This window comes from Oreochromis aureus, linkage group 5, assembly GCF_013358895.1.
Source record: "Oreochromis aureus strain Israel breed Guangdong linkage group 5, ZZ_aureus, whole genome shotgun sequence".
In the NCBI taxonomy this organism is placed as follows: domain Eukaryota; kingdom Metazoa; phylum Chordata; class Actinopteri; order Cichliformes; family Cichlidae; genus Oreochromis; species Oreochromis aureus.
Window position 1 is genome coordinate 41405936 of NC_052946.1, and position 282376 is coordinate 41688311.

The 282376-nt window shown below is 46.6% G+C and overlaps 4 protein-coding genes and 1 long non-coding RNA gene across 6 annotated transcripts; 2 read left to right on the plus strand and 3 right to left on the minus strand.

Moving 5' to 3' along the window:
• Positions 1-47811: 47811 nt before the first annotated feature.
• LOC116312922 (nuclear factor 7, ovary-like) lies at positions 47812-50102 on the minus strand. The gene is made up of 2 exons (XM_031730450.2): positions 49983-50102; positions 47812-49900 (listed from the first exon to the last, which is right to left on the minus strand). The coding sequence occupies exons 1-2, from the start codon at positions 50002-50004 to the stop codon at positions 48495-48497; spliced, it is 1428 nt and encodes a 475-aa protein (XP_031586310.2). The 5' UTR covers positions 50005-50102; the 3' UTR covers positions 47812-48494.
• A 25612-nt stretch (positions 50103-75714) lies between these two features.
• Positions 75715-174528, plus strand: LOC120440355 (metabotropic glutamate receptor 7-like). The gene is made up of 5 exons (XM_039612689.1): positions 75715-75846; positions 77260-78045; positions 139420-139636; positions 174141-174276; positions 174427-174528. The coding sequence occupies exons 1-5, from the start codon at positions 75715-75717 to the stop codon at positions 174491-174493; spliced, it is 1338 nt and encodes a 445-aa protein (XP_039468623.1). The 3' UTR covers positions 174494-174528.
• A 361-nt stretch (positions 174529-174889) lies between these two features.
• On the plus strand, positions 174890-242124 carry LOC116312921 (metabotropic glutamate receptor 7). The gene is made up of 8 exons (XM_039612693.1): positions 174890-174950; positions 175068-175222; positions 188005-188142; positions 201544-201744; positions 204159-204298; positions 217930-218865; positions 233313-233559; positions 239941-242124. The coding sequence occupies exons 1-8, from the start codon at positions 174910-174912 to the stop codon at positions 239988-239990; spliced, it is 1908 nt and encodes a 635-aa protein (XP_039468627.1). The 5' UTR covers positions 174890-174909; the 3' UTR covers positions 239991-242124.
• On the minus strand, positions 225335-225964 carry LOC120440357. Of its 2 annotated transcripts, none has more exons than XR_005613180.1 (3): positions 225854-225964; positions 225650-225748; positions 225335-225539 (listed from the first exon to the last, which is right to left on the minus strand). It is a non-coding gene; the product is annotated as an uncharacterized LOC120440357 (long non-coding RNA). The 2 variants fall into 2 exon arrangements; XR_005613179.1 differs by having other exon boundaries at positions 225650-225768.
• A 38180-nt stretch (positions 242125-280304) lies between the features above and the next one.
• LOC116312923 (nuclear factor 7, brain-like) lies at positions 280305-282126 on the minus strand. The gene is made up of 2 exons (XM_031730452.2): positions 282064-282126; positions 280305-281872 (listed from the first exon to the last, which is right to left on the minus strand). The coding sequence occupies exon 2, from the start codon at positions 281853-281855 to the stop codon at positions 280503-280505; it is 1353 nt and encodes a 450-aa protein (XP_031586312.2). The 5' UTR covers positions 281856-281872; positions 282064-282126; the 3' UTR covers positions 280305-280502.
• Positions 282127-282376: the final 250 nt, after the last annotated feature.

The window sequence follows — 282376 nt, forward strand, 5'->3', positions numbered from 1 at the left end:
TGGCTTCATGGACAGATAGAGCTGTGTGTCATCTGCATAGCAGTGAAAATGTATGCTATGTCTTCTAATGATGCTGCCTAAGGGAAGCATGTACAATGTAAACAGAATTGGTCCTAGCACTGAACCCTGTGGAACACCATAATTGACCTCAGTGTGTGAAGAGGACTCTCCATTTACATGTACAAATTGGAGTCTATTAGATAGATATGATACAAACCACTGCAGTGCAGTACCTGTAATACCTACAGCATGTTCTTATCGCTCTAATAGGATATTATGGTCAACAGTATCGAACGCTGCACTGAGGTCTAGCAGGACAAGCACAGAGATGAGTCCACTGTCAGAGGCCATAAGAAGATCATTTGTAACCTTCACTAAAGCTGTTTCTGTGCTGTGATGAGCTCTGAAACCTGACTGAAACTCTTCAAATAAGCCATTCCTCTGCAGATGATCTGTTAGCTGTTTGACAACTACTCTTTCAAGGATGTTTGATATGAAAGGAAGGTTGGAGATTGGCCTATAATTAGCTAAGACAGCTGGGTCTAGAGATGCTTTTTAAGTAAAGGTTTAACTACAGCCAGCTTGAAGGCCTGTGGTACGTAGCCGATTATTAGAGATAGGTTGATCATATTTAAGATTGAAGCATTAATTAATGGCAGGACTTCTTTGAACAGTTTTGTAGGAATTCAATTCAATTTTATTTATATAGCGCCAAATCACAACAAAAGCCGCCTCAAGGCGCTTTATATTGTACAGTAGATCGCACAATAATAAATACAGAGAAAAGCCCAACAATCATATCATATGACCCCCTATGAGCAAGCACTTTGGCGACAGTGGGAAGGAAAAACTCCCTTTTAACAGGAAGAAACCTCCAGCAGAACCAGGCTCAGGGAGGGGCGGGGCCATCTGCTGTGATTGGTTGGGGTGAGAGAAGGAAAATAGGATAAAGACATGCTGTGGAAGAGAGACAGAGATTAATAACAGATATGATTCGATGCAGAGAGGTCTATTAACACATAGTGAGTGAGAAAGGTGACTGGAAGGGAAAAACTCAATGCATCATGGGAATCCCCGGCAGCCTACGTCTATTGCAGCATAACTAAGGGAGGATTCAGGGTCACCTGGTCCAGCCCTAAGGGGTCTAAAAGACATGTTGATGGTTTGGAGGAAGTAATTATTGAAATTAACTCAGAAAGATCAATTGGAGAAAAAGAGTCTAACTTAACATCGATGGTACTAAAAGTAGCTGTAGATAATATTACATCTGTGGGATGATTATTGGTAATTTTTTTTCTCTAATGAGAATTTTATTTGTGAAGAAGTTCATGAAGTCATTACTAGTTAACGTTAAAGGGATGGTTGGCTCAGTAGAGCTCTGACTGTTTGTCAGCCTGGCTACAGTGCTGAAGAGAAACCTGGGGTTGTTCTTATTTTCTTCAATCAGTGACGAATAGTAAGATGTTCTGGCTTTGCGGAGGGCTTTCTTATAAAGCAACAAACTACCATCTGCTACACGGTGCATGTCTGACGGTTATAACATAAATGAGGCATTCAAAAGCAGCTACAGTATCCAGAGTCGTACACAGTGAGCAAGTAAAAATATTAACAACAGGATAGACCTCTGTGGGAGAAACATTCAGGTACCTTCTACTGGATGGTTATAGGGCTAACATAACCACCCTGTTGAAATCAGGATGATTGTAAGGCAGAGTATATCAATATATTGAGCAATTATTAATTTGTGTACTATTAATAATAATATCTTATCCTGATTAATGATTTGTCTTTTGTCTTTTTGGGAGCTGACACAGTCTCAATGGAGATGGGTTTTTGGGGGGTAGCAGGAGGAGAGAAGCTGCAGAGAGGCGTGTAAGACTGCAACTCTGCTTCCTGGTCCCAACTCTGGATAGTCATATTTTGGGGGGTTTAATAAATTTATCCATATTTCTAGAAATGAGAGCTGCTCCATCCAAAGTGGGATGGATGCCGTCTCTCCTAACAAGACCAGGTTTCCTCCAGAAGGTTTATTTTTGTATACCCTTAGCCAGCAGTGTTTTTAGTTTTTCATCTCCCTGAAAGACAGTTCACTGTGGTTGCTGGTGTCTCTAACTTCACGTCTCAAAACAGAATTGCCAGTAACCAGAGTGTTTTCCTCAGTGGGTGTGTCGCAGAGTGCGGAAAATGATAAGAGACTTGAGCGTGTTGGTGACGTACCATAGGCAGGTGCTGCTGAAGTGAAGCAGAGCAGAGTTAGAGGTTTATTAGAGACACAGCTAAGAGTTGCAGTTTAGTATCATTTTAAAAAGTTTAAATTTGTTCAGTAGTGAACAGCAGAAACGAGGTCATTCAGCAGCCGACGGCACTGAGGACAACAGCAGACTGGTGCGTAATAAGCAGAGAATAATGCAGAAAACAGAGATTTGATGGTAAACTGGGCTCTGAGTGCAGGAAGTGTGATTTTATCCTGGTGGAAACAAAACAGCCAAAGTCAGAGAAAACTCGTGACCATGTGTATCAAACGTGAAGCGTAGTTTGGATCTTCTGTTGCTGCTGGTTCAGTCAGTTTTGGTTGGAGTGACGAAGAGATGTCGGCTTTCAGCCCCGACGGCGTGTACGTGGAAAATCGACTTTTTAAACCCACCCTAGTCCAGACCTCTACAGCCGCTGAATGATGACCACCATGTAGCACGTCACGTTTCCATTTGGCCTCAATAGAAGCAAAAACGGCAGAAAGCGATGGGGTTAATGGGGATCTGTGGACACTGCAGGAGCACTGAGCTCAAACAAAAACCCTCCCAGCTCCCAGCTCTGTGTTAAAATGCAGCCAAAATATTCAGAGATGATTCAGGGAAGTGCAAAGCCAAATACAATACCGGCAGGCTCAGCCTAACAAGCAAACAGAAATCCCAGCAGTGGAAAAGAAAGGTCATGGCTGTTCCGAGAGAGGAGAGGCTGTTTGCTGACTTTACACTGACACACAAAGCTCCAAAGCTCCAGAGATCTCACATTCTCCTCTCTGAGACTCTCCCAGGGAGGGAGAAACATCCTCTGCTGTTTCCATTTCAGCTCTTTGTGGCTGCAGATGATTAATAGCTGTCTAATTACAGAGGTACAGCGATCCTGTTTATCTTTCGTGCAGCAGAGATGCAGAGAAAGCACAGAGACACATCGTGCTGTTTCATTCGTGTTTTCTCGCTCTCTGAAAATCCGTCTGAACTCACCAGGTTCACCTGGAACTTCATTAGCATCCACTCCACTAATCGTTTGTCTTCTCGTGAGCAGATGGCATTGATCAGGATCTGCACGAGTGTTGGAGAGCATCTGCAGGGTGTGTGTGCAGAGAGTGCAGCCACACAAACATGCTCGTCATTATTGCACTAAATGGTGAAACTCTGGATCCACCAAGGCGCAGGTTGGTCTAGAGTCAGCGAGGTGACCTGTGCGTTAGGCTCAGGGGGAAACGCCGTATTGAAACCATGTGTATGAGCCTATTTCACATTCACAAATGGAGACATTGATTAGTGTTCCTTCAGCGTAGGTGGCTAAAATCCACCCTAAACCTATCAAAAGTTTCTTATTTCCTATTTCTCCTGTTTCACTGCTGGGTGTTGATAAAATAATGAGCTCAGTGTATCACAGTACGTATCCTGCTCTCACAGCAGCCTGGTTCTAATGTAACACGTTTCTACTCTCTGCACTCAAAGTGCATTATGCAGCAGATGGCCCCGCCCCTCCCTGAGCCTGCTTCTGCTGGAGGTTTCTTCCTGTTAAAAGGGAGTTTTTCCTTCCCACTGTCGCCAAATGATGGCTAATAGGAGGTCATGTGATTGTTGGGTTTTTAGCACCTTGAAGTGAATGTTGTTGTGATTTGGTGCTATGTAAATAAAATTAATCGCTCTGAGCTCAAAGCTGCTCAAAACACTCAGTGTATCAGTTTTTTTTCAACACTTGGACCTGTATGATGTCTCACAGAGGAGACAGAAGCTCCACCCACCTGATGTTCAGAGCTTCTGTTCAGGAGGGAGAAGAACAATGTTGGCTTAAAGGGGGAGGAGCTACCTCTGAGTCAGGTAAAGCAGGATTATTGACTCTGCAGAGCTGCTCGTGGATTCTCATAGACGGAGCTGGAAACGAGCGGGTTTCATATCAGCACAGTTTTGTTTTAGACTCAGGAATGAATAAAAAAGTTCACGTCACATATCACAGTGAAATATGACAAGATGATTTCTATCTTATCTCAAAGTGAATTCAGAGTTTCCACATGCAGCAGTCGACCACAGCAGTTTCTATTTAAAGACAAAGATGGAACTGACTCATCTTTGTTTAATGTCACTTTACTGATGTTTAAGTTATTTCTCTATTTTCATGCACACCTCTCGCAGCATCAGGAGCAGGCTGCAAGGGTTGCAGTGCTGTAGGAGGCAAGAAAGAAAGAACTGATTCAATCGCTGTTGTTTTCTTTCACCTGACTCACATTCATCTGATTGCTGTATAAAATAACTGCTCCACACAGATTTGCACAAATTATTATTTTGCCCTGAAATTACATTCATCAATTCTGCAGCAGATCATCAGCGTGTTCAAGTGGGACGTTCTCAAACTACCCACTGATCCAAAATGGTGCAGAGACGCTGACTTCAGGCCTGCAGTCGATACACATGGAGGGCAGACACCTGTTAACACTGGAAGGTGAGGCATGGCTCTGCCTAATCTGTGATTTTAAAACAACACAAGTGTCTGAGTGAGACAGTAAATCCTCCTGAGCTGCACGTAAGTCAGCAGATAAGACCGCAACAACACCAGCGATCATCCGGCGGCGGCAGAGATCAATACTGAGACGTTGGTTTCACCCGGCTGCTCTCGCTGACTGTTACAGAAAGAATCTAAAGGAAGTTATTTTCACACCAACACACAGTGAGTCACAGTGAGGCGAGTACTGAGGTACATCACACTGCATTCATGCCAAAATTACAACATAAAAAAAAAAATCACGAATACAGCAGAAACATAAACAAGAGAAAGTGATTCAGAGTCAACATCACAGAAAATGGAAAGTCCAGTTTTGGAGACAAAAGCATCCAGAGTTTGGAGCTCTGAAGGTTTTTCCGCAACTACGGTGCAAACTAGTGCTGGGCGATGTGGAAAAAATATTTATCACGATATGAATTATTTTATATCACGATATACCACCTGACCTGTGGTCATCTGGAAAGTATGCAGTCTGTAAACAGCGAGTGGAGAGGGTGCAGTCTTTGTTTTGAGTTACCGTAAAGCAGGGGTGGGCAATTCCAGGCCTCGAGGGCCGGTGTCCTGCAGGTTTTAGAGCTCACCTTGGGTCAACACACCTGAATCACATGATTAGTTAATTACCAGGCCTCTGGAGAACTTCAGGTCATGTTGAGGAGCTAATTTAGCCATTTAAATCAGCTGTGTTGGTTCAAGGACACATCTAAAACCTGCAGGGACACCGGCCCTCGAGGCCTGGAGTTGCCCACCCCTGCCGTAAAGCATGCCACAAATCCGGGTGCACGTAAAGCAGCACCATGTCGCAAAACCACAAGACGGAGTTTCTTTGCAAAAAATATCATTTTTTTATACTTTATTTTCTCTTGCATAAAGTTAAGAGTATGTATAGTGAGAAGACAACACTAATATATTTGCCACAGGCTATTTAACCCTTTAAGACCTACCATAGAACCAAGTCCGCCAGAGCTTATCTTTACATTTTACATGCTGTGGAGCCATTTGTGGGAGCATTTCAAGTTGATATACATCAATACAACCGTTACAGCCCAAATTTTAATAATATGTATGCATTAAGTCCATAGAAACTACATAAATTGCAAAAAAGTGCAATAAACTACAAAAAAATTGAAAATCGTTTTTGTTTTTTACATATATTTCTAGTTAGAGAAATTTAAGAGGTTGATCCCTCAAAACTGTAAATACAAAAAAGTTGCACAAAATAGTTTCCAACCACGAGAAATTTATTTTGAGTGTCTTCATAGTTTTATTTTTGAGATACACAAATTTTTATATACTACAGGAAAAACGAAAATAAATAAATTCAAATTTGCAAGAACACAGCATGTGCATCAAAATAAACTATTTCCAACAGTGTAATTTGACTTCTAAGCATCCCAGAAACGATACAGAAAAGCATAAAGTCAAACATGACTTTTAAAAACACCAACATAGGCTTTGAAGCTAAAAAACTACAGTTTCTGCGAAAATGACGTCACTTCCGGTTTCGGACAGGTAATGGCGGACATGCGATAGTTCGTGCTGACTTATATTCCAACGTAGGAAGTGTTATGAACAGCTGATCGGATCGGCAAAGCTGTTTCTGGAATATTATGTTTTTGTTGCTGGAAGTGCTTTTTATGCAATTTTTGCAAAGCTATGTGGAAGGAAACCGTGACCTCGGGCAAGCTAATGGAATAAGATGTAAGTACAACTTCTACGGTTTCATATGCAAAAACAAAAATATTGTGCTACCTCACGTGGTTCCAGTTCTACAGGGATTTAAAAATAGTTAGGCAAAACGGAGCGTGCCTGCTCCGACCGGTTGTAAAGGGTTAATGATATATTTTATGTCATAATTTATAAAATTAGGGTTAGAAACGATAGAAGACAAATGGCACGATAGACACTTTTCTATCGTCCACACGATATATATCGTCATATCGCCCAGCACTAGTGCAAACGAACCCTTCGAAGGAGCCGGTTAGAGGAGCACTAATCACAGCAGCTGTTTCAAGGTGTGAGGAGGTTACCCAGCATGCCTCTGCACATAAAAACATACCAGTGTTGTCTCCTCAGGCTTAACGAAGGAAACCAGATTATACGCTGGTGTGTGCTGCACCACAGTGGTGCCGAGGAGGCAGCATGCATTTAAATAATGTCATCGCATTTAAGAACATTTAGGAGTGTAACCTGTACAAGTGTTCACTGACAAATCTAAACAGAGCCAGTAACCTTCAGCTTTTTCACTAAGTGCTCAATAAACACTAAAGGAAACTCGATCATCCACCCGGAGACCCAAGTCTCCTCCTCGGGTATGAAAACCAACATCATCTGAGATCTGGGGTGAATTTGGTTTGGTAGCACGTAAAAACCACGCAATGATGCCTGTTTCATGAGTAGAGCCAGCTGAGTGAAGTATGGTGTCATCTGCAGAAAGGTGGAAGAAATAGATTTATTCTTCTCCATGGGCCCTCACTCTCTGGGGGCCTCTGGATGTCTGGGGCCTCCTCCATGCCTGCTTCATGTTCTTGGGGGCGGGGCTATGACTCCCCACACCCACTATCTGATCGTTACATGGAGAAACCTTTTGGATACAGGTGTGCTCACACACACACAGGTGTGCACGCACACACACACACACACACAGACACACAGACACGCACACACACACACAGGTGTGCACGCACACACACACACAGGTGTGCACACACAGTATCTTCCTTGGCTGCTGCATCAAAGCATACTGTGCATGTCGGTCTTGCGTGCTGCTCAGTAACACTCAGTATTTATTATTTACTGTTACTTACACTCATCTAGGTTGTTGCTATAGTTTCCTTAATGTGTTGTTGTCTTTATGCTTGTTTTCTTTTTTTCTCCAGCAGATGATCGATTGTTGTCTTTTCTGTGTTTCTCTCTCCTTGATTAAACTTCTCGTCTATGTCTGTCGCTTTCCTGTCTCCCAGTCATGTCTGTTCCGTTTAAAATAACATCAAAGTAAAAATGAATAAATATCAAGTTGACCATTATGGCAAAGCCATAACGGAAAGATAAAGGCAAGAAACCTGAACCTTGGGGCGCTCCTTTCAAAAGGAAACTTGACCTAAATCCAACTACGTATTTGAAAAACCGTGTAACTGATTCACTCAGACCACAGTCACTGTTCTTATCAGCAGCTCATGGTCAGTGACATCAGATGTTTCACACAGATCAACAAACAGCACAAACCTGCCTCGTGTCCAAGACGACGATGACATCATTCTTTACCCACACAGCTGCTGTTTTGATGCTGTGACCTGATCCAAAGTCAGAGTTTTAATTAACAAACTTTACTCAGCAGGAACAGAACGTTTGGATGTTGGCTGATAATTGTTTAACTCTGAAGGTTTTCCACAAACTGCTGTCCAAATGTGGGGCTGATGCTCGTCTGGAGACTCAAAAATAAAGTCATCTGTGTGGCAGGACTTCAGATTGCTGTGACCTGATGACTGTTTTGGATCAGTGGATTTTAAAGCTTCACAGCTCGCTGTAGAGACGCCTCCACATTCTTTTCTCTTTCATCGTTTACTGTCGAAAAATGTAAGTTTTGTGATGTCGTTCAGACTATGCATCAGGTGACATGGTGGAGGTGGTTCTCAGACATTTACAGTTCTGGAGATGCTCGATGCTGCGGGATCGAGCGTGTAGGAAGCAGCAGACGAAGCTCACCTGCTATCAGTCAATGCACTAAAACTTCAGCCTCACCGTTTGCACACAAAGCCAATCAGGATAAGGACCTGCTCCTCACGTGCAGCTTTTCGGGTAAGGCCGATAAAAATTCAGGGCGCCGCTGACCTGTGATGAGTTTCCTTTTGCCTTTTAGACAAAGCAAATGTATTTATTTGTGCTCAGTCTGTCACTTCAGGTTAATTCAGTAAAATGTCAGTTCAGTTTCTGTAGCTCCGAATCACAACAACAGTGTGCTTTATTATGTAAGGTGCAGACTTCCAGCGGACTCTGGGGGGAGGCAGCCAGCTGCTGTGACCGGATGGGGGTGAGGGGGGTGAGACAGGCCACAGACAGACTGTTGGGTGGTGTGGGTTAGTCTGCACGTTCATGGAAACATAAAATAAAACTAACAGAGGTGGTTCAGCAGCTCACCAGGAGGCCTCTCAGACGTCACCCAGGTGAGATGTTTCATTATTTCTGCATTTTCATGTCTAGTGTTTCAGGGCGTAGCAGGAAGTGGACGATTCACATCGCTGTGATCTGAGCTAATCGGCTAGCTACTAGCTGAGTGAGCTGAACATCTTGTTGAGCTGTAGTCCCACGTTTAGACACGATACCTTTAAAAAAAACATCACCTTAATGTTGTTTCAGACCCAGCGTCAGAGCTGCAGTCGTGCTCGTGCAGATGGTTTTAATGGCGTTGCAATGATTTATGGTTGTAGCTGTCCCTCCTTCGTTTGTCTGAAGGTTGAGATTGATGTTTCTGCAAATCTTTGGCCATATTTCCCTTTATGATGGCATTATGCTAATGTGTTACAGCACACAGCATTAGCTCTGCAGTGAAAGACAGAATGGATAATTTTCACATGTGTCACTTACAATAGTCTGTAGCAATACGTCTAAAGTCCCTCTGAAGTGTTCTGGTAGTTCTGAGGTATTAATATTGATATAGTGACGTGCATTATGTGTTTGAGAGCAGGATTTGACTTGGGAACTAGTTTGGTAGCTTTTAAAGTCAACATCCAGGATGCAAGGCTGAAGAAACACATCAGATCAGTTTGGTTCTGCCAGGCGGCTCGTTTGTTCCCGTTTGGCTTGTTTTGGCTGCTGTGAACGTTGTAATTGAACCAAATGTGATTTTTTGTTTGTTTGTTTGTGGCTCACCAGCTGCTTGTGGCCTGCTCCTAAAAGAAAGTGTTTAAAAATATGTTTAAGAGCAATCGTAACAACAAATTAAAGAATTCATGAAGCTTTATACAGCTTCTAATTCATTTGCTGGATATTTGCATACAAAGGCTGCTGTTTAAATAAAGTTGTGAATCACTCAGGTTTGTTCTTTGCTTACACACCCTTTAATGTCAGAGAGGATCACCTCATGGGTCCAGGCATGAGGCACGTTGTGTAAAGCGCTCAGGTAGAGCAGAAAGCCTAACCTGAGAAGCCGTCCATGTACCGTCCTGCTCGACTTGTCACAGAGAGGCTTCGTTCTCCCCTTCAGACCCTAACATAAGTGATTTGGCTGGTTTTGTTTGAGCCGCTCAAACACAAACGGCAAAAAGCAACAAGCCTGCAGACTCATGTGCGTCTCAGCAGTTACAGGTTTACAGCTGTCAACTGCGAACTCGGCTCTGGCTGGCAGCCTCACCTGCCTCCACATCAGCTCCACGGTAATGACAAAGGGAAACGACTGCAGGCTCAGCAGCCATCTGCTTCCTGCTTCGCAGGGACCCGCTGCAACCTGACGGACCTCGGCAGAATGTTAATGAGGGAGGAAGCTAATTGTTGCCCGTGAAATGGTCACAGATGGGAGCTGCAGAATGAAGCAGAGGTCCAGCTGATATAACCGATTGGAATAATTACTGCTGCAGAATGAGCAACCGCCTCGCTGGAAATGAATTTTCTTGCATTAATTACCCACTTTGTTTCTTTTTGGTGACATCCTTTTATTCCACACTGAACCTCATAATAAAACTTCAGATTGTGTCTTCCAGGGAAATGAATCGGACTCGTTCAGCTGCTCGTACCAACACGGTTTCAGAGTCAGCTCGGTGGAACGCCGCCCGCTGCTGCTGGAAGCTGAACAGAACGACATGTTTGAATCTGAGGGTTAGTCTTCCTTTTTTCTTGCCTGTCAGAGAGTTTGAAGAGCTGCATTGAAACAAGATCCTTTGGTTGAAGGTTGTTCCCTCACCTTCCTGCTGCCCAGATGTTGAGTTTGACAGGATGAATGGTGAAAAATAAAAGCTCCAAAGCAAAGAAACAGCAGCTTTCAAAGAGTCTTTTCAATATTTCAACACTTTAGCGTAGAGCGTAAGAGAAAAATATTCCTGTGTAAAGGCTGATGTGAATGACAGAGTGGATTCACAGGAACACCTGTGGAATCGTAAACACTGATACAAAAACAACACACCTGAATAGGTGCCAGCCACTCGACTTCAAACTCAATTTCCTCCGCACTTCCTGTCATCATATAAAAAAGAAATCTGAATTGATTTTAGTGTGCTGCCTGATGGAAACTAATCAGGTTTGGTCACATAAATTCATCTGCAGGTTCAACGGGCTGAACAAGAAACTGTGTCTGTCCTCTGCTTCAACGTGGATTCTTTGTATTCTGGTGTGACAGGAAACATCTGATAATGAGCTCGGTGCACATCTGCAGTGATCAGCTCAAAGCTCAGTGTGAGCTCCCTGTCGGCTCTGTGAGGATCTTCAGGAACAGTTCTCCAGGTTCTCACAGTTCTGTCAGGATGATCCCACACTGCTTCAGTGATGCTGAGGTCCGGTTGCCCTGTGTGTTTGGATAGGATACGTGGTGGTGTCAGAGCGAGTCTGCCTCGTGCCTCGTTGGTTGTTTCATGTTTCAAAATATAAAACAATTCTTACACAAACCTCCTTCAGTTAAAAAAGCCCAAGAAGGGCAAACAGCCCGGTTAGTGGTCACTGAGGGATCTTTATTAGGAATAATATTCCATAACTCCACTCAGCTCTGCCAGTTTGGGAAGCTTTCCCAGCGACCTGATGGATTCCGAAACCTTAACTTGGCACGTACAGCTGCCGGCCTCTTTGGGAGAGCTGCTGGGCTGCGATCAGGCTGCTTCTGCAGACGATTCACATCGTCTCCACAGAGCTGCAGTGGATTTCACCGCTGTGACTCACACCGACGCCATCGGTGGTAAAATGGACTTTTCCTTCTGACACGGCCGCCGTGAGCTGCACATGTGTTAGATTCAGTTAAAAAGTATCTGCTGTGTGCATGAATATAATAAATCAAACTGTTGCTGAGCTCCACGTCAGCAAAGACGTGGCCCAGAGCCCTCGATTAACTATAATGATCTCATAATGTACTGTAAGAGCGGCCGCAGCTCAGCTCTTATTTACTCCACGCTCATTTTACTGTCATCATGTTGGAGCCACCATCATTCATCCCAGTGTACCCCCGAGGAAGAGGAAGATACTGTAAGAAGATGAAGAGCAGGGCCATCCGGATGAGTCACGGTGGTGATGACAGAGGACGTGTCGGCGATTCAAGCTGCGGTCAGCTCCAGGGTCTGAGCTGCTGTTTCATCAAAGCTCAGCTCTGTAACTCGCACCAGTGTCAGAGTTCAACAGCAACCTCATGCTCCACGTGACAACCTGACACCGTGACACTAAAACAAGTGCAGAAACCTGCAGTTCCCCTGATGTCCAGCAGGGGCTGCAGCAGTGAGTCAGCCCCCGCAGCCTCCTGTTAAAATAAACATGTTTACAGCCTGATACAAAAACTGTTTTGGTCTCTATAGATAATTTCTAATGTCTAAAATCTAACACTCCCCCTGCTGTAAGAACATGAAGAACCATCATTATAACTAATGATTCGATGTGGGCCTGTCCACAGTGACGTTTATGTGGCTGATATTTCCTGGGAATTCCCAAAGGTTGATTCTGTACATCCAGATGAACAGAATCTTGGGATTTAGTCACCTGGATGATTGAGCATGCGTCTACACACTTTCCAGGGAATTATTTGCACTTCCTGGACTGAGTTTGATGTTTTCTGTCTGATTCCAGCTCGCTGATGTTTGTGCTGCAGCAAAAGAGATACAAGTCCTTTGAGGTTTAAGTCCTTGTAATAAGCTCTTCATTTACCTCGCTCCTCTGAGAGCCTCTAAAAGGAAATTCATTATTAGAAACACATTTTTCTAATAATCACTGAGGTCCATGCTCGATTTCAAAAGCTGACTGAGGATCGAATGTGATGTTCAGGTCATGTTTCCCTGCAGTCCTCCAGCAGGATGAAGCTCTGTAACATGTAAAACGTGTTTCCTCACGCTGATGGAGAAACGTCTCTGCGGAGGAGCGCTCAGTGTGGAGCTGCAGCTTCAGTCAGTGCCAATAATAATGTGGAAATATCCAGTCATGCAGTCCCTGGTGGTTATTGATCACGTAGACTATCGATGAGCCTCAACTCTGATTTAGATCAATGCTGTCACTGAACAACGTCAGAGAACCGGGGTTACCTCGATGACCAACAGGAGCGCAGCGATGAATAGAAACAGACACGACGTCTCCAGATCCACAGCAGACGCAGTGAACATGTCTGATGGCTTTAGTTCCACTTTCTGCTCCTTCAGAGGGTAAATGTGATACTTTGATTTCACTGCATTTGATTTTTAATAGAAACATGAGTAGAACTGCCATCCATCTTTAATGAAGGCACCATTAATGCGATGCCATCCAGGCGATGCCAAACCACGTTTGGTTTCAGACCTGTGACCCTCTGAGAGTATTTGGAGCTTTAACCATCTGTGATCTCACAAAGTCAGGTCCAAAAATACGAGAAAGGAGCAGCTGACCGACGGGAATCTCTCTTTGAACATGTGCACGACGTTTCGGTCTCTTTCTCTAAGCTGTTTATGCATTTAGACTTTAAGGCCACATTATTTATCAGAGAGATCTTTGCAATGAGTCAGCAGAGGAATGACTCAGAGCTGCATGTTTCTACAAGCAAGACCGAAAAGGCAAACAAAGGCCCGATCTTAGAGAAACGTGCAGCAGGAGCTTCTCATTAGAAGAACATGGGAAGGTGAAATGTTCACTGGAGCCTGGAGACGACCTGGAGCTGTGACATGTTCCACCTTGTTGCTCAGTTCTGATGTTTCCAAAGCGGCACACAGAGACCTGCTGCAGCACCTGTTGGTGTTCACACGCTCACACATAAAACACACACGCAGTTGTGCTGTGAAGGGGGCGGGGTTATCCAGAAATGTAATCCCTCTGACTCAGAGTATCTGTGCGCAGAGGCGCTGCCCCCGACCTCGCTGCATCTGTCTGAAAACTGAACCTGCATTCTTTGTAATGTCCAGCAGGGGGCAACAGCTCTGATTGTGACGTGTTTACTAAGTGATCTCAGGACTTCCCCGATGAGTTTATGGTTTCAGGTCTTCGTGAATACAACATGGCATTCATGATGGTGGTTAGAAGCAGACAGCAGGGGAGGAGCTGACTGACAGGTGGATGCAGACACAGGCGGGTGGAGCTGCTAGCTGTTAGCTAGGCTTCACCTCCGCTGACTGGACTCCGTGAACTGGACCTCTGGACTGTGTCTGTGCTGCTGAAGTATTTTGGAGCCTCCTAGGATTTGAATTGGATGTTACTGAGCAGTGATTAGTAGGTACCTGTGTGTGTGATGACCTCATACAGTCAGCTCAGTGACCAATCAGCTGTAAGTCTGCCCACTCGTCCAAATATGGCTCCAAAAACCAAAATGTCGGCGGCCAAAATGCCAAATATGAGGATTTAAACATGATGTTCATGTCCATCTTTGCTATACGGTCTATGACACTAGCACTCACACTATTGTGAAACGGCACTGGTTACAGGAACTGAAGCTCCTGCGTTTGCTGCTGATTGAGCCGGGTCCTAATAAAGGTCATTCATAGGAGGAGAAACTTATTGTATAATAAATCCTGCGAGTGGAACCTTAACCGGGCTGCGGAGTCGTGACTTTCATCTAATCGATAATAACGTCCATTTTAACGGCTCTTATGTCTTCGCTCGGCTCTGCTGCCGGGCCGGTTCGAGCGAGGAACTGTTTTCCACAGACAGCTCTGTCCAACACTGTGCGCCTCTTTCTAAAGTCCTCCTTTTGTGTCATTGTGTGCTTGTCAGAGGACTCACAGAGAAGTCTCCCAGCGGTAATGATTTTTCTGCAACAGAGGAAGGATTTACAGGATCATCTGTCCGATGAAAACAGCCAGCAGAAAGCAGCAGGCTGATCTCTTCATGTTGTGGCATTTCACTTCAACCTGCGTGCCCTTCCTCGCTCATCCATCCTCCTCTTTTATTCCCTCCAAGTCCTCTTTTCTTCCTCAATTTTCTTCCCATTATTCTTCCTCTCCATGTATCCTCATGCCTGTTTTTTAGACTTACTCTTCCTCCTTCAGTCCGTCTCCGCCTGCTGCATTAACTTTGTGAATATCTGTGTGAAAAGCCGAGCCGCCTTTGTGCTCCTGATATTGTCACCTCCTCATTTTCTGTCACTTCATTTCGAGCTTCTTTCAGCACCTTCAGACTCAAAGAGAAGGACTTTAAATGGTGTCTGTTAGAATATGCCTCTGTGTTCTGTGAAAGAGAAAAACATAATGACTGAATTAAGGAAGTGATTTAATAATCTGCTTGTTGCTAATCACTGAACACGACGAGGGCAAATGAGATTACAGCGAGTGTAATTAGAGGAAGTCCTGCTGCAGTCTGAGATTCTCCACAAACACCTCTCTGCTTCATTAACGAAGAAAGAAACTTCCAGAAAAACCAGTTTGTGGTTGGGATTTGTGAACTGGGCCTATTCTCCCCATTCAGAGTCTGGTAAAGACACAGACTGTAAATAAAAGACGGGTGTTGGTTTTAAACAGCATGTTGGCCACAGGCATGACGGGTGATATTTGGATGAGAGGGCGGAGACCACTGGACTTCCTGTCCCACAGGGGGCGCTCTAGAGAAGCTCAGCAATGGATGAAGCTCAAGCTGCAGAACAAAAATGCCTGGAAGGTCATCACTGGCCTCCATCACCTCCACCTCTTATTTATTTTATATACGTGAATATCTGAGCTGCCGGACACAGCGGCACCTTTCACACACATCCTGTGAATGAGAACGCGCCGCCTTCTGATCCCAGCGAATGTTCAACGTAACACGAGGAATCAAGAAAAATTGCATCATTTTGACTCTGACGTTTTTACCTGTTCTACGTTAGCACCTTGTCTTTCTCAGGAACTGCACCATCGTTTTCTCACATAAAGCCAGATTCACGTTGCTTTTTAAGGCCACTGCATCGACTTTTCAACAAACATACTTCGTATGACTTTCTCACATCGTGTAAATGATTTCTTTGCTGTGATATGGACGAGTCACTGAGGGCAGGTAAAGACCCAGGTGTACACCTGAAACTGTCCCAGAAAAAACTCAAGTCAGTCAAAAAATGAAGAAACAGAAAAGAAATGAGACCAAAATAAAATCAGAAATGCTGCAATGAGAAATAAGAGCAGGTGCAAAGCGCCTGTTAAAGTCGAGCTCTCTTCAATGCTGCTTCATGTGGAACCATCAAAAGTCTCTGAGGAAAGACGCCATCACTTCTCTGCTCTCATTGCAAATTCACTTTTCACGTTAAAGCCCTGCATTCTGTTTCTGACTCCCCAAAGTCACCGAAACGAGATTAAAGAAATGCTGAAGTTTCAGAAGCGAGTGCAAAATCACCTCCACCCCAGGAAATTCAACAGCACGTACAACCCGAGAGACGGGGGGAGAAAACCCCACGGCACCAGAATAATACAGAACACAGCTCATGTGATGTTCGATCATAACACAACACAAAATCATCAAACAAACTGTAACCAGACCAAAAACAAACAGTTCAACAAAAAAATGTCAGATAATATCAGAAAACCAAAACTCCCCCAAAGAGCAAAAAATGGGACACCTGTTGCACCTGTTGCACCTGGTGAGTTCTCCCAGCACCTCATGAGTGACGCTCTCTATTCAAAGAACATAAAAATGTGTTTTAAATTGTGTTTTGATGCCTTGCCCAAAAGCACTCTGGCAGGACGGCAGTGGGCTCTGCTTCTGACTCCTCTCCCCTGACTGAAATAAAGCACCAGGATAAAAATGAAATCCTTTCCAGACATGATGAGGGTCAGCGGTCTGCAGCTTTACTCTGAGAAAAATCACCTGAGCCAGAGCTCGCCATCTCCGCTCGCCGCCTCGGCTTCCTGGGATTCCATCACTTCCCCTGCCCCCACTTTCACCCTCGCCTCTACTTTCCCTCTTTCTCGCTGAAGCGATTCCTATCGCTCCTGTTTTCTGCTGTCTCTACATCTTATTTCATGATAAGTCCTCTCCCGTTACAGTCCGCAGATCAGATGTTTTATCAGACAGGAAGCCCGTAGGTGTGCGGCTCACAGCTGTGTGAGGGGGGAAGTGATGCGACTGAACCATTGTTTTCCACATGACTCCCCTCGCTCTCCTTTCATTTCTGTCTGCCACCCACTCATCTCATTGCTCCTGACCTGTCCTGCTCGAGGTCCCTGAGTACAAAGCCGTGTAGTCTCTCCCATTACAAGTCCAGCACCTGACAGATGTCACTTTTCTGCAGCCTCAGTATTTCCCTCAGCACGCCGTGCCTCAGACTCAGCGCTGGAAAACATCTTTTCTTCCTTTTCTCTTGTGGAGCCAGATTCACTTTTTACGCTTCCAGAAAGAAGTGCTTCTAAACTGTGGCATGAGTGAATCACCAAAGGACCCACCGGGCACATACACAGGGGCCCCACGGGGTCCACCACACATCCAAAATATCCCAGGTAAAGACACCAGTTCAACAAAGAGACACACAACAGAACCCAGACTCGTCAAAGGGAGTGAAAGATCACCGTAAAGAAGGGAACGTGATAAAAATCACACAATACAGCCCCAAAAAGTCACCAAAATCACAGTTAAATTAGCAAAAAAGAACAAGATCATCAAATGAAGTGCAAAACCACTAAAAAGAGGAAAGAACGACCCACAACAAGGCTCGACAACGGGCACCAAACAACCAAGTGACATTCAAACAGGCCAAATGAGGAACAAAATGAGGCTGAGAGAGACCGACGTGTGCCAGGAAATCACCAACGACACGGGACAGTGACCAGGAGGAGGCCTCACCGCTGCCATACACAGAAACTTCAAAACCTCAAATACAGACGGAAGAAAATATCCAACATGAGACGAGAGCTCTCGAAATCAACAAGACCTGTGGATGGACCTGATGGAGATGATGGTGATGATAGTGGTGATGATGAAGGAGCTGGTGGAGATGGACTGAGAACTTTTCAGGCCGCAGACAAATAAAGGTTCAAACAAATGAAAGCTCTGTACTGTGAGTGTGGACCCATCAGACTGAACTTAGTCTGTCGTGTGTTGAAATAAAAATTCTGCCGTGGCTGAAAATAACACTGACTCTCTCTCTTTAAATTCCTCTAAAGCGAGCGGCGAGCGGCGGTCTTCCTCCATGCAGTCAACTCGCAGTGAAGCAGACACAGATGATGGTTACAGATGATGTGGAATCATTTGCATCCTCTGTTCCAGAGTCTCCTGAGCTCCTCGCGCTCATGGCCGGAGGGCTGAAGGCAGCTTGTTAGAAACATATCCCTCACCCCGCTTCCAAATCTCCAATCCGCTGACCCGGATCCCCAGCCGGAGAATTCGGTTCACTGAGGCCTGAAATTAATTGTAGATGTCTTTACAAGAGAATCCCGAAGCCGGAGGCATGCATGAAGAAGCAAACATTCCTAATCAGGACGGTGATGCAGCCGCACACTGCAGGGTTCAAACGTGATGATGTAAGAAAACAGGAACATCTGTCCACGATGCTCCAACAGCAGCGTCCTGCTTACAGCCTCAGCCCTCCACAGAAGTCAGTGACTAACCAGAAACACAGCGGCGAGCTTCAGGACACCCTCGCCGCTCTGCAGGAGCGACCTGCGGCCGTTTTTCCAGCTGTCCAATACCAAACACTCACTTCAGATTCATTCCTCTTTATTTCTCACATCTGGAACAAAATCATTAGAAAATAATAAAGAAGCACATTAAAAACATCCTCTGTAACGAACACACGGCAGACCTGTCCACACAGGTCACAGCATCGCGGTTACTGTCACACACCGGCTGCAGCTCCAACACCAACAATAACCAGGACCCAGTGCAGACTTTTTATTCCAGCGAGGCGTGATTGCAGGTGCCGTGCAGGTGTGCCCATCTCCCCTGCAGCCGCACTGCAGACCACACCCCGCCACAATCTCACATTCAGAGACATCAGCACAGTAAAATTATTATTACAGCGAACAACAGTCGGAGTGACTCACTCATCACTGTGTTACTAATGTACCTCACACAGAAATCATAGAAGTCTCCCACTGCTCAAAATATCTGCACAGATCCTGAAAACATGAAACAACACAGTCGCTGCGCTCTGCGTTCGTTCAGCAATCAGCGGCTTGGTCATGGTCAGGCTGAGCGTGTGCTCCACCTTAGCTCCACCCCTCTGTGTTTCCATGACAAGCTCGGCGTGCTGCTTTTTGCTGCATTGATTCGTGTTACGTTTGTGTCCCTTAAAGTCTTTATTCCACGTGTGTTTGCCACAAGAAAACACCTCTGGGCTTGAATCTGTTTGGGACGGATTCATCTCTAGTAAAACATCACAGCAGGTTATTAATCCAATCATTTATTGATCTATTCTAATTACACGTTCAGAACTACAGACTCTATTTGTTGTTTTCTGTCATCTTCTCATGAAAAGTGTCTCATTTGAAGGAGAGTCCTACCTGAGGTCTGTGCAGTGTGTCCGACACACCTGTGGTGATGCACCTTCCAGGATTTATAACCAGCATCGGTTCAGACTTTCAGTGCCTTTCTGACTCTCTGAGCACCAATCGATGGTGTGATCATGAAAGCAGACGCTGCTTTCTGAGGACGCTGACCTGCAGCAGCTGCTTCACCTTTTCTGTGATTTAAAGCTGAAAAACATCTGCAGTAAGTGCACTAACAGCTCAGTGAGGACACGAATGAATTATTGACACTAAAAACTTTTCCTGTTGCAGACTTGGGGAAGTTTTGAACTTTAGTTTTAATTTTCAAAGCTTTTAAATGCAAAGAAGAGAAAAATGAAGCAGCGTGCGATAAAACTCTTTGAATAAAGAGTAAAACTGGGTGATAACATGGCGGAGACTGATTGTTGATTCCAAAACCCAAACATTACATTTCTAACATGGATAAATAAGTTTACAGGGAGAATGATGTTCCCATTACAGTCTGACAGCCGGGCAGAATGGTAATGCTGGTGGGGGCTGCGGGCCATTGTAGATAAAAAAAATGAAATAAATGATTGATCACGGAGCTGCAAGAGACGGGTTACACACCGAGACAATGTTCAGAGTTCAAACTGATGAGGAAAATGGTTGCCACGGTTACACAGCTTACTCAAGATGCCGGACGCCTGGAAAGGTTCAAAGATTTCAATGAATCCAAGTCAGGCTTGGAATAGCAGAGCAACAGAAGTGAATCACACACTAAGTTCCCAGACTTGGTCTTTCCTCATCTTCCTCAGATCTCGCTGAGCTCAGACTGATGACAGATTATTATCTGCTCAGGTTCAGATAACGGGCCCCGATTGGTTCTTACAGTCTCTGGTGTGGTTCACCTGTGAGGAGGGAAGAATAATTAACACGCTCACCAAAGAGAGACAGAGAGGGTGGACCGGGACCTGAGAGAGACCCGGACAATTCGGGAATACTTCACTGAGAAGATCATAAATTTATCACAACCAACAGTTTCTGCAGAGTTTTTGGAGACGCTCGCTAAAATAAAGGAGGAAGCCTCACATGGCAGCAGAGCTCAGGTTTGCAAAGCTGCATCTGCACAAACTACCAGACTTCTGGAACCAAGTGGAGATGTTTGTCCAGGAAGCACAGCAGCAGATCTCCAACGGTCCAATCAGAGTCCAGACCTGGACCATTCAGAGAGCTGTGCATGAACGAAGCTGCTGGTGGACGTGGAGAGTCCTGTGACTGGGACGTTTCCAGCCTAAAATTCCAGAGATGTCTGCAGGTTTCTGCTTTAATTCAAGTTTGAAGAAAGGACGCCACATTCTCATACATGTAATTATTGACATCCTTTTAAGGCAAGTTTGAAGATTCCCGTTCATGTTCACCAAAGAACAGCCGCACACTCAGTGAAACATCCTGATGAAGACAAATGCATCAGATCGTGAGTTTATTTTTTTTATTTTTTTTTACTTTCTTTTTATTGTTTTTCTTTAAACACTACACAAGGGGGTAGGGGGGTAACAACAACAACAACAACAACAACAACAACAACAACAACAAACATGTTGGATCTCCTTGTTTCTACAGTTTGATCATTTCTCATTATCAATGTGTTGGTCTTTATCCTGTTAGGTTTATGTCCTCAGTCCATTTCTCCCACTTTTTATGGTATTGATCTTCCTGAGTCCTTATTCTGTAGGTCAATTGTTCCATGATTTGTATTTCATCTATAATTTTTATCCATTCGTCCTGTGATGGTGGGTCTATCTTGTTCCATTTTCTTGTAATTGCCTTTTTACAGGCAGCAAGCATAATTTCGTTTCCAAGACATAATTTCAGATCGTGACTTTAAACCGTGCTGCGATAATAAAAGCATTCAAACTGGATTCCTCAAAGTTGCTCTGTTGTGCTTCAGTAACGTCAGCGTGTAGAGTACCTGCTGTAACCTTCATGTCCTCAGTGCACCATGAGCATTTTGTTTAGGAGAAAGACCAGAGTACTTTTGTGGTCAGAGCAGAGCGTCAGGGTGGAGAAAGTCCTGACTCTGTGGCTCACCTCGACAGCATAATCCAGGTAAACTCCAACAGCCCAGTCTGCGCTGCATCCTGCAAACGTCCAGCTGTGCTTGGAAACTTCAGCAGAGTCAAACTGTCTTTTCTGATGAGTTTCATTCCCTCTCCAAAGGATTTGGTTTGTTTGTGTTCGCTCTTCCTGTCGGGGTGTTTAAATCTTCCTCTGCAGCGTCAGCGCTTGTTTTGTGTTGTGACGCACAGAAAGTCTGAAGTCTAATCCTGGATGTAGTGTTGGATCTTCAGCTGACCGGCCTCGGCGCCACATTTCCCCGAGCTGTTCTTGTTTCCTTTCAGACTTCTTCTTTGTCAAACGTTCATTCTTGGCAGTCGCTGAATCGAATCAGCCACGAGGACAGGAGCCTTCTCACAAACACGAGAGGAGATCGAACTGAGGAGCATCAGTACAAAAGCACAAAGTCAGATACAAGAATGTGAGTGAATAAGGTTTGCTTTCATACGGTGAATGAAATAAGTGAGACTTTGATACCCGTGAGTGGGAATCAGCTGCAGATGCATGTTTTAAAATTACAGTTTACCCACTGACAGCTGGTCTCACAAAATATATATAATAATGATGATGTAATAATAATAATTATAATGCAGTGTGTGCTCACGGCAAGTCTGCACGGCCTGTAGTTAAATGTGTGCTCGGGGTCACGCGAAACACGAATATTATCGTTAACCTGATGATAACATGAAAAAACATGCTGCTCTGTGTGTGTGTGTGTGTGTGTGTATACCTCTACCTTCACCTATATATTAGTGTGTTTGTCTGTCTCTTCTCTTGCTGAATGTTTGTTTTTGTTTTAGTGGCGATGTGGGGACACGTGTTCAGCCTCTCACCAATTCTGTGGGGACTTCATTGTTTTTGGGGACAATATGCGTCTATGTGAGGGAAACCACTGTAGGGACAATATATCAATATGTCCTGCAGCAACCCGTGTCTTTAAAAAACAGTCACAAGTCACATATATTATTTGAAGAATAAAATGATAAAGTATGAAAATGGCACACACAAAGACACACGAGTCAGTCACCAGCCTGTCAGCCCTCCACAGTGGGAATCAGTCCACTGTCGTTTGCAGCTCAGATCTCAGTAACCCTCAAATTCAGCCACAGACACCGAAGCGTTCGTCCACCAGCTCGTCCCTGGGAGGCATCCATCACTACAAAGATGTCTCTGAGTGCAGCCAATCAACACCAAGCAAATCTGAACGACCACATTTGGCTGAGCGCCACCCACCGGGCTCGTTGCTTTTAGGAGCGCTCTGAGGGGAGAGGGGGCGGTGTCTTTGTACGGTGGCTGCTGTAAGGTGAGGAGGCAACACAACAAGTTCATGTGATTTTTGGCCTCACCTGCAGCCGAGCCTGAATGAAATACTTCATTAGAGCAACTTAAAGTCCCATGTGAGTAAAAGTACTTGATGTAGCACTGGTACTGTGTGACTGCTCTAGTCTCCATCCGCTGCGACACCCACTGCATGATGTGATAATGAGCCGAGCATGAATGTCATGAATAAAACAATGGTTTAAATGTTGCATTAAAAGATAATCATCCAGGGGGCCGAACCATTAGGTCACGGTGAAGAGACTGCAAGAGCAGGGAATTATGGGTATAAGTGTAAAGGCACAGGTGTCGATTAAACGCGTGCGTGAGGTCGGCTTTTAAATCCTTCCTCCGCCATCAGGATAAAAGCTGGAGAGCTGTCGTCCGCTCGTCTTTGTAAAGTCGCACATACACTGCTGTGTTTTCAAGATCCTGTTGATCTTTTTGTGCTTATTTTACATTTACAGTGATTTTTGTTTTTTTACTGTAGTCCAGCACATGTATGTGTTGTGTCACCAGTGTGTGATTTAGAGACAGGAAACGTGGGACATGGGGACAGAGACTAAACACTGAGGGAGGGAGAACTAAGGTCACTGAGAACTTCAGGAAAACCAAGAATAAGAATAATGAAAGAACATGAATCAAACAGAAACCACTGAGCGGCAGAGACGGCCTGTTGTGGAGCTGAAGGTTTGTGAGTGTTGGCTTTGTGCTTCAGGTTGCTGCTTGGCTTCGCGCCCTCTCTTGGTTGCGTTGGAGGAGCTCTCTAATTAAACTGCAAACCTCTTGATGGTTCAGAGGCTTTTAACCAGCGGTCACATGATCCCTCAGCCCAGTCACTGTTAATTTACTGGCATAAAGAAGAAGTGCGGTTTGACTTCCTGCTGTATGAATCTGTTTATTCAGACAAACACTTTTTATTAGCAAACTTACACAGACTGACTGTTTTAAATGAATCCCTCTGGACTTTTCACCGAGTCGCCATTTCTCAGAGTGAATCATTTCCTGTTTCGTTGGCCATGAACTTGGACGTGAAAGTGCCACGTGCTCTGATTGGTGTATTGTGTGAAACCATTAGAGGCTTAACAATCAGAAAGGTTCATGTATGTGGCGCACTTGACCCTCCACATGGATTAAATAAAGAGGCTTCCTGGTGTTACTCTGATTACAGTGAGTGGAGCTGGACGCAGGATGGTCACTGAGGGCTGTTAGAAGCTTATTTACTCTAATTTCCAGTTTTGATTATGTGGAAGTAAAAGTGTTTCAGTGTAAGTGGATCAAAGTGTGCAAACCTGGAGTCGACCTTTAGAGGTTATCTGACAAAGTTAATTTACAGGAATCATGTATATGCCCCCTACAGGTAACAGATGGAAGACCAAATTATAAGCATTTAATAAGACTTGTCATGTGACTCGTCCTGAAGCTAAGATGTTGATTTGATGATCTCCGAGCCGCTCAGTTTTCCCTTTGGTGTCTCAGTGTTTATCCTCAGGGGAACGTGAATGTGTGAAGCAGATTTACATGATTTACAAAAATAAATCTCATGAGTTCAAATGCATGTAATGACAGTCCATCAAATATCTGTGAACATATTCCAGTAAAAGACTGTCAGTGTATCTGCTGTGACGCTGGAGGAAAAGAGACGAGCTCCTTTGATTCATCCTCTGGGGACCATGAAAGCTTGGATGGAAGGAAATTCTTACTCAGGTAAGTGGGATGCATCTTCAGGTGCTTCCCCTCCTTAGCCCCTCCCCCCTCCCCCGACACACAGTGTAAAGTCATAATTCGCTGTCTTTGTGTCAACGTCTTCAGTAAACTGCTTAGCGGTGTCTAATTACCGCTGCGTGTTTGCCAACTGTGTCAGGGATTTTACTTTTTATTTTGTCATTTAAATAAGCCTTTACAAGTGAACCGCTGAGACGAGACGTGTAGTCTGGCCCATAATCCTCAAAGAATTGTTTACCTCTGACAATAAGGGGAGCGATTGTCTCGCTAGAGCAGCAGAGCTCATTATTGGTGTGGTATTAAGGGGGAGCAGAAACCAACGTGAACGTCTGCCTGGTAATGAAAGCATCGAGCATCTACAGCCAGCGCAAGGGAAGCCAGGAAACGATGTATTTAACCAAAATCACCACCAAAGGTCCTGCAATTAGCCAGGAGAGCCAGAAACAGAGGAAAAACGAGCAGACGGCAAAGCTTACTGTCTTTAAAGTTAACCCGTCTCTGCAGCTGATTCAGAAAATTAGATTTCAGTCGTTTCCAAACAGCAACAAAGCAGCATCAGAAAATGATTTATCCACGCAGGAAGACACAACTACTCAGCAGGAAGTCTGACGGACAGTAAATAAGGAGAGCCAAAAATATGGCTGCATGTTATTAGTAACAGCACATCCCAAAAATTATCAATGGGGCTAAAGTCTGGATGTCTGTCGTGCTCCCTGAACCGCTCCTTCAGTCCTGGCTCATCTGGGGTGATGGCCATACCGTGATGGAAGAGCCAAATCTACTGATGGGAAAATGCTGAGCATCACTTCTGCAGCAACAGGGTAAAGTCTTTATGTTCTGTATGAAGCCTTGCCTTCAAACGGCGCCACCGCTCAGCTGTCAGTGCTCGTGTAGAGTTTTTTACACTTTGATTTCATGACGTTGACGTGATGTCCGATCTCGATCATTCAACGTCCTGGGGTCTTTGTTCCCACCAGATTACTTTCTCCAAGACAATATTTCACCTGTAACCTTCCAGGTTTTGCTTAAACGTTGGACAGTCCTTCACTCACCTCCTCAGCTGTTTCAGAAGAATCATTTGACCCTTTAAAAAATCTTCCGACAGGATTGTTCAGAAACTAAGAAGCTGCTCTGTTAGGGTTAAAAACCAGCTGCCAGCTGGAACGTCTTCATCACTGCAGGAGTTATCCAGTGAAGGGCTCTCAGCTATAATTGCTTAGCTAAATCCAGGTGGGTCCAGGTAAATCGTTCAGCATTGTCCTTTGTTTTAAGCTCAATAGTTTTCTTCCTGTTCTCCAAAACGAATTTTCCAACATTATTTTTGTCCATGAACATGACAATCGTTCTGCGCTCGCTGTATCGATTAAGAAGCAAGAACAGGGGAAGTAAGCTGAGTTTGAGTCGTGTACGTGGCAGTCTCCCTTCATGTGTTTTCAAAAACCTATTTTTGAATATAAGAGAAATTCAGTGAGTTCCAGTCTGTGACAACGCTCCGAGCTGCTGAAGCCACTTTTCTCTCACATGATCAAACTCGTGTTTTGCTCTTGGATGAGATTTTTACAGGGTGTAAAATAAAAGTGTCTTCTGGCCTCAGCATCGTGTGTTTCTGCCTCAGAAAGCTCAAACGTCTCATTGCTGTGCGAGGACGTGGCTGGATGTTGTGGTGGAGGCGATGTAGGTCCACTCTCTGCGAGGCTCTGCCACGCCGTCGTGCTGCAGGATGGAGGAATCCACCCTCGGTTGGTGGAAGTCTGCCTGGAGGCTCCTCAGGATTCTCTCATGCGTCATTCCCACAGAGCTGTGGCTTCCTCCTCCCCCTCCTCATCCTCCTCCTCTGACTTTTTCACACCTAGACAGCTCAGGCTTTGCTTGTTAGCACAAAATCCTCCATTCCCTCGCGGCGTTTGTACCTCCGTTGCTCTTTCTGGCACTTTCACTTGTTCTCTTCCTCTCGCTTCTCCATCCTTCCCTTTGTTTCCTTCCAACCCCCCCGCGCACTTTCCCCCCCCCCTCCTTCTCTGACCTCCTTCCTCCTCCCCTGCCTTCTTCCATGCCTCCACTCTGCATCTCGCCCTCGCTCGCTGTCTCAGCCGCCGCCTACGGCCTCATCTCATCACAGCCAACACCATGCTGAGGGGAGGAAGGGACTGTCACCCAGCCAATAGCAAAGTAACAAGCTCCACAAACAGAGAAACACCAGGGGCATCATGGGAAAAGGCATGCTGGGTGAAGCACAGTGTTCTGCATCTCTGGCCTCCTCTGTGACTCCCACTGGGCTTCTTTGTTTTGTCCTTCATCCACCCTCGGCTTCCTCTTTAATCTGGGCTCCATATTCTTTAGAAGGTGCTTCACACACACACACACACACACACGTTTTATTTTTCATCAGACACATGGGGTCTATTGGTCTTAATTGACATTATTACTCTGACTGACTGCGAGCTTCAACATCCGTATATTCACTCCCACGTACGAGAGGCAGGTGCGTCCTGGTCAGCCGTCTGTGACGGGGCAGAGGAAACTCCAAGAGCCAAAGTCACGTCTGCCGTGTTTATTCTATTTGTTTCCAGAGGAACAGAATCACAATAAACAAACATTCATGAATTTTCAGACGAGTGAAAGATAACAGCACCGATAGAGCTTTAATGAGGAAGAAACAGATCGGGCTGACGGCAGACCAACACGGGTGTTTGAAAGGCCTTTGTTTGAATATGTGTGTCTAACATGAGTCTTTCTGAACTGATGAAAAAGAGTTTGGAGTTTTTGTGCATTTGGTTTGCTGAGATGAGGACGGCCATGCGTGGAGCTGACGGTGCCTGAAGTGCAGTCATTTCATTTGCAGCTTGTTTGTTTCAGGCGGCTGCATCAGTGCATGTTTTCTCTGCATGGGTCTCAGACTGTAAATAAAAGGTGGAAGTTTTACCCGTCGGCTGGGTCAGTAAACCTCGAGTCGTTCTCACTTTGATTTTCTTTTAACACCAGACGTGACGGACGAGGGGAAATTGAGCAGATCTGCGTGCTCTTACTCAGACGCTTGTCAATCAAAAGTAGCCCCGCCCTGAATCCTCCTCTGCTTCCTGTTCCTTTCTGACTCTGACAGGAAGTGGACTTCATGTTTAATTCAGTGAGACCAGAAACCGCAAATTATAGAGCTCACTGAGCTCTGAGACCACCTGAGCTGCAGGTTCATTTCTCATAGATGTACAATCACAACCAGAGGAGTCGCCCCCTGCTGGAAATCCAAAGGACTGCAGGCTTGAAACCTGTCAACACTGGCTTCACTGGTCGACTGTTCATGGATAATGGGAACTTTCCACTCCCTTCTTTCATTGTGGCGATCCAGGAAAAACAAACTGTGCAGCTTTCCAAGAACAAAACAAGGTTTTTGGATGAGTGATTTAAGATGAGTGACAGGAAATGGAAATCAGCCACCTGGAAGGAACAATTCACCAGCTAAATGAGCAATCTGCATCTGCTGCTACCAGCTTCTAAATGTAAAGAGTTGTTTTGAAGCTTTTCTTTGAACCCCGATGCATTTTAAATATTAAATATTGTTTTTTCATTTGTCATGGCGGTCTCCTGCTGAAAGCACTCACTAACCTCTGGGATTTACAGTTTTTTTCAGTTGCTAACAAGCGTTTGTCCAAACAGTTGTCACATTTGCAAAACTCTAAACACAATTAGCACAGCATCGGTCTGTTGTGGCCATACCATTCACACATTTCATGTCGTGTTCACCCAATATGCAGTCAGTGAACACATTTCCACAATGCTTACATTTCCTTAACAGACAAGCTATACCTCCCAACAAAATTATGGACTGTTTTTGTAGTATTTACGAATGTTAACACACAACATCCCACAATAGCAAAAACAATATTCCAAACCTTAGATACAGTATAAAAACCTCTGCTTCTGCAATGATATCAGTACAAAAACAATATCAATATCAAAAATATATCTCAGCTGATAATAAACAAACAATTGAATAATTGACACACAGCTGATTTATGTTGGGTAAATTGGGCCAACCACAGCTTATTCCATTCTGGCTTAGACTCAGTGGGGTTTATAAGGCAAGACCTTGAGGAGTGATGTTTTGGAAACAAAAAAAGACAAACACTGTAATGTCTGGTCGAGGAAGAGTAAGAGCAAGGGGCCCAGGGAGAAGAGCAGGCCCAAGGAGAGGGCAAGGTAGAGGTGTAAGAATGCGTGGCGGTGGCATTCCAAGGGCTGCAAGAACAGTAGTCAGTGATGAAATTCGTGCCACTATCATTGACCATGTAATCAACCATGGTCTTTCACTAAGAGAGGCTGGTGAAAGAGTGCAGCCCAATTTGAGGCGGTCAACGGTTGCCTCCATTATACGCATCTTTCAACAAACCAACAGGTAAGTATTGCATTTTACATGGATTGTTTCTATTCTCACTTGACATGTCAATATGGTCATACAGTAATGCATATGTTGAATTTTTGTCTTTCTAAAGAATGCAACGTCTTCCACCCTCTGGGGGAAGAGGAAAGCTCCTCAGTAATGATCAAGAGCTTGCCATTGTAGAAATGGTTGCTGCAAATAATGCAATAAAACTGCGTGAAATTCAAACTAGAATTGTGGCGGACCATGAGATATTTGACAATATCGATAGAATCAGCCTCACAACCATTACGCGGACATTGTCCAAACACAGAGTGCGGATGAAGCAGCTCTGTTCCCTTTGAGAGGAACAGTGAGAGGGTCAAGGAGCTACGACGACAATATGTCCAGGTATAGTGTATATTCAATCCAATGTCCAGTTTTATAAGCTTTGCACTTTGCAAGTAGGTAAGCTACACAATACTAGGTTACAGTACAGTATGGTATACAGTAATAACATGACTTACATAAACTTTGTTTCAGAGAGTTATGGAATTGGAGGCCAACCAGGCCCCTCATGAATTCATATACATCGATGAGGCAGGATTCAATCTGGCCAAAAGGCGTCGACGTGGACGAAATGTAATTGGAAAAAGGGCCACAGTTGATGTGCCAGGACAGAGAGGGGCAAACATTACCATGTGTGCAGCAATTGCAAATGCAGGATTACTCCTTCACAGATGTCAGGTTGGACCCTATAATACAGAGCGCTTGCTTGCCTTTCTCAATGATCTCCACCAGCGCCTGGTTCCAGAGCAGGGTCAGGAGGGTGAAAACATGAGGACCTTTGTAATTACCTGGGACAATGTGGCTTTCCATCACTCGCAAGCAATAACAACATGGTTTGAAGTCCACCCAAGACTGGTAAGTCTCTTCCTTCCACCCTATTCACCTTTCCTCAACCCCATAGAGGAGTTCTTTTCTGCATGGAGGTGGAAGGTTTATGACCATCAGCCACATGACCAGATGTCCCTCCTTGAAGCCATGGATGCTGGCTCCAGGGACATCACAGTTGACGATTGCCAAGGGTGGATCCGACATACCAGGCGGTTTTATCCCAGGTGCATCGACTTGGATAACATCAGATGTGATGTTGATGAAAACATGTGGCCTAACCCTGAAGATCGCAGAGATTAGATGCAAATTTTTTGCCTTTTTTTAGCCCCCCTCCCCCTCCCCCCCTTTTTATCTTGGCTTTTTGCTGTTGTTTTTTTGTTCAGAATGCTCTTGTGTGTTTCATGGATATTTTGTTCACTGTAAGCAATACTGTAAAACTTTCTCTGTCCTATCATACCGTGTTTCTACTGTACCTCCTGTAGTAAACAGTAAAGAAACAAAAACTTGTTTGCTTTTTACTGGAATGCTTTTGAATGTGAACATTACTGTACATGTGGACATACAGTTACCAACCAAGACATTTCTGGTGTCAAAATGGTGGATTGCATGTTTCACATGCAAATACCTGTAAAACTGAAACATAAAAGTCTATGCAGTTTTTGTAATGTCAATAATAGCCAGTATTTTGAAACCTGGTGTACTTTGATTGACTGCATGTACCTTGTGAAGTGAAAACAAGTGTTATTCTTTGACAGACTAATTTCATTTTGAGTCAGATTTATAGTGTTTTTGTACAGTTAGTGTGTGCAGGGAAAGATGTGTTCTATTTTGAAATGAAGAGTTAGTATATATTTAACAAAATGTATTTTTGAGAAGAAAATTATCCATTTGGCCAATTGTGTTTTGTAGGTGTGAGTCTGTGTTAAGAGTTTAGAAAAAGTATCTGAAGTATGGGTAGGCGCTTGTTAGCGATTGGAAAAAACTGTAATAACTAAAGGTTAGATCAAATTAAAAGCTTGTGCTAAGATACGTGATTAGACTGTTTATTGTGCAGAATTTAAAAGAAATTAATGAGATTTTTTTAATTCAGGAAGCTTTAATCTGAACGTCCAAACGCTGTCCTTTCTTTGCTCTTCAGCTGCTCACGGACACGGACTGTTTCCTGCTGGTTGGACAAGATTGGACGGTTAGCTGAAAGGTTAAAGTTTCAATCCCCACCCCAGCGCTGTGATGAATTACTGTGTCCTTGACTCGGAGACTAAACCCCGACCTGCTCTCTTATTGTTCTGCCCCTCCCTCCCCGCTGAAGAATGTCGGCTAAATGTCATGAATGAAATGCTTGTGCCCAGCGCCACAAAGCCAGGAGGTGTCTGAATACCTGGCGGAGCGTCATTAGTGATGCAAAGGTCATCACAGGAAACGCTTGAGCACATTTAGGCAGTGGGGAAATATCTGCTGCAAATGTAAACCGCTGAAGCGTCCCGTGAGGCATTCCAGAGCTGTAAGGCGTGAAAATCTGAACACGACGTGAGCAAAAGCATCAGGTTCATGTCGGGTGTCGCACTCACCCACACTCTCTGTCCTGTCTGCAGTGAGTGCGACTGATGGGTCCAACAGCAACACGGTGCTTTTGTGGATTTTTGTTGTGGTTGTGAGACTGAGGAGCAGAAACTTTCCTCTGTGACGAGTTTGGATCTGTGAGCTGGGCAGAGACGCTGAGATGGGACTCTCCCAGACCGACCTAACAAAGTTGTTAGCGATGCGCAGCGATCGGGTACAGAGTTCAGTTTATCTCAACTTTGATGTGAGCGACTGAACCAACACACATTACAAAAAATACTTTGACAGACATGACGGTGTGGGAAATACACTAAAGATTACCTAGGCAACTGGATTTCCAGGAGCCACCAGCTGTGGGCAACAAAGCAATCTGAGTGACTCTCTCATGTAGAGGCGACCGGAGGCTAATTTACTGCTCTCAGAAACTGACCTACATGTAACTCTGGAGCTGAATTTAAGAAATAAGTGCTTAATATAAACATGGTTAGCGCCATCTTCTGTCAGTACTGGACGTTATGTCACAAGGTTGGAGTTACATTAGTTTATTTTGGCTAACTAGTAACAGAACAGCACAGAAAATCCACTTGTTAGCTGTCAGTGCAGCTAGCTAACATGAGAACCACTGAGTGCTAAAGGGACGGTGGTGATGTCAGCAATAGATCCTTTAAGTCCTGCAAAGTGAAGCGAGGCCTTCGTGGATCAGACTTGTTTGTCCAGCACATCCCACAGATGCTTGATTTGATTGAGATCCAGGAAATTTAGAGGCCAAGTCAAACCCTTAAGTTTGTTGTACTCCTCAAAGCTGTCCTGAAACATTGTCCCTTTGTGGCAGGGCCCATTATCCTGCTGAAAGAGGCCACAGCCATCAGGGAGCGCTGTTTGTTTGTTTTGTGTTTTTTTATCTGTATAAAAAGTGATCAAACTTCATTAAATCAGACTTATCTCATATCTGGTGTTCTCACAGTGGACTCTTCTGTGTATCTAATATTCATAAAGCTGAACTAAGTTTAATATCTAGTCATTTCCACTTTCTCTAAATGTTGAAATGTAGCAGCAGGTTGGCACCTGTTTGACTCACACTTTGTGTTATTGCATGTTACTGAACATGTCGTTTAAACAGCGTGTGTCTCGTTGTGATGGTTTCTGTCTCTTTCTGGCTGATTTATCAGGTGAAACGAGGTGGACGAAGTATCAGAATGATCTCAGCTAACAGAGATTCTTCTGAGCAGCGGTGAGTAATGGCTCTGCCCTACTTTTCCTCTAACACCAGGAAAAAGTGCAAGCTGAACAAACAGTTCATTAGGGCTGCAGACGTCGTACCTGAGGTCCTGGCTAATTACACGCCGTGCAATAAATCCTTAATCACTGGCGGTGGTTTGTGGAGTGCGATCTCCATTTAGAGGTGGTCCCAGTCTGCCTCTCCTGATGTGGCCGGTTACACAGACTAATTTACAGCCTACCTGGTCTCTGGTGCACCTCCCAGCTGGCTAACATAAGGACCGAGGATGTGATGCACTTTCCTGGCCTGGTTTTTAGGCCGCGTGTGCGTTTGTAGCTTTAAACGCTCGCATGTAAACGCTGCTGTCACAATAACTGCGTTCCCGGGTCGCCCCGGGCCGTCAGCAGAGCGTATCAGAGTGTCGAGGCTGATATCACTGTTTCACTCTCTTTGTGACATTTCCACAGAGCCATTGTGGACAGTTGTCTGTAACATTGATTTTATTACCCACACCGCGGAGCCCGGCTGCTGCACCGCAGCCTTTAAATGGGACATCAGGCTATTGTTCCTCTTCTTCTCTATTGGATTTCATGGCACTTTATTTCCACCACACTTGATGGATCCACACAGAGAAACAGAAGAAATCAATAAGAGGAAGAATCACACACAGCTGCACACACATTCTCACACATCAGAGTTTATTCTGGCAGGAAGCAGCAGCAGAGACGCCGACGCACTCAGAGGATTTCCGTTTTCACGCTGCGAGCACGCCAGCGTCCGGAGTGAGAGGATCAGCTGATCAGATCGTTAAGTTCGCAGCTCATTATTTTCATTCTTGGACTCTGTCAGAGCAGCTTTGCATGAATCACAAATCATCATTATCTTAAATCAGCTGTTTTAGCTCCTCCCCTTTATGGCTGCCCACCTGGTAAGCCAACTGTCTGGGTTAAAAGGAGATTATGAATCCTGATGATCCCGCCTCTGTTCATGGCTGCACAGCCGATGTCATAAATACCAGAAACACTAACATGGATGCTACGAAGCTGCTGGTATCACAGTGTCTGTGGAGCCTGAAAACAAACGTTGTTTCTTTGATGTGTCTTTCCGTTACTTCCTGTCAGAGTGTTTACTCTGTTAACCTTTATTCAACCACAAAGTCCTCTCAGATTAAAACCTCTGTCATGGGAGACATGAAGCTTTTATTGCTTGACCAACACATTCATCAGGGTCGTCCTGGGGTCAGCGAGAAAGTCTGGGCAGGGTGAGAGTCCAAGACTGAAGTGTCAAATCTGATCTTTCTGCTTTTGTGAGTTTTGTTGTCTCTCACGCTGGAAATCGAGCGTACGAGTGCCGTCCCTGTGCCCAATAAAATGTCGCTGATTAAAGTGTGAGAACTTGATCAGTGTGTGATGAGTTTGGAGTGATAAGGTGTTGGAACGGCCCTGCGACAGACTGGCGACCTGTCCAGGGTGTACCCCGCCTCTCGCTCTATGACAGCTGGGATAGGCTCCAGCGCCCCCCGCGACCCTGGAAAGGATAAGCGGAAGTGAATGGATGGATGGAAGGTGTTGGAACGAGCACAAACGAGCACGCTGGTGCTCTGAACATGTCGTGGACCGCTCGGCTCCTCCACAAATAACTGGCAGCAGTTCTCATAATGCATCCGTGGCTTTTTTGCTAAACACCAAAATGTTCAGCAGCTTCTCTCAGGTCAGCTGATCAGCGCTGCATGATGACTGACTGATCAAACCGAGGCCCACTTTGACAGTGGCGGGAAAATCTGTTTGTAAGAACCTGAAATCAGAAAAGAGTTCTGACGGGTTTCATTATAAAACGCCGTCATTTATTGTGCCGCTGCTTCTGCTGCTTGTCCGTAATTTGAGGTGAAACCCATTAACGTGGTTCAGTCCAGCTGATTCTAGAAATGTTGGGTTTGTCAGCTCTGCTCTTTAAAGCCACACAGCACAAGACGCCGGCACTTCACCTGCAGAGCTGCAGCTCAGATTGAACCGTCAGTCCTACGAAAGGAATCACAAATCACCGAGTTAATTACAGCATCTCCACGAGAGCTTTTCAAGTCGGCGTCGTTCAGAGCGATCATTACGAGCCTGAAAACTCATTACAAAGACTCATTTGAACAAAACAGCAAAATCTATACACAAGTTTCTGCAGGTTCTCCATTTAAACTATTCAAGCTCTGCAAGGCTTCAATTCTCAGGCTCAGCTCTGGGCCACGCTTTATTTGTTCCAGCTGATTATCACTAAGAGCATTTCATTTGTCTAAAACTAGCTGAAAAACTACAAAAGGATTTCAAAATAAAACTTTTTTCTGCTTTTATTGTAGAGGAGCAGATCATGTGACCCAGGCTGCACTTACTCACGTTCCTCCACATGGATCATTAACTGGTTTGGTTAATAACAGTAAAGCTCAACATGAACCCAGAGACATGGGCGGAGTCTGAACATTTTACTGTGACGAGTGAGGGGCGGAGTTAAGTCACAAACCAACGACAAGTAACCCCGCCCTCAATCTGCCCTGCTTCCTGCTCCTTCATGACTCTGGTGGGACCAAAATGAACTTCATGTCTAATTCAGTCAGACTGAGACGTCATTAGGCCAGAGGAGTCGCCCCCTGCTGGGCATTAGAGAGAGTGTAGGTTTAGCTTCACAGCCATGGTCAGGCAGGACGTGCTGCTCAAGCATCGTCACATTTTGTGACTCGTTACTAAATTTGTGCAGATGGAAGTGAAAATGTGAACAAAGAAACGCAAACCGGGATCAGCATCCATTCAGTCGTGTGGGCAGCAGGTCCTGTACCTGGTCGGGAACCCTTGGACCAACATGCCTGTAACCCCTAAGGAGATATCCAGGAAGTCATCACAGGAAGGACTTCCTGTCATTTTTGAGAGTCGCACTGTGATGAAGCTGATTTGAAGTTTTGGGTGAATCTGAGTAAAGACCCAAATTATCCAAACAGGACGTGAGCTGCAGTCTCCTGGCTGACAGCGTCTAGCCTCGTACGCCCAAACACAGCAGGGCTCCTTGAGGGCGCCGTCGTGTTTGAGTGACCGATGCTGCGTGCAGACCAAACATGAATCAGACTCTTTGGGACATTTCACACCTCACATATATTCACCTTAGAGATCAATCAGAGACCTTGTTTCTGATGACTGAAACGTTGCTGTCACAGGCAGCTCTGCAGTTCTGTCGACGCTCTCACCGTAACGAGCTCACAAACTGTAAACGTCCACATTTCTGTCAGTTACATCAGAAGAATCCAGCGAGTGGCTTTGCAGACTCACGAACTCTGATCTCAAAACCTTCTCTTGGCCTTTGGCCTGAACAGGAACACCTTGTGGGCATCGCCAGGATAAAACAGAACAGCAGCCCTGGGATGATGACTCAGGGAAATGACTGTAAAAAGATGTAAACCAGGATGTTTTCAGGAAAAACTACAGAAGAGAAAGTCAAAGAGCAGATTAAAGAGAATCAAACACAATTACCAAAGCAAATAATGAGACAGACGATGAACAAAGGAAAATGAGCCTCTAACTGTAAATCATTCACAGTGTGCAGAACATGGTGTGAACAAAAGAGAGCGTCAGAGTAAATACAGAGAGCTGGTGAGAGACGCCAAACAGCCCTGAACCTGCCACGCCGTGAAGCTCAGGACGGACTTCCTGCTGACGGGGCAGGTCGCCTCCACCAGGTACACCACCACACAGTGGCACTTATTAGCTTGGGCAGAAATTATCACGTGATTACATTTTTTTTTCACTTGCTGTACGTCAGATGAACAGACGAGCGCTGCGTCCGTGGTCAGATCAAATGTTAAAGAAAGTCGGTGGCGGTTCGAGCCAAACTTAGGTGATGAACTCCTTTGGGTGCAATACCAGCGAAACGATGACATCATCACAGCTTGATGAAACACCACAAGTCAGCTGACTGAATGAAGCTGTGTGACATCACCCCGTACAGGTGTTATAAAGGCAGAGACCATAACAGCTGTAAACATGATTATTTCTGCTGGAAAGTTTTAACGTGGGAGTCGATGGGGACTGGCTCAGTGCTGGCGCCTCTGCTGGACATCAGAGGAACTGCAGGATTCAGGAGGCTGAAGTTTGAGCGATGGATCCACGTACCTGAGGACACACCTGCGCCGTGAAAACTGATGGAAACACTGTTGTGCTGCACAGCTGACGTGTACAACAAGGCGAGAGCATCACTTCCTGTTTTTGTTCCTGTTACAATTTCACGTCTGATTCAGAATCTGCCCGGTAACCGAGGCTGAAACAAAAAGAATCAAACGTTTGGCGAAGGAGGAAGAGGAGGAGGAGGAGGAAGCTGCCTGACATTACAGCCGCACTGCTACAGCAGCTCCCATCGCACCTTGTGGGCTCCGACTCTGTCGTCATGGCAACCCCAGTGCTACACGCGTTGTTATTTGCAGACTTTGACTTCACAGTTCCACCACTGCCATTATGTATCAGTTCTCACCACAACAGAGGAGGAGGAGAGGAAGTGTGACACAAGGAAACGGGGGTTGTTTTTCTTCCTTTATTGATTCTCCACTGAGACGGCCCCTGAATCATGAAGAGCAGCGAGCTGTTGTACATGTCTGTAACAGCCACCATGATGATGATGATGAGCAGCAGCAGCTGGAGGACTGCTGGAGGTGCTAAAAGGGAGCGAGTTTGAAACCTGTTACAGTCACAGAGCAGGTCTGCTCCTCAGGTGCGAGACGTGGCGATACGTTTAACTCAGAGAGAGCGTTCGCTCACGCAGACGAACTCATCAAGGTCAGAAAGCGACTGAATCATCTTTGAAAAGTCCAACATTTAAAGTCAAAACTGCAGGAGGCAAAAACTTAAAGTACACATGTTTGCATGAAGTAAAATAAAATACGATAAACATTTTTGTACTTGCATCATTTCATAGCCGTACACTCTCCCGCTCTGATTTTTCATTCATGTGTCGTAACACCCGAGCCACTTCCTGTTGTAGAGAAGCTGGCTGCACCAGCTCAGACGGTCCTCGCTGAGCAGGAGTGAACAGAGCTGAGCTGTTAAAATGAGGATTTCCACCTGTTTCCACACTTAAACATTTCAGTTTCCACAAATCGAGCTGAAATAAAACCGCGCTCCGGTCCTTCAGTTTTTATCACAGTGAAGCAGATTTTGACCTTAAAAAAACATTCTGCTAATGCGTGCCGATTGGTCGGTTAACGGTTTGGACGGACTTCCTCGATGGCGCCTGTTTCCCAAACACAACACTAGATCCGTACTTAAAGCTTAGCAGGAACGTCCATGTGTGCAGAAGAAGCAGCCGGCTGTGGTGGTTGAAGCGAACTGTTGCTCGCTTCACAACCCAAATAAAAATGGAGGATGCTGGTAAGTCGCTTGTAGTGTCGTTACATACTCACAGAAACCTGGTGCCAAGAAGAAAAACTACAGATGGAAGTGTTTCGAGCCTCTCTATCGCCAACATGATGAAGATTTTGCCACATGAAATTCACCTTTCTGTCCACAGAGCCTTCACTCAGAATGAACTCAGGAGCGCCCCCTGTAGAACAGGAAGTCTAGAGTGGGTTAATGTTTCAAACGTGTTCAGTGTTTAGAAGTTTTTTGTCTTTACAGTCAAATGTCCCACTTTGTTAGAAATGTTGTCCTTAAAATTTACAATTTTTGGTTAAAAATGAAACATGTTTCAGTTTTTGTGCATCTTTTTTTCACAATCTGTTCAGGAGACACAAACGTCACCTCTGAAGGGTGTCTCAGCTCAGCCCTCCAGATAGGGTGAGGAGCTCGGTCGTTCAGGAGGAGCACAGCTGCTACTCTCCACACTGAAAGAAGTCTGCGTTGGATGCCTCCTTGGTGAGGTGAGGTATATCTTGGACCTGTCCAACCAGGACACCTCAGATAGCTCTGGACGTCCTCAATGACCCACCACTGGAGCTGGAGGGGCTGGCTTGGATGAAGGAGTTCTGAACTCCTCTGTGACCACGAGACCTGGAAACGCTGAACTGTTTCCCTGATGAGACTCTGACTGTAGACAACCAGCTCCACAAAGTCAATATTTTAACAGCAAAGCCTTCTACAACGCTGCACAGGTACATATTATGGTGAGAGCCGCACAGAAACAACAGTCCGTCAGTGTTTTAAGACCTGGAGCTCAGTGAGTCCAGACACTTCCAGAAAGTGTCCTTAAAACCATCAAATGAAAGTAAAGAAAATCCCTGCGTCCAAACTTTTGACTGATTCTCTAAAATGAAGCTAAACAGCCACGCGCTCTGTCGCAGTAATTGTCAAAAGCAGGCCTGTAATTGGTTTTCTATCCTGCTCGTGATTTTGACAAATTCCACTGGCCCATTCACGTTTCCCTCGTTCCAGCCCCAATAAATCTGATAATAGAGAAATAATGGCAGAAAACGTGCAGCGCCGTGATGGATGGCGTTAGAAATGAGTAGAAGAGTTGATGCGGTCGCGCGGAGGCTCTCCCCGCTTCACCTTTGAACGACGGCGGGTAGAGCGGAGCGCGCAGGCGTCGTTACTGAGCTGAAAATAACCGCGGTGATTTCTCAATGGCTGAGCGATGCTGGCAGGAGGACGGACACTAGTGGGTTTTTTTCCTCTCTTCTCATCACTGCGCTGAGTTATAGCTTTGTCATGAATTGATTAACGTTTCAAAACAGGCTGTTAAGGAGTGCAATTCAGCGGGGTCCGGCTGGGCTCGCTGTGTGATGTGATCATTAATTTGTATTACAGAGATTCTCAAATGCCGATAATTCCCCCGGTATTGTTTTCTGACAGTGAACTCTGAGGCAATCATAAATCATACTTTTCTTGTACGAGGCAGGACAAGATGTCTCGCCCAAGAGCAATTCATCATGTTAATAAATGTGTCACCGCTCAGCTTCTTTATGTTCTCACTTTTTCCTCCTGCTCGCTGGAAGAGTTCCTGTCCAGAAGTGCGCAGCTCCCAACACGTTCCTCTGCACCCGAGACACAAAATATCAGCAGACTGGAGGAGCTCCGGTTACCTGCAGGTCCTACAAACGGTTTCAGTTCTGGGAGGCCCATGTGGGGATTTTCCATTGAAGCTTTTAAGCTTAACATCCACCAGGTCACAGGGTCATGGGTCAGTAGTGTGACATCACACAGAGAGCAGAGAGAAAGCTGTGTGAAGCAGCATGAAATGTGTTCATGTTTGATACACAACTCAATACAAACCGATGTGGGGAAAACATGATATCTGTACAGGTGTATATACAAATGTTTTAGCACAGGATGCCTCACAGTTTGATGAAAATGATCAACATCAGCTGCAGTCAAAGATGCCCCAAAAATCCAGATGGAAAAATGATGCTGTAGGCTAGCCCATTTAGCCAAAATTAGATTGCAGAAGCTGAAAACGGTGCTGTGTTTTTTGATTAGCCCCCACATGCTTGTTTGTCTGCCTGACAACGTCAGGGGTGCAGGCATCCCGGGGCGGGGGGGGGGTCTCCTTCTAGATCTGGACCAGCTCATCACTGAGCTCCTGTCAGTCAATGGTGTCAATTCCTGCATCCTCCAGAAACTGCCTGCAGACTCTCATCACGTGAGGCCGGTTATTGTCGTGCACCAGGAGGAACCGTTTACCCTGATACCTAATTGCAGTCAGGGTGTCGTTGTCCTTGAATATGCCTCTACAGACCGTCACTGACCATACTGGTCATGCTGAACGATGTTACAGGCGTTCTCCAAATCCTTCCTCAGCTGTCACATGTGCTTAGGTTGAACCTGCTCTCATCTGTGGAAAGACAGTTGTGGTATCTGTGCCAGTCAGGCTCCACGGTGCCGGGCAGTGAGCACAGGGCCCACTACAGGACATCGGGCCCTCAGGTCACCCTTATGAAGGCTGTTTCTGATAGTTTGGTCCGACACATCCACACCAGCGGCCTGCTGGAGGTCATCTTGTAGCTCTGCAGTGCTCGTCCTCTTTGCACAAAACAGCAGATACCGGTTGATGGGTGAAGGCCTTCTACGGCCTGGTCCAGCTCTCCTACAGTAACTGCCTGTGTCCTGGAGTCTCCTCCATGCTCTTCACACTGTGCTGGGAGACACAGCAAACCTTCTGACTTGGACTACCTGTGCAGCCTCTGCAGGGTTGCACTCCAGCAGCCACATGACAGAATATAAGAAAAAGCTGCATTTAACCTTTGAAAGTTTGAAGAAATGAGCGGTGCTGCTGTAATCCCACAGCAACACGCTAAGCTGTTTATTTTATCACAGGAAAAAGCATTTTTCTCCTCTTTGTTTGCCAGAGATCAGGAGCGCCTGCAGGGGAGCGGGGGGAGCTCGGCTCCTCCTAATAACGCACCATCTCCCCTGAAAACATGATTTGTGACACGCTTGGGGGTCTCCAAATATCGACAGTACGCTGTTTGCTGCTGCGGGTTTTATTTTCCTACATCTTCATCATACTGAATCAGGCATGAAGTTAGCTGTTCTAGATGTTATTGATACATCAGAATGATTTACTTTAATAAACACAGACTTGGTTTTCTTGCTTGTAAAAAAATATTTTCCATGAACAATAAAGTGTAGTCCCGTTATGTCTCTGCACGCCTCCGTGCTGCTGAAGCGCAGCAGGCAGCGCCTTTCATCACGTCTCTTATTATTCCTTTTTTGTATTTGTAGGAATCATGACAAATAAAATTAAGTGTTTTGTAAATGTTTTACGTTATCTCTGACTCTGGTGTAGTTCACAGATGGCATCTATCCAACAACGACCGATTTAAGCTGAACATCGGCGTGTTCTTCACTCGAGGACCAGCACGGCATCTGTCTGAGATGCATCCACATCAGACTAGCTGGGCTGTACCTGTGCAGGTGAGTGCACTTCACTGAGCTCGCTCAGATTGTTGACATCTTGACAGCTGAAATCAGGTGTGAGGAAATGAAGCAGGCACGCAGTTTTGATTTCTCCATAATTATCCTGCGATAAGAGCAAAGCAAAAATGTGTTCCGAGCTCCAAAGGAAAATGGGTTCCAAGTCCTCCAGACAAACTGGAGGGATTAAGAAAACAAACGCCAAAACATGATTCCAAGACTGCAGACACAGTCCCTGTGGTGGGTTTCTGGAGTTCGCATTTTTGATGGCAATACGATGATTTCTTGGAAACCGACGAAACAAAACTTCTCCTTCAGCCAGATTTTCATGTAGAAAGTCAACAACTCGTGTACCAAAATGTCTTGCCAGTTTCCTCCTACGTGAACGGGCATTCCTCTGGATTTTATCAGTCAGAAATTCGTTTTCCCAACAACATATGAAGGCACGCCATGCCTTTCATGTCTGCAGTGAGAGCTAATGGGATATGTAGTGTTTATATGAGAAACAGCTGGCTGCAGCTCAAACCTGCAGGGATATCCGATCATCTCTGCACATCTTCACTGTTTCTCTGCTTGTTGCTGTCACCCGCTGCTAGCATTAGCATTAACTCCTTCAGCTCTGTGTCGTGTTAGGCCGTAAAGGAGTGTTTACAGAAGATGGATCTTGGCCACATCTCACCCACTGCTTCTGTATAATTTGGAGCTTCAGTGTTTCATTGTTTGAAGCCACCGTGTTGTTTTGTTTTTAGCCAGAAGTGGCCATATTTGGATAAGAGGGTAATACGAGTTATCAGCTAATGCTATCAATCTGTCTGAATCCACAGACTGTATGGGCAGACCTCGACTGCCGATTAGAGCCGACATCTGACGCTCTGTTAGCACAGTGACCTCACAGCAGCCATGTTATTGGTCACATGATGTCATTAAATCGCTCCAAAAGGCTCCGACAGCACAAACACGGTCCGGAGGTCCAGCTCAGGTGAAGCTAGCAGACAGCTAGCTGTGTCACCATCCACCTGTCAGTGAAAGAGGCCACGCCCCTAATAATCCAAACATTGAGCCTTAATATAATTTAAAGAGGTGAATGATGCTGTTATGAAGGAGGAGATTATCTGTAGCTACAGTTTGTGTATCAAGATGTAAACACGTGGGAGTCTCTGTGACTCACTGCTGAAGCCTCTGCTGGACACTAAAGGAACTGCAGCTTCTGACATGTTTCTGTTACATGAGGAGGTGATTGGTAGTCATGATTATTTCAAAATTATCTCCGTTTTATTTTTGTGGAAACTCCTTTTCTCGATTAAGCTGTTTTCGGGTTTCTTTTACTCCCCATTGGAGATATTTGCTTATAATTGTTAGAAGAGACCAAGTGTCACTAATAAAAGAAAATGAAACATTTCTCAGATAAATGAAACACTAAATTGGCTTGATAGGAAAGCTTTGAACATGAGATTAAAATTAGATTAAACCCTCCCCCCGAGCATTATGTGAGCAGCCTGTAATGTTAACCTGCGGTTCTTTAGGTCGCCTCATGTTTTAGATATCGATCTGCTGCCAAACAAATGTCAGCCATTGATTTCTTCTCAGAAATAATAATTTTACAACCATAAAAGGTCAGTTTCACAGTAACAGCTTCTGAGCATCACAGCATCCTGATGCAGAGATTCTGTGCAGGAGTGTAAGTGACCGCTTGAGACCTGTGTGAGGAGGCAATTATCAAAGCTCAGCACCACACCTGTCACTTTCTTCCACACGGGCGCTAAAGAGTCGGGTTAGAGCCAGTGCAAATGGAAACTGTCTAAATAATAATGTTTGTGAACGCCATTACAGCCGCCTCATGAGTAGGGATGGATACCGGTATCCGGTGCCATGATGGCACCGGTTCTGACATAAACGGTAGTAACCAGACCGAAAAGCAGCGCACATTTCGGTGCTTTTTTTTTCCTGAGATGTCATACACTTTGGATTCTAGCCAATCATTTTACCTTTCCAAAGATAGTAGGCGGGGCCAGGTACGTACGTTCTTTTAGAGCAGAGCTACAGATTAAAAATGCCCAAGGCGAAGCGGTCAAAAGTCTGGCTGTACTTCACAGCAAAAGATGCAAACTCAGCAGCCTGCAACAAGTGCTTTAAGCTGATACTGTGATACTGTCAAAGGAGGTAACACCTCGAATCTGATGAAACACCTGGCGACGCATAGCGTTTTTTTAAAAGCCGAGAAATGCGCCGTATTTGATAGCTTGCTGCAAGACCTCACACCGAGCACATCTACTGCGGGTGTGGTGCCTGTTATCGGACCCGGAGTTAGCAACATCCCCCAAGAACCCGAAAAGTCTGTCAGAGGTTACTTCCTGTTAAAAGGAGTTTTTCCTTCCCACTGTCACTAAGTGCTTGCTGATAAGTTGTCTTCTGATTGTTGGCATTTTCTCTTTATTATTGTCGCGTCTTTACTTTACTTGTTGTCATTTGGCGCTTTATAAATACAATTTAGTGAAGGGAACACGAAAGCCTGGTTAGCAGAGGGTTTATGTTAGCAACTCCAGCTAATGGTATCAGAGTAACTTAGCAGAGCGCTAACTGTGCTCGCAGAGAAGACAAAGGTTTGCTAGCTCAGACCCGACCAGCAGAGCACAGAGGAGCCAAACCTGTGTGTGCACGAATCTCAGTGTCACTGTGTTCATTATGATGGTTACTGGGTTTCACTCCTCTTGACTCATGTTAATTATGCTGCACACACACACTTTCTCTGTAATTGATTATTCATTGATCGATTAGTTCAGAGTTGCAGATCAGTAGCTTTGTGTGTTCTATAAAAGCTAACCTTGTTTAGATTTGTGTTGTTTGCTTCAGTTGTGGAGAAAGTTGATGTTAAATCGTTTTAGACGCTGTCCTGAATAATCACTGTTGATGTGCTGCTGATATGAGGCACAGTGTGTAACTCGCACAGTTTCTCCTCACATGCGCCTTCACCTCACTTCTTTTTTTAGACTGACAGGGATGTATGAGTGAGGAGAGGTGTGTTTTCAGGTGTGCAGCGACGTCCCATTAATCTGTGAGCAGCAGCTCAGCGCAGAGCTTCAGAGACCGCCACCATCTGCCTCTGAGTCGCTTCCTCGCTGTGGCAGACGCCATGCTGCTGCTGACATCACACAAAGACGCAAAATGAAACCGCATTTTTCCACCTTTGCGTTCACGACCACTTCCGTCCACAAACACTCGACTCCACGAACGTTGGGCCAGATGTGGCTCACAGCTGCACGCCTGATGTTTGCTCACCAGTTTGGTGTGTAATGCAGAATCAGAGGCTTCAAAGTCAAGACACACTGAAAGTGTTGATCACGTGAGCACTGACATCTTTCAGCACTTCCTTGAGCCATTCCATGAGAAACAAATTAATCATCATAATTTATTCAGTGCAGAAGAAAATGAGTCTCACACTCACATTATTATATCTGCAGGTTCCCTTCAGCAATGACAGTTCAAATGGTTTCAGTTTAACTACCAGGCTCTTTTAGCAAAACTCCTAAAAGCACAGATCAAACAACGTTTTTCTTGCCCCTGAGCAAGGCAGCATGCATGCAGAGGTGCAGCGTGTGATGCACGCTGATCGGGCTCTTGTTAAAACCTTCCCAGATGAGCGTTTAAAGCGTGAATGGAGCTCAGCAGCAGCGCTTTGCTAAGGTGTGCCGTGTCATTGTGAGGAAATGGAAGACAGCAGTGAAACCTTTCAGAGTTTTAATTATGCATTTGAAGCCTCGGTGCTCTACGCTCGTACCCACGAGGGCTCCCGCCTCCATCCTCTCAATACGCTGCAGAGCATGATGTCATGTTTTCATTCTGCTCACAGACCTGCGAACCAGAGGAATGCAGACAGGAGACCTGCTGTTTTTCTCACTCACACCTTTATTTTTCTTTATTTTATTTTATTTTATTTTACACAAGCATAAAGCTCATCGGGAACAACACACAATTTACATACAGAAAAATCAGCAACATCAAAGCAAATCATCAATAATACAGAAAAACCCGAACAATGAGGCGCAAGAAACCCCGGCTCAGGGAGGGCTGAACAAAATAAACCCCAGAATGTTTGTTTTCAGTTACCACCAATAACTCTAAACACCACCCATACAAATCTGACATTAAGTATGATTTTCACTCCCTTTTTGGCTCAAATATAGTGTTTGTAAAGAAGTTGTGTACATGTTTCCCATCATCCCCACAAAGGAACATAAACACCAAAGAACAGTAAAGAATAAAAACTGATTATTGATTCATCGCACGCTTCGCTTTGGACCAAAGCCGACGACTGATGGGTGATTTTCAATTTTGTCTAGTTAACAATAATTGAAATCAGACCATATTTTAATTTTATCCATTTCTGATGTGCTCCGGTTCAAATTCATACCAAAGCACAAATTAATTTAAGTAATAGCAAAAATGTAAACAACAACAAAAACAGCTGAAAAACAAACCAAAACCCAAATTCAACCAAATCAGACATTTTCCAAAAATCCTCGACGTACATAAAAATTCAGCCTTGACAGTGACCCTGTGGGACGCCACGCCAAACGTCCAAACATTTATACTCTCTCATCTTCACAAATTGTTGCCTGTTATTTAAATGGATTATAACCCAATTCAGTACGACCTCCTCATCCCAAATCTTTCCACTGTATTTAATTTAATTCTTACGTTGTGCACTGGCTTGGTCTCATTCCACATAGTTTATACTTGTCAATCAATGTTTTCACTCTGACAGGGAAACATTTATCTACAGACATTTTATTTGTGAACCAGTTTCATATGAGGTTTTTTTCTATTCCAGCTGGAAGCCACGGCTTTAAAATGCCACATTTACGTCTTCATAATGTTTTGCTTTCACATTTGTCTTGAGGCACGCTCAGTCATCCAGGTCTCATGCTTTTACATTTATTAAAATTATCCATCATTTCTTTTTCTTCAGTGGTTTTTTTTTTTTTTCCATTTTCTCCAGGTAAGACAGGTAAAACATTTACAAAGAATTCACTGAACTTATCAATAATATGCTTAATAATTACTGTCTGTGGCTTTTTCTACATATACAGTTGGCTATGTACCACGAATGAAGTTTGTGGTAAAAAGTCGAGTACTTCTGATTCGAGGTTCTCTGTTTCAGAGGAGCCACAGTATCCAGTCAAACGCAGTCAAGATGTAATGCTGTTAACAAGATAATGAACACCTGTGGGAGCAGTGTTCAGGTAGCTGCTCTGCACTGTGAAGATAACAGTGGGTGAATTATTGTACTTAAACCAGGTTAAAGCACTTTCAAAAAGACATCTACTGTAATGAAATGTATCCCCCACTGCTGTGTAATCCATTATTGTAAATATATTTATTAATTTATTCATGTTATTAAGAAATTATCATAAAATGAGTGCATTACTCTTTGGTGTAGCTGCAGAAGGTGAAGCCTGACCTCCAAAGCTACACACAGGCTACATTTCCAAGATAGCAAGACAACATTAAAGTAATGCTGACTTTACATCTGTATTATAATTGTGATCAAGACTGTAAAGTCTAAATAGATGTTAAATTAACAGACTGATGAAGCCTGATGGTTTAACAGTAATAACACTTTCCTCTCATAACTGATTGATCTATTTATAGTTGACCAGGTGACACCAACAAGGTTGAAAAGACACAGATTCATAGCTGAATTGTAAATTAAAGCTATTAGCACTTGGACCCCTCTCAGAGTGGTACATTTCATACTGAAAGTCATTGATCTACAGTTGACCAGCTAGTTTTGTAGCTTTGTACTACCGTATTTTTCGGACCATAAGGCGCACTGGATTATAAGGCCCATTAAGCAAAAAAAATAAAACAGTCAGATAAGTCAAACTTTACTCAACTCATTCTTCTTGCTTCCTCCACTTCAAAAAAGTTAGCGTTCATCCTCCAGCTTCACTGTGTTTGTTATGCTAACATAGCTGTGTAGCTAGCGATCACGTAGCACATCATTATATACCAGCTAGCCCAACTTCAGTAACCCTACAAACGTCACTGCTGTTTAGTTTCCTGTCTTCATTTATGTTGGAAGTGATAGCAGAGCTGTACATTTGAATGTTTCAGAAATCTCTCAGTCAGAACATGCTATATCATGTTTAGCTGGAAGCTAGCGAGCTAACTTCCTGCTAACTTCTAACGCCGTTAAATTTAATAAATCCTGTTTTCATGGATGCCTGGATGTTAAACTTAATTGTTACACCTGGTAAAGCAGCAACGCTGATCATTTTATTAAAGATGAAAGAATTTAGACAGTTTGTAACTCTCAGTGATGCCGCAGTGATCGTTTGACTTTGGGACCTGAAGCAGACTGAGTTTAGGACCCAGATGACTCCGCGAGGCTCCTGACTACAGTAGCCGTAATGCTCCAACAATCCATCAAGCGGTGCGGCTTCATAGCTTAGCAAAGTCATACTGAAACATTTTTGACAGATTTTTGAGCGCCGTGTACCACAGAAAATTGGTTCAAGGTCAGTAAGCACAACCAGAATTCATACATAAGGCGCACTGTCGATTTTTGAGAAAATTAAAGGATTTTAAGTGCACCTTATAGTGCGGAAAATACGTCAATATCATGACATCAGATAAGTAGGTGCAATATTCTGAAGTGCTTTGTTCTGTTTACCATAAAATGAAACACCGCTGATATCCTGTTGATCTTTAGTAGTGATGTCCACATTGTTTCAATGTTGATTCTATTATATTAAAGTTGCCAGAGTAAATACCATTTAATACCTGTTGATCATCAGTTTGTGATTTCAGTTTTGATTCAGTGAAATTCAGATTGACAGCACAAAGTTGATTTAACTTTGTTTCTATTACTGTTTGCTATCAAGTATAAACTTCTGACACACACGCAGAAACCATGCTGCGAGTCACTCAGCTAAGATCTGAACTCACAGCTACGCTAAGCTAGCAAATCCCTAAAGAGACAATGATTGAATACTATGGATATAATTTGCAGGTGATTCAGATAAAGCATGTGAAGATTACGCTACGAAAGAAGTTGTTCTCAAAGGTTTGCAATTAAACAAGTTTAACCTGCAGAAAAGCATCACTGTGCTTAGCATCAGGAACAGGAAGTGACACAATAATGCAGCGATCCAACATTTTAGATACGATCTTCCTGTTTGTGTTTAACTGTTCTGCTTCACTGACAGTGAGAACTTTACTGGTAACAGCTTAATGGGGTATTTAATCACAGTGGCAAAGAATGGAAACACTTTTTCACTGCAAGTGTGCGTGAAGGTGTGTATGTGTTTGCCAGTGTCAGCGTCAGAGAACGACAGCTTTCCTTTGGTCCAGTCCAGATTCAGTCTGATCCTCTTGTATTTCTTGTTCACCGAGAGAGGAGTTTCTGGATCTGCTGATGAGCCTGCATAGTACTGACCTTGACTGTATCCCAGTCCCCACAGTCCAGACCGTATGTTTCCCTTCCTCTGGTCAGACTCTGCTAACACGCCCAGTGACCACCCTCTATTATCTCCAACCTCAACATCCCAGCTGTGCTTCCCTGAATTAAAGCCCTTGGAGCTCAGGGCAAAGTAGAGATGATCAAACCTCTCTGGATTATCGGGGAGCTGCTGCCGGTCTCCTACCCTCATGGTGGTCAGACCTTCATACAGGATCAGTCCCGGATGGGCAGTGTTTGGGTCCAGAATCAGAGGAGTGTAGGAGACCATATACTTCATGTTGTTCCAGATGCTGAAGGTCAGGTTGCCCAGGTGTTTGGCCTGGTCTATCAGAGCTCCCGAGGGCAGCTGTGGATCATCCAGCAGGGGGCAGCGCTGGGCTCTTTCCACCGCAGCCTTGTAGTTGTGCAGGAATGAGACGTCTTCAGCTCTCAGCTCCTCCTCTGTGGCCCTGACTGTGTCTGAAAGAGCTGCTATCTCTCTGCTCACAGCCTCCATCTTCTCCTTCATCATCCAGCTCTTCTGCTCCTCTTCCTCCCACAGCACGGTCAGCCTGGCCTCCTCTTCCTCTGCTAGAAACTGGTGAAGCTTCTTAAACTGCTCCCTAATCTTCCTCTCTGTGCGTCGGGCCTGGGCCTTAATGTGTTCTGCTGTTTGATCAAACTTCATTTGGACTTCTTCACAGACCTTTAACTTCTGCTTTAAAGCTTCCAGAGTTTCCTGAAGGTCGTTCTTGTGTTGTTGTGCAGCTTTATCGATGGGCTTGAACGTGTGGTCGCTGTGCTTTTCCGAGGTGCCGCAGACCACACACACTAGCTCCTGATGGTCCATACAGAAGAGACTGAGTTTCTCAGAGTGCAGACTGCAGAGATCCTCTGGAGTTATCTGATTTCTCTCCTCTAAGAACGTCTCACACAGGTTCTTCAGAGCCAGGTTACACGGTGGATCGTGCATTGTAGATTGTTTCTGACAGACTGGACAGTCGTGTGCTGGGTTTTTTCTCCACCAGCTGTCCAGACAGTCCTTACAGAAGCTGTGGCTGCACGGCAGAAGAACCGGATCTTTGAAGATGTCCAGACAAACTGGACAGCAAAGATCTGATCTGGCAGCCATGGAGTCTCCGGGTGAAGCTGGAAGCAGCAGACAGGCAGTACAGTCAGTCCTGGCTCCCCTCCCTCCTCTGCTGTGAGTCGTGTTTTCAGACAAACTAACCTTCAGTGTGGACCGTCGGCATCCGGAAGCAGCAGTGTCGTTTGTGTCCTGAAGCTGGACTCGCTCAGAGGAAGCTGCTGGTCCGAAGCTCAGGCTGACCGTTTGTGTGTCTCCGCTGCGAGTGAGAGAAAACTTTGTTCCTGGTGTGTCTCAGGTGAGGGGTGGAGCTTGATTACGAATGCTGTTGCTTCAACTGTAAGTTGCAGTTGAGTCATTCCAGAGAATGAGATTTCAAAACTGCCAACAGGTCTAAAACTGCAGAGCAAGTTTCTGTTCAGGTGCAGGTCTGGACATGAAGAGATTTATGAGCCTGCAAAACAAACCACTGTTCAGCGCCGCAGTGAGAATGCGAGCGTGTGATGCAATAACAGAAGCACAGCTGATACTGATGGGTGACAACAAGCTGCCCCATGCACACCTTTATTAAGACAGGTTTTTTTTCTCATTTCCAACAACCTGGGATTACATTTTTCCACAGACATGAGAAGAGGAAGTTTAAGATCATAATATTCCACATCCCAGAATTTTACAAGTCACAACAAAGAAAAAGCTTCCAAACTCTGAAAGTAGAGAAACAAATGAAAAAGACTGGGATGTAAAAGAGTCTGAACCCAAAAGCTGAGGCAAGAAAAACAAACAAAGACACAAAAAAAGACTAAAATGCAGTCAGACAAGACGAGCACACCTGGAGGGCACAGCCAATGTCTGAGGGCCACCCTTTTCTACAGGTTTACACTGCAACATGAGGCACAGCACAAGCACACCGGCCAGGGAGCACTCACTCATGCCGCGGTGTGATGTACAGTCATGTGGCCAATAGAAATGCAGAATGACAGGGGGATGGCCCACATGATACATGGGCGACACGGGCGGCCACGGAGAAAAGATGGAGCTCAGCAGGAGATACTGGACCTTCACTCAGCCAACACAGCACAGCTGCTTTCCATGTGAACGAGCCACCGGAGGACACAGGTGGGCAGACACAGGCTGAGAGGAGCCAGACCATGAGGCCGTCAGTCGTGCCCTCCTCGGGCTCTGGGGAAACTCATGGGAGGGTGCAGAACATTCCCAGCATCCCTGCCCTGTTATTGCTGGACAGCGCTGATGATGACGAAGAGCAGGACGGCGGTGTGTCGGGCACATCTAGCGGCGTGGACGTCGGCGTGGAGAACAGAGCAGGGGCGAGAACAAAGAGCTGGACTGTGGTGACACACCACCCTGCTGAGGGAGGCGATTGAACCTGCTGACACTGTAAGTAAACAGTATCTAGACCATAAAAGTATCACCAGCTGTCGATATTAAAGGTTTGAGGTTATGGCAGAATCCTTCACAGGAAATGACATCAGAGTTTAGATGATGCACATCATGAATCTGTTCATTTATATCTGGATTTACGCCTCTCTCCTAATAATCTCCAGTTTAGGGTTGGGCTGGAGCTTATCACCCGCTGTGACCATCAGCTGCTGGTTTCGAACCCAGGACTTTGTGGTGATGGTGCTAACCACCACACCTCCACAAACTTTAGCCTTAATCTAGTTCAAACAGGTGAGTTTTAAAAGCATTCTCCGACTGTACAGTTGTTGTGAAGGAGGAACTCTGCAGAGCTTTTGTTTCCAGCTGCAAACACGTGATGTGATATAAAGTTGGACTGCTGCCTCACAGGATGTGTTTCTGCAGTGTTTGGATTTACTTTCACCTTTCGATGAACATTCGGCTCGTGTCTGCGATGTTTGCTCAGAAACATCAGGACTGTAACACTCAGTTGGTTTGATATGAGTACGTGTTGCATTGGTCGATCTTGCGATTGTCACAAGAATGTGATGGGAACGCCTCTGTGATCTTTTGACTGTAAAAATAAGTTGGTTCATTTCAACCCCAGCAGGTCATTTTGTCTTTGATGAGCTCTTCTTCTCTCCTTTTCTAAACACTTCTCGATGTTTCTCCTCCTCGCCACCATCAGGAGGTTCACGGAGTCAGATCGCAGGTTTTATTGGGCCTTTGTGAGGCTACAGAGGCTTTAATTTAGAATTCATTACACCATCAAACTGGCTGAAACGTGATGGAAAACAGCAGGGCAAAATAAGCTGTTATTATTTGACATTTCCAGCTGTTACGACTAAAATCCTGTAATTAAATGAATGTGACCCGGGTGGTTCATCTTTCATCGAACGACCTCAAATATCTGTGAATGAGTTTGATGATAGAGCAGCAGAAAGTGCAGAGCTGCTCCAAATATTTGTTTCTGTTATTGTAATGAGAGAAACTCTTGTCAGCTTTGTCCTTCTATGAAATTCGTTTTCTTTCCTGCTTTGAATCTTTGATAAATGTGCAAAAATCCACCCGTGGGAGGCGCACACGAAAGAAACCAGCCTTCAGAAAGGAGCACTCACGGTTCACTTGTTCAGAATAGCTACTTTTTAATTGCAGAGCTCTCGTTCCAACTTTTAAGTACAATATTAGAAGGATAATCATCAGGTTAGAACACCTGTGATGTGGCAGCACTCGACTGTAGTGAGGAGAAAAGCAGCAGGGAGTGTCGGGTTCGGCGTGTTAACAACGTCGGCCCATTTTGTTCTTCTACAACAGCCTGTAACATCTGCTCAGCAGGTACAGCGATCAGGCCGAGGATCACCTGGAGGGGTCTTTGCAGTTTGTAAGAACACTGGACACCATCTGTGATCCTAATCTCTGCAAATCTTCCATATCCATAATTTTTAGTTCAGTCAACATTACACCACAGATCCTCTTCAGCAGCACGTCTGCCAAACACAGACACAGCCCGGTCATGGAAAAGCAGCGTGTTTGCTCAGGTATGAGTGTGTCGTATACAACTGTACATATCTGTGTATCTTTTATTCTAAAGTAATTATCATTTAAAATCTACATACTGTTAATGGAGAGATGCCAAACTGTCTGTCATTGTTCTTGTAACAGTGGCGATAAAAATATATCTTATCTATTAGCTCCTTTTCTTCATCACAGCCAGGATCACCTCCAAACTCAGGTATCCTCCTTTGGAAGAGTGTGCAGGATGTCAGCCTGAGTCCTCACAGGCAAAAACCACAGTTTATAAAGACATTGTTTAATTTAAAACCTGACCTTGGATCCTTTTCTAATCCTAAACCGCTGCCTTTATTTTCTGAAAAGAACAGATTTTATGTTTAAAGTAGATTTAAAAAATGAAACCAGAACCTTTAAACCGCCACAGAGTGCTCGCTCTGATTGTTGTGCCCCAAGGCTCCAAGGGGTGGATAGAAGAAGAACTCAATCGTTTTTGTATCTTCCTGTTAAAAGAGTGTTCTTCTTCCCCGCTGCTGACAAGTGCTCCTAAAAGGGGGTCATCTGATTGTTGGGAATCCCGTTTTTTTAATTTCAGCAAACTCTTTCTTAACTGGTTCGAGTTTTTATTTCATCTCCATCGAGTTATTTTCTGTGGTTGCAATCGAGCTGGCAGTGCGGTCTTATTTAGACCCAAACTGAAGTGTTTTAGCCGTTAGCACTTCCTGCAGGTATCCTGTGCTGCTAAAAGCTTCCTCATCTTGTTGTGTTGAAGCGCAGCTGGTGTGTGTTCCTAGAGTTGTGTTTTTGGGTGGACAGTCTTTGACTGTGGCTGATTCTGACGCGCTCAGGCTTATTTATGTGTTGTTCATGGTTTCAAAGATCGTTAGCTAAATGTAGCATCTTCCTTGGTCGGTGGCTCCGCAGCTTCGTGCCTCTGACGATGAAAGAAATGTGCAGAAACAGGCCGATATGAACAAATGGGCGAGTGTGTGAAATCAGTCTTTCACACAGAGTGGGGCGATTGGGGGCAAAGTGTTTTTCGGGTGCTGGATCGTCTCAGCAGAGCAGGTTAAAAGGTTAAGGATTCCCTCAGGAGTAGAAACTATAAAGTCAGCCAAAGAAATGCTCGAAAAATGTAATTTTATCGAACGTGTGATTTACTTTGGGCCTGCAGGAATGTAAGCACCAGCTTAGCGAACTCCAAATGTGCAGGAGACAGTCCAAGAAAATAAACGGTGTGTGCTGCGAGCTGCTGCGTTTAAACCTCCTCACGCGAGCATGCTGGTAATTACTACAGCAGCTGGGGGATTTCACATACAACATAAACTCCTTAGTGCTGTACAAACGACTGAACATCATAAATCAGCCACTCGTCATTTAAACCTGTGGATTATGAGGGATTATATACATCCAATCTTTTCATGCACACACAGCCAAACCATCACTGATTTAACCAGAGTGGAGGCGAACGCACACACACACAGCGGATTATAAAATACAGATACATGAGACGCCCCCGAGCCTCGAACACCACCAGCTCCACACCTCCACATCCACAAACCACACGAGTCTCAGCCGAGTGTGGAGACACCCCATCGCTCCTTTTTCTCATCGTTTTGGTCTTTCTGCTTCTTTGTTGCTGTTCTGCCTTCCGGATTCCATTTTTGTAGTTTTGTTGTTTCCATCTTTGTCCACTTTTTCCTGGTCGTGCTGTGTCTCTAAATCCTTGGTTGGATTCTTGTGTCTGGTTATTTCAGTCTTGTTGCTTTTCTGCGTCTCGTTGTGTTGTTCTGCTTCATTGTTGGGATTTAGTTCAGGGTGATGTGCAGCTTCTCAGTCATCCAGGTCATGGTGGTGTTGACAGCTTGAAAAAGAAGGCAGCTGGACTTCTTCAGACCTGTAAAAACCTTTAGAGGCCCTTTTGTGTGTTTGTCATACCTTTGCTTACTAATCCAGTTGTGTTCATTATTTTCGGAGCCTTTTCTGTGTCGTGCTGGTTATTTACTTTCATCTTGACTCATTTTCTGCTCGTATTATTCATTTTTTCCTCTGGGTAAACTTCGTCCTGACCTTGGGGTCCTTGGATCTGAGCCGGGTGATCCTGTTTCGTGATGCCGCCTCGCCTGCGGGCGATGACGTCACTGAAAGTGTGGAACTGGTTTAATTCCCAGCAGACTAATGTTCTGCCAATTAGCCCATTTTAAAAGGGGGACTCTTGTTAAGAATATCATTTTCTTACTTCTAACAGGTCACTCAAAAATAGCAGAGCTTAGTTTAGCCCTGTGAGCGTCTGTCTGCCAGTCCCTCCCTCTCACTGGTTTAAATGGGTTAGCTGGAAAAGGTGATGTCAGTTTTCCGTGCTGCCAGTTCACTGTCAGTCAAACTCCCACACTGAATCTGAAGACGGTGGTAGCGAGGTGTGACATCACCCGCTGGTTTCATTAGAGCTGGTCTGAAGCAAAGGGCTGCAGCTTCTGCTTGTCTCATGTTTCCTCTTATAGTAGCTGATGCAGAGCATGTCGGCTAACCTGTCGCCTGTTTTCAACGTCACAGTTCAACTCACCGAGATGAGTCAGCTAACTCCTGTTTGCATTAATTAATTAGATCAATTCAGTTCACTTTTAGTCATCTAGCATCAAATCTCAGCAACAGCTACTTTATATTGTTAGGCACAGACACACACAGAGAAACCCCAAGAATCAGACGACCCACTAAGAGTTAGCACTGGGAAACAGTGGGAAGGAAAAACTCCCTTTTAACAGGAAGAAACCCCCGGAGAATCAGGCTCAGGTTGGGGCGGTGATCTGCCGCAGCAGGTTGGGAGTGATGGCAGGCAGGACAGAGACGCTGTGGACGAGAGCCAGAGATTAATAATAAATAATGAGTAAATACAGAGAGGTGTACAAACACATAGATCAGAAGATTTGAGAATAGATAAAGGAAGCGGTACAGGTACACAAACACACAAACAGAGGCATTAAACATGGATTCCTGTTTAAAACATGATGAAAATAATGTCACTGGGTCATTTAGTGGTTGGAACAGTGTGGTCACCTTCTGGTAATTTTAAATAATTTAATTTCTTGTTGATTATTACATATTTTCTGTTACTTCAGTAAAGTTTTAAACATGAAATTAGATTTTCCCATCTTCATGGTAAGTAGTTAAACAATTTAAACTGCTTATTTAGATCATCACCATACATCAGGTCTTTGTACGACTTCACATCTCTCTGCTTCTGCTGGATGTAAACATGAGGACACTCATCAGTGTTTCAGTAAACTCTTTGTGGTAGTTCTGTGTATTCCTTTGGTGGACCATAATATCCTATTAGAGCCATTAGAACATGCTGTAGGTATTACAGGTACTGCACTGCAGTGGTTTGTATCATATCTATCTAATAGACTCCAATTTGTACATGTAAATGGAGAGTCCTCTTCACACACTAAGGTCAATTATGGTGTTCCACAGGGTTCAGTGCTAGGACCAATTCTGTTTACATTATACATGCTTCCCTTAGGCAGCATCATTAGAAGACATAGCATAAATTTTCACTGCTATGCAGATGACACCCAGCTCTATCTATCCATGAAGCCAGGTAACACACACCAATTAGTTAAACTGCAGGAATGTCTTAAAGACATAAAGACCTGGATGGCCGCTAACTTTCTGCTTCTTAATTCAGATCAAACTGAGGTTATTGTACTCGGCCCTGAAAATCTTAGAAATATGGTATCTAAGCAGATTCTTACTCTGGATGGCATTACCTTGGCCTCCAGTACTGCTGTGAGGAACCTTGGAGTCATTTTTGACCAGGACATGTCCTTCAATGCACATATTAAACAAATATGTAAGACTGCTTTCAGTTTCCACCTTGGATTCAGGAGACTGACACTCTCTGCTTTTAAGATTAGGTTTAAAACTTTGACAAAGCATAAAGTTCGGTGACCCTGATCCTCGGCCTGGGCTGCTGATGGATTCCCTGATGCAGAGGAATTATCAGTCTGATGTTAAAGGTAAAATAGAAGCAAGACAAACTGAGAGACTTTATTGCTTGAGTGACTGTTTAGCTTTAAAAACCAGGTTTAAATGTCCTGGAAGAAGAAGACTGATTGCAGCATTATAAATGAATCATCTGTTGTCTTCCTCATTACATTTACAGCATCAGTGGTCCCAGAGGATGTAAAGACATATCTCCAGTTTGTTTCAGCAGGAGAGACGTTTTTAAATTTTAAACTTCCATCATGGACTCTGGGAGGGCATATCGATGTTTTTATGCCCTTTCCATGTAATTGATTTTCCCGCCCCGACTTTGATCTCCGTGTTTACTTATCCCTATCAATACTCCTCCTCGCTTTATCTCAGCCTTCATCAGCCCCCCTCCCTCCCTCCTTTCCTTTCTCACCTCAGTGGGTGGCAAATTAATCCCGTCTCTCTTGCTCCCTTTAATCAAAGGACGATCAGGCACACAGCGGCTCGTCATTAAAGGTCAGCGCAGTTGGCAGGTGAGGAGATGCAGAAGCAGCTGATTTACAGCTACATCATCCAGAGTGTGATTGGACTCTTCTCACTGCTACCTGCGTGACACAGACAGGAAGTAAGTGGTGACGATGAGCCCTCCTGTGTCTAAGAGCTGATCTGTTTTAGCCCCACGCTAATATGTTCATAAACTTATTAAATCGTGGATTATAACCAAACCCTGAGTGTGTCTCAGTTTGAGAGGGTTAGACTGTTGGGATATTCAACAAATGTTTGCATGTAACATAATGCAGGTTTGGGATGTGGAGAGCACTGGAGAGGTTTTCCTGGACCTTTTCAGTTTTATTCATGAAGCCATCCATGCAGCTGGAGATCAGACCTGCCGGATTTCCACTCAAACAGCCCCACAGACCCCCTTAGACCCCCACAGCTGTTCCTGCAGGTAGCGGGCACACAGGAAGGTGGACCCATGTGGCTCATTCGTGCAATGCCCCCCCCACCGGTCGATGGTGTGGGTCCCTGATCCAGGTATGTTACTGAGTCAGGTCACACGAGAACAAACAAATATTAAAAACAAGTTTGTACCGACCTCATCAGAACCTCATATTTTATGCAGTCATTTTATTTAGTGATGCCAAATTTTAATGATTTTCTTCCAGCTTTTCTGACCCCTCATAACTCATAACTAAGTACAGGAGACGAAATTTTCTGGGATAAAAAACGTGTTTGAGTTCTTTTCAAACATCCTACGGTCACAGTCTGACTCCAGGTCAGATCGTTCAGCTCGATTCCTTCTGTAACCAACTCTGAGCATCCAAATATTCAGAGTATGAAGCTCAAACCTAGCGTGACGTCACTGAAGATGTTACTGATCACACACTGAGGCGGTGCTGTGGGAGGATGTTTCACTGAAGGTTTGAAAAATGCCCACTGGTGGAGAAGTGCTGAAGTGAAGAGTTTTGTTTTCCCCTCTGCTCAGGCTGCTGCCTCCGTAACTCCGACCTGGCTGGGTGGAATTTCCATCTTGTAAGACAAAAGATCTCATAAAAACCTTCTGTAAACAGCAAGTGCAGAAAAGGGAGGAAGAGCCACGGAGACTCGACGGAGGCTCTGAGTTTTTATTCCGTCCACAGCCAGCTGAAAACTTCCTCATCTCTCTGGGAACTTCTGGCTCTTCAGACCTGCGAGCATCGATCTGGGTTTGGCCGATGTTGCTCTGTGAGAATCTGCCGATGTGTGACTTATGAACTCTATCAGACTGAACTGACCCAGCTCCATCCAGGCAGCACGGACACACAGAGAAGCCTAGCTTTGGAGGAATTCAGGTGTGTTTAACAATTCTTTCCCAAGACGCCGGCACCGTGTGCCATCCTGCACATCTCAGGACATTAATCTGGGCAACAATGAGACGGGACAAACATGCTGCAGCGGTGATAATGGAGAGCAGCAGGACAGCGAAGCTGATGGGAAATGGACAGAAAGGACCCGCGGCGAGGTCTTTTCAATCAGCACACTCGACAAAAGCTCCTCCTGCTCCTCGCGGGTTCCCTTTCTGAAGGATAATGGCGGTCCAGCTCCCGACTCGCTCTTTGTTGACTTTTTGTCAGCGGCTATAATCAACAGCGCCGCTGCCAGCCGATAAGAGCCAGGCCTCGTAATGACGCGATTATTCCTCAAATTGCATTTTAAGCTTCACGGAGCAGCCGCAGAATGGAGGTGAAGTCACACCTGATGGAAACCTGCGCGCTAACTCCAGCCCGTTCGCCCAGACCAGCGCTGCTGTCCACCCTGATGCTTCTCATACATTTCATCCTGTGCTCGTGCTTTATGTTTGTGTAGAATGGATGGTATTTAACGCCATCCTTCTCTCGGCGCTCTCTCATGAATCATATTGATTTTTCTTTCCCAGATAAAGGTGAGCCATCACATTATGATGCTAACCTTAAACACAGTTTTCTATACCAGCTCAAAAAGCAGCTTTTCTCTCTGACCCTTCACCCCGAGCCAAGAGCCACAGGGAACAACGAGCTGACGGCGTGATGCTGAGACTCTTTATAAGTCTGAACAGCGTTCACCGATGACTGTGTGACTGACAGAGCTGTGCGGGCGGCCAGCGTCGTGCATCAGTGTCCGTTCACCTCGTGTGACAAAGCTTTCCTTTATGGAACGTTTCAGTCCCAGAGCAGGAAGGTTCAACTCGGCTCCTTCAAACAAACACAACCAGAAACAGAAATCCATGCATGCAGGAGTGATGCCTGCACATGCCGACGTGCAGGGCATGCACTGTGTATATCTGCCACGACGACGCCTCTGTATCGGCTTTACATCGTGTATGAAGGTGCAACGAACACCTCCGCTTCTTTACTGAGAGTTTTCCACAAACATTTTTCTGCACATGAATCCTGTGGAGCTCTGTGCGCTAACGGGCAGTAGGTCTGTGCCTGTTAGAGACAGCCACTCACACTTTCTGGGTTTATCAACAAAACGATTTAGAAACATATGAAGAGTGAAGCAGGTCCGGCTGTAACAGTTACCCTTTTCTTTCTGCATTATTAGCAGAATCACAAACCTCTTTAGTAAAATCACAAAACGCGGTCTTTGAAGCGCAGGCGGCTGATTTCAGAGCAGTTTTATTTCCAGTCTAAATATTAATCACTGAGAACTGATTGAGACTTTGTCTTCTTCACATAAACACTTTTTGTTAATTGTTCTAACTTTTTCCCCGAGCTGTAGCGTGGCATTTACAGACTCCGCTCATCTGCACTCCTGCTGTTCACTTTTTTGGAATTACACAGCAGGAGGAGAGAAACTCAAAGAGGCAGAAAATGAGTCTGAGTGCAGCGCGCCGAGGGAAGAAAATGTTCTGATGGTTTCTACTTTTTCTACTGGATACAATAGTAACGACTCACATGACACAAACGTCCCCAAATGTTTTATTCAAAACACGAAGCACTTTGTCACTCTGTGTTTATTATGATTATTATTGGAATGAGCGGGTGACAAACCTGTTTGTAATAATCACAGATGGTCCAAATGAAGCTGGGATCTAATTGGTTTTCAGGAGTCAAAGCAGTACTCCAAAGTATGCATTCAGTACTTTTACAGCAGTAAAGGTATTTTTACATTTCTCTGCAGCTTTGTTGCTTCAGGTTTTTGCAGAAATGAAATCAGCAGATTAATCATGGAGCTGATCGAGGCTTTTATCCAGCTGTGTTTGAATCATTTTGAGCGAAAATAAGAAACACTTCGTGTTTTTGGTTTGCTTCATTGTGGAAGATTTCTGTGAACGTTTCACAAAACTGATGATTATTCAAATATCCATCTGTCGCTGGTGTTCCAGGTCCCCGTTATTCTGTTTGCACATTTTATTTTCCTGCAAACTGACAACATGAAGAAGCTCGTGTGAAACGTGCTGCAGGTCTCTGCAGCAATATTTATCGACTCATTGATTTCAGCTCATCGTGTTTGAATGGCTTTGAATCATTTGTTGTTAATGAAAATGCCAACATGCTGAAAATGTTCCCGATGGATAACGAGGACGTTTCCTCCAAAAGGTTCTCGGCCTCTAACAGCTGATGTTTCCAGCTGGTGTCATCACCTTGCAGGTGCGACGCTGTGAATCGTTACGGTCGATACCTCGGCCCCTTCATTAAAACAACACTGCATCTTCACGGTGTCCAGAAAGCTTTGGGTGACATCACAGTGGCTACGCCCACTTCTGTTCAGCTGATTGGACGTAGCACTGGCGTCGTGTCACTTTTCTTGTTTCTAGTCAGTTCCTCGACTTGAACAAACCCCTCGCCTCAGCCTGTGGAGGAGCCGCTCTCTGTTCACAAGTGCAGGCTCGTTCTGAGGTAATGAAAACATTATTCTTCTATTCAGGTGATTATGCACTAATGAAACCATAAATTTTCTTACCTATAGAAGTCCACAGTGAAGCCTTCACAGAGAAAAAACCAAATAGGTCTGCCTTCATCTCGCCGTGCTCGTCAGGACATTTGTTCTCTGATTGACTCTGATTGACTCTGATTGACTTCCTGTGCTGTAATTCAGAAAGTTCTCCAGAGACTCGGTGACAGACGGATTTTCAGAGAGACCGGCTTTGACCTTATCAGCACGGAACAAAGATATTTCACTTAGCGTCAAATGTGACGGCCACGTACAGCAAGTGGTTCAGGCGCTTTTCATCCTGACAGAAGCGCCGCAGCACACTTTAGCATTCACTGCAACGAGACGTCCACACAGGCACAAAGGAGGCCGCGAACACGTGAACGAACCTCATACAACGAACGGATGCAGCCTGTGACGGCACGCTAATCAAACCGGCAGCAGACAAAGGAAGAACATCTGTGATGAACAGAGGAACATCGTTACTCCTCACCATCAGCAGATCCTCGTGCTTCTCCTCATTGCTATTGTGGCTCAAGAGTTGGGAGTTCGCCTTGTAATCGGAAGGTTACCGGTTCGAGCCCTGGCTCTGACAGTCTCGGTCGTTGTGTCCTTGGGCAAGACACTTCACCCGTTGCCTACTGGTGGTGGTCAGAGGGCCCGGTGGCGCCAGTGTCCGGCAGCCTCGCCTCTGTCAGTGCGCCCCAGGGTGGCTGTGGCTACAATGTAGCTGCCATCACCAGTGTGTGAATGTGTGTGTGAATGGGTGGGTGACTGGTTGTGTAAAGCGCTTTGGGGTCCTTAGGGACTAGAAAAGCGCTGTATAAATACAGGCCATTTACCATTTGCCTGTAATGTATCTCCTGTTCATATTAAATATGTTTCTTGGATCTGAATGATGTCTGTCTGCTTCTGTGTGTCGGGCTGACCTGACTGAGTGAAAAGCTCCATACTGTCTCCACATGTTGATGGGCGAGTTATTCTCTGCCCGTGTTCTTTTAGCGTGGAGGATCAAAAACTATCAATATTTAGTAATAATTCCACGTCTTCTCAGGAACAGAAGCCCCGCCCACCAAATCTTCTGTTTGTTGGGGATAGCCAATCAAAGGTAAGTTGCCTTTAAGGAGGAGGAGCTAAAAAATTGGCAGATTTTTTCGCTTAATACAAAATATTTTTGCTTGAAATAAGAGGAAAAATCTGCCAATGGAACAAGTGAAAATTTTCTAGTTTCAAGATCCACAGTCTAAAAACAAGTTAATATATCTTACTGAGATGTTACTCTTTAGCTGATTTTGTCTTATTTTAAGTGTGATAAGATTATTTTGACTAGAAATAAGACAAATACACTTGCTAAGATTTTGAGTTTTTGCAGTGTGTTTTGTAGTATTAAACTAGTAAATATACAAGAAGACTTGAACACAGCAGCACACGTGCTTAAAGGGGAAAATTTAAAAATTGTTGTACAAAGTGTCCGAAGTATTTAGACTTTATAACCAAGAAAAATCACAAACTGAGGTCAAAGCTTTATTTACTCCACATAGATGGTGTATGGAGGTGTGTTTGGGGTCATTGTCCTGTTAAAAAAATAAATGATGTGATGGCATCACATCATCACACCATGCTGGTTCAGTGTGCCTTCAGTTTTGAATAAATCCCCATCAGTGTCACCACCAACCTGACTTCTGCACAACACAACCAATGATCCCAACCCCATTAAGAAGGCAAGAAACTCCACCAATGAACCCTGACAGGCACACCTGTGAGGTGAAACCATCTCAGGTGATGACATCATGAAGCTGACTGAGAGAATGCCAAAGGTCTGCAGCGCTGTCAAAGCAAATGGAGGCTACTGTCAGGAATCTAAAATATAATGAAGTACATGAACATTAAAACTGTATTTCAGCAAAGCGCCAGCATGTAGGGCACCTGAGGGGCCCCCTCTGGACACGCCCCTGCCTGTAGCAGAACACTGGTGAACCGTTGGGAGGGAAATGATGATTCAGCTCTAACATCCGACGACAGTTTCTGGACGTTTTCAGCTGAGCTGCTAACGATGACGATCCCACGCTTCACGCACTGATCACACAGTGTGCGTCTGATGTCTCTTCTTCCCCGTCTCTTCATATTTGTACGCTTCTGTATTCCCCTCTTGACTTTGATGCATTTGCACTCAGATTTCATGTCGGCTTCTTATCAGCATCCAGAGAAAATAAGATAAGGAGGGCTTTTGTTCCCGCGTTACCAACATTTGCGTAAAAACGCTCCAACCGCCATTCATACGTTAGAGCAAAGCGTCGGGAAAAGCAATAAATGTAAAGGCTGCAGAGAGCGTTTGAAAGGATTTAGTGTCCATCAGTGCCTGGATGTGTCATTTTCCATTTCTTTCTGTTTTATCTCGACACCTCCGGCTCTTTTCCTCGAGAAGCACTTATCTGTGGGTGTGTGTGCGCCCCGCTGCCGAGATTATTCAAATCCCGCTCTGTCAGAGGAGGGGAAGAGGGGATATCAGGTGCCAATTACTGCTGTTCCCTGTCTTTTGCATGCAATTATACTCTGATTATTCAACCTCCCGAGTCTGAATGAAAACCCGAATCAGTCACTAACACGTCCTCCCATGGGAGCGAAGGGAAAGGATGTTTGTGAGGTTTGCCAAGCTGTGGCGTTACTAACAGTTACAGTCACAGAAACATGATTCACATGACAGAGTGCAGTGAGTGCCCAGGCTGAGTTTGTGCTGCAGGTGGAAGGCCGCCGTGTGTTAGTGACATGAGCCAATGAGGCAACGAGCTCTAATAAGACCTGATGAATAGCTTTGTATTCAACGTATGTGAAGGACTCTTTAAGGAGCTAACAGAAGCACACTTTCAGCCACGACTGGAGCTTATGTAGCACAGACGGCTGGAGCACTGCAGTGATGGTTTAAACCGATGTCTTTTTTATCTGAAGCAAAGAAAACGAGTTCCTGCTGTCTTTTCCTTTTTGATGACAAATCATCAAAGATGAGATCAAAATGCTGATGAAAGTTATGCAGAGATAAACCTGCATTTCAAACTCAGAGTGCAGAAGCTCAAGAGCCTGTTGGTCCGTCATGTCTCCTGAACTCATATATTTCAATTCAATTCAATTCAATTCAATTTTATTTATATAGCGCCAAATCACAACAAAAGTCGCCTCAAGGCGCTTTATATTGTACAGCAGATCGCACAATAGTAAATACAGAGAAAAACCCAACAATCATATGACCCCCTATGAGCAAGCACTTTGGCGACAGTGGGAAGGAAAACTCCCTTTAACAGGAAGAAACCTCCGGCAGAACCAGGCTCAGGGAGGGGCGGGGCCATCTGCTGCGACCGGTTGGGGTGAGAGAAGGAAAACAGGATAAAGACATGCTGTGGAAGAGAGACAGAGATTAGTAACAGATATGATTCGATGCAGAGAGGTCTATTAACACATAGTGAGTGAGAAAGGTGACTGGAAAGGAAAAACTCAATGCATCATGGGAATCCCCGGCAGCCCACGTCTATTGCAGCATAACTAAGGGAGGATTCAGGGTCACCTGGTCCAGCCCTAACTATATGCTTTAGCAAAAAGGAAAGTTTGAAGCCTAATCTTGAAAGTAGAGATAGTGTCTGTCTCCTGGATCCAAACTGGAAGCTGGTTCCACAGAAGAGGGGCCAGAAAACTGAAGGCTCTGCCTCCCATTCTACTTTTAAATACTCTAGGAACAACAAGTAGGCCTGCAGTGTGAGAGCGAAGTGCTCTAATAGGGTGATATGGTACTACAAGGTCATTAAGATAAGATGGGGCCTGATTATTTAAGACCTTGTATGTGAGGAGCAGGATTTTGAATTCTGGATTTAACAGGAAGCCAATGAAGGAAGCCAAAACAGGAGAAATATGCTCTCTCTTTCTAGTCCCTGTCAGGACTCTTGCTGCAGCATTTTGGATCAGCTGAAGGCTTTTCAGGGAGTTTTTAGGACATCCTGATAATAAAGAATTACAGTAGTCCAGCCTGGAAGTAATAAATGCATGAACTAGTTTTTCAGCATCACTCTGAGACAGGATATTTCTAATTTTAGAGATGTTGCACAAATGGAAGAAAGCAGTCTTACATATTTGTTTAATATGTGCATTGAAGGACATGTCCTGGTCAAAATGACTCAAGGTTCCTCACAGTGTTACTGGAGGCCAAGGTAATGCCATCCAGAGTAAGAATCTGCTTAGATACCATATTTCTAAGATTTTCAGGGCCGAGTACAATAACCTCAGTTTGATCTGAATTAAGAAGCAGAAAGTTAGCGGCCATCCAGGTCTTTATGTCTTTAAGACATTCCTGCAGTTTAACTAATTGGTGTGTGTTACCTGGCTTCATGGACAGATAGAGCTGCGTGTCATCTGCATAGCAGTGAAAATTTATGCTATGTCTTCTAATGATGCTGCCTAAGGGAAGCATGTATAATGTAAACAGAATTGGTCCTAGCACTGAACCCTGTGGAACACCATAATTGACTTTGAATCTCTTATTCGTTTTTTTAAATGTTGTCCTCTGACTGTTCCCACATTCCAACTTTTAGACTTGCAGTTGTTCCAAATTTTTCAGCCCAATCAGCACATTTCTCAAAGCTCCCAAATGAAAATGAAAGCTCACAGTGGAGGAGTTTCAATGAGGAATGCACAGAGACAGAAATAAATATAATAAATAAAAGGAGGATGATTTTGAACAGATCCAGTAAATTCAGTTTAATTTGATTTAATTCCCAGAGCTTCATCGACACTCAACCAGACATCTTTGCAGTTTCCTCGTTTCTTCCTTACCAGTTTCCAACACTTACCATGTATTTGCATCCAGCTGTACATTTTCTGCTGTTTGTCTGAGTCTCGGGGGAAGCAGTCCAGGCAAAGATTCCCAGACCTCCTTCTCTTTGGCACCTCCTCCCGGCTGGAGCGATAACCAGGCGTTCCTTTTCCAGCCGAGAGGCTCAATCGCTTCGCAGCTTTGCTCCTGGGCTCCTCGCCCCATCGCTGAGGCTGAGACGCTCTGCAGAGGAACCTCCGTTCTGCCACTTGCACCCTCCATTTTATTCCTTTACTGTATTCACTGCCAGCAGCTCGTGCTCATAGGCGAAGGTAAACTGACAGCTTTGCTTCATGTTTTCTATTTTCTGTGGAGCTGCAAAGCTTGTAAGCATCAGTGAGTATGTGGGAGTAAGTGGGACTGAAACCACGCCCCCTTATACCTGAAACATCTGTCAGGTCTTCAAACTCAGGAGATTTGCCAAATTCAAACCAGTTCATACTTTTGGCTTCTCTGTCCCAACTTTTGGATTGCACCTTCATAGACACTGAAATAGCGACTGGAAGACTTTGGCCTGGAAAGACGATTAGCCCATTGTCAGCTTTGTGAACAACGTTTCTCCGTGTCTGGATCGGGGTCAGCTCAGCTCCCCACACCTCCCTGTGGTCATGACTCACCAGTGTTGGGCAAGTTACTTTGAAAAAGTAATCAATTATAGTTACTAGTTACTTCTTCAAAAAAGTAACTGAGTTAGAAACTGAGTTACAGGATTCTAAAAGTAATTAATTACTTGAAAAGTAACTATTCCGTTACTTAAAAAAAAAAAAAAGTTTACCACTCTGGGGTCCAGGGTATGATTGGCCATTTTTAACTACTTTTGATTTTCCGTCTACATTTTACCTTTATAAACTATTTGCTTTGCCTTGTTTGGTATCATTGCTTTCAGCACAACCTCACGTGTCTGAATTTACAGTTATGTTCTCATTTTGACAAACTGTATTAACACAATTGATCTAAAATCAGACAAAAAAACATAAAATATGAGTAGAAAAAGTTATATTTTTACTGTAACAACCACAAACATGTTTATTGAATCATATTTCATAACCACATGACCACATTGAATCATATTTAGTGATTGACTTACCACGACTGCTTTATTCTTCCTCAGTCAAACAGCAGCACTCATGCCATTGTTTTGCCCCCTGAGCTCCAGGTGTTGTGCCAAAAAGTGATCGTCGGGCAGAAAGTGATTGCCGCCCCTGGGAGCGCGCAGCTGCTTAAAGCTGTAGCGTCCAGATTACTTACAGCTACATCCGTGCAGCTGATATAAGATGCGGTAAGCTGAACAGCTTCAACCATCTGTTTGTTGAAAAATAGTAACGCGACCGCATTTTCATGTTAGTAACGGTAACAGCGTTGTAACGATGGAAATAGTAATTAGTTAGATTACTCATTACTGAAAAAAGTAACGCCGTTATTCCCATCACTGTGACTAACACAGTATAAATGTTCACTGTTAGGAGTCTGGTTTGCATGCTTACTTAAAGCCTGACACGATTTCTTGGATTGTGCATGTTTCCGTCCTCGGACTGTCTGATTGTTTCCAGGATCAGGTTTTGGATGTGGATCCTGCTGAATCTGTGCAGACCTTTTCTCTGCAGTCAGAGCTCTGTGTATCTCATCGCTATAAAATCATCCACATTTTCCAACAAGAAATCGCTCCGGTTTGAAAAGCCATTGATCGCCCACTCAGACATAATGATGTTCTCACTCTCAATTATCATGAAAGCCTTCAAAATTGGTCTCCAGTGGGAACATCAGTGCCCTTATTGTCTCATGTATAGTAGTCAGAAGAGGCTTTTTGGTGTTACAGCGGGGTCATTACTGCTCGCAGCCACGCTACAAAACTCAGTCAAAGAGGCGACTGAAGATCAGCTCCACCCTGCTCTGCAGCCATCAGTAACTAACAGAGGAGTGGAGGAAGGTTTTCCTGGTTTCTCCACCTCCTTCATCAGAACTGACAGAGCTCTGCGTCGCCTTTCACCCAACGAGGTCCATGGCTCTTCAAGCCTGCATTCTTTAGGATGTTGTTCCTTCAGGTCATCCTGCTCTGAAATATTAATCTGGGCTATAAAGTAAAAATCGATACGAGGAACAGAGAGAGTAAATAAGAGGAGAGGAGTTTCCCTGCAGACGTGGACTGCAGCTGCTGTTACTGAGGACGCATTTATGAGGGTATCTAAACTGGACTAAAGGTCAGAGGTTCAGTCCTGGCAGCCGATGGGTTGGACATCAGTTCATGTTCAGTGTGAAGCCAAAGTCAATACCTGTCTGTGTGATGAGTTTCTATGATTTTTATGTTCAGTTATTGCCAAGGTGGGAATATTACTGAGCCACGTTCCTCATTACAAAGTGATGCAGCTTTTAGCTCGTGCTGATGCTGAAAATTACATTTTTAGTTTTCGTCGTTCATCGGGGCCGGTCTTTGTCATCTCCCCCAAACACAATCAGCCTCGGAGGGCTTACGGTGCAGCCGCTCGATACCTGGTTCAAAACTTTGTGCTTCATCTGAGAAACAACCGAAGGCTTTGGCACTGCGGCTCGGTAGATGAAGAGCCTCTTTTACAACCAGCGCTTGCTCCGGCGTGATTTGTCCGTGAAATTGAAGAACAAACAGAGAACAAACAAAACGAAAAAACTTCTGAAAGAACTTCAGAAAGTCTTTAACAAGGAAGAGACGAGCTGGATGTGGTCAGCAGAAACTGTGCAGGCAATGCAGGCAACTACCAATCAGAGCGCAGGACACCGCTGACTGATGCTGGCATAAACATAAAGCAGTGACGTCAGAGTCACCATGCATTGTAGGCCACATGCAGTCGCTGCAGAGTCGCCCGATTCTGCCAGTGTAAAGAAGCTCAACTGATCCCAGAGATGTTAGCGATGGGAAAGGAAGCACAATTTAACAGCACTTCTCATAATAAAGCAAATCTTGTTCCAGTAAATGAAAGAAATCTGCCAGCACAAGTCTTCAGGTAAAGTTCTGGTAGCTCCGACTGCCCAGTAATCATAAAACAGAAAGGTTTTTTTACTTCACAGAAAGCAGACTTTCTGAAGCTGTAAAACTGTAAAACTACATTAAAACGTCCTAAATTTATGCTCGCCTTCACATTTTCCAAAGCCATGTTTCCTGTTGGCCAAATTGGAGTCTTTGCTGGGCCGATTTTGGGCCCCGGGCCTTATGCTTGAGCCCCCTCCATTAAAATATTAACAGTGCAGAGATCAGCCACGCAGTAATTCACCTGGACAGAGTCACAGTGAAAAGAGTATCATTCCTGCAGCGGTCAGTCTTTGGGTGTCTCCTGCCCACACGCTCCTCCGCTAACCTTCATGTGACAGCTCGATGCAGTCACGGTTCAGTTCAGCCCTGACAGCGCGTGTATTTCCTGCGCTTATGTAATCCCTCCTCTTAAGACGTGAAAGCGCCTCCAGTGTGGGTTTGGTGTGCATGGCTCGAGGATGCCGGTGGGTGTTTCTGCAGGAAAGGTCCTGTGCAGGGAAACCGTGAAGAAGCAAAGGTCCCGAAAACAGCGAGCAGCTGAGCTCAGAGTCTGCGGCGTTAGCCTCCGCTGACTGCTGAATCACAGGAGGAGGCGGTCTGTCTGCTCAGCCTCCAAACTTCAGTAAAAAGAAATAGATAATAACTGCGTGCATTTATTTACTGTTCCCCGGGGGGGCAGCAAGCACCTCCACTAACACTTCAGCATCACGACACTCAAATATTAAAAATACATCCAAAGAATAAAAGTCGAAAACAGGAAACTGCACTTCTGAGGTCGTTTACTGTGTTTATTCACAGATTTCTGCATCATATGTTACTGCAGCACTTCTGTCAGACTGCAGGCTTGTTAGGCTGCTGGTCACATGGTGGATGTTCATATTAAATGTTTCCAAAAATGAGATGGGTGTGTCTATAGCACTCCTGCAGGGCCCAGAGCTCAGGCTGCACACTGCTCTCAACACTCAGTTCATCCGTTTTTTCTACTCTTGGATCTGGATGATGTCACGAAGAAGAAACATCCTTATATGGTCATCTCAGACCCACTACCCATTCAAACCTTGTGATTGTGAAGGTCAACATTAGGAGTTAAAATGCTTGTTTCAGACAGAGGATGAACTGAGGAGGTGGCTTATTATGAACTGTGGATCATGCAAAGCTGCGTGAGAGTCACACCCCCCTTAAACACCCTCCAACTCCCCGAATTGTCCGACGTTTAGTTCAGTGAAGGATGTGAAGCTGTCGTCCATCACTGCAGCTCTGATGCAGCAAATTAAAACCTTCCCGTTTGAAGTCTTTCAGGCGTCTAACGGCATGAAAACGATCAGCTGCTCTGTCTTTGACCGCAGCAGAACACTGACAGCGTTCCCTCTCACTCAGAGTCACATCAGGACGTCAGATGTCTCTGTGATGTGTTCAAGTGCAACTTCTATGCACAGACACGACCGATGCGAGGTGACGCCGCGTGTTTGATCGCCCAGCGTCTGTCTGCTCGAGTCCTCTGAGGCCGACGTGGTCTGTCAGCGGCCTGACGATGTCAATTAGCAGCTGGAGGGGAGTAAATCCAACGCTGCCGCTCGCAGGGAAGAGGATTCATGCGTTCATGATGCAGCCGACGGGCAGCTGAGCAGCACCCTGTGAACTGCTTAGGATTTTATTGGACTTTAGGTGGGTTTTAGTGTCTCCGTGGCTGTTTCCTGTCCCCTGGAGGACATTTTGAGGACTTTGTAGTTGTACTGTTGCTCTTTGTGGGGTTTTTTATTAATCTTTTTCAGTCTTTGTGGTCGTTTTCATCTCCCTTGGATCATTTCAAGTCTCTTTGTTTCTTTTGCGGCCTTATGTCTTCTCGTGGTTACTACACCTCTCTTTGTGGTCATTTCACGTGTCCTTTCAGGCATCTTTAGACTCTTTGTTTAGTTTGTTTTGCTTAAAAGTTCTTTCTTAATGCAAATCTTTTTCCTCTTTGAAGTTATTTGGCGTCTCTTTGTTTCCCTCTGACTAAACTTTCAAAAGGAAATGTTAAAGAAACTTTATTATTAAAATGCATGATGCAATGCATTCATTTACACAGCAATAGGGTGGGAAGCTCGTGGAGGTGAATTAAATGTTGTGTTTTCAGCTGAAGGCTGACTGAGGCTGTGTCGTCTGCAGAAACTGGCCCTCTGAAATCCAGCAGATCACGTCAGTGTGAATAAAACCTGAACTCCACATCTGTTAGGGAAGAGTTTAGCAGATGATGCCTGTAGCAGTTGGTAGACCTCCCTGAGGTGCTGCAATGCCATCAGCTCCACCTGTAAATTTATTTAATCTGCAGAGCTAACCAACCGAGGCCGCGTTCATGATGCTGCTGTTTAATGTCAAGCTGCTGACGCTGGACGGCTGCAGGTCTCTGAAGGCTGCCAAGCCACACGCGCTCATGCCAATATACAGGACTGTGGAAAGATTAGATTTTGCTTCCAAGGAGCCAGACTTCCTCATAATTTGTTAAAGTGATCTTGAGCAACAGTTGAAGAAGAACTTTTAAAGTTGTTCTGTGGACACTGGCTGCTTTTTCACTCTGGTCACTGCACTCTTTGTACCAAACATTTCCACAGGAATGATTTTGCTTGCCTCTTTTTATCATTCAGACATAAAATGCCTCCTAACTGTAGAGATGAAGCTGCGCTGTGTCCTTCAGCTAGTGTAACTGGTGAGTTCAGGAAGCTCTTTGTGGACAAAAACACACCTTCAAGACTGCTGATCCACGTCCGGGTGTGTTTTGGTGATTAATGATGGTCTCACACAGCTGGTCCAGTCACAGCTTCCTGATGAAGGTCTGAGGGCTTCAGTCGTGACAGCCTGCGGCTCGCTCGGCTTCTTTGACCTTTCACTGATTTTAAAAAAAGGCCTGGAAGCCGAGAATGAGTCGAGAGTGAGTCGAGAATGAGTCACAGGTAATTATATTTATTGTGTGCAGGTGGTAAAATAATGAAGAACAACTTCAGAATAATCCACACAACACATAATCATTTATTATTGCTTCTACACAACCGGAGGGAAATGAATGAATAATGCTCAGCGGCAGAGGGGCCGCACGCTGAGAGCACAGCGAGCGCTCTGAGGCCATGATGTGAGCACGAACGTGGCTCCAGGACGCCGGTTAGCTGGACAGTTAAACATTCGAGTCTGACTCACTGCTGGCGCCTCTGCTGGACGTCTCAGGAACTGCAGCGCTGACACAAAAGATGCAGCTGCGATCACTGTGTGTGTTTCACCAGCTTGGAGCTGGAACGCGACCTTGGAGGAAATGAAAAATGAGCCTCCGTAACATTAGAATCACACAGCACGCCGTTCTCCCACTTGGATTTTTCAGACATTTGGCTGACGGTCTCACTCTGAGCGACTTCAGTGCTCAAGGACGCTCGCCGAGCCAAAACATCTGATAAATGACTCAAATCTGACAAAGTCAGACAGAGAGCTCTGTGTCTGGATCCAGTGGAAAATGCTTTCAGTGCAAATCTGTCCCCACATCACAGCATAATTGAATTGTGCTATTGGATTTCACTCAGTTGTGCTCGGCTATCAGAGAGAATATAATGAAGCACTCATTTGAGCAATCAGTGCTGCCAGACGCTCGGAGCTGCACACGATGACACTGAGCCGCTCGCCTCGGTGCGGGAGCCGCCAGAGGAGCGGTGGGTCATGTGACTCACACCTACGGCAGGTCATGTGGTTCACACCACGGGCCTGGAGACAGCACGGTGAGGCTAAAGCACCAGGCCGGGATTCAAGAAGACTAACTCCATATTTCTAGGCTTCAACTCTACTAGGCCAGCTTTGCATGATTGACAGTTCAAAATAATCCTTCTTTATCTGACACTGGGCCAGTGTCTTCTGATTGGCTGTCCCTCACAAACATGATTGTTTGCAAAGATGGGCATGTCTCCGGTCTGCCAATGATTAAAATACAACACCAATAATAAAGACATCAGGATGTTGTGTACAATTAAAAAAATGTAAATAAATGTGAATAAAATATGAATCTCTGAGATCACCGCTTTATGTTTTTATTCACATTTGACACAGCGTCCCGACGTTTCTGGCACCTGGTTATAGATCCTTGTCTGCTTGTTTGGGGCTGATGTCAGGTTGCTGTGGCCACATTAATAAGAAACATTTGTTGTTAGTACTAATCCTCATGTGACAGATTCACATATTCACTGATTATGAAATGGAAGCGGTTCATAATAACTGAGCAGTAAAACATTATTATAACGAGTACTTGATGTTTCCACACTCAGGAGACAGACACTATCTCTACGTTTAAGATTCAAACTTTCCTTTTTGCTAAAGCATATAGTTAGGGCTGGACCAGGTGACCCTGAATCCTCCCTTAGTTATGCTGCAATAGGTGTAGGCTGCTGGGGGATTCCCATGATGCACTGGGTGCTTCTTTTTCACTCACTATGTGTTAATAGACCTCTCTGCACTGAATCATTAGTTCTTATTGATCTCTTTAAAAATGACAAAGTCTTGATCCTTGGACATAGCTGGTTCCCTGGTGTCCTCTGCCCTCCTCAGACAGGAAGTAGTAGAAATGTTTGGGAGTGCAGGACTCTGAGGCCGCTCTGCTGAGCACACAGAAACTGGCCAATGAGCACCAGCAGAATCTGAAGCTGAGGTCTAAATTCACTAAACCTTAATCCTCCAGAGCTGCCTGCTGTGAAGTGGCAGCTCCAGCATGAACCGCAAATTTGTAACGAAACTCGTTCATTTCAAAAAGTCGACATCAAAACAAAAATAATCCTCAGACTTGCTGCATCGTGATGTTAGCACATCACAAAGCGTCTGAAGAGAGACTGAAGAGGGTTTTTTCTCCTGCAGGCAGTCCTGACACACAGATGGCAACTCTCACTCTCACAGCATCTGACTGACGAGAACGATGCTCAGCGAGCATGAAAGTGAGAATGAGAGCAGGTGCGCTCACCTGGTGTTCATACAGCAGCCCAAAATACAAACAGCGTGGTTTCTCCTGCTCTGGGGTAATCTTAAAAAACATCTAAGGCTGCTGAAGAGACTCATGGTATCAGCTGCAAAATGTTTTGGTGTGATTTTAGTAAAAGCTGTCTACAACATCCACAGGACTGCTCTGACCTGTCAATAACATTTCAATTAAACCGAGTTTCGTGTGTGGCTTTCCCCTGAACCGTTAGCGTGACCGTGATGTCATGTTACATACAGCAGCACAGTGCTAGCTGAGTGATGTCAGCAAATACAGGAAGTAACCGCCATGACCTTTACGCTCACGTCGTGTTAATGAAGTCCAAAGTTTCAACCCACAGAAACAAAACATGGATGTAAAAAGAAGGGGGCAGGCTCATCCACTGTAGAGCCCCGCCCCCGGGCTGAAATGATACAATAAATAGCTTAAAGTGTCTCTGTGGATATTTTGTTGACTCCATTTACATACAGGCTTCACCTCTTGCCCCTCCTTTTCCCCCCCATGTAAAATTTTCTAGATCCACTACTGGGCATACAGCGAAACCAGGAAACAGCATCACCAAACAAACCCTGACATGGAAACTGCAAGTGAGGAGAAAGGAGACCTTTTTGGAGACCTCCAAATGAGCCACGACGGGTGTCAGGCTTAAAACAGTAAGGACTGAGTTATTTAAGATTAGTTAGAAAGGACGTGGCACCCTGCAGTAAGCAGCTGTTCAAACACTACATTATATAAGTTAACTTTTACACTTTGTTGTGTCTGTAAAGTTATTCAGTTATTAAACCAAGTTCACATGAATCCATGCCAGGAGAATTGTGAGTATAATTATTTTAACCGTGGCCTGACAGTTAGCTTCTTTAATGAATTAACTGTCAGAAAATGTCATCATTCTTCTGTGAAACTCCAGCGAACTCACTCAGATGCATCGTTGTGTCTGGCTGTCACACTCAGACAGCCCACAGAGGTTGAGTTCACTGTCACTGAAACCCAGGACACATTCAGTTTTTGGAGTTTAAACGTGATTCTCAAGTGAGCGGGCTGGTTTCTGTGACGATGAATAGTTTCTGGATTTCTGCGTTGAATCCTCGTAAAATATCGTCTGATTGTCAACATAATTATAGACAAACACAAACAGAACAACAGTACAAATACAGTACACTCCTAACACAGAAGTGCACAGTGATGTGTTTGAGGGGAAAAAGCTCTGAACACCAGAACCTCACAGTTTCATAGCTTCAGGATCCCACCAGAGTCCGGATCAGAACCCTTTATTGTCAGTAAACATCTGTAAACATCAGCTGTGGGAGTCAGTTTGGTGGGATTAGAAGTGGCTCCCTGGTAGCAGCATTTACAATAAATAATAATGAGAACTGATCTCCAGATCAAAGCGATACTGTGAACCTCGCTGCGTTAGTTTCAGCACTTTGTTCCACAGTTTCTTCTTTTTCGACCATGCTGTTGATGACTGACGCTGATCTTTGTCCCACTTTCTTGTTCCTCCCACAGACGGAAGTTGCTGCTGTGGCCTCTTCACTGGTGTTGTGGTTTGAACTCCCAGTGTTAGTGGGGGTTTTAAACTAGGCCTGGGTTAACAGTGATTGTCTCCGGTGCTGTTTGCCTGCAGGATGCCGTAGAAACTGTGTGAATGTTGGTCGAAGACCGAGGAAGAGGAGAGGGGGATGGCATGTTAGCAGGCAGCGAGAGAGAAGGAAAGACAGGAGTGAGAGTAAGGACTCTAAATGTGGGAACTATGACCAACTGCTTGGAGCTGCTCGGCAGTCTGAGGTCTTTGGGTGTCATGAAGGATGACATGCAGAGGGTGATGGAGGCAGAAGATCTGCTGTGGCGAGCCATAATGGGATCAGCAATTTTGAATTTACAAGTCAGATATTTGATGTGAGATGTCACCTGGATGCCTCATACGTGACGCGTTTCTGACATGTGCTTCCGGGAAGGGGCCTCGGCAGATCCCGGACACACTGGAGAGATTCCGTCTCTCGGCTTTGGTGGGAACTCGTTGGTGTTACTCAGAAGAGTTGGACGAGTCCCGCCTACCTGGACTATCTCTGTTATCTGGATTTATCCTAACATTAGCGATCAGCTGGGTTATAAACTCACTAACTAACCCACGGTTTAACCTATGTGTTCAGATGAAAGAGGCGAACTGTCAGCAGAGTGTTTGACAAAAGAAGCAGAAACCATAAAATCAGAAAACTATGAAGAGATTAAAGACAGAGTACAAGTATGTGAGTGTGTGTGTCTGTGTGTGAGTGTCTGTCTGTGTGTGATTATGTGTGAGTGTGTGTGTGTGTGTGTGTGTGTGAGTGTGTGTGTGTATCTGTGAGTGTCTGTCTGTGTGTGATTATGTGTGAGTGTGTGTGTGTGTGTGAGTGTGTCTGTCTGTGTGTGATTATGTGTGTGTGTGTGTGTGTGTGTGAGTGTGTGTGCAGCAGGTGAGTATTAGACGCTCTGACTGAACGCGTCTCTGCGCGGTTGTGTGTCTGTAAAAGAGCTGCTGTGTTAATAAAGTTGCGCCTGTTTGAAGCCGTGACGTTTCTAATCAGATATTAGATGATTGGATGTTTTACACGCAGGTTTGGTTCTGTTCTCTGTTTCACACGTTACAGCTGAAACTCCTGATTTCCACCAAAAAGCGGAGAATGCGGCTCGTCAGAGAAGCGCGAGGACACCAGAGGCTGCTGCTGTCCGCGCGCACAGGTCCGAGGGATCTTCGGGAATGATGACGCCATCTACGCGGAGAACTGATTGGTCCTTAGACGGTTCTGTCACACCTGTTGATGTGAAACGAGTTACGGTGGCGGTAAGACCCGGAGTTTGGCTGAAGTAACCTGGGTGCCCGGAAGCGGGAAACGTGATTTTAACGTGAGTTTCTGAGGACACGACAGGAGGAAGAGGACACCGAGCCTCGCGCTCCCGTTCACGGTAACGGTCCGTGAGCCGGAGCACGCGCAGGCTGTTTGTTCGGCTTGTTTTGGCAGCACGAGCCCTGCGCTGATAATTATACAAACGCGCGTGGGCGGCGTGAGCGCGCGTGCGTGGATGAGAGAGAGAGAGTGAGCGAGCGAGCGAGATAGGGGGCTGGTGGACCGTGAGGACCGCGCGCGCAGAGCTCCTCTCCTCGGCTCGTGCCGACTCCTCTCGCCGCCTCTCTTTGATCTTTTTCGGCCACTTTGTGCGCAGAAGCCCGGGAGCCTGCGCGGAGTGCGCGCGCCCGCAGACAGGTGTGCACGGCGCAGTTACCGGAGCGGTCTATCGTCACGGGCTGTGACATCAGAGCCGCGCGTGGGCGGCGGGCTGCAGTTACCGGAGGAGTTACCGAGGAGTTACTGGAGTGGTGGCGCTCGCGGGGCCGGGATGGTACTCGTGCAACAAGCGGCAGGCTCGCGCGGCGCGGATGCCGTGGCTCCTCGCGCGGGATCCCAGCTGTGCCGGTGAGCGGGTGCTCTCTCTGCGGGGCGCGGGCCGGCCACGAGCCGCCGGATTTACGGACCTGTCCCGAGAACAGCCTCTTCGCGCCTCCTCGCGCTTCTGCGTTTTCCCGTCGCGTGACCACACGGACCCCGGCGCCGGCATGGGCGGGCGCTCCGGCCTGCCCGTCCGCGTGCTGTGGATGCTCCACGCGTTCCTGGACCTCGCGGGCTCCCAGGAGATTTACGCGCCGCACTCCATCCGCGTGGAGGGCGACGTGACGCTGGGGGGGCTTTTCCCGGTCCACGCCAGGGGGGTCCCGGGGACGCCGTGCGGGGACATCAAGAAGGAGAACGGCATCCACCGCCTGGAGGCCATGATGTACGCGCTGGACCAGATCAACGGCGACGACGAGCTGCTGCCCAACGTCACGCTGGGCGCGCGGATCCTGGACACCTGCTCGCGGGACACGTACGCGCTGGAGCAGTCGCTGACGTTCGTGCAGGCGCTCATCCAGAAGGACACGTCGGACGTGAGGTGCACCAACGGGGAACCTCCGGTGTTCGTGAAGCCCGAGAAGGTGGTGGGGGTCATCGGGGCCTCGGCCAGCTCCGTGTCCATCATGGTGGCCAATATCCTGCGCCTGTTCCAGGTACGAGTCAGTGTCACACCTGCCCGCCCAACGCAGAGACGCACACACACAGACACGCACACACCTCCCTCATAAACCCACAGTGTGAGTGTGTCAGAGTCTAATGACTCCTGCAGACAGAAGAACACGTTTCTGCAGGTGAGGCTGTGCGCGAGTGCGTGTGTGTGTGCTGGTTTCTGGATCCTGTTGCTGATGCAGGTTCAGATTCTGGTCGTGTTCCTCGGCCTGATGGAAATCTTTAGTGTGTTTGTGTTTCAGGTTTATCTCCTGCTGCACACTCGCTGTGTGTGTGTGCGTGTGCGTGTGTGTGTGTGTTGGGTTTTGAAACAGAGGTGATCGGATCACTGAGCTCCCTCTGGGGAGGGTTTTGATTGAATCACGTGCTAAATAAGAAAGACTTTTAAAGTTTTTGTCATGAAAGAGTTTTTGGTGTTCAAAAAGGTGAAATATGTGTAAGAAGAGCTAGAGACTGACAAATCCAGGGGACAAACCACAGAAACGTTCAGTGCATGAAAAACCACATCCTGACCTTTGTTTTCCTCCCCAGCACAGGCTGAGGGGGGCTGTGGTCATCACGGGGTTATCCTTGTTTCTCTAACCCAGATCATCTGGTTTTACTGCCACGCTAACTCTGACCCCCTGTGTTTGAATTCTCTCACTGCCCTAACCTGAGAGGGGTATCGGGGGTCTGGTGGTGCCTTCAGCTGGCTGTGATCCCCGCGTTCGGATGGCGTGGTCGGTCAGGTCGGTAGCAGAAGCCCCGCAGGTGAAAGGGAAACGGACGAGCAGCTGTTAGAAGGAAAAGGTCAACGAGGCTGTAAGAAAAACACCAGCGAAGAAGAAGTGCCTGGCGTTTGAAGCAGATGTGACAGAAGCTGACAGCTGTGCCAGGTCTGAATGTGTCGCAGTGGGTTCAGTGATTTCTGACTGGATGAGCTGAGGTGCTTTAAATGGAGGATTTTTCTGAAAACACCTGGTGTGTCCGTGTTTGCTGAAGGGATGAGAGGCGAGGGGCAGCTAGCGGACGTGCAGAGATTTAATGAGGAGGGTTTTTGGATTGTGAGGATGGAGTTGAGCTCAGATCAGTGTGAGCTGATGAGAGAGGGAGGGCTGTTGTACAAACCACCGTCTCCATCGAGCGCTGCTCAGACGCTCTGCTTGTATTTCCAGGTGTTTCACTTTAAGCCCGCCTCTCTTTTTCTGCTCGTGATGTGTTAGAGGTCCTCAGGACCATCGACGTTCCTCCTTAAAGACGATGCAAATCCACTTCACGCTGCTGTGTGTGTCACTGTGTTACTGCTGCTATAATCTGTGTGACTGTATGTGATTCAGCTCACAGCAACACCGAGCTGCATGAATTCATCCAAACTTCAGCTTGTAGTTCCATCCTGTAGTTTAAATGCTTAAAGACTTTTTTACTCCTGAAAGTCTGAGCCGAGGATTGTCCTGCTGATCCGCCTGCATCTCCCTGCCCTTCACACCGATTGGTCTGTGTATGTGTGATGTCACCATGTGACCACCTTCTATCCGTATGACTGGATGGAGAAAAAAAGACCCAAGATTTGTTTCCTTCCCATATAGAAAAGAAATAGTAAAAATGTATAAAAGACTTGCATCAGATGTGGCCTACTTCATATAGTGAGTAATATAAGGCTTATATGATTTACTCATGAAAGCGGCCACTTTCTCATTACTTTCATATATTGTTTTAGTAAGTATCCAAAACATACAAGTTTCATTTATATAATTTTTCAAGGGATCTTATATCTGTTTTCACTCTTGTATGCTTTTCATACAAGTTTCACACAAGACAGATACAAACTTTATAAGATTTATATATATATATATCTTTTCCATATGGGTTCAGCTGTTTCTTAATGTTTCTTTTCCAGCTGACATCTTTGTAACATCAGACTATGTTTTGGTCTCCTCGCTCACTTTCTCTTGCTAAACAGCCCTTTAGTTTCAGTTCAGATTCAGTTTTATTTGTCATATGCAAGTTAGCACAGGGTCAACATTGCAATGAAATGTATTTGATGAGCAGAAGACAGTCACTTAGCAGTACAGTAAAAAATATAGTAAAAGAGCAAAATATTTATAAAAAATAGTTTATAAAAAATAGTTTAAAAAGTTAACAGACTAAATATATATATAAATATATATATATATATATATATATTTATATATGTGTGTGTGTGTGTGTGTGTGTGTGCATATATATATATATATATATATATATATATATATACACACACACACATATATATATATATATATATGTGTGTGTGTGTGTGTGTGTGTACACACTTGTGAAGAGATAAGGAAATCGTTACAGTAATGTGACCGTTGACATGTATTTGGGGGGAGGCAAATGGGATATTGCACATGAGTTAGCTGATGCTAAAGCTAAAGAGTTAGCATAAATGTTAACCTGGCTGGTGCACACGATGATGTTAGCTGATAGCCACAAACCCAGCCTAGCACCAAGCTAGTGTGCTCCTAGTGCCAGATAAACCCGTATAATTGGAGGGTTGTGTCAGGAAGAGCAGCAAATGAAACGAGAGGCCATCTTTCCTCTTGAGCTGGTCTGTCCTGGAGGTCAGCTGAGTTACGAGGTGAAGCACCGTTAGTTGTGTTTGTTGTGTAGCGCTAACCTGTTTTAAGCTGTTTACTCATCAACTCTGAATCCTTTTCTGTAATCTGGCTCATTTGATCTTCTTGATTTTTCTGTTTGAGCCAAGCCAAAGTTGCAGGTTTGAAACCTGCCCCGGACTGCGGTCCAGATCAAACAGCTGATCTGATGATGTGTTTATGACATCTATTGTTTCTTTTAGTTGTTGTGAGTGTAAATTTACTGGTGAGTAGGTTGATGGTTCGGTCACGCCGAAGAGCACGACTAGGAACAATTGGCGGTCGGTCGATGGTCATTTTTTCTGCTGGCGACCGACTGCAAGTAGTTACAGCAACTAACTTCACCCAGAGGTTGTGAGAGATTCAGCCTCCGGGTGAATGCTTTCAGTCACACGGTGACTGCACAGGTCACCTGACGCGAGGCAACCTGTCTCCAAACAGTCGCGGTCTGACTCAGACTGACTGCAGCTGCTCTGACTGGTTGGAGAAGAGTTGCAAATAACCACAGTTTGATTATTGAATGCAGACACGTGTCCTCAATGACTGTGAGCGGTCACACACCTGGTCTTTGAAGCAACCATTTTAATTGTGGCTGAGCTGTGCTCTCCAGCCGTTAGCGTTAGCAAAGTTGGTGCAAGCAGGGAGAAACCTCGGCGCCATGATGGCGAACAACAAATCAGGTTCAAAGTTTTGTGCCCAGACTCAGCAGCTCGCACTCAGGTTGCACCTCGGGAACATCTGTTAGGTATCTGTCAGTCTGGATCTGGAAAGGTCATCATCAGCTCGTGGCGCTGTCTTTAAAGCATGACCTCACCTCAAGCTTTTAAAACATACGAGCGTCCTGTGGGTGTATGGTTATTGTAAACGCCAGTTGATGATGTGGTTTCAGATAGGCTGGTGATGCTTGAATGTGTGGTGCAGGCTGTAAAGGTGGCCTTGTTTGGTTTTTAGTGAAATGGCGATTGGCTGGTTGGTCACCCGTCTGCTGTTGGAGCCTGAGACCGAGCAGAGCACGCAGCAGGAGAGGAGCATGACACCGTGCTGTTTGTGATCAATAACATAAAGTATCGTGTACGTATACACCAGCAAGAGAGTGCAGAATCATATAAAACCTTATATGATGAATAGTAAGCTGTTATAATAACTGTGCTGTGTTGGTGCTGTGCAGCTCCACGAGCCGTGGACGGACGGCTTCTAACACGCTGATGTAACGCTGCTTTGTTGGGTTTGTAAAGCTTTGAGCCTTTTTCATACGTTGTTCGGTCTTTAAGGTGCTTTAAGGACGTGAACGCTGACGTGCTGTTCATGCCACACGCCGTCTCATGATCCACCAAGCTCTCACTTCTGTTGATAATATCGATCACAGAGTCTGCTATCGCAGTGAAACTGGGCCCGCTGTTATGTTTTGGCGCGCGTTGGATGTGTTAGCGTTTCTTTGTGAGGCACAGTTTCACAGCTTAGTAACTTCTGTAAGCTTTTCAGAGCTTTGGCTCTCAGGCCGGCCAAACCTCCACCAGTTGAAAACAGATTTTGAAAAGAACTTAATGGGCCCGAGCTCAGGATGTTTTTAATAACAGACGCTGAAAAGCTGATTCTCAGTGGGAGCACAAAGTGTTTCTTCTATCTCAGACATTTCACAGCACACAGCATGAAAAATGTTTTTTTGGGAGACACTAAAAAACTGGCTCGACCTCAAGTTTGGAGTCATATGAAGATACATATGAACAGAAATGCTTTTTAGTTTTTCAGTTAAATGTTGCTCAAGGAAAATATTTGAGCAGTTTAAGAGGAATCAAATGAATTTAAACCATTAACGTCTCTTTTGTCAGGGACACATTTCTGCAGCTTTAGCTGAGGGTAAATGAGTCAGACAGAGGAGGGACGGTCGGTGAGCGACCGTGACCCTCGATGCAGTCGAACGGGAGGGTAATTATTTTCCCTGTGATGGAAAAGTCATCTGTTCCACAGCTGTTTTCACTTCATTAAACCCCTGATGTTCCTAAATGGCCTAGTTGGCACCAGAGTCACATCACAAACACATTAAGGCCCCGCTCCCTGGACTGCTGCCCCCCTTTGGTGGCTCGGAGGTCACAGCAGAGCCAGAAACAGACTTTTGCAGAACATGTAGGACAGTGTGTTCTGCTTCTGCAAAGTCCTCATTAACATATTTATACAAAGACGGCAGCAGAGGGAAAACTGTCCTCGCTAAAGTTCATTTTGGGGGCTATCTGATGGGCGGAGACAAACGCCATCACGTGACAGCAACAAGACGTCAAACCAAACCTGAGCGGAGTTGATCCGCCCACAGCAGGTCAGTCGTGATCTGTTCAGAGAGACGCCTATGATTACCATTTGCACGTCCCCGTGCATTCAGCACTGGTGCCAAATGCAGTGATGTCATTGGTCAGGTCTTTGTATGTATTCACGTGTGAATAAGGCTACGTCCACACGTACATGGGTATTTTTGAAATCCCAGCTTCTTCTATGCATTTGGGTCTTTCGTCCACACGTAAACGCCGTTGTGGATCACTGAAAACGGAGATGTTTAAAAACTGGGCGGACATTTTTGAAAACTCAGTTTTTGTGTTTACGTGCAGACGAGGAAAACTGAGATTTAGTCACTCAACGTCAAAGGTGTGCACCACGTCATTGTTTACATGAGATGATTTCTACAGAGGCAGATAGACACTGTTGCTGTTAATCGTACTATCTGCAGTTTTTACACACTTACGTAGACACGCCGTTACTGTCAGACTGCTTCTATGCGCCATCTTTGTTTACTCTTTCCCTCCCTAGCTTTTAGATCTCTGATTGGCCAACATTTCTACATGTTTACGATTATATCGCCCCCCCATTGCTTCGGCATGTTCTCGGCAGCGTTTGACTTTGTTTCTTTTTAAACAAAAATGGAAAATCTCAGTTTACGTGTACATGTGGATGTAGCTTAAATCGAGCTTGATTCGCAATAAAAAAATATTTTAAGTCACAAATTATATGCGTCGGGTGTGTGTCCGGCTTCTATGCCTAGAACAAAGCACCAGCTTTGAGCGCTAGCTTTGAGCGTTAGCTTTGAGCGCTAGCTTTGAGCGCGGGAGTAGAAGAGCAGTGTGAACCAGTCCATCTACAAACTGAGACTTCTGTCAGGCAGATAACCCAAAAAGCTTTGTGATGGAGTTTACATTAGTCACAATGACGATGTTATCTGATTACTGAATTTGGTGCAGTAATATCTTTGGAGAAAAAATGTAGTGTGATTACAGGTCACACCCAGTCCTGGCAGCTAACAGCTTACACCTCCTGAAGGTGCTGTGAGGCGGGCAGCTGTGGCTCAGGGTGGGTGGTGTAATCCCGGCCACGTGTTGTTTGTTCTCAGTCTGTGATGAGAGCGCTGCACAGTATAGCGCGTCTGGTATTTGGGAGGTTTTCACTCAGATTAGCAAAGAAACGGCTAAAGTGAAGCTAATGAGGCGTTTTATCAGTGAAGCCAAGAACACAGAGGTGAGGTTAGTCCTGCTGTGTTAATGCTGTGGTTCAGCTCGTGTGTGTATAATATTCACACAGAAGGTTAAAGTCTTATTAACATTTAGTTTTTTATATTAAATCAGCAGATAAAGAGATCTCCCAGCCTCTGACATCCGTCCATGGTCCATGTGCGTGTGTGTCTCCAATCGTCGTGTACGTGAACACGTAACGCTCTTTTAACGGAGGAAGTCGTGTTCTTCTTCTCTCGATGTTTTCCTGCGATAAGCCCGTTCGCCGCATTAACTCTGACACGTGTGCTGGAGCTGGAATACAATGCATGAAGCTAATGAGCTGTAGCCTACATCCCTCCCATTAACTCCCATTATCAGCACTGCTGGGACAAACAACACATATTTATCTTTTGAAAGCATCGAAGCCACCTACCAGAACAATTATCGGACACATATGGAGGGTGAGGGATGACGCCCAATTAGACAAATTGGCTTGTTTTTATTAGCGGGTTCAGTTTCACTCAAATTTATGGCTAACGAGGGAGTAGAGTCCGTAATGTGCAGTGACAGAGGGACTTAACGAGCCCGTGCCTTCGCTGCACCTGTGCTGACTCCACCATCGTCACGGCCAGATGAAGCAGCCGAGAGGACGGCGAGGAAGAAGGAAGGAAGCCAAACACAAGGAAGGGAACCAAATGTCACAGTGAAACATGCGAGTCGGGCTTTTGTCAAGCATAACATTTAAAGACATTCCTACAAAAATCATCAGAAGTAAATATGAATAAAAGCCTGTTCACAGTTATGTGTTTAGTGCCATGAAAGCACCGGACGACAACACACGATGTTAAACCAGAGCCTCGATGCTTCATGTCACCATCACTTATTCACTGAAGACCAGACCTCCAACGATGATGTCATATTTAAAACTACGTCTTGTGTTTTTGTAACAGGAAGCTATGGGGACAGTATCGCCTCGTCTGTGCTCAATACCAACAAAGAAGAAAGTAGCGCGATTGGTGCTGTGCCAGAAACTGACTGCTCGTATTTAAACTGCTGTAAATAACTTGTTGGTCTATAGTATGTGAAATGTCAAATGTATCCCTCATGAATGATGTCGAGTCATCTTGAGCCACAAACATTCAGTTTGTGGCAGCGACTTTTATTTATCCAGTAAAATGTGTGTCAGAGTCATGTGGCCCAGAGGGCAGCAGGCAAATACAACAAATATCACAACAGTTCTGTCAAAGTATTAAAGGATGGGTTATAATGTAAGTACAATAACACAGAGTTACAAAGATACTTGAAAACAGGTCATTTTAACATGTTATATATAACCGCCTGTTCACTAAAGTCTGTTTACCAACATGAGTTCAGACGTCACACATAAAAACACACCGAGTAACAACAACAGCAAAGCGGGAGGACGGAAGAAATGAATGGAAACTGAGATTTTATAAAAATGTGAAAGAATTGCACAGAAATCAAACAAACTCTATGCAGACTCTGCAAAGTTGAGCTTTCTCTCCACGACTGCTCGACCGCAGTGCACGAGCGTTTAAACGCCGCCTCCCTGGAGCTGTGACGTCGCCTCTGATGGGTTTGTTTTACAGAGTTGCTGCGTCGCGTTGATACCATGTTTGTGTTTACAGTAAACAGGAGCAGCTCCACTGTTTCCTAAGGTGTTTTTGCTCACATTAATATGATGTCAGGTAGTTATTCTGTGGGTTGGAGCGTATCAATAACTAATTATGTATATAATCAGTTAAACAGGATAATTGGTATTGAACACCGCACCATCTGAGAAACTATGACATGTAACCACATCTGGGATTAGTAACAGTCTTTTCTGATCGTGTTCAGTTTTATTAGTATTAAAGGTGCATCGATGAGTCTGTCCTGTAAAGAGGCTCATGCTGCTCGCACATGGCTGAAGTCATGAACATCTGTATCATCAGCATCTGGGAACAACAGAGCTGAGAGCGAGCCTTCCTCCAGGCTGAATCCAGAATCATCTTAAACTTTGGGAACTCGTTGTTTTGGACTGGAAAATAAAATATTTTTGATTTGATTTGAAGCTTTATCTGAACGTCTGGCTGTGGCACACATTTAGTGTCTCTGTAATTATTATCATTGTTATTATTATTATTATTATTATAGATATTTTATTTTATGTGGCACTATCCACGTTCTGACCTCATCAGAGCTCGAAGCCGATGAGTTTGTGCGCTTTAAGAACTGCTGCTGCATCATGCTGGAAAACGCACAGACGGTTTGGTCAGTCCTTAAAACGCTGGTGAAGCAGAAGCTGTCTGCGATTGGCTCTGCTGTCCTCAGGCCCAGCCCCTGATGTCCAGTAGTTATGAAGAAGAAGATCATCGACACTTTAAATATCGACTCTTTGCAGATATTTCATTTATTTGCCAAAAAGCTCTTTGAAGCTGCTGATGGTGGTTTCACTGTATCAGAAACGAGCAAATAGCTGCCATCGTGTCACCGTTTTCATCATCACCATCTCAGTGTTTTTTAAAACTGCAAGCTGTGCTCTCACTGGCTAACGACTCGCCAGTGACATAGTCTTCTTTTCTGACGCTGAAATTTCTGCTACAATGTTTCCTTCCAGTCGGAGGTAGTTGAAGGAAAGTAAAAACTGTTGATTGGATGAGAACAAACTGGGGCCAGTGCAAGCCCTTTTAGCCACGCCCCTTTACCTACATGACAGGAAGTCAGCGATGCAGACCTTTCAGTGAGAGAAATCGGCACACACACAGGAGCGACTAAATAAATGCAGTTCTCGGAGTTTCTGATTGATGTATTCCCGCCTTTGTTTTTACATTCGGTGTTTCCCTCCTGATTCCATCAGACGTTACATTTCCTGCAGCCATAAATCAGCTTCACTCCTTTAACATGTGTGTCGACTGTATATCTAACAGCAGAGTAAACAGGCAGCCCTTTAGCTTGTACCAAAACATAATTTAACACCAGAGCGCGCTGGAAACTGTTTGTCTGCATGAATGTGGTGATATTTATCATTTTCAGAGAGGTAATCATATGTTTTTTAGCTGATGTGAGTGTCGCCGAGTATTCCTGCTGTAGAGAAAACAGTAATTGTACTGAGTGCCACTCGTCACCGGCTCTGTCAGATCTGAATGAATCACCCGGTGACTCATGTTGTATCATCACGCTGTGAGCTGCGAGTTAAGGACCTCGGCTCAGAATGAAGCCGCACAGATAGGAGAGGAGGAGGGCTTAGCGCCCAGGTTCAGGAGGAGACTTTGAACTGCTCGACATGGACGAGCGCCATTCAAAGCCAAAGAAATGCCGTCGCTCGGCCCGTTTCCTCCTGTGCTAGTATGTGACCGGGTCAGACGTGCACTCATTATGCTGTGGAGCATTAACATAACGCTGTGGCTGCCGTGTAGCGCCATCCTCACAGACAGAGAACGTCCAAGTATCTTTAAAATCCATGAAAAACATTTTACAGAGCGAACTGTAAAAGAAACTATTAACAGCATTAAATTAGAGGAAAACTGGAAGATGACACTGAAAGGACTTTTAACATGTGACCACAGTCAATGCTCTTGGCGTCAGTAGTCCGGTACCAGCTGATGGTTTTATGAGCGGTTCGGTTCACCTGTGCGTGGATCTGTGCAGACTGTACTGTGTAACTGTGTGAACGTGTGCGTCACATTGTTCTGGATGACCGACTGCAGCATCTGGACCGGATCCTGGTGACGCTCCCTCGCTGTGGGTGTTCCCGTTCTGTCTGAAGGGAAAAGGCTTTGCCACTTTCGGTGGCTGTGATTGATATTTTTAGACGCCACGCAGACTCACAACTCTTGGACACAGAAGTATTGGAAAAGCATCTCTGACCTATATTCACTGAAGTACGGCAGGCAGAGTGCCGATTCCTTAAAGTGACACTGTGTTGGCTGTAGTCCGCCACGCTGCATCCATCTTTTATTGCGTCTGTGTGCAGGGAGGACGGGAAAAGTTTCTTTCAGGTCAAAACAAATCGGGCAGGTGTAATTGGCAGGTAGCGTCCACAGCGTGGAGGCTTTCATCGCACAGGAAGCTCCAGTTTCCTGAGACTGCACGAACAGAGGTTTGATCTCGGCTCACATTGTTGCGTGTTGCTGGGAGAACTGGCCCTCTGTTGTAGTGAACGGCCACGAGTAACGAATACGAATGAGTGGCTTTGTCAGTATGAGGCAGCGCTGCAGTGAAAACACGATCCTGTGGCGTTATTACAGCTTCTGTTAATGAAGCTGCGCAGGACTCGTCCTCCATCATCACAGCGGGATGCTCCGCTTCACTAGAGCTGCTAATGTCATCACCAATAGTGAGACTAATGAGTCATTAACATGAATTTATTGTTTTTAATGAAGTGAGAGACTCTAACATACCATTAAGAATACCAACACCTGGACTCTACCTGCACTGGGCCTTAGCCCGAGTTGAGGTTCCCCAAAGGATGAGCTGCTTTCAGAAACATGACGGCGTCCTCGGCGAGGAGGATGAGGGATGGGAGTCAGTGTGTCCAAGTCTGACGCCATGGTTCCCTGAGAGATGGAGTTGGAGTATCTCACAGTCTTACTGGAAAGGTGGAGCATTGGGTGGTGTGCTGGAGTTCTAAGGTGAGCAGGTGTCCCGCCGACCTATCGCCACGAGCTGCTGGTGGTGACGCCAGCAGCAGAAAGGAACTTTGAGGCAACCCGTGTAGCCCACGAACTTAATGGAGAGAGATTATAAATCTGATCTCGGATGGGAGTGCAGTGGAAACCATCGCTGTGGGAAAAAACCACATTGCTGCCACTGCAACATGATGTCATGATGACCAACATCCACCCAAACCTGGTCAGGACTCAGACTGTTGGACTGCAAGTGAAGCAGCAACAGAAACAATAAGAAAGCTCAGTGAGCCGTCACTTTAATTGTACTTTGATGGAAATTTGCAGGAAATAAGCTGTAAGTAATAAATGATTTCAGACTGTCGGTCCGGGTCAGGGTTGGTTTGAGTCTAAATGTGGAACGATGGCACTTTTACAGCTGTTACTCTTCTGCTTCAGTGTCCTCACCTTGCAATACAAAAGACTCTCAAATGGAAATACTGTCTCAGTATTTTCCAGTTTGCTGTTCCAACCAGGTGAAACTGATGGTTGATGATGATCTGATGGATGTTATTCGGTTAAGTCCTGAATGAAGCAGCAGAGAAACAGTCAGGTTTCCCCTCCTCGTCTCTTCAGCAGCTCGTCCTAATAATCTAAGACCCCAGAGAGGGAGAGGCTTCCCTCCTCATTTCGGGGCCTTTTGCCTCCTCTCAGCCTGTCGCAGCTGCTTGCCGAGCCTCTTTCTCCTCGCCATCTTTCCTGAGCATAAAGGAATTGCCGCGGTCGACTCGGCCCTTGGAGACGCGCGCGGGCCCATTTATTACGGCCAGAACATCTCCTGTGGGCCTGGACGGCGCTCGCACTCTGCTCGCTGTGTTAGCGGCTGCAGCTGTGGATTAAACAGCTTTGTTTCAGCTTGTTGGTAGTGATGACACATCGGCGCACGTTGGGGTTCACATCTATTTAGTTCAGTGCTTCTGAGTGGTTTTTCATCCCCGGGCTTAAACTGAGAAAATTAACTGTCACCACAGGGCAGACTTCTTCAAACACAGACTTAAGCTGAACACTTGTTCCTGTGTTTTCCTTCAATATGTACACTCTGTACCTCAGTGGATCTACAGGACAGTGAAGGCCTGGTGGTTACAAGTTCCTGGCTCAGTTTTCCTTTCATCTGTCATCATAACCTCCAAACACGTCCGAGGCCGGCAAAGCAGCGACGAAAAGTCGCCATTCTGTAATCAGAAGGTGAAAAAAACCTTTAGATTCATAAACTTAAAGTCCAGAAGGCACAAAAACCATTAAAGTAATGCTACAGCGCCCCTCGTGGTCAGTGCAGGTACTGCAGGTGGGCCACAAGAACATGAATCTACAGGGTGGGCCATTTATATGGATACACCGTAATAACATGGGAATGGTTGGTGATATTAAAGTCCTGTTTGTGGCACATTAGTATATGTGAGGGGCAAACTCCTCAAGATGGTGGTGACCATGGTGGCCATTTAGAAGTCGGCCATCTTGGATACAACTTTGTTTTTCAATAGGAAGAGGGCCATGTGACACATCAAACTTATTGGTAATGTCACAAGAAAAACAATGGTGTGCTTGGTTTCAACGTAACTTTATTCTTTCATGAGTTATTTACAAGTTTCTCTTTGTTCACAGCCATTGACATGTCGAAGAGGTTAACACGTGAGGAGCGGATCGAAATTGTGTTGATATCTGGTGAACGAGTAACGGGTCATTGCAGCAGATTTCAATGCAAGACACCCTACGAGACCACCCATCTCCCATGTTACAGTTAGCAAACTGCTTGCTAAGTTTCGTGAAACTGGTTCAGTGTTGGATTTGCCAACATGTGGATGCAAGAAAACTGCCACTAATGAAGAAACATCAGTGGCTGTCCTAGCTTCATTCAGCAAGAGCCCACAGCGTAGCACTCGCCGCATGTCACTGGAGAGTGGCATTAGTCGAACATCCTTCGGGCGGATATTAGCTACTCACAAATGGCACCCTTACAAACTCCAGCTACTGCAGCATCTCAACGAGGATGACCCAGATCGGCGCACAGAATTTGCAGAATGGGCAAAACAAAAATTGGAACAGGACCCTCAGTTCACGCAGAAGATTTTGTTCAGTGATGAGGCAAACTTTTATGTGAATGGTGAAGTTAACAAACAAAACCACCGCTATTGGTCTGACACTAACCCACATTGGATGGATCCCTCCAAGACTGTTGGAACAACAAAAGTGATGGTTTGGTGTGGTATATGGGGTACAACGATAGTGGGTCCATTCTTCATCAATGGAAACCTCAAGGCCACTGGATATTTGAAGTTGCTACATGATGATGTGTTTCCCTCTTTATGCACTGAAGCTGGCACGTTCCAGTTTTTCCAGCAAGATGGTGCACCACCACATTATGGGTGCCAGGTCCGAGCATTCCTAGATGAACAGTTTCCTGGAAAGTGGATTGGTCGTCGTGAGCCAGTTGAATGGCCCCCAAGGTCTCCCGATCTGACCCCCTTAGACTTTTATCTTTGGGGTCATCTGAAGGCAATTGTCTATGGTGTGAAGATACGAGATGTGCAGCACCTGAAACTACGGATACTGGATGCCTGTGCTGGCATTTGTCCTGCGGTGTTGCTATCAGTGTGTGAAGAGTGGGAGAAGAGGGTTGCATTGACAATCCAACACAATGGGCAGCACATTGAACACATTTTATAAGTGGTCAGAAACTTGTAAATAACTCATGAAAGAATAAAGTTACGTTGAAACCAAGCACACCATTGTTTTTCTTGTGACATTACCAATAAGTTTGATGTGTCACATGGCCCTCTTCCTATTGAAAAAACAAAAGTTGTATCCAAGATGGCCGACTTCTAAATGGCCACCATGGTCACCACCCATCTTGAGGAGTTTGCCCCCTCACATATACTAATGTGCCACAAACAGGACTTTAATATCACCAACCATTCCCATGTTATTACGGTGTATCCATATAAATGGCCCACCCTGTATAATAAATGCATGAAAATTTTATAATTTTCAAACTAATAACAGAGAATGATAATTAATAGAGTTAAAATGTTGGACTGTAGTTCAAAACAGACGTACTGAGAATCACAGTGTTTGTTTTATTCTGTAATAACTTCATACATTTTCATATCGTGAATATTAAAGTACACAGAGCTGGGTGGATATTCGATGAATTTTTGCTAAATGTTGAAGGGTCTGTGCACCTTGTGGCATAAAAATATTAAAATGGAAATTACCATTAAGTTCTTATGATATTCAATATTTGAAATTGAAGTAATAAAACACAGATGTTGGATTATTCCTAATTTATCCAGAATCAAACAGAAAAAATGACTCTTTTAGTCTCAGTTAGGATTGCAGTGATGTGTACAGACAGTGTAATCCGGCTGATGTTGCAGTAAATCTAAAAACGCCGGCCCACTTGGCGTGCACCAAAGGAAGCAAGGATTTGAAATTCAGCTGCCGGAGAAGGCCAGGAATCACCTGACGCAGGGTTTTTAGAGTGCGGCTGTTTCAAAGGCAACTCTGTCTGTACCAGTTTCAAAATAAAAGCCCTGTAGCATTTCACTGCAGAGAAACCCTCATCTCAGATGTCTGCTCTTATCTTTTATCCAGTTTTCACTGAGCAGCCTTTACATGTGCTGTGAGTTCTGCTTCAGCCATTTTAACTGTGGAAAATGTGCACCGAGCTTCCTGAGAGCCCACAAGTACAAAAAAGAGAAATAAATAAATTAAAAGTAAAAGACAAAATTGGTTGGATTAATCAGTAAAATCAGTGAAATCAAGTTTAAAGCAGATTCTGCAGACAGAAAATCACATTCAGGTGTTTTTATCTGGATTCCTGCTGTGTGTTGATGCAGAGCCTGTATGTGAGGAACAGTGCAACCACAGGTAGGTCCACCTGTCAAAGAGGCCACGCCCCTAATAATGTAAACTTGAAGCCTTAACAAAGTGTAAACAGGTGAAGTATGAAGGGAGACGTGATCTCTATAAACATGTTTATTTTAACATGGGGATCTATGGGGACTGACTCACTGCTGCCTCTGCTGGATGTCAGAGGATCTGCGGCTGACGATCTCTGATTTTCACACGCACTAACTTCCTGTGAAGATTAGCGAAGAGGTTTGATGGCTCAGGGCTGTGGCCGACCAGCTGATGTGAAAAACATTAAAAGATTATTTAACGTCGCCGCCGCTGGCTCCTCCTGACAAAGCCAATCAGAGTCTCCCAGTGTCCGCAGCACTGTGAGCGGCGAGCGCCGCGGCGGGCGGCTGGAGGTGATTTGTTGCCTTTTGGCCGGCAGCGAGCCTCCTGCCAGTTTACAGCAGTAAAAAGTCACCGTGGTATTTATGGTGCATTATGTTTTCAAATTACTCTCAGTCAAAGGTATAAAAAAGCAGAGAGAGGTCACTGCTGTGTTCAGTCTTCTTCCGCACTGGAGATGCTTGTTTCCATGGATACCATTCAGCTATAACCAGCACATGTAGTGCCAGTTAATTACAGTTCAATATATTGGTTTCATAGTGGAACAATGAACAATTAATTAGTCTAATGCTGGAAGAAATATATCAGCAGTAAAAGTACACAAGTATTACCAGCTTCCTGTAGTGAGTGTCTGTCAGATCAGTGACCTGCTGTAGTGGAATTAAAGGATATTCGAGCATCGCGTACGAATGCTTGTAGTAAAAAGGCCACGTGGGTGAGGAAAGTGTGTCCTGTCACACTGCTCTGCGCTGGTGGCTGTGAGCGCTCAACAAACTGCCCGTCATCCGTCCTCCAGGAGTCAAAGATCTCCGGACACGAGGGGCGGGGCCGGCAGAGCTGCCTCTCACTTCTAGGAGACGGTGTTTTCCTGGCAGAGCGAAGGCGGAAGCAGATTAATGTGCTGCCAGCTCGATGTGGATGTTTTAACACTTTTTACCAGTTAGGAGCATTTTTTATTAATTAATGTTTATGTTTTTGGCAGACGAAAGAACAGATGGCATCACGTGTGTTAATACGAACATTATCAGCAAGAATCACAGAGACATGATGAGCACAGCTGCTCTAGAAGGAAGGCCACTGGGCACGAGTTCACGAAGGTGGTGCCCTGTACCTGCACCCTGCATGGATGCTGGTAGGTGTTCATTTAGCTGGTGGATGTTCAGAGAAAACACCAAACTGTGCTTTCCAACAAAGAACCTTTGAGGGAACTAACGGTTCCCTGTAGGGATGCTCCTGAGCGGAGCCTAATGCTGTGTGTGTATTTAAACACTGTTCTGCATGAATCAAAGTGAATGTTAAACATCGAACATCCACACCTCCTGATGTGGGTGCACGCATCTCTGACACGGCGACAGGCGAGGGTTCGTCCAGCAGAACATCAGCGCTCTGACTTTAAACTCAGCCTGTTTAGCGTTGGATCATGAGATGTTAAAGCTGTTGTAAATTAATAAAATATCAGGTCAGTGTTTCTGGCGAATACATCCGTACCCAGCAGGTGGACTGATGGTCCATCCCTCCAAGTGCACCTGGAAGTTCCTGTAATGGAAACTTTTCACTGAAAAGGTCAAAGGTGGGATAACCACGGTCTGTGTTACTCTTCTGAGGAACATTCTGTGAGGAAACAAAGTCCTCGCAGGCCCGCCGTCCTCGCAGGCCCGCCGTCCTCTCAGGCCCGCCGTCCTCGCAGGCCCGCCGTCCTCGCCGTTAGCTGAGCTGAAAAGTGTTTTGGATTCACCGTGGGAGGAATGAAAGCAGCCAGCGTTCAGCGCTCAGCTGCCAGCTCGGCTCAGCCCGCTTCACTGATTCACTGAAGCTCTTTGGCCCAGGGTACACAGCTGCTCTACTTTCCGCTTCTTTTATTGTTGTCCACTTCTTCTGTGCTGTACCACACCAACCCTTCCCTCAGCAGTGGAGAGAAGCTGTAATCTGCGGATCAATATAACGCACCGGAGACTTTAAACCCTCTCACGGCCGCCTCTGAATTTTTGCTCGTTGATCTGCACGGAAGACGCCGAACGAGGAATGAAAAGAGCACGGCAGAAGCCATTGTCTTCTTTTTTATTACTCCCAGCAGATATTCAGAACAATCGTGGAGGACTGAGCCCCGGCTACGTGCTCTAATTAATGATTTCATTATTTCTGAGAGTGGCTGCGCCTCCGTCTGAAGCTCTGGTTTCTCCTTTGTCTCGCTCGCTCATTACACTGTGATGTCATTATAATTTCACCTCTTTCTTCTTCTGCTGCTGTTTCTTTATAGCTTCTTACATAAGCGCCGCAGTTTGATGCTGCACAACAGACACTGAAAGCACCGAGGGTAAATTTAACCAACTGTGCAAACATGGATGTAGCCTTACAGGAATCCACTCATTCACTATGTGTGTGTGCATGCAAGTTTGAAAGAAGGACCAAATATTCATGAAGTATTTAGACTGAGTGAGCAACATGCAGTGCTGTGATGGAGAGCGTCGGCTGTCAGACGCTGAAGTCGTTTGTTTTCATTGATTCGTCTTGATCGCGTTACTGCGATGATGATCAAAAAGGATCAAAGATGAATAATGTTAGTGTGTCTTAAGCTCCAGGCTTTGTTTCAGGAGTTCACTGAACTTTTAAAACTTTGATGTTTCGCATCAGTTTCAGAAATCCTGCCCAGAGTTTCATTATTGTAACATTATGATGATTAAACTGAACTTATCTTGTAATTCAGGCTACAAAAAGTTTGTCCTTTAGGACATTTTATAGTTATGAAATACATACTGTAAGGTAACCATGGCAACCAGGAGAAGCCCAGGTAACACACACTGACACCTGCAGCGCAGCTGTGAGGTCACTAGGAACCCCGCCATAGATCTGCTGCAGCAGATGACTCTGCTCGTTCCACCGAGGACGTGTTGTTTTATGAGGACGGAGCTCCTTGCCGAGGAGGTGCTGGCTCTCTGCGGCCTGCTCTCGTTGGTGTGTTAATGCTTCATGTTCTCTCGTTTCCTGGCTGGACGTTTCGGACGTGCACGAGCCTTCAGACGCACGTCTCCGAGGGCTTGTGGTGAAAGGTTGCTCGGACCGATGCTCCGACGTCTACTGCGGCGCCATCTTCAGGTCTATTTTGTCCTGTGGGCTTTTTCACTGCGAGCTGGTGGATGAATCTCGCTGGCGTGATTTGGCCCTGCGGACGTGACGCCTCGCCGCTTCATCGGGCAGGATTACTCGCCAGTTAGACGAGTATCTGTTGTGACCCCTGCTCTCACTGCTGCAGCGTGCCTTTGCAGGGCACCGTGCAGCATTTTACATTTTTCTGTAATAACTGTCCTGAAAACGTTCACGGTCAGAGGGCTTCCTGATCAAGCAGCACTCATTACAAACGCACACAGCAGGAGGGGACGTGCTCCACTCTGGAGCTTTGTGTAAACACATGAAAACTGGTTTTCAGCATAATTCAGGTTTGAAATGCTGTTGGTTCATTTCAAGATTTGTATTTTTCTCCTGGACCGAACGACAGCAGCTTTGCACGAGTCACAGTTCAAAGAATAATCCTCCTTCATCTCACACTGAGCCTCGGTGCAGTCCGTCATCATCCTCATCCTGTAGTTCCTGCATATGTGTGAATGCAGCGAGGCTGTGCACTGGTCCACAGCAGTGTTTAAACACGGAGACATGTGGGAGTCATTCCTCAGACCGTGTCATCATGTGTGCACAAGCTCTTTAATCATTTTAATGCTGAAACCTAATTATTGGTGTTCTCCTTATTCAGGACTTTAAATGGTTGTTTTACAAGAAAACATGTTCTCTGACTCATGTTTAGATTTTACTATAAAAACATGAATTCAGCTTTTGACTTTGTCTTTTCTGGTCTGATAAATACCTTCAAACACTGAAGCATCGGCTGATTTTAGAACGCGCGATGCTGACCAACGTGTTTGCATGTACATGCAGAATAAACACCTCTGATTCATGGACGTGACTTCATCCTGTAAGCGAACAGGAAGACGAATATCGTGTTACAGTTGTTGTGTGTGCTGGTCCTGCTGCTGCGTGCTGTGCATGTAATCAGATTACACGTGGCGTTATCCTGCTGACGCCCAGACAGACAAACAGCTGAATGTAAAGCTCAGTCTCAGCGATGGATTTGATTGGTGGTGTTTGATTTATTGGTAAACTGTGTGTCTGAGTTACACTCACCTGTGCAGGTTCAGCCAGGTGTGTGCATCAGGAGGAGGTGTGGCTTTTATTGCCCAACTTAAATTATGGATGTTAATTATTTATGATGTTAAATTTGTGTAATGAGTAAATATTCAGTGTCTGTGAGTCTGTGATCACAGTGATCACAGAGCAAACAGCTGCACACCATAAACTCATATTTGTCTCAGTCAGAATAAGTTGTACCTGGTTAGCATCACAGGTTCACTAGCGTAATGTAGCATCTGTCAACCCAAATCTACTAGCTGGTGAAGAATCCACTGACATGTATTAATGCACTGATTAATCCGCGTGTGCTGATAACGTACAATCTTTGACTTTTAAACCTCTGTGGCGCCGCTAACGTGTCGTACTAATGTCTGTGAACCAGCACTGCTGCAACAACCTCGTCTCTGTAACGTCGTCCACGCTGCGAGGGCGGGGCAGCTTTGAACTTCTTCATTACACGTGTATGATTTTACAAAAGACTGTAATAAGACCGCGCTGTTCAAACCAGTTAATTCCACACTCGGATCTGTTTGTTGTCTCTTCAGCTGCAATCACGGCCGACGCGCAGCCGCCATAATTACATACCTGCTCTGTCTGTCATCACCTCATTATATCATCCTCGCCAGAGGCTCAGCTCCGTCACACTCCTCACTGCTGCTTCTCTACATGACTTATTCTTCATGCTGCAGAGAAACGTGAGAGGCAACAGGAAGTTAGTTAGCCTAACCACACAACATTGGTGTCACACGTTTACACCAGCTGCACACCTGAGTGTCAGCACAAAGCTCACCTGGACGCCAGATTTTCATGGATAGTTCATCACACAGGAGTCGGTCCACAGTTGGAGGCGAGAGTCGAGGAAGGCGGATTTTGGGAGAAGTGACAGAGTCCGGTCACACATCAGTCACACATCAGCACAAAGAAGAAAGTCGACATTAGGCCTGAAAACAATGACTGAAGGTTCTCGGTGTGATGCACACTGTCATCATTGCTGACGTCCATCCGTCATGTTTCTTCTGCTTATCTAGTTCAGGCTTGTGTGTGTGTGCTGGAGGCGGGGCACACCTGGACAGGTGACAGAAAACAAAAACCCATTCAAACGTAGAGTAAATGTGTCGTATTTGAGCTCTTGTGTGTTACATGTGCACAGCCTGATGCTGTTGTGTTAGTGATGATCGACGACGCCCTGACCTTTTCTCGTCGTTACGAGATCTCGTTAGTACACGACGGCTTCGTCTCCTTTGTGCCGTCAGAATTATGTAATGTGTCCTCATTTTGCGAGCGCAGTGCGGGCGCTGGAAGTGTTTGTGGGGCCGACAGGAAGTGGAGTGTAAACATGGAGCATCTGTATGCAGACTGCAGCCTGATGCAGTGTTTGGAGGAGGCAGATGGAGAGTGGGAGGACGCTGCAGGAGCAGAGCCGCCGTTTTCAGGAAGACGCCTTCGTGCTTCAGAGGAACTCGGCGTCCTCGGAGAGGAAACCTTTGTACTGCTGATCAGCGGCAGCTCGGGTGGCAGACTGGTCTCGGGCTTGCGATGGTTTATTTCACTGTAATGCAGATTAGTTATGTGTTATTGACGATGCTAATGATAAATGCTGAAGTTTCAGAGTGGCAGAAGTTCTGTCTTTCCTCGTGACGTTGGGAATCAAACTTTTCCACCTGAGCGGTCTCAGTTGTCCCGAGTTTGGACACCCGTCTTCATCGCAGCCTTCGTCTGTGACACAAACGTCGTCTCTGTTTTTCGTCTTCTGCTCGCTCGTGTCATAAACGATGGGGATGCTGGGGCCTCCCATCAGCCTGCCTTCGTCTTCCTCGTTGGTGCTGTAACAAGCTTCTCCTGCGAGGCCAAGCTGCCACAGCCTGTTAGAGCATCCTGACGGCGCTGCTCAGTCCTCCAGGTACCAGCTGCTGACGCAGAATGACGGTGAAGCTGTCGTCTCCACCAAACCTGTTTCCACCTTCAGTTTCTAATCTCAGGGAAAATTTGCGTCATATTTTAAAGTATTTAAAGCAGATTAAAGGCAGGACGTGAATGTCGCTTCATGGACTGAGCTGAATGTGCTTTGGATTCGAGCCGTCGTAATCTCCGAGGCCTCCTGCAGGGACGCCAGCCTCCTGGCATGAAAGGATGATGGTTAGCAGGTTTGTGCTCTGTTCACGAGTCGAGCCATCGTCCTCTGAGTGAGCGCTGTCAGGATTACACCTGTTTGAAACAACGTCGCCTCCAGGGTTTCTCCCTCTGTGTTTTTCAGAGAGATTCTCCTCGTCTGACCTTTGACCTTTCACTGAACAGAGTAGAAAACATGAGAGCAGCACAGCTCTGGCTTCAGGTGTGAAGCTGTTCATCTCACAGCACACAGCAGGAAGCCGTCCTCTTCAGACTCATCACAGCAAAGTCTTTGCCCACACAGAGACTTTAGTGCTTTCAGAATCGAGTCGATCAATTTATAATCATAAAAAACATAAAACTGTAAAATTATTTATTTTATTTTTTTTTGTTAACCTGTCCCGTTTGGTTCTTTTGCCATCAGAATTATTGTCTAAAGGCGAAGAAAGATGCCCAACGGATTTACTTTACCAAATGGACCATCCCAGCCTTGCCGTAATGGTCCATCTGATTCACCTTTTATTGTTTGTTTTATTTTCACTTGCTGAATACGGGACAGACTTAACTGGGGGAAGGAAAGAAAAACAGCGGGGAAGAGGGACGGGGAAAAAGGGCAAAAAAACAAAAACCAACAGAATAAGCAGACAGAATAAGACAGACAGAATAAGCAGCAACTCTGTTGCTTGTGAAGCTTGCACACAAGAATTTCACTCGCATGTACTGTACCAGTGTACCTGCACATGTGACGTGACAATAAAGGTGATTTGATTTGATTTGATTTGATTTGACAAAAAATACATATATCGATCACCTGGATCACCTGTTGAGAAAGAAAGAAGAAAGCAAGCAGAAGAAAACGAGAGTAATAAACAACATCACAATGATCTATGGGAATATGACAGTAAATACTAAATATTAAACATTATTGTGCAGCACGTAAGATCGACAGCGCACAGTGTGCTTTGAGGTAGGAGCCAAAAAGGGTGTAGTTTGTGTGTGATCACCCGTGTGTACACCTGTGAGCATGAACGCGCTTGTTTTTTTTTTTAAAAGGTTCCTTCATGTAATGATCTGCTAGAGGGTGTGGGGGGCCCACACCCTCTAAAATAATTTTTAAAAACTACTTCCTGGAGGCGTGGCATGCAGCAGGAAGCACGGCCATCAGAGCCCCGCAGATCAGATTAATATAGAAAGATTGAATTAAGCTGCAGGAAAATGCTCCTGATTATAAACTCATTAAAGCAGGATTCAGCGGCGTGATCAGTTTATTTCCATCTGGGGCAAACGGCAGGCGTGTGACTCTGATCGGCAGCTTTAAAGGAAGACGGCGGCGAGGAGTCGGACGCTGGGCTGAACTCCTCGTCCCTGTTTGGTGAGGAGGAGCGCTGAGGCACGCCGACGGACATTATCGGCTGTGTCAGGTTTTCATTTTAAAGCTCGTCGACCTTCGTGCAGCAGCTGCTCTGGTTCATCCAATCACCTGCCAAGTACTTCTACAAACTGCTGCTTTCAAATATTTTCCAAAGGTTTTGTGTCCCAGATGGTTCAACGTGTCTGAGGAGAGTCTCCGTCATCAGTCACAGAGCCAACTGACTTTAACTGGGCTAAATGTAATTCTATTCATTTGTTTATTTAATCTGTTTTTCACACCAAAAGTCAGATGGTTTAAAAACTGTCTGAATCACTGAGAGTGGAGATTAGACTGAAACTGGATCCTTTTACTGTTGAATGTCTAAAAAAATCAGATAAGAGAAAATCTAAAGAATAAAGTGATCGTGTTTCGTGAAGACATTTATAAGCAAATGCAAAACAAATGACAAATAATGAAAAATAAAATTTAATGAAAAACTAAATTTAATGTGTAAAATTGCATGAGAAGAATGACTGATGATTTTTACAATTAAGTATTAAAAAATGTTAGAATGAAAACAAAAACATGAAAATGTAAACATTTAAAAAGTCTAACAGGATGCAGTCACGCTGTAACAATCGAGGCCAAAATTAAAAGATAAAGACAGAAAACTGCAGAAAGATTTGAAAATGAAAACAAAGTAAAATAAAAGAAAGTGATTAAAAAGTCTGAGAACAACAAGTTTAATAAAAAAAAAGCTGAAAGTAAAAATGTTCTGAATGAGGAGTGAAATTAAAGAGTAAATGATAAGAAATGGAAACAGTGGTTACTGGATGAGTAAAAGGCCTCACAGCTGGTTCAGTATCTGGCCTGGGAACATGCTGGTGCAGCTGGGGCTCAAACTACCAACCTTTCAGCAGTTTTGTTGATTGCTGGAAGCTGAAGTTTGTCCAGTCGGAGTCTTGGATGCTCTGTCAGCAGCTCTTCATTAACATAAATATGTATTTTGCTCAGTTCGGTTTCAGCTGAAGACAACATGATGACAGCACTGCCATGTTTTCCTATGATGATGCTACTTGGAGGACGTCGTGTCGTCCCGGGGTTCCTGTTGATGTGAAGCTTAGCATTGAGACCAAACAGTTCAGCTTTGAATATTAAGCTTTGCTCATCCAATGAAAAACCACCGCTGCTAATGCTCGTGCTCGGCGTTTTCCCTAAAGCACGACTGTACCATGCTGCTCGGCACGAGCCAATGAAAACCTCCAACAGGGGGCGACACCTCTGAGCTCTGGGCTCAGTAAACCCTGTCCTGATGAGTTGATGGGTCACTGAATAAAACATGTTTATTTTGTGGTCTCATTGGACCAGGAAGCAGGATTTGGATCTTACACCTTACAGCACCTGTGGGTGTGCTGCGTTCGTTAGTCCACCTTGTGCTCAGATGTCAGGTTTCTGGAAGCAACGATGGATTTCGGGTTTACACTGAGGGAGTTTTTCCGTGGTTGGGCTGTCAGGCTGCACAGCTCATGCTAACATGTTAGTTTCATCTGACTCTGGCTGACGGCCTGTGGACTGAAGTGAAACCAGCGGCGTCCCAGTGATGAGCGTTTCACAGGCTGATGAAGAAATAACAGACAAACCCGAGTTCTCTGTGCAGCTGTGGAGGCGGAGGCTTCCAGTGACCGAAGAGCAGCTGTGCGAAAATCTGCGAAAGTGACGTGAACTACAGAGTGACGCAAACCCGTGACCACGGACACACAACACGGCTCTGTGGAAACAGCTGAGCTCAAAGACTCGACGTCAGCAGAGACCCTGATCGCTGCAAATATCACCCAGGGGTTTCAGGACCCAAACGCTCATCTGTCCAGATGTTGGAGAGCAGGTTTTAGTGCAGAGAACAGAAGGAGGAGGAAGGAGGAAGGCCGGGTCAACCTTTAAAGGAAACCGACTGTGTGGAGGCCCAGGAGCAGTGCCACCTGCCGCCATCGGCACGAGAACGTCGGCTTTCAGAGAGCGGACGAGTTTAAGAAGGATTTTTGATGATTAATAAAGGCAAAAAAATCTATTTGACAAAACGTAAAGTGAGAAAAATAAAATAACAAAATTAATTCACCAATGATACCAATAATTAAATAAAATAGATGAAAAAAATATTGATTTAAACTTAATAAAGTTGTTAAAACTTTTTTCATGAGGTCAATGCACATTTTAATAATGTAAATAAAATCAAAATATGTCAAGAATAAAGGAAAATAAATTATTGAAGAAGAAACAGTCAGAGCTCAAAGTCTGTGCACGCTATTATTATTATTGTTATTGTTGTTGTTTTTATTTATTTTCTATATGTTTTGTTTTCTTTAGTTCAGTAAGAACATGTGAGATGATATTTTAACTCGTCATGTGGTCGTTTCTATGTGCTGACGTCACACATGGATGTCAGTTCAGTTGTATTTCTATAAATCACACACCTGAATCACCTGCAGGCATTTATAAGGTAAAGCCCGACAATAACACAGGAAGGAGACGCGAGGAGAGGGAGGCGGGACAGAGACGGGCTGAGAGGAGTCCCAGGCACCGACCCCGGGCTCTGCCTGTGCTACAGCATCACGTGAACCAATCAGAGTTTCTACCTTATAAGACTTTCTGACCGTGACGGCCTCGCTGCATGTGAGCCCGCTCTCCACTCTGACAGACATCTGCTCCTATTATTGGATATGAAGGTTAAACAGTAAAGTTTAAAAACACTGTCATATTTAGAGATTGAAGGAAAGGACGTGAGTGAAAACTGGTGGGGGTAAAAACTGAAAATAATCTGATCAGCTGTCCATCGTGGAGGATGCTCTGAATCCTAAAACCATTTGGATGGTTTTCTGGGCGACGTCCGAGTGTGTGGAGTCGTTAGTCTGCCAAAGAAACCCTGGAGGACACAAAGAATCGACTCTATTTCCAAAGGATTTACATCCATGTGCGGCGCGCAAGTTGTTTTAAAGGTCGACGCAGAGAATCTCGGTCTGTGCTTCTCACAGCCGAGGACGTCCAATAAACGACCGCCGGCATCGATTCTCAGAGCAGATGTGACATTTTCCAGGAGCGGACGTCTCGCTCGGGAGCAGAAGGTTATTTGAGCTGAACGGTGCAGAAGTGCGAGCTCATCTTCGCTCGTCTAAGAAATGTGTGAGCGCAGTTAGTGCAGGGCCGCTGGTTTAACCCACACGTCCATCTGCAGCCACGTGGCCGTGAAGGAGTCGATGCTGACCTTTGAACCCAATTTGACTGCAATCAGTTTACCAGAAAACTGAAAACAGGCCTCATCGTGATTCCAGCTCCTCACAGAAACTCTGAAGGGGAAAACGTTCGAGCCGCCGCCGCCGCCGCGCTGCACAAACACAGACTGTTATTTGTGGATTGAACAAAGTGTCTGAAATCAGCCTTAATCACAGTTTTCAGGAGCTTTAGTGGAACAAACGGAGACACCGAGCAGCAGGCCGATGTTACACCTGTGATCCAGACGCACAAACAGCCCAATCAGAGCTTCAGACCGAGTTCGTCATGTGATCAGTCATTAACGTGTGGAGGGGGGCGGGTCTGGTTCTGGGCTGAAGGAGGCAGTCGACCATGAAACGCATCACAGAAATGAGCCGTGCTCATGCGGCGCTCGTGTGACGTTTCACACACTGCTGTTTGTGCTGCTCTGGTTACACGTGAAGTCTGTGCTGATGAAACTTTAAATCTGCTCGAATGTGCACAGTTTGTATCGTTTGGAGCAGATCAGAAACATCTTTGTTTTATTTTCTCAGGTTCCAGTTTCTCACATGTGACGGTTTGCCTTTTCTGCACAGTGCATGTTCAGGGACAAACTTAGAAGGTTTAAAAATTCCAAAACTGCTCGTTTGCATGTGCGCTCAAATAAAAACATACAACAAGCAAAGACACAAACAAATAGAAATGATGCATCGGGTCATGTTAGAATGATCACAGCCTGGTTAAAGCTTCAGAGTTATTCCATTTACTGACAGCAGTTTGTCCCTCACAGCTCTGCTACGGTGGCCCTGCAGGGCCAATCCCTCTGAGGGATGCATTCATGTACAGTAGATGGAGCACGCCCATTCAAACCTTCATAAATATATGTATGTATATATATCTTAGTGCTGTCAATAGATGTCAAAAACTAATTAATCTCACAATTTTCTGTAATTAATCGCATTACTTGATCAATGGTTGCAATTGCATTTTTTCAACTTTACATTTAAGCTATATTTATAGCTTATATTTATATAAATGTAACTGACATTTATGCAATATAATGAAGTAAATGCAGAACAAACACAAAGAATGCTAAATGCTTAAATTCAAAGAGAATTTGAATAGTTTTCTTCAACCTTTTACCGCAGCTTCTCTCCTGTGAAATACAACTTTTAAAAAAACTATATACTAATAGGTAATTATACACACACACACACACACACACACACACACACACACATATATATATATATTAGTGCTGTCAAACAATTAAAATGTTTAATCAGATTCATCACAGGGTTACTGTGGATTAATTTTGATTAATCACGATGAAATATTCATTTTTATTCTATATTAATCTCATTTCATTTTGCATGAGCAAACAGACTCGAGAAAAAAGGGAAAATATACGCACTTAACGTGTTTATTGAACATTTTGAACATTCATGTTAACAAAAAACTCTAAACATTTATACATCCACTCTAAACATCCACTCTCTCTCTGTCACGCTTGGGAAGGCTTCAAGTCCTTGAAACGAGGAACCAAAGCTGTGTAAAGCGCGTGTTCTCAACGATATTAACAGGTCTGCAGTTTGTTGCAATCCACTTGGCATTGTGTCAGTCAATATGTCCGAGGTCGACTCACTGAGTCCCAGATGCTCTGTGAGTGCTCCAAGCTGGGTGACGCGTTAGCCAAAGTGCTAGCAGCATCTCTGGCTAACGTATGCTTCGCGTCAGTGTGATATTTTAAGCTGGAAGTGCTTCGGTCAAAAGAAAACTCCTTCCTGCACAATGTGGATAATACTTTATGTCGGTCGACTGTTCCGTTTTATTTCTTTAATACTGTTTAATACTTTAATGTGCGTTTATCATCTTCCATATTGAGTTGATTGGTTCAGCTGCCCGTCACCACCAGATCTGCTGCCCATTTGCGCATATGCAAAGGTAACTCTACTTGGACAAACTGCCCGAAATGCGCTGACAGAAACATTTCAGGGATTTTAAGTCATTCTGCACCCCAGATGCATTAATTGCATTAAAAACTTTAATCGTGTTGACCGTGATGGCGGGTTAATTTGCGTTAACACGTTAATTTTGACAGCACTATATACACACACACACATATATGTATGTATATATACAGTTAAGCCCAAAATTATTCATACCCCTGGCAAATTTTGACTTAAAGTTACTTTTATTCAACTAGCAAGTTATTTTTTGACTGGAAATGACACAGGCGTCTCCCCAAAGATAATAAGACGATGTACAAGAGGCATCATTGTGGAAAAAAATATTTCCCAGGTTTTATTTATATTTTAGCAAAAAGTATCATGTCCAGAATTATTCATACCCTTCTCAATAATCAATAGAAAAAAGCCTTTATTGGCTATTACAGCAATCAAACGCTTCCTATAATTGCAGACCAGCTTTTTGCACGTCTCCACAGGCATTTTTGCCCATTCATCTTTAGCAATGAGCTCCAAATCTTTCAGGTTGGAGGGTCTTCTTGCCATCACCCTGATCTTTAGCTCCCTCCACAGATTCTCAATTGGATTCAAGTCAGGACTCTGGCTAGGCCACTGCAAAACGTTAATGTTGTTGTCTGCTAACCATTTCTTCACCACGTTTGCTGTATGTTTTGGGTCATTGTCGTGCTAAAATGTCCACTGGTTCCCAAGGCCAAGTTTTTCTGCAGACTGCCTGATGTTGTTGTTGAGAATCTTCATGTATTGCTCTTTTTTCATGGTGCTGTTTACTGTGATTAGGTTCCCTGGTCCATTGGCTAAAAAACACCCCCAAAGCATTAGGTTCCCACCACCATGTTTGACAGTGGGGATGGTGTTCTTTGGGTTGAAGGCTTCTCCATTTTATGCCAAATGATCACAATGATGCCAACATCATTGTGACCAAATAATTCAATTTTGTTTCATCTGACCATAACACTGAAGACCAGAAACCTTCTTCTTTGTCCAGATGAGCATTTGCAAAGGCCAAATGAGCTTTGGCATGCCTTAGAAGTGCCTGGAGAAGTGGCGTTTTCCTTGGTCTGCATCCGTGGAACCCAACAGTGTCCGTTGGACTGTCTGCCTTGAGACATTGCCACCAGCAGAGCCCAGATTCACCAGAATGGCCTTGGTGGTGATCCTTGGATTCTTTTTCACCTCTCTCACTATTCTCCTGGCCAGCACAGGTTTCACTTTTGGCTTCCAACAACGTCCTCTGAGATTTTACACAGTGCGGAACATCTTGTATTTTTTAATAATACTTTGCACTGTAGCCACTGGAACTTGAAAACATTTGGATATGGCCTTGTAGCCCATTCCTCACTTGTGAGCAGCCACAATGCGCAGCTGCAGGTCCTCACTGAGTTCCTTTGTCTTAGCCATGAATGTCCACAGACCACCTGCAGAGAGCTGCTGTTTTTCACCTGTTGAGTTGATTAAAACAGCTATTTCCAATTAATCAGGGTAATTAGGATGCTTTAGAACAGCTTTGACTATTTGGAATGGTATGGAACTTTGGATTTTCCCAGAGACTGTGACAGTTTGTAGAGGGTATGAATAATTCTGGACATGATACTTTTTGCTAAAATATAAATAAAACCTGAGAAATATTTTTTTCCACAATGATGCGTCTTGTACATCGTCTTATTATCTTTGGGGAGACACCTGTGTCATTTCTGCTCAAAAAAGAACTTGCTTGTTGAACAAAAGTAACTTTAAGTCAAAATTTGGCAGGGGTATGAATAATTATGGGCTTAACTGTATATATATATATATATATGAGCGTCTGGCAGCACAAATGAACCAGCTGCTAGTTAACGAGAGACACCCGGAATGGCTAACCGAAGGTCGGACGGTCCTGATCCCCAAGGACCCCAAGAAGGGACCGGTCCCATCCAACTACCGACCAATAACCTGCCTCAGTACTACATGGAAGCTCCTGTCAGGCATCATATCGGCTAAGATGATACATACATGAGCGGGGCACAGAAAGGGATTGGCAAGAATACCAGAGGCGCAAAACACCAGCTACTGGTAGACAGAACAGTCAGCCGAGACTGCAAGACCAGACTGACCAACCTGTGCACTGCCTGGATTGATTACAAGAAGGCCTATGACTCAATGCCCCACAGCTGGATACTGGAATGCCTAGAATTGTACAAGATCAACAGGACCCTAAGAGCCTTCATCAGGAACTCAATGGGGATGTGGCGTACAACACTAGAGGCCAACTCAAGCCCATAGCACAAGTCACCATCAAGTGCGGGATCTACCAAGGAGATGCTCTGTCCCCACTGCTGTTCTGCATAGGCCTGAACCCCCTCAGTGAGATCATTAACAAGACTGGCTACAGATACCGACTACGAAACGGAGCAGTTGTCAGCCACCTCCTGTACATGGATGACATCAAGCTGTATGCCAAGAGTGAACGAGACATCGACTCACTGATACACACTACCAGGCTATAGAGCAATGACATTGGAATGTCATTCGGACTGGAGAAGTGTAGTCGGATGGTAACAAAGAGAGGGAAGGTAGTCAGAACCGAGGGATATATATATATATATATATATATATATATATATATATATATATATATATATATATATATATATATATGTGTGTGTGTGTGTATATATATGTATATATATATACGTAGATATGAGAAAAACTGTCACACTTTAACTTTGTTGTTGCTGAATGCTGTTGAAAACTGATTCAGTTAAATTGCAGGAAAACCATACTGGCTACATGTTTTAGGATAACATGGTTGTTTTGCACATGTACGGATTACTTGATGCAAACATTTTAATGTTGTTATTCAAATATGGAAACTTTAGGTTAAAGTGCAAATAAAAGTGGCCCCAGTGTGGAGCCCTGCGGGACCCCTAACAATCATGTTTCTCTCTATGGCACAAATATGAATCCACTGATTAGCTCCTTTATAAATATTAAAAAGTGCACCTCAGGTTCCATAGTCTGGTCTTTAATCCTTCTTTAGTTTTAGACGGCCTTCAGGTCAAACACAAAAACCCTGTGAAAATGTCACCGTGGACTCGGGGAGGGGGGGGGGGGGTTACTGATCACTGCTTTCTGATGTTTCACTGATCGATTCATCCAAAGCAGGCAGCTGAGCTCTTCTTCTGAGGATAACTGAGATGATATTTTAAGCTTCTCATTTCACACATTTGATGCGTATTAGCTGCTAATCGAGCTGACAGACCTGACGTTTGTTTTCTGCAGCAGAAAGAAGTTCATTACTGGAGTCTTTGTGCTTTCTGTGTGCATTTAACCTGCAGACACACGTCTGAACGCACACGTGTGTGTTTGGGCCTCGCAGTGGATTAAACCCGACACGGTGTGAGGACGATTCTCTCTGTGGTGCCAGCAGGGTGCAAAGTCAGGCCGCGGGGGATTATCTGACATTTCCTTAATTTCACAGCAGAAGAAACAATGCTCCGTGTTTTCTCACGGCTCAGCTCGGGAATGGCACGCTTCCACTGTGAGAAGCTCGGGGCTCAGGTGGGCGACCACGTGACTCCTTGGAGACTAACACACATGATCATGGAGGTCTGCTGAAGGAGCTCATGTATGATGTTTTTAGGCTAAAATCAGCGTATCATAAGTGAACCTGCACTTTGAGAAGGTTACCCTCTGAATTTGTACAGTTTAAATGTGAGCTGAATTTGTTACTAGCTGCTCCGACTGCAGCGTCACAGGCGGACCAATAACAACTCTGGATTGTTGTAATGCTGAGGAAAACCTAAAGACGGCTGGTTTCTGAGGCAGGTTCTGCAGAGTCGTTTGTAAAGCAGATTTGCAGACATGTTGGACGTGAGCAGTAATAATGATGTGCGTCTCGTGTCCGTGTGCTCAGATCTCACTGAGCTGAGAAAGATGATGATGTTTGGAGCAAATTGTGGCAATCGGGGCAAAGCACCATCACTCATCGCCTCCGTGAGATGTGTGTCATTTCGGGCTTTTATCAGACGGAGCTGAATTATCTGTCAGCGGCTCCTCTCTGCAAAGCAGCCACGAATATAACGACCGACTGCATCACTGCAGGCAGAGAGGAACGTGAAGCAGCCAGATTCAGTTTCCTGTGATTTCAGAGCAGATTTTACTGATGAATAAGAGCTTCATTATTGATTTAATTGAGTGATTCTAATTAAAGTATTTCAGACAGATAATCAAATGGAGAATACGAGCGTTACAGCGTGAGCTGGAACTTGATGCCTTTGGTTCTAGTTTGTATTTGGTGACATTTGTAGAAACTGCAGCAGCAGATTTGTCAGCAAGCAGCTCCCGAGTTTAATGCACTCGTGGATGTTCAGACAAATGTCAGCGGATCAGTGTGAGACTGAAGCAAAGCTAAAATCAGACAGATTCTCAGGGAGCTTCTGCACCATCTTTTCACTCAGATTTCACAGCAGATTTCTGGGCCTCTGTGCTGATGATATTCTCAGAAAGTGTAAATCACGCTGAATCAGCTGGGTCACATTTGGCTGAGCTGTGACTCAGAGGAGGAGTGAGATTTTAGCACAGGCCGTGTGATCTGGATCTTCATCTTCCTCACCGTCTTCCATTTGAAGTGCCATTCATCAGGAATGCCTTTGGCTGTGTGGGATAATCTGATCCCGCCACAATAAGCTGACGTTTCAGAGCCTGTTTCCTCGACAATGCAGACAGGAAATATGATGACGCTCTGACCGGAGCGTGCAGTGTTTTCAGATTAAATATTAACGTCCCCTTCAGCCGGCGTTGTTGCCTTCGTGTTGCAGGATGCTGCTTGTGTGAGCTGCTGTGCTCACAGCCTCACTGCCACTCAGTCTCCCTTTAGGGACAATTACCGTTGAACTCGGTCTTATCTTGTCATCTCGTGTTTTCATTAAGCGTGCTGGCTCGGCACCAGGTGGCCTCGTTAGGGAGCGTACAGTGACGCTGACGCGAGGCTCACCAGAAGCTCGGCTCGGAGAAAAAGTGAGGGAGCTTCGCTGCGTCCCGGCTCGTACCTGTTTCACTGAGTCACCGCTTCGGGTTCGGAGGCGAGTTTTGGCCTAAAGTCCCGGCGCTTTGCTCCGGAGCGTGAATCATCCTGTCAGCTGTGGTTTCTGTAAGCACCGCTGAATCTCTCAGCCAGTTGTGCACATCTCTCCGTGAGTTCTGACCAGCTGCCCTGAGCTGCAGCAACTTCCTGTCAGCAGTGTGGAGAAAAGAATTCATGCTCTGTGCTTTTGTTCCAATGCAAACCTCTACAGCAGCTACAGAATCATCCGTGTAAAGACGGAGGTCGCTTTGGTAATATCAGTTTTAATGTTAGCTTTATGTACAGTCAGTTTTTTGCCGACTGTGGACGCAGCAACATCTGCTTTTGAAACATCTGCACTGTGCGGCGTTCATGCTGAGCCCGAGCTGAGCTGAGCCAGCTGCAGAGTCTCGGGTTTAGACGGAGACGCCAAAGACAGAAAGAGGAGGGGATCAGATCCACGACTGTAAATGATTAAATACACGGAAACAAAGACCTGCAGCTGGCGATGCATTTCTAAAGACCCTGATACACTAATCCTGCTGTTAAACACACGAAACGTGTCAATGATTCAAATGCCAGGCTGCAGGTTTCCTTCTCCTCACACACACACACACACACACACACACACACACACTGGCGTGTTGTCCCTGCATCACACAGCAGTGGTTCCTGTCTCATCATTATTGGATCATCAGCATCGAGCTGCAGCTCTTCTGCTCTTATTTGGACTTTTATTAGTTTTTATTTGTTAGCTTTACGATGTTCTGACTTTTTATTGTTTTTATGATGTTTTATTTATTTTATCATCTTTTCAGTCGTCTGTGAAATGCAGAAACATGACGGCAGACATGTCTGAGTGTGTCCTAATGCTGCACGTGCACAGCAGAGCATCTTAGTCCATCTCGATAACTCCTCCTGGCATTATTTCGGCAGTTATTTTGTAAGTGCAGCTTTAATTTCAAAGTTCAACCAAACATAAAAACATTATAAATAAAATCAGACGATTTTCTAAAAGCAAATTTGTTTCCACAGTAGAAGATTTCATCGAGCTCTGTACTGTTACTGAAGCTTCCCACAGATATCATTCAGACGTCTTTGCTCAAACCTGATTGGTCAGTGCAGCTCGTACTAAAACATAAACCATAACCCAAAAATCTGGTCCCTGCATATTCGCTTTGACAGCCCGAAGATAACTCTCAGTCCCTGAACTCTGACCCGTTCGCCCTTTGACTCTGTTTTTACCATCAGCACATTTCACCAAGCCCTCTTTAACAGACCAGAACTCTGTGAACGTTTGGCTAGAGATAAAATCCAACTGGCTTCAGAGAGAAGATGTTTTGGTTTATCACAATAGCACAAAGCATTCATAAGGCACTGAACACAGACAGGAAAACCAGGTCCTACAAAAACCAGAACTCCTCAGCCATTTGGGCCGGAGAGAAACTTGCAACGGTTCCTGAAAGAGGCGTCCTGCATGATACATGAGCTAAACCTGGATAGACGTCATACATAGATGAGATGGATTAAAAAGTCCGAGACTCTGTGAACGAGACCAAAGCCTGAGCGTTTTACTGCCAGCGTTAATCAGCGGCCCCGTCCTGCCTCTTCACGGGCCGGCTGCAGACTAAGTGATCCAAATCAAAGGTGCACTCTCTTAATTTGGATGAGGGGTTTAAATTTGTCCCCGAGGAGCAATATTAGCCAACACCCTCAACTGTACTGCGGCTGATAATGAGCGGTAAACACCAGGGAGGACTTGTTATAGCTGAGACATGCAATACAGAAGAGGCAGGAGGATCCAGAGGATTAGCAGGGAGGGTAATCGAATCACACTTTCCCCAAACTCAGCGTCCGCCATCAAAGTGCCCCCGAGCAAGGCGAGCATCCCCAGCGTTAAACAGTTGGTGACAAATGGCCTGTATTTATATAGCGCTTTTATGCTCCCTAAGGACCCCAAAGCGCTTTACATATCCAGTCATTCACCCATTCACACACACATTCACACACTGGTGATGGCAAGCTACGTTGTAGCCACAGCTGCCCTGGGGCGCACTGACAGAGGCGAGGCTGCCGGACACTGGCGCCACCGGGCCCTCTGACCACCACCAGTAGGCAACGGGTGAAGTGTCTTGCCCAAGGACACAACGACCGAGACTGTTGGAGCCAGGGCTTGAACCGGCAACCTTCCGATTACAAGCATGAGACTACGGCCTGACTGGGCACAGATTCATCCCAACAGAATTTAAAAGCTTTAATTGGGTGTTTGAGCCCAGAGTTGCTGTGTTTTTATGGATTTCACAGTCAGATTCATTTTAGCTGGTCATACGTTCAGCTTCAGGGACTCGGGGTGCGGTCCATTAGCACGCCACCACCAAGTCACCCACTGGTGGCTGCTCCTTTTGATCGCAAGCTGAGGTCTCACCTTAAACAGAGGTCTCAGGTCACAAAGGGTTTGCACAGTCCAGCCTCCAGCCTCGAATCTTTAAATGACCGGTCCGAGTCCCATCTCTGACTTTTAGAGGTCAAATAAAGTGGCGTCTCCACTCTTTTATCTTTAGGTCCAGTTTCAGTGAAGTTCACGTACCATAGTGTAGCTCAAATCCCAGCTTATGTCATCCCAGTAGTCCCTATGATGTAAAGGAGGCCGAGAACATTCAGTGTCCGAGTCGAGTCTTCAAAAGTGAATCTCAGGATTAAAGGAGTCTCTGAAGGTGAAGCCAGAAGAGGAAACATCAGTGTGTGAGGAGCTCCTGGTCCCGTTTGGCTGCAGACGGACGGTCGAAGGCTCTGTAAACCATCCTGATAATACTCAGAAGGCAGGACTCAGCTGAGGTCTCGAGTCTTGAAGCGATTGGTCCATGTCTTTTTAATTTCCCGGATCTTAATTTGAAGCCAAGAGAGAAAACTGCATTCATGGATGTGGGTCAGCAGGTGTCAGGTGCGCCAGGTTTTACTCTCTAACCTCTGGCTCCACCTCCAGTCTGATCTGAGGATGGAGATCATCTCTGCTGCAGGTTAAAAATGTCTTTAAGACGTCCACGTTTTCAGTTTTCACGCATCTGAATCTCCGTCCACGTTCCTCTCCACTTTGTTTTCAGATCAGCTTTACTGAACCAGTGTGAACACTGAGTTGGACATTAGCTCCTGTCAGTGGACTCGTCCCGCTGTCAGAATCAGATTTTGGCTGCGCTCGCCCGTCGGCACTGATTTTGGTTTCTGTTCATGAAATGCAGCTAACTGAAAACTGAGCGACCTGCCGTCTTGTTTGTGCGCGCTGTGGCTTCTGCGTGTTCTGCAGACGCTCATTAAACAGCAGGAAAAACAAGTGAGGTTCTGTTTGACGCGCTGCTCGTGGTATCGCAGCGCTGCGAGCCAATTACAGCGAGTCCTGACTCAGCCGCACCGTTAGCGCAGATGAACAATGGTCAGCTTTTTTTAAATTTAGGGCAGGGATATCTCAGTAGGGTAGAGTGATAGCCCCATGATCGGAAGGTCGGGGGTTCGATTCCACTGAACGACCAGCCTGAGGTACCCCTGAGCAAGGTACCGTCCCTAGTATACAATATTATTATTATTATGACAAGTCATCTGATTAAAAGTTGCACCGTCCTCTGCCGTGAGGACTTTAACGGAACTGGGTCGGCGAGGAGGAGACGGTGATGACGGAGGAAGGAGCATGGCGGCATGGTGTGCGCTCTGAGCGGACGCCTGCCTGGTGCGTTAATGCTGAGAATGTTTGTGAATTCAGCATCTGTTGTTTTTAGGCCGCCGGCCTCGGGGCTCCGGTCTGCATACTAACACCACCGCTGATGACGATGGTGGAGGAGAAGGGCGAGGACGGAGGGAGAGGAAGCGCTGAGTGGGGGGAGGAAGGAGGAAAGAGTTTTAATGATGATGAAAACAAAAGGAGGCACGAATGTCCGGCAGGAGTCGAGCGAGGACGGCGTCCTGAGGCCCCAAGGATGCTCCACGGTGACCTCTCGTCTCGTTAGCGAGAACAGGTCTATCCTGGAGTGTAAACCAGAGGTTAGTCTGAGCCGACCGATCGCAGCATTTAAGAGGAGGAGGAGGAGGAAGAGCAGGCAGAAGCAGGTCAGGAGCTTTGCTTAATGTTCACATCAAACGTCAGAGGAACATGTCGGAGTGTTTGTGCGGCTGCTGATCTGACGAGGTCGGTCTCTGGAGGTTCATCCCGACGCAGAGCTGCAGGAACCATCCAGCAGAGCTTGAAAGGAACTTTATTTCCTTCCAGCTGAGGCCGTGTTGATGCTCACACAAATCACAGCCTTACCCCCCGTGGTCCCGCCCCCACGCTGCACACTCAGCCTTTTCTCCGCCACATCCCCACCACAGACTCAGGTGTGCAGACGTCTCAAATCGCTCGACAAATATGAGCAAACACAAAAACTATTTTTAATGTGCAGCTCGGCGGGGGCTGACACGCATCGCTAACGTGAAGGTGTGATCGCTTCAGAGTGCTCATGACGTGCTTCACAGGGAAATACAGCACAGCAGTTCCTGAAGGAAGAGGACGGCGAGGAACGCACGGGACTTGGCACAAACAGATCAAACCCGAGAAACACCACAGTCAGGGGGACACGATTCAAAAGTTCAGGAGCTGTTTTGGTTTCTGGGAGAAGCCTGGGTGTTAAACTCCTGCTGGGTTCACATAACTCGCACGTGTCACCAGGAGTCTGTTCATCACCTGCATGGACGAAGAACGGAGGAGAACTGGAGGAGGAGCGTTCAGACCAACGTGGGGGAGTTCAGGTGTCTCAGGGTGTTATTCACCAGTAACAGCACGTTAGCACGAAGGTAAAGCTCCCAGTCTATGACCACGCCCACAGGGGGTGAACCAGATCAAAGGTCGGAGCTTCTTCTGCAGGGTGCCCTCAGGGCGTGGATGAGGAGCTCAGCACGGTGATCTGTTAAGTCAGTTAAAAGGTTTCAGAGCTTAGATTTGAACCTGTGTAACAAACTCGACTATCCCCCTCAGACTGACCCAGAGTCAAACTGTGCTCATTACCCAATCACAGACCAGTCTGAGATGAACGCAGGAACGCGTCATGAAGACGAGCTGCGCAGTAACAGTGCAAAACGCTGACGGGTCGTTTATCTTTCAGAGATGTTTAGACTGTTCGCCTGGAGAGGAAGAGGAGGGTGAGCGTGCTTCAACATGGGAACATTCACAGCGTGATCCTCCTGACCTGCAGCCCCGCCCCCGCCCGACTCTCCGTGCAATATCATCCAATTTCCTCTTTTTTTTCCTCCATATTTCTGCGATATCACAGTGATTTATCTTCTGTATTCAGAAGCTGTGAATTCATTGTAGATCCCAGCCGTGTGTGTGTGTGTGTGTGTGTGTGTGTGTGTGTGTGTGTCTGTGTGTGTGTGTGTGTCTGTCTGTGTGTGTGTCTGTGTGTGTGTGTGTCTGTGTGTGTGTGTGTGTGTGTGTGTGTGTGTGTGTGTGTGTGTGTGTGTGTGTGTGTGTGTGTGTGTGTGTGTGTGTGTGTGTGTGTGTGTCTGTGTGTGTGTGTGTGTGTCTGTGTGTGTCTGTGTGTGTCTGTGTGTGTGTCTGTGTGTGTGTGTGTGTGTGTGTGTGTGTGTGTGTGTGTGTGTGTGTGTGTGTCTGTGTGTGTGTGTGTGTGTGTGTGTGTGTGTGTGTGTGTGTGTGTGTGTGTGTGTGTGTGTGTGTGTGTGTGTGTGTGTGTGTGTGTGTGTGTGTGTGTGTGTGTCTGTCTGTGTGTGTGTCTGTGTGTGTGTGTGTGTGTGTGTGTGTGTGTGTGTGTGTGTGTGTGTGTGTCTGTCTGTGTGTGTCTGTCTGTGTGTGTCTCTGTGTGTGTGTGTGTGTGTGTGTGTGTGTGTGTGTGTGTCTGTCTGTGTGCGTGTGTGTGTGTGTGTGTGTGTGCGTGTGTGTGTGTGTGTGTGTGTGTGTGTGTGTGTGTGTGTGTGTGTGTGTGTGTGTCTGTGTGTGTGTGTGTGTGTGTGTGTGTGTCTGTGTGTGTGTGTGTGTGTGTGTGTGTGTGTGTGTGTGTGTGTGTGTGTGTGTGTGTGTGTGTGTGTGTGTGTGTGTGTGTGTGTGTGTGTGTGTGTGTGTGTGTGTGTGTGTGTGTGTGTGTGTGTGTGTGTGTGTGTGTGTGTGTGTGTGTGTGTGTGTGTGTGTGTGTGTGTGTGTGTGTGTGTGTGTGTGTGTGTGTGTGTGTGTGTGTGTGTGTGTGTGTGTGTGTGTGTGTGTGTGTGTGTGTGTGTGTGTGTGTGTGTGTGTGTGTGTGTGTGTGTGTCTGTGTGTGTGCGTGTGTGTCTGTGTGTGTGTCTGTGTGTGTGCGTGTGTGTCTGTGTGTGTGTCTGTGTGTGCTGTGAATGGTAGATCACAGCACCGTGTGAATGTGTGTGAATATCAGTCCATCACTCAGACACAGATACCTGCTAATCAGCAACATCCACACCTCGAGTAAAGCAGACAGCTGCTCAGTGTTTCCTGCATGTTCAGGTACAAACATGACGTCTGAGCAGAGGCCAGCCAGAGGCAGACGGCCCTCCGTAACATGCCGGGAAGTTTAACTAATCAATGTTCTGATGGCGTCGACCCGTGAAGCTCCAACACTCGACGCCGCTCGTATTGGCGGCTTGGTTGTTGTGCGATGAACGCGCTCTTTGTAAGTCCGTGTGAGTGTGCGCTAAACAACCGAAATGGAAATGTGATTGCGCTCACGCATGCAGAGAGAACAATCGGCCTAGTGGTTTGCATAAAGCGCCCTCATTTGTGGATGCGAGCGGCGCCCGTGCTGTTCAGACCTGCAGGGATAAACGTTCAGAGGCAATTTCACGTGTCAGTCAGTGACTGCAGGTTAGATCCACACAGGAGCTGCAGTGTGTGCATTAACAGGCAGTCAGTCAAACTGGAGCGGTGCAGGTGATGAACACACGCAGGATCACCGTGGATCAGGAGAAGAAAACAGCAAAAATAAAACAGACCATTAAAGTGCAGAAGAAGAATCCGAGCGTTGTGGAGTTGATCTCAAAGGATGATCACAGCACACATTTATTTGAGAACTTTAACAAATCCTTTTTCATTTTTGTGCCAGAATCATAAATATAAATCCTGGTGTCATCTGCATAAAGTGGACTTTATTGCAAAGCTCCACGAGATGTATGTGCACGTGTTTGACAAAATACTTTGCCTGTGTTTCCCTCCACCTGGATTAATATGCACCTGGGCTCTTTACCTCCAAAAGTTTCAGTATAAAATGACATAGAAGGCAAAAAAATCAAACTAAACAAAAAGACAGTGATGCAAAAAAGTAAGAAGCATATTTGGACACACAAACAACCACGCGGTTTCTGGTGTTTTTGTGTCCTCTGGTTCAGCTACGTCCTTTTCCACGAGTTAAAACGAGCGGTTTTATTGACAGCAGGAAGCTCCGCATGTTTTATTTGGCAGATTTTTATCCTGGATACACCTGAAACAAATCTGTCTCCTCCCAGATTAAACCGGGGATCTTACTCTCGTCATGCAAACGTGTAAATCACTTCAGAATAGAAATAGGTGAAAAACAAGAAGTCTGAACCGTAAAATCACCAACGGCTCGACAAACATCGCCCGGATCTCCTCATTAGACTTTCTAGCAACATAAAGTCGTGTTGTTCATGCTAGCATTAACAGTGCCTACATACGGCACACATGTACCACATATTCACAGCATCTAGTACAGACAGGCGTAATGATGACAGTAATGAACTAAAGCACACAATCAGAAACATCAGGGTGGATAAAGATATAATTAGGGTTAGAAATGACACCGAGCTCTCCCACAGGGGAATGGTAGCAAAGGTGAGAGGTCAAAGAGGTACCCCAGATTTAGGGCTGCACCAAAGAAGAAGGATGAGGAGGGGCTCTCACTACAGGCTTGGAGGTCCTAAAATTCAGGTACACCAGGAACAGTTTGGGGTTTGGAACACATTTTGTGTAATTATAACAATATGTAATTTATGACCCGGTAACACTACCATCAGGGGGCAGACGGTCCAGACAGAGACAGAAGTGAGACAGCTCAATGCAAACAGCCTCCAGTGATGCCAGGCTGTGTAGGAGACGCGTCTGTTCACAGTCATTAAAAAACAAAGTCATAGCCTTTAATTTGTTTATTGAACTGATCAGAGACAGACGGACTGACAGACAGAAACATCTGTCCAGCTCCGGTTTTCTCATCTTTTCCCGGGGAGTTAACGTCGATGTGATCCCGGCAGAGAGTGACACTGAGCCTGATATCGGGTGGATTAATCTCAGCGGTGATCCACGTCAGCTGTTGCTTTCCAAAGGGAAGGAGAGGAAAAACTGACAGTATGTACACAGAATATGTTTTCTGATTTCATGTCTCTGTAGATTCAAAAAATTGAATTTTTATTTGTATGACGACACAAAGCAAACCTGACAAAACAAGTTAATACTCGAGTATTTCTCACACATTTACTTTAGCTGGAACAAGCTGAACAACGACATCTAGATTTATTTTGAAATCCTCTGAAGCATCCTGCTCATTAACAGTAACAGCTTCCTGTGTGAGTTGGTGATGTCACCAGCTGCAGGCTATACCTATAAGCACCAACACAGCCGCTGTTATAGAGGAGGTGGAGAAAAGGTGAGAGGACAAAAAATGTTGCAAAAGGAAAGAAAAAAGACCAAAGTTGCAGCTGCTGCTGATTCACTGGACTCGTCTCAGTAAATCGGTGAGATGTGGGAGGTAATTTGCAGAAATTTTACTTTATAAATTACAAACACGGCAGGTTCACACAGAACAACAAACTGTGTAATTATTACAAATGACTCGAGGTCCCCACAAAACGCCGCTCCCACATCTCCGAGGGCTTCAGGCTTCAATCAGCAGAAACATAACAGAGATTATTATTGTGCTATCTACTGTACAATATAAAGCGCCTTGAGGCGACTTTTGTTGTGATTTGGCGCTATATAAATAAAATTGAATTGAATTGAATTGAATATCATTTTCTTTATCGCACAGATAATCCTGTGACGACGAACACTGCTGGGATTTTTATTCCAGAGCCTTCGCTGTGGCGTCACGTGATTCTTGAGGCTAAACGATTCAATCACGAGAGTCTGAGTCTCGCCATCTCGTTAGCGGATCCTGAGAAGAGCCCCGAGTCAGGTGAGAAGGTCTGACCTGCTTTAACAGCTGTGTGGAGGAGCTGATTAGCAGCCACAGCTGGACTAACGTCGTCCACACGTGTCGTTTCCGCCGTCTGCTGATTTCAAACTGTGATGAAACGTCCTGCGCGGCTCGCCAGAGGCCGGCTGGTCCAAGGCGTGACAGTCCAATTAATAGGTGAGGAAATCCGATGTGTCAGAGGATGTCTGATGCAGGCCCACTCTGACACGAGCCCCCACAGTGCTAATAACCAGTCAAAATGTCCGCCTCGCTGCTCTGCCTCCTCGCCCGCCGCATCGTGGCTCCTCGCCACGTTTCTTCCCGTCACTTTGCTGACACTTCTCCACCTCTGCTTCCTCTTCCCCGTCACACAAAGAAAGGCACAAAAATCATTTTACTCTTTAAAACACCTGAACATGATTCTTCCTGCATCAGTTAAAATCCTTCATCCTGACTGCAAATAAAGACTCTGACCAATAACACGGCTGCTCTGTGGTCACCTGTACTAACAGGCTGAGCTCCAGTTTACCTGAATAAAGGTCCAGGATTTTAACTGGATGTTAACCTTTTTAATTAGCAGGTATCTGTGTGTCTGTGTGCTGCTTAATAACAGAGCTAGCTAGCATTAGCTTTCCTTGGTCACTCTGGATACAAAATCACCATGGCAACGACCCAAACAGTAGCACTGAATAACCTCACATGTTTGATGCTCTGGGTTCTGTGGCTGCAAGGCCGAGTGGTCGTCTCCACCCGATGAGGTGTGGATGAAGGCGTGACGGAGGTCACTTAAAAATAAACCCGTCTGTCTGCAGACGCTGGTGTCACTTTGTTGCTGCGTTTGGGCCGAACGTTAGACAAGGTGTAATGTCACCTGATCTCCTGTGGCCCAATTAGAGCTGGGCGATATGACCCAAAATTCATATCTCGATATTTTTTAGCTGGATGGCGATATAAGATATATATCTCGATATTTTTTTAAAGCCATAAAGTAAGAACAAAAAGAGAGTTCTTAGTCAAAGCTGTGTCCCAGATGTCACACAGGCACTTTTATTAACATACAGCATAGATGTACATGAACAAAACTACTCAAAAATAAATTATGAGCATTTATTAAATAATGATGCTCTATAAATAAAAGAAAACTATGTTGTTTTGTGCATAACAAAGAGCTCACAATTGTGCAGTCAAAATGTAAACTAACAGACGCTGAGCATAATAACAAAGACAGATTTCACAGCTGCTCTGTTCCCAACTTCTACTGCGTGACTGACAGCCTGGAGTTTGAAATCCGCTTCGTAACCGTGTCTCTGAACAGGAGCCATTTATGGTCCTTATACACACACAATACGGTAATATTACGTTGAAGCACAGTACGTATCACTCCGCGAGGCTCCTCGTAGCCGTAATGCTCCGACAATCCATCAAGCGGTGCAGCTCCGTAGCTTACCAAAGTCGAACTAAAACACTTTTTGACGTATTGCTGAGCGCCGTGTATCACATAAAATCGGCTCGCGGTCATCAAGCACAACCAGAATTCATACATAAGGCGCGCAGTCAACTTTTGAGAGAATGAAAGGATTTTAGGCCGTGCATGGCGTTAGCGTGGCTAGCTCGTTAGCGTGGTTAGCTCGTTAACACGTTGACGCCGTCCAGCCCCACGCACGGGGCGATGCGCAGTAACTCATTAACGGAGATTTGCCGTGTCCATCTTGTCGCTGCCTGCAGGTGACGCGATGGGGGAGGAGGGGGAGTTGTGTTCAGTGAAGGAGAGGCGAGGTCGAGTAACGTTGCGTAAAGACAAAAGTGGACGAAAGAGAGGCAAACTTGCGGCTCCGCAACTATAATTATAACGTAACACAGACTATATCGATATAAAGGATATTGTCACATCTTATATCTCGTATAAAAATATATCGATATTTTTAAAAAACTCGATATATCGCCCAGCTCTAGGCCCAATCACCTTTAGTTTAGGCTGAGGCCTCAGCTGATTGGGGCTGATGGGAGGTCGTCTGAGCGTCTGCGAGGGATCGTTACGACTTCGGTCCTGCACCGCAGTAATCTCGTTTTTTATTGCATAGATGTGATTATACAGCAGCTGTAATGACGGCGATGTTTCTGTGGGAGATGGAAGGAAAAGCTTGTCGTCTCAGACTGTTCCGACTTTAACTCGATGTCTTTGTTGGTGTCAGAAAACACAAAAAACTGAACCCTATGTTCTCGCTGTCTCACCCTTCAGCACCTCCTCTTCCTCCTCCCAGGCCCATCATTTTCTCCTCTTCTACCTTTCTCCATGTCTCCTGCCAGACAGCTAAAAACCAGAGGGAACACTAATAGCAGCCTACGCTGTCGACATGCCATTACTTAATTGTCACGTGTCTGGAAGAACGACGGCCGCTGCTGCAGAAACAGTCGCTCAGCCTGCACGTCGTCTTGGAGCGGAGGCCCGAGGAAACGAGCAAGAAGGCGAGTTAAAACCTCGGCGCGGATTAAAAGTGTCGGGATGTGACGTTCAGTCGTCACACAGACGAGCAAAACCACCATTTGAATGAATCCTCTCAGCATGGCCGTCCTTTCACGTCTCAGAGTACTTTCTGGAGAGGTCCACGCGCTCGTAGGCGGCGATGTCAAACTCGCCTGACAGGATGACAGCATCCTTTCAGTTTCAGCCGCCGCACTGCATAATTGAGTTCCCGATACCGACTGCCAACATTCGCTGTGTGCCAAACTGGTCGGCGGCACAGCGTCACCATTTTGTGTGGTGACACGGGGAGGGGTGCAGGTGAGGTGGGCGACAAGCACAAATGTTTATTCATGCAGGTATTTCCACACGGAGCTGCGAAGGAACCGACGAACAAAGGCGAAAACCGTCGCCATTAAAAAAACAAAAACGTCCCTAAATTCACTCGCAGCGTCTCCACAGCTGTGAGGAAGTCAGCGTCATGGATCAGAGACGCGTGGGAGCAAATCCAGTAACACAGCAGAAACCAGTCCGAAAAACACCAGTCAGTCAGCGTTTTGCACTCCTGTTCTCGTTTCCAGTCACTTTCTTCAAACACAGCTCGGTGTGTGTCGGCTGTGTGACGCTCACCCACACTTTCCTACATGATTAATAATTATAGACAAACTCCAGGGCTTCGTTTTTAGCTTGTAGCCGTTAGCAGAGCACAATAACCAGGATGAAACCAATATTTCTGCAGTTTTGTTCTGCGTGAAGCTCTCATTTTTGCTCTCGTGTCACACTTTTTGAAGTCACTCGACTCGAGTTAAAGTTCGAGTAAGTTTCATCAGCGGAGCCTACAAGCCGAACACGGGACGTCCGCTCGCTGCTGTCGTAAAGATGGAGGCGGGCACACGGATCAGGATATGAAACGGGAGTTGGCCCGCATGTGTTCAGCACGCCGGTGGGAGGAGCCACAGATCGAGCCAAAGTGCAGTGTGTGACTTTGTGCAACTGCACGTGTAGTAAACCTGAAACTCACCCGACTTTTGGAGCAGTTTTTACCAGATTTCATGATTAAACATCATCACCTGTTTGTTCAGGAAGGGGCTGAAAATGAAGCTGCTGCGTGATGAGAGAGACACTCAGCACAAACCTGCAGGTCTTTAAAAGAGTCACGTGCATGTGTTAGAGGCGTAAAGCAGCCTCCTGCTGAAGGATGCTGCAGACAGTGACGGGGGGGGAACAGTCACTCTGCTCCATGTTTCTTGTTTTTTGTCACAATCGGGATGATTTTCCGATGGGTGCACGGTCACGTCAGGCTTAAGCTTGTTGAGGATGCATTGATGGCGTGGGGATAAGTGGGGAGTGTGTGATTGTGGATGAAAGCTTGAGTCTTGTGGAAACACTTTGTCTCTATTGTTCGAGCAGATGAGCAGGAAGCAGAGAACATCTTGTTTCTGTAATTCTGCGCTATTATTTTCAGCTGTCTGTCTGCTGAGCAGTGACTCACGCGAACCGCTTGCCTCTGGAGATGATGATGGACATGCACAGCAGCAAAATGTCTCGTTGACAGGTGTGAACATCGAGGTATGTGCCTGCGTCTGTGCGCAGGGCTGCGTGGGTTCATCAGAATGAGGTCAGAGCGTGAGCTCTGACTTCGCTCTGACCCACCTTCAGTGAGGAAACCGGAGCTAAGACCGGCCGTGGCCCGAAGCCAGACAGAAACCTCAGGGTTAGCGTGAGCTCACCTCTCAGCATAAACCGGGTCACAGGTTAGCCACATGCTAACCAAACGCGTCCCCTTCTTACATGTCTCCTGTTACAAGATTGGCGATGAAGATGTGAAAGCGGTGGGCGTTCAGAGGGTGACGAGTCTTTAATACGTCTACGAACAAAAAAACAAAGATTTTAAAGTCAGCTGGTGAACACGGCGTCACAGCCTGAGGGGTTTCTCGGGTCTTTTCTTTCCTTCTGTATTTATAGGAAGGATTTTACGGTTGTGCTTGTAGTTTCAGTTTTGTAAATCTTTGTAATCTGGTGTTTCTTACTGTTTGATTCTTTGTGTTTCAGCTAACACGGTGTCCCTACTTCCTTCTGTCATATCTGATCCTGTTTCGTTTAGTTGTCGTCGGTCTCTTGTCATCAGTCTTATTTCCTTTGTTATGGTCTTAATTAGTTTCAGCTGTGCCCTGGTGCTTCCACGCTGCCTGATTATCTCCTGTGTCTATTTAAAGCTGACGTTTGCACCTGTTCTCTGACTTATACTGCACTCCTGTTGCCCTCCCTTGTGTGTGGGCTCTGCTGCCTTTTGGTTACCTGCAGCACCTTAATAAAGAGCCTGGTCTCACAGGTGCACACAGGTCTGCCACCTGTGCAGCTGGTTTTATTCCAGGATGTTTAACCATTTATGGAAGCTGCCGTTTCTTTACGTCCAGGCTGGATTCAAACGTTCATCTGTTTGCTCTCGTATGCACTGACTCGTGCTCGTGCACATTAATACACGGCGGAGCTGTAGGAGTCGGTCGGGTTGGTGAATCATTTTGCTGCTCTCGCCACAGTTTGAATCAAACATGTTAAATACGGTTTCAGTTAAACACAGCAGTGCAGTGACTGTGGACTCGAGGTGCTTTTTACTATAAATAACACAATAACAGACGTCATGTCACAAAGTAAGCTGTTAATTAAACACCGCCTGGTCTGCTCTGAGTTGTTAGTCCGTCAAAGCATTTGAATAATATTTGAATAATTTGGTTTTAAGCCAAACATTTTTTAGATGTTATAGAAGGCGAGGTCTAATGGTGTATGACTGTGAATGTTTCTGAGCCTCGGTTCTCCTCTTCCTCAGCCCTTTAAGCACATTAGCAGCGAGGCGCTGAACGCTGTGACGCCGACCGATCGGGTATTTCTGGGTTTGGGAGAAGCGTGAGTCAGCCTGAGCTGGCTGAGACTGCGTTTCTTTAAAAGACTGGAACATCTCAGCGACGGCACAAACATATTTCTGTCTGAACAGGTTACAGAGCCGTAAATATGTGGACTCGTATGTTTGAGGGCCGACAATCAGCTGCAGTAAAAACGCTGGAGCTGAAACGTCTCGCGCTGCGACCGACGTGTGAAAAACATCATCTCCTGTTTCTGTGTAAAACACGCCGTGGCTCTCATTAAAAACACATTCACGCGCCGTCACGCCGTCGCCGTCGGTGTCCTGACCTCTTGTTTTACAAGCTCTCATCCGGTGAAACACGGAAACGACAAATTTAAATGAAGCATTGTCGCTGCGCAGCACCTGCTGCAGCTGCTGCGTGTAGGAGTCCTCATTAATGTATCGCTGACATTAATAGTGATGAAATATTCTGCAGCACCATCTGGCAGGCTGTAAGTCGTGCATCAGAGCGGCGGGGAGGGGACGGACGTGTTTATTAACGTGACAGCGACACGTATGTTGGAGCGGCTCTGACAGGCTGACAGGCCGACTCCAGCCGTCAACAGCGTTCTTACCTCTGCTGGGACAATCTGGCCCCCCCGTGCCCCCCGTGCCCCCCCCCCCGTGACCCTCGTGGACCTGATGGCGGTCAGAGACCAAACCCGGGCCTGAAATATGTCTGCAGTAAGCGAGACGGTGCGCTGCCATCAGAAACACATCCATTTTCTGTGAGCAGGTTCTTGAAACAGAATTCGTTGGCAGAGCGTTGGCCCGTGAGCGGGCGGGTTCACACGTCTGACCCGTGAAGAGCACTTATGTATATGTGGGGGACGCGAGCTTTGTTTCCTGGTCCATTTGATCCCTCTGGCTGCTGGCTCGGGCTGTTTGCCTCCTCTCGCACTGACCCAGCGTTTCACCACAGCAGTCAGAGGGGGAATGAATAATTTAGCTGTGGTGGGCTGCCTGGCCAGCACCGCCACCGCTAACCCACATAGCAGCGCTCTCAGTGGGCTGCCATCAGTGTGGGTTTGGCTGGAAGGGACAGACCTGCTGTGACAGCCAGTAAACAATTAATGGCTCGGTCCTCGTGTGGGAAAAGCCTCTCCTAATAAACCCGGGACTGAGCTGTGGACGCCTTTGTTGTAAAAATAACTTCATTCATAGCAGATGGTAGAAAACGTGTTAAGAAATAAAGGAGCAGATAAATGGAGTGAGTCAGACTTTAATCATAAAGCTGAAACTTGAAGAAAGGGCTTGTATCCATGGTTTCATGCTTCTGCTGTTTGAACTTTGAACTTTTGTGTTTGTAATGTGTCGTGCTTTTGTCCACCAGGGGAAAATGTGACACGATCACTTTCTGGGTGACTGAGGACACGCCCCTTTGTTCTCGTCTGTGGGGTTAGCAGGAAGTTGAATCAAGTAAGGAGGAGAGGGCGGGACTTCCTGGACCAATCAGCTCCTCACACAAAGATAAGTGATGAAGACCAGCACCCTGCCCTCCTCCTCCCCCCGAGTCGGGCTGCAGCAGCAGTCATTAGCAGTAGCTGCAGGCTCTCCTGGCAAATCCTTGCAGCTCAGGCTGAAGCAGAGAAAATGGCCAACGTGAAGCGTGTTCAGTGCTGACAGGCGAGCGTCGGGGCCGAGGCGAGCTATAAATTACCTGCGATTGTGAGAGCCTTACAGATTCAATCTGAGCAGACGGACCAGCGCCGCCTCGCCGGTTAGCTATTTATGAGCCGACATCTGCCACGCAGACCGTGAAAACACCGCCGATGCTGGATCAGCTGATCCGTCCCTGATCTCAGAGACGGGGACGATTAACCGCTGGAGCGCGCACACTTCCACCAGCATCAGGGCCTCACAGCTCAGAGCAGGAAATCAATGCTCACTTCCTGTCCCGGTTTTAAGTGGAGTGTGACTGTCTGCTCAGCCAGTCTCCTGACCTTCACATGAAGTGATGATGTCATAACATGTCATTTCATAACATGACCTGTTCAGATGTATCTGATTACTCTTAAGAAGGAATGAGGCGACGGCGTCAGTGTGCAGTTTGAGACAATAACATGAAGGTTCATTCGTGTACATATGTGGCGTGGAGGCTCGCTGGCGTCTCCTCGTGTTCCAGTCACCGTGGTTTTTGTGGGGTCGTCTTTTCCCTCCTGCTGCAGCCTGCATGCTGTCAGATTATTCACGCTGCTCCGGGCTGATCTGGACTTCTCTCAACATTAAGACTGTCTGCTTTCTCCTCGCCCACGACGCAAAGCAAAGAGTCCGCGGGTTAGAGGCTCCTGAGGATCGGCTCGAGGGGCCCGGAGGGACGGCGGCCCCGATTAGAGAGCTCCTCTGCAAACCTCCGAGCCTCACGGCCGAGTCGGAGACGAGCAGCTGCAGGGAAGTGCTCAGCTTCTCCCATCGAGCTGCAGAGAGAAGAGGAGAAATTTACTGCGTGCTTCAGTCTACTCCACCCATGGCACATTTCTACACAAGAAGTGTGGATTTGACTCTTACTGTGGGACAAATATCCCCACAGCTCGGCAGCAACCTCGAGAAACACACATACATCAGACATGAACACAGCAGCATCTACAACTCACCTGTTTCAGTTATATTAAAGCTTGCATTATTAGGGGCGTGGCCTCTCTGACTGACAGGTGGTTACTTTGCTAACAGACCGAGCGGCTGCAGGGCGGCTGAGCGGCGGCACGGCGGCTCGCTGAATGAATGCGAGGTCGTCCTAAGTGAGCATGTGCAGGCGGTGTTACGGCAGATCGTTGCTGCTCCTGTTCGACCTGCGACGTGATGATTATGTATTCGGATGCTTGGTGTTTCTGCTGTGCGTGCCCCTCCTCCTCCTCTCTTTGCATTCTGTGCAGCTGCTCTCACACTGGTTCACCAGGATTTCCATTTCCAGCCTGATATAAAATTTATTGCGCGTTGGCCGCTGAGATCAGATGCGTGCTGTTGTGGAGGCGACACAGTCGCTCTCAGTAAACACACGGTTAGAGTCTGTGCTCGCTGGACGCCGTGGTACTAGGAGAGGCGGGGTTAAAGAACGCAGGTCTGCTGGTTATCCCACATTTAAAGAAATGAGCTGAAGGCGACGACGATGATGATGATAAATTAGCTTTAAAGCATCAGACGAACTCCTGGAGCCCGACTCTGACCTGTGGAGTCAGGCTTCACCTGAGCCTCTACCTCACCTGAAGGTCCTTCCCGTGATAGCGCCCGTGTAATACGGGCGCTGTTTTTAGACGTCTGCGTGGCAATGTGTGTTTGTGAGCATTTGCTGTTCTTGAGTAAACAGGGTTCCTGGTATCCTGGTGTGTTTCTGCTGTCCCCGTGAGCAGGACTAACCCTGTGGTGGCTGAGACGCCTCCTCTTGCTGTGCATGTTGACGGCAGCATGTTTCAGACTGGAGCTTGTTCCTCCCCGGCTGTAGAGTAAACGTGGAGGAGATGGATTAATAAGCTGTCTTATGGAAATGTGTTCACCCTCGGCTCATTAAAATGTACAGGTGGCCTCATTGTGTCAGGGCCCCTCACAAACAAACCTACCTCGACCTTCGATCCGGTCTAATAAATGCAGGCGCGGGAATCACATTTAGCTGCTTGTTAATGCACCACCTCGGCGCTCCGCAGCCTGCCGAGTGATTAATGCTGAGGCGACATGTTCCTGGGAAACACCTGCTCTCTGTCCAGGTGAGCTGTCGTAGAAGCATCGTGCTATCAGAGCAAGGCTGCAGCGAGGAGGCGCATCCTCCTAATGAAACTGTCCAATTAACTCCAGCGGCAGGAAAGCGTGCTGTCGGGGAACAGTCAAACGTGGACAGCAGTGAGAGGTGTGAAAACTCACAGGTGGATTAAAGTTTCACCGACTCTGAGTAAGCGTTTGAGAGGATTTCCCACACACAGCTCAGGTGGGTTTAAATCATTAGACTCCCTCATGCAGCGCGCCTCATCTCGTTTACTGTGAGTTTTATTGGTTTACCACAAACCACACTCATGTTACCTGCAAACGTAAAGCGCCTGTGCTGTATGGACTCTTTGCTTTGATGCTGTTGGTTTGCATTTATTTTATTTATTTGCTTTTGATTTTCACCCTGAAGGTTGAGAGTTCGACTCCCGGTCCAGTAACCTCCTCTCTGTGAGCCGATCAGTTCCATAACCGAGCTCACATTCATCCACTGCTATTATTACGAGTGCATTCGGTGGATGCAGCAGTTCGTCTTCGTCTCCACCTGCTCCTCTCTGCCGGTATAAATAGATCAGTTGGAGCTCAGCATCTTTCCTGAGCTTCCACCGGGACATTCCTCATTTAACTGCAAGGAATTAGCATATTAGCGCCACTTTAGAGCCAATCCCGGGCCGCGATGCTGCCAAGCCTCGTCCTGCTTCCACAGGAGTGGAGCCAAAGCAGGCGGCCACGAGAGATGGAGGGAGCGGAGGAGATCAGAGAGCGCCACGTCTTCCATCTTCAGCCAGCTCACACATCCACCCACCGCTCTCCTCTTTTAGCATCCCTCGTCCTCCGCCTCTCCGCTCAGTGATGAGCGGGGAGAACAAAGGCCTGGAATTCCCTGGGCTGGAGGAAAGTGGCTGCGGGCGAGCCGCCAGCCTTCACTTTGAGCTGCTTCTGCCCTGCTGGGAATGGAAGCGGGTCATTCAGAGCGAGCTTGTTGGGCTCAAAGGTTTATCTGAACGGCATCTTCGTTCTCACGACACCGGGAGACTTCCTGTTAGCCGCGCACATCTCAACTGTCGCCGCCTCTGCATGACACCGCCCCCCCCGCAGCCTCTCAGCGGGCTGCTTCGTGTCTCATCTCTCCGCCCGAGAGCGTCAGAGTGGCCTTCAGCTCGGCACAAAGAGAGAGCGAGCAGCTCGAAGGGGGCTTCTGCTTTTTAAGGCCTGACCGGACAAAAAACATCCTCATGGTCAGGAGCGTCCCGGTGACTCCGCCTCCATCACTGTATGGAGCTCCATCACTACGTGTGTTTTTATTACTTTGACACTTTGCAGATTTTTAAACGTGTGCAGGATTGTGTCGTGTGTGACCGTGGGTCGCTCCACACTGATTCAGATTTAAGTAAATGATCGATGAGTCCCGCCTCCTCTGAGTACGACCCTCCTCACTGGCCTGTCGCTCGCCCTCCTCATCATCTCCGTGATAAATTAAAAGTATTAATGGGGCCGCTAATGAGGTAATTAGTTTGTTGAATTAATGGTTAGCTAATGTTTTCTTTCCTGACAGCACACCAGGTGGACCCGGTGGGTGGTATTAATATTAAATCTGTGTTTTTGAACATGAAGGAGAGGCCCAGCTGCTGCCTCGCAGACACGCTGCTTCCTGATAAACGCAAACTTCAGCTGCCAAATCTGGAAACGGTGAGAACACCGGTCGACCTCTGAAAATGAAAGCACGCAGAAGTGTCACGGTGAAGGCAGAGGCTTCATTATCTTCTGTATTTGTTTTAGTTTCCTTCAGTTCCTCTGCACTGAGGTCAATGTGAGCGCGTGCGACAGATGACCCGGGAGGGCGAGCGTGGCGAGTTCATTTCTGCAAAGATTTTGCAGGTTTGATCTGAACCACAATCAGCTTGGAGCTGCAGTTCTCACGTTGTCTCTCCAAACCTTGAGAGGCACAGCTTGTAATTACCAGAAAATGACCAGAATGACATCATAACCATCAGAAACACAAACGCAGCTGTGTGTTACCCAAGCGTGTCGACGCTCTTCCTTTAAAGGAGCGACGCAAACAGCTCGCGTCCTCCTGCTGTGCCGCTGCGTTCCCCTCCGAGTGTCTCCTGCATGGACGAGGCCCAAAACTCTTCTATGGTCGTTCTCGTCCTTCTCCAACAGGTATTATGTGCCAGCTGGCCCGGCTTCACTAACCCCGCCCCCACCTGTAGAGCAGGCAGACGGATCGTTTCACTGGAGCTGAAAGAGTTTGGACGCCTCAGGCTTTGATTGATTTTAGCACTGAGGAGGATTTGGACTCCTTTGTGCTCGACGAGGTCGGAATGAACAAGCAGACTGAAAGAAGTTTGGTCTGGGGCGTGTCCTCGGGGCGGATGGCGAGCACGGGGATTCACGCTCTGTATTAGAAACTGTGCTAAGAGAGAAACGACAGAGAACTCTGTCTGTCCGTCCTGGCCTCAGAGCCATGTTGATTCCTCTTAACCTTATTACCAGCTCAAAGGCGTCGCATCGTCTTCTTTCAGACCCACGTTTCTCAGCGCCGTGACATCACAAAGTGCCCTGTTCCATTACTCGTGAACCTGCGGCGGTCTGGGGGTGTAATAAGCGGTGGCGGGCACGGTACCAGCTTAATGTGGCCTTGGAGCTTGCCTGTCGAGCGAGGCGAGCCACCGAGGGCGGATTCATTGCTGCGTGGAGCAGCTATCTCTGTGAAACACGCCCGGCGCCGAGCCCAGCGACATTTAGGAAGGGCCACAGAGACCTGGATGCCGCGGCGAGGAGCGTTTGTGTGAGAGAGCGATATCAAGAGGCTGGAGCCCGTCCACTCACGCTCAAGTGTTTGACTGCTGCTTTTAGCACAGCGAGGCTGAGTGCAGCCGGCCCGAGCATCGAAAACAAGATGAATGAACGAGCGGCCGTTTGTCCGTGGTTGCTGAATGGGCTCTGGGCAGGCGGCGAGGAGTCGAGCACTCCGGTTTGGCAGAAAGATGTTCAGACGGGAGGAGAGGCTGAGGGGGTGGAGTAAGGCAGAGAGGAGCTGAGTGAACATTAAAGTCATCAGTGTGCTCGTGTTTGACCTAAAACACGTGCCGAGTCGTACCTGTGTCTCACCTGTTCAGCAACGCCGCCGAAACTCGAAGCAGCAGAAATAATCAGATGAAGCTCAGATTCAATGATGCTTCATATCAGCAAGAACGTCATAAATCAGAGATGCTTCAGACTTATTTATGAGTCACCTTTTATATCAGCAGAGAACGCACAAATGCAAAACCCTAAAATGCACAAATAAAAACGATTAAAATGACACTTAAAAAGGCAAAAAAATGACCAGAGAGCCGCTTTAACAGGGATGAAATCAACAACCGGATCTTCTAGAATGAAACAACAATGAAGACGCTCAAAGTTTGCTTAGACATTTTTATTGCATCTCGTCATGTTCCCGTGTTTCTCACCTCGATCTTATTTTGAAAGTTCCTGTTTACCTGTGAGCAGACTCCTGGTGTCAGACTGTCAGTGGATGATGTTCAGGCTCCGCTCCGGGCCGAGGCGTCGTGATGTGGGCCCTCTGAAGTGATGAAGCCTTCCTCTCAGCCGTCAGCTGGGCTGAGTGTACCATTCAATTAGGTGAGGTCACTGAAAATTTAATTGGCAGCGAGGTCATTATTTAAGCGGCCACGGACGGCTCGCCTCGCATTCCTCTCCTCCAGAATATTCTTCTTCTAATGACCTCCCACCTCCTCCTCCTCTTCGGTTGTAGGCGACAGCGAGGTGAGGATGGAGGGCGCAGTAGGACAAACGAATTAACAGCATGAGATTAAAGAGAGGAGCACGCCTGATGAATTATGTAAGCACGAGTCCTGACCGGACTTAATGGGGCCGCTGTGTGGAACGAGGCTTTTAATGTGAAAGCATCTGAGGAGTGTGTGTCTTTGCATGAATTAATCAGTTACATTTAAATAAGTGTCGGGTAACGTGTTTCATGAATTAAACACGTTTGGAGCCGAGACCTCGCTCACCTTTAACAGCCCGTGGGCTGATGTCGCCGCCCACCGCCTCTCTTCTGCTCCTGCCATTGAGCCACACACGCTAACGTTAGCTTAGAGTCCGGTAATCAGTAACATCACAAGATGAGACGCACGCCAACATGGATTCTTCTTGTACTTGTAGCTGTACTGTCGACCTGCTGCTGGTTGTTTTCATCTCTTGTCACTCGTGTTTTGTCTCTTTGTGGTCTTTAATGTCTCACGACCTTAGCTGTTGTCTCGTTGCAGTCCTGTTGTATGTCTTTGTGGCTCCCATGTGTCTCGTTGTGGTCTGACATTAGCTTGGATTGGTGTGATAACGGCGGCACACGGAGCGCGGTGTTAAACGGTTTCAAACACCCTCCCTGGTCTGTAGGACGAGGCTCATAAACCGTGTGGCGCAGGTTCCCTGCTTCCACCTCGCCGGCCTACTTAATCAGAGAAATGTCAGCGCTCTCACCTGCTGCTCCACTTTCATCCACGTTTTTATGGTGCCAAATCAGATCCTCGCTGATGAGGACTTCAAAAAGCCAGCAGGCGGAGAACCGGCAAGAAACAGAGATGGGCGAGGAAGGAGGGAGAGGAAGAGGAGGATGAAGGGATGGAGGCTGAGTCAGTCGGTCTGTCAGACTCCTGCTGGAGGTGAATCACAGTCAAGCTGAATGCTGATGGTTTACAAATAAAGTGATAATAACAATGCTCAGACACACACACACACACACACACACAGTGTGAGTCAGGAAGTGAAACTGTTCTGCAGCTCGTTGTTTCTGCTTCATTTAGCCGTCCGTCAGCAGGCTGGAAAATAACAGAGTGTTGATGAATGCATGCACAGTCCTCTGTGTGTGTGTGTGTGTGTGTGTGTGTGTGTGTGTGTGTGTGTGTGTGTGTGTGTGTGTTGCCTGATCGCACAAAATGAGCGGCTGTAATGAAATCTGTGATTGCTGCACCTCAGGCGAGCGGGGTCATTGTAATTAAGTGTGATTAGGAGGCAGCGTTTCTCGTTCTCCACCTCTGATTCACTCACAGAGGGGCGACTGCACCGCCTCTCCTCCCACATATGATACGTGTGCACGAACGTGTGCACTGGGCTCATACGCCTCTGGTAGAACGACGGATGAGAAGAGATGTGAAGTGACATGGAAATAACTGTCTTTGCAGCAGACGTGTAGTTAACCCAAGTTTGTGCAGAGAAAACAGAAGGAGGGACTTTTATTTTGAAAAGTCAAAGTATATAGGGTCTGATTGGCTGCAGTTCTTACAGTTAGCCTCTTGAAATCCACCTTAGCTGTTTAGGGGAGGGGCTACCTTTTGTATATACCACTATGGTGACCTTGGTCTCAGCAATTATAAACCTGGAGGTCTTTGTGTTGTCCTCCTCGCTCTCCTCTTTGTTTCTATTTGTAGTTTTTATGCATCTATTTTGAGGCGTTTTAGGTCTTGTTGTGTTGTGTTACGTGTGTTTGTCGTGTGTTTGTATCGTTGTATATCAGACTGCTATGAGCACAAACATGGACGCGTCTGCATTAAAGGTCTGAGAGTGAATAAAGAAAACAAAACCCTGGAAGTAGACTGGCTTTTTCATTTCATCGGAGGTCAAAGGTCGGTGGACTTAGCAGCTGTGTTTTAAGATTATGTTGCTTTGCTGCAGTGGGCTGTAAGCAACTGTTTATTGGGATTTAAAGGCAAACTTCCAGGGACCGCGTGACACTGACAGCTCCTCGGCCTGAGTGCAGCACAGCTCTTTGATGCTGAAATCACTGAGCTGTGACCAACATGGCTGCAGCTGTTCTTCCTCTCTGCTTTCAAGATTAGGCTTCAAACTTTCCTTTTTGCTAAAGCATATAGTTAGGGCTGGACCAGGTGACCCTGAATCCTCCCTTAGTTATGCTGCAATAGGTGTAGGCTGCCGGGGGATTCCCATGATGCACTGGGGGTTTCTTCTTCACTCACTATGTGTTAATAGACCTCTCTGCATCGAATCATATCTGTTATTAATCTCTGTCTCTCTTCCACAGCATGTCTTTATCCCGTCTTCCTTCTCTCACTCCAACCAATCACAGCAGATGGCCCCGCCCCTCCCTGAGCCTGGTTCTGCCGGAGGTTTCTTCCTGTTAAAAGGGAGTTTTTCCTTCCCGCTGTCGCCAAAGTGCTTGCTCATAGGGGGTCATATGATTGTTGGGTTTTTCTCTGTATGTGTTATTGTAGGGTCTACCTTACAATATAAAGCACCTTGAGGCGACTGCTGTTGTGATTTGGCGCTATATAAATAAAATTGAAATGAAATGTGAACAGGAAGTGGAATCGTGTAGTGGAGGAAGCAGAGGCATTTTTATCCTCAGCTGGATTTTGAGTGTATACGAGATGTTCTCAGTGATTCGTGGAAATTAGCCCTCAGATCAAATTATCTCTGAGACCCTTGGCGGGGTTCCAGCGTTGCCACTCTGGGCCTTAAGTAAAGATCATATCCTTCAGCCACAGTCTTCAAAACACAAACGGCTGGCTACAGGAGCCCGCTGGGCCCAATTCAGATGGATGGATTGTTTTATTTTCAGGGAGAATATCGTCTGTTTTACCCTCTAAATGTGCTGTTATCACAGGCACGGCACATCCTGTCGAGACCTGTGAGTGAGGACTGTGTTATCTCACTGCTGCAGCTCAGGGAAACATGAAACCCTGGTTTTAGCCTGAAATACGGCAGCTCTGTTCATTAACGCGTCGTGAGCTTTTGACTTCCTGTGTTTGTTCCGGGTCTCACAGTTTATTTGAGGTCCTTCCCTGTTTGCCGAGAGGCTGCAGAGGATTTGGAAAAATGAGCTGCTGCTGATTTTTCTGCCAGTGACAGAATGATTTGAGTGATGTGGTGTGTTTCTCATTCAGGGACTCTGCTGAGGAACTTTCCAACAATGTTTGAAGCAGATGTCACACTCGCACAATCTTTCAGTCTTTAATCATTGGCTTTTGGCCAACATGACAAAAAACTTAAAGACTGATCAGAGAAAGGGGAAACCGACCAAACTAACAAATGTTCAAAGTGTTACTGCGAGCAGAGAAAAACATGGCCGACACCAGTGCGGCAGTGACTAAAACACCATGACGGCCTTCACTGTGGTGAGCCGACGATCTCGCGAAGAACGATTGTGACCGCTGGTTACTCACAGGTGTCGCCACTGCAAGGAGATACAGCGGCTCCGCCCGGCACCATGACAGAAACCTAACGTCACGCTGCCAGAGTCGGGCTTGCTGATTGGACGAGTGCATTGGTGCCAGCTGTTGTTGTGTGTGTGGTTTTATTTTGTTAACGGAGTGATGTGCTGAGGATCAGTGCAGGGCTTCCCGGAGCATCGCACTGATCCACTGACACTCTGCACGTACACGGCGCGCCGCGAGGACAAGCTGCTCACACATGATTCGATGACTTTTACAAGCAGCAGAGATGTGGGACTCTGGAGGAGATGAAGATCCTCGGCGTGTGATTCTCAGAATAAAACGCTGAAATGGTCGGTCTGAACACGCTGACATGAAACACATCATTTTAGATTCAGTTTGATCTGCTGAGGATGAGGACGTCGCTTCTCAGAGAGAAATCCCTCTGCGTCTGTACGATGACCTGCAGATTGCTCTCCAGCACGCCTGACTGAAGTCCAACGTGCCGATTCAGTTCAGAGAGCCCGCCGCTGCAGCAGATGCGGCCCGCTGGGTAATTAATGGAGGGTGAAGGAATCTGTCAGAGACGCGAGAACAGCGAGGAGATGGTGACGTAACCTCCACAGTTGGCGCTCTCACACTCAAACAGTGTTTAATGGATCTAATTCTTGTTCAATTAGAAACTCTGGACGGCGTGCAGACGGAGCGCGCTCACAAATCTCAGATGCTCACAAATTTCTTATCTTTATATGAGGCAAAGATCAAATTCAGCTTCTGATAAAATAATATGGAAACAGATTAGAAATGGAGACAGAATGAGACAGAATGCTCAAAAAGCCACAAACAGCACGAAATGATCATCAGAGGGAGAAGAAGCAACGATTGGATGAGACGAATCCACGGAAACCTCCCAACATTTCTGTCTGGGGTCCCCGCCGCCTGTTTGTTTTGACCTCTGACTCCTCTGAAGGTTCAGGTCTCACAAGGAGGCTCGCTGCGGCGCCGTCCTCCCTCACAAGCGCTCGTTAATAGACATCGGCGACGAGCAGAAGGTCAGTAATTCTGAGTCCTCTGCATTCGTTGCGGCGCATTAATGTCAGATGGAAATTCCAGCGAGCGTGTTGGATCATCGCTGAGGCCGCCGCGCCGTTCTTCCTGCCTCTGATTGGCTGTTTCGTTTTCCTGTCAGGGCTGCCGATCGATGCTCCAGCTCTCCCGTCATCTCTCTCCTCGCCTCAGAGGCGTGGAACGTCCTCGCCTCGCAGCTCACCTCGCTGTCTCAGATCAATTTGGGAGTCGTTGGTGGCCACACGGCGGAGCTGGCTGAGTGTTATTGAAGCAGGGGGTGGAGAGGAGGCTCCACCCTCCACGGCCTCATCACACAGGAAGTCCAGTCACGTGATGTGATTCATACAAAGCGATTCACATTTCATAATAATCCTTCTTTGTCTTATTGTGGGCCTTAGCACCGCCTCTCGGACAGGCAGCTTCTTTCTCATTGGCTGTCCCTTGTCAATACAAGGAACAGCAGGTAGCTGATCCCAGCTCAGGCCAGTGAGGAAGTTCCCCCACCACCAGGTCCCGCCCCTCCATCAGGTCTCAGGTACTGGCTCAGTGACATCACACAGAGCAGATGCTGACGTCATGATTTGAAACTTTGCTCATATGAACATCTGGAACAGGAGCCACTGATAAATAGTTTCACCTCTTTGTGTCGTTTGCATGTGGTTTATTTTGAGCATCAGATATTTTCTCTGGCCTGAAACCAAATAATGGAGCTGAAGTAAATGTGCATGAATTTCCATTATTGACGAAGCATTTTTCAGTCATAGAAAACTGAATACGTGCTGGAGGTGTTTGCAGGCGGCTGCTGAGCAGAGAGGTGTGCTCTGTGGAGGGCGTGACCATCATTGTGGAGGTCACGCGGGCCTGTTTCTGACGCTGCGAGCGTCCAGCTGTTTTATTTTAGCATCTCGTGGACGTTCAGATGGATTTCTCCAAATCAGCCATCAGCCTCTCAGACAGGTCGGTCAGGCAGGAGAAGGTCCTGCCTTCATATCTGGTTTCACTCTGGATTCTGGGTCTTTTTTTGTCTTGATGGACACAAGGAATGATTTTATCCTCTGAAAGTTTGAGGATTTTGACGGCAGCCTATGATTTTATTTTACCTTTGAAGCATGTGTTCAGAAACACGTTGCCCCTGCAGGATGTAGGACTCAGTGAGTCCTTCAGTGCTCGTTCTGATGCTCACAGCAGCAGATAAAGTCCCAGCGCCCTCTCTGGGCCTTTGTGTTCGTTTCCCAGCTAGCCCGTACAGACCTGCACACATCTATAGTACCTCCTGGCATCGAGAATACAAAGCACACGTAGCTCAGACTTGTAACATACAGCTGGTTCTGATCATGTTCGCACCATAAACAAACCGCTCTGCAGAGACCACCTCCTCCAAAGGGTCTCTGTTGTTTTTAACCATACCGAGTGTGGCGACTGTGTTCACACCTGCGCTACCGAACCGCACCGAGGGGGGATCGAACCAGAGATTAAATGGACTAAACATGGCAGGTGTGAAACACGCAAAGAGACTGGAGGTGGAGCTTCACGTCCACAGAGACAGTAATAAGTCCAAGATCTGGTGCAGCAGTTGGAGGTTTTCCTCTCTGAGCTTCTGAGTGTGTGTGTGTGTGTGCTTCTTTCTGCTCACCTCAGCTTTCATGTTCACGACTCCTGTTCAGACTCCTTCAGTACAAAAACGATCAATAACTTCAGTTTTTATGAGCGGCTGAACAGCAGAACCAATCAGCCTTAATATTAATGAGACCTCGTTAGGCTGATGAACAGCCGAGCAGCAGAAGGTCCTAAAACCTCATGAAAACATCTAAACATGTTATAAAAGCTTTGAATATTGTAACAGTAATAAAATGTGTTAAAAGTGGTTTTATAACTCTTATTTACACTTACATTTACATATAATTTTCATATTAATACAATGTGACATAAACACCATAAAATCATTAATTTCGTTTACCAGCAGATATATACATATGTATGTAATTATTAATACATGTGTCCAAGTGAGCGCCCGGCGTGAACAGTCAGACAGGGTCACATCAGACTGAGCACACTTATCATCAGAAGCAGTTCTCCTCCTCTTCCATAACTGCCCCGCCATAACTGATCACTGATATGTGCGCTCATGTTGGTTCATGCCGCAGACCTCGCCATCATCCAGATGTTTATAATAATCACCTGTCCAGTCGTTCCCGAAGAATCCTTTTGTGTCACCTCCATGCTCCTGTCCTAACATTCCCTGTTTCCTTCCACTCTCCTCCTGCAGATCCCTCAGATCAGCTACGCCTCCACGGCGCCGGAGCTGAGCGACGACCGGCGGTACGACTTCTTCTCTCGGGTGGTCCCTCCGGACAGCTTCCAGGCTCAGGCCATGGTGGACATTGTCAAGACCATGGGCTGGAACTACGTCTCAACGGTGGCGTCGGAAGGCAGTTACGGCGAGAAGGGCGTGGACGCCTTCATGCAGCTCTCCAGAGAGGCAGGTAAGATCTGCGCGGGCTCGTCATCAGCTGTAAGGAGGGGGTCAGGGGTAGGATTAAAGCTTTGTTTTAAACGCTCCTGCATATAAGACAGGCGTCAAATCAGAGCGGTGTTGTGATGAGGGCGTGAAGCTCGTGAAGGTTCATTTGCTGCTGTTAGCGCGGGGGTTTGATGTGACGCGGAGGTCATCTCTTTGGGCTTCAGGATGAAGGTTTCACTCGTAAGAAGCAGTTTAGGAGATTCCAGGAGGGCTTTCTGACTCTTCACACAGACTCAGGTGTAGTTTAGCCTAAAATTCCAACAAAGGTAAAACATCCTGAACCTGACCGATGCGCTCCTACCACCTGTCGCCTGGAAACGGCGCGTTCAGAGCACTGTGGACTGTTTGTGGCGTGCAGCGGCTTTCAGGTTGGTTTCTCTGGGCTCGCGTCACATCCACGACACTCGACCCTGCTTTTCCTAACCGTGTGCTGGAGGCGCCATCAGACACTCGTCCTGCAAACACCGAAGAAGCCGAACAAACTGTTGAGTCAGAGAAGCTTGAGCGGAGTTCATTAGAGCGCGTGGCGCCGCTGATTGCTCTCTGAATAATCTCGCTGACATTTGCAGCCATCTGATGGCTCTTCACAGCTCACCGGTTAGGATGCGTCCTGACATTTATGCTCTGCGTTTTTTAGCGCATTAATAAAGGACGCGGCGCTGACAGGGAGCGTCTTTAACACCAAACAGTTGCCCGATGTTTCCACGTGGATGGAGCCCGGGTCATCGATCTGCGCTGGCTTTTGAACGGCGTTCGGATGAAATGAACGGCACAGCGGTCGTCCGGCGTCACCCCGAGCAGAACTCGCCCTCTTCATCTGCACAGCCGCCTCCTCTCAGGCTTAATCTCCCACAGCCTCCTGGCTTCAAAGGGAATACAGCAATCAGTGGGAATGAGAGGAGCGGCCTCTCAGTGCGCAGAGAGGTCTGCAGGATGTCACTGCAGAGTTGTATCACCATATTTTAGGAAATTTGCAATAATATTTCTGAATCTGTGATTGATGCTCGCAGCTTGTGGGTGGTGGGATTTATAAGCTGCTCTTCCTGATCGCAGCCTGTATCCGACCACGAGGTGCCGGCAGCAGCGTTACAGTGCAGGAGTTACACAGCAGACGTCAGTGTGAGCGTCTGCAGCCTTACAGTGACTTTATCCTTGATCCATCCACTTCCTCTTGCTGTCACATGACGTGCAGTTAGTGACGCTCAACGGGGTCATTTGCTGCTAGCACGTCCTCCTCTGTAGCCTGGCGGTGTATGTTGCCTCCACCTTCAGCAGTAGCAGGTTTCTAGTCCTGGGCCCCCGAGTCTGAGAGGTGTTTTGGGGGCAGAGATACTTCGGTTTCAGGTCCGGCACCAACAGCTGGCCCTGCCCGCTGGCTGCTGCTGACTGAATCCTGGTCTGAGGTTGATGTGCTGCTCTCGCTGTCGGACATGGCTGGTCTCATGATGTTTGTAACCAGCTGAATCTTTAGGTGATGGTGATGAAGATCAAACCTCCTTAAAGATTAGAAACCTGAGAAATGAGACGCTGGTTCTCGTTGCAGAGGTGCTCTGTTTGTTTTCGGGTTTCCCTCCACGCTCGGCTCTCTGTGCATCGCTAATAAACTCTCTCATTGATCCAACTTTAACACTGAGTCAGCGCGCTGCTTTCAGCAAACACGAGTGAGACTTCTGCACTAATGAGCAGCGTCTGAGAAAAACTTCATCCCAAAGCTGCTAATTCCTCTGTTCCAACAGAGAAACATTTAAACAGCCTCTAAAAATAGTTTAAAGTAAAGAGACGAACTCATTAGGAAAAAAATTAAAACCTGAAACAGTGATTCAGATACTCTGTGAGGAGCATCAGGATCATTTACTCCTGTGAACCGGATTAAGTTTATCAAGCAGATCATAAAATTAGCTCAGTGTGTGTGTGTGTGTGTGTGTGTGTGTGTGTGTGTGTGTGTGTGTGTGTGGTATGTGTGTGTGTGTGTGTGTGTGTGTGTGTGTGTGTGTGTGTGTGTGTGTGTGGGGGGGTTATCTGCAGATTAGTGAATAATCCAGCGAGTATCGATCGCCGGAGCTTCCTGTCGTGTCGCTGTGTGGACTGCAGAGTCCACACAGTAGCAAGCTTTCATACTAAAGTCCAACAAACAGCACTGTGCTCACACACACACACACACACACACACACACACACACTCACACTGAGGGCTGATGGGAAACCGGACACGGTGGGGAATGAGACACAGCTGAACTCCATAAACACAAAGCAGGAAGGTCAGAGCCCGACGCAGGAAGCAGTCGGCTTTACTTCAGAAGGTTCCAGACTGACGTCTCGCAGCACGCAGGCTTCAGTTACCTCCTCTACCTCCCATAATTCATAGCGACACATAATTGAGAGCAACAGTTTTCATCATTTCATGAAAGTTCAACAAACTGCCACAGATCACTGACATGTTCATTAAAACGTGTTCATAACCTGCTGAGAGATTTAGGCTGTTAAACCCACAGCTGAGCGTCTCACCGCTGGAGGAACATCTGCTTCCTGTCAGCTAGTTCCTGATGCGAACAACATCTAAAACTCCAAGACTCTAACTCTTGATGAGTGTTAGTAATGGCTCAGTCACAGAGAGCAGGACAGTCAGTGGTCGCGTTGATCTGTCCTGCTTTCGGTGACCGACTGTGTGGGACTAACTGGTCACCCAGAGGGTCCAACGTGGACTCCAGTCACTCTCAGACTGGTGAAGGTTTGTCTCTGCTGTCTGTGCCAGCTGCCTGTATCCTGCTTACATTAAGTAGTTCATGTTAACGTCACAGTTAGTCGCCGTCTCATCACAGACAGACAGCGTGACCCGTTCAGTCACTGACCGATCTTATCGCTGTTTTGCGCCATCTTGATGAATCCAAGTCACTTTGAAGACGGCAGCTGACCGCGAGTGGTCTCAGACCGGGTCGCCGTCTTCAAATCAATCGTTACCAAGGCGACAGAGGTCTCCAACCATGCTCCCCTCGGTGTGACTGTGGGCTGACTGTGCTGGACTGTACACTTCCAGAGATTCCGATGTTTGCCGGGTTTAATGAGTTATCCTTCAGAAAGTCATCACACGCAGAGGTTTGCTTTATTATAAACTGTGAAGCAGCTGTTTGTGGCATCTGTCCCTAATAAAGAGGCGTGTTTATTAATTAAGCTGTGCAGAGTAACACACAGACAGCCCGCTGACGTCTGACATTAGCCGACAGGAGCGTCTTTATTTCTGCTCGGGATGATGAAATGAGCTGGAAACCGCCGCCCTCTCAGCGTGTGACGCTCTGCTCTCAGAGCTGCAGCTCGACCTCATCGGGCCGACCAGCCCGTCACGTGATGCAGCTTTAATTAAGAATAAATGAGTGCAGGTCTGCAGACGCTCGTCTCTGTGAAGTGATAACTGAAACGAATAAAAAGTGAAGTGCACACGTGAGGAAGCTTTCCTGTTTATGTCTGAGTCAGCAGTGAAGACAAACACTGCCAGGTATTTGTTTTCCATCCAGCTTCTTGGCCGCTCAGAGTGCTGACGGAGTAACGGCTCCTTAATGCCGACCGAACTCTGAACTGGCAGCTCGCAGCGGGAGGACCAAGGCTCGCAGATATCTGCCTCCAGGAGCTCTTGGGGAAATTTCTCCCCTGCAGCTCCTGTTTGCTTCACTTTAAAGTGATTTCATCTCCGGGTCTCTGTCTGTCGCTCTCTGTGTAAAATCCATCTGACCTCGCAGATCTGCAGATTTGATAAACGTGCAGCGGCTCAGGAGCAGATCTGCGATTGCTTTTGTGATTCACAGTCAGCTGTGTCACACCTTCATTTACATTCACACAGTCAGCTGGGATTTTTTTAGGCCATGTCCACACTAACACGTTTCCGTTTGAAAACGCTCTCCAAAGCGGATACATTTGAAAATGCTGTTTTGGCATCGCAGTGTGGACGGCGAAAAACGATGACGCATTTTAGTCATGTGATGCAGTCATGTGACCAATTCAACTAAGACGGCAGACGGTATTGTACAGCAGCTGTTTTGTTTGCTCTCAATTTTGACAGCCCTATTAAAGCTTAATATCAGTTTGTACATGCTCCAGATAGCTAAAGATAAAAGTCGGCACTTTTCCTCGAGATTTCGCCGCCATGTTTCAAAGAGCCGGAAAGTAAAAAAACGGCAGACGGAAATGACGCAGGTCGAATCGTCTTACGTTTCATGCATGCACAGTACTGGAACGTAGCATTTCCAGTGTGGATGAAAAGGATTGAAAACGATAGTGTGGACGCGTTTTTAGACGAAAACACTGTTTTCAAATTTATCCAGATTAGTGTAGACGTAGCCTTAAACACTTTCATTGTCATTTATTCGTGTCAGACCGCCGTCACTGTCAGCCAATACCTCGCTCATCCCCGCCTCTTGTCCTCCTTGAATTTTGACGTTTGTCTTCTTGTTTGGTTGTTGACACTTCGTAATCACCGCGCTTAATAAAGTGTAAAACCTGTAATCTGTGCTGTGTATAAACCTGGTTTTAAAGGCTGATGTATAAGATATAAGCTGTGGTCAAAAGGTTTGGACAGCAGGTCCATCACAGGCTGCAGCGTGCAGGTGTCTCTGGGCAGGTGGCAGGCGCACTGCTGTAGTTCGATGTAATGCAGTAATGTAACGGCTATAATAACAGCTTCATATGCAGGAAGCTCGATGAGTTTGATTCTTCCTCAGGAGCTCATTCCTGGTGTTTCGAGGCTCCACCCGTCTCCTCCGTGGTTTTAATGGTCGTAGATGTTTTCCTGGTCAGTGGTTTATGTCTGTGTGTGCTTCAGAGATCAGCAGATGGACTCAATGTTTTTATTTCCATCATTCAGACCGAAACCCAGAGCAGCGCTCACGGGCAGATTGTCTGAATGAAGACGTGTCTTTGTTTCCTGCCGTGCTCTCTGAATGCCTCCTTTATGTGTCTAATGTTCTGTCTCCTTCCAGTTTGCAGCAATCATTGTCGTCTCTGCTGCCTGATGATTTTTTCCTGTTGATGGTTCATCTGCTTCCTGTTTGTATCCGTCCAATTAATTTTTTGCACCCTTACAGTCTGAGCAGTCGGTGTTAAAAGGACTGTTTCTCCCACACTCGTCTTCAAATTACAGCTCAGGTGTGGCTCTTCAATGTAGTGTTCATTTCTTTATTTATAATGATGCACTGAAGCAGGAAGCCTGAAAAACATCCGGATGATTCTGGAGTATAATTGTCCTGAAAGCTCCACAAGAAATGATTTGGATAATAACACGAGTGTTGGACATGTGACGAGCTGATGGCTGAAAACAGCATCTACAGTATAAAAAACAAGTTAGTGTGTGTAGCTATTTCATAGTTGGTCCAATGAGTTAATTAAATACATTAAATATTCCTAAATATCATTTTTTATTCTACGTAAGCTTTGCATTTTCCTGGAATATAACTTAACTGTGTCATCTGCATGTAGATGTTTCCAAACCTTCATGAGTGACTGTAAGTGGGCGTCAGTGTTTTTCAAATTGTGCAGTTATGTCTGTGCATACGTTTCCATGACACTGACATTTTCCGCACTATAAGGCATAAATCCTTTAATTTTCTCAAAAATCGACAGCGCGCCTTATGTATGAATTCTGGTTGTGCTCACTGACCTCGAACCGATTTTCTGTGGCACACCGCGCTCAAACATCTGTCACGACTTTGGTAAGCTACGAAGCCGCACCGCTTGATGGATTGTCGGAGCATTACAGCTACTGTAGTCAGGAGCCTCGCGGAGTAATCTGGGTCCTAAACTCCGTCCGCTTCAGGTCCCAAAGTCAAACGAACACTGCAGCATCACTGAGAGTTACAAACTGTCTGAATTCTTTCATCTTTAATAAGATGATCAGCGTTGCTGCTTTACCAGGAATAGAGCAGCTGCCAGAGAATTCAACATTAATGAATCATCTTACTGGTGTACTATGATACACCAGTAAGATGGCGGCGCGCACAGACGCAGCGGCCCGGAGCTCCTACATTTTTGCACTTTTGGTGGCACTGTGTATCATTTCACACAGTCTGGGTTTACTTCAGTACAACAGAGATGATCTACTACAACTATTACAACTAAGCCGTGGAGATCTTCAACTAACATCCGAGTATCTCATCCCCCTGGAGATCGTCAAGCAACCCCCGGGGCTACCCGCAACAGCGAGCCGCAGGAGGAGACGCTGCGAGCGGAGGCAGAAGAGAGGCAGGCGGGGAGGCCTGTGGGCACGGCTAAAGGCTAGTCCGTTCAAACCACCACTCCCGACCATATTCCTCTCCAATGCTCGCTCAATTCGTTACAAACTGGATGAAATACGACTGCAGATCGCCACTCGACGGACTTTCAACAACTGTTCGTGCATGATCTTCACTGAAACCTGGCTGGACAGCGCCATTCCCGATGCGGCTATTGATCTAACAGGCCGCACCGCCTACCGAGCCGACAGGTCTGCGGACTCTGGTAAGAAGACCGGCGGGGGGCTGTGCATCTATATCAACAACTTTTGGTGCACGAACGTCACGGTAACGGACAGACTGTGCAGTACAGAGGCAGAACTGTTGGTGTTAAAGTGCCGTCCATTCTATCTCCCTCGGGAATTTTCTGCCGTTTACATCTGCGCTGTTTACATTCCACCAGATGCTAATGCTAAGCTAGCGTTAGCACAATTGAGCAGCAGCATCAATAACAGCCTGGTAGCACACCCGGACAGTGTCTTCATTGTGGCTGGGGATTTTAACCACACGGACCTGAAATCTGTACTTCACAATTTCCACCGAAAATGAAGTGTGCTACCAGAGGAGATAGAACTTTGGACCAGGTGTACACCAACATGGCGAACGACACAGAGCCCAGGCCTATCCCCACCTGGGTCTGTCAGACCATCTCTCTCTTCTGCTACACCCAATATACACACCAAAGATCAAGAGCACTGGGATTACAACCAAAACTGTGAGAACATGGCCGCAGGATGCTATTCCGATGCTCCAGGACTGTTTCTACCGCACAGACTGGGATGTATTCAAGGAGCAGGACACTGACAATCGTGTCGCATTGGACAGTTACACCTCCACTGTCTTGGACTACATCTGTTTCTGTGTGGACAATGTAACAACCTGGAAACGACTCCGTGTGTTCCCTAATAATCCACCCTGGATGACACACGGAGTTCAACAACTTATCCGAACGAGGAACAACGCTTTTAAATCTGGAGACCAGGAGGCATATAGTGCTGCCAGGGCTAACCTGAGAAGAGGCATCAAGACTGCCAAGCAGCAGCACAGGAGGCGCATCGAGGCCAGGTTTGAGAACAGCACAAACCCAAGACAGGTCTGGGAGGGCATCAGGGCTATCACGGACTACAAGAGGAGAACACCACCACCCTCAGCCGACAGTCCTACTCTGGCTGAGGACCTAAACCTCTTTTATGCCCGTTTTGATAGGGAGAACACCGACCCTGTCCTGTCCCCACTCCCCTTAACCGACCCTGCTCCAGTCCTGAGCGCTCATGAGCTGAGGCGGGTGTTCCGCAGCATTAACACCAGGAAGGCGGCCGGACCAGATGGAGTGCTGGGCCGGGTGCTAAAGGACTGTGCTGCGGACCTGGCGGATGTCTTCACCTCTATATATAACACCTCGCTGTCCTGTTCACTGGTACCATCCTGTTTCAAAGCAGCAACCATCGTTCCCATTCCCAAACAGTCAAATGTCACATGTCTGAACGATTTCAGACCTGTGGCACTCACCCCCATTCCCGCCAAATGCCTGGAGAGACTGGTCATTAAACACATCAGAGCTGCCCTTCCACCACCTCTGGACCCGCACCAGTTTGCATACAGGGAGAACCGGTCAACTGAGGACGCGATCGCCATAGTGCTGCATACACTACTGGAGCACCTGGAGCACAAGAACACCTATGCACGGCTCCTCTTTGTAGACTACAGCTCGGCTTTTAATACCATCCGGCCATACAAACTCCGTCCCAAACTCCATCAACTGGGACTCAACTCCTCCCTGTGCAACTGGATTGTGGACTTCCTCACTAACCGTAGACAGAGCGTCAGAGTGGGTAAGAACACCTCTTCCACCCTTGTGGTCAACACCGGTGCCCCTCAGGGGTGTGTTCTGAGCCCTCTGCTATACACTCTCTTCACTCATGACTGTATTTCCTCCTGCGCGTCTAATCTCATTGTTAAGTTTGCCGACGACACTACAGTGCTCGGACTCATATCCAACAACGATGAGACAAACTACAGGACAGAGGTGCAACAACTAGAGTCATGGTGCCGCGACAATAACTTGGTCTTAAACACCAAAAAGACCAAGGAGATTATTGTAGATTTCCGGAGGAAAGGTCACAACAACCACCTGCCTCTCTTCATTGGCAGTGAGGCGGTGGAGAGGGTGAGCAGTTTTAAATTCTTGGGGGTAACTGTGACTGAGGACTTGTCCTGGGGCAACCACATCACCTCAGCTGTACGGAAGGCCCAACAGCGCCTCTACTACCTGAGGAGACTGCGGAGCGCACACATTCCCAGACCTCTGATGTTGAACTTCTACAACTGTGCCATCAGCAGCGTTCTGACGTACGGATTTCTAGTGTGGTTCCCCAGCTGCACCAAGGCCGACCAGCAAGCACTCCAGCGGTTGATGAAAGAAGCTGGCAGAATTATTGGAACGACTCTGCCAGAGATTAGCAACATCTTTCCCACTCGCTGTCTGAGGAGGGTGCACAGTATCCTGCGGGACCAACATCACCCTGCGCACCACCTTTTTCACCTGCTGCCCTCAGGGAGAAGGTACAGGTCCATACAGGCCAGAACGTCCAGATTGGCCAACAGCCTGTATCCACAGGCTGTGAGGCTCCTGAACTCTGCCCCCCCTCTCTGCCCCCCCCTTCTCACGGACATTAACCATATCCAACCTATTAAGAGCAGTGAACTGGTCTGAAAAATAGACAGTTATCATATCTCACAGTACAATAATTGAACGGGTTGCACTGTTGCACTTTGTCTTATTTCTCAGGTCTTTGTCTGAATGTCCCATGAACATTACCTGTCATATTCTCATGTTTTTGCTAAGGATCGTCTCATTGCACTGAAGTCACACTGGGTTAAATAGTCACACTTGGGTCTAAGGGGAATTTAGTATTTATTATTATTTGTTGTAGAAGCTTCAAACACAATTTCATTGTTCTTGACAATGACAATAAATAAATACTACTACTACAATGGTACAGAAGTGGAGGAAGCAAGAAGAATGAGTTGAGTAAAGTTTGACTTATCTGACTGTTTTGTTTTGCTTAATGCGCCTTATGGTCCGAAAAACACGGTAAAGTGAAAATGTCCTCGTTTAAGGTTTGTTGAACAGGTAACCTTCAAGATTTGTGGTTCACCATTTAAGTACTGAGACAATCAAATTCAATAACAGTTTCAATATTTGTCCACGTTTTCATCTAAAACCAGTCATGTCAGGATGAAACAAAGAGTGCAGACAGTGAACAGATGCAGAGCAGAAATCAGTTTATTACAAGCTTACCTTAAATGAATTTCTGCTACTAGAGTTTGCTGAATAATGAGTTGTGCTGTCTGCGTGCACACATTGCTGAACCTCCATAAAAATGGTGTAAATTTTGATGAACAGCAAAAACGTTTCTGCTCAGTCTGAAGTTCACCTGAAATAAACTGTTGATATCTGCCTTTAAAGCTTAATAATGACTTTACCTGTTCATGTGTTTATCTCATTTATACAGTCGTAACTGTTGTTCTTGGTGTGTGTAGTTTATGAATGGGATGGATTTTAAATGTTGCTTATCTCCAGGCTGGCGTGCTGTGGAGGCTGAATTTGGCACTGCCCGCCGTTTTGTTCTTATGGCTTACATGTGCACTCGTGTGTGTGGATGTGATGCTAGAGAAGAAGCAGACTGTGTCAGCACTGAGCTGGGAGCTGAAACTGTGGAAATGGAGATCAAGTGAAGAATGTTTGACAGCTCCATGGTCCAAAACAAAAATTCTGGTGAGTCCATCAGCCTCTCCAGCTGTCTGCTTTCAGTTTCTTTCCCCCGTTTTTGTCAGCCTTGTGTTTCTTGTATCGGAGACGTCAGCTCAGAGATGTTTGGAATACAAACATGTAAATGGAGGCTTTGCTTGTTTTCTGAGGGTATCCCTGCACCACGTGATGTCCGTCTCATTTCTCTGGGTTTTCTTTTGTGAACATGAGAATGTTTGCAGGGTGAAAATGTGGATCTGATTATTTTAGATTCTGATCGTTGTTCTCCCTGAGTGGGTCCTGAGTGTGAACGGATGTGTGTGACTCTGTGTTAGCCATGTCCAAGTGTACCCTGCCTTTTGTGACCCTGAGTCACAAGTGGAAGAGGATGGATGGATGGGTGGATGGGTGGCTGGGTGGATGGATGGATGGCTGGGTGGGTGGGTGGATGGATGGCTGGGTGGATGATTGGATGGCTGGGTGGATGGATGGATGGGTGGATGGATGATTGGATGGCTGGGTGGGTGGATGATTGGATGGCTGGGTGGATGGATGGCTGGGTGGATGGATGGGTGGCTGGGTGGATGATTGGATGGCTGGGTGGGTGGATGGATGGATGGATGGCTGGGTGGGTGGATGGATGGATGATTGGATGGCTGGGTGGGTGGGTGGATGGATGATTGGATGGCTGGGTGGATGGATGATTGGATGGATGGATGGATGGATGGATGGATGGATGGATGATTGGATGGCTGGGTGGGTGGATGGATGGGTGGGTGGATGGATGATTGGATGGCTGGGTGGATGGATGATTGGATGGGTGGATGATTGGATGGATGGATGGGGGCTGGGTGGATGGGTGGATGGATGATTGGATGGCTGGGTGGGTGGATGGATGGATGATTGGATGGCTGGGTGGGTGGATGGATGGATGATTGGATGGCTGGGTGGGTGGATGGATGGGTGGGTGGATGGATGATTGGATGGCTGGGTGGGTGGATGATTGGGTGGGTGGATGGATGGGTGGGTGGATGGATGGATGGGTGGGCGGATGGATGGATGGGTGGATGGATGGGTGGGTGATAACCAGAGTGAAATGTAGGGATGGGTACCGGTGTCCGGTGCCGTGATGGCACCGGTTCTGACATAAACGGTAGTAACCAGACCGAAAAGCAGCGCACATTTCGGTGCTTTTTTTTTTCCTGAGCCAATTCTAACCAATCATTTTACGTTTCCGAGGATAGTAGGCGGGGCCAGGTACGTACGTTCTTTTAGAGCAGAGCTACAGATTAAAAATGTCCAAGGCGAAGCGATCAAAAGTCTGGGTGTACTTCACAGCAAAAGATGCAAACATCTACTGCGGGTGTGGTGCCTGTTATCGGACCCGGAGTTAGCAACATCCCCCAAGAACCCGAAGAGGAGAGTCCTGGCCCCTAGCCCTGCCAGTGTAGCAGAAATGATGAGGATGATGATGGCAGCAGCAGCCGTTCTTCTCTGCGTGAGTAGCTTCATGTTGTTCGTGTGTAATTAACGTTGAGTACGCTAACCACATTATTACATTAATGCATGTAAGGTGAACTAGCAAACACCGTCGTAGTTACATGCGGCTGTCTTCTTGTTTGATGGCAGATACTCCCTTCACCCGGGCCAAAAAGGCTAAAATGACCAAAGAAAAAGTGGAAAACAGCTAAACATGAGAGGTTTTTGGACAAAGTTTGTGTTTTTTCCATTGTTTAAGCACTGCTTCCAGCCAAGAGTGAGACCATATATGCCCTATAGCTGCAGAAAAGGCTAACATTGTTATCTTTTTACAAAAAAAAAGCTGAACATGAGAGGTTTTTGGACCAATTTTGTGTTCTTCATTCTTTAAGCACCGGTTTGAGCACCGTTTAAGCACCGGCACCGTTTCAAAAGTACCGGTTTGGCACCGGTATCGGATAAAACCTAAACGATACCCATCCCTAGTGAAATGTGTGGAACTGGGCTGAACTATAAGCTGTGTTTTGTATTTTTTCTTGAGCTACTCGTGCATCGAGTTGTTCTTTAATGATAAAGATTAGCTATCATGTGACTGAGTGAATCCACGAATCCTTTGATTTCATAAAAACAGTTCAAAGTGCTGCAGTGGAAACAGTCGTGTCATCTGCATACAGGTGTTTCTGCCCCTCCATCAGAGGCTCTGTGGCCGACTGAGCTGTAATAACCTGACAGAGTAACAGAGAAGACGGTCAGACTGAATGACGCCCCCCTGCAGCAGTCTGATGCAGCTGCTCTCCTCCACCCCCTCCTCTCTGCTCGTCTGAGCGTTCATTAATCTGCAGAGATACGAGGTGCAGCTAAGCAGTTAACACAGCATCCGATCTGCCTGTTTGATTACCTGGGAATCCCGGAAGGCATCCATCAGCCGGTTATGAGCTTCATCTTTCGCCGCAGGCTCTGAGCAGCGCCACCGCTGCACTCATCACCACGGTGACGACTTAAAGGATAGAAATGAAAAGAGAGGCGGGTTTTACTTCATCACAGCACGTCGTGTTGCCCGGGGAACGATGGCAAGTCTGAAGTTATCCAGGGAGAGATCCATCAGACGTTGAGCAGCGTGCTTCACGGGCCGGAATAATGTTTTCTCAGCCGATCAGACGGCCATTCATCACCAAACCTCCACTCGCTGCTAAATATTCCACTCTGTCGAGGCCCATCCATCCTTTCTCTTATGTTTCCCCATCGCACCGACACTGACAGAGCTGCTCTCCACACTTCTCTCCTCACTTAGTTCCAGATTTGATGCCGAGCATTTTTAAGAAAGTCGGCGTGAACATCTGAAGCTGGAGTGTTCAGGTGAGCTGCAGTCGGTAACGCCTGAAGAGGCTGCGCTTTGGTTTTGGTGCACACCACATCGATTTCATGTAAAATCAAAGACAAACAAAGTAAAATATTAGACATCCATATAAAAATAGAATTATTCACTTATTTCAAACATCCTTTTTATACCTCGTAACATGATTGAATTTAATGATTTGAATTATTTGATTATGTCAGATGTGAAACATGTTGGTGAGATAATAAACGCATCCATTCATTTTCCACTCAGCTGTTCACGCTCTGACTTACAACCAATTTACCATCACCCACTACCCAGCATGCACTTCTTTGGACTGTGGGAGAGGACCCTCACTCACGGGGGGAGAACGTCCACACAAAGGACGAGCCGGCTGCAGGATTCAGGCTCGTCAGGACGGTCCTGGTGCCACCACAGCACTGGCCCTGCTGGTGGAATAATGAGGTCGTGGTTTGTTCTCGAGGCTGCGGAGCTGTAACGTCCTCAGGTGCTTTAATGAAGCAGCGACACTCAGATTAAAGTAAAATAAATCTCACAGATTAAAACGATCCGATGACTCGGGCACTGCTTACGTGCCACACTCGTGGATTCTTCACTGAAGCTCTTCCACTATCTCTCTGCAGCTGCTGCGTCTCGAGGCCGAAGAGCAGAGATAAGAGCAGACAGCAGCCTGTAGAATCAGCCCGCTCACGCCTCTGATAAGCTAAGAGGCTTAAAATGGGAGTCAAAGGAGTGGAACTGGGTTTAAGTGATCCGGAGCGTCTCAGGGCAGGAGCACTTCCTGTTTGGACACGTGGCGGCGAACAGTCCTGACCTGTGATTCAGCGCTTCGTGCCGTTAATCTCAAGCAACAGATTCAGTGCTCGAAGAAGGAAATGAATCAATATAATCAATAAATGATTGAAATTTATGTCCGTCGAGGAATTATTGTGTAATAAACCAGGAGAAGGAGCTCATTAGTCAGCTCATACTCCACAGTGACGCTGCGGTCCGTCCCACATCAGTCAGCTCATCACTCCGCCGACAACGCCTGCTCATCCGGAGAGACGGTGCTGAGCTCAGGGGGGCGGTGTGATGTCAGCAGAGCTGTGAGATGTGATAAAGGTTTTCTTTATTTTGTCATCGACCCCTCTGACCCTGTAAAGGACCCCTGCTCCACCTCGCAGCACGGTGACATTTAAAGAAGCTCTGATATCACCATAGAGCGCTTCACTGTCTTTGTTCGCCGTGACCGGCGCTCATCCACCTGCCTACACTCATGTTTCCAGTCTGAGTCATGGGGAACTCATTTCCCAGTAACACACATGAATGTTTCTGGGCGCTGTAATCAGCGGAGCTCTGACACAAACTGTCCTGACTGAAGCGTAGCAGCAGGTGAAGCGTCCTGCTGACGGCTGACAGCCGGGGACCGGTCGGCGCCGACATGTTGCTGCTGAGCTCGTCGGCACTAGAAATACTAGTTGGTTAAATATTATTTTATTAATGTACAATAACACTTTTACCCATGGTTACAGCTCTGAGAGACGCCCGTTAATTTTGGAATAGTCCTGTTACGACACAACCTTAATTAGAGTGAAGAGGGGTAATAAATCTGACTAAACTAATGAATGAGGTCAAAACTGCATCGATCCTGGTTATCAGGGCGTCCCGTGGAAGAAAAACTCCATCCAGGTTTGAGGGTTTCTGAGCGCTGCAGACTCCCTGCCCTCCTGCAGTGGCACAAATTTCTAACAAATAGATTATAAATAATTAGATAAGGAATAATTAGATTAGGAATAATTCTAGCAAATTATGTAGATCCAATTAAAGCGGGATAAACCTGCAGCTATGGGAGTGGAGGAGCAGCCTCAGTGGAGATCCAGTTTAATGAAACAGCAGAAATCACTTAAAGACGGAGTCTCCACGTGTGCCCGGAAACCTGCGCTCACAAATCCGAACAATGAAGTCGGAGTCACAGAAACGGGAAAGCTGACAAATATCACATCCACAGGAAAAATCCACGGTTCACACAGAGCAGCCAAAGCGAGTGTTCAGACTGTCGTCAGCTCCTCTCAGGATAAACTCACAGACTTACGTCAATAAACCGTTTGGATTCCTTGAGCTGACGTTTGTCATTATGGAGACGAGCAAAGAAATGCGCGCGCGCACACACACACACACACACACACACCAGAGAAGCTGGGATAGTGTTGCATAGACGTTGTTTGATCTGTGATATTTTATTTTTGCTTGTTAATAGAACAAACAGCTTAAACCTGCAGAGCTGAAGCTGCAGTTCCTGTACTGTCCAGCAGGGGCTCCAGCAGTGAGTGAGTCCCCATAGACTCCTGTGTTAAAATCAGCCTGTTTTGGTCTCCGTGCATCAGTTCCCCTTCATCGCAGCTGTACGGGGTGAAGTCCTGTCAGGAGCCCAGAGAGCTGTGATAAAGCTGCAGTGACCTCAGCAGCGTCCTCGCCATTACTGTGTACACGCAGCAGTCTGAAGCGTGTTACCATGAAGCCTCCATCCAGTCTGATGTATGACACTCACTCATAATTTCCCCGAGCGCCGTCTGCCACGGGCAAGATCCCGTCTGCACAATATGAAGCCTTCAGCTATACAACTGCAGCCAGGGGCCAATTTTAGCTGGAATGAAAAGAGGATGGGATTTTCAGTGTGAGCACGCCGTCCCGAATTGATCCCTTCGCTCAAACAGCAGTAAATGTCAGCGAGGAGCCAGCTACAATATTTAATAATTTTATTTATTTTATATCAGCCGAGCTGTGGGCCATCTGTCACTGTGCCACAAAGAGAGAGCACGTGGAGGAAAGGCCTGAGCGGGAGTCGCGTATCCAGTCACCTCTGAGGTGCAGCAGCACGCCGAGAAGAAACCAGGGTAAGAAAAGGCTGTTAAATAAGAGAAGGGCAAATTAGCTCCCGTAATAAAACCTGAGGAATAATTAAAGCAATTACAGTCAAACGGCTCGACTAAAACAAGAACAGCTGGAGGTGAAACTGCCTGAAGGCCAAAAGTTCCAGCGCTCTGCGCATTACTCCAGCCTTCACACAGCTCAGCGCCTGCAATCACCTGGACCGTCTGAGCATGCTCAGTGAGGGCCAGCTGCTACACGCATGTGATGGCATTCAGCACTGTCACTCTGTGCAGGATGTCTCAGACACTAAACACTGAACCTGACCGGCTGGTTTCTGGTGACCGGCTCTAACCAGCGGCTCTGAGACACCGGAGCCTTCCACGGTCCCCCAGAGTGGGTGACGCTGCGTTTAAGAGGCGTTTAAGGCAGCGTGGAGCCTCTGAGACGAGCTGGTGTCTGCATTCAGCTGCTTGCAGGCGTGTTTTAGGGATCGAACCTCCCACACGAGCCTCCTTACACACTGACTGTGGACCAGCTCTTTATAAAAGAATCTTAACATAAATGATTACCCAATAATAATATTTTATTTACTTGTTGCCATGTTTTTAGCCTCTCTCTCTCTCTCACACACACACACACACACACACCTTTAACCATTAAAATATCCTAAAGTAGCCGAGGTGTTTTAAGACTTCCAGGTAAATCCTGGGAGTGTTTGTAAGGAGAGACACGGAAGTGTAACTGGGTATTGAAGTGTGTGTTTCCATAAACTCAGCAGGACTTTGGTCAGAAAGCTTTTCCCTCACACCTCTATGGGATCAGACAGCACTATCGCCACCTGGTGGCTTCAGGTAGAACTTCGGTGTGAGGCGCCGCCACTTCAGCTTCATTTTTCTGATCCAGCAGCTACGTCTGTGTTTTGTATCGTCTCTGGAAGACACTAAACCTGAACCAGCTCATGCGTCACAGAAACACCAACAGCTAAAGCAGCCGCTGAAAGAGGAGCTCACCTGAACTCACCTGAACCCCGTCAGCCTCACAGCTGACTGCTGGACATGAGTGGAGCTGTGGACCTGAGGGCAGCTGGCAGGTCACACCTCAGTGAGTTTCGGGGACAGCTGACAGACACGCAGTGAGCATGTGCAGCAGGCGTGAAACAGGTGTTTGGACTGACGGTAAGCAGCAGCGGCCTGTGATTGGTTGCTTTTGCAGGAATACTTCAGCTTCCCTCTGTAGGGCAGACAGATGCTCGCTGAGGAGCGTTCCCGTCAGCCTGACTGTGGCGATGTGGCCACTTCAGGGCGGACCTTTATTACTGCTTTATTACTGGGAAGTCACAGGAAGTCAGTGACACTCACCAAAATAAAAGCTCATTTTAGAAGACAAAGATGTCTCAGTTTTCCACACTTTGGTTGAGTCGTTTAAACAGAAGCTGTTTGTCTCTGAGGAGCCAAACAAAACAAAAACGAACAAAAACGATTGGTCAGTCATAAGAGGGCGTAGTTCTACCGCAGCTGCCCGGGGGGGGGGGGATGCCAGAAGATGTCAGCCGTGCTTTGGCTTCCCACCAATCAGCAGCAGGTTCACTCAGTGCCTGCTGACTGAGCTGCTTGGCTGGGTTTAGGAGAGGCAGGTGCAGCTCACCTGGATAGACGGTGTGTTGACGGCTCTGCAGGCCTGCTTCTCTTGTATGTGTTTAATACTTAGTGATGTGAAACAGGTGTGTGCACGGCGGTTTGTAGAGTATAAATGTAATCCAGTATTTTAGCAGTCTGTACTCGGTGTGAGTGAGAATACTCGGTCTGAAGTTCGCTGTGTTTCTGTAAAAACCTGGAGGTGAGAACAATCTGTGGTCTGTGTTTTTGTTCCTGCTGGTTCACTGAGTTTAGTAAAACAGTTTTTCCTCCCTGTTTGTCGTGTAGTCACAAAATTTAAAAGGGAAAACCAAATCCCATCTGTGAGAGAGTAACACAATCAGATAGAGGCAACCCGGACGCCCGCAGAGAGCTCCAGATGTTCCTCTCATGTAAACAACAGCTTTACCATCGACCCATTTTCTCTTTTTGGCACCCCGGCGCGTTCCCACGAGACGAGGAAGAGGGAGCGTTTCTCCAACGCTGAAGGGAGGAGGCTGCGAGCGGAGAGATCCTCCACAGACCCGACGCTGCTCCGGCACACTTTGAAGGGATGAAGCCTCGGGAGGAAGGCGAAGGTGAAGGCTCATTCCTCAGAGCTGCTGAAATAAGCCAATCACAGGGAGAGGCGGGATAAGGAGCTGCTCTGTTTTACTGCAGACATCAGTCGTCTCACATGCAGCCACGTTATTTATGGAAATCAGGTCTGAAAAAACGGGTCTCAATTTCATGCCACATGACGGTGTGAACGCCAGTGTAACGCTCGGCCTTCCTCAGTGTTGCATTATGGGTCGTTTGCAGGCTGTTTGCAGGATTTTATAGTATCTTATCAAACACACACACTTCCTGTAAAGTCACCTACAAACGCTGTTATTACACATAATATACTCAAACTTTAACTGTGACGCTTGTCCCTGTTCTTCATTTACACACTGATCACATGAATCATGTGTGCGAACGTCTCACACACAAATCTGTCATTTATTCATATTTTTAGACCATGGAAGGAGGAGGCCTGGCTTTAAAATGAAGACTACCACTCTTATTATTATTATTATCATTATTATTAGTCATACAGGTTTTTTTAAATGGGTCAGAAGATACTCTGAATTTCAATTAAATGAAAAAATATATAACTGTGTGCAAAGAAGCGTCTCCATGGAAACGATATTCAGCCTGTTTCTGTAAACAGCCGTCCCATTGGCTTAGAGTGAGTCTGGTTTAGTAACACGTGTTTGTAAGAACGTTCCCACACACGTATCAGTACATGAGGCTCTGGAGTACCTCAGGGTAGGGCTGGGCTATATCATACCGTTCACGGTAATACCGGTGTAATTTTGGGCAACGATAGGAGAATGAAATATTGCGATAGAATATGGGTAAAACACGCATGCGCAGTGCCTTTGTTTACATACGCGCATGGCGCCGACGCAGAATGAGAAGAGCGAAAGTGGATCGTTAAATGAAACGGATGAACCAGAACTGGTTTGTAAAAATGCTGCAACTTCAGTGGTGTGGAACTGGTTTAGCTTTCGTCCGTCAGATACACGACAAAGCACTATTTTTGGTAGCGCATGCTAGCGGGCCGTCGTTATTACCGTGTTGTTTGGAAAATACGGCGCACTTAAAATCAATCCTTTGATTTTTCTGAAAATCGACAGTGTCCCTTATAATCCCGCGTGCCTTATGTATGAATTCTGGTTGTGTTTACTGACCTCGAAACGATTTTATGTGGTACACGAAAATCTGTCAAATGTTTTAGTGCGACTTTGCTAAGCTACGAAGCCGCACCGCTTGGTGGATTGTCGGAGCATTACGGCTATCGTAGGCAGGAGCCTGGCGGAGTGATACGTACTGTGCTTCAACATAATATTAGCGTATTGTGTGTGTATAACCTCTTTTTAAGTTTCGTGGATATTATACATGGTTATGCTGATGATATGTCGGCCAATTTCCACTGGAAATGCCTTTTGGTTAAACTGTCAGCGAGGAATTTGCACTGTTACATTTTTATATAATTTTAATGCACATAAAAAACAGCTGCTTGTTTAAATGAAAATACATTGATGGTGTTTTTTGCACTAATAAAGTTGTGGAGTTGTAAAGTATTTTGTCTAGTGTCAATTATATCGTCAGTTATATCGTTATTGCAAATTTTCAAATGTATATCGCGATAAATATTTTTGGTCATATCGCCCTGCTCTACCTCAGGGGCTGATTTTAGATCCCTGTTAGATCCTCATGTTTGAAGCGAACATTTTCCTGAAAACACTCCGTGTTGTAAATGCGGTCTTTAAGCTCCACCGATCGCAGCGTGAACACTCGCAGCGTGAAAGCGCTCTGCTTTCTGCTCACGTGTTGTACAGCAGGCGCTCCCAGAGGTTATCAGCAGAGCCACGAGCACAGAGAGGGAAAACACTAATGCAATTCCAAATCCTTTGCATCTGTGATGTGAGTAAAAACCACGGCGACAGGTGTGGTCGCCAAGGTGACGCTGGTTTGTGCAGATTTGCAAAGTTCTGACTAAAGATGAGGCCGAAGAAGCTTTTGGACTTTTGTTTCATCCAAGTAAGGGTTTTTATTTCTAGGAAACACGAGATACCTGTTAGGTGACGTGTCATACATGCATCACACACACACACACACACACTGTGCAGTGTGTTTGTCTGAACTGATGAGACTGTCAGGCAGCGATTTTACAGATGAGCCGGTAATGGGTCTGAACATGTCCGCTGTGTGTCTGTGTGTGCGTGCGTGTGTGTGTGTGCGTGTCTGCGTGTGCGTGCGTGCGTGTGTGTGTGCGTGTGTGTGTGTGCGTGTCTGCGTGTGCGTGTGCGTGTGTGTGTGCAGGTACAGGTGTATTTAATGTCTGCCTGTGTTTGTGTTTCCGAGCCGCGGGGCTCGTTCTTCTCTCTGGCAGTTATTGTAGCGAATTCGGTGTCAATTGATGAGCTCCCCGGGGTGGACGGGTCCACAGAGGGGCTGTTTGGCTGCGCTCGCGGCCCCCGAGCTGTTTATTTCTCCCCACTCATCAACAGAAGCACCGGGAGGAAGTAATAACGGAGCGGGAGGAGGAGGAGGAGGGAGAACAAAAGAGAGGAAGGGCTGTAAAATATGAAGATGAGAGAGGAGGAGATTAGTTTTGCTCTTGGAGACGAGATAAAGAGTTTGACCTCGATGGAGTCGCGTGTTCGTGGCCGTTAGCTTCAGCGCGTGCTGCAGCTCGGACGCTGCTTTAAAAAGCACTCAGACAGTTACGCGTCAGCATCTGCCTTACGATGAAATGACGCGCGTTAAAGCGGACGTGGCCTGAAACGTGAGGAGCTGCACCTCTGTGGCTCCCACTGCTCGCTGCGCCTCCACATTCATCATCTCTAATGAGGCAGAGCGCGCTCAGAGAGACTGAAATATCTCCCTCAGCGGTGGGAGCCACAGTCCTCACACCGTCCTCCTCCACCCGTCATATATGATGCATCTGCCCCGAGCAAGGCCTCATGGGAAATCTGAGCTGAGAAATGCCTCTTTGTGCTTGAATCTTAAGTCTGACGTCATCAGCCGTCGTCTTCGGTTCCCAAACTCAAAGAAACACTGTGACATCACTGAGAGTTAAAAACACCCCAGATTCTCTCATCTCCAATAAAATGATCAGTGTGGCTGCTCTCACAGGTGTTCCAATAACTTAAACATCTGGGCACAGAGAAGAGGTTAGAAGTTAGCTGAGCTGGTTTCCATCTGCAGATCATACACCGTGATGTGACTGATTGATCAAACTGTGAGCACAGATGAAGACCAGCAGCAACGTTTGTAGGGTTACTGCAGTCGAGCTAAATAATGCACATAATAATCTGCTATGGTCAGAAACACATTAGCACAGTGAAGGTGAAAGATGAGTGTTGACTTTTTTCCATCCAATAAAAGTAAATGGGGGGTCCTGATGGGCGGAGACAACTGAAATCACACTGCAGGGACAACAGCACGTTCAAGTTTCAGGTTTTATTGTCATATACAGATAAACAGCGTAGCAACGTTTACCTGTAATGAAATTCTTTGGGGGCAGCACGGTGGCACGGTGGTTAGCACTGTTGCCGCACAGCAAGAAGGTCCTGAGTTCAATTCCACCATCAGGCCGGGGTCTTTCTGTGTGGAGTTTGCATGTTCTCCCGTGTTTGCGTGGGTTCCCTCCGGGTACTCCGGCTTCCTCCCACCGTCCAAAGACATGCAGTTTGAGGGGATAGGTTAATTGGATAATCCAAATTGTCACTAGGTGTGAATGTGAGCGTGAATGGTTGTCTGTCCCTGTGTGTTGGCCCTGCGACAGACTGGCGACCTGTCCAGGGTGTACCCCGCCTCTCGCCCTATGACAGCTGGGATAGGCTCCAGCGCCCCCCGCGACCCTGGAAAGGATAAGCCGAAGTGAATGGATGGATGGATGGAAATTCTTTGGCTCGTGTTCCTCAGCTTTACATGAACATAGAAAGTGTACAGGTATATTAAGAAAGAAAATAATAATAAAATACTAAAGTAATAAATATTAAGAGAATTAAAGCAATTTTTGATATTTACAGGTTGTGCAAAACTTGTGCAGTTATGATTTAAAGTGGTTTAAAGTGACAGTGTGTAGAGTCCAGTAACTGTAGTGAGTGTGTAATGGTGTGTGCAGAATGTCAACGGTTCAAAAGCCTGATGGCTTGTGGGTAGAAACCATCTCTGTGTCTGCCTGTGCGGGCGTGCGGCTCCTGCAGGAGTGTGAGAAGTCTGTGGCTGGGATCAGAGGGGAGGTCCGGATTACTGTGAGAAATACCTGATCGTGAGCTCCAAGTGCCCACTGAGTCTTTGGTTTGGTTAGAAGAGGGAAACATAATGTGAAGTCATGCAGCTTCAGAAGTTCCTGATTATCATTGTTACAGCAGCATAAACAGCACAGGTAGGAACCACAGGTGCTCTGTAGGAGGCGCTAATGCAGAGAGGCTTTGACAGCACTCTGAGCTACGTGTTGTTTGTGCCGACACAGAAGGAAAATATGAATGTTCATGATGTTCCTCGTGGGGACGCAGCGGCGCCGCAGCGTTTGTGTTCCCCTGTGACAGAACGGCTCTGAACCCCTTTGATTGGACCGCACAGCTGGAAACAGCTGGATCGTCTCAGGAGCTGTTGTTTTCCAGCACTTTGTGCCAGATGAAGCCGCATCACTGCCCCCAGTATGGCTGTAAAGATGAATCCCACTGATGATGGAGCTAAACCTGTTATCCTTCTCATGTGGGCGCTAAAGGAGACTCAGGGGCTCAACAAGTCGCACAAAACAAACAAAAAAACATGTGAGGAGAGATTGTCCAGCTAAAATCCAAATCAGCCAATCAGAGATCTTTAATTAATGTTAATTGACAGCTGTGTTTGAGCCCTATTAAAAGGCCAATATCAGCTCATCCTGTGTAAAAAATCTAAACACTCTTAAAGTTCATTAAATGTGTGTTTAACAAACTTTTTCTAACTCTGTCCTTCAGACGTTCACAGGCTGTTGTCACTGCAGAGCTCCAGTGCAGCAGTGCAGGCGATCGCACAGGCGTCTTCTGCATTCCCGTGAATACTGTTGTTCATTCAGAGAGGCGTGGCTGCACCGGGTGTCCTTTGGCGAAGGTCGCTGTTGTGTAATTTAACCCAGACCTCCATGTTTCCTTAAAGCTAACTAAGGTAACAAAGGGCGCCTGCTGCCCAGGTGTGATTGTGGAAATGAAGAGTCTGAAAAGTTCCTCAAAGTTTGGAGAAAAAGCGCAGCAGCGTGTTTTAGCTGATTAAACAGGATCACAAACTCATTTCCAGGCCTGATGTTGTCAGATGTTTGCCGATAACCAGCATTAAATTTACCTGTAGATGTTCCTGCTAAACCGAGCAGACGGCTTCCATCTGACAGCGTCTGAGTCTGAATCAGATAAAGGTTATCAGGAAGGAGAACGAGGACGTCTCCCGCAGAGAAACGCTGTGAGCTGAGAGGACTTCCTGCTGCTCCCCTGTGCTCGCTTCAGTCTCCGTCAGACCGGACGTCACGATGGTTAAATCCTCCTGAGAGGTGAAACCTGGACTAAACTAAAGCTCACTCGACGACTTCCTGTCGTCTCCTCTTTTCTCTGAACGTGACTCAAAGCGACTCGACTTTGTGACGTGTGGTTAAAACGACTCAGCAGAGGTGAGGAGGCACTGAGCGAAGGGCCGAGGAGAGGCCAGGCCTCAGCGGTCTGAGAGGGACTCTGGGAGAAGAAGCCCGTCCAATCATCACACACATTTAAAACGTGACATCAGGAAGTGCGCTGCACACGCCCGAGCTGAAGCGTCCGTGGCGAGGACTCATTGATGGCTGCTGAGCCGTCTCCTCCTTCAGTTTGACTCTGACTGACGTGTTTGGAGGCTGCTTCAGCAGGACGGCTGCACGCCGACCCCGGTCCATCACCCGCTCATGCTGTCACTTTTCATTAACGGCCACGGGGGCGTGTTTGAGCGCCGTGAAGCTTCACGACCGCCACGAGCTTTGATTCCAAATTACAGTGGGGACAGCATGATTGATGACTTGTTGGTGGTGATTAGATAGCAGAAAACTGTCTGCACTGCAGGCTGAACAGTCAGGAAGCATCGCGCTGAGAGTTACTTTGCTGCAGGAACACGCAGACGAGCCCGATTACAGAGGAGCTGTGAGAGTACAGATGCCTTCCAGGGTCAACGTAGCATCGCTGACTGCTAACAGGCTAATTATGGTTACAAATTATTATTAATGTTTACTAAAGTCAGGCTTTTGTGAACTGACACATGTTTATGTTCTTTATGTGTTTGTGATGGTTCAAACGATACAATAACAGCTCAGCTGGCACATGTAACACGTCACATACACGTCAGACCTCAGGTACTGATGAGGCGTCGCTTGTTGCCATGGCAATAGTGAGACAGCTCACACTAAGCATCCACATAATTTTTTACAAACCAGTTTTTAACCAATGAATCAAAAGATGAATTATGGCAAAAGCACTGCTTCACAAAGACTGTACATAAAAGATGGACCACCCAGTGGTTGTGGTCTTGTTTTGAAAACTCAGTGTTAGCGTGTAGAAATCTGCCATGTTGGTTTCTTTAGAGCCAGAACTCACCACAACTTAGCTTGTAGTGCTAACTTATCAGCTAATCACACAGTTCCCTGCTCCTCAGTAACATCCTGATAACGGTCTGTTAGTGACCTCACAGCAGCCATATTACTGGTCAGATGATGTCATTAAAAATGCTCCAACAGCACCAACACGGTCCAGTTAGCTGAGGTGAAGCCTAGCTAGCAGCTACAGCATTGTCACCATCAGCCTGTCAGTCAAAGAGGCCACGCCCATAATAATGCAAACAGATGAGTTATAAACACCTCCCAGGTGTTATGAAGGGGAATTTGTATCAGGCTGTAAATATGCTTATCCGGGCTTTAAGTCTGACGTCACTGGCCGTGTCTGGGCCTAAACTCTGCTGCAGGTCCATATATCAAACGATCACTGCGGCATTCCTGAGAGTTGAAAAACTGTCTAAAGTCTTTCATCTTTAATAAAATGATCAGTGTTCTGCTCTACCAGGTGTAACAATTGAGTTTATCATCCAGGCATCCATGAAAACGGAATTTATGACAGTTAGCAGGAAGTTAGCTCGCTAGCTTCCATCTAAATACAATGTAGCATGTCCTGACTGCGGGGTTTTGGAAACAAATTCAAACGTACAGCTCTGCTATCACTTCCAACATAAATGAAGACAGGAAACTAAACAGCAGTGACGTTTGTAGGGTTACTGAAGTTTGGCTAGCTGGTATATAATGATGTGCTACGTGACCGCTAGCGACACAGCTATGTTAGCATAACATAAACAAGCTAACTTTTTTTCCACTCGATAAAAGTTAACGTGAGTGTTCTCGGTGGTCAGGAACAAATGTAATCGCATGGCAGGATGCTGTAAACGGACCAAACTTCAGCCAGGAGAACAAGTGAGATAATCCATCCACAATACGAGGTTAGTCATTCATATACTGCTGTAGTTACATCGGAAGGGTTTAAAAACTGAGCTTAAATAAATGATTAGCGGTAATAAAAGCCGAGGGAGGTCAACAGTGATCACTGACTGTTTTAGGAGCTTTTTGAGATTAAATAGAAGAAAATACAAAACATTAAACATGTTAACAACACAAAAGCCATATTAAACGCAGACTACTTTAGGCCCGGAAGTAGGATTCGTCGCGTCATCACTTAAAGACCAGATTAGTTTAACATGGGACTGAGTCACTGCTGGAGCCCCTGCTGGACATTAGAGGAAGTGCAGCATCACGGTACAGCCCTGTGGTGCAGCTGTCGGTCCATCAGACCTTCGCTGTGTCGGTTCAATGTTTGTGATGATCAGCCTTCTTCCTTCCACCCCAAACGTGAGCCCAGAATAGCAGCAGGAACGGCCGGAGTGAGGAAACGAACTCGGAGGCAGCCGTGTTTGAATTATTTCAGCCCTCACCACCCGGGCAAAACTTCTCTCCTATGGGGAATGTTCTTATTCCGTTTTTGGTGCCTCCACATGAATTTTTCACAGTTCAATCTCACAGATGCTTGTTGTGACACAGCAGCAAGGCCTCGCACTCACAGAGAGTATCTGATGAGTCTGACAGCAGGCTGCAGTCCTACGCTGACACCGCCGAGCCAAAAATACACCATCGCATTCACCACTCGTCTCGCTTTCCCCAATTAAAGTCGGGTTCCTTGTAGCTTCGTTGTATCCATGGTAACTGTGCAGTCTCCACCTACATTATAGAGAACCCGGGAAACAGGAAGTCACACAAAATCCCATTTATTGGGCGAAAAGCTGATTCATTGACGCTCTTTTAATAGTTTCATGTCTGAGAAAGACTGCGGCACTCTCCGTCTGTGGTTTGGAAATACGGGGAAACTTTTAGCTTTGACAAAAACATGAATTCCCTGCAGCTTTTTTAATGATTTCAGCTGAATGCTCCCGAATGTTTTCAGTCTGAATGAGCAGAAACACTGAAATTAGGCACCTGCAGCATTTTGCTGTAAAATTAGACCTCAACAAGCCAAAAAACACCCGAACCCGGGAACATACATCCCACTGCTGCACAGCTCCTGGACACTGGGAGCTGTGGTTTCAGATAAGACATGACTTAATGCAGCTGTGAGGTCATTTGTACTATCTGTGATTTTATTATGTATTTGGTGTGAAAGCACTGCAGGTGTTTTTTAATCAGACTGGTTTTTGATCCTTTCCTGTGTTCGGTCCGACGGAGGCTGAAACACACGACAGTAATGTGACAGTAGTTGAGCGCCTTGGTAAGGTCGAGCACCTTCCTCCCTCAGCTGTGATCAGACGAGATTTACTGCCTGCTTTATTTTCTGATTGGCTGCTGTGTCTCGTTCTTTACAGCCTGTTGCTTCTTCTTCACGCCTCCTGTCAGCTGACGGCCTCAGCGCCACATGTCGCTGTAAATTACTCACAGCCAAGCTGTTTGTTTGGGGCTGACGCGTTCAGAAATATAGAAAAAGGACGGTTTCATCATATGACGAGCTTCAGACCAAAGAAGATGAATGAAACCTGAAAGCCAATCAAACGTGAGAACAAACGTGGGAGCTGATCTGCAGTTGCAGGAGGAAAAACGGCAGATTAGTTTTTAGGTTTGGAAGCACTGTGCTGTTACGGCCGGTCATCGTTCCACAGCTTTGCCCTCAACTCAAATAGCTCTCGGATGGATTGTTGTGTTTCTGTAAGCATGCCTCGCCCATGGATGATGGATTGTGGGACAAACTTTGTGAAACTTCTCTTGTTCTATTTCTTTACGACCAAAACCTTCAACACAACATCTGACAGCAGGATGCCAGCATGATAATCATGACTGTTTAGTTCTCATATTATCCGTCAGTTGTGTCTGTGAGCAGAAACACTGATAAAAGCTGGAGTCTGCTGAGCTGCACTACAGACGGAGTTTGGATAAACCGAGATTCAACCTGACACGAGGGATGTTTTTTTGGCGTATTTTTGGCGTATATTTTGGCTCAGTCATTAACCAATGAGTTAACAGTTTCAGGAAGTGATATCATGGGAGTTGCATCCATGTTTCATGGTGGGCTTTTTATCTCAAAGCTGATACTTTCTTTTCTAGTTGTGTTGAAAAATGGTGAGAGAAGAAGTCGATTCCAGAAACAGCGGTACTGATCAAATCTGTGACTGATGTTATCATGTTTGCCTGTGGTTTAACCTCCTTCGAACTCCTTCATGGCAGCATTTTTAATATCTTTGCTATTTGGGCTGATTGGGACCTGATTAATGTAAAAACAAAGAATTACCTGATTTTTTTTTTTTTTTACCTGATTTTTGCTTCTGAGAAAAATGAGATCCACACATGAGGACTAGGGATGGGTACCGGTGTCCGGTGCCGTGATGGCACCGGTTCTGACTTAAACGGTAGTAACCAGACCGAAAAGCAGCGCACATTTCGGTGCTTTTTTTTTCCTGAGCCAATTCTAGCCAATCATTTTACGTTTCCGAGGATAGTAGGCGGGGCCAGGTACGTACGTTCTTTTAGAGCAGAGCTACAGATTAAAAATGCCCAAGGCGAAGCGATCAAAAGTCTGGCTGTACTTCACAGCAAAAGATGCAAACTCAGCAGCCTGCAACAAGTGCTTTAAGCTGATACTGTGATACTGTCAAAGGAGGTAACACCTCAAATCTGATGAAACACCTGGCGACGCATAGCGGGTTTTTTTAAAGCCGAGAAATGCGCCGTGTTTGATAGCTTGCTGCGAGACCTCACACCGAGCACATCTACTGCGGGTGTGGTGCCTGTTAGCGGACCCGGAGTTAGCAACATCCCCCAAAAACCCGAAGAGGAGAGTCCTGGCCCCTAGCCCTGTCAGCGTAGCAGAAATGATGAGGATGATGATGGCAGCAGCAGCCGTTCTTCTCTGCGTGAGTAGCTTCATGTTGTTCGTGTGTAATTTACGTTGAGTAGGCTAACCACATTATTACATTAATGCATGTAAGGTGAACTAGCAAACACCGTCGTAGTTACATGCGGCTGTCTTCTTGTTTGACGGCAGATACTCCCTTCACCCGGGCCAAAAAGGCTAAAATGACCAAAGAAAAAGTGGAAAACAGTTAAACATGAGAGGTTTTTGGACAAAGTTTGTGTTCTCCATTCTTTAAGCACCGGTTTGAGCACCGGCACCGTTTCAAAAGTACCGGTTTGGCACCGGTATCGGATAAAACCTAAATGATACTCATCCCTAATGAGGACATTGGTTTTAAATTTTGATAGAGCAGTGGCAGTATAACGTCCTCGTAAGTGGATATCAGGCACTTGTAGAGCAAAGTTTAGTATTGTGCTCTACACAACCCAAATGTGATGTCCACATATGTGGGCGGCAGGTCCTAGGAGGATAAATGTATATGATCAGGCTTCATAGATAACTAAAGCTGAGGATCATCTGCATATCAGTGAACATGTATGCGCAGGTCGGCATTTATGATGTAAAAAGTACTGATGATGGTAAATTGGTATTGATGATGTCATCCATCCCCTTCACGGTCATGGGGGGAGGAGCCTATCCCAGCTGTCATAGTGTGAGAGGTGGGGCACACCCTGGACTGTCGTTGCAGCGCCACCACATGGAGACAGGCAGCTCTCACACTCAGATTCACGCCTATGACGACAGCCAGTCTTGCGTCCCAGCTCTTCACCAGCTGAGATCTGTGGCATGTGTTTCAGTCTCGAGCCGGCGTGTTCGAGGGTTTCTCCTTCATCTGCTGCTTCCTGTCAGGCTCTAATTCAAAGCCATCATTGTCACACCTTCTTCCTGTGAGACATCAGAGTTTGGACGTGCTGTAAATTGTCACCAAACGCTGTGAGGTGCAGTATGCTAATGCACCCGACCCCGGGGCGACCGCTGCTGCCGCTGCCTTGGCTAATAAGCTCTCTCTGAGCGTGCTCACAAACGCAGCACTTTGATATGGTGCCGTTGGCCGGAGTGGAAAACGCCTCTGATGGTGATGAAAGCGTCTCAGCCTCTTTCTGATTCATCCTCTCTCAAAGCAAGCCGTTTATATCTCATGTGATCAAACACGCTGAAATATGCACGATGTTTCTGCACGCGTCTGCGTTTCCACGGAGACTTTTTTAATCACGTGGTTTCGGAGCTGCGGTCTGAGCTGTGTCAGCTTCTCAGACATGGTTTGTTTCTGCTGCTCGATGATCTGATCTGGACTCGTGTTCCCTAATAAATCATCTTCTGTGTGTGATGATGGTCAGGAGCCGAGGGCCGCTGCAGGTTTGCTGGAGCATGTCGGTGAGGAGCCACTCGCTGACTGGGACAAACACAGCTGTTACAGTTTGGCTTCTATTGATTCGTTGTTGATTCAGTTCCTGTTGGTATCAGGCAGCAGACTCACAGTCATGTGACTCAACAAACAGAAGCGTCATGGCCGCAGCTCGCGATGACACGGTATAAAACGTGGACGCAGCGACGGTGACATCACCCGCTGACTTGGAGCGTTTTCAGGATCTGACTGTCACTCAAAAGTTCTTACCCAATGAGCATGCCCGGAATAATCCTCCGTTGTAAGTGTTTACAGAGGTCAGAGGTCAAAGCAGTTTATGGCACTTTTGCACTGGCTGCATCTTTCTGAACCAGGAGCTGCATCCGTGTTTTTGACCATCAGTGGCTTCATCGTGTCTAAGTCAGCTTTGTTGCCATGGTTACAGGTTCAAAATGGCGGTGTCTTCACTGTCTACCAGCAGTGGGAAACATTTTCAGATTCACGTACTGATCTTCACAGTAAATATGAAAACTGTCCTTCAGATTAGATCAGGTCCGCTCAGAGCTCGTCCGTCCTCTTCCTCCGCTTCCTTTCCTTTCTCGTCTCTTCCTGCTTCGCCATGTTTCCCACATCGCAGCGTCAGCTCAGCAGTGTTTGTGAGACTCTCTTGTCCCGAGTAGCACCCAGCTTCCTCTCAAAGTCAGAGTGTGTTTCCTCATCTGAGCGACATCAGAGGAAGTTTAAAGATTAGCATCGGTCTGTGCTCGGCGTCCCACGCAGGCCTTCGCTCCTCTGCCTCGCACTTATTCGAAGTCTGGTTTTTTACCTTTCGGCCGGGAAGATAAAGGGTGGGACGTGAGGTCAGGGGTCCTCGGGGGAGCAGAGATCCTGTTTCTGTGTGTGGTGCACTGACGGTGGCATTTACAGCTCCTACAAAGACATAAAAGTCTCCGTCACACCTGACGTCCGAAGCGACTTCCTGCTTTTTTTAAACTGACGGTGCTCATTGTTCGACTGAAGGAGGAGCGGCTAATGAGCCGAGTTAACCCAGAGTCACCTGTTGTCCCTGATCAGGTGAAGCCAAATGACATCTGGACTGTGAGGAGGCCGACAGGATGCAGGTCCCTGTTGCATTTGCTTTAGACTCTGTACTTTTCAAAAACAAAACATAAATTCTTTCTAGAAATTAATAACTGATCACTAATTACCACAAGCAACACACTGAGAGGAGGCGGGCTGGTCACATGATACTCAGCCAGGATCCATTACTGCTAATTAGCAGCTTAAGCTAATCTACAGCTAGCTGCTACTGCTCGAATGTTCTCGACTGTTCGTCCTGACAAATATGGCCTCTGGAGGCTTTGACAGGATGGGGCCCAGTCCTCCTGACCCTGACAGACCGGATCATCCTCTGGTGACTTTTCCAGGATTTGAAGGGACATTTTTCTGCTTTCAGCCACTTGAAACCTTTTCAGGCCAGCAGGAAGTCTCTGTAGTGTTTAAAATGTCATGTGACATCTGTGCAGCTGACATTCAGACATCAGGTTTGTGCTGAAGTGACCTCACATCAGTTTTACCTGCTCTCCCAGACACAGCCTCATCTGTTCAGCATGGTCATGAGCTGGGTCTGGATCGGTCACCGGACCGGTTTGTTGGGTTTATCAGTTTAAATCCGTTTCATTTAAACTGATCCAAATCACAACATCTGTCACCTGCGCACGCTTCTGCTGCTGCTGTGAGTATGTGGAGGAGTTTCTGTGACGTCAGATTAAATCAGATGAAATACTTTGATGATTAAACACAGAAACATGGTTTCATGTCTAACCCTGTTTTTAACCGCTGCGTCCGCCTGACAGAGCGCCGCGCTCCTCTGCAAAACTGAGAGCTGTGACGGCTGCGTGGAGTCGGCGCCTGAATACCAAACGCCAAATGTTTAATTCATTTGTTGAGTAAAATGTGGAGCTGCGGCAGATCTCCTCCTCCTCCTCCTCCTCCGCTCGCTCGCTCGCTCCACGGCAGCAGCTGAATGTGAGATGAGGCGTCGAGGCCGAAGCTTCAGACTCCTGCTGGCTCGCCTTCATCTTTATCCTCGTCTTCATGAAGCCCATAGGGAACGACAAACACGACTGCTGAAGACCTCCGACAAAGTAAAACTACTCGAATACACTGAAGTATTTATGTCTGTTAAAGGAAATAAAATCACAGTCATTAAAAAAGTCAAAATTAAGGAAAAAATATATTTTCATAAAAATCAAAACAAAGTTTCAAAAAATGAAGGAAAAAAATGAATAAAGAAAAAAGTTTAAAAAATCCAAAGTTTACTGTAAGTCAAAATCAGTAACAATTTATTCTTAACACTCTGAGATAAAAGTGAAGAAAAAAGTTTCACATCTGAGAAAAAAAAATAAAAAATGTCAAAGAATATTTTTAAAAGTATTAGAAAAAAAATTATTGGGAAAATGTTAAAAAGAAATTGAGAAAAAGTCAAAAATTTGTGAAAATTCGCTCTAACATTCGTGCTCAGTCATAGACGAGCGACGTCTGTGACCCTGAGATCACACAGCCTCAGGAATGAGCCTCACCTGTGTGTCAGCTGTCAATCACAAAGCTCCAAAGGTGAGCCTAAGCTCCACTACGGCGTCTCCGAGCTGCACAAAGCCAGCTCCCTTTATTTCTGCCCGAGTCGCCGCACCCTGGATTTTAACGCTTCCTGGAATCCAGATATTCTAAACTCGTGATAATATAACCTTCACAGCGTCGCTCGTAAACAGGCAGTCAAACAAATTCTTTAAGCCTGAGAATAAACTCCGCCCACACATGGACACGTGGAAGTAGCCGTGATGAATACAGCAGGTGTCATCCTTCACCTGTCGTTCCTCGTTGCGACCGGTCTGTAGTTCCATGTTTGGCTCCATCCGTCGCCCTCTGGGATTTTCTGTGTGCAGGACTCACCTGAAGTGTTCCAGCATGAAACAGTGAAAGCTCACACACGCTGCTCTTCAGCTACCTTCATGTTTGATTTAACAGTTTTTAATAAAAATATGGAGCACAAATAAAACTGAGCTCAGGAGTCTTCTTTGAAGTGCACGCCTGTGTGCGAGCAGCTGGACTCGACTTCATGGCGTGGCTTCGTGTTTTCCAGGATTCTCCTGTAATCTCTGAGCAATGAAGGAAATATGTTAGTGCACGCCGCGCCAGCCTCCGTCTCGGCTTTTTCTTCTGGTGAGTTCCATCAGGTACGACTCGGCCACAGGTTAATGTCACGCTCTGAGATAATCAGGAGATGTCTGCTCTTAAAGATCAGAGGTGAAATGATTCACGGTGGTTTTACCGTCGATGGTCACAGCTGACATCACATCTTTGTCTCGGCTCATTCAGTCTCATGAACCAACCAATAGGAGCGCCCGATGTCCGCTCTCTGTCTTCTTCTTTTGTGCTGGTTTTTGAGCAGAGAGCTGCTTCTGTATGAAAGATGGGCGTAACCACTGTGATGTCATACACTCGAGACTGTATTGAGTGTATGACATCACTCTCATCACCATTTTGATTCTTGAAGCCAGACGGGTTGACCAAGCAGTGGATACACCTGTAAGCCCACAGGATTCTGATTGGCTGGTGATTTCTCAGTCACTAACCAATGAGCATGCAACGCTCCGTTCTGAGGGAGACGATGACAAAATGTTTCATTCAGCATGTCTTTATCCTGTCTATCCTCACCCCAACCAATCACAGCAGATGGCCCCGCCCCTCCCTGAGCCTGGTTCTGCTGGAGGTTTCTTCCTGTTAAAAGGGAGTTTTTCCTTCCCACTGTCGCCAAAGTGCTTGTTCATAGGGGGTCACCTGCTTGTATTACTGTAGGGTCTACCTTACAATATAAAGCACCTTGAGGTGACTGTTGTTGTGATTTGGTGCTGTGTAAATAAAACTGAATTGAATTGAATTGAGTATGACCTGAAACCACCTGAGCCTACAAACAGGAAGTCTCCCAAAAACTTCTACAGGACCAGAAAGCTTTGTCAATTGCAGGTATCGCCCCCTGGTGGCTATCAAAGAAAATGCAGGTGTGAGTCACTGAATGCATCATCCTGAGACTGTAACTAACATCAGACTCAGACAAACTACTGAAGGGAATGTAAATATATTTTCATTGTTTAATGTTAAATTATTGCCAGTGTGGTGAATGTGTCACATTTTATCTTCCAAAGCTGTTAAAGCAACATTTAAGTGGAGTTTTATGCTCATTATTAATGACTGCTGGTGATTTATGATGATTTATTTACCTCTGAGATCACATCAGTACTGAACACCTGTATCTGTATCTCGTCTCAGCTGATAAAATGCTTCTAATGAGCGACTGTCATTTGTTTCATGGTTCGCTGTGTTTGGTTCGCTCTGCTATTCGGTGGCTCAGGTGAGCTGAAACCTGTACTTATTTACCATTTCCATATCAGTCGGAACAAACGTGAGATCAGAAGCTTTCCTGTCGGCGTGGCGAGGAGAAGAAGAGCTGCGGCTGAGCGTTTCTCTGTCAGTGACATTTATTGAAGGCAGCCTGCAGCTCTCACACTGTTAAGGCGACTGTGTGCGGAGATGTCGGCGGTTTCGTGAAATGTCAGGAGAGCAGAGTCCTCCTTCTTCTTCTGCACTTTCGTCCTCTCAGACTTTAACCTTTAGGACGAGCTCGGGGCCAAACCTCTAATAACGCTGTTTCTGAAAGGTTAAAGCCATTGCAGATAAAACGGATAAATTATACTTTTTAAGGCTGCTGCAGTTCAGGAAGCTGATGACTCCAAGTTAATTGTGCCCTTTGTTTTGTCTGCTCAGGTGGAATCTGTATCGCTCAGTCCCTGAAGATCCCTCACGACCACAAATCCTCCGACTTTGATAAAATCATCCGCCAGCTGCTGGACACTCGGTACGCCAGGGCGGTCATCCTGTTCGCCTCCGATGAAGACATCAGGTAATAATCCTGCCGAGGTACAAAAGTTAAATACGTGACCTGAATCATCGTCTTCACCTCAGCGAGAATGAGAGGAAACTTCAGGACTGATGTGTTAGTGCCAGCAAACACAATACTACGTTTTTCATTTGCTATATTTAATGTATTCAGATGGATTTTTATTGGATGCTCAGCACATCAGGACCTCGCAGTCATGCCGGCACCCTCCATCCACTGAGAGGAAGTAAAAATGTTTGGGATAATGAGCACGACCCTAAGGGAGGAGATCCTGGAGATGACCCGGGACACGCTGGAGAGGTTACGTCTCTCGGCCGGTTTGGAAACGCCTCGGTGCTCCTGGATGAGCTGGCGGGAGATTAGACGTGAGCCACGTTCATGAGTACTCTGCCAGGTTAAAGCAGATAAAATATTCACGTTAACATCAGGCTGAGGAAAACTCGACATCAATCAGACACTCTGGAAAAGTTTTCCGTGGCGCTGATCGGTGTCTGCAGACTTCTGTTCCCCTGCGTCTCCACAGTCCTTCTTCACTCACTCTCCACCTCTGACTCAGCGTCTCCGTTAATCAGTCCAAAGCTCAGACGGAGCTCGAAGTCTTCAGCAGCAGCCTTTAGGAAAGCCTGAACTAAACAGATGACGTCTTGTAGATGCAGCGGGTTGGTGGATAATGACAGGTTAGGCTCTTTAGTGACCGCGTTGGTCCAGGACATAAACCTCTGCAGGTAAAGTGATGTGGAAACTAAAGTGTGGGTGGGGTCTGTGACGCTGGCTGTGACTGCTTTCTCACACAGGGGCATCCTGAACGCCAGTAAGCGAGCGGACCAAGTGGGTCATTTCCTGTGGATCGGCTCCGACAGCTGGGGCGCCAAAAACAGTCCCATCCAGCACCTGGAGGACGCCGCGGTGGGAGCCATCACCATCCTGCCGAAGAGGGCCACCATCAGCGGTAAGTCCCTCGCCGCTTATGGTTTCACGTTGCTCGTCTCTATGAGAATATGTGAGTGTAAAGTTTATCAGCTGGCTGCTACATGAAGGAAATGAGAACTTGGTTTGTCTGTCCTCGGCGCTCGCTCTTATCTCCGAAACAGACTTTTTTTCCTCCACGTCTTCCTGAATAAGCAGAACTTCTGAAAACTCAATCATGTCGGGAACGCTCGCCGTCTCGCATTTCTGGGTTTGCAGTCACACCAGATTGGTCAGGACTCTTTTGATGATGATTATTTCGTCGTCATTATTCTGCTTCCATCAGCGCTGCAGAAAGCCAATATCTCACCGGGCACGGAGGGCTTTTACTAAAGGAGACCTTTCTCTGCTCTTCTTACTTCCTGTCAGACGAATAAAGGTTCACTGTGGCCTTAAACTCTTTGAAAACGTTCTCTGTAATGATTTTAAAGACGTGACCATAAACGTATTATCGTATATTAAAGGTGCAGAGCTGCAGCAGAGTCCAAACACACTCATGCTTTTGACTTTTTATGCACGCCGATAAAATATGAAACTGTTCAGCTGTTTTTTATAGAAAGTTTCAAATGTGTTGTGTTGGCATAAAAATGATTTCACTTCCTGTATTTCCTCTGATGTCACAGTGATGATCTTTAAGCCTACTAAAGTCGCCGTCTGCAGCAGTCGGCTGAGGCTGACTGTAGTTACTCTGGCAGACTTTGAATTGTTTTATTCTGTCAGTTTGAGACGCTAATAAAAAGTATCAGGTTTGAAAAAAGATCCCGTTTGTGTGCAGATGAAACGCTGCTGCTGTGCACGGACACGCCGTTCACAGTGTGAGTGGGACAGTTAACCTTAAAAACCTTATTCAAGGACACTGTTTGCCTTTGCTGTGCACATAATGATTAATTAAAGCTGAAAAAAACCTTTTAAGCAAACAGTTTGTTTGAGTCAGTAATTAGTGTCAGAGTTAAAACTAAAACATGTTTGTGTTTCTGTGACTCCGGGGTCACTGCAGCCTCACACTGAACAGACAGGAAAGCAAAGCTAACTTATTTTGAAAATCCCGACCTCTTCCTTTGTGCCAGAGTGTTTTTCTGAACTCTCTTCAGAGGTGTGACACGCAGAGAAGCGCCGCCGTCGTAACGACGCTGAAACCGCAGATCAGAGGAAACGTAACGAGAGCACGGCCGACCTCCTCATCGGTGCTGATGGCAGCGTTTAGATTACAGCGCGCGTCGTAACTACAGACGACGGCGAACGTGGCTGTCGTGTCAAACAAAGATGGTGACGGGGATATACGGCGGCGGTTTGTTGTGCCACTTCAACGCTCTGACTTCAAATAAAGTCTGAGCTCTTTGTTCTTTTGTTCTCGCAGCACTAATACTTCTGTCAGGAGGCGAACGGAAGCAGCCGCAGCAGCGTTTCTGTTTCTGCGCGCGTAACATCGCTCTGACCTTTTTTCTGCTGCCAAACTCGGGCTGTCACCTCGGATCTGACAGGAGCTGCTGCGCTCATAAACTCTGCGCTCTGATGACTGATTTATGGAAATGGGGGTTTTCTGAGCATAAAGGCACTCGCAGAGAGCACTGCAGCGTAACGAGGGGCGGGGTGAGTCAGGTTTAAGGGCATCAGACCCATTACACCAGAGGGCACGCCGCGAGGAGCAGGAAGAGACTCGTGATGGGGAGAAATTTGCTTTATGATGAGAGTCACAGGCAGATTAACCTTCTGCACAAACCTCATCAGCTGCTGCCTGTGAAGTGTGCTCTGAGAGCAGGGTTTACATCACCCGCTGATCCTGTTTGGACTGAGCTCTGAGGATGACTCAGCGTCACCAATAATACTTAAACCTCCGGAGATTATGACTCTCAAAGTCTCAGAGCTGGACTCATTGTTATTCTGCCACTCCAAACGGAGGCATGCAGGCCAGCGTGCATGGATGGATGGTGACGTGTTTACCCTCCCCGGGTTATCTGGGGCTCCATCAGTGTCGGTCCTTTTATAAGGGCTCACGCTGGCAGACAGTAAGTCGGGCAGTAAGGTCCCGGCGGGGCGTGGCAGGTGCAGAGCTGACCTCCTCGCTGATACTGTTCAGAACAGGACTTCTCTGAGCAGCCAGGCCGCACAGGGCGCACGCTTCACTGACCTCTTGTCTTTGTTTTTTGCGGATGATGCGATCCTGGTTTCATTGAGCGCTGACCTCCAACTCATAGCTGGCTCGCAGCTGAGTGCGAATCGGCTGAGGCGGCGGCTCTCGGCTGGAAAAGGCTGGTTTCTGGGTCAGCGACGAGTTTCTGCCTCAAGTGGAAGAGTTCACGTGTCTGAGGGTCGGGAACAGACGGACTGTTGGTCTTCTGATCCCACCTGCACACTGGTGAGCGTCGACTTACTGATCTGCACGCCTACCCTCACCTGTGGCCCGTGAATAATGCCTCAGTGTGAGGAGCGCTGTCACTCAGGGGGAGTTTAGAGTAGATGCTGCTCCTCTGCATTGAAGGAGATGGCTGGGGCATCTCCTGCCGGGAGGAGGCCCCAGGGAGAGATGATATCTCTGTAAGATGCAGGAGGTGCTGAGGAGAGGGAGGTCTGGGCGTCTCAGTTGGACGTGCTGATGCTGCTTCAGGTCCAGCTGCACAGACGTGTAGATCACGCCGACCGTCTGTCCTCATCTCTTCACCCAGTGAACAGCCGGGCTGATCGCTGAGGCTCATCCAGGTGGAACAAACACGGATCCCCGCCGTCTGTGAGCGACTGAAACATTTAAGAAACGCCGTGTTTGTTCCTGTTTCTGTGCTCTGAAAGGTTACGTCTGCATGATTTTAATGCAGGCCTCTGTCCGACTTATAGACTTGTCCAGACAAATGTGTGCAGTGACAGGAGCCGTCCTCATTTATGCAGACATCGCTTTGCTGCGCACGCTCTCCCTCTGCGGCCTTCCCTGTCACACCGGCTGATATCGCATACATGTTAAAGACACGGAGGCTGATTATGAATAAATCAAAACCTCGTTTCAAATCTGCGGCGAAGTCGGTGTTTCGGATCCCGGACAGAGGAGGTCAGTTTCGCTTTGATTTATTGTCTTTTCAAGTCTGAGAAAATAAATCCAGCTTCTATTTTCATGTAAATCGTGGCGCTGCGTGCCTGAACGCAGCCCTGCTTACTGTGCCCGATAATTGCTGAGACTGAACCCAAGAGAGGAAGCGAGACAGAGGGGGGGATGTGGAGAAGAAAAGGTTTTGGGGAAAACACGTCGGGAACAAAGGGGAAGCAGAAGAAGAAGAGAAAGTTGAAGATGAGGTAGAATTAAGCTGCAGGCTGTGAAGTTTCCCCCCGACAGAAGATGCCTGCTGAGTCTGCAATCTCCAGCCGGGATGAATCCACTTCCCAAACTCAATTACAGCTTCTAATCCACAAATCTGAGCCTTTTAATGTCACACTTGTGGGAAACTGGCAAAGCGCCGAGTCTGTTCACCAAAAACCTGCAGGTGACACATTCAGTGTTTCCCACCTGAACAGGTAAAGTTCAGTTCTTCTTGCTGTGGGCTGTTTGCCACCAGACACTTGGATGTCTGGATCTCAGCAGTGAGACGGAGTCACGGACAGGAAATGGAGGCTTCAGGAAGTCACTGAACCGAGGAGACATGAAAGCAGCCTTCAGGGTCCACCAGAGTCCGCTCAGTTTTGTCCGAAGGATTTCTGAGTGTGCACCCACGGGACAGAAAGTGGACTCTCACAGTTGGGTGAAGTCACGTTGCTCATAACCTGGAAACTCCTCAGATCTGAACCTGAATCTGTGGCCCGTCCTGCTCCACACTCTGAACGTCACCTTTGTGCGTTTCCCTAGTTCGCTCAGCTGTGCTGTCATGTCTTCCTTTGTCCTTAAGTTCACTGCTCAGTCTGAGTTTAGTTTCACGTTGTCGTCATCGTTCAGTCTGATGATGAAACACTTAATCGTGCACATAAGTCACTGATATCGATCTGAAGCTTTAGCTTCGTGGTTTTGGTTCATCGACAGTGATGGAGAGCGTGACCGAGGCGGGCAGCAGCGAACAACTTTTAGCTGAAATGTGAGGACCAATCATCACGTCGGGCTTGGCGGCGCAGTCAATCACGTCCTCGATAACACACCTTCAGAGGGACGGTCGTTGAGGTAACAGAGACGAGAGGGACAGAGATTTCTTGAATTGTGAGTTAAATGTCTTTAACTCAAATCACTTACTCTCATTTAATGTAATGAAATCTAAATTGTGGAAGGCGGAGCTGCGACATGTTATTGTATGAACAAATGGAGGCCTGAGGTCCTTTGTTTAATTGTTGGGTATGAATTCTTTTATTGTTTGAATTTGCATTGACGATGCGGCGAGCTCGCGCTGATGGGAAAACGATGCACAGCATCCTTCGTTACAAAGCGCAAATCCTTCAAAGGTGTGAGTGGTGGTGAAGCAGCTCTGTGCAGTCCAGGAGACAGAAGTCTAACTGCAGGAGAGGAAATGAAGCAGAGAGGAGCCTCCCTCCGCCTCCTCCACCCGCCCACTGCGCTCCAGCTCCAGCCTCTTTGTTTGAAGCCCTGAGCTGCCGGCTCCAGCGTGCCCATGTGTGCGCCGGAGATAGGAGGATGCGGATTTTAATCTGACTCCATGTTTAAAACATGATCAGCATCTGCCAGGATGGATGTCCTCCCTCACACCGCCAAACGCAGGAAATAACTGCGAGCGCAGCGTCACACAAATTCGGCTTGTGATGGATGTCGGCGCAGCCGTGAAGCCGAGAAAAATGAACTGTGGCTCTATACGACTCCATTCACGCCAGTTTCCATCAGCAGAGAGTCAGACGGGTCACGTTAGGAACGAAGCTTCGTGCTCTCACTTCCTGTTACACCTGAACTCTTCCATTTACTTTTATTCACTTCCAGAGTTATAGTTTCATCATTCTGCCTTCAATCTTGCATTACTCTGCGCATCACTGTCGTCCGCTGTTAGTTTGCTGTTTTACTGGTCAAAGAACAAAGAGGCCTTGATATTTATTCAGAGGCAAGACGACGTGCATCCAGACAGAGGCAGGTGTAATATTTGATAAATCAATAATACAAAAATGAAGTAACTAACACAGAACGCTACAGTGAAGTAAAAGAGCTCTGCCGATGCACTTTACAACAGATTTTAGGATGATAGTCTCAGAAAGTGTCATCATGGCTGATCTACTGATGTTGTAGAAACCTCGTACGTGCTTTTTACATTTAGTGTTCAGAGACGGCGATCTCGGCTTATTTTAGAGACTTCAGAGATACCTGGGACACCTCATGATTAGAGGTCCTAATCAGATGCCTGAAACACCTTGATGTGGAGGAGCAGCAGCTCTTCTCTGAGCACCTCTCGAATGACTGAACGCCTCGCCCCTCTCTAAAGAGAGGCCAGCCTAAAAATGCAGCAGAACTGAAAACCCGACCTGACAAGAACTCTTCTGTTCCCACAGAAATAACACATGTGCATGCTAAAAGTTATTAGATTTAATATTAAGTGATGTAAGTGCATCAGTTTCCTGACTCCACTGCATGCTGTTCAGATTAAGCAGGAACTATAATGTGAGAGGGTTGAACCCAGGACAGCACAGCCTGACTCTGCAGGGCCCGGTCCCACTGCAGGCCCGAGTCTGTGGCTGCGCTGCCTCCGTGTCTGTTCCCTGGACTCCTCTAACTCAGCGGGATGCTCTCTGGCAGCCCGTCACAGACGATTCCTTTGGCTTTGCTCGCAGACGAAACACTAATCTGACAAACGGCAAAGAGATGGGAGGAGGAGACGTTTAGCCGCTGACACTGATCAGGCTAAGCATCCTTTCTCCTGCTTCACACCAACGTTCGTCTCCAGTCTCTCAGACTGCCTCCGCCCACACCACCCGCCTGCTGCATTTAGAGAAAATATCCACCTTTTGAATGAAATGAAATATCACATTATTATCTCTGTTGCATATGGATATTCAAGTGTTAAGACATGCTGGTTATTGCAAATGCTCGTCTGGATGCTGCTCATCATGATTTCATCCCACCAACACTGAAATGAAAGTCAGTTCAGCTGCTGCTTTATTTTACTGGATCTGATGGGAAACACTGGAGCAGCGGTCAAGCTTAAAGTGATGTGGAATGGCAGCTTCCCACCGAGGATGTGGAAACCAGGCCGTGTTTCGCAGTCAGGCTGTAATTGTCCCAAAACACAAATCCACCTGCTTCATGGAGGATTTGGTGGATGGAGCCTCTTGTTTTTGAAAGCAGCTCCACTGACGCCTGCAGTCAGTCTCGTCTGTGCCTCGCCCTGCCCTGCCCTCCACCTCTCACGCGTTCCTTTCACATTAAGGATTAGTCTTATCTTAAATAAGGGCATTAAACTACTTTTCCAATTGTTTTTGCCACTCAAGGCTCGGCTAAGTAAGGGCGCTAATTGTCATTTCTCTGTTGCCCCGGCAGCAGTTCTGGCTGCGACTCAAGCCGCTGGCACCCTGTTTTAATTTTGGCCATTAGAGCTGGAGCTTGGCTGCAGAGGGAGCTGTGACCCCACGTGGCCTCGGCTTGTTTGTCTTCTTTGTGCTTTCTGGATGATTCTGTGCGCTAACAGCACACTTGTTGTTGTTCGTGTGAGATTGCAGAAAGCTCAGAGCGGAAGACCGAGCCCAGAGAAGAAATGCACGCTGCTGCAGGCATGCGCATCAGCACCGAGCCTCTGTGTAGCACCAAATACTACAAATACCACACGCTGACGTCGTTTAACGCGTACCACAGACACACAAACACAAAGATCAAATGTTTCAGCTGAGAGGCTTTTGGATTTTGTGAGCTGACAGCGAGCCCGGAGGACACAGTGTCAGAATCCCAGCCTCTGATTGGTCAGCGAGCTCAGGCTCAGAGGCGGCGGGGTTTGAACTTCCTGTTCTGTGTGTTTTTCTGAATATGGATTTATGGATTTTTACTTCTCTCCGTCTGCATCCCTTTATCGTCTCGAAGTTTGTTCCCTCTGGCTTCACTTCCTGTTTTATTGTGAAGTTTAGAGCTTTATGTGATTGGTTTTCTCTGGTTTTCCTTCTTGCCGTGTTATTTTGCTGCCCTCAGCAGCGTCTGACAGGCGCCATTAACTGCTGTGTTTGTAGTTATTGTCTTCATCGTTTGGGGGTTTGGTTTCCCAGCGTCCCGTCTTTCCTCCTGAAGCTCTTTGTTAGATCCTGTTGGGAACTTGTTGATGGATCCTGACACGTGTCTAATTCCACCACAGGACCTGGTTTCCTTGCAGCGTCGTGGCTCCGCTGCAGAGACTTTCTGATGTTTTTCTTTCTTCATGCGTCAGGTTTTTGTTCTCTTTTCAGGCTTTGATCCAAACTCCAAACTCGGTGTATTTGAGGTTAAAAGCAAATTATTTCAAATGTCACTTTTACTTTATTATGAAGTCAGTGTTAGTCTGTATTGGTTTCTGCTTCGCTCTCATGTCCCTGTTTTATTTTGAAGGTTACTTCCTGTGTGGAGTCCTGTTTGTGTTCGTCCTCTCTTCCTCTTTGATCGACTTCACCTTAGCTTTGGTGCCACCTTTGTCTTCCTGTGTGTCTCATCATTATCACAGAGAATCAGCCCTCGTTTATTTTTACCACCTGATCAGCTTCTTTAGTTTCACTCTGAACTTTTCCCCATAAAGACGACGTTTCGTGACCTCCCTGTACCCAGTGAAGTTCCTCAGTATGTAACAAAGACGTGGTTTGATGACGTTACGATAGTTTCTGGGTTTTTTGACCAGGTGTCCACAGACTGCCTGCCTGGAATATGACAGAAGCCTCTCAGTTCAGACCTCCTGGTTGGATGTCGAGGGTTAAAGCGTTCCCGTCTTTGCTCGCAGCGTGTTCGTCAGACTGAAGGTCCAAACAGGTGCTGACTGTTCACATACTTATTCCATCATGCTTCTGATCCAGGTGACACAACTCTGACCCACAAACACAAAAATGTGTAAAAATGTCAAATCCTCTCGCTCGAACTTCTAAACATGGAAACTGGATGAATTTAGTTCCTGCATGTTTGACGTCTGTGTTTATGTTCAAAATAAAATGGGAGAAGATGCTAAAACGCCCCCGACCGACAGATATTTTCATGTTAAAGCTGCCGCCTCCTCCTAACAGCGGCAGCTAGTCATACCTGCACTTTGTGCAAATCCCCCTATACAGAATCACACGGCGCATTAGTCACGTGCCCTGCAGCACCAAACACAAACCCACCTGCAGAGCCCCCTGAGAGCAGCGCGGGGTCTTTGATTCCCAACCATCATCCTCACACGAGCTGAACGATGGACGCTGCTCCGCTCCGAGCTCACCTGTGTTTCCAAGAAAATCCTGCACAAAAAATACACGCTCGGAAAATTTTCGTAAACTGGTGTCGGCATCCATCGATGTGTGAGGAAGACGAGGCAGCTGGACGGGTTAAAGAGGAAGGGCAGCAGAAAACACAGACTGCAGTTTAAAGTTTACACACGGCGAGTGCGTAACGTTCAAATATTCATGAAACTGATCAAAATGACCACAGACTGTAGATAAAAAATGGCAGGAACCACCCTGATGTCATTGGTGGATTTTGGAGCCTGCTGACTAAGTAACATCCAGAATACAAAGATGAAGCTGCACGCGTCCATGGTCAGAGATCAGCAGCAGGCTCCGTCTCCTGGAGTGACACCGTCTGAGCCGCACACACACACTAATGGCTGCCTCGTGTGTGTCTACCTGTGAGAGAACAGGTGTGACACACCAAAGTGTTCAGGCCGACGGGGGCGGGGTGCTGCTGGTTTTTGTGCCTCGTGGCAGGTGAGAGCACTGAAGGAGGAGTCAGAGGTCAGAGCTTTCTAATGTAAACATGAAGCAGCACTGAAACACCAAAGCTGCAGTTCCTCTAATGTCCACTTGGGGCTCCAGAAGTCTCACCTGACTCACCTTTTAGGTGTGCTGCAGGTTTTGGAGCTCGGTTTTTCAGGCCCAAGGGGTTTGCTGCTGTTTTACCTGCACAGGTGCCTTTAGCCTGAACGTGACTGCAGCTCAGTCGTACCAGTAGAAGAGACCCGGGTCGGGTCACGAACGCCTGCGTGTCTGCTGCAGGCTGCTTCTGACGCAGCTTCACATCGTTTGATAAAATTATCCAAAAAGTCCAAAACTCAGGAAAGAAAGGCTGACCTGGAGCGGTTTACCGAGTGCACGGGACAAATGAGCTCCTGCAGTTTCTCATACATTTAAATGAGCTTCAGCCGGACCCCTGTGTGCAGCAGCGCCCCCTGGTGTGTGGAGACCACCGCCTGCAGCATGTTTACAGGCTGCTCATTAACTCGCTCTCAGGCCCGTGTTGGAGAACTGCTGAGCAAACTGCTGTTAAAATATGGCATAAATGTGCATGTGTTAGCTGCTCGCTGCACTCCTCATCCTCCTGCTGTTCTTTTCGGTTTCCAGAAACAAACTCCCAGAAAACATCTGCCCGACCTGCCGAGCGCACGAGGCAGACATGGTGAGGGAGTCTGAGTCTAATGATGCGTTTGAGGGAGCATTTATCTGATTTTTCCTTTGTGTCACAAGCGCCGTGTCAGCGTCTCTGTTACAGCGACGTGTGTTTGAGGGTCTGATGTGCTGCTTTGTTTCCACGTCAAAAACAAAATGAGCCATAAAAAAGGAAAAAGCAGCGTGACTCAGTCACGCCGTCTGACCCCAGAGTCTCGTCTAGCAGCGGCTGACACGCTGGCGGCTGTAAATCAGGGGGGTGACGCGTCACGTGGTCGGACACGGCGTGCATCGAGCTGTCAGTGAGATCTGTGACCCAGAAAATCTGAACAACAACAAACTCCAGAGAGCTGAAGCGTCTCCCCGTGTGTCCTACACCGCGGTGCTGCTGTCAGACTGACGGACTGAAGCAGACCGAAAATCAGACGGATTCTCAGGCAGCTTCTGTTAAAGCCACCACCACCCCAACACCACCACCACCACCACCCCAACACCAGAGCCGGCGGAAAACTGAAATCAGCAGAACTTTTATCTGTTTTTTAAGGTTCATTTCACATTTTAAAATGAGTCAGGTTTAAACACGGTCACGTTCAGATGTGGTCATGTGAACAGCTTCTTCCTGTCTCACAGGAAGCTGGGTGGACGTGTCGAAACAGTCGATGTGTGAACAGAAACCTGAGCTGTGTGGCACTTTAATAAAACACTGTGTGTGTGTGTGTGTGTGTGTGTGTGTGTGTGTGTGTGTGTGTGTGTGTGTGTGTGAGACACCCCAACACAAACTCTGAGCCGCCATTTTCTGCCCCATAAAGTCGACTACGTCCCGTCAGGGATTCGTATAAATGAAGCTGGAACATCGAGGATCCATCCAGATACGATTATTGTTGAATCTCCACATTTTTCTGACGCTGCTCTAACGCTCCTCTCCAACGAGCGGCTGCACGGATATCTCTAATTCACTTTTCTCTCCAGCTGTGAGGAGGTGCTGCAGGAGGAGTCTCTCCTCTCACCGTTACAGTAAATCAGGCCTCCAGCATCTCCTCATTTCCTGTTTTGCTTCTCGGTTTCTTATTTGAAGCACGAACTTCTGAATCCTTTCTGTTTACATTCATTATTCATCGTTTCAACAATGGAGAAGCAGACTTCTTGAAATAGACGGCAGCGGCACAGCTGTCCCTCTGCAGCTCGCAGAGACTCCGAGCGCCTGTCAGTCAAATACCCTGAGAGTCGCCATCACGGCTGTCCTACTTTGAGCTTCCAGGCTCAAAGCTTCCTCCATCCGTCACAGTGCGCAGACGCAGCACCGAGACTTCAAGTGATTTCACTGACTGATGCTGGACGCCGCAGAGAGCGCGTCCACATCCAGGCCCACGGGAGAAAAAGTCACTTTGCTGGACGCTCTGTGCAGGCACGCTCATGTTCGGCGACCCCTAGTGGCCAAAAATATGAACCCAAAACGTACAACAGATCCCAGAGAGCCGAGCTCCGAGCTCCTGGCTCAGGTGCGTTTACCTTCGTTATCTGCCAAAAGAGTCACATGATGTGTGTGAAACCATGAACATACTGCTACAGTATGGGGCAGTCGGGGGTTAGAGTGACGCAGCAGTGGAGAGCAGTGGTTCCCAAACTTTTTTTGCTAGCCCCCCCTTTGTCTTACCTCCAGCAGGATCTAACCTCAGCTGAATTATCAATCACTCCTGTCTGTCCTGGAGTCTTTTCAACTTTCACTCTGACGTCTCACATCCTTCTACGTCTGCCTCTAACCTCCATCACCCCCACACACCCCCGCTCTGCTGACTCACAGCCCGCCTCACAGACCTGCAGAGGTCACGACCCTAATCCCAATTATTGCAATGAATGCGTCTGTGGCATCATCTGCCAAGGACGTCTGAGCAGTATGGGTGACGGACTGCGAGCACGGAGTGAAGGCGGCTCTTACGGGGAGCAGGAGATGATTAAGTGCGCTTCTTTAGATAAAGGACTTGTCTCCTTATGACTCCGTTTCCTGTACCGATGATTGTCGGGCTGTGAGCGATGGAGCGGTGGAGACAACGCCATCAGCAGAGAGATGAATGAAATCTGACTCCACTGCTGCTGCATATCTTAGGGTTAGCATGCATGCGTCAGGTTGCCTCGGGCCTCAGGGTCGCGGTCTGATGCTGTAGCGTGAATCAGCAGCCCCTCACTGGCTGCACAGGAAACACCAGCTCGTCTGCAAACACGCAGCAGCTGTTCGCTCAGTCGGGAAACTAAAAACACGGGTGAGGGCTAAAAAAAGCTTTGCCTTCAAAGTAAAAGTTGCACCATTTGAAATGTATTGTTGAAGCATTGATGAACAGCTTTTACTTTGAAGGTGCCTGTATATGTGTTATCCCGTTTCTCCCCACTTTGCTCGCAGTTAGCGATGGTTAGCGATAGGTCGCCGTCTTCGGTGCACGTGGTCGATGCCATGCCCTCTCAGCCTCCAGGACCGCTGGAGTGCACGCTGCACCCGCCCACGTTGTGTTGCAGCTTCAGCCGCGTGTCTGTGCGCGCTCTTATTGAAAGAATTCCAGCAGCAGAAAAACGACCTGATCACACGCACGGATGATAAATGTGCTGCCAGCTTCCTGTCACAGCGCCTGTTGTGATGTCAGGTGGCGTTGTTATTCGGATTATTTTGTCGGCGTATGAATAAAATTCTGTTTTTGACCCGGTTCTTGTTTTTCAGTGATAATCTCTTAATTTGCTTATGCGATTAGAAACCTACACACCACCCTCCGCGGTTCTCGGGGCCTTTGTGATTCGTGCAAAGGTTACATGGTTGGAGCTATTTCTGGTGATCCGCAGCTCCGTTTCTATTCATCCCGGTGGAATTCCCTTTCCTGCCAGGAATGTTATTACCATATGTGAGGGTTTTGTTGTTGCTGCGGTCTTGGCGTATGTTCGGGCAGTGTTACACAACGTTGTGAGCTCTTTAAACTGGCAGGAAGTTCTGTAAGGAATCTTTAACGGGAACTTGCTTTGTCTACATTAGCTCCATCCTGAGCTGTCGAGTTATTCTGGTTGTTTTCCTCGACGCCAGCAGAATGAAGTGTTTCCTGAAGAACTCCCCTCTGACAGCACTTTAGATGGATTACATAAAGGCCTGATTAAAATGCAGCACAGATGAGCAGATAAACACTCACATACATTAGGAAACACGTCCTGTTTGCTCTGACTCTTCGTGCTCGAGTGCTCCAGGCTGTCGCCGCCTAATGAATCAACCTCTCTGTTTTGTTTTCCGACCTGCTGCCGGATGTCTTTCAGGGTTCGATGCCTACTTCACTTCGCGGACTCTGGAGAACAACAGGAGGAACGTGTGGTTTGCTGAGTACTGGGAGGAGAACTTCAACTGCAAACTGATGAGCTCCTCCAAGAAGGACGAGAGCAGCAGGAAGTGCACAGGTGAGTGCTGGCGCCGTTTGTTTACTGCAGGTGTGTGTGGATGCAGAATAAATGAAGCCACGCCCACCCGGGATGGAGCCGTGACAGGTGGAGAGCAGCGAGTCTCAATTACTCTGCAACACAAGCTCCGTTTGTTTGTTGGAGGCTCCATTTTCACTTCTTCTGTGCTTCACGCGCGTTTCTGTGCGACAGCAGGTCGGGACCCTCATCCGTCACCGGGCGGTCACAGACACTGGGTTTAGCTACCCGCTGACTTATTTCTAACGCCGTGTACGATTATTGTGAAAATGTCTCGGGAGGGTTCGGAGACTCGTCCGCTCATTTTACAAAGCTCCCACGTGGTTCATCCCACAAGTGTTCGATTTTAGAACAGAAAGCACGACTAATGAAGCAGCCGCAGATCTGAGAGTTACTCCTCGTTTTGTGTCCCAGCTTTGGGTGGAAGAACTGAAGCAGAGCGCTGGTTGATGGTGAGACAGTCGAGGTAAAGCTGGAGAATCAGTGTGTTATTTTCCACACATCTGATTGGTCAGTAGGTGGTTATTTTGTAGCTGGCAATCTCTGGAAGATTAGGTCATGTTTCATGCTTGTTTTGGAAGGTTAAAGCCGGCCTTCCCACGGCGTTCCCACGGCGTTCCCACGGCGTATGGGGCACCGGAATGCTGCTGAGTGTGGTTCTTTAACAGCCCGGTGTACTCGAGGCTCTGTGGTCAGACCTGTCGCCCTGTAAGCCTCCTGCTGTTGTTTCACTGATTGTGTTTTATTGAGCAGTGTGTTTGTGACACTCATGTTTGATTTATTTAATCGGCTTCTTTTAGTCTGTGATGATATTTAAGATCATATTTACACAGAAATATAGAAATTCTGTGAGCGCTCACAAACTTTTCGTCAGTTATTTGTTTGGGTCTTAAAGCCAAAATTAAAAAAGAGATGTGATGAACTTATCCAGGTAAACGTCTCGCCGAATCTGTGTTTGACACAGAAATGAAAACACAACAAACACATTGAGCTGTCACGATTACAGCAGCCACGCTGACCCACGCCGCTCCGTCATAACCAGCTCTGACACTTTCAGCTCCTCCTGCAGATCATTCAGGAAACGGCAGGTTTAAAAGCGCTTTCCTTCGTCCTGCGCGACTCTGAGAGCGCCGGTCCGTTTACACGTGTAAACACAGACGTCAGAGGGAACCGGAGCAGAGACCCGAGTCCGCAGCAGTAAAACAGCACAGCCTCTCATACCTGTCCACACACAGCACATCACTGTAGTCTGGGTGAGGTGGCGGCGTCAGTGATCGGCGTGGCGGTCTGTGGAGACGTCCGGTGGCGTACATGAAGGTAAAGGTGTGCAGAGATCAGGTGTTTCCTCACTTGGAGGGAGAGGCGGGACGATGCGGTAAATGAAAGCAGGAGTAAGACGAGCGGAGTGAAGAGACCCACTGGTATCAACTCTGCATGTCTCGGGAACAGCGTGGGCGTGTCTCGCTACGAGGCTGTGCCGTGATTGGACTCCTTAATCTGATGAACTCTGTCGCCGCTCATCGACTCGTAGCTTTTCCCTGGGGAAGCTTCACTGCGTCTGCAATGCTAACCAGCACCTCAGGAGCCGCTCTGGACCACGATCGATAACGCCTCGCCGACAGTGACCCGGTATGATGGTGCGAACAGGCCCTGAACGCTAATGAACCCGTTCTATTAGGCGTATTGATCGCAGCCTCGGGAGAACACATTATCTTGTCTGACTTACTTTTCTTTCCCTCTCCGCCTCGTTGCCTTCCTGTTACCTTTCATTTCCTGCTCCGCTCGGCTGATATTTAAAGAAAAACACAAGCACTCACACAAACGAATGTTCACTTAATCTGCTGCTCGCCGCCACGCTGACTCACACACACGCTCAGATCAGCTCCAGAACCGACCCTCCGCTCAGGGGCGGATCTAGAGAAATTTTCTCAGAGTGGCAAAGAAATCAAATGGGGTGGCAAAATCAAAGCCTTTTTTTTCAAACACATATGCAGGTGGTTACATATGGTTAAAATGATTCAAATGCAGTAAGTATGCACGTTTTTCATATAAATATAGTCTATAACTTAATTATTGTCTGTAGCCCACATAATTAAACACTTTAGCTACATAAAACATGTGAGTTTTGATCTTATGTACTGTACAGCCTGTATAATAAATAAATATGTAGCCCAATAAGTATAAAATCCAGAAAGCTACACAGCATGGGGCGGTTCATTTACAAACACGTCTAACTTAAGTTTCACTGTTTTTTGTTAGAAAACAATCACATTGTTACAGCTTAAATTATACAAAATGTCAGAAATCTGCACTGTTATGAACAAAAATTTAAACCTAATTTTTCATGATTTGTTGGATTAACCCTCTGAGGTCTGAAATACAAGCGGCCATTTTTGACTCCTTTTGAGTTTACGTTTGTATTTCACCCTCAAATTGTTTCATCTTATTTTTTCCCCCTTGCCTTGTTTGGTATCTTTTCAGCTCAACTGAATTTAGTTGTTTTTTCCACTGACATACTGCATTAGTGTTACTGATCTGAAATCACACAAAGAACTTTTTACTCTAAAAAAAACCCCACAGACATGTTGAGTAAATTTTTACAACTTGAAATGCAAATATAAATTGTGCATTTTGTAAACATATACAACTATTTATCTATAAATGCAGCCAATACACCTGCATTTCTTTCATTTTGTACAACCATTTAAAAATATTACTAAAACTAAAGTCAGAGAACAATCAGGTTTCAAAATAAGATGCCCCACAAATGATGTGTGCCAGTAAAAAAAAGTTTGTCCACCAAAAGACAGAGGAGAGCAGGGGTCCGTTCTTCGTACCTCGCTAAGTAAGTTAGCCGGATTTGATTGTTGACGATTTCGCGTGATCTTGGATCGTTCGGTTCTCCGAAGCTCATCTGGGACTTGCTGTCATAGCAACAGATCCGTAAGCGTAAACCTGCTCGGGAGCAGGTTTACTTTATGTAAACAGGATTAGATCGCGGCTACTCAGGTATGTCCGCTGCAGTTATACGAAAGGAACAGCGACATTTCTCCACTGTTTTTCCATAAATAAATATTATCAATGTAACTAAAGATAATGCAGGATTTGATTCTTTTATTGATTTCATACAGATACATACAGGTCATTTCCGAAAAAAGGGAAATGTACTAGTAATCATGTCATGTAGTAGATTATGTCAGATGTAATTCATATTTTAGGGTAGTAATAGTAAATTACTACGTGCAATCAAGATGAGAGACCACGGCTATAAAAGCGAAGGTGGATTTGGGAAGTCTGTCGCAGCCATGTCCTGTCCGTTTGTACACGAGCAAGGAAGGTGCAAGATTGATAAGGAGAGTTTACAGAATTCAGCGGATATTGTGGGATAGACGGGATATATATATATATATATATCTCAACTTACTGTGCATGCTTCAGTCACCCCTTGCATGGGAACAGGTAGAAGTGATGGAGTGTTATGTAAAACTACACAAAAAAACCCACAATGTCAATAAATGTCACAGTACAAAAAGCATTTTAATTAAGGCAACAACCAAATATTTTACATTGTACAAATAGCACCAGTTATGAAGGTGCTGCTACTGCACCCGGCTGCTGGTCTAAGGAAGAGCTGCCCCAGGGATGCCCTCAACAATGGGTCTGGTGGCATTCAACCCTAGGGCCAGCTCCTCTGCCGGGTGTGACGAGGGGTGCAGGACCACCACCTGTCTTTATTTGCTCTGCCCTTTTCTTGGTTGCTGTTATAAACAAACAAACAGATTATTTCAGGGTCTCTTTTCAAGAGACTAAAAGCAATATAAGTGATAAATATTACCATTCTGTAGAATATTCTTATATTTCACTTTTACTTGTCCCCATGTTCTAGTGGGTCCTGTTGTGGCTCTAATGTGAAAGAGGATATAATGTAATATAATATAATAAATTACTTACGAGTTTAATTTGTCAGCAACTTTCTGCCAGCCCTCTCTCCTTGCTTTTGCAGCCTTTGCAGTGTTCCCTTGCGTTTTAATTAAACTCTGAAACTCCTGATATCCCTCGATCAAGAGTTCTTGCTCTGCTGCCGAAAAATACTGAGCGCGCTCCTTCAACGTCTTCGCCGACCAATCACAGGGTTGCCGATCAATGTTTCTACTATCGATGCGTAGCCCCTTTTAAGCCACCCAGTGATCTCACATTACTTCATCCAGCTATACTAATCGTCAACAACAGGTGTGTTCGGAGAACCGGATTAGCGAGCTCAAAGTTAGCGCGATGATTTGATCTTGGATGTAGTAAGCGAGGTACGAAGAACGGACCCCTGCACAGGGATAAACCTGCAGGCCTGACAACAGGAGGTGTATCACTCCGCTGGTTTTCTATGTAGTGACAGTGTTTACAAATGTGCCTTAGTGACATTCATTAGTGCCCTCACTGACACACAAAACAAAACAACGACTACACAAACGAACTACACAAGACAACACAACACACTAACTATACACTCCACACTAAACGTCACAAATCTCCCACATCTAAAAACTCTCTCGCTCTCACTCGCTCGCTCTGTCTCGCTGCCGTTACCGTCACTCCCAAAACTCTCCCCTCTTCCTAAACAACCAAATCCCACATGTTGACTTTTTTTTAAATTGGTCGACATGGTGCATTTTTCCACCGATAGGAAAGAGGTGGCTTTCTTTCCTTTCTTTACTGTTTTCGCGCTTTCCTTAGAAAACGCTTAAAACACACACACCCACACACACACATACACACACACAAAAACGTGACGACAGTATTTAGAAAAAAAGCATGACTTATATATATTATCATAACCCTGGATTTACTGGCCTGTAATTAAAATGTAAAAACTTTGAAGTCAGAACTTTCGATGTGGGCTGAAACAGAGACTCAGCGTGGCTGCAGCTTGTTGCTGTGTCAGCTTACATCAGTCATGTGATTTGGAGGTGCAGCGTGTCCGTGGACCACAGAGGGTTAATAACACTCACCTTCCTTCCATTTCCAGAGTGTAACATCCAACCACCAGTGTAAAATCCGTAATTCCCATGGTGTTGTTCAAAATGTGCTCTGGCACAATCATGAGCATCGCTTGCTGAAAACAAGAAAAAAGCCGGTCCTGCTATGGGCTGAACCATTTGTTAATGGTGGAGGGGGAAACACTATGCAATATATTCAGTTTTAGCATTTATATTCACTGTTGACTGTAACTACGCTCAAACTGTTAATGCTATCTTATTTTAATAAACAACACTGTCATATGCAAAACTGGGAAGGCACTTGGGGTGGCAAGTGCCATGCCACCCTTCTAGATCCGCCCCTGCCTCCGCTTACAGACAGGGACCGCCCCCCAGCCGAGACCGTCCGCTCCCGTCACATGACTCAGACAGGAACACTACACCAACACGGGGTGTCACTTCCTGTATGTGGCCACATCAGAGGAGAGGACGAGCTGCTGGTGTGTGTGTGTGTGTGTGTGTGTGTGTGTGTGGCGTGTCCAGCGGGGTGGCCTGGGGGGGCACAGGCCACCCCCCCCAACCAGACTGGCCACCCCAGGTGCCACCCCGAAGCCAAAACAATAAAATCCAATGAAATATCAAATGTACGATTATGTTTTCACACTGAAGCTCAGATATCCGAGTGTAAGTGAATGCAGCATCGGCTTCTGCGCTATGAGCATCATGTTAGCAAAGGTAGGAGAGCCAAGCACGACAGACAGCACCACAGAAAACAGTTTTTCGGCGAAAGATTAACAGTTTAACATAGCTGGACTGGCCATCGAGCATGGCGGAGCTTCCACGGCGGCTAGCAGGTGGATGAGGGAAGGGTAGGCAGGAGGAGGAGAGACCAGAGGCGGCCGCCAGTCCGAGTGTCAGGTGAACTGAACTTCAGGTAAGAAGTTATGACCTGCAGTCTATCTGGGTCAGATATAAACCAAGTTTAGGTGGAGTTTATTTTCGTTGTGCTGACTTTTTACAGTCAGTTACAATAACTCGTACTGCGTACTAGCTAGCATGATGGAGTTTCTATACAGCTGGGTGGGTGCTGTGATGTTACTGATGGTGAACTTTATTTTATTCATAAGGTTAGTTAGTAGAGTTGCCAACGGCTCCTTAAAAATGGAATGGTCCCTCATTCAGAGAAAATATTACAGGTTTCGTATTGAGCTGAGAAGAGACGCAGTTTGTCCCGTACTTCAGCTAGAATGAAAAAGACACAAAGCTGGAGTTACTGTCTTTATGCTGTCAGCTGCCTCTTCTTCTCCCCCTCCCTCTCCCGTTGCTACTTCAATCATGAAACTGATCAATGATCAGCTGATCAGCTTTTCTCTCTTGTTTGTTTATCGCCCACTTTGCGCCAGAAAGAGGAAACCAGCGGATGTCGCGTTAAACAACAGCAGCACGTTTAAGCTTGATCAGCTGTTGTTAGAATTTATTTTATATTAATTGCTAGTATCAGCTGATGTTTGCTGGAGCCACAGCTGTAAAGCTGCTGGTCATGATGTCGGTTTGGATATGTGGTGAGAGGGAAACATGCAGATGAAACCAGGAGATGTCCTTACTGGATCATCAGAGCTGAACAGGTGATGGAGAAACAGGTTTACCTTTTAGGTGACATGAATGAGTTGAAGGGAAGTTATGAACTGTTTCTGAGAGACAAATAACACCAGGATCCTTTGTTTATGTAGCTGACAGCTGGTAACTGTGCAGGGGCGGGTCTAGCAAAGTGATGCCAGGGGGCCAGGTAGGGCATTAACAGGGAAAGGGGGGCACAAGGAAATACTTTTCTTACTTATTCTCATTTAAAATATCTAGCTTTTATTAAATAATTATCTGAATCTTGCGAATAAAGTTTTTATCTGACGTAAAATTGATAGAAATCATACATATACCAACAAGACAGAGTACATCACTGTCACAACAGCGTTTGTTTTCATTCAAAGGCTTTATGGCTTTAATACCTGGTGGGCCGATCTCTGGTCAAAATGCCCAATTTTTTGTACCAGTCCAGCCCTGCAGGTTAATACTGGCAGTGTCACCATGCCAGCTGACTGTATGTCAGTTTGGCCGGCGGTCATAGGTTCTATCCAATAATATGATGCGAGACTGGAGTAAAATACATCCACTTTATTAAAGAAGGAGCATGACAACACCACAAACACTCACCTCAACTAAACAAAATGGCTTCCTTTTATACTCTACCTTTTCAGGTGAGCATTCGGGAATAGCCCAAGTGTGGGGGTTAAACTAATCAAAATGAAAACATAACCCTCCACACACACAAACATACAATAACATTTAAGCACATCACAAACATATACATATTTCCAACACTTACTATAAACAAACCAATTATATAAGCTACTCCCATTACTATATAAATTAAAACCCACTTTAACCATACTCCCTAACCTGGCACACTGGTTTGCTCCAAGAGCTCTTAAACAGGTGATTGAGCCACTTCCAATCTTTTGCTCCACATCCTGCACGAAGCGACCAGGACAGGTGAGTACCTTTATAAGTTCTCATTTCACACACCTTTAGGTTATTGACAAATGATTAACTGCAAGCAGCTCTAACTTTGGCTCTTCTTTGACACAGGTAGGATGGCCAGTCCCACTGTCTCTTCACCGTTACAAGCTGTCAACTTAATTGTATGTCAAAACCTAATAAAAGAATTCATAAGAACTAATGAGTTTTTCTTTATTATACTAATTTAAATTCCCAATCCATCGATTAAATACTAACAATGCAAACAAGGTAATGGAACCTCTGGTCTCCATTACACTGTATTTCATCATCAGCCAGTGTTGTTCTTCAATATTACCAAAGTTTACCATAAGGCAGCATAGAAAGTATTTACTTGCTTTCAGGTTTTATTCAAATGTTAGTCTTTTCATTTGTTTCCCCACTTTTTTCCTGTTTCAAAATCAAACACCAGTTTGTGAGATTATCTTCTTTTTTTAATTAATAGGCAGATAAAGTTTTGCATTGGCTAATTTGGCAATTGTATGTAAAAATGTTTGTATTTTAATATTCAAAAATGTTTTTGCCCAAAACATATGTGCCCTATATGTCAGTAAAAATACTATGCAAATATTGCTGTCCTTGAATGCTGAGTAAACACTGACAAAGCACTGATTGTATCTCTTGTACTTCATCAACGCAGTATCTAAAAACTTTGCACCGTAGTGGTTAAAACCTCATTCTAATAAGAGTCAAAAGCAAATTCAGTTATTAGGTTTACAGGGTTATTGAATGATGGTTAACGGTTGGTAGATTTTCTTTTTTAACATTATCTGCCAATTACATCTGCCAAGCTTCTCCAAATCTGTGCCCCTACCTGGCCCCCCCAACAAAAATTTTCTAGACACGCCACTGGTGTGTGTGTGTGTGAGTCTGTGTGTGTGTCTGCCCTCAGTGTTTGTATTTAAACTGAATGCATGCGTTTGATTGGTTGCGCTGACTCCTCGTCTTGTTGTCAGCAGCCTGTTTCAATCAGATTCATGTTCTCCTCCAGAGCAGCTTTGCATGATTCACAGCTGGAAATAATCCTTCTTTATGTGACACTGACCCCCGATGCAGCTCCTCACTTCTTCCTCGGTCTGAAACGAGCCGTTTTAGCTCCACCCCCTTTACTGATTGGCTGCTCCTCCAAACACCAGGTATTGAGAGCATGTGGGCGGGGCTTCTGTCAGGCAGCAGCTCAGACCGTTTAGAATTAACCGAGAGTTTTGAAGCGTCGATGTGAGCGTGTTCGGTCGATGCCGTGGTGAATTGACCCTATGTACATATTTGGACGAGAGGGCGGGGCAATAAGTTATCAGCTGATGCTTGGATATCCATCCATCAGCATCCACAGACTGTGCGAGAGCATCACACAGGAGCTGATTAGCGCTCATGCCGGTTGTCCTGCTGCCACACGCAGCAGCAGGTTTCCTCATTTTACAGTCAGACGTTAGTCACGCTGATGGCGCTTATGGCCTCGATGTTGGTGGAGAGGAAATGAGTCATGCTCGTCCATGAGAGGATACTTTGTGCCGTTTAATTTGTTCATCGTCAAATTTACAGATCGGGATTCCAGGAATCCAGGACAAACATGGCTGTGCTCCAGGTTATAGTCTGCACCCATCAGATCCATGGAGACCTGAATCTGTTGTAAATGAAGTTTTCCATCATTTCCTCATCAGCTTTAATTATTTGATCTCAGAGCACCAATAATTTTGGTCTGAGTCGAACTTCTGATCATTTTGACTTTTTACCTTCATGTTGTAATATTAAACATTACACTTAAACTTTTATTTATCTCATTGTTTCTTTACTCTCATTTAAAATTTGTTTATCTTTTTTTCATTTTTTATTGTCCATAATTTTTTCAGTATTACAAAATGAAGTTTTAATAATTCGCATTGCTAATTAATCATATTGACTCTTTTCTCTTTTTAACTTGCATACAGTCGTTTTATGTTCCACATTAAATAAATCAAAACTTTATTACAGCACATTTATCAGCGCCTGAAACAGGAAAAATAAAATATTAAAAAAGACAGAGAGAAAAACATTAAAGTCTGAAGTTAATGTGTAAAAAAAACTGAGTCCTCTATTTTTTCCTCTTTCATAAAAATGAACTTTTTACCAAAAACTGAATCATTTTTTTTTTCTTATGACTTTCCAGCATTGCAGAAATATAAGAATTATTGAGGCTTTTTTTTTCAAAAGGAAATTTAATCTTGGAAAGGTTTTTCCTCATTTATTTATTTATTTAAAAACAGGATATTTTCACCCATAATTTTAAACTGTGTGTTGCTTTATTATGTTATAAATATTGCAGTGAGATACAGAAGCAAAGGGCAGCTGAGCCGAGCTGCAGAAGCGCTCGGTAACTGTGAAATCTCTCCTTTAAAACAGTTCGTTTGATGACACATTTGGCTGTTTTCTTCTTTCACTGATGTCTACTTAAAACCAAGATGATGCACAGCAGGACGCTTCCTCCAGGGAACCAGTTTTTTTTTTTCAGTGCCTCCAAACATGGTGTTACTACCACAACTAGGGCAATTATTTGTGTTATTAACCCACTTACTCAAACTGCAGAGGAGGCGAATTACAGAGCGTGAAAATGAATGTGACATCTGCTTCAAATTATTTCATCCTGAGGTCACAGAGCTCCTTTGGATGAGGAGGATTCTTCTCTTTTAGAAATGACTACAGTCCGACTTTAGATCAGAACTCGGCTGTGCTGCTTTTAGTTCAGGCAGTGAGAAACGACACAGACTATGAACTTTCCCACTTTCATTACAGACAGTGAACTAACCACAGACAGTGGACTCTCCCGCTCTTAAACCCTTTAAGACCTACCATAGAACCAAGTCCACCAGAGCTTATCTTTACATTTTACATGCTGTGGAGCCATTTTTGGGAGCATTTTAAGTTGCTATACATCAATACAACCATTATAGCCCAAATTTTAATAATATGTATGCATTAAGTGCATAGTAATTACATAAATTGCAAAAAAGTGCAATAAACTACAAAAAAATTGAAAATCGTTTTTGTTTTTTTTTTAACATATATTTCTAGTTAGAGAAATTTAAGAGGCTTATCCCTCAAAACTGTAAATACAAAAAAGTTGCACAAAATAGTTTCCAACCACAGGAAATTTATTTTAAGTGTCTTCATAGTTCTATTTTTGAAATACACCAATTTTTATATACTGCAGGAAAACCGAAAATAAATATTATAATGCAAATTTGCAAAAAAAAACAGCATATGCATCAAAATAAACTATTTCCAGCAGTGCAATTTGAGTCCAAAGCATCCCAGAAACGACACACAAAGTCATAAAGTAAAACATAACTTTTAAAAACACAAGTATAGGCTCATCTACCCTGATGGTAAAAAACTACATTTCCGCAAAATGACGTCACTTCCGGTTTCGGGCAGGTCACGGCGGACATGCGATAGTTCGCGCTGATGGACGTAGGAAGTGTTACGAACAGCTGATCGGATCGGCAAAGCGTGTTTCTGGAATATTGTGTTTTTGTTGCTGCAAGCGCTTTTTATGCAGTTTTTGCAAAGCTGTGGAAGGAAACTGTGAGCTAGGACAAACTGATGGCATAAGTTGTAAGTACAACTCCTCCGGTTTCATATGCAAAAAAATTTATTGCGCTAGCTTACGTAGTTGCAGTGCTACCGGGATTTAAAAATAGTTACGCAAAACAGAGCGTGCCCGCTCCGACCGGCTTTAAAGGGTTAATACAGACATGAACTAAACACGGACACTGGACTTTCCCACGGCTGTTACAGACAGTGAAGTAACTTTCCCACTGGACTTTCCCACTTTTACTAGACACAGTGAACACACCACTGACTGGACTTTCCGACTCCTGTTACCAACATTAAACTAACCGCAAACTGAATTTTCCCACTTTTACTACAGACATTGAACTAAGCACAGACACTGGACTTTCCCCTGTTACAGATGTTTGGTTTTGTCAGGCATCTGTTCAGGGTGCAGGTGCATCATGGGTACTGTAGGCTCCTCTCTGGCTCTGATTTTCTTCTTTGAATGGTTTTTGGGGTGAAATGTGGAGCCTGTTGTGTGTTTTGGATGGCTGATGGCTGAATGGCGCTCTCTCTTTAACGGCCTCCGTGTTGTGATGTATTCAGGGACTCCTGCGGCACTAACAGGTGGTTAAAGGCTAACGGCCCGCGGTGAGGACAGCTGCAGGATAACATTGTGCCGGCGGTGCCTCTGAAGGCTGCCGTGCAGATAAGATTGTGCCAGCAGCTCCGGGGTGTGAGGTGGTACAGAGAGGCGAGAGGGACTCCTGTTTATGAGATAACATTGAGCTCGGGTCCCTTTGCCTCTGGCAAAAAAATATGGAGGGTTGGAGAGGCGGGGCCTCAGGAGGGTGTAAGAGCAGAGATAGGACGACGCTGTCAGTCTCTGCCTGTGACCACATTAGCTGGAAGCCGTGCTATTCGCTGCCGTACATCTGCTTTCCGGCCGTCCTGGGCCTCACCACCTCTTCCTTAACAGGACAAAGACAGAAATACAAGCACCACTGCCCTCGAGTTCCTCGCTAGTCAGCTGACAGAGCCGAGCGCTCCAAGTCACTCTGGACTGAGACCAAAGATTTGAGCTCCTCAAACAGACGAGCTCAGGACGGAGAGGCCTCAAAGACAAAGACAAGCGTCCTTTAACCCCGGAGCCAAATGAAGAAGAGGCAGACGTGTCAGTGCCAACCAACCAGCGCCCTCAGAGTCAGGAGAGTCATCAGTGTATACGCTGTACTCACACTTTACAGTATGATGTAGGATTTAATGATAAAGACAGACACGCTGTGTGTGAGGCAGACCTGCTGAGTGGGCGTGGCCTGTGTGAATAACAGATAACTATTGAAATGACATCAGGTTACCAGCAGGATGGCATCTGTGTTCAGAGTTTATAATTCATCAGTTTATCAAAGATCTCCAACAGCACTGAAACCATGACAGAGCCTCCTCCGTGCCTCACAGACGGCTGCAGACGCTCACTGTCGGACCTGCTCGTGCATACTGACCATGACGTGGATGCATCGCTCCATCGGATCCCTTCCTTTCCTCCAGCTGTCCTTCACTGACTGTTTCTGATGATGATCAGCTGAAGGTCCAGATCAATCACCTCAGAGGATTCAGACCTGTGTGCCGAGGAGAGCGTACGTGTTTTAGGAGGGAGGAGTTAAAGATGCAGCGTTGGTTAATGGCTGAGTGACATCACTGTGTACGCTGAGGCTCCGCCTTCTCCGCTGCCCCCGTAGAGCCAGCGGGTACAGCTGGAGTTTCACTTACAGCACTTAAGAGCGGCTTTGTTTGCTGTGTTGGAGGAAGTGGAGCTCATTGAAGGAGGCGGAGCTTGTATTTGAGGGAGTTTTTCCTTCGCTGGCTGATTAAATTCTGAGCTGCTGTTACTTTAAAGCTTCCTGCCTTTCATCACAGCAGAGGGAGAGACTGCAGTCACAGTGCTGCCTGTTGGAGACGTTATGAAAGAGCGTGATCGATAAAGATTATTAATACTGACTCAGCCGTGCTCACAGCGCAGCGCCTCACCCACCATCCTCACACAGTCCTGCAGTTAACCCACAGTGGATGTATGTTTGCCTTTCAGTGCCATCACACACACACGTCCGAGTTTGTCTTTGCTAAACTCACCTCTGCTCACTCTGTGAAAGAGCTGCAGGTGAAGGTCACAGTGTGTGTTTGTGTGTGTGTGTGTTTGTGTGTGTGTTCAACTGCTCATCAATATGTTCTGTAACCGGTCACCTTCAGCAAAAAACCCAGTGAGCATCAGTAGCTTCCTGTGTGACCTCTGTGTGACCTCTGTCTCCTTCAGGTCAGGAGCGCATCGGCATTGACTCCAAGTACGAGCAGGAGGGGAAGGTGCAGTTTGTGATCGACGCCGTGTACGCCATGGCCCACGCTCTCCACAACATGCAGCGTGACATGTGTCCCGAGAACTCCGGCATCTGCCCCGAGATGGAGATCGCCGGGGGCAAGAAACTGCTCAAGTACATCCGCAGCGTCAGCTTCAACGGTGAGTGGACCGATGGCCGCGTCCTTCTGCGGCCCATAAAGCTGCTCGCACCCTGAGCTCGAGGCCAGAAACGCTGCTGGTAATAAACGGCTCGTAAACTTCTGTTTTTATCCTTATCGTAAAATCACGTCTCACAGCGACTTGAACCTGAACACGCATTAATGCTGACCGTGCACGTGGGCGGGCGCGAGCAGTCAGAGGTCATAAACACACAGGCTCAACCCGGACTGCTCATCCAAAAAACAGGACACACATGTGTACTCAGTATTAGCTTCCAAAGGTCAGAGTTCAAAGAGCGTACAGACACGTTTGGATCTGTTGCTGCAGATGGAAAAGACATTCTGGATGATTCTCGTCACTGTCCATGCAGGCATGAACGTAAATGGTAAATGGCCTGTATTTGTATAGTGCTTTTCTAGTCCCTAAGGACCCCAGAGCGCTTTACACAACCAGTCATCCACCCATTCACGCACACATTCACACGCTGGTGATGGCAGCTACATTGTAGCCACAGCCACCCTGGGGCGCACTGACAGAGGCGAGGCTGCCGGACACTGGCGCCACCGGGCCCTCTGACCACCACCAGTAGGCAACGGGTGAAGTGTCTTGCCCAAGGACACAACGACCGAGACTGTCCAAGCCGGGGCTCGAACCGGCAACCTTCCGATTACAAGGCGAACTCCCAACTCTTGAGCCACGATCGCCAACGTTTACCCAGAATGCACTTTGTTCAGTTTCCTGGAGTGAATGATCAGAAACAGATCCAACGTCAGGTGCGACCTAAATGTACATGTGCTGCACTGATGATGTCATCAGGGCTGCTGTTAAATCAGAGGGTCATCACATCAGCGTGTGAGAGCAGAGATGTCACTTTATGATGCGTCCGTAATGCCACGCACATGCTCAGTTACAGCAGACAAGTGGACGAACTTCCTGCGTGTTCATGTTGTTTTTCATGTTTTTCTGATCCTTCAGTAACTTATAAACATGTTTTTACAGAGTTTTTATTAGGATCAAAAACTGAAACATAAAAACATCATCTGCAGTTTTCCTCAGACTGAGCTGACGGTGCAGATCAGAGAACTGATAACAAGCTGCTGATCGAACGTTTTCACTTACAGGATCAGCTGTGTGTGTGTGTGTGTGTGTGTGTCTGTGTGTGTGTGCGCTGTCCATGGTCCTGAATTTCAGGCTTTGAATCTCTAAAAACAAATGAAAGAGTTTGACGTGTATTTCTGAGCTGATCACACATGTTCGCCACCCTGCAGGTTCTTTCTCAGGATGCATTCATGCCACCAAACACACACAGAGTGAACATGCACTCGTGCTCTTATGGTCTACATCAGTAATGCTGCAGCTTATATTAGGCATCATTAATGGAAATGAATGGCTGAATATCCAGCAGTTGAAAAAACAGTTAGTGATGGTGTGAGTGGACTCTTTACGCCTCAGCATGAACACTGCGGTCGCCTCAGCCACTCCAAACAGAGTAAGCACCAACCTGCAGTTCCTCTGACATCCAGCAGGGGCAGCAGTGAGTCAGTCCCCATGGACTCCCATGTTAAAATAACCATAACAGCCTGATAGACAACTTGCTTGGTCTCTGCAGATAATTTAAAGTCTGCATTATTAGGGGCGTGGCCTCTGTGACTGACAGGTGGATGAGGACACAGGCGGCTGTAGCTGCTAGCTAGCTGCTAGCTGTCTGCTGGGCTTCACCTAGCCTAGGTGGAGCCTTTTAGAGCATGTTTAATGACATCATCTTCACAGAAGACACAGACGTGTGTTCAGACACAAACACGCAACATTTGCCTTCAAAGTAAAAGTCGTGCCTAATAGCTGCAACCAACACATGTCAGCTTTTATTTTGAAGGTGAATGTTCTGCGTTACCTCACTCTTCCAGCTTCCTCCAGTTAGTGAGTGTTTCCATGGCAACTACAGGCAGCCACAGCAATCTGGTAGCCACCGAAGCGATCACAAGGTCACAAAGGTTTTGATGCAGCACCTGCTGACAGTCTGCAGCCGCTCTGGGAGCACGTGTTTCCCACAGGGACCCGAGTTTTGGAGCTTTGCGGTTTATTGGCTGCCGCGAGTTACTCAGGTTTTCTTTTTTTCGTTGGACTCACGCGTTTTTCCTCCATCTGTTCCATCTGCGTTTGTTTAACTGTGACTGTGACTGTGTGGCTCCCCACGCCGTTTCGGCGATGGACGCCCTGATTATCAACACACGACACCTTCTGTGTGGGCCAGCCCAGAATCACACACTGGTACTACTGGTAATACTGGGTATACTGGTAATTTACTGTCCTGTAATCGTCTCCCAGCATCTCCGAGGTCATGGCGGCTCATTACTGACCAAACTAATTTAAGCTCTGTGGGCTGATTGGTTGTTTGTCTCTGTTTTCCTCCGCAGGAAGTGCCGGTACGTCGGTGACGTTCAACCGTAACGGCGATGCTCCCGGGCGCTACGACCTGTTCCAGTATCAGTGGAACAACGTGACCGGGCTGGGCTACCGCATGATTGGACAGTGGACAGAGACACTGCAGCTCCATGTGAGTGTAAATGATGCTGCTGAACTAAACAGACCAGCTGCTGGAAGTTGGTGTAAAGGACATGTGTTGACCTTTGACCTTTGAAAAACCTTTAAATGACAGGTGACCCCTCAGAGTTCGGCCAGGAGGTTTTTCATGGCTGATTCAGAATCAGAGAGAGCAACGTCGTTTACAGGCAGGTGTACATACAGAGCACTGCCCTCATTAACTACAGCTGATGTGCTGTAACCCCCCCCTCTTTTTTTTGCTGAGGACGGGATTTGTTGAATTTGCATCTAACGGCGTGGACCATTCCCGCCTCCCAGCTGGTTTCTGTCTGACTCAGCTGGGACTGGCGGCAGGATTAGCGGGCGCGTTTACACCAGATCTGGCCCTGAACACGGGCTAATTGGAGGCTCGGTCAGCGCTGATAGGCAGAGGAGATTATCTGATGCTGTGAGAGGTTTACAAATTTATTAGGCTGAGTCAGCCAGCCGCAGCTCGATGAAGCAGAGGGTACTGTGAAACAAAGAGAGAGAGCAGCGGCGTGGACTCTCTGCTCCACCCACGCAGCTCCGATGTTTGAGACTTCCTGCTTCAGGGTTGGTGTCTGTGTGCTGCCTCAGCCTTTGAACGTGTCTGGTGTTTTTGGTGATGATGGGTCTCCGTGGTTTTACCTGGAGTGTCTGCTCCTGCGAAAGTCTGGATCAGGAAGGAGAAACGTTAAGAAGAACAGAGCAAACACTAAATACTGCTGAGGTGGAGATTAAATAAGCGCTCGGTCAGGTGTAGTTACTGAGACCTGGATGGATGGAGGTTTGGGTGCCGAGATCTGAGATCTGAATCATGAGCCATGTCAGAGTTAGGCTGAGTAGCCACGATCGCCTCAGTCCGGTCTGTAGCCTCTCTCTCTTTATTCCACGTTATGGTGAGCCAAAGCTCCGGGCGCCGGAGACGCTCTGATATGTGACTCGCTCGTTGCACTTCTCGTGATCTGGGCAAGTAAACAGCCAGGGAGTCGCTCTTCTTCTTCTGCATTCAGGGCCACGACTCCGCTTCTTCACAACACTAAATTATTCAGCTCCACAGCCTGCGGTGTGCCAGATGTGGCAGAGCAGTAGCTGTTCTTCCTCCATGCTGCCCCGTCCTCGCGAGTCCTCGTTTTGTAACGCCGTGAAGGCGAGATATTACTGTTACGCTCGTCTCATTAAATTACTCAGAGTCAGCATTTTGGCCATGGATTTTTTTAGATTTGGTCCATCATCCATTTTCCACTTGTCCAGGTCAGCCTCAGCCTATGCCAGCTGCCATAGGGTGAGAGGCGGGGCACACCTGGACAGGTTGCCGGTCTGATGCCGGTCAGATTTGTACCAAGGTTGGCTAAAAGCTGCAAGAGTCGCCTTCAGGAGGAGGAGACTTCCAGCATAGACCCCGACTGTGATGTGAATATACAAAGGACAAAGAGGCCACGCCCCTAACAATGCACACGTTTCTGCTCATGTTGGTCATGTTTCTGTTCTGGATCTTTGAAGGTGAAAAGTTAAAAATGGAACAGGGCCAAAGATGAGTGAATAACCAAAAAGCTGACCCGTGACGGGAGGAGCTGGTCGGGTGGACGTTTGAGTGAAGGAAACCTCCGCAGTTAGCAGGACGGCAGCAGAAGCTCCGACACACATTTAAATATCAACTTGATGATCAGGAGCTCAGAGTCTGCCGCCCATCAGTGAGGAGGCGGGGGAGGAGGAGGAGGCCTGCAAGGGATTTGTCTCCCACAGATCAGGGTCACATCATTCTCCTAATGAGGCTCCGCAGACACCAGGACCTGTGCGCTCTGCTCGGAGACGTGAAAGACCGAGCTCAGAGTCACCGCCGATGAGCAAAGATGCCGCCGCCGCCGGCTCCAAGTCACCTTCTTCATGTGGAGACGTTTCCTCGGAGACGCCTTTCCTCCTCTTAGAAATCTGTTTGACTTTTCTGATCCGCAGACGCTGAAGGGTGAAGACGGAGCATGACGTGGTGGTGACGTGCTCCAGCAGTGACAGGCAGATGGAGCGTGCAGACACGAGGACACGTGCACTTATTCAAACTCTCAGATTTGTTTGCAGCTTTTAAAGCTGAGCTTAAAAACCAGAAAATCAAAAATGGATCAAAGAAACAAATAAAATGACAGCAGGTGTTTCTTCCAGACTAAAACTTCAGATGGTCTCTGGAAGGACCCACAGTGTTTCTGTCATCTGTGTGCAGTTACCATGGTAACCTTCAGGGCGCTCAGCAACATTAAAAGCCCCTCCCTGTGCTGTGGAGGGCCCCTGGTTGACCCCTGACCCCGCTGCAGTACCTGCATTGTCTGGAGGATCCAAGGTCACGCTGCCGGTGTCTCCACCCACTGCTACATGACATCACAGCGCTGAGCTGCAGCTGATCAGAGAGGCGGTTCCAACCTGGCTGTACTGTGAGGAGTGTCTGCAGCTCCTCCTGGACCTCGCTCCTCCTGGACCTCGCTCCTCCTGGACCTCGATCCTCCTGGACCTCGCTCCTCCTGGACCTCTCTCATCCTGGACCTCGCTCTTCTCACACTGAAGTGGTCACTGAGGAGGGTCTCGGTGAAACGCAGCACCACTTCCTGTTTAAACCCTCAGATGTGGCTGCAGGTGACCAAACTCCTTTAGTGTCTCACACACACAGCTGTGAGGAAGACCTCCTTCCCCTCCTCCTCCTCCTCCTCCTCCCCTTCGGTAGACATGTGTTGGTACCCTGAATGCACAAAGTATCGCTCAGCATGCAGAATCAATTTGGCCCTCTGAGGAGCCCGGGCTAATACACGAGCCGTTTACTGGCGGCTAGAAGAAATTACAAGTGATAAATTGAATTAATCTCAATTGAGGCTGGGAATGGGATGAAACGGGGTCTGTGGCCTGGAGAGGATTAACAGCAGATGTCAGGAGGGAGGAGGGGAGGCGGGAGGAGACGAACAAGGGGAGAAATATTGTCTGTGTCCTGTGGTGTCCTTCCTTTTAATGATTTTAAAAAGCTAATCTTTCCCTCTGTGGGGACTCTGAAACAGTGTCAGGAGGCTTCTACACCCGCATTAAACTGTCCACTCCAGCTGCAGCTGACAGAGCGCAGGTGAGCACACCTGTTAGCAGGAGGGAGGGGCCACCTGCATCCTGATGACGGCCTTTAAAAAGTCTCAAATATGAGGTCTACATCCAGCTTTTGTTGTCCTGCACAACCATGTCAACCAGCAGTCCAACCAGACACTCCCACACCTCCCTGCTCCAGCCAATCACACGTTGCCAGTCCAGTGGACTGACGTCTCCGCAGAGTCACCGGAGGCTTCCAGGTCAGAAGCTGAGTTTGCTGGGCCCCGCCCACGTCTGGTTTTGATGCTCGGCTCTGCCTTCATCAGAGCAGGTCGTCACGCCGTCACCTGTGAACGCCCCAGCCTCGAGCTGAGAGGCTCAGAGGTGCTGCTCTCACTGAGAGGGCCCATACTCCCGAAGTGCCCGCCGCAGGAAGTCGGGCACAATCCACGACCTGAAGCCAAGAAAGTGAGACTGGTGATTGACATATGAGCCAGCAGTAAACGCAATGGTATCGCCTTGGCAACCGGAGCCTGGAGTGTCCACGAACAAGCGAGCCTCAGCTGCAGAGCGTCAGCGTGGACGCTGCGATGTGGAAACGCAGTGTGAGACGATGAAGAACAGCCACCTGTAACCTGCATCTGTGCAGATCTGTGCAGTCAGGTGAAGCTCACTCTTACCGCCACCTTTACGAGGGCGGGGCTCACACACTCTGACTGGAAATAAAGGGGCCGTTTGATTGGTTTCAGCTTTCACGGTGTGTTTGACTCTGATCATGGACCTCGTCTCTCTCCTAAACTGGACACTGTGGTTAAACTGGTGTTGATCGAGGCTGGTCAACAGGTTTGGCGTCCCTGTGAGTCTGAGAGTCAGGTCGGGGTGAGCGATGGAGTGATGCGCTCAGCGCTGAGGACGTTTACAGACTCAGAGTTTTCCTCTCCGGCTCCTTTGGACAGAAACCGTCTTGTGAATATTTTGCAGTAATAAAAGCGGCACACATGTGACACGATGGCTGTTTCTAAACCATTTCAAAGATAAAGGACACAGAGTCTCTTCAGTTTGTGTCTCAAATGCAGCTAAAAGGAAGATAATTATTCAAATTCCCTGTTTTGTTTTTTTCCATCTGCAGCTTTTCTTTGAAGCAGGGTCAGACGTGTTTGTTCAGCACCTGCATCAAAGAACAAAGGACCTCAATCTCTCACCTGTGGAGGGAAAACGCCGCCCGCTCTCAGCTGATGTACACAGAGCTTTTATTCTGTGCTTTAGAATAATCCCGAGTCGCAGCGGGTCATCGCACACGGCAACGTTTTACACCGCAGTGATGTTGGAGCGCAGAGCGCTGCTGTGAAGTGCACCTCGCACGGTGCCCGTGGGATTCTGATAAAGGCTTAAGTGAGCTGAAGGTGCTTTCCTCGCGGCCTTAAATCAGGTTTAATCCTCGTGCTGTTCACACACGCCTGTTATCGCTTCTTTAAAGAAAACTTTTAAACTCGCTCTGCAGCTGCAGACAGTGCTGCAGATACGGCGGCGAGCAGCTTCATCGTCAACGTTGCTCCGAGCTGCTGCTGACTGATGGGAGTCGGCTCGTGTCGGAGAGACTCGGATTTTATTTTCGGTATTTCTTTGTTAATTAGTACCAGATGGAATCAGAGACCATGTTTCACTGGAAAATCCTGAATTCCTGTTTGTCAGCTGCCACTCCACCTTCATCATCATCATCCTCGTCGATCACCTGGCAGCAGCTCCCTGATAGGCTGCTTTACACAGACACATGCGACTGCTGACTCGTCAGAGTATTTCAGGTGTTGTCAGAGTGACGGACAGCGGCGCGCTGAAGCTGGACGTTTGCGTGATTACCGATGAACCTCGCTCGGCTTGTTTGCGACGGCTGTGACTTCTCTGAGCAGTTTTACATGATACGCTGAATCATAATCAGCTCTCTGGATCATTTTTCAGTTTTCCGGGTGAATAATTAACGGAGGCGGGACTGATTTCAGTCAGCAAACTGAGCGCGCTCGCAGCGCTCGCACACGTGGCGTGTGGCTGCCGTGTGTTTGTCACGTGCAGGATGAATGGCGCCGGCATCCCTGTGATCTCATCTCTGATGAGTTTCCTGTTCTTAGGGCCTTTCAGTCGGTTTCTGTCACTCGAGCACGCCGCTCATCCGCTAACTGCAAACGTTCAGCTGCACTCGGCCTCACCGGGACCCGGGGAACTTATTTCCTTCTTCATTCAATTAATCAGTTTAATCATGATCCGCAGTGACTGAGTTAATGACTGTGGCTCACAATAATGGAAGGAAAGCAGACGGCGTTTGTGAGAGACTGCCTGCTGCCGAGGTTGACTCAGCCGAGAGATGCTGCAGTTTTGACGACTTTTATAATCAATGGAGGCCGTTAGTCACGAGGGACAGGATGACTGTACTACAGTGGGTGACGTGGAGAGTCACACGCGCTGCGTGATGGCTGTCCTCCATCAGCTGAAGGGAGGAGCAAAGAGAGGAGGGGGAGGGGCATGAAATCTTCCTGAAGGGATTATAGTTACAGACAGGAAACCACAGGAAGCAAATACACCTCCAGGAATCTGTGAAGGCAAGTGACGAAGAAACACCCAATGCATCATGGGAATCCCCCAGCAGCCTACATCTATTGCAGCATAACTAAGGGAGGATTCAGGGTCACCTGGTCCAGCCCTAACTATATGCTTTAGCAAAAAGGAAAGTTTGAAGCCTAATCTTGAAAGTAGAGATAGTGTCTGTCTCCTGAATCCAAACTGGAAGCTGGTTCCACAGAAGAGGGGCCTGAAAACTGAAGGCTCTGCCTCCCATTCTACTTTTAAATACTGTAGGAACAACAAGTAGGCCTGCAGAGCGAGAGCGAAGTTGGTCCTGTTAAACCTTTTGGTCCTCTGGAGACATCAAACAGTGAAGTTCGATGGACTTTGGTTCTGTGTGAGTTTCTCTCAGTGTCACTTTAGTCCAGCGTTTGTAAAGTTTTCTATCTGTGAAGCTGTTTCCATGGTTATGGGAGTTAGTGTGCTCTGCGGCGTGGAGAAGCCTCGCTGCGTCCCTCTGCTCTGCTCTGATACCACAGATGGATTCTGCTCGCTTTATCCTGTATATCCATTTAAAGAGACTGCAGCAGAACATGAAGGAGACGCGAAGCCGGAGTTCTTTGAGCTTCCTCGCGCTCCGGAGTCGGTTTGATGCTGAATATTGAGGCGGAGGAAATTAGCCTCGGGAGGCGTTTCATGACTGCTCGTTACTAATATTAGGGAGGACGCGAACCCCTCGTCTCCCGCGGTGCTTGTATGCCTCACCAGGAACGAAGATAAAAAGAAGGCAGGAAGAGGGATACGTGTGAGAACAGGGAGGCGGGGCAGACAAGCCCTCTGCGTGCGGGCAGATGGAGGAAAGCGAGACGTGTTTGTGAAGCGGTCGCTGCTGGGCGACCGACCGACAGCGTCCAACACGTAGTCAGGAGGTGAGGGGGCGGGGGGCAATAAAGACTCGAGGCCAAAAAATAGGTATCCATGACAACGGTGCGGCGAGCCCATCACTGCGTCCCTGGTGCAGTGAGGTTGGAAGCCGGAGCCCCCTACAGGCCCACGGTGACACTGCAGCTGTGAGGAGCGTGGAGGAGGAGGCAGCTAATGAGCTCCTGGATGAACTGCTCCCAGAAAACACCCCCCCACTCCCTTCGAACACTGCAGCCCCCCCAGAGAGTGTTGATGTGTTATTGGCTCTTCCAGGCGAACAGACGCTGCTGCGAGGAACAGCGAGCAGAAAGAGACGCTTGGCCTGCACCGCTCACCTGACCTGCACTGACCTGCGGCCTACAACGGCATCGCAGCGCCGGCTTATCGGCGAGGAGTGTGACAGCAGGCGCGGGAGCAAAGGTCTGCCCGACAGTGATAAGAATAACAGCGAGGGAGGCACAGGGAGTGTTCACAGAGCTCTCGCCTCCTCTGCTTCTTTTTCCATTTTACACCTAGTGAACATTTACTCGCTCGCCTTTTGTCTCCTTGCAAATCTGACCTTTAGTTTCATTTAAAGCAGAAACCCGCAGGCCGACCTCCGACAGAAACCAGACGCCGCAAAGCTTCATGAAGCCGTCTGTCAGCAGCACATTATCGGTCAGGATCAGCCTCGTCAGCATTTAACCATGTGCCGAGCATCTAGCCCTCCCCGAACCCCACAGAACACAAGTTCTCCTGCAGAGCTCAGCTTCACGTAAAGTTTCAGTAAAGCGGCGTGATGGAAAGGCGTGGACACGGGTGCATTTGTAGGTGTTTCCTCTAAAAAGTGCAAAGGTTGAGGAGGAGAGTATTTAAATGAATGTGCAGCAGAATGCCAAAAAACCCACGTCAGGACTCACTTGTGTCTGACGAGGTCGTCTGAATTTCACTAAGTCCTTCTTTCACAGAGGCTTTCATAACAGCCTTACTCCTTCAGTCTGTTTCTAGTTGTACTGTCATGAACTTTGACCTTTAACCTGCTGACTGAGGCCTGTAGAGTCTCAGATGGAGCTCTTGGGTCTTCACACCGTCTGACCTGCTGGGACGTCCCCTCCTGAGAAGAGAGGATGAGGCGAGCTTTCTGCTCAGAGACGGTGAGCGTTCAGGTCGGCACGGACGCGGGCGGTGATTGCATCAGTTTGCAGAAACGCCCGCTGATGATGCTGATGGCCCAGAGTCAGATTCTGGCTCTGAACAAGCCGCCTCTCTTTCCTGAAACGTGTTAAAGCTTCACTTCGTCTCTTTGTCAGATGGCGCGTATCTGTGCCTGTGGTGAATATGTAGAATAATCACACCCCCACAGGTCTGTTTATTTGTGACCCAAATTGGTCTCATGTGCTCAGAGAGTCATAAATAATTGATTTTATCCTGCTTGGATTGATGCTGGACCCCAGAGCAGATGGATTTTCGTGCACATTCGGTCTCACCCTTATTTTTCCAGGTGTGTGAACGGACACGTTACTGGTTCGGGTCGGCGGTATCTAAAGATGGCGTCGAGGACGCGGTGTAGGATAATTGGGACCTGGGTGACTAGGATTGTTGGTCAAGTCTGAGTTTGTGGGGCGCTCCTAAGTGCCGTGATGCAGAGAGCTGCAGGAAGCTTAATGAACAGCGTTGTTTCTGCTGTAACCTTTACAGCAAACACAGTTGTGCTCATTTTATTTCCTGTGTTGGACGAAGCTGTCGGAGTGCCGGCTGAGTTCAGGACCTGGAGACTTAATCAGCTGCTGAGGCTGCGGGGGGGGGGGGGTCTCCACCAGCTGTGACACCTCTTCAAAGCTCGGGGTGAATTATTGAACACGCCTCGGCGGCGGGCAGCCCTCCTGACCACTGCGAAGGCCAGAAGACAGATGGTGTTTTCATTTGAATGATTGACCCGCCGCCACTCGTGCCGTTTCGCATCCCATTTGAATTCCTGTCCGGATTTGTGTTTGCATTAGCGACGCTGTGAGTCACTCTCTCATGGCGTGCGGAGCAGCTCGTTTCTTATGTGACGAGTCAGTTTTGAACGCCTTCCATGCATTAAACGTGGCGGCGGATTCACCTGCCTGTGAGCTGATGGCGAGGAGGAGCAGCGGGGATTTGTGTCAGCCGGTCATGTAATTCTGATGATGCTTGGCGTGCAGTGAAAAGGTTGGATGGGATGTGGGAGTGATGGATGGATGTGTGGAAGCAAATGCTGATGAATGTAATCAGAATTTCATAATAGGGAAAATGAATTAGGAGACAGGAGCTGTGTGGGAGGAAGAGATGCATTTCCTTTCCTTCAGAGCTGGACCGCTGCCTGTTTTCGGGGGGGGGGTTAGAGGCTGGCTCTGAACTGCCAGCGTGGACAGAGACGAGCCTGCTACACAGGCTGTTAGCCCCACGCGGCCTTCCATCCCCAGCTATTCCAGGTTATCCACTCGGCTGTTTGGCGGCGGGCGGGGAGCCTGGACCACGGTGGGTGGCGATAACATCCGCTATCGATTCTGGACTTTCTTTCCCGGTGCTGCCGCCGGCTGCTGGAACCAAAGGCTCATTGAGATCGGCCTCTGCAGATAATCTGTCTGAGGACGTCCTTAGCGCTCTGTAATTGATCAGCTCTGGGTCACAGCAGCTTTTGAAATCCCTCCAAGTCCTTTTACATCAGACGGCGAGCAGCTATCTGCCAAATTCATCAGCACACAATAACAAACACACAGCATCCGTCAGTGCTCAGCTCCTTCCAGGGTCTGGGCAGCGTTTCAGGGAGGGCCTGGAACTCATTTCCACAGGCTCATCTCTTCACACAACGGTGTACGGAACAATACTCCGAATCCTGCACGGACACATCGGATCGGACGCTTTCGAAAGGAAGTTTTTTAAATCTGAAAGAGTGAAAACTCATTAATAAGACAGCATTACATTTTTCCATCACTGGTTTATTTGAGGATGTCTCTCCAAAGCCACTGTGAAAACTACACAGCATTAACAAAATAAAACTCAACGTAAGACACAGCACTAAAAAATAACACGGTACAACAAAACGCGATGAATGAATAAATTCCTCGTTGGCTGCTAAAAAGGGAATTAGTCACCATTCCTCAGGGGTTTCCTTGTAAGTGTGCAGTTAATTCCACTTAATGTGACTTTCAGTAAAGACCATTACGGGCTCATTCTTGCTGCACACTTACAGGTGTTTTTCTCCCTTTTTCTCCCAAAAAGGAAAATGCGCGACTTGTAAGCGAGCTTGACTTTCAAATAAAAGCACCATGAATGTTTGTAGCTCATCGTTCCCCTCGTGGACTGATTGATTAGGTTTCGAGATCTTTCCGGAGTTGGCTTTCTAACACTAGCTCTCCCATTAAAGTGACCAACGATCTGAGTGGACACGATGGATTTGTTCAGGCAAGAAAGTGGAAATGCGGGCTGGTTTGGCACATTCCCATCATGCTACATGTGAACCAGCACGGATTACCAACACTGACTTGGTACAGGAACAGTCAGCACGGGGCGGGTCGCCAACAACACGCATGACTTCTAGACCCGTCTCTTTGGAGCAGCTACAGACCAATCTCCAAACTACCATTAATTGCTAAGCTTCTAGAAAAGATTGTAGCTAAGCAACTTATAGCGGCTCTGGACAAACATGGCATTTGCGATAAGTTTCAGTCCGGCTTTTGCAGGGCTCACTCCACAGAAACAGCCCTTCTTAGGGTCTCAAGTGACATTTTGATGAATAATGATGCAGGAAAATGCTCGGTCCTGCTTATGTTGGACCTCACATTTTGACACTGTTGACCACCACATCCTCCTTGAACGGCTTAAACACTCGGTTGGTTTTTTGCCTTAGAGTGGTTCTCCTCATATCTACATCACCGATCCTTTTCTGTGGTGGTCTCCGATTTTAGGCCATCCTCTACCTCCCTTACTTGTGGTGTCCCTCAGGGTTCGGTTTTGGGGCCTTTATTGTTCTTAATATATCTTCTCCCCCTCCAGCATATAATGAGGACATTTCTTATCACTGTTATGCTGATGATATTCAGTTGTACATCTCTTCTAAGCCCCATGATTTATCTAAGCTTCAGCTTCTGAATGACTGCTTAGATTCCATCAAACGTTGGATGGCTGTAAATTTCCTCCAACTCAGCGAGGGGAAAAATGGAAGTCCTCATATGTGCTCCGGACAGATTTGTATCCCAGATAGTGAAAGCCCTTGGTCCTCTCTCAGTGTATGTTAAATCCTCTATCAGGAATTTAGGTGTCACTTTTGACTCGACTCTCACATTGGATGGGCATGTGAAATCTCTGGTTCGGTCTTGTTTTTATCATTTAAGAAATGTGGCTAGGCTAAGCCCGATTTTATCTCGCTCTGAACTGGAGATTGCTATACATGCATTTATTTCCTCACGCTTGGACTATTGTAACTCACTGTTTATGTGTCTAAGCAAAGGTTCTCTGGATCATCTGCAGGTTGTGCAAAACGCTGCAGCTAGGCTTTTGACAAAATCCTCCAAGTACTCACATGCGACACCATTGCTATTTCAGCTACACTGGCTTCCTGTGGAATTTAGAGTACATTTTAAGATCCTGGTCTTGACATTTAGAGCCTTGCATGGACTGGCACCAGTCTACATCTCTGATCTGCTACAGCCCTATGTCCCTAGCAGGTCCCTGAGGTCATCTGATCAGGGCTTACTTGCTATAAAACTGACTAAGATAAGAACTAAGGGTGACCGAGCTTTTGCCACTGTGACCCCTAGGTTAGGGAACTCTCTCCCTCATACATTAAGAACTGTGGACTCGGTAGTTGTTTTTAAAAAACAACTCAAATCTCACCTTTTTAAAACTGCTCTTGATTAATTTCTGCCTGTTTTATATTGTCTGTTACCTTTTATTATTTGTTATCTTATGTGCAGCACTTTGTGACTCTGTCTAGAAAGGTGCTATATAAATAAAATTTTATTTATTATTATTTAATGTGTGTGTGTGTGATGAGAAGGTGTGGCCGTCATTAATAAATGTTCCCTGTGCAGTCGCAGATGTGCTGTAACTGTGTGAGTTCAAAGGTCAGACCAGGAAAACACATTTTAGTTTTTTAAAAGATCAGCGTCGTATTTTGTGTCTTTGTGTTTTTACTTCTGATTCACATTTAAAGTCGTCCTGAGCAGTGACACACCTGCTGCTGGCTCAGTATCTGTGTGAGATCATAGGCTCCAATAAAACTTTAGGTTTACAGTTCGATTCCCGACCAGTCGGGCCTTTGCTGCTCACCTCTTTGTCTTTAAATAAAGTCCTTTGTCAGTGGTTGCTGTGCCGGCTGCTGTTGAGTCACGCTGTTTGTGATCTGACATGATGAACATATGGACCTAAACACAGCAAACCCTCATGCTGAGGAGACGTGCACTCAGCGGCGCTGCAGTCCAGGTGGAATTCATCCATATTGATGTTGCACTAATGCAGCATTCGTTGCTCATTAGCAGCAGACAGGCTGTCAAATCAATGTGACTTTTACTGGAGCAGCAAGCCGAAGCAAATCCCTCATTCAACAGCAGCGCCACACGCTCGGCTATAAATCCGAGCCTGAAACTTCGAAGTCGATGTCTGACAGCGTCATTAGCTCACAGCATGGCGACGTTGTACCATTCTCTCCGAGGTTCAGCTTCACCCACAGGGCAGCATGTTTACAGTCTGTTCTTTGAGGATCGCTCTACAACACTAAGCTTTTTTTAGGCGCAGCAGGAAGAAAAGATGGTAAGGTGGCACGTTTGGTTTCAGTTTGAGTCGCCTCAGAATGACTTACAGGTAAAGACCCAGGCGGCCTCTTTGCTGGGTTAACAAATACTGTGTGATTACAGTTATGGAGCAGCTGTTTTTATACTCACAAGATAGTACTAACCCTCAAATATTGTGGGATTTTACCTCCAACCAAGATCCTTTCCTAAATGTGACAAAAGCAGAGCACAGAGGTTCAAACGGGGCACGGTCCAGACTCCAGGCTGACAAACCTGGTCCTGCAACCCCTAAGACGGGTTTCAGGTCTCTAACACTGGCAGGTTATGTTTTGGTAGACAGTAATGTCAGCGCATCAAAGCAACAACACAAAAAAAACAGTGATGATGAGAATGGGTTGACAGACCTGTAGCGTCATTGGTAGAAACCAGGAGATCCAGTGAGCCGCTACGAGCAGTGGTCAAGATATAAACACTAATCAGTAGAGATAAATGTAGATATACAACACCAGGGACACACTGACTGTGATGGGTTGTTGTTGTTTTTGTCTGGATGTGGTGTTTTGTTTTTCTTTTCTTTTCTTTACAGCGCATTGTGTTCTGCGTCCTGATTGGCTGTAGTCCATTGTCAATCAATTTTGTGCCGTGTCTCCTGTACAGTACAGAATGTGTTCAGCTTGTCAAACATAAATGTCTGATCCTAGCAGTGTGACTCTGAAGTCCTGCACTGTATGTTTGTAAGTTTTCTCCCCAACAAACAACAATGTCGATGAAACGTTTTGCACCGTCAAAGGCAGCTGCGGTAGGAAGATGCTAACCATCGCACAAAAAGCTGGACTTCTGGACATGCTAAAGGAACGTAGAAGTTACTGTATTTTCCGGATTATAAGGCGCATTAAGCGAAACAAAACAGTCAGATAAGTCAAACTTTAATCAACTCATTCTTCTTGCTTCCTACCATTGATTCATTAATGTTGAATTCTCTGGCAGCTGTTCCCATGTTCTGGACCTGAAAACAGGGTTTGATCTTTGGTTTCTATAATACTGGACTTATTTTTCTACAAAGATTTGAACTTTGAGAGTTTAAACAAGAGAGAAAACTGTGAAAATGTTCATGCCTGTCTGAGGAAAGTGTATAAAGTGTGTAGTGAGGGGTTTTTAAAACATCTATAATAATTGCAGCTTATTGTCAGTCCTCACATTGGAAAGATACACAAAAGGTTTTTCTACCTGAGAAAATGTCTCTAAGGAGGCAGACCCTGTGCTAGAACATGAAGAGAAGCGGTTTCTGATGAGTTGGGAGTGAGGATATGTTGGGGTGCTGATCTAACCATTCACTGTCTCCATGCTCTCTCTCCAGAAGGAGGACATGCAGTGGCCTCGAGGGGAGCAGGAGATTCCCACCTCCGTGTGCAGCCTTCCCTGTAAAACTGGTGAGAGGAAGAAGGTGGTGAAAGGCATGCCCTGCTGCTGGCACTGCGAGCCCTGCGACGGATACCAGTTCCAGCCCGACGAGTTCACCTGCAAGCTGTGCTCCTACAACATGAGGCCCAGCGCCAACCGCACGTTCTGCCAGCCCATCCCCATCATAAAGCTGGAGTGGCACTCGCCCTGGGCGGTGATTCCGGTTTTCCTGGCAATGCTGGGCATCATCGCGACAATCTTCGTCATGGCTACGTTCATACGGTACAACGACACGCCGATCGTCCGGGCATCTGGCAGGGAGCTGAGTTACGTCCTCCTGACTGGGATATTTCTGTGCTACATCATCACGTTCCTCATGATCGCCAAGCCAGATGTCGGCGTGTGCTCGTTCAGAAGGATTTTTCTTGGTCTGGGGATGTGCATCAGCTACGCCGCCCTCCTCACCAAAACCAACCGCATCTACCGAATCTTCGAGCAGGGCAAGAAGTCTGTGACGCCGCCGAGGCTGATCAGTCCCACCTCGCAGCTCGCTATCACCTCCAGCCTCATCTCGGTCCAGCTGTTAGGGGTGTTAATCTGGTTCGGGGTGGACCCGCCCAACACCATCATAGACTATGACGAGCAGAAGACCCTCAACCCCGATCTGGCTCGAGGGGTGTTGAAATGCGACATCACAGATCTCCAGATTATCTGTTCGTTGGGTTACAGCATCTTACTGATGGTGACGTGTACTGTTTACGCCATAAAGACCCGCGGGGTCCCGGAGAATTTTAACGAGGCCAAGCCCATCGGGTTCACCATGTACACCACCTGCATCGTGTGGCTGGCCTTCATCCCCATCTTCTTTGGCACGGCGCAGTCGGCAGAAAAGGTAAGACTGACTTACAATTTTTGATGTTTTAATTTGTGGAAATATTGGTGATGAAGTTTCTGCGTCATGTTAAATCTGCCAACATGTGTGTATATATATATATATATTTAGTAAATGGCAGTTACTCAGACCATGGCTCTGATTGGTGAGGTGTGTGGCAGGGTGGGGTGTGGGGGGATAGTGTTTGTTAACAGTCTGAATGGCCCAGTGGAAGAAGCTGTTAGTGAGTCTGGAGCTGTGGGACCTGATTGAGCTGAAGCTTGACCAGAGGGCAGCAGGTCAAACAGGTGGTGGGGGGGTGTAGGGGTCACCTGTGATGGACCTGGTTTACCTGAGACAGGACGATCAAGCGATGGCCTCCAGGGGCCTCAGGGGGCACCCAATGATTTTTTGGGCGGTGTTAACGTCCCTCTGTGCAGCCTTCCTGCTCTCAGTCGTGGCCCCTGAGTACAAACACCAGGCAGGATGAGTCCTCGCTCTCCACTGAGGAGGGTAGAAGGGCAGCAGCAGCTCCTGGTCCAGGTTCTTCTCAGGACACGAAGAGGATGCAGCCGCTGCTGGGCCTTCTTTACCACGGCGATGGTGTTGTGGGTCCAGGTGAGATCAGTGCGGATGTGAGTGCCCAGAAACCTGAAGGTGGAGACAGATTTATTTATAATGAGAGGGGAGTGGTCATGATGAGTTCTTTGGCTTTAAGGACGTTCAGCTTCTGGTTTATCTCAGAGCACCAGCGGGACAACTTCTCTACCTCCACCCTACAGGGTGACATCACCATGATGATGTCATCACGGTGGTCATCAACATACTTCACGATGACGTTGTTTGGGATGGACGCTGTTTCCACTCCCCCACAGAAATATCAAACCCGGATTCAAATCAGAGTGAAGCTGTTTTCATGCTTGTTTTGGTGGTTTTGCCTCATTTTCTAGTTTTATTTTTGGTTTCTTGTATTCAACATGTTGTCTTGGCACATTTGTCTTTTTGCTTTTTGTTGTTTTGTTTTCTGGACATTTGGTTCTTTTTTGTCTCCTCAGCAGGTTTTTGCCTCTGACTTTGGCTCTTTTGAGACATGTCCGGTTGTTTTAGGCTGTTTGATGTAAAGCAGGAGGGCGTGGCTGTTTGGAGCCTCAGATCTGGTATTTTGTCTTTCGCAGTATGTCTTGCTGTTTGTCTGGTTCCTTCAGGGTTCTTGAGTCTTTCTGGGTCTTTGTGTTTGTGAGCTCTGTATATATTTTTTGGCGGTTCTCATGTGGCTGACTTTGTCATTTCGCTTTCTTGTCCCTCTTTGTCGGGCAGTTTTGTGTCTCAGTTTAACATTTTTGGTCATGTTGTGATTTGTATGCTTGCTTTGTCTGCAGTCAGAGGTCAGCGTACCTGTGGCGTCTCACCTGTAGGTAAAGAATCCAAAGGCAGGCGTGCAGTAATACGACTGTGAAATAAAATGCAGACCTGAGCTCGCTGATTTTTCCCTCCAGCTGCAGAAGCAACAGGAAGCTGTAAAAAGGAGTCGGGCTGTTTGGTTTGCTAATTAATTGGACGCCTACGTGAGAAAAGGTGAAGCTGTTTGCTCTGCACTGAGCCAGACCTGAAATAAGAGCGCAGATAAGAGATGTGAGATAAAGCAGCAGAGCCCGGAGAGGCCTGGGGGGGCGTGGCCTGACCTGTGAACACTCCTGTCAGCCGCCCTCAATTTGACTTCATCACGTCATGATTTTATGTATTAAACTAAGCAGAGTTCAGCTTTTGTTTTTCATGACACTAAAACTAGCATCGCTTTGGCTGCTCTAGTTATAGTTTTAGTTAAAGTTCAGTCTTAGTTCCCGGGGACCTGGCTGAAGCCCGTCCACAGTGGGCTGGTGCTCCTGACTTTATTTTCCATCTGGTTTGTTCAGCAGTAAAAATCTGATAAATTCATAGTTAGTTAAAGTGTGTCCCTCAGAGGGGACGTCGTCTCGTTGAGGTGATTTGATTCAAAGCTTCCTTGTGGCTGTTGATGAAATAGAGCATTAGTGTGACTGCAGACACGCTGCAGCTGCTCCTCCCTTTGTTTCATCACATCTGATATTCATTCAAACCAAAATAGAACCACAGAGGTCAGAAGCTGCCTGAGAGTCTGCCTGTTTCTCGGTTTCCTTCGCCCTCGCCGTGAACGGCTCATCTGAGCATCGATGACTCACTGCAGGCTGGAGCCGCTCTCACAGAGTTCTGCGACTTTCACCGATTTCACTAAAAATAATAAGACAAATACTAAAAACACAGACGGAAACACACATTGTTCTTCCTGTTTACATGCCTCACAGCATTGTGGGGCCTGTAGTTTGTCCTCAGAATAGACAGAGGGTTTTTCATCTGCTAACGGAGGCGCGATGTTCAAAATATATGTTTGAGTAAAGAAAGCAGTAATATAAAAATACATGTGATCGGTGTGAGAGGCAACAATGCTGCAGAACGCATCATGAAGACAACATGTCGGTTTGTGGTACACACACACACACACACACAACCTCACCTTTGATATTTCTCAAAACAAAACAGGTCAGGTGTGTCTTATTATTGTGATCGAGTTAGAGCGAGAGAAACGTTTAAAGAGTCAAAACGTCAGAAACACAGGAGCAGAGTCAGAGTCCTCACAGATACATGAGTACAAACAGGTGTGTGTGTGTGTGTGTGTGTGTGTGTGTGTGTGTGTGTGTGTGTGAACAGAGGCTTGACATCACCTGAGTGCAGCAGTAACATACTGGCCTTTGCTGCTTGTTATTACCTGCCTGCTCCGAGCAGAATACAGATGAGAAGGAGAAACTCACACACACACAAACACATTTCAACATGCAAATACAGGTTCAGGCAGCAGGATGAAGGAAGGAAAGGGGACAGCATGGAGCGATGAAGGAGAGTGTGTGTGTGTGTGTGTGTGTGTGTGTGTGTGTGTGTGTGTGTGTGTGTGTGTGTGCAATGTGGTTTGATTAGTGTCTGTTATTTCAGTGTATGAGGACGTTTGTTCCTTTTTTGTTTTTGTGTTTTCTTCTTCATGTTCTTATCCTCCTGTACACACAGACAGACACACACACACACACACACACACACACACACACACACACACACACACACACACACACACACAGCACAGGTTGTATTTGTTGGGTTTAAACCAGAGAAGCAGGACTCACTCAGACGCTTCAGTGCCAGGTGGGCGGGATCTTTGTGGCTGCTATCTCTATAACAGCAGCCAATCACAGAGCAGCAAAGCTAGCTGAGCTTCCGTTAGGTTGCAGTAAGCTAGCGGCCTGTGACATCACACGTGCCTGTGATGTCACATCTCTGCTGCAGTCTCATTCGTCCTTCGCACGGCGAAGAAGCTTTGCTCAGGTCGTTTCTTTTATCCGTGTGGCTCCGTGTCAGAGCCACTCTATTCCCACAGTATTCCCAGTGTATTCCCGCTGTCTTTCCTGGCTAGTCAATCATTTAGGCTGACACACAGAAACTGTGTTATGAAGATGCTTGTGTTGATGATAGTTACATTTATTAAGGATCAAATCTGAAGATGTTGAATTCTTTGGTTTTATCACAGCGGTGAGGGTGGAGCAGAGCTGAGAACCGGGCCCAGAGTTTTCTGTGGCGTGCTGCACTCGTCGCTCAGCCTACATGTGTGCGTTCGCTCTCTGTCGAGGTCCTAAAAGCTTTAAACCTGCAGTGCAGACGTCGCTGTATTTACTCTCAGGGCGGAGCCAATCGGCTGCTGATTACACCCCAGCCCTGTTAGCTGGAAAACAGTAGAGCTGTCTGTGGATGCAGTAAAGATGGCCGCCCTGCTGTCAGAGGGCGATGTGGCGTGAACATGTGCGAGTGTTTTGTTACTTTATCCTTCTTTTGGGAGCAGTCTCAGGGCAGCGTTCCTGATTCTGGGATGATTTTCCAGCCGTTACGAGGACTGAGACGAAGCTGAAAGGCTGCAGATTAGAAGAAACAGGGTTTCCTCCTGTGGTAGATGATCCTGCTGACTGACCTCGATTTAAAGATCTGCTCTCAGGATCTGTGCTGCCTCGTCTCCTTCTTAGGTGAAGGCTCTTGCTTTGCCGCTCTGTGTCTGCAGCTGTTAAACTTTGGTCAGGAGGCCTAAGATCGCCGTGCACCACGAGCTTCCATCTCGTGTTTCCTGTTATGTCTTGAGGAGGCTGAAGGCGTTACGCGCCGTCCTGTTCAGCAGAGCAGGTTTCATGCTGTGGAGAAGGCAGCAGCATCAGGCTGTGTGTGCTCAGCAGCGTCCCGTTCTCATGATGATAAAAGCTGTTTGCTGGAGCCTGAAGAGGGATTTGATGCCTCTGACTGTAACGCAGGTACATTGTGTGTTTTCTCTGATGTGAATGGCTCATTCAGGATTTATCAGTGAGAGGATACACTTGAAGCTCAGAGTCTGAGTGAAGAGATGGACGAGCTGGAAATGAGATCAGAGCAAAGAACCCTCCTGAAGGACGGTCAGGCCCGCCGCCCACAGGACAGAAATCACTTTAAACACATCACAATCATCCAAAAGCCCGCAGACGCCACGTGACCTCACAGAGAAAAACACATTACAAAACAGCGAACACAGACACTCAGCGTGACTCCGGTGAGGTGATCAGAAAGACGAACCTGAGAGAAAAAAACACAAAGGCGACAACGAGAGATCAGAAACGCTGCCTCAGATCAGCGCTCGGACTCACGGAGACTCAAAGTCTGCTCCGAGAGCGCCGAAAGGGCGGGAACTTCAGCGTGACCTCGAAGAAAGATGAACGACATCAGCTCAAAGAGACGACCACAAGATCGAACCAAACGATGTCCGTCAGGAACGATCTGAACGATCTCCGCTCACATCCGAGGATCTCTCTGTCCACGAGAACGTCTCGAACGTCCACACGTGTGCAAGAACCCGCTGTTGGTGGAGAGGTCGTACGCGCGATGTCCTGAACAGCGTTTCAGCGTCACCAGATCTGCTGCCACATGTCAGCACCTCATGAATAAATCAGACGAGGCCGTTTCTCCTCTCACGCACCCGCCAAGGTCACTACGCCGCCATCACGGGGACCCAGACTGCCGCCGTCCAGCTGATTTAGATGTTTTCCACATGTGTTGACAGGAAGGAGACGCCAGCAGGAGGAGCGTATTTGCAATGCTAATGTCTTTGCTTCATGCAGCAGGGATTTTATAGCACTGATGATGTTTGTTTCCACCTCCTCTCCTCACCTGTCAGCACACAGGACGTCGTCCTCCTCTCCTCTTCACCGCCGTGTTCAGTTGGGCTGCACTGATTGGTTGATTCATCTGAAATGTTTTTCATTTAAAGGAAATAAACTCTGCGTATGTTTCTGTTGCTGTACTGATTTTACTCCATCCACAGGTACTGATCAATGAGTTAAACTGCAGAAATGTCTTAAAGACATAAAGACCTGGATGGCCGCTAACTTTCTGCTCCTTAATTCAGATCAAACTGAGGTTATTGTACTCGGCCCTGAAAATCTTAGAAATATGGTATCTAAGCAGATAGGCCAATGTTAGGCTGATAGATGGACACAGTGTGACTAACGATGACTTCGAAGACAAGCAAGTAGCAGCCAGGGTCAGAACCTCCATCCAGCCTGTAGCTTGGGCTGTGTTTTCCTGCACGGTTGATCTGCACAGGACTTAAGGAGCCTGGAGCTGATAATACCTGGACCCACTGTCTTTCATGCTTTGATTGTCCTGAGCTCACACCTGACCTGGTTTAGTGTCAGAGACATGTTGGAGCAGGGCAGCTCTGTGTTGGAGGTCATGGTGGAGGGAGAAGGTGGGTGTGGAGATGGGGCAGCCTCCAGATGGTGCTGTAGCTGCAGCAGAGGCGCAGCTTATAACCTGAGATGGCTCTGAGGCTCCTGCAGACTCCGCTGACATAGTTCAGCTGGTTTGCCCTCCCTGATTACTCTCCTCAGCTCGCTCCGAACACTTTTCTCTTCCTTTCTGTTTCCTGATGTCAGGACATACGTGGAAACGGCATTATCTGTGATTTGTTGAGCAGACCATCAGTGTGCTCTCCATGGTCATCAGTCAAAAAGGTCCATCAGAGCCTCCTCAACCCCCTCTGCACAGTGTGGGTGACAGCTGGTTCCCAGTGTACTACAGGTGTATTCACACAAAGACGGCATGGAGGTCCCGGCGTTGTTAGCTCGCTCTGTTGTATAGTATCACTTTGTGTAGCTGTTACAAGCTGCTACAGGCTCGGGCTGCTGGATGACTTCCCATGATGCACTGAGTGTTTCTGTGAGAACGTGAAGACATGGGAGCTTGCAGAATAAAATGTGATCTTTATTTTGAAAAGTCTTCTTGTAACATTTTTTTGCTGACTTGTTTTAAGTTTGCAGTAACAGAAATACATGTAAATATCAGTCTGCACATTTGTGAATACTGTTTTCCTAACTTGAAATTTCAAAAAGAAGTGAAATAAATTCATGCTGTTTATTTATTCACGTTTTATTCTGCAAGCTCTTTCAAGTTTCTTCCTGTTTGAAGACAGTTCTTCCTCCCCACTGTCCCCCGCTGCTGCTCGTAGGCTGTGGGCTGATTGCTGGGTTCCTCTTTAGTTTAAAACACTGCGAGGTGATTTTTGTCCAGTTGTGTTTTTCTTCTTCTGCGTGATCGACGGCGTGCTGTAGCTCCAGCTCTTCCTGTCACAGATTTATTTTTGGAGAAAAAACATTCCTAAATGTTTGCACAGCTTTCTGCCTTATAAACACAACTGTGATGAACATTTAGAAAAGGCTTGTTTCCCACTCACCTGGCTCCTCCTGCTGTAAACAGGAAGAAGGTACCTGAGTCACACCTGTAACCACCCAGCTCTGTGCTTTATCTCCAGCAGCAGCTCCACTTCCTGCCACTTTGTAACAGCAGGAGAAACTGGAATTTAAGTACCCCAGTAAACAAGTCATCCTCACAGTGACACATGGACACATACAACCACACACAGACTCACAGTGCCGACCTTTGGAAGCTAGAGCCAATCAAATGTGCGGACGCTGTTTCAGGATAAAGAGGGACGTCAGTCTCCTCTCTGCTGCAGCTCTGGGCCATCACACAGGTAGTTAGCCGTTAGCCTTACAGCAGGTGGAGAGTGGTGTCACATTAAACTGTGTCCCCCTCCAACTTATCAGCACAGCTGCAGCTCAAAGGTCTTCAAACACATTCAAACATCTGCAGCTGAATATCCTAAAAATCACACGTTCTTCTACTGCTGCTAATAACAATAATGATAAAGAGTCACACAGTAATATTCACATAATGTACAAACATCAGAAAGAGAGAAACATGATGAATAAATGAACTATGATCAAATCTTCAGACCACATTAGAGGTTCTGAGGTGATGTTTAGATGTAAGAGTAATCTGAGTAATCTGTAATCCTGAATAATCCAGAATAACAGAACATGTGAAACCACGGCGGTCACGTGCTGGGATTCAAACCTGACACCTCTGCAGCTGCTGTGTGGCTGAAGCCCTCTGCGGCAGATTTGTGACGTAAAGCAGAGCTGAGGTGTGTCAGCATCGTGCTGCTGTGCAGAGACGTCTGCAGCTTTGGAGGGACGAAGGCCGAGGATGAGGAGAGAGGGCTCAGAGCAGAAGCTGCAGCCCAAAGAGCTGAGGCAGGATTGTTGCAGAGATCTGTGACGATGAGTCCAGAACAGAACGTCCCAGCGCCGGGCGGTTAAATCAGAGCAACAAGATTTAAAGTTCAAATGTGAGGAGGCAGCAGGAGCTCGAGGACGCCCTTTAACCCTCATCACGTCACCTCCTGCAGCACCGAGCGGCTGTCCAACACCACCACCTCAGTGTGTGTGGCCATGTGTTTAGACATCTTTTCCAAAAACTGGAATCCTACTATACTTGTGGGGACCAACAGTCCCGTCCCCACAAGTGTGAAGACATGTTTGAGGCTCAAAATGAGTTTTTAGTGTCAGGGTTACAGTTAGGTTAAGGTTAGGATTAGGCTCAGGGTTATTGTTGATGGTTAGCAGCTGGGGTAAGTGGTATGTCAATTAGATGTCCTCACTAAGATGTGAAAACAAGAATATGTGTGTGGATGCGTGTGCGTGTGTGTGTGTGTGTGTGTACTGTAGTCACAGGCAGCTCTGAACGCACTCTGAGGGCGGTCTTAGAGGGAGGCGTGTGTTCAGGATTGGTTGCCATGTTTTTAGTTTTTTTGCACCTTCAGACTGCTGATTGGTTCCAGGTGTACCTGTAATCAGATGCCGCAGGTGTCACCATGGAAACCAGCTCAGACCAAGAAGACAAAACATTAGGAACAGACACTGTGACTCTCGACTCACTTCCGCCCTGCCTCCGGCTCCACCTCCTCCTCCACCTCCTCCTCCCTCCATCCAAACTGAACGTCTCGTCGATCTTCCTCGTGTGTCTGATTATCTTCTAAACTTTGCAGCCTCTCCTCATCCCCGCCCCCCTCAGCTCGTCTCGTGTTCCTTCATCGTTTATGCTCGCGCCCACTGAACCTTTTCTCCCCGTGCTCGCTCCGCCTCCTCTCATGCACCTCTCTCTGCACCCTCGCCTCTCCCTCCTCCACCCTGAACTGTCTCCAGCTCTGCGGAAGCGATGCTTCATTTCTCTCGTTTCATCTCTCTCCACTGTCCACCATTTTATTTCTTCGTGTGACACTAAAACGGCGTTAGTATAACTTTTTATTAGCATCTGGAATCGGCGAGCGGAAACTGTGGCAGCAGTTTTTATTGAGCGCATAAAGAGCAGCTCCGGCCGGAGTAATCAAGGAAGCAGTGTTTTTGGAGAGTTTACAGCACCCAGCAGTTTCTACTTTAAAGTCTGTCGTCAGAGGAGTCACGTGCTACGGTGGCTGTGAGGTCCAAAACGTGCTCAAAGGCGGTGACTGTTTTATCTTTGGAATGACCTGAACGCAGCTCGCTCCGGGCCTCAGACACACGTCAGAATCATGACCACGTTCCTGCAATCGATTGTTAAAATGTGCCTTTGAGGCCGGAGAGACGGGGAGGATCAGGACAGGGTCATGTGACTAGCTGCAGACCTCGTCACATGACCACTCCTCATCCACATGGTGCGTTTGCAGCAGTGAGGCAGACTGATGTCAGTTTAGGTGAACCTGCAAATATTCAACTCTGCTAAAACCTGAGCCTTAAACACCACATACACCCGACGTCGCCACCAATCTGATATGGGGGAGGAGCTTATTCATGCCCTTTGAGGGCAGTTGGAGCTTTACTGAGTTGGTTCAGCTTTATGTTGACACAGAGACGGGAAACAAAGGGGCAATCAGGCAACTTGTTGGCGAATGATTGTGGAACGCGTCCTATTTTCAAGTTCCCAACACGTGTGTTTTCACACAGGTGACGCAAAGCGAAACCTGACTTCACATGATAAGAGTGCAGCAGGGTCGACGATGAGAGTAATGCCAGCTGTGACTGCTTCAGCCTCCTCCACCCAACACCACTGAATGTCCATGAAGAAGACCTCAGAAGGTGAAACGCCTCCAGTGCAGGACAAACATCAGGTTTGAGCTCCGAGCATCGCCCCTACTTTATGCTCGCCGCCGACACCATCCATGATTTGGTGTCACTTCAGCTTATCGTGGGTTTTTGCATTGTGGCGCAGCCGTGTCTGCGAGTGTGTCGGTACATACAGGAAAAATCTGTGGACTTCAATCAGACCCAAAGTTTCCTGCAAATAAAAGTAGTTCTAAGGAAGTTTTGGGAAAAATTCCTTAAACTTTGAACAAAGTCCTGATGAAGTATCAGCAGCACCTTCCTGATGGCAACTTCTGACACACTATGACGACCGCAGCGATGAAGACGTCCAGCTTCACGCCTGAGGTGACGTCTTTCCAACGTCCTTAATGAGGTCAAAGTTTCACTTCCTGTCCTGCTCTGAGAGGTTTCCTGAATCCTCCTCGCTTGTGTTGTTCGGCTCTGAGCGACACTCAGGTGCACGCACCTGTCCGGGACTCAGATCCGACACAGTGTGTGCTGGGTCTCGGCTCTCTGTGGTTTCTACCTGGTGCTTCTCTCTGTGAACTCTGAACTTGCTTTTCCTGCCGGCGATGGTTTTCCTCCACGCGCCTGCGCACTCTGACACGCTGAGCTGTAAACTGAGTGAGCATCGCTTCACGGCCACAGATGGTGGAAACGACGGGTGACCTCAGTGATGAAGGTTTATTATGAACATGATGAAGAGCCTCCGTCTGCACTTTGTGTTTACACACAGTTTTAATTTTTCACTTGATCAAACTTTATGCGTCCGATCGCTCTCGGGCAGGTCAGAGAGGTTCAAAGAGCTTCACGGACCACAAAGTTAAAGCAAACCATAATTATACGGATAAATGAAACAGTCTGTGCGCGGAGAGCGAGTCAATAAAATGAGGAGCAATCGAACAATAAATACGCCAGAAATGGAAATGATCCTCAGATTTATATTTAAAGAGCCTCACAAAGCGCCGCCATACAGCAGCAGTGACATCAGCAAACCAAGAGCGTGTCAAAACTTTATCAAAACTCAAAACGCCTCCCAGGACGCCGCACGGTGACACGGACGTGACGCCACGACGAGAAATGTTTCCCTGTGAACCATAAAACAGCAGAAGTGTGCGGATGATTACCTCCATCTTTGTGCCTCACACAGAAACAGCAGGCTGCCTGACACCGCCTCGGTGAGACGGCCATCTTTGATGTGGTTTCAGAGAAGAGGATCACGTTTTCATCGGGGGGAGGGGGGAGGAGCCTGTCTGCAGCATGCTGGAGAATGTGAGAACATTGTAAGGACGCCGCAAGCAGCTCAGCTGAAACACCCGAAGAAAGAAAACGACATCCATCGCGTCAGGAAAACAGCACTCAGGGACGCCACGGGTCACAGGGAATCAAGGAGGCGAGGAAGGATGAAGACAGGAAGGGAAGAAGTGCAAAGGAAATAGGAGGCAGGAGAAGTGAAGCAGAATTATAGAAACACAGCGTGAAGCTGGAAGAGGCTTTCACTCACTCAGCTTCACTCAGTAAAGCTCAAGCTCCGCCTCCTCAGACGCTCTGTTAGTGCAGTAACCTCACAGCAGCCGTGCAATTGGTCACATGATGTCATCCAAAATGCTCCAAGCCCCACAAGCACAAACACGGTGGAGAGGTGCAGTTCAGGTGAAGCTAGCAGCTACAGCCACCTGTTTCACCATCCACCTGTCAGTGAAAGAGGCCACGCCTCTAATAATGCAATAATGTTCAGAACTCAAAAATGCTAAAATGCAGTGTGGAAACGTGAATGTTAAGCAGCTGTGAGGTGAGGATGGACGCTCTGGCCTCGCTCGACGACCTCGTAAATGATGCGCTTCACCTGCCCGGCCTCCAGCTCTCAGCTTCAGATACCTGTGCCTGTCCCCTCATGTCCTTTAGCTCCGCCTCTGTCAGGAGTAACATGCTGCTCCTCCTCCCTGAAGCTTTAACCAGAGCACGAGCTTTCAGCTCCGTCGCTCAGAGATGGAAATTAAAAGCAGGTGAGCTGATAAGAGAACTCTGCTGTTTGGGCTCTATCAGACGTGTCATCTTATCACTGATTCATATCACACTCACACAGACCTCTGACTGCAGATCGTGTGCACACCTGTCACAGAGCAGCAGGTGTTCCTCCAAGGGAGCTCAGAGTGGACCAGCTGTCACAGCTGAGGGTCAGCAGCTCACACAGGCTGTAAACGAACCACTGACTCCGCCTCCTCACCGACGTTTACCTTCGTCTGCTTGGAGCGGACAGAAGCTGCTCTCTCTGCCTGTTTCTAACCATTCGTCACCTCTTTGTAACGAAGCAAACACACCTGTGTGTCCAGCTCGCACCTGCGGAGGTCTCTGACCCCGAGACCGTGGTCATCAGGGAGGAGCTCATGTATGTCAGGGTCTCTTTCACATGCGAGGGTAACACAGAGCAGGGCGCCGACAGACGGCAGGAACCCTCACCTGTGCACGAGCTGCAGGTAGTGACTGCAGGGATGAAGATACTGAAGATGAGCTCGTGCTCATGATCAGAGGAGCTGGACACGTGGGGGTGTCTCCGCTGTCACAGCTTTGTCTGAACTGTAGAAGAAGACGTGCGTGCAGACTGTCGTGCAGGTAAACGCCGCGGGCTCATGAAACCTGCGTCAGGTGGTGGTGCAGGGCCTCGTGTTCCTTCAGACTGTGGCGTAGTTTCTTGCTGACGTGGCGCAGGAAGCGAGCAGCCCAATCCTGGTCTGAATATTCTCCCCGCTGTTCCCCTAACTCTCACCCCCACCCCCACTCCGCCTGCTGTGACTTCTCCCCGTTAATGGCGTCGCTCAGACTGTGACAGCAGGGCCATAACACATAAAGACAGTGGGCTGAACTCAGTGAAAGCCACTCTGGGAAGCCCATTACAGCACAGCCGTGCCTCTTTATGCATTCTTCCCGGGCCCATATCGGCCCTCTATTGGGTTCACGGGGCCACGGCTTCGGACACAGGGGCAATATACACACTGCATAAAACATTAATGGCGTGGCTCGGCCGGCTGCCGCTCTCTGCTGCAGGCGAGGGTCGAGAACACGGCGGATAATAAAACACAATCCTTCACCGGCTCATAAAAAGTGTCGAGAGTTTGCTTCAGAGTGAGGCGAACTTCCCGAGTCTCTTTATCGCCGCTGACACGAGCGAGCGGCATGACTGTGAAATACAGCCGTCACCAGGACGGTACCTACCACACAGCTCTAAAGGGTTAAAGGTCAGAGGTCAGCAGCAGTGGAGCTGGATGAACCTCTGCTCGTTCAGGAGTCTCTGAACAGGCTGTTTAACAGTGACTTCAGTAAATATCATGCAGCATTAAAAGAAGTGCTGTTACTGATGTTTATTTTATTATCGGTTTATTACAGCCGCCGTTAGTGAAGTCTCAGCATGTTACAGCATGTTAAGTCTCTGTTGTTTCTGTGGTGATGACAGCTTTAATCATGTGATCTTTAACCCTGAAATTATTTCAGGTGGTTTCAGATGATTCTGTGCAGGTATGAGATGATACATGTTATGTTATGGCTCACATGTTTAATGATGTCGTGAGCTTCACTGTTCACCTGAAGCACACCTGAACTCTGACACCTGTGATTTCATCCAACAGCTTCTCTTTTGGAGCTGCAGACCAAAAATTTAATTCAGTTTTATTTACACAGCGCCAAATCACAACAACAGTCGCCTCAAGATGCTTTATATTGTAAGGTAGACCCTACAATAATAGATACAGAGAAAAACTATATATAAAAATAATATTTAATTATTATTAATTAATAATAATTACATTTTTCAATTCAATTTTATTTATATAGCACTAAATCTCAACAACATTTGCCTTAATGCTCAGCAGCATGCTCAGTGCTTTATATTGTAAGGTAGACCCAACAATGATACAAGAAAACAAAAAGCCCAACAATCATATGACCCCCTGTGAGCAAGCACTTTGGCGACAGCGCGAAGGAAAAACTCCCTTTTAACAGGAAGAAACCTCCGGCAGAACCAGGCTCAGGGAGGGGCGGGGCCATCTGCTGTGATTGGTTGGGGTGAGAGAAGGAAGACAGGATAAAGACATGCTGTGGAAGAGAGCCAGAGATTAATAACAGATATGATTCGATGCAGAGAGGTCTATTAACACATAGTGAGTGAAGAAGAAACACCCAGTGCATCATGGGAATCCCGGCAGCCTACGTCTATTGCAGCATAACTAAGGGAGGATTCAGGGTCACCTGGTCCAGCCCTAACTATATGCTTTAGCAAAAGGAAAGTTTGAAGCCTAATCTTGAAAGTAGAGATAGTGTCTGTCTCCTGAATCCAAACTGGAAGCTGGTTCCACAGAAGAGGGGCCTGAAAACTGAAGGCTCTGCCTCCCATTCTACTTTTAAATACTCTAGGAACAACAAGTAGGCCTGCAGTGTGAGAGCGAAGTGCTCTAATAGGGTGATATGGTACTACAAGGTCATTAAGATAAGATGGGGCCTGATTATTTAAGACCTTGTATGTGAGGAGCAGGATTTTGAATTCTGGATTTAACAGGAAGCCAATGAAGGGAAGCCAATACAGGAGAAATCTGCTCTCTCTTTCTAGTCCCTGTCAGGACTCTTGCTGCAGCATTTTGGATCAGCTGAAGGCTTTTCAGGGAGTTTTTAGGACATCCTGATAATAAAGAATTACAGTAGTCCAGCCTGGAAGTAATAAATGCATGAACTAGTTTTTCAGCATCACTCTGAGACAGGATATTTCTAATTTTAGAGATGTTGCACAAATGGAAGAAAGCAGTCTTACATATTTGTTTAATATGTGCATTGAAGGACATGTCCTGGTCAAAAATGACTCCAAGGTTCCTCACAGCGTTACTGGAAAAACATACCTCTGAGATGAAACCATTAACTAACCCTGTTCTCCCCCCTGTCTCCCACCAGCTGTACATCCAGACCACCACGCTGACCATCTCCATGAACCTCAGCGCGTCCGTGGCCCTCGGCATGCTCTACATGCCCAAAGTCTACGTCATCATCTTCCACCCGGAGCTCAACGTGCAGAAGAGGAAACGATCCTTCAAGGCCGTCGTCACGGCCGCCACCATGTCGTCCCGGCTGTCGCACAAGGCCAGCGACCGGCCCAACGGAGAGGCCAAGACGGAGCTGTGCGAGAACGTTGACCCCAGCAGTAAGTACCTGACACCGCACGCAGGTGGTGCTGAGCACCACCTTAGTTAGATGAGCTCATCCAAACACCTCGAGTTTCTCTCACAGAAAAGAAAGCCCCTCCTGTGAGTTTAACACGGCCGTTTTATCAGATTCATTTTTCTGTACTTTAAATGATCTGGAATAAATCCAAAACTCAGGTGTTTCGTTCAGATCATAAATAAAATTCTGCGGCTAAAACATTTCTTTGAAAAATGAGCATAAAACCGAAGCTGTGACAGAGGCGCGCTTGTTCCCTGCCGTTCCCTGAGGTGAAAGGTTGACCCCGAACATGATGTTTAAATCTGCCTGTGACGAGTCTGTGGAGCCAGGATGTGTTTCAGTCCGACACGTGCTCACAGTTTTTGTGCTTCAGGCTGAATGAATGGGTGATGACTCAGAAAATAAAGTCTGATGCACGTGATCATCAGCTTCCTGCTGCTTAATGCTAAGCTATGTTTAGCAGGAAGCAGCAGGAAGGAGAGGAGGGTTTTATTAAATGTTGAACTGTTCCTTTAAAAATGCATGAGTGCATGTACTAATCATGTCTCTGAATACAAACCGGCTCTTATTGTTGCAGCCCTGTCTCCAAGAACTAACGTTTATACGCTGAACATCAGTGTGGGTCTAAATCTGCGTGATGATTGGCTTGTTAGGATAAACGGCCTCGTGGTCCTCGTTAGCGTCTCTCTAAACTTCTGAAACACATGAAAACTCATTTTCAGGGTCTGTGGGGCGGATTAGCAGCTAATCTCTGAGAGTCTGTGTTTGAATGAGCTCCAGTTAAAAACAGAATCATGTGACTGAGAAATCTGAGACATTTAATGTAAAGGCCGAAGAGGACGACTCAGCTGATTCTTCTTTCATTAACCAAACATCAGCCCTTAAACACGGCCACAGCTTTGATTAATGAGCTAAATGTCTGTAAGAATCCATCTGAAATAAAAGCACACGCAGTACGGCTCACGCTGAGGGCTGCCCCTCAGCAGGCTTCCTAATGCTGGCTAATCAGAAGAAAGTGGGCCTTAAAGAGACAGAGGATGAACTGGTGAGCTGCACCAAAGCTGCTCCAGCAGAGTGTGAGATAAGAGGAGGATATATTTAACCTTCACCTTCGTCAGGTAAAATCGCTCCCAGGACGACCAATGAGTCCGGAGCTCTGTGAGCCCCGCAGCCACCCCGACCACCTCGCCGCAAGGCCTAGGCGTCTTTTCTGGGAGACAGGGCTGCTTCTCACTAACTCTGGGCCACATGTAACTTCCTTTACTTCCACAGAGACGCTGAAACAACCAGTTTATCAGTCATTGGTTTATCAAAGTGACAAATCGTTTTCAAACAGTAAAATCATCAGTATGTAAACGATGAGTTCGCGCTCAGACGTATCGATGATGGACTGTCGCTCTGATGGTCTCAAATTCATCTCAGAACAAATCAGCTGAACATATAAAACCGAGAAACGTCTCCGTGACATCATCAGTGACATCATCATTCACACTGATGATGTTTGATGGAGTGAACCAGGGCTGCAGCCGGTTGGTTAACGGGGACCTGTTCTGCTCTTTCCTCCGACGTTGACGTCGAGTTCATGGAGAAGAAATCCATCTGAGCCAGAAACAACGTTTACAACATTTTTTCTGCTTTGGTGGCGAGCTGATGTCACCTCGTCACGGGTTTCATCACCTGCAGACGCAGCCTAACGAAGGACAGGAAGTTCCAATGCAGTGAGTGCTGCCCCTCTGCAGGCTTCCTGAAGTTTCTAAAGATGGAGCACCGTCTTCTGTTTTTAGGGAGCACAGGAAGGTCCCTGTGGGTGGAGCCAAACACCATCACATGACAGGAAGAGGAGGCTGACAGCAGACCAAACTGAGCTCGAGGTCATTAATGCTTCAGTGTGAGCTCATAGGCTGCAGCTACACAAGTCCTGACAGGAAGTCAGCCATTCTGGAGACACCCGAATGTCCTCAGTGAAGCTCCTGAACTCGATCACAGCTGCTCTGAGTGACGCTAACGGAAAGCGAGGTGGGAATGAGCAGAGCGCGTCCCCTTTAACGAGCAGGTGCAGGACGAGGATCCGCTCCTGACGCTCGGCGGCGAGGACAGTGCTGGGAGAAGCCGCAGAAATGGCAGAGTCACCGGAGAGCTTCGGCTCGCACCTTCTCAGAAATACAAAGTGCACAAATTGAAATTACATGGCTGTGTGATCAAATTACCAGCTCACAGTGGGGTTCCCTCTGGGACCACTCACCAAATCCTGTTTTTCTCCCCCTCACAGGCTAATTTCATAATTTATCAGAGGTAAGAGCAAATTAATCTTCTGCTTCTGCTTTGCTGTCCCGACCTTGATCCATTTTCTCCTGGAGGCCTGAGGAGGAGGAGAGACACACGAGTGGGGAGGGGATGTAAAAGTGAGGTCCTCGGCTCTTTATCGCCCTCTTTCAACCGACTTTAACTTTTACACGAGGAGGTTGTAGCGTGGCGCTCTGAGCGGCAGATTTACGGCCGTCCTCCGGCGCTTTAACTGCACGTCCAACCACCGTTGACCTCCGGGGTTCCTGCGCCGCTCCTGAACCCATCAAGATGTAAAGTGTGCAGCTGTTACACCTGCTGTGAAACGTCCGCCGACGCAGCAGGCCTTCATCCAGCTGTGGGCTCTGCACGTGCTCAGAGCTGCTGTGGAGCTGCTGGGACAGGCGAGATTAACCTAATGTGTTTCAGTCATGGCCAATCCAGAGCTCCCAGACACCCCGTGAGGCCACCGTGTCCGCCACCTCACCCGGGACCCTCACAGAGCCCCCGCCCCACCGATCGGGCAGATCGAGGAGCCTAAGTTTGGGTCACTTCCATGGGAAGAAACTCCTGATGTGCAGTATCTGCCTGTTGAACCGCTGAAGCCCCTCCTGGGACCCCTGACGCAGAGACGGCTCTGCCTCAGTGAGCTAATTTAATACGCTGTGTCACCAGGGGAAAGCGTGCATGTAGCTCCTCCCACACCGCAGACGTCAGGATTTCAAACGTATGCTTGATTTGTGGTGCTGCATTAAATCAGAAATGTGAACACAAATGGCCGCCAAGTCCCAGAATCAGCAGCCGTGGTGGTACCGTGGTCCACGCACGCGTATCGGTTAGAACAAGAGGCTGTAACTGCAGCTCGCACGCCGCCTGTGCAGGCGTGGCTTTCTGTTGTTAACGTGGTCCGTAGCGTGCTGAGCTCTCCGCTCTTCATGATGGCAGATGTGAAGCCCACGAGTACAAATGCAAACATCAGCTTTCAGAGTCCGGAGTGCCTCAGTGGCCGTGACGGCGGTCGTCTGCAGGCCGGGAGTCTATCAATAAGAATCACTTCTGTCATCGTCCTGCAGACATCGCAGAGGAGACGCCAGAGTCTGAGAAACAGTGACGGTAAAAACGGGTCCTGGTTTGATTGATTAATCTGGATCAGCACAGAGACGCTTCAGCCGCTCTCAGTAAAACTCAGGAGGCTCCTCGGGGGAGGAGTCAGTGGTGGTCTGAGGACGAGTGTCCCGCAGTCGCCATCTTTTCCATGACTTCTGTTCAGGACGTTGATGTTTGCTCTGACTCCTTGCTGTGGTTCCTCCAGAGCTCGGTGTTGCTGCAGGAACACGCGTCCTCACAGGGGTGTCAATGTGCGGCTCGCTTGGGCGTGGCGCTGCGGCTGTAACCATAAATAATGGTGCCCCCACGGAAAAGCCTCTGTGGCACAGCTCGAGGCCCTAATTACAGCACATCAGTCACTGTAGTTAGTTATGGCACAGCGGGGGGGGCGGAGCCATCTATCGGCCGGCCTAGGCTCGCCGCTCCGTCTCTCCTCTCATTCGGCCTCGAGCGTCTCAGCGCTCCCCTCCTCCTTCACTTTATAAATCCTCTCTCCTTTCTCTTCTCTCCTCCTCCTCACCTCACCCCCCAGCTTCACCCCTCCTCCGTCTCCATCCTCCCCGCTCCTACAGCTGATTCCACCACAAAGACTCCTTTCTCGCTCTCTCTCCATCCTGCCGTACGAGGCCTCGCCGCCTCTCTGCACTGCCCGATTCCTTCCACAACAAAGGCGCTCAGAGTCTGACCCTCCTCTGTCCACGCCGCCCGCAGAGGCCGAGACGAACTCTTATTTTTGGAGCGATTTGACTTTCCAACACTTCTGCGGTTTGTGAGTCAGCAGCTGTGAGAACAGTCCAGTGCAGCAGCACTCTGAGGCCAGAGATGGCCGACTGATCCGTGACAGGACCATCTCTGAGCAGGTCGTGACGGTAATCAGATCCTCGTTAGTGAGCCTCATGTGACCACGCCCCTAAACAGCCTGTAGGAAAACCAGCAGTAGTATCTTGTGTTTCCAGCAGGGGGAGCAGCCACAGGTGAAGCGCATCAATTATTCCTGTTAATATTCTGTCATAACGCTGAGCCTGTGTGTAAAAGTGTGATACAGGTTTATATACACCTGTGTGTGAAAGATCATACAGACTGACGTTTTCTCTCCTTTGTAACGATGAGGCTGAGAGCGTCACTGACCCCGGACCAGCTCCCTGACCGATGCTCGGACCCTCGCCTGAGTAACCTCACTCACTCTGCACGAAGCAGAAATAAATGTGTTTCCCAGACGTCGGATTTTTGGGGTCTGTGAGTTTTCTGAGATGCATTCAGCTCCGTTAAAGGAGACTAATTATCATTTAATCTGGATTCATTAGACTGATTGTTTTTTATTATTTTGTTCGGTCATGACGATGACGATGATGATGATGATGATGATGATTGTTCCACAAAAACAACAGTCTGACTGCAGACGGGGGGGGGGGCACTGGGTTAATTTATTCTGTTATCGAAGCATACGGAGCATAGAAGCAAAATCAGGCGCCTCAGATCATCAGGCTCCACCCACCGCTGTCAGACGAGCTGGAGATGTTGCTCCTGAATGTGAATGAGACACAAAGTCAGAGCGGCTGCTGACACGCCGAGGCAGAATATGCAAACGCAGCCGTTTTCTCTTCTATCTGCCACATGATTGATGGCGGGTCCTGGCTCCCAGCTATTCGTCACCGGATGAATGCTGAGGGTCAAGAGCCGGGGGGGGGGGCAGCAGGGAGATATGGAGGTGGTGGAGCTGCACAGCTCACCTCCAACACGTCACGCTAAGCTTCCTGCGCTAACGTCATTCAGGAGCCGCGTGCTAACTCTGCAGAGCTTCAACACCGACGCAGATCAGGTCTGCAGGAGCTCGGCTGGACCCGCACACCCACAGCAACGCATCACACTTACTCAGAGATAAATCCACGGCAGGAAACAGATGTTACAGCTTTGTGCTACAAACGAACAACGTAGCGTGTGCTTTAGCGAAGAGAGCGCGGCGAGCTGATCGAGTGTTACAGGCGAGAACTCTGACATTTTAGAGACTGATCCTTGAGTTTATTTCAGGTGCTAAACACAGGGAGCAGAATATTTAAATGAACTCTAACAACAATGTTTGCATCACACACATACAGCCAACGATATAACAACATGTTTCCAGTCCTCCATCAGAGGCTGAAGCTCGTATGACTGCCACCGCGGGCCGACACCTGAACACACGTATGAGTCACGACTCAGCGAGCAGTTAGTAAAACACCTGCAGCTGGATATCTTCTCTAGGTTTGTGACCTTGAATCGTGGGCGCGTCATGTTGAAATGACGGCGCTGTTGTAGGGGTGTGATCCATGAAATCCATGGCATGGAGACACGAGGCAGGCTGTTCCTCTGAGTGTCAGTTCTTCTGCAGTATAAGTACAAAAACACACAAAAGTACACAGAAACCTTTAAAACATGAATTAGTCCGTCGGGCCTGTAAATAATATTATTATTATTTACAGGCCCGACGGACTTCTTTAGTCATTTTGGCTTTAAATTTAAAACCGTTTGAATTTTGGGGTCATTTGAAGATTTGCTTGTAAGATGGTAAATAAAGGGTTAAAAGTGCTTTTCCAAGACGTGAAGACACTACTGAGCATGTGCAGATACTTTGAAATGATCCCTCATAGATTCAGTCTTTTCATCAGCTGCCATCTTTCCATCTTCAGCTCTTTAGCGCCACCTGTGGGTCAAAGTTAGACCCACCGCGGCGGCTGATCAGGGCTCAGTTGACCCTCAGATAAGCCCACACTCCTTTTGTTTCTCCTGCAGATGCTTTTGAGTTATGACCTCTCACCTCCAAACCTCCTGAGTTAGGACCGTCCTGTCCTCCCTGCTGAGAGTTCATAATTCAAGCCTTACTTACCTAAACGTCTGTCATCCCCTCATCCCTCCTCCATCATTAACATCTCTGCTCTTTAAGCGGCCGTGAGGACCTTAGCTGACCTCTGTTTGTGTCTCCTGCCGTCCCCAGGTCCAGCAGCTAAGAAGAAGTACGTGAGCTACAACAACCTCGTGATCTAACGGCGCTCCTCCGTCACTGCAGAGCGAGATGTCTGATCTCCTGCAAGAAGGACGAGCAACGGGAGAAAAGCGGCGACGTGCAGGACTTTTTCTTTCTCTTCTTTTGGTCTCATGTGCTTCACTGCCCATCGGAGACGTTCAGGTGCAAAGCGGAGCGTGGTGGGACGACCTCTGAACTCTGACCCCTCCGGGTCGAGAAAAGCTCCAGAAATAAAAATCTATTTGTTTTGTCGTTGAAGCGATGCCAGTGGTTGTGAGGTAGAATGCGGCGGATGCATTGGCGGACGCTGCGGCGACGACTGGGCGGCGACGACGGGCTCCACGCCGCCGGTGATGTCAAACGAAGCGCGAGCCCGCCCCCTCGTGTCTCTTTATGTACTTCCAAACTGCAAGTTCTCACCTTCCTGTCCGCGTGTGTAGTTCTTTATGGCTTATATGTCGGCCTCTTTCTGTTGGTTTGATTTCTGTTGGTTTGTAAGACGGCTGCGGTTGCCATGCTGACGACAGATCTACTTTGCTTCTCGCTTCTCGGTTTGGTTTTATTGAAGCCATATTCTTCTTCGCTCGGAGATTTGGAGGGCTTCGCTCGCGCTGCCACCTGGACTCAGATTTTTATCCTGCAAATGTGAGAAAAAAAAGTTTTAAAGCCTCTGAAAACTTCAACAAACCGTGTTTATGAACCTGCGACTCGCTCGGCTCATTTAGTCCTGACTACACATCCCAGAATCCACTGGGCTGCATGCAGGAAACAGAGCTGCAGGGTTGAAGGCAGCAGAGAATTTTACAGTGCCCGCTCTGGGAGTGTCTGCTGGCCGCAGTTAGCCACTGTTTCCAAATCCACGTTAGCCTCGGAGCGATGCATGCACCGTTCTGACCCCAGTCCTCTTACTCCACCCACACCCCTGCGGGTGGAGTACGAGGACTTATTTTATTCTTTCTCATTCCAATCAACACTTGGACCTGGCCTGTTCCGTCTATCAGGGACCAAATATGGTTTTATTATTATTGCTTACGTCCGTGTTGTTGGCCTCTGCAGCCCCGCCCTCAGCCTCTTTTACCAGCTACTACAACGTTTGCCCATCACAGTTTATTAATTAAAAAATCTTCATGGTGGGAAATCAGAGTTTAAACAATGGATGAAATCCAAACACAGAGTGTAAACAGTAAAACAGAGTAAAAGAGATTCTGTGTGTTTAACGAATGAAACAGTTGAAGCCTTTTGGAGAGTCGTGCTCCATTTTTATTTGCTTACACGTCGACGATCTGATGCTCTGAAAGCAGAAGTAAAACTTCAGTCGTTAAAACGAAGAAAAAAAACGCCGAGACCTCCTTTACCCTCTGCTTCCTGTTTGGACCTCAGTCACGGCGGCCTGTAGACGGTTACTCGCTCGTCTGCAGACTAACCACCGAGCAGATTAACGAGGTTTATTCCAGGTGAGAATCAGCTGAATGAACCCAAACTGTCAGTGTTCTGGAGAAACGGCGTTTTCAGAGGCTTTAACAAAGACAGCAGCAGGTCTGAGGGAAATCTGACCGTTCAGCTGGCCGTGACGCGGAGCCAAAACAGTTTTTAAGTGTTTTTAAAGCCGTTTGTGGTCACATGATGAAACATTCCCTCCCCAACATGCGTGTTCTTCTCCACACACTGTTTGTAGGTGTTTGTTTGCGGCGGTGGGGGTGAGGGGGCGGACCCTTACCCCGAGGGAGCCTCCTTCGGTCCAGGCTGAATCTCTGCTGATTTCATGGACTAAAAAAAACAACTAAAGGTGTCGATGTCGAGGTTGTCAATGCATGCCTGATATGTTTGATGTTGAACCAGAAAAAAAAGTTCTCTGCCACAGTCGATCCCACCTGTCTGCTCCGAATCGTCCGTTCTTCGGTTCCTCGGAAACGTTCTCGCTCGGCAGAATGCGGCTTTGATCGGTTTCTTATTCCCTGCGGGAGAAACACACGGAGAATATATATTTAAAAAAGAAAAACACTTGTTTTAAAAAATGGAAGCATGTATGTTTTCTACTGTTTGTACTTGGTATATTCATGTTGCCCTTGCTGCTTATGTGCCAATGTTGTGGGAGAGATTTACATTTGGCCACTCATGCAACTATTCTGTGGTGTCGTCCAAGAATGTATCAACATGAAATAAAACATTTGGTTATTTTTTTTAGAAACGCCGTCTGTGTATCCATGACGACCCTGAAACGCTCTCGTGTGACCCTTTGCAGACCTTGTGTGACTGACTTCACAGCAGCTTTGCATGATTCACTGTTCACAATAATCCTTCTTTATCCTACAGCCCATCACTTCCTGCCCAGTCTAAAAAAAAGGGCCCTTCCCCTTCCTTAAATCCAGCTTTCTTCTGATTGGCTGCCTCTTAAGACGCTACTTAAGATGACCATATAAGGATGTTTCTTCTCTATGACGTCACGCAGATCTTGTTGAAGTGCATCATCTCTGAGCTCGCAGCCTGTCGACGACTTCACGCCGATCTGCAGATGTGCGCGGCTGGAAAACGAATCGCAAGCAAGAGGAAGTCCTGCTCAGCTCGCTTGAGTGGCTACACGATCCACGCCGTCCTGCTGTTCACCAGCACAGAGAAGCTGCTCCCTGAGTGACGGCCGAGAGCAACGAAAGGCGGGATGTCGGCCTGTGAGCTGCAGCGTCACTGCACGCGTCTACACATGCACATATATGTGCACACGTGCAGTAAAGCAAACAGAATGGAGCTCTGTGTCTGCAGACGGTGAGCGCACAGCACGGATGAGCTGCGCTCGCCTGGCCTCTCGATGTCTTTATCTCCAACATGGAGATAAGCTGCTGGGTGAAGAAAAAGCAGAGGACGAGGAGGTCGGCAATACGACCGCATCTGCCCGGCCATCAGCCAAACGTGGAGGTCAAGACAATCGGCGATGGAAGCGCTGCGAGAACATCTGCCCGTGGTCAAACAGGTCACGGTGTCACTGCAAGCTCGCCAACACTCAGAATCGAGTCAGAACACCAGAGTTCAATGATTTACATGTCGAGGAAATCCATGAAAGACGCTTCCTCTTATTTGTCTGGCGCCGTGTGGAAATCGCAAACACTGCAGCTGAACAAGACCTCAAACACAGCGTTTACACACCGAACACACTCAGAGCACATCCAGGTTATTTATGGAGTTCTCCTGTCATGAGATTATATCCACTGTCTTTGTCACCCGTGTGGACGTGTGACACCTGTAACACCTGAACACTTTCAAGTGTTCGCTTAAACCCGCAAATCCAGTGAGCCTCTCAGAGAGCCTGCGCTCCATCTTTTACATGTCCAGATGGAAAAAGGCCGGAATACTGATCCAGTTTTTAAAGAGAGGAAGAGGAAAATCTGAGAGGAACTTGAAAGCCGTGTGAAACAAACTTCTCCCCGTGTGTGTCTGTGCAGTTAGCTCCTCCTCCTGAAGCCCTGCCAGTAACGATAGAGCAGGACTGTGGCCGCCTCCCCCCGCCTGTCCGCCTCAGCCTGTCTGAGCCGCAGATAAGAGCGGCTGTGGGGAGGACTCGGCTTCGTGTGGATTCACATAACTAACCTTTGGTGTCCAATTAGATTAGCCGCCGCCAAACCAATTAGTGTTTCTGTGAGGAAGGAGGAGATGCCAGCAGTCGTATTAGGACTGATATCCTCGCAGCAGGAAAACATGCTGACGAAGCTCTTCAGCAGCCACTGCAGTGGAAAATGCAGCTTGTTTGCAATAAGAGAAAAAGTTCTGGAGTTGGAACAAAAAGCGTCCGGCTTTAACGAGTCAGAGGAGCCTGACAGTGATGCCGGGTTCATTTCCTGTCCCGAGGAGACAAACGCAGCTCAACCATTAATGAAGCCCGCCGTTTATCGCTCTTCCAGCCCGGAGCGCTGCGAACACCACGAAGCATCGTTTAAAGCAATCAGAGCGGCTTCGCTGTCATGCTCCGGAGCGCTGAGCTCTTTGGGGCGTTTGGGGGGAGGAAACAGGAAGTAAGCGTTGCCACGGTTCAGTAAACTAGTCCCCGGGCTACAGCTTGAATCCTGCGTCATTCAGCTTTTATTTTAAGGTTTTACCTGCTGCCGGTGCCACACCTGAGCACAACTCGTCCCAGGTGGAAGAACAAAGCACACAACTCTGATGTACACCTCACTCCACAGACACACACAAGCAGCTACACAAAAACATGACAAGACATTAAATCCATAACAGTGACACAGACGTGATGAGAAAGAACCAACAGAGCTGAGATCCATGAAGATCAGCAGCTGGACGACCGACAGCCCAGTTTTAACCGAGGAAGCTGAAGCACACCTGATGTAATTCGGTGTGTTGTTTCCACAGGTAAAGGCAGGGTCACCTGTCACCTCACACTATTATTATAATGCATTATTATATAATACTTATAATACAGCTTCCTGTATTATCGGTCACATGATGTCCAGAGTCCAGATCAGCCTATCAGCTACTGCCACCTGTGGGTCAAAGAGGCCACGCCCCTAATAATGCAAAGCCTTAATACAGTTTAACAGGTGAGTTCTAAAAACAGGTGTTATGCAGGGAAACATAGGGCCTATGGGGGCTGATTCACTGCTGCCTCTGCTGGATGTCAGAGGAACTGCAGCCGTCTGTGCTCAGTGCTTTCAGGTCAGGAACCTTATTCATGTGAGCCTGATCCAGACTGTCGTCAGCTCAGTCTGGATCCCCCCCCCCAAAGTTCAGATTACAGTGGCTGAAGAAGAACTCCTGCATCAGCGTGTACGCTGAGGAGCCCTGAGCTCAGAGCAGCCGGCACAGTTTAATCACGATGGACTTATTAAAGCATGACTCTAACTTCTAAATCTGCTGAAGTTGAAGCTGTTTTTGTCCCAAAGAGGACGACAAAAATCGATATTTCAAACCAAACCAAGCTTTAGGAAAGTTTGGGGGGAAACACACTTAAAGATGTTCTCCCTGGATGACTGTTAGAGTCCTTAATCGATACCCGCGAGTCCCTGATTACTGAGCACAGACTGAAGTTCAAAACAAGTAAAATAGAGAGAATGGAAGCTGCAGCCAATCACAGCACTGTGCTCAGCCTCAGTCCACGCCTCCTCCTCAGCTGTCTCTGCTGATTTCATCATCACCCTCCAATAACACACTTCCAAACCTCTCCTGACCTCCAGCCTCTACAAACACAGAACAGCAGCAAAGCTCCTCCAAACATTCAGAGGAAGGAGAGATCCCCCTGCTGCTGGGACCACCTACATGTCCTCTGTCACCTCCTCGAGTCCACCTCATTCACACACACACACACACACACCTGTGGTATAAGTGACATGACTGCTCGTTGTGTCACAGAAGGGTGATGGGCGGGCGTGAGGAAATAAAGAGCAGCTGATGACATCAGCAGGAGGCAGACTCCCACCTAAAGCACAAACTGCTGAATCAGAGTTTCCTCCTTCAACGCCAGCAGACATTCATCAGGGATTATCTGCCTGCTCTGACAAAAAAGGGCCGGTAATGACAAATATTTCAATATTTGAATGTCTAATGTGAGATAAGCTCAACCTCGTGGTGAGGCAATTAAAAAAGCACCAAAGGAAATGAACGATTTATCTTCGGGAAGCATCGAGGGCGGCCAACGAGTGACGGCTACGGAACAAAAGTCCGGCTCTGACACGGCGCCGGATGGACGTTATTGCTCGGCAGCATCGTCGTCTGCACTTGATGAGGTCCCCCCTGCTATCGGCTCAGAGATAGCAGGTGTCAATGGAAACCAATTTAAGGCGTCCACAGCAAAGCAAGTTATTAACCCGCCTGCCAAAGAACTGTATCTTCCCCTCTCCCTCTTTATTTTAGGAAGAGGGACAGAATGAAAGCGAGAGCGGCTCTTTCAGAAGTCGATTAGCGCTTTGACACTTTGTCTTTTTAAACGCTCGAGTTAGACGCTGAAAGCTTCCCAGAGTAGAGGGCGGAAGGGGAGACGCTCGTGTCCTTCAAGTGGAAAACTCAATCAGTGTGACTGATGGGAGCGTGGAAAAGGGTCGCCCTCTTTGTCTCAGCCACTGCTGCGTGCACGCAGAGGGGTACAGGAAGCCGTCGCCACACTTCCTGTTCCAGCATCGTGACGGCCCCAGACTCAGGGCAGACCTTTAACTGATCCAGCGCTCTCACACTCTGTGACCTGAGAGGCCTGCAGAGTGAGAGGAACCACAGTTTGTTGGTTTTCTGGATGGTAGAAAAAGGAAAGAAGCACCACGCAAATGTTTGTGCACTCCAAGAAGCTGAGATGGTCCACAGACCATGTTCTCTGGTTCTTTCTTTAAACAGACTCGTGATGAATCTGGATTAAAACGTAAATTTCCAGGTGTCTGGAGAAACACACACACATTCTCGTTTAGCTATGTTAGTGAGGACATCTCATTGACACAATGCTTTCCCTAGCTGCTTACCCTAACCATAACCTAACTGTAACCCTGACATTAAAACCACATTTTGAGGCTTCAAACTCGTGGGGATCGGTGTGTGTGTCCTCACAAGTATTGCCAATTTCTGGTCCTCACAAAGATGTGTAAACAGGCGCACACACACACTCTACAAATCCTAAAGAAGCTTTTCATCCAAAGCACAAAACTTTGATTCCACAAACGTAATGGTTTGATGTGTATTCCTGAACATACGTGTGTTACTGTTGTTGACATGAACATGTGACTAATATCCACACTAATGCACAGGAGAAGAAACTGTGGCGTGGTGAGATGAGACGCTGTCTGTTATTACTCCGAGCCGTGTTTTCATACATGTTTGATGTTAAAAATAAATTCAGAGGACAGCTGAAAGTCTCTGCTTTTAAACTTGTGCAGAGCCGATGGGACAGTTCATGTCCAACCACCCGGTCTCCACGGGAGATGGGACATACTCGAGCCGCCCATCGGCCCCGACCTCCTCCCAACACAAACTTCAGAATTAAAAGTTTCATGGACGTGGCGCCAAAAGGTGGAGCTCCTAATCTGTGACGAGCTGAAGCTACAACACGAACGAAGCTTCAAAGAAACCCCAAAAGTAGAAGCTGCAGATGAAGCAGGTCATTGGCATTCGGCACATGCTTCGCTGAAACGACACTTGGCCTCTGCCTCCTCTCGCAGCTCGCTGCTCTCACAGAGATGTTCATTTTCAGATTTCACACTTGATTTAGAGCCAAACCGGCAACATTTAGAACTCAATCAATCTTCCTGCTTTACATACAACCTGAAAGAGCCGTAATTTTCCAATCAGCCTCAGCAGTCGCTGCTGTCACTTCCAATGTATCGCAACATCCCCCAAAACCTTCAAGACTGTGAGCAAAACCCACTCGGCATTAAAGCGGCATGCAGCTCCGCTTCGCTGCGCAGGCTCCCACCTCTGTTATGAACACTGTGCAATATCAAACCAGCCAGCGCCTCACATTCCCTGCAGAAGCCTCTACATCGTCCAGCAGAAGCACAGCATCAGCCAACCCTGCCTCATCCCCAGCACTGCGTTTCTGCGTGCTGTTATTAACGTGAATATCGACAGACTCTCCCAGCGCGGTGCATCCAGCTCGCCGGCGGCTGCGGCGCCCTCATCCATTCTGCAATCCTCCCTCTGCACACATCATCTGTTTTGGGCTCCTGGGCCATACATCAATGTGGCGGGCCAGAGAAAAGCTCTTTAAGTTGCATAAACACAATGTCGCCCGGGCACCCACCGGCTGCCCGTGATGGATGGGACCGCACACAGAAGAGGGAGCCGGATCCTTCCAGGAGCTGACGGTGGAGCAGCGCCGAGCGGGCGTCATTGCTCTTCACTTCTAAGTGGAGAGGCTGCGTGGTCACCGCTGACGCGCAGCTCTGCAAGCGTGAAGAGGCCGAGCCGCACAGAGGACATTAATCACACCGGCCTCGGCCTGCCCGAGCCTTTTACCCAAACGCTGCGCTCCAGGGATGGTTACTCCATGCTGCTCGAGCATTTGTTTCTTCCTTCCTAATCACCATAACAACAGGTGTGACGAATACACGCGACGGCCGTCGGCGCAAAACAAACACCTGCACAAACTACAGACACCTTCAGAGGCTCGACAGCAACCGACTGACGAGTACAGGTTACTGATCAGGAAGAGGAAGAGGACAGTTGAGCATCAGTATCGAGGATGTCATGCAAAGCATCTAAAAACTGCAGAGTTTAGTTCTTTTGGATTTGACTATGAACTGATATTTTTGTTGAGTCCAGCTGGAAGCCAAAAGTCTTTCCTGTTGAAATGTTGCATTACACTGAAACATGAATACATATGAGGAACTAGTTGTTCTGGCAAAGTTTGTTATCAGTGTTTGCTCAAAGGGTTCATCTGCCCTGGATTACACATCCTGATTCATGTTGACCAGTGACAGTGTCAGGCCTTTAGCTTTAACGTTCAAACAAATTTAATGTCCAACAAAATGGTTCAAAGGGGGTCAATGGGACATTTCTTCTCTTATATATCAGATCCTGCCTAATTTTCCTTGTTTGGTTAATATTTTAATTTGTTTGTTGAAAAAAAAAGCTCAGCTAACAACTGCAGCAGCCGCCATCGTGTTTGGAGTTTCACACCTGGAGCTACTTTACTCTCTGAGTCAGGTGAGGCGTTTGAACCGGCAGCTCGTTCCTGGTTTCTGTTCGCACTGAGAAAACTGAAGCAAACCAATACTACGCATCACCACAGACCACGGGGGAGGGTTCAGTCTGCTGATTGGCCAGAAGAGTCTCTGGACTGAGCTGTGTCATATCGTCCAAATCTGGGCCACGACATCGAGACTCACACAGGCATGTCTGACAGCGAGAGCGACTGCAACAGCCTCGAACTGTTCTGCAGCTGAAGGTGGAAACAGCAAAAAGCACAAAAACACGGCGCCGAGTAGAACCGGGCCACAAAGGAGGCGACACCAGCAGCTGGAGGCCCAGGCGTCAAACAGATGAGTCCATCGGGTCATTTGTTGCAGCGACACGGTGGAAAAGCTAAACTTGCTGTTTCATTTCATGAAAACTTTAATCCTAAAGGAAAGCTGGCTTCTTGATAAAATAAAACATTCACTCTACAAAAAATAGAATAAATAAAATAATAAATAAAAAATCGATTCACTAATAAGAATTAAAAATGCCTCAGATTTGAGTCTATTGGCAGTAAGTGTGTGATCAGTGTGAGCAGCGCTCTGGAACAAAAAGATGGAAAATGACTTTCATTTCTTTGCATTTATAGAAGCTGCCAGCGTTTCAGGCCCAGCCGCGCCCTGCACGTCTGCGGTGCTGCATCCCAGAATGCAAAGCATACCTGGCCACGCAAAGGCGTCTACCTCACACGCCTACACTTGTAGGCAGGTGTGATCAGGATTGGACCACCCTTTCAGCAAAAATGAACTGGGTGTTTGTAACTGGGCTAAGAAGAGCTCCTCCAGGCTCCTAACTCATAAAGAGAGGAGGAGGAGCTTATGTTTATAGTCGCTGACAGGTAAAAGTCACAGCTGAAATGAGAGCCTGATCAAACATCCTTCTGTGCTGCCGCCCATTTTTCTGCAGAGCCCTGCTGAACATCTTGTGAAGAAAGGCAGTTGCAGATGTTTTGGTGATTCAGATCAACGAGAAAAGAGCAGCTCCCACTGCCTGCATGCAACGGCTGAGCAAGGAGAGAGGAAAAATGTCTGAGTGAATATTTCATTTGAGAACAAAACGGGAAAGTTTTCACAGACGCACAAAACTAAACTGGTGTGATCTGAAACCAGTACAAACAAAGAAAGCTGTCTCCATCTCACTGACGTCAAATAATTACAAAGTATTTGCTGAGTACAAAGGGAAACAAATACTGCAGTTTATCACTTTCATGTAAATGAGGTTCAACGTATTGTAATCATCACAGTAATATGACATCACTGCTGTCAGGGTGGCTGCGGTGGTTTTTCCTGTTTTCTGTCTAGACACACAGCTAACTGCTAATTAGCAATAACATCATAAATCCTACAGTTTCACTCTCAGAAACTGGAGCTCAGAGCTTTGGGACAATTTCACTGTAACAGTCACCTCGAGGGCCTTTAGACTGTACCTGATAATAACATATCCCCTATGAGCAAGCAAGCGCTTTGGTGACAGTGAGAAGAAAAAACTCCCTTTTAACAGGAAGAAACGACTGTCAGAACCTGGCTGGGGGGGTCGCTCCTCTGCAGATGGTCACTTCCTGTTTCACAGCTTCTCTCTGATATTTCCTGCTCTACAGAAACCTGGTTACAGCACGATGATTGTGTGAAATGGATCAGCACCTCGACATACACCAGCTGTCAAAATCCTCAAAAGTTCTTGAAAGAGTTGATGACCTGCAGAGGAACGGTTTAATGGTTTATTTGGTGAGAGTTCCCCGTTTACAGGAAGCCTGGGCCGGCTCACTGTTCAAAGCCTCTGAGTCTGTGGTCCTGTGAGTAATAAGTTCACAGAGATGAATTTAACTGGTGAGGAGGAGACACTAACTGCCTGTGTTGGGATGCTGAGCCCACTGTCCTCTGATACAGCCAACTGTTAACTGCAGCGCTCATCATCACGGATCCTTGGAAAAATGGGCCCCATGGATCTGTTAATTCAAGGAACCTGCACAACCTGTAAGAACCAATAAAAGATGTCCTGCTCACACAGGTTTTACACTTGAGTTAAAGACAGAACGCCCACAGTCTTAGACTTTAATGGGATATTTTATTTCAGGGATTTACCAGGGGCAGAGCAAACAGCTCAATCAGGCAAGATGATTCATAAATCACATGATAATGAATGAGTAAATATAATCATATATAACTAAACAATCCGATACTGATGTCGTCTTTGTAATACTGGTCTTATTACAAAGGGAGGGAGTGCGCTCTGGCCATAGGTGCAGCCTTCTCCTGGCTGCAGCTGATGAAACGAGTAGAGAAACCGTGATCATCAAGGTTGACCCTCATGCTTTTCTTGCTGAAGCTCCCCACTGTGAACCGTAACATCCGTTTTTCCCAACTCACTCGCAGAAAACTAAGAAATAAGAGTTATATATTCTTATAACCGCAGAGCGCTCTGATTCTTCCAGCTCCCCATCAGTCGTGTCCATACATCACACTCTACACGACTCGGAGCACTTTATTATTAAACCACATTTATTCTTTTAGCATGGATTATCACAGTCTCACATATAAATCTGTTATTATAGATTAATATGTGAGACTGTGGTAATGAGCCTGATGTCATTCTCTCGTGATGATGAGCTGGGGGATCTCTCTCTCGAGTTTCAGTCAGGTTTCAGGGCCCATCACAGCTTCAGTGAAGGTTACCGATGATCTCATGGCCTCTGACGCAGTGCAGCGTTCGATACCGTCGACCATCTTCAGCGTGTCAGAGAGATGGAAACAGCTCGAAAGAACTACTTCCTGTTTAATGGCACAGAAGGATGGCAGCTAAAGGACCATCAGCTGGACAAGAAGAAAATGGATATTTACTGATTTCTTTGTACACTAACCCATCTCATGAACTTTCACTGAACAGATCAAAAATCCTCACACAGACCCAAAATAACCAAAGCACATTATAGCCAGCCTACAGTTCATCCAGAAAGTACTCGCAGCACGTCACTTCTGCCACACTGTGTCACCTTAAAGCCTAAAAACAGATTCATTTCATTTTAGCTTCAAGTTCTGCACAAAACACCCATCATCACAAAGTGAAGCAGGTTTGCTTTAAGGGCAGCACTGTTGCCTCACAGCAAGAAGGTCCTGAGTTCAATTCCACCATCGTCACAGTCGGAGGTTTCTTCCTGATAAAAGGGAGTTTTTCCTTCCTACTGTCACCAAAACGCTTCTAATGTCTGATTGTTGGAGCTTCTCTGTATTATTATTGGGTCTGTACCTTACAGTATGAAGCACCTGGAGGCAACTGTTGGTGTGATTTGGTTCTGTATAATTAAAACTGAATTTAAAACTTGAACTTGATGATAGCAGGGAGGAAAAACTCCCTTTTAACAGGAAGAACCTCAGGGAGGGGCGGCCATCTTTCTCTGTATTATAGTAGCTTGTAACTACAAACAGAACTTTAAAGAGAAATAAACAACAACACAGATTTATGTGACTTCATTAAAGCATCGCAGAGGTCAAAGTAATAACGTGGAACAACTGAAGGCTTGTTATCAGCACCGATGGCTGATGCTCGCTTCTTGTCAGCTCCGCCTCTTCTATTTCCTTTAAACGGCACATTTGTGCATTTTATTTCCGTGCAGCAGGCTGAACCTCTTTATCTTCTTTGTGCTCCTCTAATGAGGCTGAATTTCATGTAGAGATGGAAGTTTCTGAGTCATTTATCTTTATTTAAAGAGAAATCCTACAAATCAATGAAACTTCTCTGCTGGTGTCGACTCATTTGTCTTCCTTCCTCTGCTGTTCATTTTTCATCCTCGTTTGGTCTTTCACAGGTTTTTCCTCTTTATGCTTTAGCTTCAATCTGGAGCCTTTGTAGAAGCTTCAAGCACCTCATAAAGTATATATTTCATGTCATGTCCAGTAGATTTAAGTCAATATATGCAGAAGGTTAAAAAGCATGAAGGAGGATCACTGGGTCTTATTCTGCAGATGTAACCTGAAATATCCAAAGAACAACCAAAGCAGTGTGTTGATACAAAGGACTACTGCTGCCAACATGGCGGTTGTTTGCTCAGGGTCTTCTCTTTTGTCTTCTTGGAGTTTGAAAGTGGACAAGATGAACGAGAAGTGCATCTCACTGAGAAACTGAGGGTCAGGTGACCTGCTCCTCTGTGAGCTGACCTGAGTGAGACAGAAACTGATGAGTTCACCGAGCTCAGAGATGAGCTGAGAACAAGGCTGATTCTTCCACAGACGTCCATACACCCACACGCTGCTTTAGATCCACAAGGTTTGTCTTTCATACCTCGTTAAAGTAACAGGTCCTTTGTAACACTGATATATAACAAGGTTCATGAGTCGTTATTATGTAACACATTCCTTACTTTCTAACCTTTTAATAATTTTGCTGAATGTCACAATAAAAAATACAGTTTCTTCTGATTACTCTCTAATCCTCAGAGAGAATAAAGTTTAAAGGAATAACATTGGTTGTGTAACATGACACATGAACAGCATCAGTAAGTTATTAAACATTTCATCCCTGCAACGTCGTCTCAGACCCAAAAACATGGGAATCTCTGTCTCTGCCTTATTTATAACTTTTTAAAATGTTCATGATATAATAAATGACTCTGACCACAAAGCAGATCCTTACAGCTCCTCCTGCAGGTGAAGGCGCTGGATTCACCAGGCATTCTGGGTGGGGCCCAGCACCCCTGCTGTGGGTGAAGTTGTTGGATGGATGTCCTTCCTCATTCACACTTGGTCTTTGCTCCTCACCAAGCACCACTTTGCATTGAGAGCCCAGGTGTAAATTAATGGGTAGCCCTCTCTGTGATATAGTGTCAATACACTGCAGTGTCTTTGTGTCGCTTATCTGAGCAGCCAGTTTAATTAAAAACTCACAATCTCCAACCTTCCTTTCATATCAAACATCCTTGAAAGAGTAGTTGTCAAACAGCTAACAGATCATCTGCAGAGGAATGGCTTATTTGAAGAGTTTCAGTCAGGTTTCAGAGCTCATCACAGCACAGAAACAGCTTTAGTGAAGGTTACAAATGATCTTCTTATGGCCTCTGACAGTGGACTCATCTCTGTGCTTGTCCTGCTAGACCTCAGTGCTGCGTTCGATACTGTTGACCATAATATCCTATTAGAGCGATTAGAACATGCTGTAGGTATTACAGGTACTGCACTGCAGTGGTTTGTATCATATCTATCTAATAGACTCCAATTTGTTCATGTAAATGGAGAGTCCTCTTCACACACTAAGGTCAATTATGGTGTTCCACAGGGTTCAGTGCTAGGACCAATTCTATTTACATTATACATGCTTCCCTTAGGCAGCATCATTAGAAGACATAGCATAAATTTTCACTGCTATGCAGATGACACCCAGCTCTATCTGTCCATGAAGCCAGGTAACACACACCAATTAGTTAAACTGCAGGAATGTCTTAAAGACATAAAGACCTGGATGGCCGCTAACTTTCTGCTTCTTAATTCAGATCAAACTGAGGTTATTGTACTCGGCCCTGAAAATCTTAGAAATATGGTATCTAAGCAGATTCTTACTCTGGATGGCATTACCTTGGCCTCCAGTAACACTGTGAGGAACCTTGGAGTCATTTTTGACCAGGACATGTCCTTCAATGCACATATTAAACAAATATGTAAGACTGCTTTCTTCCATTTGCGCAACATCTCTAAAATTAGAAATATCCTGTCTCAGAGTGATGCTGAAAAACTAGTTCATGCATTTATTACTTCCAGGCTGGACTACTGTAATTCACTATTATCAGGATGTCCTAAAAACTCCCTGAAAAGCCTTCAGCTGATCCAAAATGCTGCAGCAAGAGTCCTGACAGGGACTAGAAAGAGAGAGCAGATTTCTCCTGTTTTGGCTTCCCTTCATTGGCTTCCTGTTAAATCCAGAATTGAATTCAAAATCCTGCTCCTCACATACAACCATAACACATGGTTGTATTATTGTAGGGTCTAGCTTACAGTATAAAGTTCCTTGAGGCCAGTGGCGGTCCTAGCCTGTTTGGCGCCCCGGGCGAACACTCCCTCTGGCGCCCCGCCCAGCCCCCCCAATTGTTACACCCTTTTTACGCACGCTCTTTTCTACTCTGTAATATTCTTGTCAATTTTCTTGATATTTATTTATAATCCCCTCTGTTAATCCTTGATATTTATAATTGAGTGATCTGTATATATTAGTGCTATTTCTTAAATGGGTAAAATCTGTAACATAATGTATTGTTTGGAGTTTAGTCTCTTACTGTTACTATTTTTACCATTTCTTCTTGGAGCAACTGTAACCCACATTATTTCCTTAGGGATTAATAAAGTATTCTGATTCTGATTGTTTTAGGATGACCTGCCATTATCCAATCACACATCTGCTTACCTGTATCTTTTGCTCGTTTCTCCTCTTCTTTTCTCTTTTTTCTAAACTGAGCACCTGATGGCTTTGACCTTTTCTTGTCCATCTTCCGTTGGTTTTAATTTTGCACTCCAGTATGAACACCCATCCCCCAACCCGAGGGTCACCACAACATAACCTAACAGACCTACACCTTAGTTCCCAGATTCACTTTGTCGAGGGTTTATTTCTGGGATTTTGCACAACCCAGGATTCAAATCATGAATACATAATGGACTTGGATTTACAACATTATGAATAACATGTGCTCTATTTGGAAGCAGCAGGTCTCTCCTCCCCTTTCGACAGGTTGTGTGTGAGACTTTAAATCAGCGGTCCCCAACCTTTTTTGCCTCACGGACCGGGGTTTAAGGTGTCGCGGATGAATACAACAAAATAAAACTAGTACCGGTACCGAAAAAAAGAAGATTTATTCATAACACACGTGAAAAGACCCATGAAAACCGAGTTAACGATAAAAACGATAACAAAACAACGCTGAAAACTGATAAAAACCCTGAAAACCATACATTTCACACCTGAGCCTCAACTCTCGCGGCCCGGTACCAAACGACTCACGGACCGGTACCGGTCCGAGGCCCGGGGGTTGGAGACCGCTGCTTTAAATGATCAAACTGTAAATTATAAATTTTAAATTGTTATTGATCCCTTTACCCCTGGTCCTTATTTTCTTACTCTTCTTACATTTATTGTTTGTTTACTTGCAGTGCTGTAACTGGAGCCTCGTCGTCACGTCTCTCTATATACTGGACTGTATGTAGCGGAGATGACAATAAAGTTTACTTTGACTTCAGCAGCGCGCAGGCGCACCGAGGGCTCTCGCGCTCACTTTTCGCATATAGAATTTTGAAAAAACATCGGTGCAAATTATAAGTCTGTATGATAATGTCTCGTGTTTGTTGGTTTGTTTTTATTTTGTTTTATTTTGCGAGTTGGTTATTAGATGCTGCTCCAGCCAGCCAGAGAATCCCCCGCCGCCCCGCCCTCTCCTCCCTGTGCCGCAAGCAGCAGGCGCACCTCGCAAACGGAGGGCGCCCTTACTCCCAGCAAATGGGCGATAGAAAACCGATCGGTGGCTATGACATTCCCAATATGGCATCATGTCGGGGCAGCATGAGTACGAGTAAATTTTTTTTTTTTTTTTGCAGATGCCCGTGATGCCGCCCCCCACCACGATGCCGCCCCGGGCAACCGCCCATGTCGCCCGTATCAAAAACCGCTACTGCTTGAGGCGACTGTTGTTGTGCTACTTGATGCTGTATAAATAAAACTGAATTGAATTTCCTTCCTGTGCTTTCCTCCTCCCCCTCCTCCGTCTCAGTGATCAGTGTTATTCTCCAGCAGCGTTCCTCTCGTCCTCGCTGTCTGCAGATCAGTTTCAGAGAGACGTGTTTCTGGGATTGAGCAGCGGCTGATGACTGATCGGAGTTTTAGAAGAACAAAGCCCTGGAGGTTTGCAGCGCTGCACAGATCCCCCTCTGCCTCTCGTTCTGTGTAAATAAGCGTAGATGAGGCAGACAGACAGATGGCCGAGCTGCCGCGAGTTTGATAACAGTCCTGCTCGGAGTGCTGCTGTCGGCAGGGAATTTTCTCGGCTGCATTAAAAGGAGATTGACTTTACAAGAGGAAAACATTAGAAAGCAGCTCGACTCGGCTGGTGGCTTTACTCTTATTTACACACTGAGAGGAATGACATGAGTCAGCAGCTGAAGCTGAAGGCGTGGTTGGTGTCAGAGGTGAAAGTGTGCACGCTCACAGCTCTGCACCCACATTAGCACCTGCAGTGTTTCTGTCAGCTGAGCTGGTTGTAAAATTAAGGAGGATTCAGACGTCACCAGCTGATCATCACAGAGGTCTCCACGGACACCCCAAAGCTATCTCAGAAAGATGAAGTGTTTCCTCCTGAGCACCAGGGTCAGGTTGATGATGTACAAAGTTCATTCAGCATTCTCAGGTACGCCCACACCTGTCTGCAGCCGGGCCTGCAGCAGGCTTCGATTCTGGCACGTGCTTCAGGGCCATCTCTTTCACCTGCAGCCATGTTAAAGACGACTGTAGCAGCTACTCCAGATGTTTTTACCCCACTGTCACGTCTTAGCTGGAGGAAACATTTTGCTGTTATGTCTTCATGGCTGGAAAACAATTATCAGCAATTTGCCACTCAGAAAAAATCTAAACCAAGTGATGAGACGTAGTAGACCTAGTGAGCCACACACAGGTGTCTGGCTCTGCCTCTGGTCTTTGTGTGGACTGAGTCAGGAATGACAGGATGCCATGTAGTTTGATGGAAATGAGAATGATCAGCCTACAGAGGGCTGAATTCAAAGACGCCTGCAGCAGGACGGTCTATTCTGCATCAGTTTTGAACACATTTCATTGCAGAAACTCCTCCCAGATCTGGACCAGTGCATCGCTGAACTCCGGACAGTTTGAGGTGTGACCTGGTGGCGTCAGATGGACTTCGTCTGGGATGTTGTGAATCATGAAGAGCCCAGAACCAACAGAGGGTCCAAGGACTTTATCCCGATACTTAATGACAGTCAGGGTGTCGTTGTCTAGCTTGTAGAGGTCTGTGTGTCCCTCTAGGGATATGTCTCCACAGACCATCACTGACCCAACACCAAACCGGTCATGCTGAACGATGTTACAGGCAGAATGATGTTCTTCACGACTTCTCCAGAACTCCAGATCATGTCCGACACATCCACACCAGCGGCCTGCTGGAGGTCATCTTGTAGCTCTGCAGTGCTCGTCCTCTTTGGACAAAGGAGCGATATCGGTCCAGCTGATGGGTGAAGGCCTTCTACGGCCCCGTCCAGCTCTCCTACAGTAACTGCCTGTGTCCTGGAGTCTTCTCCATGCTCTTCACACTGTGCTGGGAGACACAGCAAACCTCTGACAATGACATGTATTCATGTGCCATCCTGGAGGTTTGGACAACCTGTACAATCTCTGCAGAGGCCTGGTACGACCTCCTGACCCTAGACAAATGCAGAGCCAGTGAAAAAGAGAAACATGTCAGAGTCCTCCAGCAGTAAAACCCTTCCTGTTTGGGGCCAGGGGTCATTGATGTTCCTCTACTGCACCTGTTGGTAATTTCATTAACACCAAAGCAGCTGACTTTGATTACACCTGTTTTGCTGCTGAACTCAAAGTCCCAGAGGTGTAACTGACTGAATGATCATCCCTCTACATGCCGTCCTTTCAGTGCATCCACATTAAATCTTTCTCTCCAGGAAGCTACATAAGAATATCTGCCTGCTTCCTCTGTTTTGGCCTGCTGGGTCTATTTGTGTATCCACATGTTGCTGACATACAGCAAACTGTATGAATGTCACGCTGGACCTCCTGCTCCACTGCTGAGCCCTGGTGATGCAGAAGCCAGACGTCTCCACATCAATATTTTGCATTTTCCTGCACAGCTCAGGCTGCGCTTCACGACGAGGAAACGACTTCTCCCTGCTCGGCCCAGATAAGGCCCCACACTGAGTCGCTGAGTGGGGGGGCAGCAGCTGATGTATTCTGGGCCAGGCTTTGATCTCCTGCATGCCCATGTTCTGACTACAAAACAGGCCCGAGACAAGGCGGCCACATACTCCCAGCTGGGTGACTGCAGTGTGGGAAAATGGACTGAGGCAGCTAAAATACAGCCAAACAAGCTAAAACATGCACACATCCTGAAATTCAGATTTGAAAGCAGAGCAGCAGAAAAGGAAAGAATGCTTAATGAGATAAATTCACACAGGTAGGACACCTGAACTTTACCTGCAGGAAGGAGTGAAAAGAATAAGAGACACAAAATGAGACGTGACAGCGTCTGCAGACAGAGACTGAAGCTGAACTGCTTGTGTAGCCCGTTTGCGTGCGTCACGCCTGTCGATGCGTTCAGTTCTGGCTTCTGAGTAAGAGGCGGAGACGGGACTGTATCTCTGGGTTCTTCACTGTCCATCGCTGTAATATGTAAAAATACAGAAAACCATGAGCTGTCCTCGGGCCAAGCTGGAAGGAGCTGTGTGTTGTAAAGTTATGACGTATGAATCCTGCTTCTGGGTCCAAACGACTCTGTGTTTATTGAGGCTGTTGTGTTTTTAACATGTTTTAATGCTTTGTATCTTGTTCTGTTTAATCTGAAAAAGCCCCTAAAAACAGTCAGTGATCACTGTCGGCCTCTCTCGGTTTTTATCACCACTGTTCATTTTAAAGCTCAGTTTTTAAGCCTTACGATGTAACTACAGCCCAGCCCATGCAGCAGTATATTAATGACTAACCTGGTATTGTGGATGGATTATCTCAGTTGTTCTCCTGACTGAAGTTTGGTCCGTTTACAGCATCCTGCCATGCAATTGCATTTGTCCCTAACCATCGGGAACCCTCACGTTAACTTTTATCGAGTGGAAAAAAGTTAGCGTTCATCCTCCAGCTTCACTGTGTTTATGTTATGCTAACATAGCTGTGTCGCTAGCGATCACGTAGCATATCATTATATACCAGCTAGCCCAACTTCAGTAACCCTACAAACGTCACTGCTGTTTAGTTTTCTGTCTTCATTTATGTTGGAAGTGATAGCAGAGCTGTACGTTTGAATGTTTCAGAAATCTCTCAGTCAGAACATGCTATATCATGTTTAGGTGGAAGCTAGTGAGCTAACTTCCTGCTAACTTCTAACTCTGTTTAACTAAATAAATTCTGTTTTCATGGATGTTAAACTTAATTGTTACACCTGGTAAAGTAGCAACGCTGATCATTGTGGCTAATCAATAGACCCGACTGCATTAACTGTAGTGAAAAAAATACACTCAAGCTCTCAAGTCAAAAAAAGCATCGTATAAATAATATATAAAACAATATATTGCTAAAAAAAATAAAATTAATAAAATTAATGAATAAACAAAATAATGCAAAAAATGAAACAAGAGCCAGGATCCAACATTTTGTTTTTTTGAAATATAATAAAAATTCACAATTTAACCCTTAAATCAAATCCAATAAAATTATATTGAAAGACAACATTTAGCAGGTAATATTCAAATTTATGCTAAAGCACAAAAGCAAATAATGAGAAACCACATTTCCAGAACATAATATCTCCTACCTGTCATACATAGAGATACAGAAAACCATGAGCTGTGTGTGTTGTGCGTCTGCTAGGCCGGCTCCCCTGATAAAACAACACAATATTTGCGATTAACAAAATACAGCAGAGATTTCTTTCAGCTAGCCTGGTGCTAGCAACCAGGCTAACTTAGCACACTAGCGTTACAGCTGAAGCTAAAATTAGCTACAAATTTCAGTTAGCGAACTCACAGTGTTGCCAACTCCTCAGTAAGGAAAATCGCTATTGGTTGTCCTAAAAGTCGCTAGAAGTCGCAAAATGACGTCATTGCCTAATTTGCATAATTGGTCATGCTAATGTAATTGTAACCTACATTGTTGGAGAGAGAAATAACATCGTGGAACGAGACATAATGCAAGTAAAAAACGTCCTAAATGCAGTTAGAATTTATTTAGAACTACAAATTAAATTTCTTTTAGCAATTATTGTTTTTTTAATGTCATAATTCCAACCCTGCTCCTTTATCCGGGCTTGGACCGGCAAAAGTGACCCAGATAGGCACTCTGGTGGAGTTACTTTGTGTGTGTGTGTGTGTGTGTGTGTGTTCAGAAGTAGTTTTAAACCTTGTGATCCACAAAACAGCATAAGAGTAAAAGAAGAGCTGACTGCATTACAGTCAGTGCGGGAGCAGCAGCTTCGCTCATGCACGATTCATTTGCAGTTTGGATGCATAGGTGTGAACGTCTCCTGCCCTGATAGCAGCTGGTGGAGGACTATCCTCCGCCCATAGCTGGACTGGCCATCGGACATACCGGGCATTAGCCCGGTGGGCCGCTGGCGATTTTTTGTTTTTATGGACCGATGGATTTTTTCTTTCTTTTTTTTTTTTTTTTTTAGGAAGGGTATATATAATGAAAGGTGTTGGATTGGCCAATTGGTCATGATCGACTCTGGGCTGGACCAATTACAGCCGAGGAGGCCGGATGCACCCTCCCCCTAGTTTAGCAATCTTATAGACGAACTAAAGAAAATGGAGAACAAAAAAAGGAAAGGAGGTGTTTATGAAAATATCACTAAATCTGTCATTTATTAATTTTAATATTAATTAATGATCATGTCTCACCTCTAGTGTTCTTGGTCTTAATTTAAGGTTTCTACCATGTGTTGTAGATAGTTCAGGAGGTTAACTCGACCAAGCAGTCTTTTTGTTTCCGCTATGTACTGTTTAAAATCCAGAACAGGGAGGATGGTGTAGGTTTAAGTTTATTAGATTGATACATATATACCAACAAGGCAGTGTACATCAAAGCAGTTGTTTTCATGCAAAGGCTTTATGGTTTTTCCAATAGCGATTGACAGATCACGTGACTTTCGTGCATTGCATGCTGGTAACTCGTGGCAAAACAATCCAAGTACCGCATCAAACGCAAGCATTTGCATCACCGCAAAACGTTCATTCTCCGGTTCCAATACCTTCTTGGTTTTTCCTTGCCCCTCAAAAAAGGAATGTACAAAACTAAGGAGAACAATGCCGGACCGTACAAAGACAGACTCGACGAAAAGGCAAAGAAAAGATACGAGGAAAAAATCAAAGGAGTGAGAGGGTCAGACCCTTAGGAGCACACAGAGTGGACGTTAGCGTGCTGCCCAACTTTCACCACGCTCAGATTTATAATTATACAGTTCTTGGAGTGAGTGCATACACTCATGAAGTTTAGTAACTTCAGGTCACTGCAACAAGCCCGGGTACAGTTTACCGACGGATGGGTACAGGACCTTGAAATGCACCGTGTAGAACGACCATCGTACAAACAAAGGTAACCAGTCTCACAAATCGTCTTCATAAATACACATTCGTTAACCGTTTATTAATATAACCTTTGAGCTCAACGGTAATTAATTAGTAGTGGAAATAATTTCTGGCAGGCATTACAGAAATGTAGCAGTGACAATAATATTGTATGCTGTACTCGTACTGGACAATTAGTGATACAAAACAACTGTTTTATCCTGTGAATAAAAGTATATGTTTTTGTCAATGTACCGTGGTAATAACAGAAGCAAAACGCAATATTGGGTCAGGACAATTCACTATTAATGCACAATAAATAAAGGAGCATAGCACGACAATTTCTGTTCAGCGCCAGACTTGCTTGTAACCTATATCACCAATTATGTTAAGAAAAATGACGTATTAACTACAGCAAAACACTGACCTTTGTGGGAATGCTTGGAGCAGACTAACATGTGAGCTGGAGTGTTCTGAGACGTTATATTTGGTATATCCAGACCATCCGTCGGCTCTTACTTCGGAAACATGGCTTAAAAAATTTCTCTTCCACGACGTAATCCGATAAAAAAAAACGATCTCTTTACCCGTCGGCTTCCCGTGGCTGTCATGCGACCGGCTGTTGCAGTTAATAATACAACAGCTTCTTGCCATTTTTGGGGTTTCTTTTTATCGCTGTGTGACTGAGTTCAATTGAAAGCCTGCGTGCGCTAGTACCGCTTGCCACAAGTTCCCAGAATCCTTTGCGGTTTTACCCCTGAATGACGTCACATTTTCAATCTCGATCCTGGTGGGCCGGTCTCTAGTCAAAATGCCCGGGCCGATTTTTTGTCCCAGTCCAGCCCTGCCTCCGCCTGTGAGCGCTTTGGCATGGGCGAGGTGCCCACGGCAGCACCACTGCTTGAGCGATACGCGCTTTCATGTCAAAAAGTCGTCATAAATAAGTCTCCAATAACACCAGAAAAAGTCGCCAGATTTGTTGCTAGTCGCTTTTTAGAAAAAAAGTCGCTAAGGGGTCTGAAAACTCGCCAAATATAGCGACAAAGTCGCTAAGTTGGCAACACTGCGAACTCAGCCCTCTACAAGACTCACTCCAGACAACTCAGACATTAAACAGACCAAAACACAGTTCAGTCACATTCAAATTGCAACTTATGGCCTTGTGTGGCTAACGTGACAGTGACTTACCTCCGACCATGCTGGAAGGAGCAGTGACCGGGGCGCACATGCACACGCCTACGTCATACACGGTGCACAAACATAGGCAGGAGATTAAAAGTATTTAATAAATTTCATAAGGATTTAACACATTCGCTGCAGGTTGGATTTTATTCTGAGAGGGAAACATATCCGTACGATCGGGCGTAATCCCACCATCTCCTCCAGGCGTTTGTCCTTCACCGTTTGCTTTTCCTTATAATTTCCACACAGTGGACTTAAAATAGAACAGAAAAATGTGTGCTCATTAAAGCAAATTTAGCTGAAATTAAGAATCACCCAGTTCACCAAACCGGCTACTTAAACCTGTTAATTACACCGTGTTCAGCCACATTACACTAAAAGGCTTCCTGCCCTGATCGTTTAATTTAGCTTCATCTCCCTCAGATACAATTTCATGGTCGAGAAAGTGTTGCATCTTTAATTTCGCACGTCTTTTATTGCGTCGCCCGCAGTGTTGCTGGCTTGTTTGTACAGAACAACAGGCTCAAATAGGAACTTGCAAAAGCTCCACAGAGCAGAGCACATTTAAAACCTTGAGATAAAGGTCAGCTCGGGCTGCTTGCTCGTACTGCTGCAGATTCTTCACAATTATTCTACAAAGAGGACGCACAGCACTGAGTCCCTGGACTGAGGCAGAAACTGTTTTTCTGGTGAAGGCGAGGTTACTTTGGAGGTTACGCAAGTTTTGTTGTAACAGGCAGAACAAGAGGTCAGAGCCTCCAAAACTCGTTTATTCTTATTTATCCAAACAAGTCGAATCTGAACATCTTCCACAAACTAGCCTAGAAAATAACGGCCCTCATTCAGCACTCATCAAGGACAGCAGCGCTCCGACACGGAGGACACATCAGCAGCTGGAGGAAAAGATTTAAGGAGGCGCTTTCCTCCAGCGAGCAGCAGCACGGCTGAATCTAGGACAACTAGTACAGTTAGTGCTGTGTACCTCCCCGAGTTATTACAGTTATTATAGTGAACTCCAACTAAACCAAGAATCAAAACAAAAACACTTAAACTTAATAACACAGTCAGCGTGAAGTTTATTAAACCTGTATTTTCTCTAATGTCCAGCAGGGGGCAAAGCCTCTGGCTGTAAAACGACGTCTGATTTACAGAAGAAGAATAAGCCTCTGATGATCTCTGAGCTCAGTAAACTCTTTCCCGATGAGTTTATGCCTCAGATGCTGCTTTAAGTTCACAGTGTTGGGGAGTAACGGAATACATGTACCGCCGTTACGTATTCAGAATACAAAATATGAGTAACTGTATTCCGTTACAGTTACCGTTTAAAAAGGTGGTATTCAGAATACAGTTACTTTGGTGAAATAAATGGATTACACGGCGGTACTTCCCTGTTTCATATTGTCATGGTCAGGATTATTTGGGTTTGTTTGACAGCTACGTTCTGTTGTTCCAGGCGGCAGCGTTACGGTTGCCATGGTTACAGGGTGACGCGCTCTCTCTCTGCGTGTTTCCTGGGTGAGAGCGCTTTTTTGTTGTTGTTGTGCTAAGCTAAAAGGCAGAATGCTACAGGCATAGCTCTAAAGAATGTAGCCTGATGGGCAGTGTAGTCCGTGCTGCAGGGAGAATGGACTACCGTACACGTTATGTGTCTGTGAGCGAGGGAGGGAGAGAAAGGAAAAGTCCGAGCTGTCACGGAGCAAAAACGGGAGCTGGAAGCATGTAAATATAATAATAACCACTGCAGCCAAGAAGAGTGCCTGACGAGCCCATTTGTAAGTAAGCTATTAAGACTCAACTGTACACTGTGTTCGTGTTTTCCTCCGGAAAAAATAAGTTCCGTTGGAGCCTTTCAACGCCTCTCTCTGTCTCTGGCAAGCAAAGTTGACCCAGACAACAAAGTAAAGCTATTTTTCGGCTACCAGCCCGACAGGGAACCGGACGTATTAGCCAGAGGTCCCTTTACTACGTTTCGGAGCCGCGGACCTTCAGTAACAGTAATAAATCACAGCAATAGTACATTCACGTAGTTGTAAACAGCATGATAATATATTAAGTAATCCAAAGTATTCAGAATACGTTACTCTCATTGAGTAACGTAACGGAATACGTTACAGAATACATTTTGGGGCATGTATTCTGTATTCTGTAATGGAATACATTTTAAAAGTAACCTTCCCAACACTGTAAGTTCACGCTAGAGTCAGAGATGAACAGGAAGTAGAGTAGGTAGGTTTTGGGGCGGGGCTACGCTGTGCTGTGGGCGATCCACTAACAGTCTGCTAGTTTCTGAAGATAGAAGCAGCCGGTTCACCTCAATGACCGAGAGCAGCGAGGGAGTAATAAAAACAGAGAGAGTGAGCACAGGCTTCAAACTTGTTTGGATCTCCAGAAACAGAAAGTCAGTTCAGATCAATGAGAGGCGACTGAAGAAGAATGAAAATGCTCTGATATAAGGCTTGTGTTAGGAGCAGCTGGAGACTGTATGGGGTGTTAGAGGTCATGAGCTGTTCTGTGGATAAATCAGCTCAGAGCAGAGAAGGCTGCTTTATTACGAGCAAGCACACCTCCTGAACCAGGAATCGGCATCTAACAGCTGCTCTGTAGGATGTGTGGAAGAACACAACACATTACTCTCTGTGCCAAACAGTTTATGAAAGGTAAACTAAGGTACACAGAAAGGTAACTCTGAAAAGTCAAAGCCAATGAACAGATGTTACATCGATACACGTTCAGTGCAGACTGACGTTTTAAGAGTAATGAAGCAGGAAGGCTGTGGTGGTTCTCGGAAAGCCACACAATGAGCGAGTGATGCAGATGGGTTCTCCTGTGCTTCTCTTTCCTCGGGTAACGAAACTCCAGTTGTCGACAGGTCTGTGAGCAGGTGTGAATTTCTCCAGAGGGGCAGGTGAGGACGTTTGAGGGCAGTCAGACTGGCAGGTTTTCCTATAGCAGGAGGACAAATGGGTCCTGAATGAACTCTACACTGAGTAAAACAACTATCTGACTGACGTTAGTGGGACACAGGTATGCCAGTCAGAACCTGGGAGGAGCCCATTTACGTAATTGCGCAAAAGTCCACTAAACACATACAACGGAGCCATCACCTCTCTTCATGTAACAACAAAAGGTATAGCTGGTTAGCTAGCTGAGCGCTCACAGATTCCAAAACACAAAGTTTCACCGTGCTCCGACCAAACTCACTGAACCAGCCGCAAAACAAGTCCACAAAAACGCAACCTTCGCACATCTGCCAAGACAAAACTCTGCTTGCATCTGGGTTCCTCCGTTTTATCCGCCGATAGCCGCTGTAGCTCCTGATAATGGCGGCGCTAACACGCCACCTCCATCAACAACCGCCATTTTCAGCCCAGGTACAGACACGTGATTGGATTACACCGCATGTCGTAAATTTAGAGCCACGTGGGGTTTTGGCTTTGCAACTTCTTATTGGTGGAAGTGACATGAACACGGTATCATTATCATGATTCTATCGGCTCAAATTATGAAAAAGAGATGTCAATCATGCAAATTGGCCAATAGATGCTGAAGTTACAGCCCCTCAGAGTTTAAAGCGCCAGAGTCCATTTAAACTGTTCATGTGCAGGGCAGCAAGGACTGCAGACTGTGAATGTGCGGTTAATTCTTCAAAAAAATATTCCAAAAACAAGCATTTTTAGACATGTTAATGAAATTAAATCATTTCTGCTGTGACCTCTTGTACAACGCCTGAATATTTATTTATTAAAAGTGCTGTAATTTTTCACTGTTTCACTTTAGAAGCATAAATCTTTGCACAGATGATGTTGATTACTGATTTTCTGGATAAATATATGAACTAAAGCACATTTTTAAAGGGGTTATATGTAAAAAAAAAAAAAAAAAAAAAAAAAAAAACATAGATAAATTAGAGGAGGAAAAAATCTACTTACTTTTTGTGTTCCAGGCTCAGTAACTGTGACACAGTAACATCTGCTGCAATATTTACACCTCTTATGAAATGTCACAAGTGTTAGCTTTATTTTGATACCAAGATTGTTAACACAGAGTTTGTAATTGCAGAGAAATGCTCCATTCATTTTGGGCATGTCATCTTTGAGCAGGACGCTCAGAAAGCCCTTTGGGTAGGAAGAGGTTAGACATGATCCAAACCACTGCAGTGCAGAACTATTATTTTAAAACAAATCTAAAACTATTGCTAAATGTGCAGCTACGTTAATACGGAGAAGCTTCACGCATGTACAGGTCTGAGCTGTGTGTGATGATGATCTGTTTCTGTCAGAAATGAAGTTCCTTTGTTTTGTGGAAATGTTGAGCCTGAGTCATAAAGATTTATTCCAAGAGGAAAGAAAAGACTGAAGAGCAGCAGGAACATTTCTTCAGCGACTCCACACAGAGTGGGAGACGGATGGGAATTGGGGGATTTTGTGTGGCCTGCAGGCAATGTCGTGTGTATGTCCAAGTTACAAAGTTGCAAAGTTACTGTAATCACATTACATTTTTTAGTAACGTAACATTTTGCTGTGCTAAATTCAGTAATTACATTAAAGTTACAATCATGTTACTGGTGTTACAAAGGTTGGTCAGCCGGGCGGATATAAAGAAATAAACAAACCGCCTCCATTTCTACCTGTTCATGTTTCTACAGTAGAATCACCATGGCGACCACTCTACTTTGTATTCATATATAAATTTTTTTTAAAAGATTATAAGTGTGTCCTCATTAGGACAGGGGTTTGTGTTGTGTGTGTGACTGTAGCTATAGGTTTATATTGTTAACTGGTGTTTATGTGAAAATGTATTAAGAGTAATGTAACGAGTAGAGTAACAAATTACTTTCTCCAGTGAGTAAGTAAACGGCTCTTCTGTTCCAGCTTAGACGGACAAACCTCGATACTTCTTAAAAACTACACAGCAGCACAAAATCACCTAAACCTAAGTGTTCTGGTCTGTGTCCCTGTCAGAGGAAGTTCACAGAAGTATAAATAAAGTACGATAAAAGGCTTCAGCCTGAATCTGATGGTCGGCACAGTCAGACGCTCAGGCATCTTTTTTCCTTTTGTGTTTTGTAAATATTATTAAATGTTATTAAATTATACATTTGAAGCCCCATGAGGCGACTGTTGTTGTGATTTGTGACTATATGAATAAAACTGAACTGAAATGATAATATGTGACTTTTAACCTCCTGTAATAAGCAATAGGCAGGTTATTAAAGCAGTGCTCTCTGATGCATCATGGGCAAAAAAAACCGACTCCTCCGTGAACGGATGATCCCGCAGCACCGGACAGTTCATTGGTTTCATTCAGTCCTTCCACCTGTGAGCTGGACCGAAGCTCCTGTAACACTGACTGAACCACAGCACAGAGTCCCACAGAGACCCCAGTCTGAGCCTGGATGGAGGGACGTGTGCTCGCGTTGACCAACAAACCATCGATCAGCAGCTGGGCCCTGTTTCAGAAAGCGGGTTTAGAAAACTCAGAGTTAAAAATGATACTCAGGGTTGAGTAACCCCGAACTGTCCAACTCGGAATATTCGGTTTCAGAAAGGCTGATAACAATTAGTTCAATCAACGCGGAGTTGCTTTAACCCCAAGTTAAGCGCACGCATAAAGCCCTGATTAGTGGAGCACAGATTAAGCGAGTCACCATGGAGACGGAGGGAAAGAAGGCGCTGCCAATGTATTTACACAGCGCTTGAGGCCGAAATTCTGATGGCAGCATATGCCGATAACATGCAAATTTTGCGGAAAAAAGTAACACAGCCTCAGCTGCAAAAGAAAGGGAGCATGCATGGCAATACATAGCCGACAGAGTCAATGCGTGAGTGTTAATTTAAACATTGATCTAGGGATTTCCACCCATTTAACACGTTATTTTATTATATTTCATTTTATTTTTATTTTATACATTTTATTTTGTGATGTGATGTGAGCGCAGGTGCAACCCAACAGGCCCCAAACGTTCCTGGCAGCAAGTAAAATGAAATATAAAAATGTAGAGGAAGAGGGTCCAGCCACTTCTCCAACAAACCTTTCCTCAGTAAGATGTTCAGCACTGATTTACAACCAACCTAAGTGGGCATGTACTATGAATGTCAATGCTATTTCCTGTGTTTCAATAGCTCCCTGTAAAGCAGCTGTACAAGACCTGTTTGATCAAGAAAATAAAAAATGCTTTTTGGAAATGGAACACTTCAAGCAGCAGAATGGAATGTGAGTGCCATCTATACAGCCAATCACGCCTGGGAACCCTGAAAATAAATGTAAAATCTAAGTAGTAGTTCAAGTATCACCACATCATGAATTAAGTTTTGTTCATCCTGATACCTGCAATTTTGTGGAATCCTCTTGATAAATCTTGTGGGTCTATGACCGGGGAACACCACAAACGAGTACAGGAGACGTTTCAGTGCAACTGTAACATTCCTGACTGCCCGACAGACGGTAGCCTTGGAAACGTGCTCAGCGTCACCAATATTATACAGAAAGCTCCCGTTTGCAAAAAAACGAAGTGCAATACAAATAATATGTACAGAACTGAGAGAATGTCCGCGATGTGTCACATGAGCAATATAAGGCCTGAGGATGTTATTCAAATAAATTATGGATTGTGCTGAAAAACGGTAACGTTCACACAGAAAATCATCAGGAAATGATAAAATGTCCAAACGCGCTCTAATCACTCTCTCCCGGCAGAGAGCTCTGCGGAGAATTTGGGCTTCAACATCTACTGGCTCTTCAAGGAAGGGGCACGCCATGTCTGACACTTCCTACAGTCAGGTTTCCGACAAAGAGGCGGAGAAAGTCAGGGTTAGTTGAAGTAAACCTGCTAGGGGGCAGGTTAGCTTCACGGAGTGTGTCGTCATAGTAACTCACTCAGAATTAATCTAAACTCGCTTTGTGAAACCGAAAACCCAGAGTTTTCGTTAACTCAGGGTATACTTACTCAGAGTTTGCACTAAACCGGCTTTCTGAAACAGGGCCCTGATCTGACAAGAGGCCTGACTGCCGGGACCCCAGCGTGGTCCATCGGTGTCTCCATCCTTCTGCCGGCCAAGCGAGACATCCGTCTCAATCATCCTCCACCGGCTCACTGGGAAAGTTCCCATGAGGCACAGAGAGGTGAGGCTGGGCGGGGGGTTCTGGGTGGGGGTGGATTTAGCAGAGAGAGAGGAAGAAGAGTAGTGAGGAGAAAAGAAATAAGAAAAAGCTCTGACCTCCAGGGCTGAAAAATGAAGCCTCACAAACTGCAGTTCCTCTAATGGCCTGTAGAGGCTCTAGATCAGATTCACCTCTGCACCAAAACACCAAAACAAAGACAGCCAGCATGAAATGAACAGTCAGAAATACTCAAGTATTTTATGCAGTGATGAAGTATTTGTACTCTGTTTAAAGTGAGTTTCTGAATCCAGGCTACTGATGTTCTGACTGTACTGCATGTTATAAAAGACAATTTGTTAGGTACACCTGTCCAGCTGCGCATTGGCATAAATATATAATCAGCATCATGACAGCATGTCAGTGCATTCAGTCATGCAGACATGATGAAGACCACCTGCAGACGCTCAAACTGAGTGTCACAATGAAGATGACGGTGACTGTGGTTGTTGTTTCAGAAACGGCTGATCTGCTGGGATTTTCCCACCAACCATCTCTGAGTTACGGAAAAGGTCTAAAAACAAGGAAAACACCAGCAAGCAGCAGCTCTCAGGGAGGAAACACCTTGTCGAGGTCAGATGTCAGGAGAGTAGATAAACTGCTCATAGGAAGGTCAACAGGAACTCCAACAATCACTTGTTATATCCAAGGTCTGCAGAGGAGCATCTCAGAGGCTTGAAGCAGACGGGCCACAGCAGCAGAAGAACGCAGCGGTCAGCTAAGAACAGGAAGCCGAGGCTACACTTCACACAGACTCAGCAAAACTGGACAACAGAAGCTGGAAACAGCACCTGGTCTGATGAGTCTCGATTTCTGCTGGATCACAGTTTGGTAGGATCTCGTGGATCCTCGTATCTGCATCGTTATATTAGTGACTGGCTGGAGGCTAAAAAACATGAACCTGATCTGTGGAAACCATATATGACATCATGGTGGCCACATCCCCTTTTTTTTTTTAAAAAAAACCCAGCCTTTTGGAAAAGTATAGTGATCTCATTTAAACGCCACCATGACAAACTCAGACTTCAAATGGGACGAATGATTTTTCTTGGGTTAATATTTGAGCTCAAACTTACATCGATGCTTTTTGCAGAACACTAATATGAGAAGATAAGACAGATCTTATCTAAAGTCACGTGGCCCGACTGTGGCGTTGACTGAACCCATTAGCGTGCAGATAACTCGCGAGGGTGAGACGCAGCTGCTGACAGATTCGCCGTCGCTCAGCGGCTGTCGCAGACAAACAACACACAGACATTAATATTGAAACACAGTCGTCCTTTCTTCACGCAGCAGCGGGGACAGTCACAGGATTATTCAGCATTTGATCCTGTGATCCATTTTTTATGATTTCATGTCTTTGAACAAACCCGAGCTGAGGTCGAAGCTCCTCCAGCTCCGCAGCATAAAACACAGTCATTCAGATGTCTGACAAACCTGCAGACACACAGAGTAAAGACACAGTTAAGACTTTAGTTATAAATACATGCAAAATGAAAATAAAACGGAAAACCTCTGAAATGTGCATGAAAACAACAAAAACATCAAATCACTGACAGGATACAAGAGGAACCATCAGCACTGTGCGTGACTTTATAATAAAGACTAGACTCCACAGCACAGTAAGCGTTTCCTGATTTGATCCCCGAGCATCTGTTTTATCTTTCAAACAAGCATCAAACTGCAAGAAGAAGCCTGGCTTACGTTCAAAAGGCTGCAGTTCCTCTGGTGTCCAGCAGGGGCAGCAGTAAGTTAGTCCCCATGTTAAAACTGTACAGCAGAAATAAGCATGTTTACGGGCTGATTGTTTGCATTGTTGGGGGCGTGGCCTCTTTGACTGACAGGCGGCTTCTCCTCACCTGACTGCAGTCCCTGATCTGGACCTCGGACCGGATTTTAACGTTTAACGGAGAACGTTTGCTGGATTCAGCACCATGACAACTTTCCACAAAATAATTCTACCTGCTGTAAGTAATTTTCTGTCTTCTGTCCAATTGGAGCAGAAGAGTCGCCCCCTGCTGGTCATTGGAACAAATGCAGGTTCAGTGAGCGCTGACTACACTGCTTGTGTCCACTCTGAGCTTTAACATAGTTTACTGCTGAATAACAAAGAGTGTGACTGCACGGCGCTGAACCTGAGCCCCGCTGACCCTGGAGGAAGATGCTGATGGAGAAACTCGTCCATAATGTATGCTGCAGGTGAGCACTGCTGTGACGCAGGTTAATCATTTATTTATCTGGTCTTGCAGAAAGTTTCGTTGGTAAAGCTGGCCCTGTTGTGCAGCTCCTGGAGGACCAGTTTCACAGGAACGTCCTCTGTGAGCAGAGCTGCAGGAAACCTGATACACAACATGAAAAAGGAAGGCCGGCGTGCAGAGCGGTACACTTTAGCCGAGCTCTTTATGTACCCAGTTTGTGCTGACTCTGGGTTTGAGCAGAAGGCAGAGCGGGGAGAAACCTCGATGAAATATTTACTGAATATCTCAGAGAGAAAGAGAGCGAGTGCAGCGTGCAACAAAACGATTTATTTATGGTACGCACCGACATTTAGAGAGGAAACACTGCAGGTGGAGACGTGTCAGGAGGAAACGATTAAACATTTACTGATAAACCTTTGTGACAGTGTTTGCAGTGGCAGACATTTACTAATCAGGACATTTTCACCATATTTCGCTTCATCCTTTTCCAGCGTGCCTTTGAGCAGCAGCAGCAAAAACAAACATCTGTGCTGCAGATAACCACACACAGCTGCAGGTGGAGCACTGAGGACAGAGGGAGACAACAAGCTGTCTGAACATTTATAAATCACAGTATTTACTCACTCGTGTCTTCTTCTTTTAATTTCACCCTGGAGCTCTGAGATGAATCCTGCAGTGAGCGTGCAGCCTGAGCACGGATAACAATGACCTCAGTTCATGAAATATTCGTTCAGCTCCCCATCCTCTGCACTTTAACTGCCCCGCACACCTACGCACACTTTAAATCACTCATTAGCCTCAAACAGGGAAGCCCTGCCCACATTATTCCACAGCTGTGACATCATCCATCATCCATCCATTTATCATCCATCCATCCATCCATCATGCATCCATTTATCATCCATCTATACATCAGTCCATCCATGATGCATCCATTCATCCATCATCCGTCCATTCATCCATCATCCAACCATCATCCATCTATACATCAGTCCATTCATCATCCATCCATCCATGAATTCATCCATCCATCCAACCATTTATTATCCATCATCCATCCTTCATCCATCCATCATCCATCAGAAGTCACACTGCAGGCCTACTTGTTGTTCCTAGAGTATTTGAAAGTAGAATGGGAGGCAGAGCCTTCAGTTTTCAGGCCCCTTATTATTACTGATTATTAATCTCTGGCTCTCTGTTTTCTTCCCCTCACCCCAGTTGGTCGCTGGTTCTGCTGGAGGTTTTTTCTTCCCATTGTCACCATTTGCTTATAGGGGTTCATATGACTGCTGGGGTTTTCTGTTTCCTCTGTATTATTGTAGGGTCTTTACAATATAAACGCCTTAAGGTTCGTGTTTCATCCGTACACCAACAGCATGTCTGTGTACACAGAGACAGATAATCAAAGATACCGTACTGTACTCATCTTAAATCACAGGTGTCGAAGTCCAGGCCTCGAGGGCCGGTGTCCTGCAGGTTTTGGATGTGACCTTGATCCAACACAGCTGATTCAAATGGCTAAATTACCTCCTCAACATGTCTTGTAGTTCTCCAGAGGCCTGGTAATGAACTACTCATTTGATTCAGGTGTGTTCACCCAGGGTGTTATCTAAAACCTGCAGGACACCGGCCCTCGAGGCCTGGACTTCGACACCCCTGTCTTAAATCATTACTTATAAAAACACAAAAATACTGCTGATGTCTTTGTGTCAGGCACCACAGGTAGATTCACAGGTTTGTACTTGCCTCATCAGGTATCTTCAGGGTTAACGTCCTCTGCTGTGAAGCTGGTTCATTTCGTACATGTGAACCTGACCTGCTCCAGAGCCGGTTTTCCTGATGATCTCAGACGCAGCTTCAGACCCTGATTATTTTGTTTTTTCTGATGTCTCCAAATAATTTTTTATCAGTATGAACACACTGACCAGCTATACTGCACCTGCTGACCAGTTTTTGTTCTTCACCCTCAGAGTTAAACTTCACAGAGGCTGAAAGAACAAAACCTGAAACCAAGGCTGTCCAACTCCAGGCCTCGAGGGCCATCCTGCAGGTTTTACACATGTCCTTGATCCATCACAGCTGATTTAAATGGATAAATGACCTCCTCAGCATGTCTGAAGTTCTCCAGAGGCCTGGGAATGAACTAATCATGTGATTCAGGTGTGTTGACCCAGGGTGAGATCTAAAACCTGCAGGGACACCGGCCCTCGAGGCCTGGAGTTGGGGACCCCTGCCTTAAACTGTCTTCAAACATTCATTTAATGAAGCACTCGATAGTAAAACCATCAGATTCTCCTCAGAGATCGATAAATCTGCTCCCTCTCACAGCCGCATTTTTATTCTCCTGTTTCTGTCAGGCTAAACTTTATTACAACAGCAGCTCTTTCCCAGTCTGACTGACCAAAGTGCTTAAACACACACACTCACACACACACACACACACTCACAGTGCTGTCTGCAGCAGCTGTTACTTTCAGTCGTGTAACATTTTTAACCTCTTTGTATTTTCTCTATAATGTCAGTGAGCAGAAACGGCTTCGGCTCAGCGGAGAGATAAAACAACGATTTCCACCTGCTTCCTCCATCCAGCACGATTAACGACACGTACTCCTCGTTGCTACAAATTCTCTGCTGCTTGCTTCTGCCCCAAATCAGAATGGAGGGTGCTGTAAAGCGGCTCGTGGTGCTGTGATGTGTCACAGAACGGGAGTTCACTGTAATCTCAGATTGGAGCTGCACCTGCTGCCCCGCGCAGGGCAGGAAACACGTTGACTCCACAGTTCATGAACATTTCCAGGTTATTCAGAAATAAGCTGAATAACCTGGAACGCTGCACGTGGACAAACATCAGCTGACTGATGGTCCTTGCCGGGGTCAGCTGATGCGACGGTCAGACTCGTTTCTTCCTGCAGGACTTTTTCATGTTACAGAGTAAAATGTGCCCCAAACTTGCTCTCAGAGTGCTGACGTGGCGTCTCCGTCCTCTCTGTCCTCTTTTGCTCTTTGCTGGTTTTTCATGCTTTTCCTCTGAAGTCTGTGTTTGGGTGGGAGAGATGAGTTGTTTGTGCCGTGCTCCTTTAAATCAAAGGCGAGGGGAAGGCTGTGCTTTAATCATATTTCACGCCGACCTCACTTATCTTCCTCGCCGTTGTTTAAGGCATGTCATTGCAGATATATCAGCCTCCGCCTGACTGCTACAGTACGGACACACACACACACACACTGTATGTAAAGCCTTTATGAGTCCAAACATGACAGGATGACAGTGTGTTAAAATGTGGAACCAGAATCGCAGCGTGTTAACATTTCCTTTGGAAATGCCAAGGTCTTCCATTTTTCTCAGCGTGCAGTGAGCGGGCGCTCAGGCCTGCAGATCACAAAGACTTTAATTTGTTTTTCTGACAGCAGCCTGAAGGTTACAGTGATGAGCTTCTGACCTGAAGACTCCCGCTGATGCTAATTCCACCCAGCGTCCTTGAAAACAAAACCGGAGGCGCAGAACAAGCGGAGACCAAAACACACTTTTCATGTGAGCAAAGTTTGTTTTTATCAGTTTGATTTTCCTGTTTCAGGTGTTTGTCTGTGTGGTCCTTTCACCTCATTATTATACAATGAGGGTGTTTATCTGGGCCCAGTCTTAGAGTAGATGCTACAACAGAAACACTTCAGTCATGATTCTGCACACATCCATCAAGCCCTCCACAGCTTCACATTAAACTTATTTGAAGCATATTTTTCGTCTCATCTAAAGTTAAGTTTTGTTCAGTGACAAAATATTTTTACACTCAAAATAATAAAGAGGAGACAACCCAACACTGAGCTAGTGTGTGAGGCTGAGAGATACCAGCTACATATAATGTGGCTCAGGCTCTGGAACCATAATTATAATTATAGCTGTAATTACTGAGAAGCAGCTCGAACGTGAACGTCAGAAAAAGCTTTGACACTGAACTTCATCGGTGTTTCCTGACCTCAGCCTGGTAAATGCAGCAGTAACAGCTTCACGCTGAACAACGCTCAGGTGCAACTCGGAGCTTCTGACCTCGCCCCAGACTACTTGGACACGTAGCGCAGAGGAAGCGGGGATCAAACCGCCGACACTCCGATCGGCTTCAGTCTGCAGATTTCAGGTGTGGAGCACAAACGTGTCGATTTCAAATGACTCTGTCTGACGCTGACGTTAGAGAAGTGGCCCGTTCGTGTTCGTGACTCTTGTGTGTGAGCATTTCTGTGCACGCATCAGTGAAAGACGCTCAGAGTGTATCTGACTTTTTGTTTTTTAGTTTGACTTTTACTCTTTTTACAGCGTTTCTGTGGCTGAATTTCAGGTTTCCAGCAGAAATCTCGTGCACTAACAGTCAGTCAAAAGCAAATAGTCCAGAGTAAGGATGCCTTTGTTCTCTTTATTCCACAGAACGAGTTTCACATCCAGGCTGTGAGGCACCGCTGAGCTGTGTGGGCGGGTCTCTGAGGAGTGGCTGTTGGGAAGTCTGGAGTTTCACCATCTCAAAAATCAAAGTTTCAACTGTTTACAACTTTTCCATTTATAAGGTTTCAACTAATACAGTCATGAATAATAATGATAGTAAAACATGAATATTTACTGCCTGACATCCTGCTGCTGGTGCACACGAGGGTCCAACAAGATCTGCTTAGGTGAATCGTAAATAATGCCGCGTGCAGACGGTTCTGATGCGTTGGTGAATCTGTCTGAAGACTCAACAGCAACGTCTGCGAAGCTTCACCTTAAATCCAAAAAAGAAAAGAGGAACGACTCGGCGGTGTGAGCTCCGTTTGTTCAGCGATGGCGACCCATCAAACGTGTCCTGTCCTGGTCACGTGACAGCAGCTCGAAGAGATGAGTCTGTCTGGCGTCTGCTTCTGTAACGGCGCCGATGGGGATGTTCTACCTGAACAGCTGCAAACAGGAAAGACCTGAGACCTGGAAATTCTGTCCACAGTAATAATCAAAGATTATTCAAAGCAAAGTTGTCGGGAGCAAGTCTGACTCACGGCCAGCAGTGTAAACCAAGCTCTCAGTACACCTGTACAGTGCACCTGTACAGGTGTACTGAGAGCATACTACCCTAATCTTTTATTACCACATGTGATAGAAGTATGATTTGTACTTTAAAGACTAAACGCGAGTTTTACTCACACAGCTGTGTTCGGTCTGAGTGTGAAAAGTGTTGCACGTGAGCGGGCAGTAAACGTGGGTCTTCCTGTGTTTGCAGCTGCAGTTCTTCAGACTGCAGGCCTTCACCTCTGAGTGATGACTGTGAGAAAACGAGCCACGCAGGTGAAACTGCACCTCGGAAGTTTGATTCACTTCAATGATCCAATCAACAAAAGGCGGCTTTCATCCGATGCCTGAGGCCTCCTGATGCTTTCATCCAAACCAAACGCCCACAACGACTGAGACGGGCCTTTGTCTCTGCACTGAATCACACGAGCTGTGTTTGCCATGCTGAGGTTAGCTCTCTGTGGGATGAATGATTGTTAGCAGTGAAACTGGTGCCGTCACTCTAAAGCATATAGTTAGGGCTGGACCAGGTGACCCTGAATCCTCCCTTAGTTATGCTGCAATAGACATAGGCTGCCGGGGATTCCCATGATGCACTGGGTGTTTCTTCTTCACTCACTATGTGTTAACAGACCTCTCTGCATCGAATCATACCTGTTATTAATCTCTGTCTCTCTTCCACAGCATGTCTTTATCCTGTCTTCCTTCTCTCACCCCAACCAATCACAGCAGATGGCCCCGCCCCTCCCTGAGCCTGGTTCTGTCGGAGGTTTCTTCCTGTTAAAAGGGAGTTTTTCCTTCCCGCTGTCGCCAAAGTGCTTGCTCATAGGGGGTCACATGATTGTTGGGCTTTTCTTTGTATGTATTATTGTAGGGTCTACTGTACAATATAAAGCTTCTTGAGGCGACTGTTGTTGTGATTTGGCGCTGTATAAATAAAATTGAATTGAATTGACTTGCACAGAAACATGAATCGTGCATGTGGTCCAGCGGGGTCGTCTGCTAGAGCCTGAGCACAGGTCCAGGGAATAAGATGTGCTTCACTGTGGTATTCAGACACGAAGGTCCCATCAGAGGAGTTTCCATGAAGTGTGATTACAGCCGAAGTCTGAGCCAAGACGTGACCGCGCACTCTGCCATCAGTCAGAACCGCCTCACGGCTCCGACAGTCACACACAGTTATCATGGAACGACTTGTAATCGTAACCTGACTCTGTGGTGGTTAAATACCTGTTGGATGTGAGCTGGGAGGAGGGAGGAGCCTGCTGATCCAACCACAAAGAACTACGACTCACATAAAGGTGGATTATTGTGCTTGTTGAGCTGAAGCTGCCGCGCTGGAGAGAGGACGGCAAATAAATCGTTAGGGAGGGGCTGAAGCTGAAATCCATCTCACTTCATGTTTCTGACTGAATGTCTCCATAAAACATGCAGAGTGGCGCTCAAAGTGAACACGTCTGGAGTGAAATAAGTTTATTTCTAAAGAGGTCAGACTCTAAATTACCCAAACACCCTCTGATGGATGACGGCAGCTCGCCGCCCTGATCCTCTGCTCCGACGACCTGAGGGAGGGGCTGGAAGAGCGGGTCAGTTAAGTCTGAGAGCTTTGCTGCATCTAACAAGCTGCTGACCAGGAGGAGGAGCCTGTGTCTGTTAGAAAAGCAGGCTGCTCGGGGTCAGAGGTCAGACAGGGTCCCGTCATGAGTCACAGGGAAACGGGAGCTGGAGCGACGGACGGCAGGAGGCAGCAGGAGACGGGCCGAGCGCTGCGGCACAGAAACGTCCTTGGGCGTGAGAGCAGCTGAAATATTACAGGAGCCAATCACCTCCCTCTACCGAGGCTTCGACGGGCTGGGCACCAAACTGCTCCGGGGCGCCAGGCTGGGACCAGAGGAGCTCAGAGGAACCTGTCCAGGTGTTCTGAGTACCTGACGAGGACGTCGTCACGGCATTAAAGTGGACAATGTTTAATACAGTAACCCTTCTGACACCGCCGTCCTCTCTCCCCGCCACGCCTCGTGTGTTCAGGTCATCATGCATCATAGTGCGCGCGCTGTGCTGGCAGCTCATCATCGGGCTTCAGCGGCGTGCTTCCACGGTCCGTCTGTAAATCAGAGTCAGGCAGAACTAAAGCAACTTCCTGCCTGCGCGTCTATTAAAGGCCTCAGGAACATGGACTCGCCGTCGAGTCCTCTGAGGCACTTTTTCATCTCTCCTGCTGTTCAACAAACACAAATGAGTCCCAGTGTTGGTTTTCCATCACCGCACAGCTCCCGAGGCACTCCGCCATCTTTCCTTCATGACTTATTGAGGCGGCTGGAGAGCTGTATTTCCTGCGGCAGCAGAGAAAGCCATTTGTCACAGCAGCTTCACCTTCGCTGGAGGAGAAACTGGAGGAAAGAAGAACGTCAGGAAGTAAGCGATTGCCACCTTAATTCCAGCTGCCCACCAATCTTGGCCTCACCTCTCTGAACAGCTGCTGCACAGACAGGCTGCAGAAATCCATACATTTCAAATGAAACTGAGATTATTACGTCTCAGCATCCTAGCACAGGAGAGCTCGATGTACCTGCCAGAAAAATAAAGGGCGGAGAAAGAAACACAGGTTGGAGATGATGTTTGAGTGCAGCTTGGAGCGAGCTGCCTGCAGCTGTGACGGCTGCTGACTGTGGATTTGACTCTGAGAAGCACTGTCTCAGATTTTGAATTTCTTGTTTGAATGAGTCGCCATGTTTGTGTGGTGGAGGGATTGGCAGCTCATGTCAGCGCTGTGTGTGTGTGTGTGTGTGTCAGCTGTCTAACAACAAGTGAAGAGGTCAGAGGTCACATGTGTCACATTAGCTGAGCTCTTTTATTTACAGTCTGTGGACAGAATCTGATGCTGCTGAGAGGAAAGACAATCTCTGATAGTTCAGGTGAACAGTGACAGACGAGTTACTGATCCACACGCACCTTTATACACAGGAACATGAGTTACATATGAGAACAAGCCTGTCCAACAGGGACACACACACAGTCCTCCCTCCGGGCTCAGACGGGCTCACGTGTCTGTTTGGTTTAATATCTCCGATCCACCGACAGCTTAACCGGCAGAGTCTTCACTGGGAGTTTATCCCCGATGCTGATGAAGGGAAACATCCTCTCGGTGAAAGTGTGCGTGAAGGTGTGTATGTGTGTGTCAGTGTCAGCGTCAGAGAACGACAGCTGTCCTCCGTCCCAGTCCAGACCCACTCGGATCCTCTGGAGCTTCTTCTGCAGCTGGAGGATGGTGGGGGGAGCAGATCCCGAGCGAGCTGAGTATTCACCTTGATTGAATCCTATTCCACCAAATCCAGAGCGTATGGGTCCCTTCCTCCGGACGGACTCCGCTAACACGCCCAGTCCCCAGTGTCCGCTGTCTCCAACCTCCACAACCCAGCTGTGGGCCCCTGAGGTAAAGCCCTGAGAGCTCAGCACAAAGCAGAGATGATCAAACCTCTCTGGATTATCAGGGAGCTGCTGCAGCCCACCCACCCTCACGCTGCTCAGATCCTCAGACAGGGTCAGTTCTGGGTTTGCAGTGTTTGGGTCCAGAATCAGAGGAGTGTAGGAGACCATATACTTCATGTTGTTCCAGATGCTGAAGGTCAGGTTGCCCAGGTGTTTGGCCTGGTCTATCAGAGCTCCCGAGGGCAGCTGTGGATCATCCAGCAGGGGGCAGCGCTGGGCTCTTTCCACCGCAGCCTTGTAGTTGTGCAGGAATGAGACGTCTTCAGCTCTCAGCTCCTCCTCTGTGGCCCTGACTGTGTCTGAAAGAGCTGCTATCTCTCTGCTCACAGCCTCCATCTTCTCCTTCATCATCCAGCTCTTCTGCTCCTCTTCCTCCCACAGCACGGTCAGCCTGGCCTCCTCTTCCTCTGCTAGAAACTGGTGAAGCTTCTTAAACTGCTCCCTAATCTTCCTCTCTGTGCGTCGGGCCTGGGCCTTAATGTGTTCTGCTGTTTGATCAAACTTCATTTGGACTTCTTCACAGACCTTTAACTTCTGCTTTAAAGCTTCCAGAGTTTCCTGAAGGTCGTTCTTGTGTTGTTGTGCAGCTTTATCGATGGGCTTGAACGTGTGGTCGCTGTGCTTCGTCTGCTTGTTGTCCAGACTGAGTTTCTCAGAGTGCAGACTGCAGAGATCCTCTGAAGCTCTCTGATCTCTCCTCTCTACAAACGACTCACACAGGTTCTTCAGCACCAGACTAACCGGTGGATCCACCCTCGAAGATCTTTTCTGACACATTGGACACTCGTGTGTTGGCTTCTCTCTCCACCATCTCCTCAGACAGTCCCTACAGAAGCTGTGGCTGCAGGACAGAAGAACGGGATCTCTGAAGATGTCATGACAGACCGGACAGCACAGATCCTCCTCTGATCTGGAAGCCATGGAGTCTCCGAGTGAGGCTGGAAGCAGCAGACAGGAAGTACAGTCAGTCCTGGTTCCCCTCCCTCCTCTGCTGCTGAATGAATGCTTTTATTGTCACTGCATGAGACACAAACCACAGAACCTGTTCTCACTGTGGCACGAAGCTACACGACACATGCTACCGATAAATGGAAATCACTGAGAGCCGTTTAAACTATTTCTAACTCACCTTCGGTGCGGAGCGTCAGCAGCTGTCTCTGTGCAGCAGCTGGGCTGAAGCTCAGTCTGTCCGTCTCTGGGTCTTTAGTTAGAATAACAACCTGTTTCCTGTTTTACGGCAGGTGAGACAGGTGAGGGAGGAGCTCTGTGAGATCGCATGAATGCTTCTGTGTTACCTGCAGGTCGGGTTTCTTTCATTCCACAGTCATCAGAGTGGAAAATCTGCCGGCCTGCAGGAGCAGTGTGGGTGATTAGTGACGTGGTTATTTAACACACAGACGGTTGTGTGTTCATCGTCTCGTTTCCACCAACGTTTCATTTAA

Coding starts and splice junctions, on each gene's coding strand:
- LOC116312922 (XM_031730450.2), bottom strand. CDS start 50,004: ATGCCGACGGTCCACACTGAAG. Junction 49,901..49,982: donor GCCGACGGTCCACACTGAAG/GTTAGTTTGTCT, acceptor TGCTGCTTCCAG/CTTCACCCGGAGACTCCATG.
- LOC120440355 (XM_039612689.1), top strand. CDS start 75,715: ATGACCAACTGCTTGGAGCTGCTCGGCAGTCTGAGGTCTTTGGGTGTC. Junction 75,847..77,259: donor CAGCAATTTTGAATTTACAA/GTCAGATATTTG, acceptor CTGTGACATCAG/AGCCGCGCGTGGGCGGCGGG. Junction 174,277..174,426: donor GCCTCCGATGAAGACATCAG/GTAATAATCCTG, acceptor TAATGTATTCAG/ATGGATTTTTATTGGATGCT.
- LOC116312921 (XM_039612693.1), top strand. CDS start 174,910: ATGACGTCTTGTAGATGCAGCGGGTTGGTGGATAATGACAG. Junction 174,951..175,067: donor GGGTTGGTGGATAATGACAG/GTTAGGCTCTTT, acceptor TTTCTCACACAG/GGGCATCCTGAACGCCAGTA. Junction 201,745..204,158: donor CCGCAGCGTCAGCTTCAACG/GTGAGTGGACCG, acceptor TTTCCTCCGCAG/GAAGTGCCGGTACGTCGGTG.
- LOC116312923 (XM_031730452.2), bottom strand. CDS start 281,855: ATGGCTTCCAGATCAGAGGAGGATCTGTGCTGTCCGGTCTGTCATGAC.